General features: G+C 40.5%; 5 protein-coding genes, 1 long non-coding RNA gene and 1 pseudogene across 8 annotated transcripts; 3 read left to right on the forward strand and 4 right to left on the reverse strand.

Moving 5' to 3' along the window:
• Positions 1 to 412: 412 nt before the first annotated feature.
• DGKQ (diacylglycerol kinase theta) lies at positions 413 to 89,649 on the reverse strand. Of its 2 annotated transcripts, XM_054652814.2 has the most exons (23): positions 88,836 to 89,624; positions 66,094 to 66,173; positions 56,670 to 56,769; positions 51,762 to 51,847; positions 50,923 to 51,048; positions 49,304 to 49,457; positions 44,756 to 44,824; positions 37,056 to 37,156; positions 35,323 to 35,546; positions 34,403 to 34,493; positions 32,190 to 32,244; positions 30,978 to 31,039; positions 30,566 to 30,716; positions 29,718 to 29,756; positions 27,933 to 28,048; positions 20,103 to 20,254; positions 18,596 to 18,744; positions 17,817 to 17,998; positions 16,282 to 16,382; positions 11,949 to 12,095; positions 10,673 to 10,784; positions 9,133 to 9,285; positions 413 to 8,017 (listed from the first exon to the last, which is right to left on the reverse strand). In XM_054652814.2, the coding sequence occupies exons 1-23, from the start codon at positions 89,047 to 89,049 to the stop codon at positions 7,847 to 7,849; spliced, it is 2,835 nt and encodes a 944-aa protein (XP_054508789.2). In that variant the 5' UTR covers positions 89,050 to 89,624; the 3' UTR covers positions 413 to 7,846. The 2 variants fall into 2 exon arrangements, 1 of the variants encoding a protein (XP_054508789.2); XR_013180180.1 differs by lacking the exon at positions 10,673 to 10,784 and having other exon boundaries at positions 7,880 to 8,017; positions 88,836 to 89,649.
• A 10,568-nt stretch (positions 89,650 to 100,217) lies between these two features.
• Positions 100,218 to 101,527, reverse strand: LOC129133189 (Golgi to ER traffic protein 4 homolog pseudogene; annotated as a pseudogene).
• Positions 101,528 to 108,607: 7,080 nt separating this feature from the next.
• On the forward strand, positions 108,608 to 145,334 carry ACO1 (aconitase 1). Its single transcript, XM_054651860.2, has 21 exons — positions 108,608 to 108,798; positions 120,258 to 120,381; positions 122,100 to 122,268; positions 124,403 to 124,540; positions 125,899 to 125,968; positions 126,055 to 126,238; positions 129,220 to 129,359; positions 130,391 to 130,562; positions 131,004 to 131,104; positions 132,100 to 132,216; positions 133,487 to 133,646; positions 136,800 to 136,935; positions 137,750 to 137,834; positions 138,107 to 138,263; positions 138,810 to 138,934; positions 139,782 to 139,886; positions 140,559 to 140,701; positions 142,079 to 142,226; positions 142,643 to 142,765; positions 143,716 to 143,901; positions 144,634 to 145,334. Exons 2-21 carry the CDS (start codon positions 120,285 to 120,287, stop codon positions 144,745 to 144,747), a joined length of 2,670 nt encoding a protein of 889 aa, XP_054507835.1. The 5' UTR covers positions 108,608 to 108,798; positions 120,258 to 120,284; the 3' UTR covers positions 144,748 to 145,334.
• Positions 145,335 to 145,458: 124 nt separating this feature from the next.
• Positions 145,459 to 167,544, reverse strand: RIGI (RNA sensor RIG-I). The gene is given in 19 exon segments (XM_077171280.1): positions 145,459 to 148,610; positions 148,613 to 148,649; positions 150,345 to 150,491; positions 152,329 to 152,480; positions 153,978 to 154,146; positions 154,829 to 154,921; positions 155,959 to 156,107; positions 157,392 to 157,527; positions 158,127 to 158,146; positions 158,149 to 158,283; positions 160,341 to 160,438; positions 160,849 to 161,014; positions 161,724 to 161,980; positions 162,841 to 162,996; positions 163,877 to 163,988; positions 164,813 to 164,925; positions 164,927 to 164,933; positions 166,714 to 166,864; positions 167,366 to 167,544. Coding segments are annotated over 19 exon segments (2,427 nt in total). The 5' UTR covers positions 167,447 to 167,544; the 3' UTR covers positions 145,459 to 148,362.
• Positions 167,545 to 270,317: 102,773 nt separating this feature from the next.
• On the forward strand, positions 270,318 to 272,578 carry LOC129133188 (cyclin-dependent kinase 4 inhibitor B). The gene is made up of 2 exons (XM_077171766.1): positions 270,318 to 270,779; positions 272,267 to 272,578. The coding sequence occupies exons 1-2, from the start codon at positions 270,552 to 270,554 to the stop codon at positions 272,576 to 272,578; spliced, it is 540 nt and encodes a 179-aa protein (XP_077027881.1). The 5' UTR covers positions 270,318 to 270,551.
• A 1,155-nt stretch (positions 272,579 to 273,733) lies between these two features.
• On the reverse strand, positions 273,734 to 276,206 carry LOC143692170 (uncharacterized). Its single transcript, XR_013180025.1, has 3 exons — positions 276,081 to 276,206; positions 274,893 to 274,998; positions 273,734 to 273,846 (listed from the first exon to the last, which is right to left on the reverse strand). It is a non-coding gene; the product is annotated as an uncharacterized LOC143692170 (long non-coding RNA).
• On the forward strand, positions 275,160 to 286,023 carry LOC143692169 (cyclin-dependent kinase 4 inhibitor B-like). Of its 2 annotated transcripts, none has more exons than XM_077171768.1 (2): positions 275,160 to 275,300; positions 284,700 to 286,023. In XM_077171768.1, exons 1-2 carry the CDS (start codon positions 275,208 to 275,210, stop codon positions 284,994 to 284,996), a joined length of 390 nt encoding a protein of 129 aa, XP_077027883.1. In that variant the 5' UTR covers positions 275,160 to 275,207; the 3' UTR covers positions 284,997 to 286,023. The 2 variants fall into 2 exon arrangements, with proteins under 2 accessions (XP_077027883.1, XP_077027882.1); XM_077171767.1 differs by lacking the exon at positions 275,160 to 275,300 and adding an exon at positions 282,177 to 282,423.
• The last annotated feature ends 2,335 nt before the right edge of the window (positions 286,024 to 288,358 follow it).

Consider the following 288,358-nt stretch of genomic DNA (forward strand, 5'->3'; position numbering starts at 1 on the left):
GCTTGTTACCCACGGCCTGAAAACCAGGTCATGTGTTTCTAGAGAAGGGCAAACAGAACAAGGAATTGTACGAAAATACCTTGGAAAATCTGGATCACCATTAAAGTAAACTGTGTGCATTAAAGTAAACTGGTGCTATCACATAGACTTTACCAATTACAGTGCTAACCACAGAAATAAAGGTTCTAGAGGTGCTTGAATGTTGCAGGGATCAAACTTAGATGTTGTCTCACAAATGAAAACACTTGAAATCACACTGTTAGAACGCAGCCATCCTTTCACAGGGCATGACCCAATCTCAAACAGCAAGGCTACAAAATTCCTATAAGCAGTGCCCAGCTGAGATAAAGTATGCTTGTTTCTGCAGAAGTGTATTCCGCTATTTTTAAAGCATAACTACTCCACAAGCATCCAGGGTAGAAGAGAGGTTGTATTTGTTCACAGCGAATTCTAGTTACAGATCTCTGGAGTTTGTAAATAATACTTAGAATACAATATTTCATATTGGTGCAAAATGTACAGTCAAACACAAAACATGTATTGCAAAATATACACAGAATTGTTCTAAGAACAGAACCCAAGGATGAACAGATGTTTAAATAAAAGAGAAAAGTCCATATTTTATAAATTTTTAAAAAAAATCTATTAGTACACTAGGTATGTTTTTTGTAGACAAGTTACCACAATATAGTGATGTGTCTCATTTGCAAGGCAGACATTGAGAAACAAGTTACATCATTAAAAGCTAGTTTTTGAGACCAATCCACAAGTAAATGTGTGATAACACATTACTGGTTTGAGGCACAGTGTGGAAACTGTTTTCAACCACTTTAATGCTTATACTTAGGCTGTTTTTTTTTTTCTGAGAATTAGGCGGGTGCACAAAGAATAAGCACTAGACAATAACTTGTCAGCTTAGATTAGTTTATTGGGTCAGGATTATTTATTACTGATGTATTAGAACATTCACAAGAAATGCTATGAGACACCTTAAGAGTATCTTGGTAATAAAACAGCATTCATACAACTGTGTAAATTAGATGATTTAAATAACCAGAAGTGAAAAACAGTTATTTAAGCAATAGTTAAGTTATAGTTTGAGAAGAATTAAGTCATTTTAAACTAGGAAAGACGCTGAAATCTATAGTGAATTACAAACTCTAATGCTTTGCATTCAAAACAGAGATGTTGTCTTCCAATATTCAGAACTTGTAGCTTTAAGATACTGATTGCTGCTAGCTACACCATTGCTAACTAAACTATCACAAGGATAACTTGCTTTGGGCATGTTTGGAATGCTAGAGTTATACAGCTATTGCTATGTTACAGATCCCCAAATTTTGCTTTAAAATAGCAGTGAAGGCTTTATAAGCACCCAAAAATTACACAATAAATACTCAATAATACTTCAAGCACCTCTTGCTACCCAGTTTGGCAAGATAAGCAGCACTAAGAAATGGATGCCATGGTGAGACAAGGTATTAGCAGTTTGACTCGGGCACTCTTGATTTGTGCCTGCCTGCCTGCCTTCAGAAAGCAAAAGAGCTTGTGTGGCACACTCTGTGATGGTGAGAGAGACTGTAAGTGCCAGGCAGTCACCAGACTTACAACCTTTCTGCAGTCAAGCACAAGGGCAGGCTCTCTGCTCTTCAACCTGCAGTGATCTGTATGGGGAGAAGCTCTGCCTTGTATGGCTGATGTTTATATGGGGAGTTGCTGCCAGAGGTGTAATAGGGCATATGCACAATATAAATGAAGCCATATCTTCTGAAATCAGGTTGTCCCCAAAATAACACACTTGACCAGTGCAGAGTGATATGGTAAATGGGTATGCTGCCAGGAGAGCTCAGAGGGATAACAACACCAGTAACACTGCCCTATTAAAAAATACTTTGTTTTGGGATAGATCTTTAATATCTACAAACATTTATTTCAAGACTTCAACTTTTTCAGCACTGATCTGCTATAAAACCTTTTCATAAATTATCTTCACAAAAAATAAAGTCACTCTTTCAGAAAACATGTTCAATATAACACACTTGTATCAGTACAAATTCTGTCCTGTGAGTCTATGGCAGAGAAGCCATAACCCACACCGAAATCTCTCCAAAGCAACATAACCAGGACTCTAAAACCAGAAGGCAACTATTCCATTAATTACCACGGTAAGCAGAAACAGTGCTTCCCAAACACACAGAGTGCACCCTTTCAGTGGACATGTATGGGTTTACAATCAATAGTCTCTGTCCTGTAAACATTGAAACTGCCACTCTAACTGCAGGTTAAGGTTAATAATTTGCATTCATTTCACTGCACTCCACACATACAATGCCTACACTGCTAAAAAAGAAACCACAACAAAACAAAAATATTAAATAGCAAAAGGAATGAAGGCTTTGGGATGGATGTCTCCTGAAACTAAGTGTCAAATCAGTAAGTGTTGACATTATAAATAAAACTTGAGCATTATTTTACGCATTATAGAAGCAGTCTAGTAAAACCGAAAACTTAGAATAGCAGCAAATTTGCTCAAAAACATACACAAACGTTCAGTCAGTCAGCTATAAATACATTCTGCAATGTGAGAAGCCATCTCTATCCCCAAGCAGGCTTTCAAGGAGAACACAGTGTTAGACATAGATGGGGATCAGGAACACTGCAGCTGGAGAAACTCCTAAACAATTGTATTCTACAAACTTGTTCTCATTGTTATCTGAAAGTGCATCTTTTTGTCTGTAGAATCATCCCCATATTTACAAAAAAAGTACAAACATTGCAATTTTGCCACACTCTAAGCCTATCTAACCTGTATTTTCTGTTAAGTGCAAAAAGTATAATGAAGTTATACATATTCTGATGCATATAAAATTGAAGCCTGAAAATGAGGCAACGTTGTCACCGGTGAATCCAAGGCAATTCAGTAGTTGCCAAATCTTTGCTGCACAGCTGTTAAATGGCTAAAGTAGAAGCTGAAGTAGAAATTAAAGAATAGTCTAAGCCAAACTGACAGAGCAGCCTTCAGAGCAGGAACTCCATTCCCCGACTCTCCACACACATTCACCAGCACATGCTCATACCTTCATTACCAGTTTTGGTACAGAACTAGGTCCAAAGGGCAGGAGGGCAGCCTGGCAGAAACAGGAAGATGTACAGTCACTTTGAAGGTGGTAAGGAAGACTTATGGGGTGCAGACTGAAAAAGTATCTACTGCCAGTGCAAAAGTCTGATGAGCCCCCAGTACTGGTGCTGGAATATGGACTGGAGACTGTGCAAGACAGAGCATACCTACAGTCAGTACATTATTAAATACATATGCAACAAATCTGTTGTGTCTTCAACGTAAGCCCTTTTTAAGTGTCACAACAGCTCCTCTTACCTTCTCCTCCCACAAAAAGAGGTTTCATTTGATAATGACATTTATATGACAACAGACTGTTACAAAATCACATGCATGCATAAATGCTGAGCAATTTGAAACAGCTGACATTCAGATCAAGTACAATATTTGCTCTAAAGACATTAAATCAATACAATATTTGTAAGAGGGTAACCATGAGGATTAACAACAATTGTCTATAACAGTTCATTTAGTTTTGTTCCTTAGGTAAGTCTTGCAGTGACAGCTTCTTCCTAGTTCTTAAAATGCTACAATAGCCATTGCCACTGGTTTTAGACACACAGATACTTGACTAAATCTAGAAAGAGCAAGCAGAGCTCAAACTGCATAAATGCAGAAACTGTACTCTAAACATGGTTGTGCTTTCACTATATTGCCATCATGTCGTGTTGGAAAGTACAAGTCCTGCCTGATGTCCAAAACTGGTGAAAGGAAGCTCCACAAGTGAGTGCTATCAGAATGTAACAGGGCAAAAGCTGTATAATTAGGCACTGTGGAAGGAAATACAATAAGGCGTAGTCTTAAAGGGTGTGTGCACATGTATGTACACACAGGTATGTACACACATGTATGTACACATACATAAACAAAAGGTTTTTGGCAAAATAACTCTTTCATCTAAAACTCAATGCAGTGAAAACACCAGCAATTTAAACTGTACAAATCAAGGGTAAAAGCCATGGGGGGAAAAAAGCAGCAAATTTTCTGAAGTAGCACCCGTATCTCAGGGATGAGCTTTTGAATTTTAGTTCTACTAATTCAAGGCAGAGGTAATGTGTTTATCCATCAAAATAGATTTTAACCAACTGACCACCTGCACTACTCTGCAACATTGTGGTATCTGAAAGGAACCAGGGTTTTTAGGACCTTTCTCTTCCCAGTGCTGGCAATGCCTAAGTAGGACACTAGTAAAAGGTCAGGAGAGTGTACCTCAGCAGGAGAGATGCTAATTGTGCTGTTAGTGCCTGCCATGGTTTATAGGCAAGGTAAAAAGGCAGTGGAGAGAGGATGAAGGAGTGTGCTCCGGATAGCAAAGAGCCTGCATCTCTTCACTGTCCACAGTTACAGCTCCTAGTCCAGTGTCCCTGATGTTATTTAACACCTGTCTTGACAGAACTGAGCCTCTTCCCCTACACTTATGTTGCTGCACTATTTGAAGTACTTGGCCATGTGACCACTAGGCTCTCTCACAATACTACTAAAACAGTCAGTGTGGAGAATCATCTATCTGCCCACTGTCACATAAATTATACTGCATTGTTATCTTCAGTGGAAAGGCTATGTCTAAATGTTTCATATTAACTGTGAAGAGTTTACCCCCTCCCTTCATGCAGGCCTTGCATACCATGGAAGAAAATACTAGGCCTTCTCAGACACCATATGCAATGAAAATGTGAGAAAAAAATACACACACACATACACATATTCTTGATATAATGGCCTTTACAGAACCTGAAACTAGAACATCTTAATAGAGGGGTTAATGAGCGAGTTTCTCCTTTTAAAAGCTTTACAGGAAGTTTCCTGTCTCAACTGAATCTGTTTTGCCATCAAAACACATTAAGCATCATTTTTGATGCACAGAGGCTATACCAAGTGTTTTTCTTAAGCTATGTTTTCATTCCAGTGTGGCACTTATCTACTCAAATACATGGCAGTTGGTTTCTGGGAAAAAAAGAAAAGGGAACAAAACTCAAAGCCTTCTTGTCCTCTACCAGGACGCCCTCTGGAAGCTAGGAAGAGATTACACTCATACTTCAGAGTCACCTTGCTACCATGATGCCATCCCAAAACAGGCTTTTACAGAGTTCCAGGGATGGGAAATCGTCACAAGGAATATGCCACAGCAAGGGGCCCTCTGATTAAAATATTGTGACTTGTGAGTTTCATGTTATTTCAGATAACAGATACAGAGCAAAAGGAGAGACAGACAGGTCCTTAACAAGCCAAGAACTTGAACACTGTCAGATACATGATGCAGGATTATATATGCCTGGAAAAATAGTAAGACAGCCTTATTTATTTGGGCTGCAGAAGACAGTCAGTACCAGAAATCTTAAAATTTATGCACGTTTTCTGTAACAAAAAGCCCAGCTTCCATTACTGAGTCAGCAGCTGGAAAGCAGACCATGCATTCTTTCTGCTGTCCCAAGGATACCAAGCAGTTTCTCTCTCTTTCTGGACAATTATGAAGCAGCAGCCTGTTCCAGATTTCCTCTCTAATTTGTGAGCTTCATTCAGACAGTGCACATCCTGAAATACAATACTTGGTCCTCCCTACTTGTAATGCTGGTACCAGGATGCCAGAAGAGGTCCAGCTGACCCCTCATGCCCAGGTTCTAAAGAAGACAACCCTGTGTTTAATGATCAAGAAGACAAGGCTTTTAGCTCTGTACTATCCAAACTATTCCCTTCACAGCAGGAGTCCAGTTTTCATGTTGAATGAAAGCAAAGTTTTAGTCCACACTGTGGGACCTGAAGAACATCCCCAAATAAAAATTAAGAATTTAAACAATTAAGAAAAGGTTTCACTGAAAACAGAAGTTGTTCCTCCAATTCCATCTCTACCAGAAAACTGAGAAGGAATCCCTAGATTGAAAGGAGAAGCTGCAGGCATCTGCCTTTTTTCCAAAGCTGTTTTGTCTCTCTTTCTAGCTTTAGCTGCATCATTCTGTTGCTATAGATGACATTCACACCCTTGTTGTAGCACGACCAGAAAGCAGAAAGCACATGTAATGGTCAGCTGTTGCTGAAGCTGTCACGGTGCTAGGAGTACAGACTCATCAACGAGACCCAGCAAGAACTGCATCAGCATATAACTGGCTCCATCTCAAAACAGCTTTTGTGTATTTCAAAGTTAGACTTAAGTCCCCCAAAGCAGCTAGAGATGTTTTCCTAGACAGACTGGCAAGAGGTATACTCTAAAGGCTAACACTCAAGTGATGAATTCATGCCACCCACAGCTGAAATAGTTATTACTGTGCAACAGAGGACAGGTAAGCCCACCATATGGCTAAGTAGGCTCTAGCCAACACGGCTTAAGCAGCTCCAAGCAGCAGATGCACAGAAGTGGCAAAATCTTGCAGGCCCCACCCCCTGCCCACAAGTGGCTCAGAGCCCTTTGTGTATGATGTTGACCAACAGTGAAAGGTTCAGTTCCTGGGGAACCACAGTGAGATGAGACAGCAGAGATGTGAGTGAGGAACAACATGACTATAGCCATGGATAGCAGATCTGGATGGTGTATGGCAGGTGTGTGGCTGCTCCAGCACAAAGCTGTAAAAGTACTGGATTGCCACAGCTTCAGCAGATGGGTAAACACAGAGAGGTGATCTTCACCTCACAGGAACTGATGAAGAAACAGCCTCTGAAGAGCACACACTTATCCAAGTGAGAAAAGACAGTCAGTGTGTCCCTGGGCCCACACCTAGTAACACCCTCAAAGACTTGAGAAGCTTAGCGAGGTAAGTGAATTTTCATGATGACTCTCGCATTCCCAGTTATTTGAAGCCTAGATGCTAAGGCTCCTCAGTAAAGCTATGTTGCACACCAGTTCAGCTCTAATATATGACTGTGCTGATTTACTTAATTGAACACTAAGTGATACTTCTTTTAACCTAATTAATGATGATTCTTGAGCTTGCTGTTATGTAACAGTCCAAATTAATGAAAATGAAACAACACAAGTAAAGTCAAGACAGAAGAGTCTGGTGTCAAAGTTAATGGTTTCAGTGATAAAAAAGAATTGGTATAAAATACTATTGCCTTGGTATTCTTGTTCCTTTTTATTTTGAGAGTTGTAGCTGATGAAATTCAAATGCCTTTTAAAACTGGCTTTGGCTGAATAACAAGAAACTAAGCTACAATTGAAAAATTGCTCTACAGGCTGTTTCCCCTTCATTCATGCTGTCCAAATACTGTTGAAGTAAATGCTCTGAAATATTTTGACTCAACTGTTCTAGTACTTTCTCTCTTCCCAGTGCACTGGGATCCTTTTACAGAAATAATCTCTCATGTGTTTTGTGTTTTTCTCTTTACACTTGTACTGTTTCATACCTTTTTACTGTGCTATTTGGACTGATCTAAGGAGCTCTCAGCAGCTCATGCTTTTGCCTTTTTTTGGTTAAGATGCTATTGTGAGCATTAATTTAAAGGAACACATTTTCAGTTATAGAACAATTAAAAAAATTATCTATGGAATGATTTTCTTTAAGAATGAACTGGGAGGAGGGAAGGATTTTTTTGTGAAGGCAAATGCAGAAATCTCAGCATCTTGGAATCTGTTTGGCTGGGAAACAGCTTACAGAAAAGCAACCCCAAGTAAACATTTCAGATGAGACAAGTGGTACATAATAGTTATTTGTGACAATGAGGTACTATCTTTGAAAGACAAAGAAGAACCCAGTACTATCAAAATGTAATGAAAGGCACGCTCATAGGCAACACTCTTCACGACTTGTCTGCACTCGGTTTTCCTGGGCCAGGGTGGTATCTACCATAGGAATGAACACAGGTCTCCCCTTTGCGTCCTCCTTCAGAGACTGATGTGCTATCCACCTTCATCTCTTTCAGGCTTCCAGTTTTTTTCTGCTTCTGCTTGGATTTTTTCAACATATGGACCTAAAATTGAAAAATTTAAAGGAAGGTATTAAAATAGCTGTAGTCATCAATTAGCTGATCTAAGGCAACGAACTAACAACCAAGTAAAAAGCTGAAAAACTTTTTTTTATGACTACACAACTATCTGGTGCACCTATCCTTGTAAAGCTATAGGATTTACTGCTTTTTTTACATAAACATATGCACATTATATATATGAACGTGTGTGCATATATATTCCTGTACACACATACGTATATATACCCATATATAGAGATAACTAGTCAGTAACCTGGTAGAAGAAGAAAAAATGATTCTCACTAAAGTACAAGTTAGGTTTGCTCTCTCTCTCACTTTCCATTACCCTTCCACTTCATCTCATGAAAAGAACAAAGTTTTAACATATTCTGAAACTTTGAAGTATGACCCTCTCTTTCACTTCTCAGCAAGGCAATGGTTCTGGTACCCCTCCCAGTATAGCTACATATCCTTTGAGCTTGCCTACAGCAGCATATGTCTGTGAGTTGAAAAGGCATCCCTAAGGTAGCAAGCAAATGTGCAGACTGGTGTGTACCACAGTCACCTACTGCAAAATGTTTATTTCACAATTTCAAAGTCAATAGAGAAGTTAAATTCTTAGGGAGCTGATGCTGTCTTTTATGTACACATTGAGATAATCAAGAAAAAAACAGACACTGATTACCCAAGTCTTTTTCACAGGCCTTGCTCCTCTCTTATTAATTTTTCTCCTTTGCTACTGCTGTCTAACAGACCTTCCCTTCTCCAGCAGACTGATTCCTACCTCGCACACTGCACTACTACCATGGCCTTTATACCTGCCCTGCTTCAAGAAAAGCAACACTACCTGCAGATCTCAATACAGAGGAAAAATTGGATCACTAGGACAAAGCTCAGGGACTATTTTTTTAAACATGAGCCTCATCTGAGCCACTGGAGAGAGCCTTCAAACTGTGCTCTTTAGAAATTTTTTTTCTTAGAAATTGTCGTGTCAGTTACCACGTAGTGCTAAGCAGCTCCTTTAGGGTTCAGCATGAGAACACAGACAAGCAAGATAATACTGTAAGATCCAGTGCAGGAACAAAGTCAAATTGCTAAGAGAAACCCACACCCAGTACCTTTGGTCCTGCAGCAGAAATTATAATCTGGCCAGGGGCCTGAATCCAGGGCTCTCCATCAACTTGAACTGGAATTGGCTTTAGGAGCGTTACACGGAAATACGAGCCTTGAGCTATGCGGATTCCTGATCGAAAACCACCTTGGACTTGACCCTGTTAGGGAGTAAAAGCCAGGATATCAATCACCCCAAGTAACAAGAAGTACAAATACTAGCTGCAATTAAACTGGGTGGATATTATTTTATTCTCACCTGACATTTTAAGTTTCAGCTAAAAAACTGCTTAGGCAAAACTAATTATTAATTATTTCAGCAAGTCCAGGAAGGAGAACTCCCCTGCAGGCTGCAGGAGGCAAAACAACTCCCAAAGCAAAGCTGTTTGTATACAAAGGTTGGCCAAGGAGCATACACTCACAAAGGTCTTGTTTGCTTTGGATACCCCCTCCATAACACAGTGAATACTTCTAAAAACACCTAATTATACACACAGACTTTGGCACATGTGAAATTCCAAAGTCTAAAAGCAGTTTATTAATCAGAGAGAGTTCTTCCAAACTCAACTCCAAATGTGGGAGTAAAAACCTTAATATCACAAATCCAAAGCACAGGTTTGTTAACATTTATACTCCAAAGCTGCTTCTACTTTCACAAAAGATTTAAGGATCCCTACCAAAACAACTCTTTAGTGTATTTTAGAAGATCTAAATTACAAAATAAAGCTGACCAACACTAAAGATTGAGCTCCACAAAATTTAAGCACCCACGTTTCCATTTTTGGCAGTTTTATGGATTAGTTATCTCTAGTTACCTGACCACATATACTTCTTCAGCAGCAGATTTCTTTAAACAGTGGTAAGATATGAAGACAAAAATAACCTACCATCCCACAGGAGTGCATTACTAATAGCAAACCATTGTAAAAATATGTAATACATGAAAGAATTAAAAAAGAATTCCATAAGTTGAGTCATAAAATTCTTTTCAGGAACAGCATACCACCTGCTTGATGTAGCATTCAAATCAAGAGCATAAGTATCATATTCTCAGTGATATGTGTTGGAAAGCCTGTCGCAGATAATTATAAAGCAACCTGTCTTGATGGAATCTCCACTGTGATTGTAATGAGGTACAACAAGACTTTTCGCAAATACACTAGGTGAAGGGTGCATGTTTTTGTAATATTAGAATAAAATCTTGTTTTCATCCCATGGACCATTGCATTTGGACACCATGATACCTGTTACGAGAAAGCCAGTGCATTCCATAATACAGACATATATTTGTATTTTATATATACACATACATTGCATAATATATATATATGCACATATGTATGTTTCTCTACTTGGTTCAAAGTCTAGTTAAGTCACGAAGCATAAAAATCCCCATGGATTTTTAACAAGTTCTCAATTCCTATTACTTCTTCTTACCCAACCTTAACAAAGAGGCATAATTGCACTTGGAATGCGCTGCTTGTCACAGAAATAAGCCTGTCCCATAAAATGCATGTTTCTCCTGAGCTGACTGGGATGCCAACTCACCATGTGCACGACGCCAGTCACACCAACCACCTCCAGCAGGCCGTCATCGATGCGAGGCTTCTCAAAGCGGTTGTCACTCTCAGAGCCCCAGAGGTCGGCCCCAGAGCCCCAGCTGTGTGGAGAGCACACCTGTGACCACCTGTGCTGTGCCCCCAGGCATGCTCCCTCGTGCCCTGCTAAAGGTGGCTGGTTTCATAGCCTTCAAAAGCTACACGCTCTGCTCCCCCACCAGCTGGAGGGAGCAGTTTTCCTGCATTGTAAAAGCAGGAGCTCTTTTTCTAAAATCTGGAAGAATTTTTATCAGATCTTTTAGTAGTAAAAGGAGCGAAGTAAATAGTTTCAGTTGGAAAGCAAAGGTGTAAATAGGAAGAAGGTAACTCTGTAGAGTTTTAGATTGCTGGGAAATACAGGTTACAGCTAAACTAACCCTTAATTTTCAAGACTAAAGAACTTAACATAGCTCTTAATGGTCTTGACAACATTCACAGAAGTTACTGAAGAGAAACTAAAGCTAAAACAATTATCAAGATTTCATTCTTGTACCTGGCCAAAAGCACCTGTAGTTAGGCAGATATTCCTGCACTTCAGTCCCTTGAAATGCTTCTGACAATTTAAACCATCTGCTTTTTGTGCAGTACTGACCCTCCCCACTCAAATCACTTGCTTATTGTTTTGGCACATGAACTACTTATCACTTAATTGGGATCTTTTCTTCTCCACAGCTCTCATGTGCAATGTGTATTTGTGTACATGTAAAAAGGAGTATTTGAATAAAACATTTTCAGACTGAAACCCAAAGAGATACAGGTTGTTTAAGACAAGACAGTACTTGAAAAAATAATAGCAGGATTAATTACCTGCTGATTTTGTGCAAATAAAAAACCTACCTCAATCAACATCACATCTAAGGAAGCCAGATCTCCTGTGGAATTACACAACAGTTACTCTAGCTCCCTGCAGGTGTCAAGGAAGCACTCACAGACCTGTAAAGGTATCTGAACTGTGGTCTTCCATGGCTACCCAGGTAGCATCACACACTTCATGTATATACTGACCAGTTGCCTGTAGGACCTGGGCAGTGTCTTACAGTGAAATCCTGGCCTTCACTGCAGGAACTGTTTAGGTACCCAGTCCCCAGCATGTCAGAAAGTGTGTGCAGGTTGATTGTCATTGATCCTGTTACCTAGCCATTTGGCATTTGATGCTCAAATACTGAGCAGCAATTCTACACACACAGTCCAGCATGCCCACAACGGATCCTTCCTCTTCTTTTTACCTGGGTATATTAATAAAGATGAGTCCTTCTATACTTGGTAACTCCACCTCGTGCTGGTCCACTTGCAGCTTTATATCCTTGTGCAGGTTTCTAGTGTGGCTTATCTTCTGCAACCCAACCTTCACATAAACTCCCTTGTTGTGAAACCTAGGAGCAGACAAGGATCTTGTAACTAAAAGGTAAGGCAAAGCATAGCACTCTTCCCTGTATGTATACCACTATTGTCCTCTAGCAGGTATATTTAAAGACTTTTTCAATTTAAATCCATTTCAAATTCTTCTAGCTTTACTGCATAAAAACAAAGCACAAACCATGAACTGCTACTCTGCATACCTTTACTTAAGGGATGATTCTGCTGTTGAGGCATGTGCAGATTGTGAAATTTTGTTACAGAAAAATGGTCCCTTCTTGAAGCATTGCCTGAATACAATGCCTCTTTGAAATGTAAACTCCTGGGCTGGAAGATTACATTTTTGACTAAGACTTAGAGGTCATCATGACCAATTTTAAATTGTTTTCTCAAGCAATGCTACAATACTTATGGCAAAAAAAAAATTGAAAATCTTTGCTTTATACATTCCTAATTAATTTGAAATATATTTAGCTTCAGAATCTTAAAACAGGTTTAGTAATCTCAACTTGTGACAGAACTTTAACATCTCTAATTTTAGTATAAAAAAGATGAGGAAGATTTTTATAGCATCCCTAGAAATGGCAAAATATTTTAAGAATAACATAAACAAAAGATGGTCAAACATACAGACTACTTTCTTCTATAATGGAAACCTTTGGATACATGGCCTTTAGGGCAACCTTTAAATAAAAAGCATAAATTTTAATTATTTTACTCTACTAGTACATGGTTGTTGTTGGAATTCATCTCTGCAAAATCTCTCTAGCATTACGTCTAAATACCGTAGACATTAAAGTGGGGAAGACAGCCAATGCAGGTTACAGCCAAATCTTCAGACACTTTTCAGTTATCTTAAATTATTACATTGGGAATGATTAGTCCTATGTCCTAACAGTTTAAAATAGCACCAAATTAAAGGTACTTCAGGTAATACCATTTAACATACACTTCTGCTCCATGCAAGATGTGTCTATGCTAAGACAGCTTTTGTCTAATTTGGATACAACTGAAAAATACTGGAATATCAGTAGGAAACACAACACTTGCAATATCCCCGAGAAGTACTAATTTCTCTTGCATGAAGAAGGAAGCCTTCAGAAACTGAAAGAATACTTCACAGTGCCCTAACTGCAGAACAGTTACATATCTCTGTAAAATAAGAGATATTGTATTACATTGCATTAAATTGCGCAAAATATTCTCCCAAACCTTGCATTTAGGAAACTGCTTGCCCTGGCAATCTCCTGCCATTTTGGATGGTACAAATAAGATGTGATCTCTTCTGCAGTATGCAATCCTAAAGAGTGCTCCAGGATCCCCCTGGGAGTGACTTGGATGAAGACCAGATGCCTCCTCAGCAAGTTCACTGACAACACAAAGCTGGGAGAACTGGTTGATACCCCAGAGAGACCTGCAGCCATTCAGAGAGACCTTGACAGGCTGGAGAGATGGGCAGAGAGAAACAATCTGAAATTCAACAAAGAACAAAGGGAGAGTCCTGCATCTAGGAGAAATAATCCCGTGAACCAGCACAGGCTGGGGGCAATCTGCTGGAAGGCAGCTCTGAGGAGAAGGACCTGGGTGTCCTGGTCCATGTGTCCTGTCCATGTCCTGAACCACAAGCTGTCCACGTCCATGTGTCCTGGGGGCCAAGAGGCCAACTGGATCCTGGGTGCAGTAGGAAGAGCATAACCTGCAGGTCGAAGGAGGTGATCCTACCCCCCTGCTCAGCCCTGGTGAGGTACATCTTCAGTCTGTGTCCAGTTTTGGGCTCCTCAGTACAAGAGAGACATGGAGCTCCTGGATTGTGTCCAGTGAAGGGCAACAAAGATTATTAAGGGACTGAAGCATCTCTTTAACCAGGAAAGGCTGAGGGAGTTGGGCCTGTTCAGCCTCAAGAAGAGAGGGAACCTTACCAATGTCTGTAAGTGTCTGAAGGGACAGTATCAAGAAAACAGAGCCAGGCAACAAGCAAAGGCAAGAGGCAATGAGCAGAAACTGATGCACAGAAGTTCAACCTGAACATGAGGAACAATTTCTTTACTTTTCTTTACAATGTCTTACTGAGCACTGGAACAGATTGTCCAGAGAGGGTGTGGAGTCTCCCTCACTGGAGATATTCAAGAAGCATCTGGAATACAATTCTGTGCCAAGTGCTCTGGGATGACCCTGCTTGAGCAGGGAGGTTGGAGAAGATGACCACTGTAATCTCTTCCAACCTGACCCACTCTGTGATTCCGTGAATGAAGGCAGATGCCCTGTCATTAAATTTTACACTGTGAAAAAAAGTTATATAGTTTGGCAGTCACCAATGCAAAGACCATCACTGCCACAATAGACACTATTTTTATCTGCCTCGCAATGCAAGATGAGTGTTGAATTCCTGCAGGGGTGTTATCACTGCACTTTGAGCTGCTAGCAAAAGATAAGCAGTCCAGAGCATAAAAAGAGACTGTTCTGAATGAGGCCAGAGAGCACACAGCTTTTGGGACATTTATCAGTTTAAGGTCTTGCTTCAGAAGAGCACTCAAGCCTGTATTTCAAGGACTATCTGCAATTTCTGTTGCCACAACCCAAACCTTCCTGTTCTGCACTCAAGAGTAGCGAGCTTACCTGCCAGCAGCTGTGGCATCTTGCATTAAGTAGATACCACTTTTAGTTAATTTACTAGAAATAATTAAAAAAAAAAAAAGAATCTAATATTACTGGCAAGAGCGTGCACTTGCTTATGATGGGGAAGCATAAATTCAACTATTGTAGCAGTCATTTTCACAGGCAGTCAAAGGTAAATATCATGTGTCAGCGCTGTTGGCATGCACAAGCTTTTGGCGTCCGCAAAAATGTACCTCAATTCCTTATTTCATGTTTCCTTTACAGAAGTATATAGCCCTTTAGATTTGGGAAAATAATTAATTCTCTTCTTTCCCACAAGTCCTTCAAGTCACTCTGCAAGAATGATACCAAGACATTGTCCACTGCACTATGGATGCTGCACACTGGGAAATGACTGAGATGAAGACAAGGATGAAAAGCGCACAGGGCAATAGCAATCAAAGTACATCCCTTAAAAGCAGTGGCAATAAGAAGAGGATTTCAATATTTTGAAATGCTGCAGCTTTGCAAATATGGAGTACTATATTTTGAAGAAAGAATGAACATAACTTGTACATTATATTAACTGCACAAGTCCATCTAGGAAAGTTTCTCCTACTAGAATGGACACTGCCGCACACAAACTTATTACCTGACTTTACTACCTAAGATGCTTTCAGTCAAGTATTGAAAATGCAAACCAGTGGCTAATAGCAACTTATGTACTTACATCAACAACTGTATTAGTCAGTTTTTAAGAAAAGCACCATGAGCAATGCCTGTAATGACGGCAGAACACTACAAGACAGGTTGGATTACACATCATTGCACTCATAACTGGTCAGAGAATATTTTTAATAGTTACAGTTTGAACACTGCATAGTTGTAACTGGCTGTTGTAATTCTGAGAACCAAGAGACAATTTAGAAGGCATTTAATCACAAACACAGAGGAAGGCAAACAAAACCAGTTTCTATAAGTAATTACTGATTAATTACACAGACATGATTTCTTTTGCTTATCAATTTCAGCAATTATGGGAAGAAGAAAAAGTCCCATTACTGGTTGATGTGCACGCCAGAGAGGAGGAAGATCTCGTCAACACATTTTTAATATCATTCTCACTTGAGATATAGAGAGTTTTTTATGCTTCCATGCAGGTGCTGCAACAGCACTAGGCAAAACAAAAAAACATACAGTAGAAGTTCTGAACACTTCTGAACAGTGTTTATTGCTCATGTAGCAGCACTGCCTTCACTCTTGCAAAAGGCTTTGAGCAAGTGACATTTCCACTATCTCAAAATTTCACTAAACTCAACAATGCAGTTATTGACAACTAAAAATACTGAATAACAATGACATGGCTTCCAAAAACTGCTTTGTTGCTCTCTCAGTAGAGGGAAAAAAACCCAAACCATACCCAAACCAACAAAACAAAGTAACTTTGTGTCTATGACTTCCTGGCTAGCTTAATTCCTCCTTGTCCCAGCTCTGCCACAAGCAATATTAGTGGATACCTGTAGCATTTAAGATTATCATTTGCAGTATAAGTTCGAAGTAATGCAATACCACAAAATTGACCTTCATACCTAGTTTCCACAGGATTACCTGCTATTAAATTTCCCTGGTTCTTCTTCTCTAGCGTGATGAAAGTCCAAGCTCAACTCTGCATCAATGCCAAGACCACAGTAATTGTTCATCTGTACAATCTGACCAAAAGAAAAAAAAAGGTATCATTTCCTGCTTACATTTATAAATGAAAAGTGAAGACATTCCAAAGTTTTTCAACAAAAGCAAGCTTTGCAGATGATTCTTCCAAGTCACTTGCATCTTGACAGATTCTGGAAAACATTTTCCAGAAACACTGCACTAAAAATAAAGCTGCATGGACAACTGTTGACATGCTTAGTCATTATTTCCAAAGTATCAGAAACTTCAAAATTTAATATTTTAATTAAAAGTAACAGGCATAATAAGGCAGAAATAAAAACAAATGCAGAAATAAAACCAACTCAACCTCTCAAAGCAATTCTATGCAATAACTCCACAAGCTGCTGAACACTAATGCCACTATTATTTTTGGCATCAGCCATGGATTTATATTATATCATTGGGAAGACAATCTTACTTTAGAAGGTGACCAGCTTATACCAGATGAATGAACAACTTGACTTCACCTACTCAGCTGCGTTTTAACTAGCTCCCTATATGCCGACCTCAAGTTTCTACAGATTTCGACCACTTTTTCCATTAAATCTTTCTCTGCATGCCAGTTCATTCCATAACTCTTTTATCATAGGCCTTACTCTCCCATCCTTCACTTTTAAAAAGCAGATGGGAAAAAAAGCCCCTGTCTCCACTAAGTGAAAAATAGCTGGAACCTGAGCATCTTAAATCCTCCAATGGACTTGTAACGCCTAGGATTTTCCAGTGTCCAGACTAAAATCTTGGACAATTGCTACCATTGTTATGATTTCCTGCCTTTTTTTTTTTTTTTTGCAAGCCCCTTGTCCAATTTCTTCCTTTCATCTGAAAAGAGACAGAACTAGGATTCACATAGAGCTCCAAAATCACCATTTACAGTCAACATTTTTATTTTCCTAAACAGAAACAAGTTAATATGAACCAAGTGACAGTGACTTTCACTCAAAACAAAAAAAAGCAAATAACAGATGGCACATATACAGAAACACAATAGCAGTAAGATGATGGAAGGATTTACTTCCTGTATATGGTAGCAACTCCTAGTAATTTCTAAAACTGTGAAAGAAAAGATGAGAGTGCCTCTTGGGGAAGGGAATGTTTTTTGGTTGACACTCCAGTTTTACAAATGTTTTGGCATTTCTTCCAAAGCCTTTTCTTATTTGAGAATTTTTTTTTCCAGCTGAAGCATATAGGAACACCATCGCCATGTGAATATTTTAATTAATCCTCTATCAGATGCCTTTTGCTAAACAGCCACAAAAGATGCTCTGCAGTCAACCAGCCCTGCCAGAACTGAAACACTAGGAAACACCCCAATAAGGCCCAATCACAAAGACAAGTTAGCAGTAAAAATTAAACGATGTTAATTCCCATCCTCTTTGTGATTTTCACTAGAGCAACAGTTCCTAAGAATCACACCCAAACAGTGCCCAGCTTACCTTGGGAGGCTCAGGTTCCGCAATGCCATTTTCTGCTCCTTCAGCTGGCTCTTCTGCATCCAAAAGGATAGTCCAGCGATCCATAAGAACATCATCTGCCTCATCCACAGAAATCAAAATGGAGTATGGGTCCTCCCCACTGTAGCCAGCTCCCCAGCGCAAGACTCTCCCCAAGTCATTACCTGGGCAACAGTGAAGAACACCAAAAGGTGACTGTTTCACAATCAGTGCATCAGCCCAGTTTTACAAATCACACTGCACCAAGGTGCTCCAATCAAGTCACAGAACTCATTCATTTGGAAGAAAGAGTTAACTAGCACAAAAAAAAAAAAAAAAAATCTAAGCTGTGTTGTGTCTGCACATGTGCTTACCACTGCATACAGACACACTGGAGCATTTTCACAAAAAGTGGTAGAAAAAAAACCTGTTGTGGAGTTGAGACGCTAGGAAGCAAGTAAGTTTGCTGTCTACAGCAATGGCTGATGCACCTGTGTTTGTCAGGAGGAGGATATTTGCCCTCCCAACTCCTGCCCACTCACCCACACACATATCAACACTCCTGCCGCTTGTTTCTCCTGATGCTGTTTTTCTGACTGTCAGAATAAAAGCATGACTGTCATTTCCTTGAAATGCTGATACTGTGGTTTACTTTCCAGCACCAGCCTGAACTCAATCTTGTGGCATCTCAGCTGCAAAACCAAGTCCTGTGTCGGACTGATAGAGATAAAACCTTCCAGAGGGCTTCTGTGCTCAGCTTCTGTTCTTGCTGTGATTCTCACCTGTTCCTAAAGGTAAGATGGCAACTGAGGGCTCTGAGCACACCAGCTTGTGCCTGATCTCCTCGAGGGCACCAAGGACCCAGCCAACGGTGCCGTCCCCTCCGCACACCAGCACTCGGAAGGAGGGCACTTTGGAGAACGTGTGAAACCTCCATTGTGAAGAGAAGCACAGGGGAAAAGAAAAGTTACATTGGAATATAGGAAATGCAAAGTCCCAATATGCTATTTAAAATAACACAGTATTATTTGATTTCTGCCCATGCCCCTTTACCATCAGATTCTGGATCAAATTCAGCAAAATTAATAGAAAAATATGAAGTTGTAGATAAAGATGATTTTAAAAGGAGTGAAAAACCATATTCCTCTAAAATTCTTCACAGACAGAACTAAATGGTTAATCACTTCCTTTTTCAAGGGCACAGAGACCTAACTAGTCGTAATTTCGATGTGAACATCTGTAACTCTGTAAATCCTAGAGGAGATGTTGATTATGGGTGGTGTTTTTGTACTTAGTCATAGGTATCACAGTACATTTTCTTCTTAATAGTACTGTTTTCCTGGTGATGCTTACCTTTTGTGGCTTTTCATCCTACATAGCAACATATCATGGAAAATAATTGTTATTTCCCATTGCACAAGAAGCAATGAACAAGTGGGAGCATTTTGCCATAAAGCTACAGAAAGATTCCAAAGCCAAAACAAAAGGAACTGGTTACTGAAGCTGCAGCTTAAAGTGCATTAAAAAGAAAACAGAATTATACAGCTCTGACAGAAAAATTAGTTTGTGTATCTTGTTTATCTTGTCTCCTACATAAGCTGCATTTTTCCCACAAAGCTTTTGTTTTGAAGATCTTGTCATGACAAGTTCTTTGTTAAGTAGTAGTGAAGGAATGAGGAATAGGCTACAGCTTTCAGTTTTATGAAGCTGTAACAAAGTGGGGTTCATTAAATCAAGTCATCAGTTCCTGTCTTCCTACAAGCACATTATGTTCTGTTCCTTGTAGAAATGTTGCAGCTGTGATCAGGCAAACCCTGTTAATTCTGCAACTGCGGCCAAGTTTCAAGAGTCAAAATAGAAAATTTTATTATACATTCCTGGTAGTTCCCATGAAACATCAGAAGAAATAAAAGCAAAAATCCACCCTCATCAGGAAATGTTACATTTCTCTTTCCATCTCCATTCATTTATAAAATCTATTTATTTTCAATAATTATTAAATATGTGCTACTGTAAAGTGCATGTGACTTTCCCAGGGCCAGATTGTGCTAGATTTGACAGAAGCATATACATCAGGAACTACTCTATTCTCTTTTCTTTAGATAATCCTAAAGTTTAAATATGTTCTCACAGTAAGAGCAGTCAGAAGGAAATGATCCACTGCCCTGATCTTCAGGCACAGAACAGAAGAAATTTAGATCTTCAAAATAAGTGTCTACCCTTTTGAAAAATAACAGAACAATGTAAATTAAAAAAAAAAAAAACCAAAAAAAACCCAGGATGACTTACCCAGGCAGTGGGCCCCCATTGGTTAGTTCAAAGACTTGATGTGGGTTCAACAACTTTCTAAAACTGTACAGCAGATCCCGGCCTTTTAGACCACCACTTTTTGGATTCACAAATACAAGAAGTGGGCAACAATTCTGTGGTATCTTGGAAGCCTGAAAGAAGACAAGAAAAAGGGTAAGTCAATGCCATGAAAAGGCAGGAAAATTATACTGCGTCTCAGAAATACTACCTGATGCTTCCTTGATGCTGACTAAAAAATCCAGATTCTATAAATAAAAAGATTCAAGGTCCAGCCAATGGACAGGTTAGCTGCTGATCTTACTTCCCTAGGAATTTAAGGCTCCTTAACCGATTCCAAGTACACATTTGAGCCCAAGGCATTTTAAGTAGCCCTTCCTACGCATTTTCAGTAAACAGCCTGGCTAAAGAACAGTGTGAGGGATAAGAGTTCTGTACAATTAAAACAGTTTCCCTGAAAAGCAACATCTTCTCCCCAAACCAACTGAAAAATCTTTCTTTAGTTTTGTGGTTGACTTAGAATGCATGTCAATTTACAAGGACAAAGCATTTAAAAATTAAGATGTTTGGGGCAGACGGTGGTGTACTTCTGCCTATGAAATTAGAAGCTGAAAGCTTCTTTTAAAAATATGTAAGCTAAGCTTTTCCATCATGAGGATTTACTCAGGGGTGCCAGTATCTTATGACTTACTGAAACTGCTGCTGAAGGGACCATCAAAGCCTCCAGAAACTGCAAAGGAAGCCACTGGACATGGCAGAAGTGTGATTTCCTGGGGCACTCCATGGACTGCATAGGAGCAGCCTCACTGGAGGTCAAAATTTCCAGCCAACAGATGCACCTTGGGACTAGTGCTCACTCAGCCTGTCCACCCATAAATAGTTCTGTAAAATTATTTCTAACTAGTTCTAGAAAGATTAGAAATCACCAGCACACCTTTCATCCATCCTGACACAAAGCTGGGGTGCAGGTACATGACAGAAAAGTCCACTGGACATTTCAACAACTGCACCTCTAGACATAAATGTTTGCCATGGTCCCTAAGTTGTGGAAATTGTTATTTACAAATTGGACAGCATTCAGGGAACAGCAATTTGTCATGCAGCTGACCGGATGGATTCAGGGAACAGAACAACAGTGCTAAATATAAGTCAATTTAGACAAGAATGATTCAGGGGTCGGTGAGGCAGCAGCATGACTGCAGCGTGCAAGCATGTGGAGAGATACCAACAGCTACAGACGGGAGGAGGCGGCACCCAGAAAGCCTTTCAGCTGCTGCCTGTGAGCAACCACCAGAGACCATAATCTGAGGCGAACAACTGAGAAATCGGGTCAAATTTATGAGTTATATTTGTGGGGATGAAAAATGGAGTCCGACATTGAGACACCCCACACCTGTGATCTGATTTAGGTACTTTACAAACAAATGATTGTTTGGGTCTTCACAGTACTTGGGAGATTTCTTCTAATTTTCTGTTCTTAGAAGAGCTGGGTGCTAATCCTCTGCAAGTCACACCCTGCCAGATGTGTCAAGATGCTGACAAACATATAAAAATCCTTCTCCTCTAACACTGCATGAGAAATGTGCTCTGCCATCCAGTGTGACTCATGTCTTGATAAAGAGAAAACACATTGAGAAGAGGAACACTAAGCAGGTATAAAAGCACTTTATACTAAGGTATAAAAGCTGGTGAAGCAGGCACACACTGACTCCTTCTTTACTCATCCTTCAGATTCTACAAGACATTCAGTTTGAAAATTTATCTTGAAAAACAAATGAGCCAAACAAGGGCTGTTTTGGGGGACAAACAGCCAAAAGAATCTCATGCTTTATTTTACTGGAAAGGTTCCACTGCAGACAAAAGAAGTAGGTTGATAATAAAGAGGCTGAAAGCTGTACACACAGCTCTCTCCAAAGGAACCACCTTCATGCTAGACTGACAACTGAAGTCAAAACACCTTTGGCCTCTACATTCAGGCCTTATTGGAAAGGGGGAAACAATTACTCAAAGCATGCCCAACACATAACAAGGGTAATATATTCATTTCTGTTAAGCACGTGGAAAGGATATTTGTAGGCAGCAAAGGAAGTCTATGGAACATAATGTGCCACTGTCACAAAAGGTATTAAGTCAACAGCTCAAAGATCCATGCATCCCAAAGAGACAAGTGGATTTCATCTCCTTGAGCCATTCAAGAATTAATGGAAGAGTAAGCAGAGATCTGGTGTTTTCAGAAGCAAACGCCATCTTGTTACTCTGTCAGTTCCTGCACCATCATCTGCCATATCCCACTTAGAATAGCCTTTTGATAATCACAGAATCATCAAGCTTGGAAGACAACTCTAGGATCATGAAGTCCAACCACCCACCCAGCACTGCCATTGTAACACCTAAACCACTCAACCACATCATCATCAGATCCAAATGCCTCTTAAACACCTGCAGGAATGGTGACTTTCCTGGGCAACCTATTCCAATGCCTTACCACACTGATAGTGGTATTTTTTTCCCCCTAATATCTAATCTGAATCTCCCGTGTCTCAGATTGAGGCCATTTCCTCTTGTCCTCTCACTGCAGGCCTGGCAGGAGAGACTGACCCCCACCTCACTGCACCCTCCCTTCAGGGAGTTTTAGAGAGCAATGGGGTCAGCCCTGAGCCTCCTCTTCAGGACACTAAACAACCCCAGCTCCTTCAGCTAGTTCTCATAAGACATGTTTTCTGGTCCTTTCATGAGCCTTGTTCCCTTCTCTGGACACACCCCAGCACATCAATGTCCTTTTTGAAGTGAGAGGCCCAGAACTGGACACAGCACACAAGGTGTGGCCTCACCAGTGCTGGGTACAGGGGGACAATCACTGCCCTGGTCCTGCTGGCAACACTATTGCTGATACAGGCCAGGATGCCAAGAAGGCCACCTGGGCACACTCCTGACTCATGTTCAGCCAGATGTTGACCAGCATCCCCAGCATCCCCTTTTGTGCTGGGATGCTTTCCAGCCACTCTGCCCAGCCTGTAGTGCTGCATGGCGTTAAATCCCATGAGTAACAGAAGGCAGAGCAGCTCTGAAAGGAAACAGCATCTCCCATGGGGTAACAGAGCACATTGTTCCCTTCCAGCACTCCTTGTCCAGCTTTTACTCTGCCCTACCCTCTCTCCTGTCCACTTCCCATTTCTTCCTCTTCAGAGCTTTTTAAGTACATAAATTTATCTCCAGCCATTTCAACTTTCTGAACAAAACTAGCAACCTGAAATCTCAGGCTTGGTATAATGCCTGGAAACTTGTGGGGTTTAAAAAAAGAGGGCTAACAGTGTAAATAAAAAGAAAAAACCACGAAGTTCTGCAGCTCGAAGTGACAAAAACTTTTTCAAAGAAGAGCAAAGAAACCAGCCCAGCTCTGGAGTCTAACAAATACCTTACTTGAATGTAAGAACATTTGATTTTCTTCTCTTCTTCAGGAAATCAGTTTCTAAAATTACTGGTTTGGGACATTTAGAAGTGACATGCTGAACACATGTTTTATATTACTTGCTTTTAGAGGCACGTTCTAATGCACTGGGTTTTAAACCAAGTAACTGAAATAATTCAAAGGCAACATAAGGGAATCACAACTATTTCTGAAACATGGTACACTCTAAGGCGTTCAAAAGCACAGCTGTGTTTTGTAAAATTGTCTAAGATCTTACCCAAGTAACATAAATTCTTGTAAATATGTATTTACTGTAAATTGCCAACTATATTTCTTATCAAGTGTCAATACTATACCTAAAACCCCCCAAACCAGTTAAATATACACCCTGAATGCTACTAAGATTCACAAGCAGCTACAGAGAATGCCTGGAGCTAATAAAAAATCTGTACGTAGTGTAAAGTGAATAGTCCTACTACAAACCCACCTTTGTTAAGGTAACTTCCAATGTGAATTCCTAACTAAACCCATTTAGATGCAGTTACCAGAATAAAAAGAAGATTTCAAGAAAGTGCTTGTCCTTACAGTGAACTTGCTTCCCATCACAACTCTTCATTAAGCTTAAAGGAGTAAGAAACACTGCTAAATCCCCAGATAATGACCAGCTTTTAAGAAAACAATTATTTTTGGTAAGAATTAAAAAGTCTTAACAGTTTGTACAGTAGTGCAGGGTGCTGTTCCTTCTCAAGAGCACACTCTGTTACAATTACAGACAGCCACAAGGGTAGCACTCTAATGCTGCTAAATTTTTAAAAGTTCTTTAATAAAGCCCCAGTGGGGACAGAGGAGTGAGTTTGTTACTGGGCAGAAGAGAGTATGTGACTCACAGCCCGAGGACTCCCTTCCCCCTTTAGCCCTGGCTTCAGTACTGTGCTTGAGGAGTGAAATCTGCAGAAGGGTTTTGTGTTGGCTGGCATTCAGGAAGGAATTTATTGCTCCTTTCTTACAGACAGCTGAAGGAGGCTGCATGACTTAGACACTCTGACAATCACTGTGAATTGCTTAATTTGTCAGGAGTAGCACAACATGGCTTTAAACTGAGCAAGATGTTTATTATCCATGCTAATCCCCTTTCCATTGACTGTACTGTGTAATCACATCTCACAACAAAGCAGAACAAGGCATTCTGTGCCACCAGCCCTACCAGTGTGACAACCACAGCACATCTTCCTGGGCGGTGGGCTGACTCCAGGAACTGCAGATATCTCTGACAAGTAGAACTCAACATTTGCAAATGCCTGCCAGCAGCATCTTCCATGTGCAAGGACTCACAATGCCTCAAGCACAAATTTTCTCCACCCTGGCCAGAAAGGACCCACTATCTGATGAGAAATTATGTGCAAGGTGTCACAACACTACTGGAGCAGCAGCTGGGTCAACCCATAAGCTTTTCTTTATTTTTTGGCATATTGCAGAAATGGAAGAATCACGGAATCATAAAAGTTGGAAAAAGACATCATTAATTCCAACCTTTGACTGAATACCACTTGTTGACTAGACCACAGCACTAAGTGCCATGTCCAGTCACTTCTTGAACACCTCCAGGGATTGGTGACCCCACTGCTTCCCAGGGCACTCCATTCCAATCCTTGAAAACCCTTCCAGCAAAGGGTGAAAAAGTTAACAACCCTTTCAGAAGGGTGAAAAGCAGCCACTCATGTTTTGGCTAAAATGCTCACTTAACTACGATGCTTTTAAGATGTAAATATTTGTGTGAGGATTTAGTAGAATGAATGAAATGGAAAGTTTCATCTATTTGAGAACCTTCTACTCATCTTCCTGCTACTCTTAACAAATATAGATGCAGTATATCAGAGGGCACTCCACTAGTAAAAGGCATTCCTGATAAAGCCAAAAAAAACTGTGGTGATTTTGGCTTTAAACAACTGTCTGCTGACTTCCTTGCTTGCCTGTGCTGCAAAAGAAGTTCTGTTAAATTAGTTTTGAATTGAAAGATTTAGTCCTGCAATGTCTTTCACCTTGAATTGATACCAAAGAGTGAAACCAAACTGTCCCCAAAGTGAAACCAAACTGTCCCCAAAGTTCCTTACACACAGCAGCTAAACAGGTTTATAATATACTGCACTTTTTTTTTCACACTCCAGTGGAGAGAGTATTTTCATTTATTTGAATACTGTGAAATGAAAAAGTGTTTGATTAAATTCCTAAAGGCCTGAAACAGCAGAACAGATCAACACATCTGACAACACTAACTGTTTGACCTTCTAATAAGCAGCTTAAGCAAACTGATTCCTCGCTCAGACTTCTCAGTAATGGAAATCAGAGGGTGAATTGCCTTGGGTAGACCTGAGCACGCTAGACTTGAACCATGCCTCCTCCTTATGTCAAACACTGAGTAAGCAAATCTCACCTCAGAAAAATAAGACTAGCAATCTGCTAACCACCAATACTTCTGTGCTTTTACCAATTTTTAAGAAGGGATATTTTGGTTTGTTGTTTTTTTGTTGGTTGGGTTTTTCTTTAATTTAACTGGCAATTCGGAAAAATTATTAGCCCTTCATTCCCAACTTCTTTGTATTTCACTCACAAAAGAAATGTCAAACATAGTGTAAATTTAGTATTGTGTCAGTTCCTGTGTATTTCCTGGTACTGTGTTTAAATCAGCACACATATAAACAAAGACTATTATCATCATAGGCTAAAAAGATAGTCTGGGTTGGAAAGTACTGCGGGAGATCATCTAGTTCAACAGCTACCCAAAGTAAAGATGGTGATCAGCCATTAGTCTGCTCTGGGTAACTAGTAAATGGCATAAGCCTGGGTGGACAATCATACAAAAAACTACACTTGAAATATCATTTAAATTAACTCTTGGCTCCTTGCAGTGAGATGACCAAATATAAACAACACATGCTGAAATGGAAACACAATGTTTGTGCTGGTGTACAGCCCCTCTCTCCTGCTTATGTATTAGAAATTAACCACTAGCAGTCCCCTGAACTGGAGTTTCTAAAAAATATCTTGCATCAGATAAGAGATAGCAATGTCCACATTCTCCTCATCAAGAAGTTCTCTTCAAACATATCCAGTGTCAGAAAACCAGACATATGTAATCAACAGAGTGGAGTATGTTCAACTTCACACTGCAGACAACAATTATAGGCTCATAATGGATTTGCCTAAAATACACCTAAAACAGCTATCCAAAAATACATCCTGCTTTCTGTTTCTCACAATAGGCACTCTGAAACCTAGCCTGGACAAGGGGGCCTTGGTTTCTAAGAACTTCACAAAGTGTAATTCCTATACACACATAAGAACAAGGCTCTCAGTTTATTAGGAGGGGGTGAAACTTTTGATTTTGCCAGTTGCATGTGAGCACTACCACTAGTATCTACCCATATAAAAACCATAATTTTGCCTTCAGAAAGTCTTGACCAGTGTAGGACTCATTTCTAAACAGTGACAACAGGTACGCGAATAAACAACAATGGCCATTGAATTTGATATCCTCCTATATAAAGCTATTTCATAATTCCCACTAAAAATGTAATTTTTTTGGCCTTCTGTGATGTTCCAAGAAGTCAAACCAGGACTCACACTTTGCTTGCCATAATGCAGTTCCAAAAAGATAGTAATTGCAAGATACTTTCTGCTGAGGTGTTGTGTAACTACGGCAACACTCTTTTTTGGACAGAACCTACATAATCCTGGTTAAAAATATAATTTCACTCAGTTAATAATTTTCCTCTTCTCACATTGACTCACTTTATTAACATGAAACCTATTATTAAACAAACTGATTCACATGAAAGTGATTAGTAACAACAAGAATAAATCAGAATCAGGCCTGAATTTGTGAAAGGACTCTTGCACTAAGTCTTTCAGAAGACTATGTTCTTCTGAGATCCTCAACGGGTAAACAAGGTCAAACTGCCTCTGCTACAGAATGGGGGAAATGAAGATAATATCACTGTGAAAATAAGCAGAAGTGTTTTACCTCACAGTTAATGAGGAAACACATTTAGCTCCCATACCAAAGTCTGTAAGCATTTTAAGACATACCAGCTGAAACTGAAACCCCATTTAACATTTTGATCACTGAAAGAAACAAAGAGAAAGAAAATTTGTTTTCCTCTTCTTTATAGTTGTACAGTTAGGCAGTTGTAGATTGACAGTTGAACAGTAACAGGACAAATTACTTAACTCACTGAATTTATCATATACATGAAGTACAGGCTCTGAAGTTGGTTGTTTTTTTTCACACTACTTATAGGCCTATTTGAATAAAATATATTTTCATTTAGTTCTAGCAGAAAGAGTTTTAAGGCAGTAGTTTTTTTCTTTTAAAGACATTTTTTAAATTCAAACCCGTCTCTTACCATAACTGCAGGAATCACCACAGCATTCAGAGGCTTGTCATTGACAACAGTATCTTTAACTAGCATATATATTCTTTCAGCTTCAGAAAAACATGAAATTTGGAGTACAACAGCACCTGTAAAGAGGCATCAGAAATACTTTTAAAGAAATACTTTTAATATTTTCTATTATTATTATTAGAAAATAAGACTCATATTAGAGCAAAAGTTTACTCAGTTTACTGAGGCCATTATTCAGCAAAACTTATTCTGTAGTCATTTGTTATCAGCTGAATTGTGTTGTTATGTTTTCAAACCTTCCTTCCTACCCTCAGATTTTTGTAAAAGCAAAGCAACTTGAAGACAAGAACTGCAGCACAGAACTAATGCATATTTAAAGATTTCCTTTGAGCTTCAGGGGTAGGGCCTATTTGAATACTCTTCATCATTACTAACATTCTGTTCTCATCGTGTACAAGTGACAGAGGTATCAGGTTTCATTTGGTATCCAATTATTAAAAATCCAGTAGTTCTGTTCATTAACAATATCTCAGTAAGAATTACTGCAAGCAAATATTTGGGCTGATAATCAAGTTTAGATCTTTATGTTTGCTTAGGTTCTGAATGGAGAAGCTGGGTAAGGGAAGACAAAAGAGAAAAGACAAAATTAATATTGACAAGTTAGTGTAAAGTAAGATATTTGGTGAGGGGGAAAACAGGGCAGGATAAGACAAAAATGCAAAATGGACAGTACATGAGATGTAGGCTGGCAACATAACCTGGCTGTGACAAAATGGGACAGTTAGGAAGTTATGAGAACAACAAAAATACATTCATAAGAAGAAAGTGGCAATAAAAATCACATACAAGCAGACACATCTAAAAAGCACATGCATGTAAATTTGGTATAATGATGCTGTGACACGGGACGAGTATCACAAAACCAAGTATTGGCCACTGACAAATATGGAAAGGAGAAAGTACATCTTAAAGCTTTACAGCTTTTCCCATGCAAAGATCAAAATCAATCAGTATCAATTAGTCATGTGGAGACAGCAAATAATCCAAAGGAAGCACACATCAGTCTTCAAAAGCATGCTACAGAAAGACCCATTTAGCAGACATGTGGAAGATAAGCCTCCCAAAGGATGTGAAACATCTCAACTATAGACACCTAAGCATGGAGAAAAAAAAATTCCACACTTTAAATTTTTACCAAATGCCGATCTCCACCTGACCACTGCACTAAAGCTGCCCAGAGCCACCGCTGCTCCAGCTGTCAGAAGCCTCATGGCTTCTCCGATCTTGCTGAAATAAAATTCATATGCCAAAAGCAAAGAAACAGCTCAAAGGATGAATGCATTTATTTTCTTCAACTTTCCGCCATTGAACTCTAGCTCTTAACACTGCTAGGAAACAGCGACTATGAAGCAGTCCCAGTGAGTCCAAAAGCAGCACCAAATTTTAGTATTCTCAAAGTCAAAGAGACTAAAAATCCTTCACTTGAACTCTTTTTAACAGTTCTGTTGTGTTAGATTATTCAGTTGAAGTGCAACTTCAAAACTAATTTTTATGATGAAATATTACTGCCTTCTGGTACACAAGGCATGCAGCCAACCTTTTAACTTTTTTTTAATAAGGTAACACTAATCCACTGCTCTTCATAAATACAATGTGTTGCATTTTACCTGAAGGGCTTTTTGCTTATGCAGTAAGATTAACATACTCTGAGCTTCCAGCCTCTAGTATTAGACTGCAGTTTTGAACATAGACATTGTTTGCAAGACCAAAAATTTTAATGCTTACCTTGTGCTTGATAAACATGACTCACAGATACTACATTTGCTGCAAAGGGTAAAAATATAAACACATAAAACCTTGGGTACATTTAGAGTAAATATTTAAAGTATTTTTAAAAGTTACATAAATATAATATAAATAAATATTAAAAGTTATACAAATACAGGGAGAATCTCCAGCTAACACTTTTCCTCTCATGTTTACTTTGCAAGTAAGAACAGCTAAACTGATTTTCATAAAAGGTGACTAAGAATTCTTTCTGGCATTTCAAGTTTAATTCCTCTTGAAGTGACATAAAAGCAAATTGGGAAAAATGCTTTGTTTCCTGCAACAAAAAAGTATGACACATTCCTGACACTGTTTATAGAAAGTATTGGTTTAAGGAGTATTATTATGAAAATTCAATTGCACTTCTTTGAAAAAGAAAAATAAATTCTTTTCCCTGAGTGTTTGTCCATATGTATGTGCACACACTGCTCATACTTCTTTCTCCATGATGGGGCACAGAGCTAATGACTAACATGGAGAACAGCCCAGACAAAAACTGTCAGAGGTTAAAAATGGCAAGAGATATTTTGTACACAGTTTAAGGTATGTGTAATTCCTCTAAAAAGTGATGCCTTTTTATACAAACATAACAAAAAGAAAAAAGAAAAGGCATAGTCACTTATAACTAGAGTAACGTAATTATTATTCTGTAAATATTAAGCTATCACCTCTCCTACAAATGTGCGCATGTTAAAATTATTAAAAAAGCCCATGTGAGAGTAAAAGGCAGAATGATTTTTTTTTTCATCAGGCCAGAAGAGGTTAGAATTATATTGATGTTATTAAAGTTTGTTCTGTTTACTTACTTTTGATAGCTAATTCTTCCTTGAGAATATTCGTGTATTCTTCAGGGGAAAGCTGAGGTGGAAGGCCACTAACAAATAAATTTACTTGTACAATGGATTTACTGTTTTCCACAATGTAAAATCTTGTTTGATTCATCTGACGTATTGAAGTCTACCAAAATAAAGGAAAATAAATGATACGACATTTGACAAAAAGATACTGTGAGGCAAAATCCAAAATAGTTCTGCACTTAGCAATCATGTCCTCTATGCCTAGAGAATATCAGAAACAGAAACAAACTTCAGTTCAAGCACTTAGCTTCTCTACCCTTGAGCCTGCTTAGGGGGTAACCAATGACTCACTTTTTCTGTAAGAAAGGGGACTCCATACTTGCTAAAACAAAAAAAAATCATGTTTCTTTTTCAGATTTACCTTTCTTATGTCCTTGAGTCTGTTAAGAATTGGTTCCTGGTTGTCCAAGACCATGCGCTGAACTGGAGAGGGCAAGAACATTCATCATGTTAGAAAGCATGTAAATTATTATCAAGCTCAATTACACAAAAACAAAAAGAAGAAAAATTAGGGGAAAAGTACAGCTCTGCATACAACTAATTTTCTCATAAAGGACCACGCAGACATGAGCTGCATCTTATCCAGCAATAAAAACACATAGGTGCTTGGAACAATTTGACTTTTTCCAGAATTCTTAAATACCACCCTCCTTTAAAAAAGGGCAGAAATAGCCTGAACCCCTCAAAAGACAAGCAGTACTTTGGTAATAATCTAACAGTTTGACATAAGACTTTCAAACTATTTCCTAACAAGTACAACAAAACCCAACTTCTGTGTTTTATCAAAACATTGAAACAATTGTTTTAATCAACAATTAAAACAATTCTAACAACTTCCAGTGAATGTAAGGTTGCAAATGTTCCTTTAAAACAGAGCACCAGAAACCAACCAAGGTTATGACATTCACAAAGCTATAATAGCCTTATGAAACAACTTCCCAATAATGCTTGCAAATAAAGCAAAGCATCAAGACAGTATCTAAACTACCAAGATATTTATTCAGCTGTGGCCAGAGCATTAGACTACTTCAAGGTCTTTATTTCTCCATGCAACCTTACAAATACTGAAGCACAAAGGTATGTTAACTTGGAGAACACCAGCCTAGCTCGTGCGGGATCACAAAACACTTGAGCAATGCTAGAACTGCAGATTTCTATTCTTCCTAACACACAAACATATTTCTTGGACTGTCTTAGGGCTCAAACTTACTCTTCTTCAGGGGCTGTGTCAGGAGGAAAGAAGCAATTTGAACTTTAGAATTAATCTTTATTAAATAACTGCAATTAAGAAAATTATGTCAATTAAACATAGTTCCTCAAAACAGAGCAAAAGTATCAATACCCACCAGAAACTACAAATGAGTTTTTATGTAATAATGAAGGGGAACCTTATTCCCACAGGGCACACAGGACTGAAAAGAATCAGCATCACTTCTGATTAAGTATTTCAACATCACCATGAAGTTTATTCTCATTTGTGTTTTTTATTGTAGAACATGAACTGTGACTGTTAGAATGGGGGGAAAAACTCACAGATATCAGATGTGTCTTTGGCCAGTGCTCGTTCACTTACCTTGCTTACTGCCCATAAGCACTTCCACCAATTTGAAATTCTGGAGGCACTCCGTCTGCCAAAAGATAGAGCACGTAAATGCAGCTTCTGACTGACATAATTTTGCCAGATGTTACATTATTGTGTGTTATATCCTGTCCTGTGTATAACACAGCACAGAAAATTAAGCATTTTAAAAAAAATTAAATCTTTTAAAATCAACCATGATGTTCTTCCTCCAACCAACTCGTTCCAAGACAGGAATAATCTTTATTTTACACATTCATAGCATCATGCTCCCACGCTCCTAAAAACATTGGCATTCTCCCAGCCACATTGTGAAGGGACCCCTGTACAGCACAGTTAATCCCATTCCAGCTTCAGCAATGAGCAGCTAGCTCATCTGGAGTATTTCCTGAGTGTCCTTCCAGAGGAAGCATGCAGGACTGGGAATGAGCCTGCTCTTGGAGAAGACTGCCCAGGAGCTAGCTTGGCAAAAGCAGGCTTGACCATTCCCCACCTCCTGGGACACTCCAGCTCTGATGGAACAAAAGTTCTTCTCCAAGCTATTGCCACGGACCACTCAAGTCCCTTTTGCAGCTGGACCAGAAGAGCTGGCACAGCCAAGAGCTTTACCATTGACAACAATAACTGAAACCCTGCAAACATACAACATTCAGGATTGAAGGACATTCAGAGAAAGGGTTTCAAATTTTGGCCTTGAGACTCAAGAGACAAATGATCTTGCTTTATGTGTCATGAATTAACATGACACATAAAGCAAGATGGGGCTGTTAAAAGCCTCAACTCCATACATGTGCTTTGCCTGATACTTGATGAAAGCAACTTGGAGCACAAGCAAATTCTGGATATTAAAAAGAGATTTCCTGTATGTTCATGTTTATACAGAGAAACAAGGAGAGCATTTAAAAATTACCACTACTGGAGATATTGCAACTGAGCCAAAGAATTAAGTCTCTTACAGCATATATCTAGCTGCCCAACTACAGAAGTGTGAAGATCTTTCCCTAGTGGAATTTCCAACTAAACTGTTTGACAGTTGCTTTTTTCAGATGAGACAAAACTTTGGACATGATTGCTCCTATTTTGTTAAAAGGTCCAGAGCACTTGAGGAAATGGACTGACAACAAATCCTGGAAGTATCCTGTAGCCAAAACAAGCTGCATGCTTTACACAGCTGGATACACCCAGACAGAGGTATGATCATCACTAACTGCAGACAGCTAGTCACAAGCATGCTCTTATGTGCCCTGTGAATAACCACAAAGGGCAGCAGTCACTCTGTGACTGTGCTGTGCCCTGGAGCAGTGGGACTGTGCTGATCTGCTGGTGTGCTCACAAGCCCCAGGTGTTGACTAAAATGTGCACACGACAGCTTTGTGTCTCCACACTGGGGAGGTTGGGCCTGTCAATGCCTTGGCATTCTAGCGAAGTCTACTAACATGTTTCCTGAAAGTCATGCTGTTTTGGCATCAACCCTAAGAAGGACAGGCAGATTGAAAAGAGATTATCTTTCAAGGAAAGCATCTACAAAATAATCTACAAGATTATTTTGTATAATCTACAAGATTATACAAAATGTATCTAGAATTTTCCAGTGATGTGGGAAGCAATCCAGACACTAAAGAACGTGGGTGCCATTTCAACCTTAAGTCCTTCCTTGCATCCCTTGGGGGCTACAGAGATGCTGCTTGCCAAGTTAGGAAGAAAATTTCTGCAGTGCTCTTTAATGTTTTTATAAATTGTCTGGATGAAGAAATCAAATGCACTGTGAGTTTCCTGATAATACTAAGCTAGGAGGAACTGTGGACACCCTCAAACATAAGGGAGCCTTATGGGGAGATGAAGATGTGCTAGAGAACTGGGCAATCACCAACCATACGAAATTTTTAACAAGAGCTACTGCCAGATTCTCAAGCTGGGACGGGGTAATTCCTGGTTAAAAATACAAACTGGGGGATGAGAGTTGGGGAGTGGAATAAGATCTCAGAGACTGGGTCAGTGGCAAGTTGAATATGAGTCAGCAGTGCCTACCTACCCAGAAGATTGTGTTAAGCTTTTAGCAGCACGCCGGTCAAAAAAGACCATCTACCAAATGCTAACAACATTTGTAATAACTGCAAATTAAGGGGCTGTAATTTTTCTGAAGAGAAAAATACATACTTTCAGGGTCACTCAGGTGGTATATGGATGTGATTAAGATCTTCACTTACCTGCCTTCCAAGTAATGGGAGTACTTCTTTGATCACAGACTGCACACTGCTATCCTTATTTACTCGTAGAGAAACATATGCCATTCCCACCCTAAGGAGAGAATACTTATTTTAGGATCTATCACGTGTGTACCTTTTTAAACTAAGTGTAGCTATTTCTCAAACATATTTGCATTAGTTGAAGAAAGTTGTTCACTGAGACTCATGGCAGATGTGGTATCAGCGCCACAGACAAGAAAACATTTTCATCTCAAGGACCTGCTAATTACAATTGTAGCACTAAAGATTAGCTTCCTCGTAATCACAAAGATAAGCTGCAAGTTTTTCATACAACTTGTCAACGCAGTTACAACAGCAAATAAACACATGGTTAAATTTTATCCCCCAAGTCTTCAGAAATTAGTAGGTCCAGACCATTTTATTTCAACTACTAAATATGCTTAAATTTCATACTATCTCAGTGGTAAATTGTATAGCTGTTGGGTTTTTTTATTGTTTTTTCTTAATATAATTTTTTTCTTCCTCATCTCACATGGGAAGTTGCACTGTAGTTCTTCCTACATCACATTTCTTCAAAAAAATCCACTAATTTTTCAAGTGATGTGTATGTTATCATTTGTTTGCAGATCTAGTTAATGTAAAGTTGCATCTTTCTAACCAAACACGTGATAAGAGAACTGCACAAGTTGCACTCTATGTTCCACACATGTAAAGAAACCCAAGGGTTTCCAGGCATGGAAATGAACGTTATGCACATAACCCATTCAGAAAAATGAACAGAAGAATCCTGAAATAGGGAAAGAAACTGCACTCTCTGTTAGAGTTCTGCAGCTTCAATAATTACAGCAAACAGGGTTAGACTACAGAGGACAAATGTAGCCAAGCAGAATAACCTTGTGATCAAGAAGGAAAATACTCACTTTAGCCAGGCAGGATAAATTCTGATCACTTCTTCATCCTTTGGTTTGGCTCTGATGATCCAGGCTTCAGGAACAGACTCTCGGAATACTGAGCCCAAGTTGCTGTCCTCTGCAGCATCATTCCTGTTGATAACATCATCAGAGAGCAGCACCTGCTGTGTAAAGGTCTGAAGCTCATACTCCTGCTGGTCATCATTTATGTAGTATGCCCTCAAAGCAGCCTCCTAAAACACAGCAAGATAAATAATTATTCACTTGAAAAGACACCATTAATACCTATACAGCCATAGATATGATAAATACCTGATTTATGAAATGAAAATTGAATGCATGTTCTAACCTCAGAGGAGTGTATACATAGCAATGGCAAAAAAATCAAAACAAGAGTGAAGTTTTGAAAACAAATTTCAGTGAACATGAAAAAAGAAAGCTTGAGATATCCATGTATTTGAACACAATCATTTTTGGCAAGTAATAGTCATTTTAAGACCAAATGTAAAAATCCAGGTCAAATAAATCTACATTCATGCATGTAAAATTTAGTCCACAAGGAAAATGGTAAATTACACTTGACTGAACACAACTCTGCCTACTCAGTCTTCTTGCACTAAGGACGCCAAAAATTAGTGGCTAAGGACGCCAAAAATTAGTGAGCTTCTGAGCCACAAAACTGCCCTGAACCCATACATCACCTGTGAAGAAACAAGGGAAGGGCTGTCTTTGCAAGATGCACACAGAAATTTTACACCCATAATGGGCCCATGCAGGCAGCACCTCTGCTAGCACAGATGCTGCAGTCAATACAGCTCAGTTGTAAGAACTTGTATTCTTCTTCTCTGGTATTGAAAGTGCCAGCCTGGTAAAATGTGCTTGAAAGGCAAGTAGCACTCCTAAATAAAAGTGCTTTCAGTCCTGTACATAGTTTTTCTTAAAGATCTTTGACATGCAGAACACTACAAACCTTTTGCAAAACTCCGGTTGATTTTGAGCAAAGTATCAAGATAAAAAAATCCTAATGATCTTTAGATCTTTATATTGTCAAAATTCTGATGTAACACATTCTTCAGACCTCTTTGCCAAGTCTGTACAACTCTGAGACCTCACCATGCACAATTTTATTGTGAACCACCCTGGTCCACCTCTGGGATTTATCTCTCACAGCATGGGGTGTCTGCCTAGCCCAGTGAATAAAGATCAGTACAGCACACTTGATTTATTACAAAGTAATTTTTCCATCCCAGATGGAACACTGGAAAAACTAGAGAGGGGCCAGTATGTGATCAATAATTGATTATTTTCACAACCAAGGGATGGAAATAACTATAATAAGCTTTAGTGTTCAAAGCTGATTAACTCAAGTGCAATATTGGTGACTGTCCAGGATAAATACCAAACCTCTACTACAGAAAAGGAGCAAGATCTAAAGAGCTGGTTATCCTGTGTTGCTTGTATCAGTAAAATCAGGCTTCAGAGTAACACCAGGAAGCAGAATGACTGTTTAACATGTGATACTGTGGTTGCCATTATGCTACAGATATGTAAGCCACCATTTCCTCAGATGCTCTAAAATAGGAGCACTACCTGAAGAAGTCAAATTACGTTGCAGTGTTGTAGCCCATTCACAGATTTTTGTTGTTATTGTTCAGTTACATTTCTAAAACTTAGCTTTTTACTATTGTAATATGAAATGACATGTATCACACAGGAAAACTGACCCTCACTGGGTATCTTACCACAACTTCTTCATTTTTTGCAATCCTTGGAACTGAAATTAGTCGAAATTGATTGCGTTTCACTGCATCATTCCCATCAAATATCTTTAGTGTTTGTTTACCTGAATGAAAACAATTGTATTTCATTAACACACACCTTGAATCAAAAAAAAAAAACACCCCGTGCTTTTAACCCACTGAAATGTTTCTTCATGGGAACATTCTTTGTCATAGGACAAGCTTTGAGGCTGAATATTTTAATTTTTGTTTTGTTACGGTTCATTTAAAACAGGGAGGATTTAATTCATTTAAATTCAGAAAGGAAAGAGGGATGAGTAATCAGAATTTTATCCTGGCTTTTGATATAACTGTTACAACCAGACTCTGTATGTTATCACTTCTTCATCCTCAGCATTCAAGAATGCATTTTTATTGAGAAACTGAACAACTTGAAGACCAAGACAAAGTGCCACTGCCTTCAGAATACCTCCCAGAGCACTGCCAGTTTGAGCAAGTGCTTCCAAAGAAAGTCCTTAAAATAGCTGGTTAAGTGTACAGGCAACAGGAGGAAAAATACAGGGACAACAGAAAAACTGGAAGAAAGAAGGTCCAGCAAATGAAGACCTTCAGCCTTTTGCTGTGTTTCACTTCACTAAAGCCTTATTAAGTCATGCTCCCTTCACTAAAGCCTTATGAAATTCATGCTCAAACTGTTGAGCACAGATTGTTGCACAAACATCTGTAAAAGGGTGAAGAGTGAAGGATTTCAGGTTCACCTTTCACAAAGATGGGTTATGATTCAGGTACAGGCTGCTGTATGACAAAGTCTCTCTCTTAAGCAACATTTTTAAAAGTAATAGCAAAGTGCAACAATATTCTCATAGAACAGGCAGGTTTTGAGAGGTTTTAGGAACAAGTTAATATTACCAGTGCATTAAATGTGTCCTTAATGCCTCTGGAAAGGAAACCAAGTTAATCAATCCAAACAAAAAAGGAGATCCCATTGAGACAGACCTTGTGTCCTCTCCTGATCACATCTTTATGAAGACCCTGATGAGCTGCTGACTTTTGCAGGTTCTTGCAGGTACTCCCCAGAGCTGATGCTTTACAGCAGACATAACTATTTAACACTGACAGAATATGCCCTTTTCATTGCAGTATTGGACTGAGTGATTAACAGAAGTCACCCATTGTACAGCACAGTGTTACAGTCTGATCTCACAATAAATCTGTACACCTACACTCATCATCAAGTAGTACAGCCACCAGAAGCTATCACTTGCAATTCTTGGAGTGTTAGAAATATTAAGTGAAAGCCACATATACCAGCTGTAATGCTCACACAACTGGTTAATCATGCAGCCTGTTAATGCACATTGTAAAGGAGATATGTTACATACTGGAGCCTACTTCCACGCTTCCCTAACAGCTTGGAAGCACTTTGTAGCACAGAATAAAATACAAAGAGCCTTTTGCTCTCAAATAATATTGGCTTTTAGGTTCAATGAAGCACACTAGACAATTGCTATTTACCATAGAAGGATTAAAAAGGAGAACTGGAACTGGAGGAAGAAAACCACCAAACCACCTCTAACTGATGACTGATTAAAAAGCAAGCAAGACTCCAGGGAGAAATGTTCACCACTGGATATCTCAATGCTGTAGTGGCAGTTTATGAGCAAAGGCTGCAGTGTGTAACTACTTAGCAAGGGCACTTCAGTGCTAGCTTTCTTGAACTGCCTGAAACTAATCCACCTACTTTTGCTTCAGTGTATGCTCTCAAACTTCAATCAAAAGCAGACACCACAGAACTAAAGGATTATCTAAAGGATTATCTAAAGGATTATCACTTATGTGTGAAAGCAGTCTTTTAAAAATGAGAGTCCACCACTCAAAAAAAAAAAAAAAAAATCACGATACCTTAATTCTTATGACCTTTATTTCTCCTTATTCTGAAATGTGACAGCTATGCTTGGATTTCTTTTACAGTGTAGACTTGTCCACCCCTTAAGAATATTTCTTCATTATCAGTTCCACTGGTAGTGGCAGAATGTGTGTGCAAGGATGTTCTCATTACATAGCATGAAGAACTCATTGCACAGCAAAGCAGTCCCCAGTACAGCCTCCCATCCTACTGCCAAGTCATCCTAGTCTCTCAAAAATTGGCTAAATTGACAAAATTGGCTATGTTGACTGGTCTACTGGCAGGTGTCCCTACCCATGTCAGGGGGATTGAGGCTAGATGATCTTTGAGGTCCCTTTTAACTCAAAGCATTCCATGATTCTATTATGATATTCAAAACCTTAGTGAATGTGACAAGCTGCTCTGAGTGACCTTGCTTGAGCAGGAGGCTGTCTTAGATTATCTCCACACTGCCTCCAACCTCAGCCATGCTTGTAACTCTTTGGAGAAGGCACGTATAACAGATGATGTACAAAGAAAAAACAGAAATGGAATAAATAAAATCACAGAATTATAAAATAGTTCAGGTTGTAAGTGGCCTTCAAGGATCATGGAGTACAAGAATCCTGACAGGGACATACATCTTTTAGTAGATCAGGTTGCTCAGAGCAACACCCAACCTGGTATGATACATTGTGACTTTTCAATTCTTTTTGTTGATATGAAAAGTAGTATCACTGTGGATTTTCAGTTTTCCAGTTATCATAGTGGTTGTATCTGTTGTCAATTTCTTTTTAGCCACAATATAAGGAAGATATAAATATCATCAACTCTTACTTCTGAAGTACCCTTGAAACCCAACAACCATTGCATTGAGGCCATAACACACATCAGAAAGTGACCTACTCCTTTAAATTCTGCTGGATCTATGCCAGAATGAGTGGAATTCTTTTAGACACAGATTTCTGTCAGAGTGATCTCCATGGTAACTACAGCATAGACAAATGTTAACCAAAAGACACACAGTGTCCTGGGTGACCTTCTTTAGAGCTAACACAATTTGAGAAAACAAGTGAACACAGGTTTCTGACAGCACAGCTGATGTTCTGAGTATGAACTTTCATAATACTATCAAAATCTCTGCTGTTTTCTCTAGCAATCCAGAAAGTAGACAACCATCTGAGAATAAAAACATTCATCCAAGTTCTAGTACTTGTTTTCATTTGCTGTGCCTTTGTAGTCTGCTCTTATGAGATACTAGTTGGCCTGAGAGAATCCCTAGCAATTGTAACTGGAGAATATTTTATGAGCTCTCCATGTCTTAAGAACAGTCAAACAATAGTTGGATTGACTCTCAAAATAAACTGGTTTACAAGAACAAGTTTAGATCTACGGACCAGTAGTAACGTTCTAAGCTCTAAGCCTATTTCTTAGATAAATAAGCATAATGCTGCTAATCTGGTATCCATCACACAAAAAACCTCCTCAGCTTTATCACTGAAAAATCACATTTAATTTTGTCACTGTCCTCCTCCGAGGGGACACTTTTACTGCGAAAAATGGCTTGCTTGCCCATGAGCTTCTGGAAGCACATTACTAAAAGAAAAAACAGCTACATACTGCAATTAGTCATCCAGAAATACATTTCTCCACTGAGTCAAGAGCACATCCAACACATGTAAATTAAGGGGTGTTTTATGCCAGTCTGATTTGTCTAACTAGCCTTGGCAAGAAGCTCAACTACAACCACTTCTGAAATTAGGTAAAGCTCTTCTGTCCACCTGTTCCAATTTTTAAATATTAGAAAATGATCCAGCTACCAAAGTGAAGTCTACATACCCCTGCTTAGTGTGTATATATATATATGTATATTTATATATATGTATATATGTATATGTGTGTATATATATATGTGTGTGTGTATATATATATACACACACACACAAAAAACACCTTGCTAATATGAAACAGATGCACTTATCAAATTGTGGTATTTAAAGGAGTTACTGCCTGTTTTGTAATACTGGCACCTCACTGCTAAATGTTTTTATCTTTTCCTGCTGGATCAGAGTACACAATATCAGGACTTTCTCCTGAAAAACACTTTTTTTTTTTTACCATGGGATCCTGAGCTGAAAAAAACCTGTTATTAACGCTTAGCCTTTCCAAGGAGAAAGTAACTACAAAAAGTTAACTCCAGGCATAATTTACCAAAGTGTGGAATTTGATTCAGAGGCTAAGATACCAAGTTTTCCTGGGAAAAGGATAAAACAGCATTGGATAAGTACAAAGTTCATGTTCCCTTTGACTTCCAAATCCCCACAGAAAGGACATGGCTTCTGAAAAGACTTACATGTGGCTTGTGACAAGACAGGAAAATTATGCAGTCCTGAATTATTTTGTCACTTAAGAAAGCTTAAGGTCTATACTGAGTGTATTTGTGAAAATTACTCTTGAAAGACCAAATTCTAGGAACGTTGCTTACCAAGAACCACTCTTTCTGAAACAACCTGTGTTATTTACATGCTTTATGCTCTTCTACTTCATAGAGTGGGGACTATCCAAGTTTGGTTTATCTCAGTATTAGGATTCATAACCCTACATGATGGCATTTATGTATGTAAGAATTATGTATTTTTTCTTTTACTGTCCTTGAAGAGAGCCTTTCAGAATCCCAGATTCCCTCCTCCCACCCTTCCTTTTCTTTCCTTCCTTCTTTCCCTAGCTCTTTCTCTTCCAAGAGAGCCATTGGCAGGTGTGTGCCCTCTCTGAACTTGTTTTCTTGAGCAGCTAAAACTCCCCTAGCTTCAAGACAACTTTGAAGCACAAATCTGTGTTAACACCTGTCCTCCCGTTCTGGTAGCCACATCTTAACCCTGCTTCTCTTAGTTTTTAGAGCCTTTCCAAGCATCTGCTGAGGAATATGTGACATGTTTAGTTATCTGCAAGCAGTTACAGAAGAACACAGTGTCCCTTTTTATGAAAGCTTAAAGTTTTCTTAAGTATCTTTAGGGGAAAAATCCCTCCCTACATGCTGTCCTTGCTTCTTCTGGAAAACAGTTTGTTCCTGCTTGCAGAATTACATGGAGATCTCCTCTGCACTGTCTGCTGATTTGGGACAAGACATAAGCAAACTCTAAGCCAACAACGTGGGTCTGTCTAATACAAAACCATTTCATCTCTTATTCAGCAGATGAACAGTAACCTGAGCAAGGCAAAACAGAGGCTGTGGAAGGACATGCTACGAAACATCTGTTTGCTGACAGCACTGCAGCTCCCATTTCTCTGGTAGACAAGTTCTTCTAACACCTCCTCCAGAATGGGTTTTCACTGATGGCTGAATTTTGTCCTGCAGAAGAGGGACGCATGCTGAATCAGTTCACTTGCAGCCAGTGAGTGCTGAGAAACTCCCACAGGGCAGAGAGAGTCCTCTGCCAAACCCACTTGTATGTCTGTTAAATCTATCAACTCAGAAACTGTGTGATTTTTTATGTTAATTTTATGCTTTTGGTTTCAGTACCTTGGTAGGCTAAATATATGTGTTGATTTAACACATTTAAACCACCAACATTAAGACTTTGATCTTCTAACTTTATATTTCACTCAACAAGTCCATTACAATAGCAAAGTAACAAAAATGAATGTAGACTACTAATTCAAATCTTCTTACAATATTAAACTACAGACTTGGTATCCTTTTCTGCTGGCTTCTCTCCTGTGGAAAATGTGTGCCTTTCCACATCAATATTATTCAATTTGTTCTGATTTGTTTTCATTGTTTTTAGAAATACGTACCCCTAAAACATAAAGAGCTGGAATTAAGAAAAGCTAAGTATTCTGGAATGTAATTGAGTTCAGACACTCTTGAGGGAAAGCATAGCAACATCCCAAAGACATGGCAGATGTACTGAGTCAACACACAGAAGCACTGAGCAGCTCCTTCTTGACCCACGTTGAACAAATGGTGTTATCCCGAGACAGGTGAGTGGTACAGCCCTCTACAACTGTGTCACTGTCATAAGTTCAGCAGCTTATGACTCCCCACAGACAGAGAGGCACAACACCACAACAGCTGGCAGGTGACCCTCAATAACTTTACCAGGTAGGTTATCAGAAAAGGCATGTCCTGAGCTGACCCGAGGTCATCAATCCCATCATCTGGGGGTGGAACACACCAGAGGAGTCCACAGGGGAAGTTCTGTAGGACATCTCACTGAGCAAGGAGGTCACTCAGCTTGCAAGGATATATGAGATACATGTGAAAAGCTTTCTGGGATGGTACAAGGGTTGTTAGGGGAACTTGAGGAGAAGAATCAAAGCGAGAGATCAAAGCCATTTGGGGAAGAAGTAGTGTGGGAAAATAGAAAAATAAGGAGACAAAGGAAGTTGGTCACATTTAAAGAAGTTGCTGGTTGGTACTGCATGGCCATGCCCTGGTTTGTATCACCACAGTCTGTCCTGTCTTACCAGCAAATGCTACTTCTGACTCCTTTTGTGAGTGTGGTTTTAGCTGAGCTTTCTAAATCACAGTGAAGTTACTGCACTCCACACTCCAAAGTTTTGTGAAAATGCATTACAAAAAAGCAATATTTTATGACACTTTTCTCTTTAAAACACAACTAACGATACTTTACATGACCATTGAAAATATACCATCTACTGCTGCCTTCTCCAGTCCAGAGATGGCCTGAACAATTGACATATTAAAGTTTGTATCCTGCCCTGAATTTCCATAGCCTTTTTCTTCTTTTGGGAAGGCTAAACTAAAGCTGAACTGGTGTCTACTAATGCTTCCAATGAATCCAGCTGAAATATCTGGATACATAATCTGCTCTTTTTGACAGTCATAAGGGAAACACGCTTAATTGTTGAAATGTAGAAGCCCTCACATTCAACCACTTAAGTCACTTAAAACACTGGAAAAATCAAAATTGTTTAGACAAACTGCAGTTAGAGTATTTTCCCATAAAAAGGAAGTATGGAAGCAGATCACAACATTAAGTCACTCAAGAACTAAGTGAAACAAGAGGATGCTTGAGCTCTCTTCTATAACTCATTTAACTACTTATTGAGCTGATTTTTAAAATTCCAAATAGCACTTGCACAATCAGCCTCTTAATTTTGCAAGAACTTCAAGATTAAAAAAAAAAATTAGTATTTGTTGATTTGAAATGTCCTTTTTTACAACAATCCATGCAGTTCCATTAGGTAGCATGTACCATGTTATTCTACTTACTAATATGGATATAGGGGTGGGAAGCTCTTAAATTGCAGTTTTATCTCATCTTCCAAAAAGCAAGAATTTGGTTGTTACCAATCCCAGAAAACTCCACATGCTTAAATACTTAACTGCATAATAAACAGCCAGTCCAACTCAGTCCTGTTTACTGCAACATGCCCAAGCCAAAAAAAATTCACCTGATGTCCTCAGCAACATTTGGATCCAGAGAACATCGAAGCAAAAGGCTCTGAAAAGACATTGCTGTCTGCCCTCCAAATTTGTAGTTTATCTATGAATTATTAACACCATGTTTTCTTTCTGAAATTACCAAGTTGAAAGAAATGATCTCATTGTCAAGGTAATGAACAGATTGCCACTTATGTCAACCTACCAATGGAAATACCAAGGAGACATTTCTAAGGCCCTGGATAAGTATGTTGGACCAAAACTTTGGACCTGAAATTAAAACCTAACATTAGAAAAATAACCATTTAATATTTTGTCATAAGGCGATACAAGTTAAGATTATATGAATAAAGATTATTATATGAATAAACAAATGGGTCACTATTCATCCCTTACTAAAATTTTGCTTACTTGAATCGGTTGAAATTTGAATGTCTTTTGTTGATCCTTGTGTTGACCCATCAACATCATCATCTTCATCTGTAAAAGAGAGACATTTTAAGATAGGATTTTTGTTAATTTGCATGGAAGGGAGAAGGTGTTGGCCATTTGAGAACAATTTCCATCAAACAAGCTAACACAAAAAGAACCAGTCAGAAAAGCACACTTTCTCTTTCTACCTATTTTATGATAATAATTAATAGCATTAAAACTGCATTTCAAAAACAAAATTGCATTATCATGTAGCTACAGTGAAGGCATACATGAGATCCTTATAGTATTGGTTTTAATATTGCGACTACTGCAATTCATTCCTTTCTGAAGTCATGATGTTTGACTGTCACCAAAGTATGGATGTTTCCATTAAGTTTTAAATTACCAAACCAATCCAGCCTTCCAGTCAGAAATACTGGTGTTATAGAAGTAATTTCCACAACTGAAAAACAAAGTTACTGACACCCAAAGAGAAAGAAACTGCTGCTCCCCAAAGAGGACTTTGACAGTAGGGTCATCACTCTCACTAAAGCTAAGAGCTAACATGTCAGAAAATAATGCACCCCTGTAAAGCCATACATAAGATATTCTAAAAAGATTGAAATAAATGCTGTGAACATTTTGCATTTGCTTCTGTGCAGAACACCCTCACTGTGTTCTTATTCCTGACAGACAGAGCCATATAAGACCAGTGCAAATCCAAACATGATCAATTTTCCTTCTCTGAGGGTAGCAGTAGAGTGCAATGCTGATCAAATAACAGTATTCACACTCACACCCACTGAAAATCCCAGTCAGTCCTGACTGGGATGCAGGCAAAACTCCTGAAAGATATAAACCAGGGAACACCTTTATAAAAACTATGCCTTGCAGCTGAGGGAGAAAGCAAGCAAACAAAGCACAAAGCAAGAAATAAAGTATAAAATAAAACAAGTAAAGGCAGATCTTCAGAGCAAAAGAGGTATACTGCAGAAGTCAAAACCCTAAAGCAGGAGAACTTCCAAGAAGCAGAATCATAGCATGTCAAGAAGGTCCTAGGCAATAGTCCTAAACTTGACACCAGGTAAACTCACTGAATATTTGGGTAATGCTTCAAGTGTCTACAAGAAGACCAACAACAATGCTTTTGAGTTGCGGCTTTTAAAATATAAAAAGTGTGTTGAGATATTTGCGCTGTTATAGCTGACAGACAAACAGATCAAGTTACAAACTGGAGAGAAATTTAGATAGTATGGCCTTGAAACACCTCAAAATAAGAGAAAGCTGAATGTCTTCTTGAATTTCATTCCAGATAATTTAAAAAAAAAAAAAAAGAAGCAGTAAATATAACAATAGGAGATTACTGCTCCTGATGGCTCCCAACCCTTTTCTTTCCCAGTTTAGATGAGAAGAAGCTGACTTCTTCTATTAAACTTTCTCCTTCAGTCTGAATAGTAGGGAAATCTACACCAACAGCATCTTGAAACTATTCCAGTGAAGTTCAATGACTTTGAAATTTGTTACAATAGGCATCATTTGGAGGAAGAGGCTCCACACTGCTCTACCATTGCATCTCCTGGTAGCTCAAGAGTTTAAAAGAAGTCTCTTCCAACACAGAGATGTTTGGTGAATGCTGGTGATGAAGCTTAGCATTTATGCTGTGGCAAAAGCTGCTTCAGACAAATGGTTCCCAGTAGGTCAGCGATGATGGCCGCGCTCATTCACAGCATGGGACAAATCATATGGCACTTGCCAGCCACCAGCATGGGACGAGCTATGCCTATGCCTGCAGCAGGCAACTCATCCAGGCAACTGCCAACACTTCTCTGTACCTCAGACTGGTCTTTTCACAATCTTATGAGTGATGTCTTTTGTCAGCTGTGGCAACAGAGGAGCACCCTCTGTGCATGCCCCGTCAGGAGAACTTCTTAATGAGCCTGCCATCGCACAGAAGTGCTAATTATCTTTTGACAAAGGAATTCCTTGCTCCCCTGAAACATCCCTAACATGCACACAATCTTAGGCAAGATTCTCCACCCAGAGTCTATGCTTTTCTCCTGAAAAAGCAGTAGCAACTCCTGGGGCAGCTGTCCCGAGCTGCTTCATTGTCATCAAATACATCCCAAGAGAGTATCAGGGAGCTGCTGGATTCATGACACATCTTGGTAACTTTCAGCACATACCAGGAGCTAGTGGGGTTTCATAAGAAGACAAAGGTCTGTTCTGTGAACATGGGTAACAAGAATGACTAAAAGGCTAGAGCCCTGAGCTTCCTTGACACAGGGTGATGTGAGACCTAGTCCAAGACAATTCTTGGCTCTGCCTTTGAGGAAGAATTTGGGCAAAGAAAAAGAGAATATAGCAATGGTATCCAGTGCTATTTGCAGTGACCTGCAGACACCTGATCTTCAGCAGATGACTGAGAATGGCAAACATCCAGCAACAGGTCTTGAAGCAAGCCTCAGGATGTGGATGGTATAAAAGAAGTCATGTGGAGACACCAGACATATTCAGCATGTAGGTGCTAAACCAAGATGCAAAAAAGCACTGTCAATTACGGAAACCCAGAACAAAACACTTTATGCACAGCAGAGAGCAAGGAAGGTGGTGCACCACAAGTATCACTCACCACGCCTTGTGCTGAGCCACAGCTGTGGCTCAGTGACCATTTAAAAAAGGAAGATGTCAATTGCTGAGGCAGCTGTCAAGGTCACAGGCATGCAACAGATCTGCAGCAGGAGGAAAGGGGAGCAACCCCATGGCTCACGCTCTCCTCCCCTGGGTGCAGCCTCCATCCTGAGAGGCTGCTGCCCATTGGATGATGGGGAGCTAAGCTCAAGGGGCAGAAATTCTTACAGGCCATAGGAAAGAGAGCCTGTGTTACAAATGAGATTTTTCAAGGTGTTGCTATACCATACCTCTGTGACACACAGGCTAAGGACTATAAAAATGCATTCTGGCTTTCCAAACAAGGTGGATTTTATTCAACTTCATTTTTTCCCTTTCATGTGACAACAAAGCATTGGAAATGGTCCCAATTAAGTTAGTGAATATTCCTCCATCCCTATGTATCTGCTTCTGACCACAAGCTAATGGCTGCATTCTCTCAATTCAAAGGATCAGACAAACTTTTTCATTAAAGCAACACAAAAATGCCATTCTTACTTTAAAAAAACCTCAACTAATATGAAATAACACACTTAGCATGTAGCATAGTCCTGAAATAGAAAATCTTTTCTTCCATCTCTTAAAATATTGAAGGAAGAGACTAGAAGGTGTAGCTAAAATTGTGTAGCTTGGATTCTTTCACTTAAGGTGCTCCATGTTCAATTTGATTAAGAGGTGATTTAAAAATAAAAAAAATGTGCAAGCCTGACATCTTAAAAGAACACACCACTGTTGAAGAGAGAAACTTAGCATCAGAAAAGTCAAACCGAAGATTCTATTTTAAAGGTTTGTGATTAACTTCTCTTAGTTATAATAATCAACTTTATCATCCCATAAACCTTTGGGTCACTTGTGAAATACCTAACAATGGAACTGAACCAAAGTTCACAGTGAATCCTGCAGCACAATTAAGCTCATCCAGATTGTGTTTTGGTTACTTCTTACATTGGAAACATTAGGAACTCCATGATTTTCAAATGGGTGCTATACTACATCTTTTACCACTAGCAAGCAAATTCATTAAAAAGAAAAAACACTAATTGAAAAAAACCCAATCCACAAGAGCAACCTAACTCCTCCTCTCTGCCTTTGATAGGTCACTGGAGTGGTCTGGGCTGCGCAGAGCTCAGGTCACACAGTTCACGCGGTAGCAGGGCTTCTGCCACAGCTTCTGCACACAGGACACAGGGCTCCTGCTCATCATCAGCTCTCCTCACCAAAACCAGACCTGAGCCAGGAGCAGAAAGCTCAAGAGCAATCTGCCATGTTGAAAAAAGAGCAGTTGCAAATATCTAACTTTCATGAGCTGTATTTTGCCTGCCTTTTAATTCCTTTCCTATTCCATTGAAGCACCAAAACAAAGGTTTCACAGGTGTGTAATAATCAAAATACAAATGAAAAAATACTTCCATGTACCTCAGGCTTAAAAAATTCTTGCTCCTAAAGAGCTGTTAGACAAACATTCACTCTAGATGGCAGCAGAACATTACCCTGCCTAGACATATGGTATTGTTTTAGCACGGAAACCTTAAAAAGGACAGATGCTTAATCCAAGAGACAAATAAAAGTATCTGTACACATGATATAAGAAATAACTATTTCCAGCAATGATAACACTAACACCACAATTTTTTTGATTTTAAGTTTTCGCTTTCTTTGTTTCAAGGATAGCACACAAATTGTCCTGCACCAGTAAACAGAAGTTTCTGCATTTTTCACAGCATCCATTAAAAAATCTCTAATCTCTCCCAGAAATAGCAAGAAGTTACTGTATTGCCACAAAAGCCAATAAAAAGTAGCAATAATATATTTAATTGACTGATGACTCTAGGTTAAAAAAACTCATCAATTAGTTGCATTCAACTTTGAAATTTTTACCTGATTCTGTTTGCAAATTTTCTGATATCCGAAAACAATGCAATTTGCTGAAGTTGCGAGAAAACAACTGAACACAACTTGGAGGAAGAATCATATTCCTTAATCTTCCAAAGGTACATTCTGGTGGGACAATTACACAGCAAGCAGCATGAGCCTATAAACAACAGCATTAGTTAAGAACTTGTGATACACACTGGAAGTAAATTTATTCATAACAAACTATGACTGAAATTGTATCATTCAGGTTAGGGATTATATAGACCTTTTGTAAATCACCTTCATTACATGAATGGCCCATCTGCCACTAGATTTTTATTTGTTTAATTTAGATTTTGTGTTACCAGTAATAGGGAGTCTTAATATGTCAAGAAACTTTCAAGGATCATGAACCTGTTCTGTTAAAAGCGAAAGATCTTTATACAGCTAAACGGAGAACTTTAAAGTTTTGGTCTCAAACTCTGATACTCCACTCTATGTGGAAATTTTCTGAGGGAAATGGAAAAGGTGCACAGGTTATATTGAGCAGCTTGAAAAGAGCAGTATCCTCTTATATAGCTGTACCCACTTGCAGACTCTGAGGTAAGACTGTTTTCAGTTTTATTCCAAAAGGTGACTGGATAGTTTCTGCCTTTACACTGTTGCAAATCTTCTGCCTTTATTGAATACACGTACCTTTGTATGTATGGCCACACAGCATGTTACATTTCCTAGAGAAACTGTAGAACATTTGAGAACTGTATTTGACTCTTCTCAAATACAGTCCCTCCCACCTCAGAAATTATGTCTCAGATTAAAATACAAACCCCACAATATTAAAAAAAAAATAAAATCATTGAAATCATACCTGAAATACAGAATAATCTCTAGAGTTTTATTTTAAATCATTACTACATGGAGTACCTCATCTAGCCTTAAGCAGCAAATTAACGATTTCTTACATATACTTTCAGTTCCCACCTCATCTACTGCTACTTTCACTTCCACCACATTTTAAATGAGGTGGCATTAAGTGGATGGACTAATTGTTATCTGCAGTACACACTGTCTATCAGTGTGTGAAAAGCTGTGGTTTCCAGAATTATTACTGAAAGGTGCCATCAGCTTGCACGGGAAATAAACATGTGTCATGTGAATGGAAAAACACAGAAACTGGTATTGACAGCTTAAAAAACCCCAACCACACAGGCTAAGACCTATTCTATGCTGAAATAACAGCAAATATATGAGAATGGTAAGTCTTTATCCTTGCAGAATTCAAATAAATTTATTTTTGAAATAAATTCTGATTTAACACAGAAAGTGCCTGCAGGCTTCTAACCACAGATCTATAATGATTAGGCCCTGTTAAATTCCACTGGATTTACACAAAGCTTCCCTGTGACTTTGAGAGTTGTTAATTAAAATTACTATGAGGAGGATTTAAAAAATCAGATTTCCCATCTCACACATAAAAAAATATTCAAATAAATAACTGTATAGATTAAGTGTATTTATAAAGTGTATAAAAAACATATTTATACAGTGTGCAAATAAATTATGTTTATATCAAGTGTTCGAATAAGCATGTGCCCATATATATATATGTGGTTACCACAAATACATGCAGCAGCACAACATACCAGGATGCCACACCATTCACATCTCATGCCAGAGAGCACCTCAGAAGACCCACAGGTTTTTTTGCAAAATTCGCAACGAGCACTTGAAGAAAGGTTTCCCTCCCTCCAGTGGTGGTGGTAAGTATCCTGAGGGAACACATCACAACTTAGCATTATATGAATCAGATACACATTCATTTTCAATACAACTTTAAAATCAGTAATTCAAATAGCTCTGAGGAAATAGCAACAGATACTAGGGCATAAGTTTTTCTCAAGATAAATACGAATCTTTAACAATCTAACATTTCACTAAAAAAAGAAGTTTCATCAAATTATCAAAAAAATTATCACTGTGTTTTTCCTTCACAGGAAAAAAACTCTTTTAAAAAAAAACATCCTACAATGTCAGTATTCTGTATCTACTGTGCTGTGGGAAGATAAGAAAATAGGCAGTTTTGCCTCAGTCAGACTGCAGGAAGCATGAGGATAAGAGAACATTTGCCAGGGATGCAATGCAGCCAACAGCTCAACATACAGAAAAAAAAAGAAAAGAGTTCCACACCAGCTTTTGCAAAGAAACTTTTATATAAGATATGTGATTTTTTTTTTTTTTTAATTTGGAGGTTGTACACATCCCACAGATTTTTCAGCAGGAGTTCAAAAGCATTGTGAATATACCAGCATTTAAGTTCACCTCACTCTTTGAAGTATATTCTGAAGTCACACAGGTCCTTTGCCTGTCAATAAGCAACTAAAGTGCTTTGATAACTGGCATGTGAGACTAAAGACCAAGACTGCTCCTTCTCTAGTCCACAAAACACATGACCACCTTTCCCTGCAGAGGCTTTGGCACTTACATGGTCCAGGTGCCCATCCTGGTGACACTGTCGGCAGTCACTGCAAGCAAACAGGATACAGTCTGTGTGCACATGTAGCTCACAAACTAAAAGCACAAAAAAAAAAAACTTTTTTAGGCTGGAAACCCCAGGGTTTTTCTGCATCTCCTTCTGCCCTCCCTTCCATGCTCCTCTACTACCCTTTTCACACCATACTTTTTCTCCTTCACGCTCTTTACATTCAGCAACGGTAGACAATAAATAAGTTCACCAGCATTGTTTTGTGTGTTCCTCCACTTCCTCTGTGTTAAAAAGGTGTAACAAATATAAAGGAAAGGCTGAGCTAATTTTGCTCATAAACAGCACTTGTCATATTTCCTCCAATTAGAGCAAGTTGAATGTGTACAACTGCTCGGCTTTGTCTCATAGTTCCAGAGGAACTGCTGCCTACTCCAACATACCTGTGCCTGAAGGCTGCTTTGAGTCAATCACCGTATATAAGGTAAATCACTATTTCATTGTCAAAAAAATATGAAATAATTTTTTCAGAGCACCCTCCTAAGCAAGGTTAACATTGCCTTCCAAAATATGGTACATACTTGTAGGTGGAAGAAGTTTGAGTGAACCCTGCAAATGTTTAGGCAAGTCTTGGTTTTAAAATGCCTTCATTATTTAAAAGCTGACTTGAAATACCAGATGTGAAAAAAAAGAATCTGCAGTTATGCTACAAAGTTATGAGTTACAAAAAAAAAAAAATATTCCCAAAACAATAACTAATAGATCTCCATACCTAGCTTCATCATTTCAAGAGTTAGGAGGGTTCTCTGTGGGCCTCAGAGACAGAGATGGATAAAAAAGATCCTCCTGTAGCTGCTTTGTAAATACTCTGGGAAGGCATCTAACTTTTCATCAAGTAAATGAAAGCAAGAGACAAGCATCAAATTTTTCAAATACCTTTCAGTTACAGTCAAACAAGTTATTTCTCCAAGCATATCACAAAAATATGAGAACTGTAACCCGAAGATTGGAAGGTAACAACTGCACATATTAGCACATTATCTGAAAGTGTCTTGAAAGCAATGCTATTAATTTACTTGAAAACAATGCTATTATTTAGAAAATAATACCCAATTCGTGCTCTCTGGGCTCTTCCAGAGCAGAATTAACATTGTGTTTTCTAGCCCCAGAGAAGACATAATCTCCCATCACACCGAAGCGGACTCATGACTAAGTCAACCACACACACAGCTCCCCATGCTCAGTGTCTTTCTTCACTGCACTCAAGAACTTCTCTCTGAGCTGTGGCACAGTCCCTCCTCCACTCACATTTCTCCCTGTTCATAGATGTAACAGGAATATTTTCCATTTTTGCCAGTTCAACTAACCAGGCAAACTAGATGCTTGGAGTCATACTCTTACTAATGTTCAAAGTGTCCATAGACAACGTTGCAGCTTCAAGGAATTTACAAAAGCATTGGGGGTTTTATTGTTAATTCTGCCAATACAGACATGCACTGCCCTTTGCTATACTTTGTAAGAACACAGAGGGGGTTTTACCTTTTGTTTAATTCACTTCTGCTGCTTCTAGCACCAACCCTAGCCCCAAATTGGTAAGAAAAATGTTCACATAAATGGTGGGAATGTCCTAGGGAGTTAATCCCTTAAGCTGACTATCCTGGTGTAGGAAAGAAGATGTTTTTGAATGTAAAGATTAAATTAGAGGTCCTACAAAAAGAAATTTAATCTTTATCAGCCATTCCATAATCTGCATTACTCTTTAACACATAACAGAATGACAATCTTCTGTTCAAGCTAGCTATGAAAGTTCTTTATGATTGCCAAAAAACCCAACCTGATTAATTTCAGATACATAAACTTGAGAGAAGAGCCTTTAAAATGTTAACTGCATCCTTCTCCAGTCAATCTGCTGCTCCTGCCCAATGATTATTAAGGAACTTTAGTAAAGAATTTGGCACAAAAAAAATGTTTGGATTACTCCAATATCTATTTGTTACTTTCCGTCCCTTCTTCCTGGAAATAAAAGGAACAACATCATGAGTCTGGGTTCAACTGGCACCAGTGAAATCTGGTAGCAAAAATAGCTATCCAAAGCAATCAGTAACTGTCACTAGAATTTGGAGTGAATCTATTGTCATTTTTACCAATGACACATATATATTTATTTCACTATGCATTAATAAACATGCATGCTCATTTCTGAGAACAGGTCCCCTACTGTGCACCCACAAGATTTATGTGGGTGAAACATTTACTTCCTTTCAAGAAAGTTTATTCAATTTTAATATATAAACAGTGCAAATCAAGTGATTAAAATCACTTGAAAGAAGTTTTTATTTTACAATTACATTTAATGACGTCAATCATTTTTTTAGAGAAGGTAACTCCATCTTAGCCTTTGTTTTTATCTTAATTATGGTAAAGAGTCCAAGAAAAGTTCTTAATTTTAGTATCAGACATGAAAGTTTATTCAATTTTAATATATAAACAGTGCAAATCAAGTGATTAAAATCACTTGAAAGAAGTTTTTATTTTACAATTACATTTAATGACGTCAATCATTTTTTTAGAGAAGGTAACTCCATCTTAGCCTTTGTTTTTATCTTAATTATGGTAAAGAGTCCAAGAAAAGTTCTTAATTTTAGTATCAGACATGAACATCATAAACAAGACTAGATTTGCAGTATTAGGCTAAGTCATTAGAGATAAAAAAAAAAAAGGAAGAAAGTTCTATATCTCCATCTGAATTTAAAAGTTTGTTACCTTAAAACATTAGACTTCTAAACCAAATTCCACAAGCATTTTTGAAGAGTTAAGGAAGAATCTTGTGCATTTTATAAACTTCAGCTGCCATTTTTAAGATACATTTAAAAAAATTAGCAGAGAAACAAACTGTAGACTTACTGGTATTCAGAAAAAGCACACCGAACAAATCACACCACACAAAATAGTAAAACTGTAAAATCCATGTGAGGAAAATAATTCAGAACCTTAAACGAACCATTAAAAAAATTCTGTGCATGTGTAATATCTAACTACAACATGTGATTTCATGTGCTTCATATTTACTAACACTTAAATGGAAACATCTGAAAAAATATTCCTTTGCACTTGTAGGCTGGGTTTGGCTGGGGTAGAACTAATTTTCTTCACAGTGGCTAGAATGAGGCTGTGTTTTGGGTTTGTGTTGCACACAGGGTTTATAATATAGAGATGTTTTAGTTACTCTTGAGCAGGGCTTACACAGAGCCAAGGCCTTTCCTGCTTTTCGAACTGCTACGCTGGGGAGGAAGTTAGGGAAAGCTGAGAGGAGACACAGCCAGGACAGGTGACTCAAACCGGCCAAAGGGATATTCCAGACCATCTGACATCCTGCTCAGTATTTAAAGCTGGGAACAAGAAGGAGGAATGAGGAATATTTGGGGTGATGGCATTTGTCCTCCCAAGTCCCTGTGAGGTGTGAGGGGGCCCTGCTGTCCTGGAGATGCAAAACACCTGCCCGCCCATTGGAAGCTGGGAATGACTTCTTCATTTTTCTCTGCTTGTGTGTGGGGGGGGTTTTACTTTCCATATAATACTTTCCAATATAATCTGGCTTCCAATTGTCTCCCTGATCCTGGTGGAAGGGCAGGCAGCAAGTGGTGTATGTGGTGCTTAGCAGCTGTCTGGGGGAAACCACAACAAATTGATACAATGAGAATGCAGTAGAATTAATAGAGTAAGAATATGAAAGCAAAATTTAGAAAGCTTTAACTAAATTGGATCACTAAACTAAAGCTATTTGTAATAGTTAAGAGGGTATAACTAGTGAAAACTATTTTCTTCTCAAATTTCTATGTTTATCTAATGGCACACAGGTTCTGAGTCTTACTAAGATCACTAGAAAATTCCCTGTGCTATCTGTAGCTCACAGAACATCCTACCAAACCATCCTGGTCACATGGGGACTATCCTAAGTGACATATTCCCACTAGTCAGAAGAACAGTTTGGCTCCATTATGCAACTCAACAGACAAAAGCAGAAACAGAAATACTGTTCACACCAAGTCTAAATACCGTGATCAAAGAGGATTGCTTCCCCTACACATACACATAGAAAAATCATATTTAATAAGACATTATCTTAAGCAAAAAAGCGATTTTGGAAGCAACTCAATTCCCTGAAGAATTGATTTTTCATTCATTAGACTTTTTTAAACAGTTCAGAGGTAATATTCCTATAAAACAGTAAATTCTATTTAACCTCACAACTCAACTGAACAACTAATAGACATTTAAGACAATGGAGAATTGGAGAGCTGTCCTACATCAAAATCAGTCATGTACTCATGCCAACATTCAAAATAAAAATCTGGTATTTGAGTGATTTCTTTAATTATTGTTTTTTCAGAGAATCCATGTCAGAACATTCAGAGCAGTACTATTTTGACAAATAATATTTTCAAATATCTTTCCATTGAAGGTACCTCATCCTCATTACAAGTAACAGATATCTGAGACTAGTAACACAGGAAATTCTACATTCTTTTCTAGAAATACGAATACCTGATGATTCTCTGTATCAAAAGTTTCCACTGGAAACAGAAATAAATTACTGCAACAGGACAAGTCTTTCAGCAAAATAGCTCCTCATTCGTTGCCCATCTCAGGCAGGGATTCATTGCACACCACCACAGACTTGATCAAAGTAAATTGGCAGAAAGCTGAAAAGAGTGTACAGGTTTGACATAATTTGCATTTTATGGAAGGTGGTTGATTTATTATTCCTTAGTTTGGAGTACACCTTCCCACAACCAATGAATGGATAATAAACAAACCAAATATTGCTCAATCACTCAAGGTATGCAGTGTAGGGAGACTGTAGGTTACTGGGTGGCACACAGATGGCAGTACAAATAAGGTTTGAGTTACCTTCACATCGAAAGGCAGGTGACTCCAGGGACTTCCTGCACACAGCACAGAACTTTCTTTTGTAAAGTCCTGGAGGCCCAAAACAGTGTGCAACTGGAACCTGCCAGCAAAGAATGCATAAGACATCATCAATATCAACTTTCAAAGTGTCAGTTAAAATTCATAGAAGCTGCTTTATCTTGCAACAACAGAGCAGTATCTACAACGTGAACTTAACTCAGCAGAAGAATAAATAGATGAAACATCCTTTAAAGAATAATCATACTTGGAAATATACGTTAAATGCTTAAATGTAACTTTTTTTAATTCTTGGGAATTAATATGTATTGTATATATTTTTAAGCTGATTAGCTTCTTGACGATTCACAACAACACGAATCCAAAGGCTTCCTTTGGGACATACCTGTAATCACAGCTGTTCTTCTAAGCATTCTTAATTGAATCAAGGACAATTAAAGAGTAATTACCGCACAGGTGAACAAAATACCCTAAAGACATGCACAAGACAACTTTTAACATCTCAGAGCTGCCGCAGTTCAGTGCTCTCCACACACCTTTCACTTCCTCCCCAAATACAGCCCGGCCACTGGCTGACCAAAGGGATTGGTTGGTCTCCCCTTGCCTTATCCAAAGCTTCAAGGCCTGAATGGTATCCAGCTCCTGAAGTACATCCAGACTGAGTTTCCTCTTGACGGTAGGTTGAAAATGATAGACTGCAATTTTCTCTTGCAAAAGCTATCTATACCAACAGTTTTGGCAAATGTGTTTCTTATTATTCATTTACCTTAAATTGGGTTTTTTCTTGCTTGATTTTATTAATTATTAATTTTTGATTAATAATGAACATGGGAAGTGATAGTACCAAAGAATCAACAGATGAAGCAAAGTAAAGAATAAGAAACATACTTAAGTTTCATACCTTTTCTAGAGACTACTCTTCCTACAAGATGCACAACTCTGCTAAAGTGACAGTCACATTAAAAGGAAAGAACATAACTGCATGTTTAAAGTCCTGGGATCCAAATGAGTTCCACAAAAGTTTGCTGTGATTTAGGCATTTAGTATTATGCATTTCACATGCCCTTCTTGCTACAATGAAGTTTTACACATCAAGTTTATCTTGTGGTTGTATTTCTGGCAAAAGCTGACAAATTATTATTTAGGTCTCAAATGAAATTAATCATTCCCAGTAAAACTTTGGAAATAAAGACTTCAGATACATGGAGTCACAGATAACAGCCTTTCCTCTCAGATATACTGGTAAAACATCCTTCAATTATTCATCAGGATTTGAATTTTCTCCTTGTATATTGAGGTTTTCCTGAGAACTATTAGCAGCAAATCTGACACGTACTGTGAACACAGAATTTGATGACCCAAGGAGTTGCTTCCAGTTATAAGCATCAAATTCCCACAAGAATTTTCTGTCTCAGAAAGTATGGGAACAGTTACATCAAACAATCCTATTATTCAAGCATGAACAATAAAAGAAATGAGGTAAAGTTTTGCCAGATGCAACACAAGGAGAAAAGAACAATTCTGGAAATTTAATCAAGAAAAATCAGTAACCCCCAAACTACAAAGCATGTGGTTCCTCAGCGCTCCTCAGAATTAAGCTTTGGGAGGTAAAAGAGGACAAAGAGAGGTATGAAATATGTTTGTCTTACTAAACATTAACAGAATAGTGCACAGCAGCGGACCAGTGAATCAAAGTAACCAGCTCATTGCCCTAGGAGACCGTGAGGAATCCTTGCTCCCTGACTGACCAGGAAACTGCCCATTCAGATCCCAAGCTCCCCACTAAGCTGGGCTGACAGCCAGCCTACAAAAAAGACTCCATATCAGTATCTCCAATACAATATATTAACAGCATTTCCTCTGAAAGCTTCAAGTTTTAACTTGATGTACAAGTTGGGGATTAAAAAATACAGCCAAACCATTATTTTCAGGTCCATACCCTACTCCTTTCAGCCCAAATTGAAATTTCATTCTCTGCAGCCCTCCATCTCTGACATAAAGTTCATAGCTGGCTTACATAATTTTTTTTAAAAATCAGAATACTCGAGCCATATAATGTATGTTTACAAAAAGAATACATATTCTTGGTGGGGGTAAATTATCCTAGAAAGCCCAAGAAGCCTTAATCAAACTATCCCAGAAGAAGTTTAAGGCTCATAATCCCTGCCTACCCTGCTTCTTCTTCAAGAGAAGGAAGAAACAAACCTCTCTGCACACTGTCATGCAAGTTACCTGGGCTCAGTTATTGTGGAGGTAAAGTGCCAGAGCTGCAGCTCACTCTAGCTACTCCAAAAAAAAAAGTTTGCTGGAAGCAGGCCACTTGCACAAAAGTAATCCTGCACAACGAATTCACGTGCAGAAAGTTGGTAAGAAATGACTATGTGAGCACAACCTGATGCAGACACTGTGAGGAGTACTGAAAAGCCCTGGTGGGATTTCTTCAGGCAACCTTTCCTGCACATCCCAACCTGTCTTCTGGTTTCAAGTGTCATCTTTAAGTGCCCTACCCCTGCCACAGCCTCAAGCATCATGCAGCCACCCAAGGAGAAGAATTCCCCCTGAAATCAGACACAGTGGAGACCTCCCTTAGCTCCAAGGTGTGAACAACCTGCTCTGGACACCCAGCATGAGCATCCAACCCTCTCAACAACCCAGGTTTGAAACACAGGAGACTCTTTTTCTGGCCATGAGTCTGGCTATTTTATCTTAAGTCTAGCTTAGAAATGCAGGCTGTTCATTATTGTCACAGAGAGGTTCTGCTAAAATAAAGAACATGTGAAAAACAGTGTTTCTTTTGGGAAAAATTGTGACAAAGGACTTTGACAGAAGGCAAACTTATTCAGAGTCTGACTGTACTTATCTAGAACACTCAAGGGAAGGAGACCAAGTCAAAATTCTTCAGCTGTTCAGACCATGGCAACAATTGTCTGAAGTCTCAAGTCACTGTCAAACAGAACGGAGCAACTTGCTGATTGAAATGTTAAGGGCAGGTGGAGAAGGGGAAAAGAAGGGGGAAAAAAGTTTCTTTAATTTCTTACAAATCAAGCCAAAGAAACTTTGTTTATTTTGAGTGGTCTTTCTAACATGCTTTGGAAGATGACAGGTATAAAAGCAATGTAGAGCCTGATGGAAAATGGGATGGGAGTAAGATGGAAACAAAGAAAAGGTAAAAGAGCAAGTACAACATAACAAATGCATCAATTACATAATGTTTCTCCAAACATGTTTTGGTTGCTGAACAAGTTCCAAGCACCTAATATATATATAAATATATATATATAAAAATAAAATATTTGAAACTCAGATTAGAAAAGCCAGTGAGACACCATGAAAGAATACAGAACATTACATCCACCTCCGTAAGTACAGCAAAGTACAGAAGCATAAGGTGGCCTACAGAGAAAATGTTAATAATTCATGAGAGTTTAAAACTGCTTTTCCAATCCATCTACTTAAATTACCTTATGGAAACCACAAAAATCAATTTCCACAGAAAAATACAGAAAATTTCTTCTAGTAATACCATTAAATGACATCTAAGTGCCCTTACAATATTGATCAGAAGCATATCAACAGAAAGTACAATGGTAACACTCCAGTATGATCTACAGAATGACTCTGCATTCAAGAGGCAAGAAACTTCTAGTTCCTGTTGTAGTTCCTGCCATCTGTTAAGGAATGCAAAGCATTAAAGAATGTAATAAATATCTGTAAATGTTCCTATCAGCCTGTAATAGAATTTGATCCTATAGAAACCTAAGATTCTAACTCCTTCAGTGCAATCTGTGCATGTGCACAGCAGTTCTGCATTAACCAAAAAAAAAAAAAAAAAAAAACAAAAAAAAAACCAAAAAAAAACCAAACAAAAAAACAGCAACAAACTGCTTTTAAAATCCACACTTTGGAAGATAGAAAGGATAGAACAAAGAAAGGATTGAATTGCTTTCTTTTGATAGTGCCTTTTAAAACTACTCCTCATCCTGAAATGTCACAGGATATCAAGCATGTGACCAACAGTATATCATGAATTCAAGTACCCTTCCACTAAGGTGGAGTCACTTTGTACAGAGTGGCCCAGCTACCCTCCAGACCCTCTGATTTGTGTATAGTCAGGCCAGGCTGTCTTACTGGTCTGCAGCCTCCAGGATGCCTCAGCAGCAGGGGAGAAAATACAGCTCCAGGAAGGCCTGTTTTACACCCAGCAGCAGCTTCTTTTCTACCAGTTCAGGCAGAAGAAAGCTTCATCTTAAATCATGAGGCAAAGACTTCCAGGTGCAAAGGGCAATGAGAGAAATACAGATATATCAAATTCCAGGGTGGCAGCTGCTGTCTTGGGCAGTCTTAAAAAGAACTACCTACTAAAAACTTTTCATAGGCCTATGTCTAGATATTTTTTTGCCCATGCATCTCCCCCATCACATCAGGGTGACTTTCACTTGGCATGACTTTATAAAAAATACCAGAGAGATTAAGAAACCAGGGTGGCAGGACCTAAGGTAGTGTGGGGCTGAACAGCTTCCAAGAAGGAAAGGGTAAACAGAAAGAAGGATTCTAAAACTCTCAACAACAGCCTCCAAGTGTTGAGTAAAAGGAATTTAACTTACAATCACTAGCTTGCAGCTCAAAAACACTGTTGCATTTTAAGGAAAAGCACAAGCAGCTTGGAAGCAACCATTTTCATCAGACACTCACAAAGGCAGTCACACAAGAGTCATTCTCAAAGACTGCTCCCAACATAAGGCCAAAAAAAATTTCCTGATAAAAATTAAAATGGTCTTTCTGAAACAAAAACATGTACGGATGTTTAAGTGTAGAAGCACTTCCCTATCTAAAGTTTCTAAGGTTCACTCCAACACTGTAAACCTTTGCTCTAGGGAGGTAGATATGGTGAACACGCCTCACTCCACCCCATGACTGTTCTGTCCAGGCCTAGACCATACCCTCTCTGAGAGAAGCCAACAACTTTGTGATTCAACTTTTGCCCTTATTGACATATTTTCAATTACTTCCTTATTACTCAGTAATCAAAAAATAGCACTTTGATTTGTTTGAAACCTCTTATTTAGTAGCAAAATATTTCTGCAACTTGAATACACTGTGTGCTCTGGAATGTCCTCTATTGCTTTGGCATTTTAGGGACAATGCCTATCAACTACTCTTCACTTATGCCTAAACTGATGGTCTTGCTCTGAGTACTTAATTATTGACTGGGGTTTAAAGGCAATGTAGGTATGCATTCCATATGGCAGCTCTGAAATGAAGTAAGAATACAGAGTTAAATGGTGGCTCAACACATAACAGGACAAGAGAGACAAAATCAAATACTTAATTATCAAAATTTTAATTGGGGCTAACGCAAGGGAATGATGCATACATCTGTATGCTATCTCACTATATCCAGGATTATTTTTCTTCATCTTGCAGATCTCTATGACAGGATATTTGGCCTTAGACACTCCAAGGTCTCAAGGACCCTTTGCAATGGATAATGCATCCCATGCTAGTTCAAACCAGAATGATACGATACTTCTACTCGAAAGTAATACTCATGTAAAAGCTTTCCACTGCAATTAAGAGTTGCTTGGCCTAGTCTTTTTGGCCTAGTAGTGTAAAGAAAAAATAACATGCAAAAGTCACTCACTCCTTGCTTTTACTTTTACAAAATCAATCAATGTCCATGTCCTCTTATCAAGACAAAGATTAAGAATTAAAACAAACACAGTGCCATCCCATAATGCTTCTGAAACTGAAGAGTCACTGATACAGCTGCAGAGCTCATCTGGGAGTTCCAATCAAGTTTCAAGAGAGCATAATAAACTCTCCTGAGGTTACAAACAAGGAGGAGCTAGCCCTTCTGTCCCTTAAGCTCTGAGGTTCCACTTCAGGGAGAAAGGGGAGAAAACCTTGGTGCAGTGACAAGATTACCAGCAAGCAGTTTTAACCCTCATTTGGATTCTAAATTATGCCATGTAACTGTCTCCAAGCAGCTGCCTTGCTGAAACAACACAAGCATGGGTCAAGTGCTGGAGAGAGACTTTCTTGATGGAAAGGGGCTACCCAGCAAGGGCCCAGGTAAAACCACAGTCACAGAACGGCTTGGGTTGGAAGGGAACCTTTAAAGCTCACTAGTCCAAATTTCCATGCAGTAGCAGGGACATCTTTGACTAGATCAGGTTGCTCAGAGCCCTGTCCAACCTGGTCCTGAAGGCATCCAGGAATGGGGCACCTACCACCTCTCGGAGCAACATGTGACAGTATTTCACCACCATTATTGTAAAAATGTTTTCTGTAAGTCTAGTCAGAAAGTCAGAATGCATCCCCTTTTAGTTTAAAACTATTACCCCTCACCCCATTGCTATGGGCCCCTCAGAAAGATCTTCTACTTTCAGACATTGTTACTGACCCAAATAACCACGCTGCACACAGCTGAACCCAGCATCCAGAGGGAGAAACTCAGGTCAGCAGACAATTACAAGAGTAGAGACCCCTGCAAGCACCACAGCCTTCCCATTCCTTACCCCAGCCCATTAATGCAGAAACTTTCCTTACAAAGGAAAGTTTTATTTTTAGCACACAAAGATTCAGAATCTGATAACCTAGACTAGCATTTTTCCATTCTAGACAACCTGGCTTTAAGAATAACAGCACACAACAAAGTCTCGTGAGCAGACTTCAAAACCTTCTTAAAATGGAAATGTTTAGAACCCATTAGAGCAATGCAACAACACACCAACAAGGGAAAATAAGCATAGCAAATGCTGAACATCACTAAACCATTCTTCATGTGGTCTCATTTCAATTTAGTTTTCCAAGAACACTAAGAAGCACTAAGTGTAACACTAAGTATTACACTTCTAAGAAGCTGTAATACAGCTTCAATTCCAACCTAATAAGGGAAGACAAAACTTCACATTTCACCCCCAAAACCATTTTGTTTTTACTGTTATTTTGCTTTGTGTTGGTGTTTGGGCATGGATTTTTTTTTTGTCCTCCCTTTCTCCCCTTTGTTTTTTAACATGTGTACTGTAAAGTAGGTAAATACTTATGGGAATGTAGGAAAAAGAGAGTTGAATTTTGAACAGTTGCTGAGACCTTACCATTGGAACAAATCATATGCCCTGCAAACTTTTCAGAAGACTGATCCACAAAGGCTTGTTTAGAAACATCATGATCTGTATCCACTCTGGAATACTAAATGCAGATGACAATGATTTACAATTGAGAAAAAAAATTCATAGGTCAGCCTTAAGAATGATCTGAGACTGGATGCAGTTGTGGCATGCTTGTGACTCTGTGGGCCTTTACTTGACCCTGGGTAGGAAACCCTCCTGTCAGGAATAAAAGTTTCCACCAAACATCTACTGAAAAATTATTCTCTGATGGGTGACTTAGTATCAAATGACACACATTCTGATGACTTTTAACAATTGCCATTTTCTCTAGATGAAATCCAGGCAAGTAAAAAAAAAAAGTCTCATTTCTATAATACAGTGAATATTGACATAGCTGAAAGGACTACCAGAAAAAAATCCCACCAGTGTTCCCTCCTACGTCAGACCTTTTAATAAATAAATAATCTGAAAGGAGAGATTAAGAAAATAAACTTCGCACAAATTGTATAAATGGCTGTCATTTGTTTTTCGCTCCGTTATATTTTTTACGCAAATGCCAAGTCTGGTATTTGCTTTGACAGAGCCTGCATGCAAAACAACGTCTCCCATATGGCAGCCTTCACTTGTACAGCTGATCAGGATTAATGCAACTTGGATGACCACGTCAAGGGGGACATGACTGTCCAGAACGAACAGTACAATCCAGAGTTTTCAAAATAAAATCATTACAGCTCAAGACATAAAACACAGAAGACTCTTAGAGCTAAACACAACAATGCTGAACTGCAAACAGTTTTAAAGACTGTTTGCACCAAATAACTATCCTCGCTGTGCAGTACAATTTGTGTTTATTGTTTACAGATCAATCACAAGATAAACATTTTGGGGCAGATAGATTACAAGGACTGACAAGAGAGAAAAAAATTACACTGACGTCTACAACTGATGCAAATGGGAACATTAAGTTTAAATTGAGGACTTTTACCATATGAAAGCAAAGGAACAAATACTATTTTGAACAATAAATTAAATTTAGAGCAAATCCACAAAAGAAACAGTCATAAATGTTTACAATGCCCACACTCTGAATTAAATTACTATTTTCCAGTTGGATTTTTGCCATCCTCCCAAAGACCCTTGTATATACCTATACCATCTGATTCACTATTCTTTTTGCTACAATGACTGATTGTCAACATACTGAAACAGCAGACAATGCTAATTCTTAGTAAAAGCACTTCTCACTACCTACATGTCCCTTTACCATGGGTTCTAAGACAGCAGTATTTCTTACTGTTTCACTGGCAAATTTCTATGTATCAGACACCTTTCTGACACCTCTCAAGATGAAAGGTATGTAAGGAAAGAGGAAAAGTAAACGAAGAGAAAAAGCAAAGCTTTGCGTTGGCACAGCCTAGCAGCTTTATCACCTAGACAAAGCATATTCAAGAAAAACAAATGGATAATTTCTCTTCATCCAATCCCTGTAACTCAAATTGCATATTGTTTTCAAACTTCCACATCTCATCCCCTACACAGGCTTCCACAACAAAAAGGAGCTGGTAAAATGTTTTATGACACAAAGAAAGGAATCAGCTACCTTCACAGGTCTACATAATGGATTCCCAAAAACGTGCTTTGGGTCAGCAAGGTCTGTAATGAACATGACTGATTTTACAGCCATGTCTCATTCAACTTCTGGCTGTGGTATTACTAGAGAAGTAGTAAAACACTACAAATACAAAGGTAAGGTAATACCTTAAGGTATTTGTAGTGTTTTACTACTTCTCTAGTAAATTTCTCATGTCCCTCTCCCCTTCCATTCCTCTTCTGTCATCCTTTCCCAAGTGGATAACACACTTCGTTTTCTCTTCAGTTTAGCTTCTTAGTACCTTAGTCGCATCCTATTATATTCTGTAAGATTGATTCATGTTCCACACCCTTTGAATCAATCTCTTACACATAAGGTCTTGTGGGAGAAGGTCACAAGCCATCTGAAAGCAAGTACTTTATTGCGAAACTTCCAGGTAATGACACACAGTAAGAACATCTAGTAACATTTAAAGAATGCAAATAACTGATCTTCAAAGGCAGAGTATCTACAGTTGCTCATAGCAGACTTCTCAAAGGAAGTGTAGCTTTGCCTGTGAGCAGCTATAAAAGCTTCAGTGATGACTAATACAATTTTTGCATTATGATATGAAAACAACCCACTGCTAATACAGCACCATGTTCATTACTGATAAATGTGTGGTATTACCCCAAGAAGGAGACAAGCCAGTTTCTTTACTCACCCTTACAAGGCTGGGAGCAATACATGAGCATGGTATCTTGACATTCTTGAGGCACTTTTCGTGAGACATGAAGTTGCAAACTGTGGAAATAAAATAAGAACCATGAGCAACTCTTCAGAAGCAAGGGGCTTTAAGAAACACAATCAAACAAAACCAAAAATGGAGTCAAATACAATTAGGAATACATCTTTTTAAACACATTTGCTATCCCCTAGGTTTGAGAACATACACAACTGTCACACCCTGAGCAGTACATGCACTCCAAGTTGTTTTGCTACTAAGATGCTGGCAATGAAAAGGAAGGACAGCTTATCCCAGAACAGTACAAGCCTGACACAAGTCATGTCCTCCCACACTCTCTCTCTCCATGAGCATCAAAATGTGTTCTTAAATTTAAAAAAAAGTTTTAAACAGTTCAAAACAGCTCTTTGATGTAGCCAAAGCAAAAGGACATGTTTGCAAGTAAATTATTCTACAAGCTAGTGCATGTGACATAAATGTGAGAAAACAAAGTATTGTTACAAAATGATAATAGTAGATGAAGGTTGCCAATTATAGGGGCTTTGAAAGTCAAGAGTAACTAACTATTTCTTTTATTACAGGTTTATAATTTCATCCAAGCTCCACAAAGCATGCTTTCAAGCATGACAATGTTTTAAAAGATCATTTCTCATGGAGGGGATATTTTTCACAGCTTCTTCCCATGAATTTGCATTACATTAAGCTATGTGAAGAAAATAAGGAATTCTTCATTTCATTCTCACCACCTCTGATTAATTAGAAACTAATAAGCCATGCAGCTATGGATTTAGAGTCCTCTTTCTTTCAGAATTAATCTCCACCAGTTCAAGCGTGAAGCCTTGTGCAGGCGCTCGGCTCCCAACCTCTTCAGTGGAAGCTCAGACCCCTCCCAGTGCCAGGGGAGAAGACCACTTGCCAGCAGCAACTGTTGCTTTCCCAAGTATCTGACAACACCCCAGGTGCTTCAAATTTCCCATTTGCAGTCCACTGTTGCCACTGGCTGTATGCGCTAGTGCCACCAAAAGCAGTCCATTTCCTTTCCTCCGCTTTCTCCAGCTCATTGACTTTTAATTGCACACTTCTCCTTCCAGGCCAACTGAAGCATTAAAATCCAGGTCCACTTCTCTAAACAGCTTATTGCTAGCCCACATTAAGTAAATTTTCCTTCTAGTAGCACAAAAAGGATGACACCTTTCCTTTTGGCACCCATCTTAATATGAGCAGTAAGCACTTTTTTTTTCATTAATCTACAAGCCAGAAAAAGAAGCACTGCAAGTCACTACTGTGTTCAAACGTGTTATTCATCATTCATGGTTGAACCAAGAATGGTTACTGCACTGATGAAATAAAGTGGGAAGGAACAGAACCAAATCTTCTGCTGGGTGCTATGAAGTGTTACGTGCATCTCTAAGGTTTATGGCTGTTTCCAACAAAATAAGGCAGATCAGGGAAAGAAACAGTCAAAGAAAGGATGATGAAGCGGATTCTTGCAGCTGCAAATGCAGTTGCTTAACAGATTTGGAAGTGATCTCTATGGTGGGGAGGAGCACACAGCCTACCAGTGCAGAGGAAACCAAAGTCATCATCCAGGCAGAGGAGAGACATATCTCCTGCTCCAGAAAACAAGTATGAGTCTATACAGAGAACTGGTGCATCCTCATTGCTGATATGTGTTTTCTCAACATGGACATAGAGGTCATATAACGATAACATAATTAAACTTGCTCCTTCCTTAGGTGTCAGCAGTATTTCTACTGATGCTCTTAGGAAGGTCACCTGCTTGTGGTGAGAGCAGGTCTGTAGAAGCTACAGGAGAAAAGGGTCAAAGGCCACCTGCCCATGCCCACCTATAGTCTGAAATTTGTCACTCATACTCTGAAGACATCTGCCACAGCCACTTGTTTAGGTAATCTTGTCACTGTCTCAGAGTGGTGCCCAAAGTTTATCTGACCTGGTTAGGTGAGGGGAAATTACCTCTGAAGGCAGAAGTGTTGTGACAAAGGCTCTCATGGCTCTGACCCATGAAAAGCAGAGTATGAAGCTTCAAATATAAACAAGCGAGTGTCAAGAATTTAATAAAAAGGTGAAAGCTAGTCAAAGAGGAATCAGCAGTGACTAATGAAATTCAGAGTAATGACACAGTTTTACCTCATTTTTCTAGTTCAGAAGCAGGTTGGCTAGAAAGGAAAGCAGAGAGCATGGTGGTGCAGATTGATCACAGGAATTTTCTGATCTGCAAGATGCAGCAGGCAACTGAAGTCTGCCCGACTACCCTCTCTAAGTGGCTATTAGATTTAAGTGCACACAAACTCAATGCACAAGTCAACTGAGCCCTACCCAAATACCCTAGGGAATTCAGACAACCAGCTCATGGAAAAGATGTTCCTCCCATGGACTTTGAGAGGTGTTCTCTACTTACTTAGACAACCCAAGTCAGTACACATACCACACCCCAAGCCAATCAGTACCACAATTTTATCTTTGCACCGACAAATCCAGCAAAACATGGTCCTGTATAAAGACAGTAACATATGGCTCAGATAAGGAAATATCTCATGACATGGAAAAGCATACTAAGTCAGCAACTTCAGAGAATCAGTAAAACCAAACAGTGAAGGAATGTTTCAGACAAGGAGCAAAATAGGAAGGTGCATAAAGGTTTTAATTGTTTGAATGCATACAGAAGAAGACAACACAGAAAAGAATTAGCTTCCTAAAATGTCAGCCAGAAAATTGAAGCATTTGCAAATAATCAAATTAAGAAATATCAGGAGACAAACAGCAGGAGATAAACAGTGCCCAAACATAGAAGGTAACATTCTCAGTGAAAGATTTTCACATGTTTTTCAGGAGCTACTCACACAACTCCTCCTCCGCTTGTCACATTCCTCAGGGGGTGAAATTACTCCTACAAGTCATCAATTTGTTTATATTTTGCACATTCCACACAGAAAGAAGAAAACCCAAAATGGCAGCAAACAGAAGCATTAACAATATTAGGGGGTGGGGAGGGGAGGTGGCAGAATCCTACATTCGTATCAATAGTCCCAGAGAGGCTTAATTAGGTCTTAAGTTCTGACAGCTAGGAGAGGTTTTGTGGGTTTTAAGGGGTGACCTTTCATTAGGAAAAACAAGCCAGAAGACACTCTGTGTGAAGTTTCAGTAGATGAAATGCAGAATTCTGAGGAAACAGCATTTAAAGGAAGAGGACAGGTGAATCTTTGAAAGGATGAAGATTTCTTGATCCATACAAACTAGGTGATGAGCTAACTACAAGCAGACACATTTATGGGATGTCTAAGTCAAAAGAAAGCCATTCAATTGCAGCTTTCAGACACAGTACAAAACATTTACTTAAAGGTTTAGGGGGCTTTATAGAGGTCTCTCCAAGCATCTGGTCAAGCATACTGCACCAACCATATTTGATAAGTTTACCTTGAGGCCTTCTGCTATTCAATTAAAAATTACTTCCTTCTTGTGAAAAATTAGGTTTTGCCAATGCTCAGCAAGAAGCCATCTGGACATTGGGCATCACAATGCTGCTGCCTGTCCACATGGAGCACAAGATCTGGCTTTACAGCAGGCTCTGCCCATAAGCAATCATTTCCTGGGTCACGTTTCCTACCACATTCTGTTTGACTTGGTGTTTTAATAAAGGCCATGTGTACATATGGCAACTCATGGAAGGTACAGCCAGCACCTTTCCAAAGCACACTTGAAAAGAAACAGAAAACATCTCTCTCCAGCAAGGCAGGACATAAAAGCTGGGAATCACAGTAACTCATGAACTGTGTAACACTTCTTAGAAAAAGGATGGCTATTTATACCCTCCAATATGTCACACTTTTTCCACATAAGCATTTTTCTCTCTGTTCTCAAGACAGACTTCAAACCAGAATCCAAAACTAGGAAGAAGGAAACAGTGAATTATGCCCTGTAGGGACTCTATCTATATATTGGTGTCCTGTGCAAATGGTGAGAATTCTGGGTGAGAATTGCTCATGAAATATCAAATATAACACATAAACTTCTCCCCCTTTTGAAGAGACTACTCAGTCCTGAAGAAAAGTCTAGGTGGTGTTGAAAATTACTTTTGTTTTCTCTTTGGGAAAATACTCACCATAATTCAGCTCTGGTGGTTCTTAAACAGAAATTTATTTGTATATTTGTATTTTAACATGTTAGGTCTTATTTTTTTCTTTTATCTTTAACACTGAAGTCTAACTTTGCATTTGCTAAACATTTTAATAAGTAGAATTATCAAATTGCTCTCCAGGGAGGATAAATTTTTTCTTTTTATTTTTACAATAAATTTTTCGTTTCTGGAAAATTTAAGTGCAATGCATTAAAGAACATACACAGCTTATTAATGTGGATATAAATACAACTAAATTAAGTGCAGTAATTCTCTGAGGCATCTTGTTAAATGTAAGACTTGGAAGAAGTCCCTGTCTTGGACAGTTTACTAGAACAAATGGCCTGATATATGTAGGAGTATTACATAAATGGAAAATCTCTACAGTCCTCTACAAAAAGCCCTATAAATGTACATAGATTACATGAAAGAATTACAAGGGGACTAAAATAAAGTAGAGAAAGGAAAATGTCACGTTCAGGATCTAACGCTGCATCAGACACCTACAGACTCAGCAGCAGCTCAGCCATTGCACAGAGAGAACCAGCAAGCTGACTTTATGCTGTGGCACAGAGGTGGCTTTTCTGCCACTCCTCCCCAGTCTTCTCCTAACAACGTCTAGCATTCAAGTTGCCTTTCTTTGACAATTACACAAGGGGCACACATTTCCCTGAATGCACCATTACAACTCTAAGACCCTTTCCTGCCTATCTGTAAAAGCTGACTAAAGACTCAGCAGCTTGTGAGAGAACTTTTCCTCCCCTTCAGAACCATCACTTTACATTCAACCACCCCAAGCAATAAAATGAGACTGAAATATACTTCTGTAATCCTCAGCAGCTGGTGTCAGCGTGAGCTCTCATCTCACCACTGGCCTTTGTAGAGGAGGTTGTGGACTGTTAATGGAAGAGCTGGGAAGCACAATCCCCCGCAATGCCACAAATCCATGTGCAGCCTTGACTGAGTTCCTTGCTTTCCTCTATTGCTTTTATCTGACACCCAGACCCACGCACACAGTCAGTGTGTTTTTATTTTAGCATTTCACACACTGTGAATGCCAACTTTCAGTTCCAGTGGGAACCTTCCGTACACAATATCTTTGTTTATATGTGTCTTCTACTAAGATGCTCAGAAAAGCAAGGCTAAGAAAAGGCTGTGGTTATGGTTACCAGCTGGCTCTGGCACTAGATTTGGGTGGCCAGGGGAATGTTGTTTATATCTTCCTAAGCACATGAAAATTTTACAGGATGAAATAAAATGAAGTTTCTACCAGGTGAAATATTGAACAATTTGGGTTTTTTCAACAACAGGTGTCTAGAAGTGTTATAGATTATCTAAATACCTCATCTTAAAAAGGTTATTTTTAACAAAAAAAGTTGAAAAAACATAGACAAAGTCCTCATTACGTATCTAAAGTGTAACTTAACTCCTACAGTGAAGTGTGTCTCTGTACTCACAAGTAAACTTCCACATCCCAAGAATGTCTGTAGTCCCTTTCCATATGACAATCTTCAGCCCTTTATTGTATTTCACATATCTAATGAAACTCATCTTCAGTCACATCCTTCTTTTTTCATCTGAACAAGTCCCAGCAGCTGTAAGAAGCAACGTTTTCTACCAAAGAATGATAATTCTCTGAAAAGAAAGATCTATGCCCCTTAACACTTCCCACCACATATTTCCAGACTTAGCTGTCATGAAACTGCAGCAAGCCACAACTGACCGACCCAAGCTCTGATTGCCACAAAAGGGTACACAAGAAGTCCAGAAGGTGTACATGAGAAGCCTAGCTCCCCACAGGTGGCAAAAGGACACGTACCTTGTGGTGGCTTTGGCCAGAGCCTGCATTGATAGCAGGTGGTTCCAAGAGCCAACAGTGTCATGACTGCAAACTCCAGGGTGACAAGCACCAAGGGTAGGATTTAGTTTTTGTTTCCCAGAAAATGGATTCAGTGGACCTCTTGGAAAGGTGACAGCATAGGCATCTTTTACCTTACCACTCGCCTGGTGCAACAGAGCAGCAACCTCTGCAACAAATGACGTTTGGGAGCAGTTTCCTCAGAGCAGAAGGATGTGCAGGGCAGTTTCAAGCCTTGTGCCTTCACAGCAAGCATGGCTATGTTTCAAATGCAACAGGTACTACAGAGAGAATAATGGCTCTTACCATTTACTCCAGAGGGGTAATTCATTCCAGCAGAGACTATTGAATTTATTTTCAATACTTCCAGTAATTTTCATTTTCAGTAGCTCCAGTAAAGAGAGCATTACTGCTAAGAGTGCACTACAGCTACATATGACTATACAGTCTGTAGAGCTAGGGTCAGATTCTCATGTGCTGTAAATCAGCACGACTACTTTCAGTTTGCTAAAGCATAACAATTTACCAAACTCAAAGATTTCTAACTTCAAGTCAATATACCAGATTATAAATTTGACCATGTAGCATTCATCTTGTTTTTATCAAAATGAAATAATGAATTAAGGGTAAAACATTACCCGGCTTTCTGTAAAGTTTAGTGCTTTGTACAGACAGCCATCAGTACTTCTAGCAATATAAATATTACTCATAAACAGACGCAATTATTACGAATCTTTGTTCCATAAGTCACCAACTTATATAAGGCATTCAACCATCCAGAATAAGAGAAAGTATTTGAATTTGCGTACACTAGAGCCTTTAAAGTAGTTATTCTCACCCCTCCCCTCACTGAAAAAAAAAACCCACAAACAAAATAAGATAGTGCTCACCAACTGAAAAAACAGCTTTTTTAAGGGCACTGTCAATCACTGCTAGAATATGAGAAAACAAGATGTTCTTTTACTGTCCCTCTTATTCAGGAAAGAGATGTAAATACTTGTTCAGTCCAGCCAATATCCCCAGGGTTGCCCTGAAACACAGCAGAGCTCTCTGCTTTCTGGTGGGTCTGCAAACCAAACCGCTTTACTCCAGGACCTGGAAGGGCTTTCAAAATTCCCAATTTGTTTGCCATGATTCACAGAGATGCCACAACTTCCACTTTGGTTCTGCCAGGATGCATAGTCATGAAATTGCAGCACTGGCTTATGCAAAGAAGCTGTTGATGACTGCTTGGGGAAGGAAGATGGGTACAGAAGTGCTGAACATGGAAGAATCAGCTTGCCCCAATTAGTTAATAAAAGTGCCCCACGCACACCAAGGCAAAGATGGCCACTGCAGGAGGCACAGCTACTGCAGCATGCTTAAAAGACGGAAGGAGGAAGGACAACTGCCTGCAGATGGACAGAGGAAAACAAACAAGAAATCTAGCGAAGCCAGGGAGTAACCGAAGCTTCAAAGCTGTTATGCAAGACAACAATAACAGTCTCTACTTTCCAAACAATGAATCAGTGGGACTTAAAGGGCATATCAGCACCAAGACAATTCAGCCTCAGTCAATCTAACTCTTTCAAAACAAAGTTTTATTTTGGTCAAAACTAAGTAGGTTATTTCCTCTGCTCTACCTGCTCTTCCATAGCATGTGCCTGACTTAACAGAAGCCAAAATACAGGTTTAATCCACCTCTCTCCTTCAGGGGTTTTATCACTCCCTTCTGAAGTTGTCCTTGGTGTGCAAGCAGGCTTATTTTGTTCATCAGGACTGCCTTTGCGTTCACTGAAGAGATCCATTGACAGTTAAAAGACAATAGCTTTCAGAAAATGCCCACGGGCTAATTAGTCACAGATTGGAGAAAAATATTTTTATTTTTTTCTATCACAGTGTTCTTAAATTATATCAAAAACACCAGACTGCTTATCCAGACAGGATCATTCAAGCTGGTGGAGCAGTCAGTATTTTCAGGAGTAACTTAAAAGCAACACTTTCATTTTACTGGAAGTTTGTGGGACTCAATTTTTACATTTGTTACACAGCTTTGAGCTACTTTTCCATTGTAGCAGCTTGCCAACATAGACGCATTTAGCTTTTCATTTACAACTGTGACCACAGGCCAGTCTGAATACTGTGACTATTCACTGAAAGGAATGCTGGATGCAGCACATGGACTTCACCAGCTTATTTCCCAATTCAGCAGAAACATGCAAAGACCTGTATGCAATAATGGTGTGCTCTCTCAGACAAAAACACAGCCTAGTTTAGGCTTAGAGTTCTGTTGTGCAATGCTTGCTAAATGTCACCAGGAAAGCTGTCATTGAAGCTTTGGTCTTCCCAAAACATTTCAAACTATGGTGAGAGAGGAATGGAAAAATCTCTGAAATCTTTAAGAAGTTGAATATTAAAAAGACTCTCCTTTCCGTTTCTTTCTCACTGTGGTGAGAAACTTCAGGCTTTGCTTACAGTGTGCTTGACACTACACTGTAAATCCTCTTCTTCAGAAAATCCAAAAGAAATGAAAACCTTGTTAAGGTTTTTCAGAGACCTGCTGAGTATCCTTATAGTTCACTTGTATTTGACAGCTCTTTTCTCTCTCTGGGATTCTCTGGTCTTGTCAACTAACCAGTCATATTTGCTTCTGCTTTAAATGGAGATACCAGTATATACCCTGTTTGATAAAAATGCAGTTTGCCTCCACACTATGTGAACTGCCTTGCACTTTATATTCCCAGAATTATCTGCATGAGACCACCTTCTCTTTATAGGAACAGATACTGCAAAGAAATGCTTTTGTAGCATCTGACCTCTATAATTTCAAGGCAACACATCTGAATTCCTATTCATTTGTATTTCAAATATGCTGGTAGAAAATAACAAAGTAACAAGACAAGTGAAAATAAGACAAGCTACTTATTAAGAAAACAGTCAGATAAGTTTGGTGATATACTTGAAATGTCAATCATTTGGTTATAGTAGGTTTGCTTGTATTGTACTAGCCTCACAAAACACCTACAGAAGGCTACATAGGCCCTTCTCACTCTCTCATCCCTGAAGCCTACAACACTGCATCTTGCTTCTCCAACCTCCTGGTACCGTAAAACGAGTACTGACAAATGAACTAAAGGAACCCCACTTGCCAAAACAGAACTCTCTCCATCTTCCCATCTCCTGACTTTAGCCAGAGCAGGTTTCTTAGATACTGCTAAGCACGAAAATCCAGAACACCAACAGCTGGAGACAAAGGCACCTACACTGTGTGCTCAGTCCCACCAAGGCTTCGCATTTCAAGGAGAAAACTGCACAGAGAAGTTGTACCACAGTAGCAAAAGCAGCTATCTCCGTTTGGCCAAGAGGCTTTTCTAACTCCACAACCATCAGAAAATCTAGACACCCTACCAGCTATGTCTATACACAGAAGAGGGTCTATCCACTCCAGTTAGGATGCTGCAGTCCACTCTCTTTCCAGTCTGTACAGTATGGCCAAGTGAATATGGGCTGAGGTGTGAACAGAAAGAAAGCAGCACTGCTGAGAAGCACTTGGGAATGTCAGTGGACAAAAAACTGAGAAAGGAGGTGATTCTTAACTTTTGGTCTGCTCTCATGAGGCCCTGCCTGGAACACTGCATCCATCCCTGAGATCTTGAGCACAGGAAAGAATGGATACATTTGAACGGGTCTGAAAGAAGGGTCACAAAAAATATCACATGGCTGGAGCACCTCTCCTATGAGAGGCTGAGATGCTTGGGATTGTTCAGCCTGGAAAGTGAAGGCTCCAATGAGACCCTTAGTGCCACTTTTTAATACTTAAATGGGACATATAAGAAAGATAGCAGGGCCCATTGCAATAGGACAAAAGGTAATACTTTTAAACTAGAAGAGGGTAGATTTGAACTGGGGGTAAGGAAGAAATTTGGTATGATACAGGTGGTGAAACACTGGCACAGCTTGTCCAGAGAGCTGGTAGATGCCTCATCTCTGGAAACATTCAAGGTCAGGTTGAAGAGGGCTTTGAGCAACCTGATCTAGTTGAGAAAATCCCTGCTTATTGTGTGGGATGTGTGGGAGTGGGGTGTTGGGCTAGACAATCCTTAAGAGCACTTCCAGCCCAAACTATTCTGTGATACTGTTCTGTGAAATTTTATGAGAAAGATGAGTTCTGCATAGACTTTTTTCCCTCTTAAAAGACAGCTGGATCAGACTCACCACCAGTGAAGTTAGGATGAACACAGAGTTTCAGAGGCATGCAGTTTTAGTTACTGAACAGGTCCCCAATATTAAGAGTATTTTCTTCTTCAGAGAGATGGAAGATGGCTAGTCTCAAACTTGCATTCACATCCAGAAAGCACTAACACCTTCTCTTTTCTTTAAGATTAGGCCAAAGGTAGGACAGTGCCATAGGACAAGGTGCTGGTCCACTGATGGAAACAAAAAATCTCCAAGAGGGCTACATCAGGGGAGAGAGTTCAGCAACTCATCTCCTGACAATTCTAAGACAAAGAGGTCCTTCAGGGGCCTCCCACTATCAATGTGAAGCTGCCCAGGGAGCCTGGAGGGACACAGTTTTTGCCACCAACGATGTAACAGCAATAGGCCATAGGCTGTGACTCTTCTCCCAGCAGGCTCCCAACCACACTAGCTATCAGTAGTCTTTAGGGATGCTGATGACAGGAGCCCAAAAAGAAATTTTCTCTGAACCACAGAAATCTGTCCGAGAGCAAACAATTAAGTACCTGAGCAGCTCTTCCGTACAGGCAGAAGGATGAAGGTTGCCCACACAAGCCAGATACAAGATCATGTAATACAGTTGTGGCTTTTTTCCAGGTTTTCCAGACTGCAGCCTTTACACAGCTAGAAAGGGTCAAGCTGGTTTGAAGGCTGACAGAAAAACCTCTGATTGCACTCCCTGCACACACAGTGAAAGGCCATACACCCTAATAACCTTCAAAGAAGAAGGTCCTCCAATGACACCCAACTCATGGTTTCAGCAAGATGCAATGGTGATAAGAAAATCAAGTACCAGATATCACTAAAAGACTCTTGAAGACCATTTAGCAATCAGAAATTTCTCCTGGCTCTGTCTTAAGCTGGTGCCTCTTATGTCTTTTGCTGCAGACTGCCTGTGCAACCAACTGAACCCCAGGGGCTGGAGCAGAGATGGGCCAGCTTGGCAGCATGTGTAGATGAAATTGGACAGGAGGGGCAGAGAAACATGATATGGTTAAAACCAGAAGAACAAGGAAGATCCAGCTGGACCACAGAACCACCTACTGCAGGGCATGCACACCAGTGTCATAAATGCTTACCCCCCTGCAGCTGTTGTCTGCAACAGCTTCGCCAAGTCACTGTTTTCAGGGTGATACCTTACAAAGAGAAACTTTGTCAATTGTTTACCAGTGCTGTCCAGCTGACTTACAGCTACTGGTCAAAACAAAGAGCTACAGCTTACAGCATTCAGAACAGCACAACAAAAATTACAGCGAAGACTGATCCAGCTCTCAATTTAAAGGAAAATGCACTAAAACCACTTGACATTTACTGCAAGCATCCTTGCAACAAAAACTTCATCGCAGAATCATGGAATTGTTAGTGCCGAAGGGGACCTTGAAGAACACGTAGTTTCAACTCATATTGCCATTCCCCACACCAGGTTGATCACCAGACCATTCAATCTGGCCTTGTACATCTTCAGGAATGAGGTATTCTCTGGGCCACCTGTTCCAGCCTCTGGGCAAAGAAATTCTTCCTAACATCGAATCTAAAGATACTCTATTTCAGTTTAAAATCATTATCTCCTTTCCTGTCACTATCTGCCCATATAAAAAGTCCCTCTTCCTCCTTTTTTATAACTTCCTCTTAAGGTACTGAAAGCTTTCTCTTCTCCAGGCTGAACAACCCCAGCTCTCAGTCTGTCTTTATTGCAGAGGTACTCCATCCTTCCAATCATCTTCATCACCTTCCTCTGGACACACTTTAAGAGGTCCATGTCTTTCTTGTGCTGAGGATCCTAAGCTGTATGCGGTGTTCCAGGTGGAGTCTCACAGGGGCAGAGTAAAGGAACAGAATCACCTACCTTGACCTACTGGCCACATTGCTTTGGATGAAGCCCAGGATGTGCTTGATTCTGGTATTGCCAGCTTGAGTCCAGCTTTTCATCCATCACAACTTCAAGTCCTTCACCACAGGGCTGCTGTGAAATGACTTCTTCTCCCAGTCTGTACTTATGCCTGGGATTGCCACCAGCCAGTTGAAGCACCTTGCCCTTAGACTTGCTAACTTCACGAGGTGATCATGGCTAGGCAGCCTGCACGAACACTGCAAGGTTCCAGCCCTCACACATGTGGCCTCCTATATCACTGTCACTTGTTACCCAGAACAGCACAAATAAATCCACACACTGCCATGTCAGTGTCATCCTCCTCAACAACAACACAGATGTGTCCTGTGCAAAAACAGTCCTGTTAATGCTTCTGCTCCATTAGACATACCTACACTGAAATGCCTCCGCACACATAAAAGGGAAATAACAGTAGCACATCTCCAACTTTGAAAAAGAAGAATTTGAGTTACACTGAAATAAACAGGGTGGATCTTAGCTGAACTTAATGCACAGTAGGACTTCATAAGCTGTGACGGAATTTTGGCAGAAAAATGTGATATTGACACAGCTGCCTGGACACTCACAGCGCCCAAAGACTTGGAGACATTCTCCACACTAGAGGCTACAGACAGCTGTAATACACACCAGTTCTGCACCTATGGGGCATATCACCAGGGTAAACCCCACGTGTATCCCATGCGCACAGGAACTCAGTGAGTTAGCTCTACACTCTTAGCAGTGGGGGAAAGCGAGAATTCCCTCCAAAACGCACATAAGATGTTATGTGTGGACCAAGGAGAGCCAGGCAGCATTTCACATAAACACAATCTTTTCCACTCAGTGATATAACCAGCAGACAGAAGGTTTGCAATCCCTCTTCTGCTGCTTAAAAACTGAACACAGAACATAAAAATATAATAAAAAATCCTGAAGATACTAGAAGAAAAATCACTGCTAAGCTTAGTTGCAGTAGCACCCACAAGCCTCCACAGCACAGTTACAATTTTTCAAGGAACGTTTGATACATTTAAAATGTAGGTCCCATTATTAATCGACATAAACCCAAAATAAATTTTCTTCCACATTTAATTTTGGTAATCTCTGGATTATCTAAGGCATCTCAGTACTTCCCAGCAACACAAGACAAGTTAAAAAACCAAGATACCCCAGAGCGGCCATGGCAACCTTTACTTGTCATTCCTACAGGGCTTCATTTCCAAGTTGCATCACACTCAGAAGTGTATAAAACAATATTTGAGTGAAAAATACTCAGACCTGGAAAAAATGGAGAGGAAAAATGCAGAAAGCAAAGAAACAGAATCCTGTGCCAACTTGGTAAGTACATTCAGTATTTTCTCCAGTGTGGTTACTAAAAAGCTATTGACACGGTCAGGAAACTAAAGGCAAATGATTCACACAGTGGTGAATCAGGAAAACAAAACACCAGGAACTATTTCCATAAGGCAAATTGAAAATGCTGATCTCGTGATTTTTTTTAAAATCCTGATTCTTCATTTTATTCACCTAAAGTATTTTCGTAAGATTCTTTTTAAGAAAGTGTGAGCATTTTAGTTCCAGCACTTAGGCTTGAGTCACTGATGAGATTGAGGACTATATTTCTCCTGAATTAAAGCAATAGTCTTTCATGTATCTAAGATCATACAAAATTCATAGAAGATGAGTGTTTACATCTATATGGACAACAGAAACCTGCAGTACAACTTATATATACCACAGATGAATATACCAGAACTTCCAAAAATAAAATAACTCTGTCCATAAACACTGAACCTCAAAATCTCTCTCTGAAAAGACATAAATCTTTCCCAAAGAGGGACCAAATTATATCAAGGCTCATATATTAATTTCATTTTAGTGTCGTTTGGTGTGGTCTTCTCAATTGATCAGACAGAGAAAGTTCTTGTAGCACTTGATCTTAATTTACTATGTAGCATAATCAGCTATTAATTTATGCACATGAATTTTCAATATACACTGAAAGGTTCTTAAAGTTTCCCAGGACAGCATATTTAACAAAAAAGTTACACTGAGCTGAGCAAAAGCAAATGTAAGAAAGCAAAACCAAAAAAATGTAATATATCTCCATTATCTTATGGATTTAGTTTTAAATAATCTATTTGGTTCACCTGAAGAAAAGGTGTTTGAATGAAAAATACAATAATGTCAAGTAATCTTTATGCATTTGCCAAACAGGAGCTATTCTGGAAAGAAATATAATAGGAACAGAATAACAGAGGTCAAAACAAAAATGGACACAATGATATTTGGGTATTTTGAAAATATTTTTAAGATGCTAGTATTTTTACCTTCTACTTTAGCCTATTTTTTAAAAAAGGATTTGGCAACCAAAAGTCCCAGCTGCTGTTAGTTAACTTCTTCACAAGAGAAAATATAAGCCTGTAAGTCTGTACTTGATTTCTGCACAGAAATTGAAACAGGAATCTATTAAGTTCTCCTTGTTTAAGGTTACATCTCTTCTTTCACACCTCCTCATCTTGGATCACGTGTTCGGTTTCTCACTCAGCATCTTCAGTTAACAGAATTAAGTCTGCCCAGCATCCAGACAGAGAGTTGGAGCATCAAACATAACCGCAATTGAAAACCATTTTCTAGGACAAAGAGATTGTGACTCCTTTTTGGAAGGGCTGCTATTGCTACCACGGACAACTGCCAGCAGTGAGGGCAGACACCCTGCTCACCTGCACAACTGCTCCAGCACTGCACTATGCACTGGGACATCCAACAGCATCCACCCAAAACCTGGGCAGCAACCTGAAAAAGTGTCTTGAGAGTTTTAAATCATGTGAATATTTGTGAATATCCAAAGATTTTTAAATCAGCTTTTCCAGTACACTGTATCAATACTGTTTTGACAAGAGGTTGAATGTGAAAAAGCAGTTTCTCCTAGGTTGGTGCTCAGCCCACATATTTGTTTTAATTCTAAGGGATTCTTTTTATAGCAGATATATGCCAGGATTGCTAGTCCTAATCAGTTTGTATTTGTATGTATTTGTATTTGTATGTGTGATGACTTACTCTGCCATCCTAACTAGATTCTGAAGAAAATCTGTCATCTCACAAAAAGCCTTTTTTACTCTGAAATAAAGCATTCACAGTCTCAAATGCAATCAGTTCCTTCACTTCATGTTCAGAGCCTTCCCTCACACCATCTTCATGCTTAGGGGAATCTTACCCACTTCCTTGTATTTATGATGATTCCAGGCAAAGATCCTAACCACATGATGGTTTCAGCACTGAGGAAGTATTTTTGCTTGAACCACTTAAGAAACTGGTTAGTGAGTTATTTCTTACGTTCTGGTTAACAAGGTGTACCAGTTATTATTTTCACATTCTGCAGAGAAAGTATTGCATAAAAAGGAAAGACTAATTTCCTGAATTATAGCATGACAAACCAAGACACTAATAAGTGACACAAGCTGCCAAGCAGAAAGAAAAGCAATGAGGAACTGAGATTTTTTTTCTATGCATTCTTGCACTTAAACTGGATGTCGCATTTCCTAGCCACCATAACCTAATGCTACCCGCCAGAACAACACAATGGTCCTATTTTAACCCCTAAAATTCAAATTATTCAATAATTCAATAATCTCTTACCAGAAAATCAGTTTAGCTAAATATTCAGAATGTCTCTAGCAGTGTTGTGTATGTAAAAACTTCAAGCATGGATTAAACTGTGGTCAAATACAACATTGTTTATTCTTTTAGTTGTTGTTTTAGGTCTTAAATAATGATATTTTTACAATAGTAAGGGCCATACAATTATATCATACAGCTGGTATTTAAAAAGAAGCCAAGGAGGTGATACCGGCACATCACATTAATAATCCTAAACATATTTCCAAGTAATGGTAATATTCACTGGTAATAATTCACTGGTAATAATCCATTGATATTCAATCTTAAACGGGAAAGAAAGCAACAAAGTCACATAAATATATGTGAATATATATGCATGAATATACACACAGCCCCACCCCCATCCTTCCAGAGCCAAGCAAATAAAAATGCTTAAATAAGAACAGGAAGTGAAATGAGTGGTTGACTGTACTCTACTGAATAACAAACTTCCACAAGTGAGACAACAGTAGGCAACAATAAGGAAGAATACTGTGGTAGCACACTTAGGAAAAAAAAAAGAAGTGTGCTTCCAACATGTTCCTTATCACACTGTGATATACACATGTTAGGTTTCACTCTCTGCTTGGGAGTGTTTCCTAACAGGCTTCTCACAAATTGAAAGTTATATTAATTAAAAGGCTGGAGAGGGGGAAAATGCAAAAAGAACAGGAGCTGATCAGCATGTATTCTTTAATCCTTTAGAAATGTGTATATACTATACACACAATCTGCTCTTTCCCCACTGGAGCTGAGTCAAATTAAACATATTCAAGTAACTTAGTCACCTGTTTTCTTTAAGTGTTGCAAAAGCAGTTTCACCGCAGGTACTTTCAAGAGCCAGCTCAGGATGGATCTAATTGACCAACAAGTAGCCCAGAAGGAAGTCAGTTTGAGCTAATGAAAGGCAGAGTTAGAAACACCTCTGGAAGAAACAAGTGACATAACCAAAAAGTAAAGGTCATCCAGGGACAGCATGGTTCAATGAGAATTCAGACCTGCCACCTGAGAAGGGTGCCCCAAAATCAGGAAGAGAACCATCTTTCTACAGATACTAAGAAACAAAGCCATATTATGGACAAGTTATAAACAGCATGGAATCAAAAAAGGAGAAACAGACCAGCAAAGGCACCATGCCCAGAGGGAATCCACCAAAAAAAAAAAAAAAAAAAAAAAAAAAGAAAAAAAGAAAAAAAAGGAAGAAAAGGAAGAAAAAAAAGGAAAAACTTATTATTCTTAGACTTATAATTCCGAGTATGGGTGGTGCTGGTGGGTGGAATCAACAGAAACATTTGTTACAAACTGACCACAGGTGAATGAAAACTAAGCACCTTGCATGCCATTCCCCATGGCAGTAAACGCAGGAGGCCCCACCTTGAGGTACAATTAAAAATAGGTAATTAATGCCCATTGCACATAAGCAGCGTCCCTGCTGTAAGGCAATTTTTAGACCCTTAGCACAGGACTGCAAGAACTATGGTCTGTGGGAAACTTACCAGAGAAAGACTGAAAAATTTTGTGCAAGATTAAAAGGAGTCCAAGGTACTACCCTTGAAGATGGCTGAGAAACACCTGAACATAGTATGTCTAAGTATATTTGATAAATTATCACCTAGAAAGAGAATCTGCAGAGCACCAGCCACAGCCACTTCAGACCGTGATGGGTTGATGAGCACCTTCCTTACTGCTTTTGTCACTGCCTAACGAGTCAGACTGAGGCAGTAACACAGATGATATATGAAAGTGCTGTGCAAGGCTTGGTATTGGATTACAGGCTTTAGCACTTTCTGCAGTAGTTATTTACTACCCAATTGACTTTCTGGACTGAAATCTGAGCTAATGCTATCAACACAAACTATAGCTTCCAGCTACAAAAGCTGTGTGCATTCTCACAAAGCACCCTGTCCTTTTCTCTGCATCACTGATGGTGACAGTGATATTTTCCTCTGAGGCACTGTCAGAAGGAGGCAGGGAAAAGAAAAGCATGAATTCTCCTCAGTATAAAATGGATTATCCTTCAAATACAGACCAGTAAATTGCATTTCTCAATGTGTCAGTCAATGCTCCAAATATTTTTCTCAACACGTATATCAGCTGAACTGAGCCTAGTTTCTGTGTAAGGTTTTATTTTGTGGAATTACTTGGATATGTGTGTGGTTTTGTTTTTTTTTTTCCTTTTTTGACTGTCTTTGTTTGTTCCATCTAAGTTTCAAATGTAGCAAAGTCACACACTCAAATATCTCAGCACCAAACATATTGTTGAACAGAAGGGCCCCACCACTGGCAAGAAAACCACTGAAGAATAAAGGCAGCAAAGTCTTGAAAACACAAACTGATTGGAGGATAGAAGCGAAATTGTATTGTGGTAACGCACTAAAAGCAAGCAAAGCTCATCACAAGAAGGAAGAATATGTTTTTCCTTTTGAACTGCAAGCATTAAAACTCTTGGGGGAATCTCATGTATCACTCACTTCCTTCAAAACAGATCTGAATGAAAACTGTAGGGTGAAGGGTGTTTCACATGCCTATCTCAACAACAGAGCTAGAAAGGATAAGAGTCCAAGGAGACAGGCCCTTGTCCCCTTATTCCCTGCTACTACTTCCATATCGCAACAAACTCCCAGCTTTAACACACCTTCTCTGACTCTATTTTCTTAGAACAGCCTTTAAACTTAATAGACTGCATACAAAATTTGTCCAAAATATGCATCTGAAGACTGCTGCAAATGCTGTCTGAACATCTCCAAACTCTCCTAAATCAACAAGGAACAACACGGCTTGTCCTTATCTGGGACATGCCCATATAAATTACAGCAGCTTTCTGGCTGTCTTGCCAAATCTGAGATTTATGTCTTAAATATAACTCAGATCCATCGTTTACATTTTATTCTGGAAAAGCTGTGGTGTTGTCAGCCAACATCTAAATCAGATTAAGAGAAACAAAGCTTTATACATCTTGGAATAAGTTTGGATGGTCTGCTTAGAAGCCTAAAAAAAAAAATTTAACCCACCCCTCCCCACCCCCCAAATCCCTTCAGCTCCTCACCCAAAAACAAAGCCAGAAAATAAAGATGTTGTTTCCCCAAAATATTATTTGACTTAGAGCCTTCATATCTAGACAGGTGCCCTATCTGCTCAAATACATATAAAGACGTCCACGACTGCAGCTTCCCATAAATATTCTAATGAAATACATAGGTATAAAAAACCTAAAATGGCTAAACAACTATAAATTTTCAATCAAACTTGCTTATTACTTAAATCCCCTACATTTTATCCTTGGCCAAAGTAAACCAAACTGACTTTACATTATAAAGTTTTATAGAACTGGAAATTATTGTCGCCCCCAAAAATGTACAGATCCACAATTCGTCCAGCTCGTTTTTTTCCTTGAAGTGTTTTATGTAAAATAAAAGCACTGTGAAAAGAAATGTATTTCTTGGTGGCTGAAACTAATCCCAAACTCCAGTACAAAATATCTGCTAGCTACCTTTTAGTGTATGAAATTGGTCCTACTGTGAACTACCAATAAGAGCTCTCTTTACAATTCTTATACACGCCTGATCTATCTAGTATTTTTCATTTTTAAGATGCGTACACACATGCACAAAACCTCAGTCATTTACACTGCCTCTTCTTTGGCAAGTCTGAGGAAATTTAAACCCACTCAAACCTGAAATGACCATGATTAGGAAAGCAAGATATATTAGGAAAGCAATATAAGAGAGAAGTTTTTCCATGCTACAACTCAAGCTTCATATATTCTGTCACACATACACTTACTTATCAAAGAAGTCACAGCTACAAATAGCAAAGTGGTAAGAAAAACAGTTCTTTACAAAAGATTTACAGAAAACAGATTTGTCAGGGTGGGGAGGACATGTGAAAAAACCACAGACACAAGCCTGGCTGACCGATATTACATAAATATGTGCACAGAAGCTTAATACATGACATCTTCAGACCCAACTGGACACCTATTCCATACAGGAAGAGTATTGCATTCCCTATAAAATTCACTTGTAAAAATATCTTGCCAATCTAAGTAAGAGAGCTGCAATTCTCCCCTGGAGTACTTTCAATCCCATACAAAGTGCTGGTGACAGTGCTCTGGCCCCCATACTACAGTGGGAAACAGTATCTTACTTTAAACAATCAGAATAGATGCAGGACACTTTATGCCTTTTATGGAGAGCATCAGAGCATCTCTTCCATAAACTTTTTGGAATTCACAGAAAAAAACTAAGGACCATCTTGGCTTCCACTATGAGAATGTTTTGAGAATTCATTCTGTTTTCTTGTACTTTTGCTACACAGCTATGTAAGCCACATGGGGATGTGCCAGTCTACTGAGTAGTTGATAAGTTAACAGAAAAACCCTACAAACTTTATCATTCACACATAGAAGATGGCATTCTCCAAGAGTCTAAAGTTCAATCACAATTAAAACAAAAATCCAGGTGATTTAGGCCATACAGCTACTCAAACTAATGACAGATAAGAGGTGGGCTTTTTTGGTATGCTTTTTTTTTTTTTTTTTCCTTTCAATAACTGGAGGAGTCACATTATAAGCGTGTTTAGTTCCCTTCAAAGATTGGAAGCTTTCTGTTTTGGTAATAACCAGCTTCAGGGAACGTCAACACAAACAGCATCAGGAGACTGAACATCTGAACCTACAGATCTGGAAGAGCAACCACCGCAAATCTACTTAGAAAAAGGCCCTTTGATGTCTTCATAAGCCTTTAGGTGGTTCATCAAACCAAGTCCAAAGACAGCTGCAATTACACCTGCAAACCCAGACTCTCTGCAGAGAAAAAAAAGAGGAGATAGCAATCATCTACCATGTTTTTCAAGTCTACAGAAAACATTTCCTTCTCTAATAGCTGGGTGGGTTACTTTTTTTGTTTTAACAGCCTGGCACTCCTTCTATCACTTTCTAAAGTGCAGTGATCAAACTCCATCAGTTAAAGTAAATGTGACAAGGAGATAACAGTAAAATGGAATTTAAGAAATCATATTAGCATTATTAAATAACTTGGAACTTGACAACAGCAGACACATGAGCAAATGATCCATCAGGTGGTTTTGACATTTGTTATTTAGCAGCAAGTTGTTCGAAAGACAAACATGACTCTAAGCATAGCTGGTTGAAAACAGATGAAAGGACAAAAAACAAACAAAAAAACCAAGCAAACAAAAAAACCCCAATTCTTATTCTTCACCCAGTGGAGACTGCTGTGCCAGGTGCCATTACAGGGTTTTCCTGCACACTCTGAGCAGAGAACGTTAGAGCTAATGGAAACTGAGAGTATTTCCCCTCTCTTGTATTACCCCTCACAGAGGTGACTTACTTTGGGTGCAGTTTTCAGATGTAGTTTTAAAAGAGATATTTTAACCATGCAGCTTGGAAGTGCCCCATCAGCACATGGTCATTAGAAAGTGGTGCTAAAGATGCTTATCCAGAATTCAGCTGGAAAAGCCAAAGGGGAAGAAAAGTTCCAGAACACCAACTGCAGTGGAAAACTAGGAAAAAATCCTAAATTAAACTTGCAGGAATACACTACCTTTAAGTATGTTTTATGTGAGTGCATAAAAAAAAAAAGTGAGACATTCTCGTCCTTTCACATTTTGCAAGCATTAGCTGTTAGCATTACCAAAACTATTCAGATCTTTAACTGACAAACTGGCACCTGAATGCCCAGTTTTATGACTCAAAAAATTTGTCATTTTTTAAGTCAGTGATAGAAGAGAACACAGAAGACTGGCTTTGTGCATTTTCACAATAAAAGAAATTATCATGTGAGCTCGGAGCTTTGTTGTTTATTAGGATAAGCAATGACCTTATGCTACACAGACAGAATAATATTTCTCTCAGAAAACTTTTAAGCAAATTAAAAAACCATCCTTGCAAGACTTGCTTTGCACCACACAGGAACATGACTTCCACCCAACTTAATCCAGCACTCTCTTTACCCCTGGCAATGACAAAAGGCAGGAGCTATTTCAAGAACTGCAGGGTACTTGTTCTACACCTACAGCCTTGTTTGACACCCACCCAAACAATGAGGCTCTTGTACAACCTGACTCTTTGGACCTGGCCTGGGAGCTGCAACCCAAGCCAGCTGGACTGCAAATGCTCATGAAGACATCATGTTTTGTGCTGTTTTGTTTGGGTTTTTTGTTGTTGGTACTGGTGTGTTTGTTTTCCTTTAAAGAGGGACACAGAGATCCACTCTTTTTGCTATGACACCACTGGATTTTGCTGCATCAGAACAAGTCATAATTTTTATCTGTTCCAAGAACCTCGGCTGCCGTGTAGTCCAGCAGGGAAACCTAGCAATTCCTTCTCCCCTTCCTGGCGTCAGCCAAGGTTTAAAAGGTTCAAACTCCACACAGGTCTCAGATTCCCCATGGGATCAGGCATTTCAGCAGGTAAGAGTGCCCCCGAGATGGACTCACCGTGAGCTTGCTGGGTGCATGGCGGCTCACAGTGTGTCTGCCCCAGGATGGGCTGGGACACTGCTGGATCACCGCACACACCGGTGTCACCACACACGAGTGAGCAGTGACACATCTCCTGTTTTACGATATTTTTGTTAGGAATTATTATTATTATTATTAGTTACTCCTATAATTTAAAATAGGAACAGAAATTTCAGCACGACTCTAGTTTTCAGACTTGATTTTTGCAATTTACGACTGTTATTATTAGGCTATTACTAGAATGTTGATTACTACCTTTAGACACTTCTTTTTGTGATGGAATGCACTGTTTTTATTAATGAATTTCAGTATTGCGTTTTAGTACTATGGTTTTGCACTGGATTTTAAAATTAGATTTTAGTACTATAGTTTGTTGATACTAATTATGAATAGAGTTTTTATCAGCAGTGGGTTTAGGCAATTTTTCCTCCCCCCCACCTCGTCCCGGTCGCGTCCCCGGCAGGTCCCGCACGCCCGCCGCCGCCCCGGCAGCCCCTTACCCTCGCACTGGTATCCGGCCAGCCCCCAGATGAAGTCGGTGCAGTAGTGGCAGAAGGTGGGCTTGGTCAGGGTCACCCTGCGGAACGCGTGGCCCGGCGGGCTGCTGCCCCCCGCCGCGGCGCGGCCCCGGCCGCCCAGCACCGGGCTGGAGGCCGGGCTGCCGCCGCCGCTACCACCGCCGCTGCCGCGCAGCGAGCGCGCCCCGTCCGCCATTCCTGCCGGGCACACACTCCGCGCGCTCCGCGCCGGCCGCCGCTCGCCCGCCCGCGCTTCCGCCCCGGGGCGGTGGCGGGGGCGGGCGGGGGCGGCGCCGCGGCAGCGCCGGCGGGCGGTGCGCGCTGCCCCCTGCCGCCCGCGCCCTCAGCGCCGCGCCCGGCCCGTCCTCCGACTGCTCCCGGGGCGGCCCGGCCTGTCTTCCAACACCTCTCTGGGCAGCCCGGCCCGGCCTGTCCTCCAACAGCTCCCGGGGCAGCCCGGCCTGTCCTCCAACACCTCTCTGGGCAGCCCGGCCCGGCCCGTCCTCCCTCCGACTGCTCCCGGGGCAGCCCGGCCCGGCCTCTGGCCGCGCGTTCTGTGGAGAAACTCCGCCTAGCGTCCGTCCTAAATCTCCCTTGGCGCAGCTAGAGAATAGGTTCTCTCTGCTGTCTCTAGCTGCCTCGGAGAAGAGGCCGATCCCCACCTAGCCACACGCTCCTCTCAGGGAGTTGTAGAGATTGATTTGATAATGTCACCCCTGAGCCTCCTTTTCTCCGGCTGAGCAGCCACAGCTCCCTCGGCCGCTCCTTGGAAGACTTGTTCTCCAGCCCCTTTGCCATCTTCATTGCCCTTCATTGCCATCTTCATTGCCCTTCATTGGACTCAGAGGTAAGACATCCAGTGTTTTGCCACGACATTAATCTGGAAGGTTTTGCTATCTTTTCGTCATACCATTTTAGAGAACACAAAGCTCCACCTCAGGAAGATTTGTGATGATGCATTGGCAGAAGAAAATGATTTGCCACAGGTTTTGCCTTCTACACTCAACATCTCTGACTTCATGAGAAAAGATAAAGGGTTCTGCCAAGTCTCCCTCCTCCATAACACAGGGCTTTTTTTGTCCTTTGTTCAGTTAACCTTCTTGTTGCTAGTTTGGAAAATGTTTACAGACCTGCACATTTCTATGATGCTGGTCTCTGGAATGCCTCTGTTTCTGTGACTTATTATGTTGGGTAACTTATTATGGATGGAGTAGGGTGGGACAAGAAAGGAGGCTATCACTTTGGATTTTGTGTATCTCAACTTGTCTTGATCTCAGCTTTGTGTTGGGAATCTCCACTCAGCTGTTCAAAACAGCATCCAGGTACCTCCATTAAGCAATGAGAGACAACAAAGGGTAATTAAAATTTTTGTTCCTGGTTCTGATTTATCTGTATTTTGGTGAAGTGTAATAAGCTGGTGTAATAAACCTCTTCTGTAATAAATCCTTGTCCTGTAGACCAACAGTAAAGTTCTAAAATTTGTTAGCATCTTCTAGTTTCTACTGCTCTTACTGTGTGTCTCCTTCCTGTGTTGTGAATATGAAAGTAGTTATGATCAGAAGGATGTGACCTTCTCAAGGAGAAACAGTATAAATAATTAAGAGACCAAAGAAAGTGTAATACGACTTTTTATGGTGGGAGAAAGAGTGAGTAGTTGCATAGATAAGCTTTCAAATACTTCTAATTGCTTCTACAAACCTGATTTAGAAAACATCTAAGATACCACAGAGGCTGTACAAAGTCTTAGATACACAGGAGGAAAGGGAAGAGGGAAGCAGTGTGAAACCCCTGTGTTTGAAGATGTGTGTCTGCTGAATGCAATGAATCAGCCAAAGCACATAATGATAGGTCCTATCTTCCACAAACTCAGCCTTGCTTCAGTCTTCTTAGAAATCATAATACAAGGCCTTTTGGAACACATTTCTGGGCTGATGGGGAAAAAGACAGAGGAATGGCCAATATTGGATTTGACAATGGTCAATGATGCCCAACCTACTTGATTGCTTTCCATGGCAAATGTGTAAATCTATGTAGGAGGTGACACTAGTGCATCCTTGACTTCAGCAAGGTTTATGACTTGTCTCCCACAATATTCTTGTATCCATAGTGGAATGTTATGGTTCTGCATGGGTGGACAAGGAGATAGGTAAAAAACAGGTTGGATGGTTGAACTCAGAAGGTAGGAATTGATGGGTCATACTTGAACTCTGCCTGGAGGCCCATAATGGGAGGAGTGTTACAGTGGTCTCTCCTGCGCCCTGGGCATTCAGCATGTTTATCAAGACCATGAGAAGGTGACAGAGAGCAGTATTGTCAAGGGATGTCAAGCTCACACATGACACCAAGCTGAGGGAGCAGACATTACACGGCCATCTACAGGGACCTGAACAGACATAAGAAATTAATCCCATCATAAAATCAAAGGGTTGGTTTGGGGTGAAAGGAACCTTAAAGATCATCTAACTCTTCTGCTGTGTGCAGGAACACCTTTCATTAGGCCAATTTGCTCAAAGACCCATTCAGCCTGACCATGAACACTGCCAGGGCTGGGGCATCCCCAGCATCTCTGGGTGACTTTTTCGAGTGCCTCATTACCCTCACAGAATATAATTGTTTTTGTAATATCCGAACTAAACTTACTCTCTTTCAGTTTGAAGTAATTTCCTCCTTCTGCCAATACACACCCTTATTTATTCTTAAAGTCTCTAGAGCTCTCTTGTAAGCTCCTCTCTGGTACTGGAAGTCTACATTTAGGTGCCTTCTCTTCTCCAGGCTGGAAAATCCCAATTCTCTCTGCCTTTCCTTGTGGGAGAGATGCTCCATCCCTCTCATCATCTTGGTGCCCCTCCTCTGGACTCACTCCAACATGTCCATGTCCTCCCTGTGCTGGGGCCCCACAGCTGGATGCAGGGTTCCAGGTGGGCTCTCAGCAGAGCAGAGCAGAGGGGCAGAATCCCCTCCCTCCCCTGCTGCCCACGCTGCTTTGGATGCAGCCCAGGACATGTTTGGCTCTCTGGGCTGGGAGTGCCCATGGCTGGGTCATGTCCAGCCTCTCACCCACCAGCACCCCAAGTCCTTCTCATAGGGCTGCTCTCCATCTGCTCATCCCCAGCCTGTCCCCTGATACTGGGGTAGTCCTGACCCAGGTGCAGCACCTTGAACTTGGCCTTGTTGGTCCTCATGACATTTCCATGGGCCCACTTCTTGAGCTTGTACAGGTGCTTCTGCTTGGTATCCTGTCTTTCAGGAATGTCAGCCTCAGCATTTGGCCTGGCGTCACCTGCAAATTTGATGAGGGTGCACTTAATCTATGAAATAACAATGGTCCCAATACAGACCCTGAGGGATACCACTGGTTACTGATTACTGATGTCCATTGGAACTCTGAGCTGTTGAGGTATGAGAGGGAACTCATACCCTCTGGATACCACCGATTTCCTATCCATGTAACAGTTCACCCATCAAATCCATCTCTCTCCATTTTAGAGGGAAGGATGTTGTGGGGAACCATGTCAAAGTCCTGATAAATGACATCTGCTGCCCTTCCCTTGTCCACAAGTGGAGTCACTCCATCACAGAAGGCCTGCAGGCTGGTCAGGCAGGACTTGCCCTTGGTAAAGCCATGCTGGCTGTCTCAAATCACTTCCCTGTCCTCCATGTGCCTTAGCACAGCTTCCAGCAGGATCTGTTCCATGATCTTCCCAGGCACAGAGGTGATGCTCACAGGTCAGCTGTTCCAGGGGTCCTCCTTTCTACCCTTTTTAAAGATGGGTACAATGTTTTCCCTTATCCAGTCACCTGGGATTTCACCTGACAGCCACAACTTTTCAAATGTCATGGAGAGGGGTTTGGCTACTACAGCTGGTTGCCTCAGGACTCTAGGATGCATCTCCTTGGCTTCCGTAGACTTTTAAGTTCTTCAGGTGGTCATGAACCTGATTTTTACTTAGAGTGGGAGAGACTTTGCTCCCACAGTCCCCATCTTGCTGTTTGTCCACTCAGGAGATGTGGGAAAGGGGTTACCACTGAAAACTGCGGCGAAAGAAATTGTTGAGTACCTCAGCTTTCCTCTCAATCATTGTTACCATCATTGTCTGTCAGGGGACACACCTTCTCTGACCTCCAAATGAGCAGACAGCAGGGTAGCACTGCAGAAAAGGTCCTGGGTGTCTTGGTTGTCAATGAGTCAGCTGCGCACACTGGCAGCAACCAGGATCAACAGTATCCTGTGCTGTCCAGGAACACAGCTAGTCTGAGAAAGGGACTATTACTATCTCCCAAGCACTACAATATTAGACTATTGCATTCAGTTTTGACCTCCATAAAGGAAGAGCATGACAAACTGCTGGAGCAAGTTCAGTGGAGAACCATGAGGGTGGCTACGGGTTGGTGCACTTATCCTGTGCAGAGAAGGCTGAGGGAGCAGGACTCTGCCTGAAGAACAGACAGTTACCAGGAGATCTCCTAGCACCCTAGTACTACTGACACAGAGGTTTTATGAGGAAGGATCAAGGTTCTTTACAGGCGTGCGCACTGTAAGGACAAGAGACAAATGGCACAACTTCAAACTAGGTGTTCAGGCTGGATTTGAGGAGAAACCTCTTTACCCTAAAGGCAGTCAAGCAGAGGGGCAGGTTAAGTTGCATTGACCTGTCTTGCCTTTTTTTTTTCAACCTAGCCTGCCCTCTTTAAATGTGTTTCTTTTGTATTGATCTAATAGTTCTTCCCCTCTTAAGAGTCAGAGGCCCAAGATTTGGAAAGCTGAAACTCATGTGAACATGTCTTTCCTACAATCTGGGGAACTACCTTATAATCGTATCAGAATTTGACTGTTTCAAAAGTCTGAGGAAATAATCAATTAATCTTTTAATAAAAAGGTGAAAATGCATTCAATTAACAAATAATTACGTACACTACTGAATCACTTATCCAGGCAGGTAGTTACAAGGTTTCTTTGATAGAAGACTGGAGAATGATAGTTTTTGTAGTTTAGATATAAAGTAAGTGTGCAATTGTGGCTATTTTTTAACAACTGACTCTCCAGATAAATAATTATAAGTTGTAACACAGGGGAAAGAACTAAACTTTTTGTGCTTTAATTTCTCATCTTATCTCTGAGCAATCTGTATAACCTGTCAAAACAACCTAAACCATCCAAGGGCTGTCATCAGCTAAGTCTGCCAAAACATCTGCTGCCAGCAGCCATGGAGTATGGCAGCAGTGGAAGGCTAGCCACCCATTTCACGTGTGTAGCATACCTGCTGCCCCAGACAGTAGAAAAAAAGTGAGGTAAAGAATTATTACTGGAGCTGTCACATTCACAAATGTGATAACTTATTAGAAGTGGTTTTTTCCTCATGCAGGAGTTGTTGCTTGACAGGCTGGTAGCTGAAAGATGAAACAAACAGGATAAAACTACCATTTCTTAAGTATACCTTTATATTTTTTTAAATAAAGAAGTGCCTCAAGACAAAAACAAATCAAATTCTTTGAACATCCATTGTCTTTGTTTTGACAAGAGTAGTAAAACAAGATTAGGAAAAAAAATGTAAGGCCTCTGAAAGAAAATTTACTTCTTTTTACATCCTGATAAACATTTTGTGGCACTTTGGATTCTATAACTTCATTAAACTCAAGTTATGCAACTCCTGGGCAGGAAGTACAGAAAAATTGTCATTTTTACAAGTTTCTTGGCTTGGTAGAGGTGTTTCTGGTAAATGGAGCAAACTTTGAACCTTGGATCTTCTGAGCCTTTTGTAACCTTCTTGTACTCTTTATGTCTAGGGAGAAAACATACTGTGACAGATAGAAAGCCTTTGCTACAACTGAGAAGTGAAAGTTCTGGTACATCATCCCAAATTTATGTACAGGATTAAATAAGTTTGATGTAGTGTCAATATCACATCATGTTTTTATCCTTTAAGGAACACAGTTCATTATACCAGAGCTCTCTTGTCACTCAGAATGATGAAATTCAGTCACTCAATTCTTTCATGAAGCAATTTATTTGTAAGCAAGCTTCAAAAAACCTGAAAATAAGTAACCATGTCAGGTCCAGGTGAGATCCAGAGGATTTTATAAGACTGTATAAATATGAAAGTCGTGGATGAAAAGCAGATGGAGCTGTGCTGTTTTTTAGTGGTCTGTCCTGGCCTTCCCATTTCCTTGTTTCTCAGAGAGCTATGAACAATTTCATCCATCCACTGACATGATAGGAGTGGGAGTCATTAGCTTCCCAAATGCTGGAGAAGCTTGCTATGTTTCTGTTTCTATAAAATGTGTTCTTTGTGTGTTGGTGAATTGTGGAAGGGTGAAATCCAGTGGTACCTATCCCATAGAGCCATAAGCAAAAGTGTTTCTGAAATCTTCTGCATTGTTGACTTCTGTTTTCTGAATTCCCTTCATTACTGCAAGTAATTGGAAGAGAGGAATGACACAAACCATATGTGGAGGTTGAAAAGGAAAGTTTAAAATAAATTGTGGCTTCAAAGAACCAAAGCTTTGAATGTGCCCTCCTGTTGGCAACCAGCAGGGAAGAAGAGCCACAAGGGGGTTGGTTTTATTGGTTTAAACCAGCACATCAATATTTGGAAACTGAGGGATAATGCTTCTTTTTGCACATGAAAGGAAGTGGCTCATGAAGTATCATCTTCCTAGGCAAGAGAGGTTTCAGATTTGCAGTTTTTTCACCTCTTCAAGTTGGTGATATCTGAATTAAAGGTAAATCCTGATGTTCATTTAAATAGGATACCTTTCTTTTTTTTCCCAAAATCTCACAGCTGAAGAGACAATAAAAGTATTAGATCAGGTTTATGCACTCTTTGTCTTGAAATGGAAAATAAAAGAGAAATTCAATTTCTTATACCTACACTACAAAAAAAAAAAAAAAAAAAAAAAAAGAGAGAGAAAAAAGGGTTAGTACCTAGCACATAATTAGTTTGGTTTTGGGTTTTGTTTTTTTTTTTTTTCTTCATAATAGCTCTACAGTTACTTCCTTTCTGAAAGAAAGTCTTTAAAAAAACTGTTCTAATCACACTAGAAATAAATCAAGTGCTGACTTGTTAGTTAAAAGCACCAACAACCCCTGAATAAGAGAAGCAAAAGCCCTGCTATGGAAAGCCAGCAAAGTTCTTGATCAGTTCCAAGTTATAAGATATGGTATGTCTTTCAACTTTTTATTTGATTGCCAGATTAACTATACCTTTTCAAATAAGGGTTATAATAAGGGACACATTAGACTGCATAATCTAAACAAAATTACGTATTAATGTTTATATATCAAATATATGCATACTTTTCACATAGGTACAGAGATTTAGAAGAAAATCCTTCAGTACAAATTCATCCATCTGTTGTGGGGGAAAAAACCCCTATGGAAATCCCATCAAGAAAACCATCTTTATTTCACCAAAATCATTATAGTCAGCAGTAATAAGTATTTAATGAAAACATAGATGCATTTATCAGAAGCAGACATAACTGTAGAACTCATACTTTATTTTAGCATTTAGACTCCTTACTATCTCAGGAGTTTCCCTAGTTCTGCTAACAAAACTAAGACTTAGTAAATAATAAACCATATGAGAGCTGAAAGTAAAGAAAACTGTGTAACAACATAGCAAAGTCAAAAGGTTGAAATTTAAGGCCCAGACAGCTAGCAAATATGACAATATGACAGGCAAGTTATTTGTGCTTCAAATACACTGATTTTAATATTTAATAGCTTATTTCCAGCTCTTAAGTTTTAGAATAACTTCCTGACAGAGTACATAAAGGATTTGCTCAGAGTTAATGAATCACTTCTCTGGGAGATATACACCAACCAATCAACCAAAAAACAGCTAAGGTTTGACTTATTTTTTTATTGTAAAGGATTACCAGTTTAACTTCTTTAGTCATGTTTTGTCTCTGGACCTAGGGAACATGAAAGCAATTCTTATGAATAGAGAACCTTAATGCATTCTGACATGCAAAATATGCAGAACCCCCACATATGGAATAACAGATTGCTCTTAAGGTTAATAAGAGTTGTGCACTCTGAAAAGAAAACGTCCAAGTCTTGTCGTTAAAACCACATTGCAATTTCTGATTCTACACTCTAATAATGTATCAGAAACCCAGTATATAAAACACCTTTTTTAATGTATGTGTATATGATATATTTATAATATAAATATATCATAATATATTTATAATATATATTATAAATATATAAAAATATCTATTTATATAAATTATATAAATATATTAAGAATATATAATATTATATATAATATATATTATAAATTATATATATAATATATATAATATATTTTATATATAATATATAATATATAAATACATATATACAATAAATATATTTTATATATTATATATATTATATATAATATATAATATATATTATATATAATATTTTATATATAATATATATAATATATATTATAAATATAAATATAAATATAAATAAATAAATATATATATATATATATATATATATATATATATATATATATATATATACACAATAAATATATTTATAATGTAAATATTTATAAATATATTTATTTCTATGCCTGACAGTACCTGTTGGTGTACGGGAGAGATCTACTCCCAGCAAAAATTGTAAAAGAAATACCATTTATGCTAGACTCCAGAGTGATATGTTCATGCATGAGATCCTCCTTTGGCTGTGTCACTGGTGCCCACATGGATGACAGGAGGTTGTGATCTGCAGGCTTGACAAAAGCACCCCAGATCAAAGGCCCTGACAAGCAGCAAACCTTCTGAGACAGAGAGGTCAGCAAAAGTAAAGTCTCCAGCCACCATGACTTGCTCTGTCCTTGTGAGGGGCTCATATGTCTCCCAACCAAGCTTGTTTCTGTTTATTTGTTCTCAGATTATTGCACATGAGTGCCTTCAGTTCATACTTGCATGACCAGAAAGAGTCATTCTCCTGTTGCCAGGAGTTATAAGCTCCCAACATTTCCACCTTGGGAGTCTCAACTTTCCCACCTTGCTAGTCCAAATCTACTACAGAGTCCAGCCTTGCCTTTTAGCTGTCCCACCTCTTAAGCAGCTATTGAAGATAAATTCTTAAAATAAGACATCACTGTGGAGTTAAAGGGGTTTGTTGATGATAAAATAATTATAAAATTATAATTTAACAATTATTGAGTGATAATTAAATAGTAATGTAATTAAACAACTACAGCCCACTGCTGTACAGGAGACCACAATGGCCTCAAGGGTGGGGCTACAGATGTCTATAATGTAAGGTGGTTGATTTGTAGTTAACCTGCCTTGGTGCAGGAGTACAGCCACAGCAGTTTTAGTTTTGGCTAGTCCTGCTCAGGATGATTCTGTTAGGCCCTGATAAGTTGTGGTGTAGACTCCTTGGTTCCTGAGAAGTCAATGGCCTGGCACAGTTCTCTGGGTGTGCACAGCAGAGCTGACTGGCAGTGATGCCTGAATCAAAGTGCTGTTCACTCAGCCAGAGTCCTGCACCTATCATTGCTGCAGAGGGCTCCAGCACTCACCTCTGCACAGGCACCTCCTTGGAGGGATCCTGTTGCCTTCCTGCTCATCCTCCCTGGTGCTATGTGGTCTGCAGCCTTCTCCCATAGCTTCTGCACCAGGCAGCTCTGTACCTCAGCCCTGCACCTCAGCCAGACCTCAACCTCCTCAGTATCACCCTGGGAAGAGGCACCTGGCACTGCATATAACCTTACACCTGCAGGGCCCCCCATGTTCTCTTGGAGCAGCATCTGGGCTGGTGCTAAGGGGCATGCTATCGTGCTGGCTCCAGCACAGTCTTCAGCAGTTCTTCTGTGCACCTTTGGTGTCCTCTGTAATGGGAGTGCTGTGCTAAAGCCAGCTGCCCCTCACCAGTGGATCACTGCTCTCCTCTGGTACAGCTGAACAGAAGTAAACACTCCCTGATCAGGAAAGCACTGACTTGGAAATGCTATGTTCCACAATAAGGAAAACAGAAAGAGAGGCAGCAGTGTATTTCTATCTGTAAAAAATAAACTGGTCTGTTATGTGCCAAGTCCCCATTTGCTATCCCTGGTTACCACTACACTTCCTTCTTCTGTTCTCTAACAGTTTGTAACTAAAATGGGTTCCGTTGAGTGCAGTCCATGGTTGATTAATGGAAAGATAATTAATGAGTAAGCTGCTGCAAGCACTGGTTTTGTAGGTGTTTATTTCATTGAATAATGTGGAATAGGAGAGGACTCTGTAGCTCAGAACAGGGGCAACCTTATGGTTAGACCCAAGTTTGGTATTAAAGCAGTTCCCCACATTCTCCCAGCAGGACTGTTGTCTTGCTTCTTCACCTTGTTAGACAGATGAAACTTCACAATGTGTAACTTAGTTCAAGATCTCAGAAAGAATGTGAGTTTTCCAACCTATGCTGCAAGTAAAACAATTAAAAACTTGCTTGTGTTCTCTGTGACATAACTGAACAAGACCAACTGGCAGTCATTGATAGAAATTTTCAAGGTGTGCAGGGCAGCCAATAGCTTGGGCAACAGTGTGACATTCCAGAGGATCAGCTAGGGAAGGAAAAGGGGCAATGACCCTTATTATTGCAGAACTGATGTCTTTAAATTCCCCATGGGCCAAAAGAAATGAGCATCCAACTTAAAAATGGGCCCACCACTGCATCTGCGTATTCCAATATGGGAACAGGCAGCAGCACCTCCAGCACCAAAGCTGTGATGGGCCTGGAAAGAAGCTGAAAGCTCATCCCAAATCCAAGGAGTCACCTGTAGAAGAAGGAATTATAAGTGACCTCACCCCCAATAAGTCACAGTTGTACTAATTAAATAGCCTTGCCCTTAATGGGTCGCAGCTGTGACTAATAAAGGTAAGTGTGATAAAAGGTGTAGGTTGGCTGATCAGGGAGATCCTTCCTCTTTGAGGAAGAGGACCTTAAGGAGGAAGAAGAGCCTTGAGGAAGAGGAGCATGCAGTCTGAAGGGTGTGTATGTTACTCATGGCACTGGAAGCAAGTTCTTGTATCAATGTCTCTTGGATGTGCATCTCAAATTATGCTGCTCGGCTTGTCTCAGAGTACTTTTGGCACCAGCATTGCAAATCAATTATTCAATTGCTTTCCCTGCCTTTCAAGATCTTCCTTGGAAGAGGGCAGAAGGCAAGGAGGCTTTCTCAGAACAGAGATGGTATTGGGTAGGCCGTGAAGAACAAGCCCCATGTTTATGCTTTATTGAAAGACCGTGCAAAAGGAAATAACACATCAGAAACTGTTCAATCAGTCCGAGCAACTGCTCTGATTGGTTTGTTTGGTTACTCTTTGTTGGCTTCCTTATTTTTTTTCTTTTTCTTTTCCCCCATAAATAATATAGACTGACAGTATAAGCATTCCAGCAATCATTTCTAAAAGACCAGAAGAGCCCTTCTTTTAGAAGCCAAGAAACAGGATTCAAATTCCAAAAGTCCAAAATTCTTTGGAGTCATCGAATCATCAGATTTACACAGCAGCCAATGACAACAACATTCAGTCAAGCTCAACAGGACTGCTGTCTTCCTGACCATCTTCTGTGTCATTACCTTCCCCAGTTCCCATCAGACTGTTTAAAAGACTTCCTAGCAACCCCCCCCAGGATGAGGTCTGCTCGGGTGGAACTCTGAAGAAAAGCTGTCCTATTCTATCTAGATACTCATTATACAGGGGGTCTTTTTTCAGCGAAGTTTTGTGATACTGTTCACACAATACTGTTCGTACTGTTAGTTTTCCTCCATGAGCTGCCAACAACAGAAACCAGATGACGTTTAGCAGTGATTGCACAAAGGGTGGGCCCTTCTCTATGGAAGGATGTTTCTGTGTGTATGTTGTAAAAACAACTGGTGTGCTGGTCTTATTTTTCAAGCAGAGAAATTGTAGTATTGCCTGAACTCCACTGTGGTATCTGTGGGACAAGGAGTATTCCACCAGCATGTTTGCACAGCCCTGACCATCTGTTGAGTGCAAGTGATACTGAGATTCACTACAGTTTTGCTCTCTCCACACGATAATAGCTAGTAACTGGTGTAGTTTTGGGTGTCCAAGTATTCCTGATTCCCCACTGGACTATTTTAGTGCTCTGGATATGAAAGCCACTCTTTCACAAGAATTTGGATCCATTAAACTAAACAATTTAGCTAAGTTTTCTAAAAGGTCTTCTGCTACTTTTGCATCTGACTTCTCCAAAGACTCCAAAACCAGCATCAGTGATCAGCAGCACTGTTTTGCTGGTTATGACTGAAGAATAGTAAGCCCCTGAATACATTAGTTGTCTTCCTTCTGCATGTTTTCCTTGTGACATATACTTGAAGAAGAGCGCCCGGTATATCTGGCGATGGCCTGACGTGATCAATGTGATAGCAACAAGACATGATAAGAAGGAAGGCAGAGATAAGGCAGCCTGAGAGTTGCCCAGGATAAGACAGCCAGGAGCTATGGAGGAACATGGCTTTTGAGTCATAGGAAGGAACATGGCCTGGAGTTGCAGGGAGACAGTGGCCAAAAAAGAGCTGTGAGAAATGAGAAATAGCATAACTGGGAGAAGAGCTGCAGAAATCTGGGTTTTGATTGTAAAAAGAGGAAGGGCTGCAGTCCAGCAGGGTCCTGGGGCAGCGCCATGTTCCCCTGGCTCCTGCTGGGTGCACGGATGCCCGGCCCACTGGCAAGCACCCTGCTGGACCTGGCTCTTTCACTGCTCCAACCCAAGGGCACGGCAGGGTGGTATGGCGAAAGCAGCCAGCAGCAACACGGGAGCGGCAACAGAGCTCCCAGAGACAGAATCATCAATATGGTGACCCACCGAGAGCTGTGAGACACCAAGTTGACTACGGAGAGATAAACCAGCTCAAGAACCAGAAACAGAGCAGTTTTATATGCTAGTAAAACATAGGTATTTTATTTAAATATTTGTATAATTGTTAATCCTAAGCAGAATATGTAAATATGTCTATTTAAACATGTTTTTTTAATTAAAAGAAAAGGGGGAAATATAGGTGACCTTGCCCCTGATAAGTTCCAGTAGTTCTAAATACCAAAGAAGAACAACCTTGCCCTTAATGGGTTGCAGCTGTGACTAATAAAGATAAGTGTGATAAAAGGGGTGGGTTGGCCAGTCAGGGAGAGCCTTGAGGAAGAAGACCTTGAGCAGGTAGAGGAGCCCTGAGGAATAATGAACAATCCAGAGAGACAAAGAAGAACAAAACAAGAAAGAGAGTTGCTGCTGAAAAAGATCTGCTGTGAGGTCAGTCTGGGTCTGATGGAGTTAAGAGACTGGCTTGCAGTCATAGTTGAGCTAGGTGAAAGTCTGTGGTCAGAGGCAGCAAGGAAATACTTGGAGTCATTTTCCAGCAGGAAATAGCCAGCAGTCAGAGTCTGCCAGAGAAACCAACAGTAGAAGCTTGCTGTAGTCACAGTCAGGATGGCTAAGCTCTAAAGAGAAGAATAAACTGGGACCCTTTTCACTTTGTTAAATGAGAGTCTGTGTCTTGGCTCATTTCTACCAGTAACAAGAGGTCTGCTGCAACAGATTGCCACCACAGACCACTGACACAATGGAAATCTAAGCACTGGAGTGTTGAAGTGCATTAGGAATAAAAAAGGTGAATGAGATTTCACTGGTGGAAATGAAGCACTGAGGGCCTGGTAACACTTCATAGGAGATCCCATTGGATAGCTTTCTCTTGGAACAATTGCAGCTTTTCATTAAGGTCTCTGGTAAATGAGGCAGTTTGTTCACTGGAGAGATTACCAATAGAGGTACTATTTGCACATAGAGTAGTAGAGGATTTCCCACTCTCATGGCATCTAGATGTTGTGCTTAGAAACAGGGTAAAAAAGCCCATCAACCTCTGTGTTCTTTGCTATGTTATCCCCTTCTTCTGTGTTTGTGTGCAAAGAATTGAACTACTTGCAAATGGGTGAAAAGGACAACTTTTGTGAGATGTAATTTGGCTTTGTGCTCTCACTTGCTCTAGTGGTCAGGGTAAATCTGTCACGATGCATTTGCTCTCTGCCCTCAGAGGCAGGAAAATATGTCAGAGAAGCATCCATCCTGACTGTGCTATGTCATAGGAGATTTGATCTCCTCTCTTCAAGAAGCCTTGGAAGCAACTAAGTAGAGTACTCTTAAATTGTGATTGCTGGTTTTATTCAGCATGTTAATTTGCTGGGGGAAAACTGAGGAATCAAAAAGCAAAATACTAGTACAAACATCTTGAGAGAATAGGCAGTATCCAATTTTTCACTGAAAAGTAGTTAAGAACAGTCTCTCATGTTTAGGCATAACAATAAGTAAAATGTTACAGAAAAAAAGTCCACCATTAGGGTGCAGCAAAGGAATTCCTACTGCTCTTCTGTGCATCTTTAATGCTCTTTGAGCAAAATGTGTATGTATAGGCAGCATAAAATATGGACCTCTTTTCAAAAAGCATGTTTTCCATTGCTTTCTATAATGTGCCCCTTGTTTTTAATAAAGTTTTAGATATCAGAGCAACTACAAGCAATTACTAATCAGTACAGGGAATGAAAGGGTAGTGCTGCAGTGAATGTCCAAGGTTGTTACATTTACCAGTCACCAAATGCATGTAGCAAGCATGTAGTAGGAAACAGGTGCCTCTTAGGTAAGGGTTAGGGAGTGTGCGTGCAAGTTCTTTAGACAGGTACAGTGGCAAAGTGAAAACTGCTGTCTTAGACTAGTCACATGATAGATGGTAAATTGCCTGGGCTCCAGAGATTGTTTCTTCTACCAACTTTCTGGATTAGTTTACTCCCACTTCATCCTGATCTATCAGATGAGTAACATGTTCTGCCAGAGTCCTGAGCTCAGTAAGGGAGTGTTAGTGCTACTGCAACACAAACTATGAACAGCATAAGTCCAGGCTTACTGTGTGCAAGGGTGTTGTACATTACCTATACACCAAAGGTTTAAATAACATTTTGAATATCAGTTGTTTTCAAATGAGCATTCACAGGAATCTAGTCTGGGTTAGTCCTCTACACTATTCCAAATATGTAAGGAAAGACACTGGTGGTCAGCAAAGACTTCTGCATTTACTGCAAGTTATATCATTACTCTTGAAAGGGACAAGAACAATCCTTCCACTTCAATGGTGCAAACAGTTTTTCTTTCTCATGCTCTGTACAGCAACTATAAGCTGATCACAGATTATCTACTTTGGAAGAAATTCTCCAAAAGCATTACATAGTCTGGTGCTGAAGGTGCAGTGTTGGCAGTGAAGAGTTTTACTTATCTCAGACAATTTTTTCTTCAAGTCCCTTTCCTTCAGTTCCTGTGGCACAGTCAAACAAATGCTTTTCTTCTGCAAGAAAACAGTAGGATTCCTTGACAATACATGTTTGTGAGTTTCTACCTGGGACTAAGAGGAGGATCTGAACTCCCAAGTCAATGCCCTCTCACAGGAGTGACAACAAGCCTCCGCTGAACCCCATTAAACCAGCAGATGGCAGAACTTTAATCTTTGTTTTGCCGCTGAAATCGAAGTTCAATAAATGTAACTGCAATTTTCTGAAGACTCATTTAAAGAAAGACAGTTAAGTAAACCAGTGCTAAGATCAGAAGCAAATTATAACATATTTATTAAAATATGCCAACCACAGAATTTCCTTTGGAGAATACACAATCATCTAATTAAAGAGGAAGATGCAGTAGGCCCTCACTTAGTTCGATAACCAGAATCTACTATGGTATTTCTGAGACGTCATCTGGGAGCTCTCAAAATCTCTATTTTCAGACTTTTACTTCTACAATTTGAACAGCTTAAAACAGTCATGACTAACAATGAAATCTCACCACTAACTCCTTCATGAGCCACCAAATATATTTTCCTGTAATCAGGACAAGCTGTAAGCCATAACCTGCAAGCTACTATCTCCCTATCTCTTCAGTTCATTCACAGATGGCTTCCCAGAGTCAGGAACACTTTTACTGAGTGTTGAACTCATTTGACTATATAAATTCATATGTTTTGTAAAACATAGTATGTTAAATGATATACCCTTAGGTGCTGCTTATAGGAACACAACACTCCAGAGCAAAGCTCAACAAGCTTTTTCATTATACTACAGAGAGCCAGGAAAAGCAGGACACATGCAGACACTTCTTTTTGCTGACAGCTCCAAAGCTGGGTCCTCTAGGCTGCCAGCTCAAGTTTATTGCCTCCCTGTCTGACCTATCCTGGCCCAGCTTGAGACTGATTGCAGCAATCCTGTGATTGCAGCAATCCTCTGATTGCAGCAATCCTGTGATTGCTGTGGTCAGCTGAGCCTGCATGGAAGATTGCTACAACACTGAAGTCTACTGCTGTATGTTAAGGCTTTATTGACTGTAACAAGCCTAAAACAATCTCTTGGCAATTCAAAGCATTTTAAACTTCTTGACAGGATTGGAAAGAGTGAAATATGTTGAGACACAACAGTGAAGTCAGCAATTGAACAGATATGATGTGCTCCCTGGACTTCCAGGATGTTGGTGAATAACCTCAAAGAACACTCCAAAAGGAATTTGATATTAGACAAAGCTTCTTGGAAATGGATTTCAGTAAGACAGAAAGGACAAAGGACACAGGTGCTCATCTGTTGTGAAATAATTTCATGAAAAACCCTAAAAGCACTCTAGAATGCACATGACTGCAACATGAAAGGCATTGTTATTCCTATTTGCATCAATTTTCACTGCAAGAACAGAAAATAATTTTCTTTAATCCTGATTTAGCACAATGCATGATTGTCCAAGAAAACTGTTGGACATCCTTGCAATCTGATCCTAAACCCAAGAACCGATTTCAGTAAACATCTTCCTACAAACAATAGATCTAATATAGTTCTCACCTCCTGGCAGCCTTGGGAGAAAGGCAAACCCTCACTTTTTTAGTCATGTGCTAAATAAGACACATTATTGTAAACTGAGCCCCAGTGAGAAGAATAGTAAAATGCTGGAAACACCAGCAATAACATTCAGACAGCATTGCCATAAAGCCTTGAATGAACAGCTTGTCTTCCAATCCCATGATAGCCTCTGTGTCTTTGCAAAGAATCAGCAGCGGCTGAAGCAGTTCTGTCTCTCTTTCTGGGACACAGAATCTTCCCTTCCCTACTGTCAACCTCAGGGGCCTTCCCTCCCTGCAGAACAGAAAGTACAAACCTTGCAGACACTCGCTGGGAAAAGTCAGAGCTGATGCATGGATTTCCCATTTCTGTTGCTGACCTGCTATTTTCACTAGTGTTTGCTTTTAGTCCAAGAGATTTTAGGTCAATCAGATCTTGCAGCAATTGCTTTGGTATCTAGGTATGGAGGATTTTATTCATGATTCAAAACTTAGTGATATACATGGGCCTTGGAAGTTTCTTCTGTTAGAAACAGCAACAACAACAACCAAATTAAAATTTTAAAATTTTCTTTTTAAAAGAGGTGACCCAGAGAAGCATTATAGGACTAAATCCCACAAAGAGGAACATATTTGAAATGCCTTTATTACTATTAATTATATACAAAAATAAAAACGTCTATCAAATAATGAAACATCTAAAGCTCTAATAGGTTTTAGAAATTCTCTGACTTTTCAGACCATCAGAGTAATCTACTATTTTGTGGTGTCATGTAGAAACATGGGCTTCCACCTTCAAGAGCCCAAAGCAAAACTACAAACATAACTGTGTTCTGCCAAACTCAGTCTTAGGAACCTCTCTGGCCAAAGGTTTGAAAACAATATTATGAATTAATGTCCAGTTCCATGTTAACCATCTGGTAAAGCAAATCATATGTTCTAAAACTCAATAGAATTCTAAAAGAAGAACTTAGTGCAAGTGAATTCTTCCAGGTGGTATTTATGCTGAACAGAAAGCAGGTCAACCTGGAAGCAATTTTGAGCAATAACTCAAAAGTACTATATGTTGCAGATTACAGGCTATTTAGAGGTATCAGGTCAGAGAATAGGAGGTTTAACTACAGATAGTCCCAGGAAGTCTCAACTGTTCCAGTGAAATCAATACCAGGTATGTCAAAGCCAGGATTTCCATATTAAGTGTAAAAAAAAAAATCCTACTCAATGTATCTTCTTTGCTAGATCTTGGTGTTCTTCCCATTGATTTCTTCTGGTCTGACAGTTCCAGCTGGATAGTGTATGTAGGCAGGAGGATCTGTCAGTACAGGTCAGTGTGGAGGAATCCAGCCCACAAATATCCAGGTGAGACATAATGGGCATTTTCTACGTTTCATTCTTCTTTACAAGTTGAGCTAAGCACTTGCATTTTCACTTACCTGAGACTTGCTCCTCTGCAGCAAAGCCAGCAGGTAATTCAGTTTGCTCTTAGCCTAAGCTTTCTTCAGGTAAAACCAAAACATTATGGACCTTTTTTTACTCCAACTGTCAGTGGTTAGCATGTCTCCTAGCCAGTGACCTCCAAGACCTCACCAAGACTTACAGAATATTTACATTCCTTACATGCAACTCTTCTCTACTATGTATACAATTATTTTCCTGGAATTAGATAGATACTTTTTAGTTTTCTTAATTGTTAAGCAAAGTTTCCTGTCTGACTATCCAGGAATCACTCTGGCAGGCACACTCCATGTGACCACGTGAGCTGGAACGGAGGTCACTTCACAATGGTGGCTCCAGTGAGCTGAGAGGTGCCCTGTTTGACTCCCTACACACCACACTCGCACCCAGTCAGACCAGATTTCCTTACTGGCTGGACGCCAGGCTTCCCATGACAGAGTCTCAGACTCCTGGATTCTTACAATGGTTTAATCATGGTGCAGTGACAAAATAACAGCTCATGCTGGTATCTCTGAGGAGGGACCCTGAGCAAAGCAAACCCTGGGCTTTTATACCTTCACAATCTAAGCGTGTGAAACCCTGGGGTCTTCCAGCTGAACCATTGGCTCCTGCTCAGTGTCACTCAGTGTCTGCTCACCTAGCTGGGCCACAGGGTTTTTGTTGGGTCAATGCCAGTTCCTAGCCTCTTGTTTCTGGCTCCTGCTATCCAGAGCTCAACATGCTGTCCCACTGCAGCTATACCCTAACTAGTTGCACTGAATGTATTCTTCAACATTATTCAGGCCCAAACCATATACTGTTCTACTGGGAACATGCTGGACACTGATAAAGTCTCCATGGCACTCAGCTATGGGGGTGATGTAAATTATGTCCTCTAGGATGTTCTCTACTCTGATATTGTTCTTTAATATTGACGTCATGATATTGATCTTGACCAGCTTGCAAGTAACAGCCTGTTTCTGCCAACAGCCAGGACAATCAGCTCTCTTCCTGCCAAGAGAAACAACAGGACGTCCCACTCCTATTGCAGTACCTCGAGGATGAGGATGCAGTCCTGTGTGTCAGGTGTCCTGAGCGACACCTGTTTCCAGGCTTCACTGACAGCACCTCTGGACTCCGGAGTCTGGGCAAGCGCTCGGGCTGTGAGCACATGGTGCACTTACGGTCGGCACAAGGCACATTACTGCCCGCACCCTGCTGCCCATGTCACAGTGCCCGTCTTTCTGATAACTCTCACCGCAGCAGATCTGGCCTTGACCTCGGTACCACCCTCCTGCCCACCCTTCCACACTCACAGCGCTCCCTCTCCTCCTCCTCCATCCAGGGAAAGTGGTTGACCGAGGAAAGCAGCGGCTCTCTTCGGGGCCAGGGCTGCGGGAGGGAGGGGTGAGCCCACCCTCCCCGCGCCCCCTCCGCCGGGGTGGTCATCCGCTCGCTCGTCCTCCCGCTCGTCCTTCCTCCCTCCCTCCCGCTCGGGCGGCTGGCGGCCATCCCGCTGCCGCTCCGGCCTTGGGGCGCGGGGCGGAGCCCGCCGCCACCGCCCCTTCCCTGTGCCTGCGCCCGGCGGCCCCTGACGGCGAGCAGCGGTGGCAGCGGCGGCGGTTTGTGCTCCTCGCTCCCCGGTGAGTGTGGGCCCCGCCGCCTCGCTTCTCTCCCCCCCGGCGCCGGCGGCTCGGGTGCCTGGGAGCCGCTTCTCCGGCCGCGGCGTGCCCGTTCTCGGCGGCCGCGGGGAAAGGTTGTGGGGCGCCCCTCGGGGTAGAGCCGGGACGGGAGCGGGCCCGGGCGGAGGGCGGGCACCGGCGGCTAGCAGGGCCCGTTGGCAGGACGGGGGATCCTGCCGGCTCCCGGCCCCGGCTCCCGCGGTGGGGGCTGGAAAGAGTCGTTGGATGCTGCGGACGGAAGGCGGCTCTGGCGGAGCAGCCTCTGCGAGCCACCATCTCGTAGCGGCGGCGGGCTGTGCCGCCCCCGCCGCGGCTCCGGGCCCCGGCTGGCGAAATCTCCAGCGCCCGGCTTGGGGCCGGCTCACAGGGAGTACAGGGGGCGGCTTTTGCAGAGCGGCGAAAGAGGAATAGATTCAGCTCGAGAAGAGCGGGCGTGGAGGAGAAGTTGTGCTGCCCTGTCCTCATGTAGGTGAAGCTTTAACATTGATTTTCCTCCTGGAACTGCTCGAGCCTTGTCTATTGGTATTTCAGTAGTATCTAAATAGTGGAGGATAGTGTGAAGTATACCTATTAAGCACGCAGCAACTCCTCTGTGTTGGAAAAGACCTCAGTAGATCTGCAACATAGGTAGGACAAGGAAAGGATGAAGGAAAATAATTGGAAGGTGATGGCTGTAAGTGTTGGGTTTTAATATTTTTGGGTGACAAAATAATCTGTTTCATGTTCATGGCACAGACAGCAGGTGCAGGTGTTCTGTAAGAGTCCTGGAGGTCATAGCACAGATGCAGGTATTTGCCTTCTAATTTAACTTGACTTAGGTCTGTGGCAGTGGAGATGCCCGGTTTCAATAACTGGATCAGGTATATTTGGATCAGACCCTGTTCATGTTCAGTATGTTTCCACGTCTCATAATATCACCACAGTTCCCATTTATTTTTTAACTGGAGGTTGTACTTTGATATTTAGTTTCCACCTCTAAAGCTAGTAAAGGTGGGGGGAGGGCGATAAAGGGCAGGACGGAGAGAGCTGAACTTTAGTATTTTTTAATATCAGCAGGAAACTTGGTCTAAAACAGAGGATTCTCTCTCCAAACAATTGGAATTGAATTAATATCTCTGAGCACTCAGTGCTGTTGCTATTGTTCAGACTGGCTTTATCAATCCGCAAAACCGAAGTAAAGGAAGACCACCCTAGTGAAATATTAACACTGGAATGTTTATTTTAGTAATGCTTTGCTTAAAAGCAATTGTGCTTCATCAGAATGTCCTAATAAACTTCTGGGGATTGTTACTTCGTGCTTCAAAGAAAGTAAGACGAGTGTAATGGGCAAAGAGTAGGAAGTGCAGCTGAGTCTTGTGCCTTCCAGGATCTGTGGTGTGTGTGAAGATTTATTAGGAAAATTATCAATACTTTACTCTTCTCAGACTTTATAAGATAGAGGAGATTCCCAGAGAAGCTTTCCATGTAAAAAGAAGTCTGATCACTTAGCAATGCTTTACAGAGAACATCATGCAGACTGTTGCTGAATTGAAAAGACCACAGGGCTTTCAAACTGCAGGTTTTTGTCATATCATATTTGTAATTTAGCACCTTTCTTTCTCTCTGGTTGTCTTTGGCCACTCCAACTTTGATACTAATTGTTTTTATAGTAACAGTGGAAGAGCCAAAACAATAAATGCAGAAAAATAAAGAAGAAATAACATTTGCATAGTAAGAAATGGAACAAATCTCTTTTGCCAGTGTTTTCCAGCATAGACTCTCACTGTAGCATTGTGAGAGTAAGAGCTGGAAATTTGCTCCCTCCTTGGAGTAACAATCTACTTAAGCTAAATGGTAAGATGTTAATTGAAGAGTGGTCCCTTTGTGTCGTGAAAAATAGAGAAGGTAGAGAGGAGTCTTAATTGTATGAAAATGAGATAATTTTTTTTCGGGGTTTTTGCATTCGCTGCTGCCTTAGGGATTGATTAATTCAGAAGATTTCCTCTAGGTTTTTGGCACTTCCTTGAAAGAATTGGGACATCCCACAGCTGTAGGGTCAGGACTTCAGATGCTTGTGAAAGCGAGTGTTAATTTTGGTTGCTGGGGTTTTTTTTTTTTGCCTACCCTTTCTGTGTGAAAACTGTTATAAAAAAGGTGACTTGAAATATTTAGTGGAACTTAATTTGCCTCCCCAGAAAGCTTGGCCAGAAAACTCTGCTAACAGCTAGTTTGAGTTCATGAAATTGTATCAGACACACTTGTTCTCCTTACAGACTGAAGCTGTGGGTATTTGAAAGCTGGATTCATCTGCACAAATAGTTGAATAGCTGCTGAGATTACCAGTAGAAGTTTTTGGTGTGAAAAAGTTATCTTTATTTTCAGACAACAAATTCAGGATTTGTCTGGAAATCTTGTGTGTGAAAGTTAGGACCCCACAGTGTCAGATTATTTCACAACAGAAGTAATCCTCTCATCAGTTCTTCATCCTGAAAGGATCCTTCCACCTACACATCTTCAGTAGCTCTGAAACAGTTCAGATTTCAAGTTGCAGAAGAAGAGTTTTCAAGGTCTTGAGAGAGCAGTTTATAGAGCTCATATAATGGTAATGCCATGAGTACAGGGCTGATTCACAATACTCTCATTTTGTTTGTCTTTCCCATGTACCTCTCCTGCATTTCTTCACCCTTCATAGAAGTCTTTTGAAACTTACAGACCAATGCCTTTTGACATTGAACCAAAATTCTATACCAAATCTTTGTACACTTGCTCTGTATTCCACATTTCTTGCAGCACTTCCATGCTGATTTTGTGTTTTTTGTAACTAACACTGAAAGCTAGTTCTTTGTTAAAACTGGTCCAAGCTGCATATTTGTTAATGAACAGTCTAAGAGTACTAGCATAGGGTAAAAAAGCAGCAAGTTTGTATAGAAGTAGAAAGTAGGTTAAAGTTCAGAGCTGCTCTCCCAGGAGGTAGGAAAGAAATTTCAACACCTTATTTTTCAGTGTTTGGTAGTCTCCAAATAAGCTTCCTTTTATTCTTGGGTGTAAGGCTGCTCATTTTCCTGTAGCAAAAAATAAAAATTAGTCTCTACTTTTATCTGGGCCACTCAGTGGTGAGTGTGCTGAGAAAGCATTCCCTTAACACTTACACCTGCTTAATTATGATCTGGATTTTGTTAAGACTAGATTGCATTTCAGAGGCTGTCTGAGAGCTCATGAGAGACACTACATATGTGTGCTCACCTGGGTTACCAAAGGCTGGTGAGATCTATACAAGAGAAGTGTTTTGACTGTCCCTCTAATCTATGTTGAGGTGAGAGAAGAGGTAGCATTTGGCTTTCTGGAGGGATGATGTGAAGGAGTTTAATATCTACATTTTGGAACTGGGCACCTAAACTTCCAGCTCACTTGGAGTCAGAGTTACTTTAAGACCTCAGTGTTTGATTTCACAAACTCGATCTCTGACCTAAACTTTCAGTTCCAATGTGTGTGATACAGCATTGCTAGCAAAGTGCAATGGTCAGAATACTCATGACAGCCTATGAAATACACAGATTATGGGAATATGCAATTAGCAACCTGTTTGGTGTGTTGGAAGTTTAGCACTTTATGGATCTGAATAAGTAAGTATTTTAGCATTGCTGTCAAAAGTTTCAGGCAGCAGGAGAAAGCAGGAACATCTGCAATCCAAAGCTCTGTTTGTTTTAGTACAGTGTTTCTCTTGAGCATTAAAGTTGAAAGGGGTTCTCTGAAACTTTGCCTAGAGGTTGTTTAAGAAACCCTCCTTTTCCAGTACTGCATTTTTTCCAGTGTGGAATACTGATGTAGTTTATACTGGCAGAATAGTTGCTCAGTCATCAAATTGTTAGTGGACTTCTCTTTAAGGATCTATGTGTAATGATGGACCTTTCTGTGTAACAAAGAAACACAAAGATTCTTTCTGGAGTCTCTTTAAACACTGAAATCTCCTCAGTGTCTGTTAGCAGCAATGGAACAGCATTTATTTGTTACATAGTGGCCTTATCTGCACAGGTAGAGTGTTAAATAATAAGAGCTTCTCTAAATCAAAAGAAGAAACGTGTATTTATTGCAAGAGTAATTGCACTCATCTGTTCTTTGTACATCCAAGAGTAATTATAGCATTTTATATTTTTATAAAACAAGACTCTGCTTGTTCTACTTCTAGTGTTGAAGTCTATCCAAATGCTAGGGGCATGTGTGGGCTTGAGGGTTTTTTTGCTTATGGTTTGTGTGGTTGGGTTTTTGCCATTTTTTTGATGGGTAGGTGGGGTTTTTTGTTACTGTGTTGTCATGTGTGTGGTCATCTCTATCTGTCTGTTGATTTACCCAGTGTAACAAAAACATTTTTCTTAGGCAATTTGAATATTTAAACTATTAAAAAAAAAATCCTGCCACGTGGATGTATTTATTAGAACTTTTTTTCCTAAACTGACTTGAATTATGGATGGATTTACTTAGTGAAGTTTTCTTCTTTAAACACCAGACTGATACTGAAGAGAGGTTGCCTTTCCATATAAAAAATGCAGGCTTTTGTCAACATGCTTAACATGGGTATTCTCCTTCCTTGGTTATTGGATAATTGCACCATGCACAGAACATGGTGCAATTCCAATATGATGGAAATTCCTATATGCTGGACCTCCTCAGAGATCTTTCTTCACGGCTATGCCATCTATAACTTAGGTGAACTGGAATTAGTCATCAACTTTTTTAATGTGGGCTGCTTGTTGAGTAGAATGTGAAACCATGAGAAGAGCTATGAGAAGTTTTAAAGGCCCAGGGGAAATGAGGAATAGCCCTTAATTAAATAAGTGCTGTTCAGTTATATGTAACTGCTAGTAATGTCATGAAGTGCATGCTCAATGTTGTGATGCAGAATTTAAAACTCAGTATCCTGCTGCTCTGCTGCAGCTCCACTTAGATTTTTTAAGTTGTTTGCTTTTGCTATTTGGAGGTGCTCGTTGCAAACTTGGCAGCTAAGTACAGATACATACAGTGGCACTCGTTTGAATGGACAAAACCAAGGGAAATAACTTGTGGGCACGGGAGTGATAATTGCATCAAAAGGTGGTAAGATCAGATCCAGCATGGATGAAAAATGTTGCATTTTTCAAGCAAGGCCATGGATATTACCTATATCCTGCCTTATCACCAGGAAAGGACTTTTACCATGGTGGTCCTGCCAGCTCACCTCTTTTTTTCCCCAGTTTTCAGTTGGAAGTTTCATCACAGAAACATCATATTTTGTCATGTTTCTTCAAGTACCAGCAAGTCTGAGCTTTCCCCTTTTTCTTGATGACTGATAAAATTGCATCTTTGCTTTGCCTGAGTGTAATCTTTTTAGCATTTCTAGAGTCTGGTAAAATGTTGAAATTAAATCGCTTCTTTGCTGAGTGTGTGCTTCCCAGTGATGGCCAGGAATTTACCCACATTTCAGGAAAAAGAGCATTTAATACTTGAAATCTGTTTTAGTTAAGATACCTGGTGTTTAGTTTTATGTAGTGATGTCTAAAATTAACCTCTTATCATTGGTAACATAGGCACCCTTTCATAATTGGAAAGACAGCAACTAAGAAACCAAAGATGGAATAGAAAAAAACAATTGTTGAAACATGTTTCTCCAAGTGAGATTAAATATATGTCTGTGCTAAAATGCTGAATAACCATGGCTGTTCTGTTGCTACTTTATGCCCTGAAGCTTAGACAGAAGTTTTCTCATCCAGAGCCTTTTTTCCCTTCTGCAGATCAAACAATCTGTGTCTTTGGTTTATTGTCAGGTACTTCTGTAATAAAAGTGGTTATTACTAATCATGAGTCTTCCGTAAACATTTGTGTTGTGTACTACAGAAAGAGCATGGTTTACTGTCAGCATGTATGTAGGAAACCACTCTGTGTGCTACAGTTTTCTCCTTTTCTGCATGGTGAGAGATGAGTGGGATGCTCTGATATCACTAAAACCCCCAAAATAATACATATTGTTGATAGTATGGATCTGTTTACAGTCAATGAGTATACATGATGCTGTGTTTTTTATAAAGAATCTCTTTTTTTTCACATGTGAGATTGCTGCTTTTAATCTGACTAGCTGTTCTCAGTTTCACCTTCAACTCTAAAGAGAGTAGAAAAAGATGTCTAGAACAGTTTTCAGATTTTCTCAGATATAGCAAGAGACTAAATACATTTTTTCCTTCTCTGTGATCTTCATGAGATAATTTATGCAAGTGTAAAGATATATTATTATATTTTTTCAATTCCATTAATATCAGTAAAATTTATCTGTTGTCTTTGTTCCAAATTACAAAACTGCTTTTAAAAGGGATCTGAAGTAGAGTCAAGGAGTCACTGTCAATCAAGAATGTGGTTTAAACTGAACCAAGTCCTTTTCCAATCAATGTTGTTGAGATGTGACCAGTATTGTGTTTATGTTAGATACTCAGAAAGGTGCAACAGCTGAAGATTTGAAAGCACACATAAAACATACCTTGAAATATCCTGTGATTTTTTTTTTAAATAAAAGATTTTAAGTTTCTTACTTAAAACCTTTTTATGGAAATCCCCATGAGACTTTAATGTACTTTGAATGTATCTGATGTAGTTGATTAACGAATAAGAGAAGACAAGGGAAGAGGATGGACAGACACCTTTTTCCTTCTGTCCCCTTGGACTTGTGCACATTTCTTATGTCATGATCATCAAGGGGTGGGTCCTTCAGGACACCACAGAGATAACCACAGGCAGTACAGCCAGCAGGCATCTTTGCAATGATCTTTTGGTGCTAGTGAACATCTGAGGTCTCTGTGGTAAAAGCTGAGTTTGCTGGCACACTCAATACAGATGAAGTGAGGAGTGTTATACTAAGATTTTGTTTGTTCAAAAAGACTTCTTAGAGTATCACAGTGTAAAACTTGTGTTTCCAGAGAAATTTGAACTGTGTCATATATAGGGATGCAAACAGCAAAAAACAGCTGTTGTGGCCAAGGGTTCATTCTCTGCCCTAAAAGGCAAGATGTTGCATTTGCAAAACACTACTTCCTTTTTTTATATTTGGAAAGTTATGGCCTTATCCAGATAAATTTGTCCCTCCTGGTATTCATGGTTACAGTCTTTCTGTACTTCTGCTTCTCTGAGGGAGAGGGAAAAAACAGAAATCAGACTTTCTGTGGTGAGCTAATCTGCAGTCTGGGTGAATTGAGGTGCCTTCTAACAAGAGATTGAGTGTGGTGGCACAGTAATAAGCTGCTGCATTGATGTAACAAGGTGAGTGGGAAACAATATTGGTAGGGAGTTCAGATTCATAGATGATCAGCATTAGTGTGGACCAGATTGTGGGTGTTCTCAGATTTTTAATAGTAGGCACTAAGGAAGGGCTAAAATCGAAATGTTGTTTGTCTGGTACACTTCATACAAGTCATGCAACCCTTTAAGGAGGTTCCAGTATCTTGAGATTACCTCCATTGGTCAGAGCATGGTGCTAATAATGCCAGGGTTGTGGAATAGAACATCATATGGGCCATTTACTTGGACTTTGTGATCCTTGTGTGCCTGCCAACTCATAATATTCTATGAGTCTGTGTCAGTAATGAGATGCTCCTTTTTTAATGCTATTCTGCATTTTCACTTTTGAATAATCCTTTTTTTTATTTTTTTAATGTAATCTCCACACGAACAGTTTTAAGGTTGTTGGGCAGAAGATCAAGTGCTTGTTTTGGTATTTCTGAGCAGGTATCAATGTGGTCACACGTTGGCCATGGTCAGTGTGTGTGACCCTGTGTGCTGCACCAGTTCCAGGCAGACAGATGTCTGCTCACCCATGTTTGCATATTTATATTTCAGTGCCTGCAAAACATGAATAAATATTCATTGCTGTAATCACAAATTAACCTGTATCAAGTTAATAAAAAAATTAACCTGTATCTATTGCTAATCTGTATCAAATTATTAAAAAGTTAACCTGTATCTATTGCTAATCTGTTTCAAGTTAATTAAAAAGTTAATCTGTATCTATTGCAAGGATGACTTCAAAAGTTTTGGTATATTCAGCGTGCAGAGGATCTCCCCCAGATTTCTTTTTGACAAATCACTAGTTTAGAGTTCTGTGCTGTGGCAAATTGGTTTATAATTTACTGTGTGGAAATAGTAGTTGGTATGACTGAGCTTCCCTGTCTTGTGAAATTTACTACAGTAATACTGCTAGTTGGTATTTTTTCTAGAGATTTTACCTCTTTTCAGGTATTCTTGAATGGCTTCCAGGTTTGTAACAGTGTTGTTCATGTCAGTGTGACGAGGCAGATGAAAAGAATTTGTGATTAGGGCTTGGTTAGCCAACAGTTTGGCTTATTTGTGTAAATCACTGATGAGAGGATATTTGTAGTGAAGTATCTCATACTGTGAGCTGCTCAGGGAAGAGGGTGATGTCTGATAAGTAATGTTAACATGTAGATAATGTGTCATAGCATCTTGAATTTCTGCTGTGATTTGCCAAGACATGGACTTGGATGGAAAATGTTCAAACTGCAGTTTATACTTGGATAAGAATATGTGAACCGAGTACAGTGGACTCATGGTCATATCATATTAATGATCTGCTTTATCTGTCAGTGGATATCCGAATATTTTCTATCTATGGCTACTCTTAAACTTTCCCATGAGAAATTGATATGAATAAAATAAAGTTCTCAAAGTGGAATGCAAAAAAGTAAATCTTAACAGGAGGGTAGCTGGCAAGAAGAGGAAGGAAGAAATTAATTTTGATCATGCTCAGTTGTAGAAGCACAGAGTTTGCTTAGAGGAATAGCTAGTAGCTCATGCTGATTAAAGATCATGACACCTAAAACTTTAGGGGCTTGTGTACAGGGTGAGTATTTGCAAAGCTGGGAAAAGGAGTTTCAGAAATAACTTGTCAATGGAAATGTGAGAGATGATACATTTGAGGTTGTGTGTGTGTTTGCAGTCTGTTCATTTGCCGACCTTCCAGCTTCCCTGGGCATTCAACTTTTTATCTAGAAACATCCATTATTTTCTTTGAAAGAATTCTGTAAATATTTCTTTCTCTACATTATCTTGCTGCTTTACACCCTGGACTTTCTTTTGTTACCATTTCCGCTATTTCTCTTAGGTTGTCTTCTAAGAAAAAACCTGAATTTTGAATTTTGAAAATACTGGAATACTTTAAAAACCCCCCATAAATGTGTTCCACATATTAGTATTTCCTGAACATTGCATGAAACTAGCAGGTGAGATAAATAAATTAATTCTTTGGCCATGCTGTGTCTGTTTTTAACAAGTACTGGACTTTGTGCATCCTTTTGTACCAGTCTCCAAGGCCTGTCATGTGTATCTCCTGCCTTGTTGTGAATTTTCTCATTTGAAAACCTGGGGCAAGAGAAGATAATGGTACTTGAATGAAGACAGGAATTGTACTCTGGGAAAACAAGGGATCTGAAAATCAGACCTTTGGTTATCTCTCTACTAAAAAAAATTTAATCATGACTGGGAATGTTGCCAGGCACTGCAAGAGAATTGTTCTCACTGTTAAATTGTTAGCTTGATCCTTGGCATGTGTTGGTTTAAGCCAACGCTTCCAGAAGAGGCTTGGGCAGAGTTCAGGTCTTCGGTGTTCCTAGGAAGTGTTCCATTAAGTAGTTTGTGTATGGTTAACCTTTTCTGGACATTAAGAGATATTTCTGTAGTGAATTTAGGCCCCTTGCTGCTAGTTGGCCTTGCAAGGGGATTATCTTAGAGCCTTTTAATTTCTGTATGTGAACCTAAAAGTCCTAGGTCCCAGAGGAATGTGTTATCCAGTAAACCATTAAGCCACAAAAACCAGTAAATCAGTAAGCAACAACAAAAAAAGAAAATATCTCAAACTAAAATGACATTTACAATAGAGCCTATGTAAATTTTCTTTTTGTGGTGACCCTAACAAATCTTTCTGAAATTAGGAGAGTTCTTTTTGTCTCTGATAGCATTTATAATCTTAGTCTGTAATACTTTCTGTCTCAAATAATAGTGTTTTCTGGTTTTCTTAAATTGTTTTTAATTTTGAATGTAAATGTCTGTCAGTTAAGCTTTAGATCAATGCCACTTCTGATGGTTTTGGCTGGGATACAGTTAATTTTGTCCCTAATAGTTAGTATGGGGCTGTGCTGGGAATACATTTGATAACACAGGGATGTTTTAGTTCCTGCTGAGCAGGGCTTACACAGAGCCAAGGCCTTTGCAGCTCCTCACCCACCCCTCCAGCGAGGAGGCTGAGGGTGTGCAGGGAGCTGGGAGGGGACACAGCTGGGACAGCTGACCCCAACTGACCCAAAGGATATCACACAGCATGTGGCATCATGCTCAGCATATAGAGCTGTGAGGAGAAGGAAGAGGGAGATGTTCAGGGTTATGGTATTCATTTTTCCAAATCACCATGAGACATGATGGGGCCCTGCTGCCCTAGAGATGGCTGAACTGCTGTGGAAGAAGTGGATGTATTCCTTGTTGTGCTTTGCTTGCAGGTCTAGATTTTGCTTTATCTATCAAACCACCTCTGTCTCAACCCATGAAATTTTTCATTTTGCTGCTTTGATTCTCTTCCTTTTCCTGCCAGAAAGGAGTGAAGGAGTGGCTGTGGGTGCTTAGTTGGTGCCAGGGGTTAAACCACAACACACTTTAGAAATGAGACTGTGTTGTCATGGCGGTTTGTAAGTCACAGAGGCACAAATGGCTGTCTAGAAGCAGCATAAAGAAGAGAATAATGAAGACATTAAATTTCCTTTGTGAAATTGTGTCCAGAGGAGGGCAACAAAGATGGTGAAGGTGTCAGAGCACAGGTTCTCTGAGGAGTGGCTGAGGGAGATGAGGTTGTTTAGCCTGGAGAAAAGGAGGATCAGGGGAGACCTTACCACTCTTCAGTTCTCTGAAAGGAGGGTGTAGCCAGGTGGGGACAGTCTGTTCTCCCAGGCAGCCAGTGACAGGATGAAACATATTCTCAAGCTGTACCAGGGGAGGTTTATATTTGATATTAGGAAAAATTTATTCCTGTCATTGGAGTAGGCTGCCCAAGGAAGTGATGGATTCATCATCAGAAGGTGTGTGTGTGTGGCACTTGTGGACATGGTTTAGTGGTGGATATGGTGGTGCTCAGTTAACAGTTGGACTCGATGGTCTTAGAGGTTGTTTCCAGTTTTTAAGATTCTATGATTCTAAACCATGTGGTATATCTGTATTTTTCACAATACTGCTATCTTCTTCAGACCTTTTATCTCTGAGGACGTGTTACGAGTAGATTTGGGGTGGAAAGGGATGACTGACAGTACCTTTTTCTCTGGTACAGGCCTTTGTGTGTGGGATAGACACATTGTAGGCTGTGGGACATGTACTTGGTATGAAGGACAAATGTAATGAAAATGCCCTTGATTTTTCTTTTGTTTTAGGGACACTAACTAGGGCCTTCAACAACCATGAGCAACCCTTTCGTACGGATTGTGGAGCCACTGGACCCAAAACAGCCTCTGAAGAAATTCTTTAATCTGAGCAAATTGGAAGATGTGAGATATGGTACGTTGACAACATAAGAGAAGCGTTTTGTTAATACTGATAAATAGAACCTGAACAGACTTGGCCACCTTGGATGATACTTGGTCTCTGGCAAGAACTATGAATTCAAAAGGAGAATGTTGGAAACAAAATTTTAGCAAAATGTAATTATTGAAATTCAGAATGACAGAAATATTGGCAAGATCGCAGTAGTATTTCCTCAGCATACTGTGCACACGGCAGTCTTGTTTTTGCTGAGTGGTTGAGGAGAGCTAGGCAAAACTAAGAGTACAAGGCTAAAGGCTGGGAAGGATCTAACACTGATATGTATGACTGAACTAATCAGAAAGATTTTTCAGTTTTGAAAACAGTGGGTAGAGAATCCTTTCTGAGGAGGCTTTTTCCTTAGTTCCTCTGACATTTCCCAAATCTTTCAGTGGTACTGCTAAAAATCTTAGTGTCTGTGCCATTGACTGTGACTTAGAAACTTGAGTATCTATACTTTAGAGTTATCTATGGTGGGTGCTTGGTGTTTCAAAAGGAGACAGGTGATTAAGGAGAATTCAGGGAACAAGAGGAGGAGCATTTTCTCTGAATGTCAGTAACACATATCCATTACAGGCTCCATATGTGACCAGTCAGCTAATGTCAGTCTTAGTGGGCGAAAAGCAGAGAAGAGTCTTAAAGAATAGACAAATACACATTCAGTGTTACCAGTTAATCCATTCCAGGATTCCAAGAGTGATAAACTCCAGATTCTTTAAAGGACAAAGGATGCAATTCTCACTATTCGTCATAAAAAGCGAATAGCTTAGCAGGGAAGGGCAGGAGAAGATTCTAAAAAACCTCCAAACAACAACAGTAACAATAACACCCAAAACTCCCAAATAAACAAAATCCCCCAGAACAAAACTCCCAGCAACAACCAACTCAAATTGTTCTGAATTACTGTGTCCTGAATAATAGACGTGTGTTTGGTTTTTTTTTACAATAGCACTAATGAGGTCTCACTGAGATTAAGTGACTTTTATGTCTTGAGGCCAGCCCTCTGTAGAAAGTTGGAACAAACTTCTCAAAAGATTTTAAAATGTGAATATTTTGAGAGGCAATCAAACAAGTATTATTAAAGTGGACTGGAGGAGGAAGGACTGAGATGTGTTTGGGTTTTTTCTTCACACCCATTCCTTGTAGTAGAGCTGTCAGGACTGCTCCAATAGTATTTTGTGCTATCATCTTTAAATATTTCTGATTTGAAGTAAAAGAAGATTGATGCACAGTCTGACTTTCATTCAGTTTCATCTTCCATCTCCTGAGATAAAGGGACTGCATAAACCACTAAAGCTGTGCTTTCCAACATGGCAGGTAGAAAACTATGCTTTTCCCAGTACATTTATATGTCTGTATTCAGTGACAAGAGTGAGAGCAAACTGCAGAAAAACAAGGTGAGCACAGCATGTTTTCAGGGTTGCTGTGCTATGGAGGATGGAAAAGTCCCTCAGCAAAGATGTCTACTGTGTCACAGGAACTGAGATAATAAACCTACTGAGAGCATCAAGTGGAACAGGTCAGTTAGTACTGACCTCCTGGCCAAGCTGGAAGTGGGAAGAGGGGTTTGGATCATTGGAATAAAGCCTTGTGAGAAAATGAGGACCTGTCTGCCCCTGGCATAGAACTTTGCACTTGCTGACAAATGCCCTAAGCTAAAAACTGAGTTTGTTTCTTGCCTCTTACCCATGCAGCTCACCTGCCATTTTCCATTCGAATCCTCCTGGAAGCAGCGATCCGTAACTGTGATGAGTTCCTAGTGAAGAAAGAAGATGTTGAGAATATTCTCAACTGGAAAGTGATGCAACACAAGAATGTTGAAGTACCATTTAAGCCTGCAAGAGTTATTCTGCAAGACTTCACGTGAGTCTGATGGTCTCCAAAGCAAGGAAGAGGGTCTTTTGAGAGTGCAACAATGCTCAGCTTGGGGTGGAGGGGTGAGCTGAGGGAAAGAATAGCAGTGAGATATTTGGAAAACCCTTTTTCAGCTTTCCTGGATGTCATGCTACAGACAGCACTTGGAGAGGCAAACACTCAGAATAAGAGCATTGAAAAAAACTTTTCTGAGATCAAGAAGTAAATATCTTCACAAAACTTCAAAACAGGGAAAGAAAATTATATTGATAAATTGCATGCAATTGAGGAAGTTTAGTGTTTAGAAGTTATTCTTTGAAGGGGTGGTATTGTCTATTCTCTCTCTCTCTCTCTCTCTCTCACACACACACACACACATTTTTTGTTTGTTTTTTGTTCATTTGGTTTTGTTCCCCAGGGGTTCTTGCTTTCAGTTTTCTATCTATTTCAGTTCTCATTTATAACCCACATAATTTCTTCCTCTTCTAAATCTGTGTTATTATAAATATATTTTTAAGGATTATCTGCTGCTGAAAAAATGAGCATATTATTTTTCCCAGAAATGCAAATTGAGATTCCTACCTAATGGACTCTAAAAAATGAGCCTTGTTATTGCAGTGGGTCCTCAGATGTCAGTAATAATCATATAATAGTCCCTGTTCAATGTGCAAAGTCAATTTTCAGGTGGAACAATAGCATTTAATTGTTCTAATACAGCATTTGACTTCCAAGTCTACTCACTGTTCTTTGTATCTTTGTCCTCTGTCTTTATAAAATATTTTAGTACATCCATGGTAAGCCCAGTGCAGCTACATTGCCAGCTGATTTTCTTCCTCAACGGTAGAGTGTCTTAGCTGTCATAATCTCTGTTACGTATTTTCACAGAGGTTTTCAAAATGCTAGAGACCCAGTACAGCTCAACTTAAAGACATTAGAAAAAATTGGCAAAACTTCAAATGAAGGAAGTGCTTATTTCCTAGCTATTTTTCATCCACTAGCTGTTGTTAATGTTTTGAAAAACTGGAGCAGAGAGGAAGCTGAACTTTCAAGCAAACGTTGTTCCTTCTCTTACTACTCTTCTTTCTTGCCCCTTACTCCTGTTGAGTTTTAAAAATGTGCCTATAAGTCTGCAGAGCAACTGCATTCCTGGAAAATGAGCTCTTGGACAGGCCTCTGAGGACCTTTTTGAAAAAGGCAGCTTTGGCAACTTTCCAAAAGCCATGCAACAATTACATTCAGGTTGTCCTGGTTTAGAATTATCTAACTTCCTAGTTAGGATTATTCTGTATTTATCTTTAGTTGTTCTAAGACTGTAGAAGGATATTGTGTCTGTTCCATATTAATTGTAATTATAATAACATTCATAAGTTGACAAAATAATTCTTCTTCTGTTTTCCTCCTACCCCTCCCCTCAAATTCCCATAGGTAAAATAACACAGAATTTCCTATTTTTCTTACAAAAAGCTTATCCTGGAATGTCAAACTGCTGAACAATATCAGTTAATTGTGTCCAGTTTAGATAATGTGGATCCTCTTTCCTGTTTATTTTTTGGTAATTATTCAGGATTTTCAAGGTAAAATTCAGTAGGAACCAAAAAGCCTTTTACTGCTGTTGTTGCATGGTTTCTGATATTAAAAAAAATTGTAATAACTTCCTTATGGTCAGAGTTAAAAACATAAACCCTTACTGCTTTGGGAAGCTCTTACAGAAATGTAGTTTTTTCAGTGGGTTGCTCATTGATGCCAGATCCTTATGAGCACATCAGAGAACTCTTTTTGTTTTAGCACCCAGCAAAATCAGATAGGTAAGTAAGAGGGTTTTCCAAGTTGGTTGAGGATATTATGGTAGAATATACCTCAGCAGAAAACTGAAGAAGTGTGGGCAGAGAAGCATCAGAAGCTGTGTTAAAAGAAATATTGAAAAGTGTATGATCTCTTAGACAAGTCAAGTATTGAAATTCCAGAAGTTCTGGTTGCTACTCGTTATTTGCTTGCATTGAAAAATGGAGTACAGTTTGCTTTGTATGTGACAGTAGCTGTCTGTTCTGTATCTCAGGACTGGGGTTTTTTGTTTTTGTTTTTGTTTTGTTTTTTTTTCTCTTTTCCAAATTGTTTCACCATGCCTATTTTGTTTCTGTTGTAGTGGGGTGCCTGCTGTGGTTGACTTTGCTGCAATGCGTGATGCTGTGAAGAAACTTGGTGGGGACCCTGAAAAAATAAATCCTATCTGTCCTGCTGATCTTGTGATAGATCACTCCATCCAGGTGGATTTTAACAGGCAGTAAGAATAAAAAAATCACTCTTTACTTCTTAATGGTAATAAGTCAACTGAATCCAGTTACTGGTCATCAAGGTAGTTCTACTGGTTAGCATTTGTACTACAATATACATATGTTAGTATACAATGCTAACATACTGGTAGCATTTGTACTACAACATTCCAGATACTAGGAAATTTTAAAGTTAGACTGTTGTATCAGCTGTGGTGAGTTGCGGGGAGAATTTTCTCTATCTGTGGTGTATCTCTATCAGCAGCAAAAGCCTGTACTAAACTGTTGATAGAAACAGACTCATTCCAGGCCTGTGTTTATTGTATTTCTCTTTAATAATGCTGCATTATTATTAATCACTCAGAAATGGAATTTTTTCCCTAGTACACTTTTTTGACCCCATAGGGGTTTTTAAGAAAGGAAATGTTCTCATTCATCCTTTCTTCCTCACTTTTCTAAGGATAGAGGTGATCTACACTAGACTCAGTTCTGAGGAACTGCTTTCTGCTTCAGTGCCTCCAAGTAGAAGGGCATGAGGCACTGCTTACTATGGCCCCTATGAGTTCTAGAAAGGCTAGAAAGTTCTAGAAAGTCCTCAGCATGATGAGGACAAAGATACCAAGACGCATTAGGATTCACTAGACCTACAGTGAAATAAAAGACCTCTGTATACAGGTCGTTCTGCCCTCCAAGGTACATAAATATGGGCGTACTGAACTAATTTTCCAAACAGATCCTGCAATCACATGTTTTATGGTGGTTTCCTTCCATCTTGAAGTTTTTTGGCATGCAGTTACAAATAATTATTTTTTGACACAGCCTTATTTTATTTCTGTTAACCTCATAAAATAGAGAAAATAGAGATTTTTCTCTCATATAGAGAACATTGGTCAGATTTATGCTTCAGTTCTTTCAAACTCTGCAGATCCAAGTTAGGCAGCTCATTGAAGTGAAGAATTTGTTGACACTGTTTTGAAACACAGAGTCTTCAGACAGCACTCTATCATAGTGACCACAAATGTGGAAGTTGCAGGACAGTTGTGTTCCAGTTTCCTTTACTGCCTTGCTGATTCCTTCTGATTTTGTTGTTGGAAAAGTCACATTTCATTAACATTCAGTGTTGCTTTTCTCAGGCTACAGTATTTAAGCCTGCCAAATGCAGATTAGTATTCACATTTGAAGCAGAGTTCAGGTATTATCTCTTAAGATTTCCTAAATCCTTTTCATTGGTTGCCTGTAGTGATATTAAAATGGTGCAATGGATCAGCGTTCACATTAGCTAATAAATCTTCTTTTCTTTCAATCTTTGACTAGATATAAAATTCACATGGTAATTTTGGTTCTGACAGCTGATAATTTTCATTTGCAGGCCAGACAGCTTGCAAAAAAATCAGGAGCTGGAATTTGAAAGGAACAAAGAAAGATTTGAATTCTTAAAGGTACCGACAAAAATAATCTTATTTGCATGGAGAAAAGTTCCAGTGCTTATGTTGAAAATATTTTACTTTAATTCCTTTTGTTTCAGTGGGGCTCTCAAGCTTTTAAAAACTTGAGGATTATTCCACCGGGCTCTGGGATCATCCACCAAGTGAACCTGGAGTACTTGGCAAGAGTGGTGATGGATCAGGATGGCTACTACTATCCAGACAGCGTGGTTGGCACTGACTCACACACCACCATGATAGATGGCTTGGGGGTGCTTGGCTGGGGTATGTACAGCAGTGTATTGTGAGCAGTCTCTTGGCTCAGGGAGCTGTGGTTTGGGCTCTCGTGAGTTGATCCTGGTTGGCAGATCACCCCCACCCAATCACTTCCTCCCTCCTCCTGCTAGCACAATGGGGAAGAGGACTATTAGTCCAAATGCAAGATAAAAGTAATGGCTAGGGACAAACACAGTTTAAGTGAAGAGGTGTGAGTGCAGGGAAAGGAAATGAAAGAAGTGATGTAAAGGCAGTCAGTCACCAAAGCCCAGCCAGTCCCTCGGCAGTGGCTACTTTGGAAAGCCCACCTCCCCGATTGGTGATGAGCCTGATGTTTTATGGCATGGAATGTCTCATTGTTCAGCTCTCTTCAGCTGTCCTGGCTGTACCTCTCACAGTGTTTTTCCCACCCCAGGTTACTTGCTGAGGGGCAGGGTGAGAAACAAAAAGCATTGATGCTGTGTAAGGACTGCTTAGCAATAGCTAAAATTCTGGTGTGCTATCAACACTGGTTTGGTCACAAATCTAAAACATGGCAGTGTATGGGCTGCTGTGAAGAAAAGTGATTTCTGTGCCAGCTAGACACACTTACATAGCCTAACCCCAAATGCAAGTAGCCTGATAAGGTCTCTTACAGTTATATAAGACTTTGTAACTAAGCTCCCCTTCCTGATAACTGCCTCAGGTGATTTCTGTTACACGTGTTGGCTTTGTTTGGGTTTTTTTATATATTCTTTTCCATTCTGCATTTAAATGACAAGGAAGTAGATAAAGAAAATATTAAATAAAAAAAGAGAATTGAAGTATCACTGACCATCTGATTTTTCTTGTGTCACTTTGCTACTTTAAAAGTGTTGGATTATCCAAAAAGTACTGCAAATACAAAACTGTTAGGTGGAAGGTGCTGAAAATTAAATCTGAATGACTAAATTATGTTTGGAGAGGACATTATGCAAAACAGAACTGTGATGTTCTAATACCAGTTCTCTGCACAATATTTGTTACAGGAATAGATATAAATAATTTATTTTTCCTTGTAGTGGTGAATGGAAGTGCTTGAATTATTGAATAAATAGGTAACTATGGAGTGGAAGTATTTGTAGTGATCCCATACAGTAGCGAAGACTTCAGCTGAGCCTTTATTTTCCTGTGATATGGTGATAGGAGCACTATTGAAACAGCTGTTCTACAAATATGGAACACACTGTGGTTTTAAAGAGTATTTGTTAGCTGTTCATTAATGTGCTTGTAAAGTTCTGAGCACCACATATGGTAGGACTTTCTGATTTTAATAACCCACCTATTGTACTGCAGCAGTATTGGTTGAGTGAAACTTTCTGAATCAAGGGTGAAAGAGTTTCTGGCTTAGAATACAAAGGTAAACAACTTAAATGCATCTAAAGCATAACACCTTTGGGATTAGACACATCTCTTATTCTATATTTGGTTACAGCATATGCATGGAGCCATCGTTTAGATGAAGTTGTAGCACTAAAAGCTGCTTGGAAAAGTGTGGCTCTTAGCTGTCACCCTGGTTTTTTAAGATTTTCTAAGCCTTCTGATGCTGACATTCTTGTAGTGAACTTTCTCACACACTTTCTGTAAATAACTCATTGTTTTGCATTCCTTTATCGAAGAAGAGAAAGTTGATGGACTGTTGGTTTGACCAGTGTCATTGGAGAGGTGGCACTGTCACCCTCCAGTCCGCTGTCACTTTTGGAAAACTATAAATGTTGGAGTCAGAAAATAAACTTCCCTTTTTTCTTCACCTTGAGAACAACGGTTTGAGCTTGTGTTCTTTCGTGTCCTATAGTGACACTTAGCTTCAATTTTTCTCCAGAATATGAAAAGTATGGCTGGACAGAGTCTATAGCATATGGGCTCAAATTCTTGCATATTCTTGGATCCAACATTTTTTTCAGAGGCTGGTGATGTTGAACTTGGTTCGTGACTGTCAGTGGTGGTCAGTCAGTTATTCCAAATATTATTTATTTACTTAAATGTTTAAAAATTATTCAACACCCAGTGAAAGGAGCCACATGATTAGTTCTGTCACAGCATTATCTTTTAAATTAACAGAGGTATAGAATTTTGAATGAAAGAAGTTAGAAATTATTTTTCAGAACTATTCTTAGGTTAAGTGGGAAAAAAGATTGGAGTAGTGATTTGGCATTCATAAGCAGCTATTACAGGCAGTTTTTCTTAACTTAGTATTAATTATACTAAACAAAAAGCAGAAGGACATTTCAGAGAAGAAGATAAATATACGAGGGACTTTCTACAGGCAGACAGTTACAAAACTGCTTGATGGCTTGGCTGCTTAATGCTAAGTTGCTAGATAATAAACATGATGGCTTTGTTAGATTGCATATGACTGACATCTTGATTTGCTACCTTAATAAATTAGCAATATTAAATAGTAGCTGGAATTCTGATAGTGAAGGTGTGCTTATGGAACGGTTTCCAACTACACATTCCTAAACCCTGCTGAAACATAGTGGACATAAGGGAAGATATTTCTGTCTTAACAAGTACCTTTTATGTTAGCATTCTTTAGTAACATTTCTTTCTTTCAAAATAATTTCTGATTTTTTGTTTGGTGACCAGCAATCATGGTCTGTGTATATTTCACTCACAGCACATATTCAGTGCCATGTCAGTGGTTTGTTGCATTACATGTTTAAGATATTAAATAAAAATTTTACATCTGTTCTTGTAAAAGCTAAGCATCCGTAGATTCACCTAGTATCCCATCTAATGGCTTAGGAACAAGGATGAAAATATGAAACTAAATGAAATTTAAAAGCCCGACCTTGCAGGAACAGCAGCAAGATGAGGAATGCCTCTTAGCAGAAGACTCAGACTGTGTGGTTTCTCTCCCCTTTCACCCCTTAAATAGAGCACTCATCAGGCAATTGACTTCACAAGTTTATCTCTGATGTGTTAGTATCTTTCTGAATAGTCACATTGTGTCCTCCTGTTGTGTGCAGGTGTGGGTGGCATTGAAGCAGAAGCAGTGATGTTGGGACAGCCGATCAGCATGGTGCTTCCTGAGGTGGTTGGCTATAAGCTGGTAGGAAACCCTCAGCCACTGGTAACATCCACTGACATTGTGCTCACCATTACCAAGGTAAATTACCAAGATTTGATATTTTGATGTTACTGCTGAGAGATAAATACATTCTGTAGGACAGAGATGTGAAAATTCAAAATGAATTCAAAATGAATGAAGGTTTTTAAAAATTAAAAATGGCTACCTGGAAGCGCACAGAGGGTTCTTACAGAATGTGTAAGAACCCTATGTGTGCTTCCAGGTAGCCATTTTGAATTTTTAAAAACCTTTATCACTGTCTGTGGAATTGGATTCAGCTCAATTTTTTAGGCAAATCTGTTTCCCAGAAGCCACGTAAAATGTATGTTGGGATATTTTGGAATTCAGTAGTGTTTTGGAGCAACAGTGCTTTTTCCTCTGCCTCAAAAGAACCCTGATGACTTGTTTTTTGAGTTCACTACTTAAAATTAGGCAATATAAAATCTGGAAACCAGACAGTAAGCATTGCAGTCTTATTTCTTTCATGTGCAGGTGTTTGACTCTTGTCATATATTTATAACATGCTTACTCACTCTGCGCATTGTCACTGAATTAACAGTATTACTGGGTCAGCATTAGTGTTGTTGGAAGTCAGAAATCTGGTACAGAAATTCATCATGGAATACTGTATACAGAGAGACCTTCAAAAGGGGAAAGGCAACATTTATTTCATCATTTTATTCAAATGTTGTGTGTGTTCACATGTACGTGTGCAGTTGGTTCTCCCTATTTTTCTATCTTCCTGGGTTTGCTGTGTGAAAACTCCCCAGGCAGTTCTCTTCCTCTTAGAACATCATGTTGAGAAAAATACAATTGTAAGGCAGTCTAGTTTAAATGAAAGGAAGAGCAAGTTTTAGAAGAAATATGGTCCTATGTTGTACGTTATTATTGAAACTTTACATCTCTATGTCCTCATCTTCATGATTTAGTTTAGCAAAAACTTCTTGGTTTCAAATGGCTGTAGAAATCTTCACAAGAGATTTCTCTGAGTAAAAAGCTGGATTTCATAACAGACATGCTCATGTCATTTGAAACATAGCAATGACACAGGCACTGTATTTTTATAACAGCATCTTCGTCAAGTTGGAGTAGTGGGTAAATTTGTGGAGTTTTTTGGTCCTGGTGTTGCCCAGCTGTCGATTGCTGACCGAGCCACCATTGCCAATATGTGTCCAGAGTATGGAGCAACAGCTGCCTATTTTCCAGTGGATGATATTAGCATTGGGTACCTGGTACAAACTGGTGAGTATAAGAAGAGACCATAAGTTAAGGGGTAGTTTAAAGGATGCCAGGTGTATATGACATTAGCAGTGGAATTGCATCAGGTGAAGCCTACTGAGCTTCAGTTCATTTTTTTCTTGGTATTTACTTATTGAGACTAGTTTTTGCAATTAGGATGCATGTTTAGGAAGAGCTGAGTGTTGGACTTATGGCAGCCTGGCAAAAATCTGAACCTAGATTGTCCAGATGACAAAAATAGGAAACTAAGATTTTGTTCTGCAAAAGCCACTAAGTCTGCGCAATCAGTTTGTTTTTAGTGGATCTCTAGTATTTGTCTTGAAAGAGTCTTGTAGTGCTATTGACAGCATGCCTGTAATGCACTTTTTTTGCTCTATTCTGTCAGATGATGGTTCCTCTGTTCAATTTGCATTTTGGTTTTGCTGTATCTGGCTTTCATTTTAGGCCGTGACAAAGAGAAGGTTATGTGCACAAAAAGGTATCTTGAGGCTGTGGGAATGCTAAGAGATTTCACAAACTCTTCTCAGGATCCGGACTTCACACAGGTTAGAAACTACTGTTTTCTGGCTCCTTGCTTTATGCCCTGTCCTATTTTATTGCGACAATTGTCTGTTTTTCACAGAAACTAAGAAATAGTCAAGGGATTCCTTGTCCTTTGCTTTGGTCTTCGCAGCTGTCTTATTTTAAGGCCCAATGGAATGAGACAGCTGGCTCTTCAGGTGTGAAAACTTGGATGTAGGTATAGATTGGCTCTCAGATGACCTCCAGCTGGTGCAGATTCTTTCAGTTTTATTCGATGGAGCTTTGAGAAGGCCTTCCAGACTGAAGGATACTCTGAATTGTAGCTATGGAGATAATGTGGATGTTGTGTGTGTAAGCCTTGTTCGCAGTTTTTTTCTGTTCAGTCAGTTATTTTATGGTGTGAATCAGGACCCTTAGAAACCCTCTGTGGTAAACACAAAGCACACAGTTAATTTTCTGTGCAAGAAAATTAGGATCGTAGTCTGTATCCAGGAAAGTCAAGAATATTTCTGGTTTTCTCTACTGTAAAATTTTATCTTGTAACTTGTGTTTGGGTCTGCATGATTATTCAAAAATCTTAGTAGATTTGGAAGGATGTAGCACATTATGAAAACAAAGTTGGAAAATGGGTGAGGAGTAGATGAATAGTCTGCTTTGTTTTATATCAGTTCCCGTATCTCTTCACATCATTTTTTAACCTGCTTCTAGCATGTGAAAACACAAATTAAAAAATAATTTATAATGCTTAGATGCTTTAGTTACATTGGGTTTTTCAGTAACTTTAGTACTTTTGATAGCCATACCTGTGAGCTGGCAGCATCTAAAATTAGAAGTATTCCTTTTCTTCTGCTCTTCCCATTCTTAAGTGTATTCAATAATTTCTGCAAATAACGATATGCAGACTTAGCATATCAGACTCAGCATTGATTCAACAGCAGAGGTAGGCATAACTGTGGCTTACCTGGCTTCAACTTATCAGGAAGTGCTCAGTCACTTTCTGTTTATCTTACTTGAACAGGTGGTTGAGTTGGATCTCCATACTGTTGTGCCTTGCTGCAGTGGACCAAAAAGACCTCAGGACAAAGTTGCTGTGTCAGATATGAAAAAGGACTTTGAGACTTGTCTGGGAGCCAAGGTAGGCAGTAGGAACATTTGGGCAAACAAACTAATTCATGCTTCTAAAAGCTGTCTGGTCTTCAGGAACTACGTTCTGGGGTTGTGTGTTGTTTGTTTGCCTACTGAAAAATAAATGAGGATATTTGACTGCAGTTTTGGAGGTGAGAGAAGCAACAGGTAGTTTAAAATTGTGATGTTGCTTCTCTTGCATGAAGATGTTCATGCCCTCTTGGAGTAGTATTTCTTTCTGATCTTAGGCCTAACATGATTTTGACATAGACTAGAGATTTCTGAACTCTGCCACAATGGGGGGTTGTTAATAGAGGGGACAAAATACCTACTGCACTGAGTTCTGAGATAACTACCCAGCTCTTCAGCTCTCCAAGCATTCCAAGCAGGTTATGCCCTGAATCCACCATGTAATTTTGCACTAAATATTGAATCTCTTCAGCAGAGCAGAACTGCATGTGTCTCTGTGACTCTTGGATGTTGGTGGTAAAGACGGAAGACAATGACTACATTCTGCATCATCCAGTCAAAAGTGGTCATTGAAAGAGAAGCTGGATTTATATTTGAATGAATATTCCTGGATACTTAAGTTTTCTAAATCAGTTTGAATCTTTACCTGTTACAGTAACCACCCTTGTTAAAGGGCACTACAGAACTCCAGTGATGTAAAAGAAACCTAAACTACAGCAGTTCCCCATAATTCTTGGTTTGTTATATTTTCCAAACTCCATTAGGTGATCTTATACTTTCAGATCTTTAAATGTAATTTTTCGTGTCATGAATAGTGCCTACTTGCTCTTTGCGCTTTATTTTTTTTCCAACTATCAGACCTTTGCCTCTCAAATCAGCTCCTGGTACACATTCAAGCTGTTTGATAATCCTGGCTTAAAAAATTTACATGTTATGCTAAAATCTCAGGACTAGATTGTGTGCTAAGACGATGTGTGATCAGGAATCTGTAAGATCTGTAACAGGAGTAAGAAGCATCTGAGAAATCTGAAGAAGGATATATTCATGCAGGAAGGAAATACAAATATATTTTGCTGCAAAGACTGCCTGTTTTACCAGTAAACAGAGAAGAGGAGAAACTCCAGCAAAAAAAATTTCTGTCCATCATTTTGGTTGACTAGAGATGCAAGCCTTCACGATCAGACCTAAAACCACAAGCATGGATGTGACTAACAGATGCTTTTCATTGCTGAAAAAACAGCCCATACTCGTGTTCAGTCAAAATGTTTATGTTAACCACTCATTTTGATTCTTACTTTCTCCTCCTACAGCAAGGATTCAAGGGATTCCAGATTGCACCAGACCGACACAACAGCATAGTGAAATTTAATTTTGAGGGCCATGACTTCGAGCTTGCTCATGGTTCAGTAGTGATTGCTGCCATTACAAGCTGTACAAACACCAGTAATCCCTCAGTTATGTTGGGTGCAGGTAAGCTGATTTTCCTAATGTGCAGTAGTTTCTCTATGGCTCCGAACGTGTGTCCTAAAGACAGCAACAACACTGATGTAATTCAAGGTGTGCAGTGCTGGTTTTGTCATTTGGAGTGTTAAAACTGAGCTTAGTTTCTAAAGGTAGTGAAGGACTTGTAGAAGTGGTACTTAGAAATATAAGTTGACAAAAATGTATTCTTCCTGCACTGTCTTTTCTACAAGGTAAGCTGGAACTTAATTAAGCAACACTTTTGACACTTTTCCAAATGCACAGAAGCTGATATATAGAGATAAGAAGAGGCTGTTGCCAGAAGAGGGACAGTGAAGAATGATCTTCAGGGGTGCTCTGAAGGTGCTCTGATCTGTCAGCAGAGTGAAAAACACACATTTAGCTAGAGGTTGTCCTCTAAAGCTGTTACGAGAGTCTGGAGACATGGTAGGTGTGAGGAGAGGAAGCAAATTGTATTCTCAGGGATTGCCAGCTTTCACAGCCTTTTCCTTTACATCCTAATTGCATCCAAGAGGAAGCCAGAGGTGAGCTTGGTATGCACCACTACAGAACAGTTAGTCTGACTTGGTTGTATAAAATTTCAGGTCATGAGATTGTTCATTTTTAACATAACTAGTCTGGACAGAAAATTTGTCATTCCTAATGTGTGCTTCTGGCAACAAAATAGGAATGAAGAATGTCAGCTCAAAGGGTTCAGTCTATACTGGACAAGTTTGGCCCAGTTTCCCAGGTGCTTGGCTACATGTTTACATATTTCTTTCTCTCCTCTGTAAACATATACATAGATGGTATCTGTCACTGTATGATAATCGCTGCATAGAGGCTTACAAGTCTGTCAGACCGTTCATGGGATGCAGACTTTATTCCTACAAAGGTCAGAAGGGATGTGCACTGGGCAGTACAAAGGCCCTTCACCAGAGGGGATTACTTCCTGGTTAAAGAAATATAATTTCTGTTAGTTCCTGTGTGGTGCTGGGAACCTTTTGGGCTGTCAACAGTCACTTTGTGTTTGGCTTTTTGAGGTGATATTTATCACTTGTTTTTAGATTAGCATCTATCTTTGCATACTTTACATACCAGCAGTTCACCCCCTCCCAGGCCAAAGGTCCTTTAAGCTCTAGCAACAGGTTCAAAGTCCATCATCAGCTAAGATGTGGGGCAAAGGAGAAGCAAAGGAGAGACCTACTCATTTTCTTACCACTTTGAGAGGAATTGAATTGAGTTCAGAATTGAACAAGATGTCCCAATCCACTTGACTTTAACAGGACAGCCTGGGCAGCATACCACTTTCCTCAGGTCCATTCTGCATTATCACCGAAATATATCTGTATTTCTTTCTTCCAAGGATCAAGAAGTAGGTTTTCTCCAGGCAGACTCTGTTTCCCTTGTCTATTCCCTTGGTTCTAGGTGGATGTATCCTTCAGTTGTGCCTGTTGAGGATAGTTTCCTCTAGTGTTTGACTCCCAGGCTAATGACATGCATTTTTAACCTTCTCTGAAGCAGTAGGGATGCTGAATGCACTTTGAGTGCATTCACTACTATGCAATGCATTCACTACTATGCAATGCACAGCACCCTCAAGAATGTAGTGCTAAGGATTTTGGTGTATGTGCTCAGATTTAGTGGCTACTCTCACCTTTGCTGCCTTTCTGTACAGAAACATTTATGTTTTGACCTTGACAAGGAAGGAAAAATTAATTCTGTCAGTCTCTGATAACTGTTAGTAAACAGCAGTGTTGAGAATACCCACAAGAGACACCTAGAAGAAATACAATAGTTTGGCTTTCAGGATGAGGTTTCAAATGCAAGTAAATAAACATACAGTGTTCCCAATTAAGTAACCAAGCTAAAAAAATCCCGGATACGAGCAGTTGTTTCAAACTCCTGCTATATATCCTGTGCACTTATGCAGGGGCTGTGTGTCTGTGGGGATAGTGGGTATGTGCTGTAGGAACTTTGATAGCCTAGTCTGACCTTAAAGAGGTGTTGGATTAATTTTGCTCAGAGGAACTGAAGTTCTGGCATTTCCTTGCCAACTTTGAGAGTTTGACTATGCTATCTTTTTGGAGCTGGTATAAGCAGCAAGATGGAGGCCAACACTTTCAAACAGGTTGTCAAACTGTCAGTTCCTAGGATGACTATTTGTTCATGGTCTCATTTGCAGAAGTATTCAAGAGCTGTAGTTTCTGCAGATTCTTCTAGTAGCTAAGGAATCTCAGCAACTTTAGGAATAGGACCGCTTCTTTAAATTTACACGTGTAAGCCATCTCACACAACACTTAAAAGTGTCATGGTCCAGGTCATGTCTAACAGAGGTGCCAGACAGCTGGCAAAGACAAACCAGTTTGATGAGATCTTCCTGTTGGAGATCACGTTGGATCAAAGCACAGCTTATGTCTATTTTCTTATCTAAATGAATGTCATGTGTGAGGGGGAAAATGCAGCATGGGAATGTGAAGTTTTGCATAGTTTGCCTATCTGGTGCTTCTTTTATGTTCATCCTGGAAAAGAACTGGAGAGGACTTGTTCTCTGAACATGCATCTTGGTATGGACAATTTATTTCAAAGGAAAGAATGCAGGATAAATGTGTGTCTAGTAAGACCTTCCACTGAAATATCTCTATGCATATTATAAATCCAGGAGTGGTAAAACAGCACTTGTGTAACAATCTGTGGATTGTGAGATGGCTTGTTTGAGGCAAGGGCCAGCATTGGTGCTCTCATAGCCTTCTGCTCCTGAGGGCAGCCAGTCCTATGCTGCCAGTTGTTTCTTCTCTGGATTAGTGCACCATAGTAAGTGGGAACTTAACAGGTCTTCATTGCATTTTTTGTGAGACATTTGTCTTACAAATAGTGCTCTGAATTTTGAATGTCTTCTTGCTGCCCCAGTGAGTGCATCTTATTGAATGCAACTTCCATCAATTTTCTAGTGGAACATAAATTGCAGGCTGGATGTACTGTTCAACAGAGCACTTGTCCTCTAGCTGGTTGTCACGGAATTAGTGCTGTTGGCTTGCTGTACTGTTTCATTGCTGGTGCCTTTTCTGTTCCCAGTTCTGTAATGGTATCTCTCCTAACATGCTTATCCATCAAACTGTCTCACTTCCAGGAAAATCTGCAGCTATCCTCTGTATTTTTCAGGATTGCTTGCCAAGAAAGCTGTTGAAGCTGGTTTGACAGTGAAGCCGTACATTAAAACTAGCCTGTCCCCAGGAAGTGGGGTTGTCACTTACTATCTGAGGGAGAGTGGAGTTATGCGTTACCTTTCTCAGCTAGGGTAAGAGTGCTTTTCTTACTGTTGTGCTATGGCTGCTTAACTAAAAGCATTATCAACAAGTGTTACTCTTGAGCTAAGAATGACACAAGAACAGACAAGAGACTCAATTGTAAGAAGAGAAAAGAAGCTTTGTTACAAAGAGTTCTCCAGTTTATATAAACTGATATGATACATTTTACTTGATTAATTAGTTAATAAAAAACATCTTCCTCACACACTGTCTTTGAGAAGAACAAGAAAACAAAGTGGAAAAACACCATGTGCAGATTGTTTATACTAATAAGTTATCACATTTCTACAACTCCCTAAAATTCTCACAAACCACTGTGAGAAACTATTGACATTTCTCTCTCCCTGACCAAGCTAACATCCACAAGCAAGTGATGCAATTGAATTACAATTTCTCTGTACAACTTAAAAGATATTCCAGGTACCTTATGGTGTGATCCTGCATGAGTAAACACATTGCTATTGTGCTGGCTGGCTTTGAACCAATCATGAAGGCCTGCTGTAACTTCTTGAAGACTTATGTTCTTAAGCAGGAGAATGGGTTATTTTCAAGACTAATTGTTTTGTAACAGTGTAAATGACACTATATTGTTGTTTCTCTTGCTAGGTAACACATTTCCCATTCTGTGTTCATGGACAGTCACTGCAGTGGTAAAAATAGAGCATTTAAAAATGCTGTTATCAGTAGCATTTCATTTGTTAAAACAGTGTTTCTCCTGAAAGTAACCATTGCCATCTGCTGAGTGGTTAAATGTCTTGCTCCACGGTAGCTTTTTGTTCACCATTATTTTTATACTTTGTATAGGTTTGATGTGGTGGGTTATGGCTGTATGACATGTATTGGCAATAGTGGACCCCTACCAGAGTCTGTTGTTGAGGCTATTACACAGGTATGCAGTTTTTCTTGTGCAGCTCATTTATGTTAGCTGCTCTCTGCTGTGTGCTGTTCTGAGATGTATTATACTGTGTGTTGACTCTTTTCAGCTCTGTACAAAGTAAATTCAGTCTATATTCTTTTCTGCGGGAAGTGTTTTGGGATTGTTCAGGAGACAGTTCTGTGACTGGCCATTGTTGTTGTAGTGCAGTGTGGCTCTGCAGACTTGCTGTGTGTGTGGATTCTGCAAGAGCCTGACCTATCTTTGTCTCAAACTCCGTGTTATAGGGAGACCTTGTGGCAGTGGGTGTGTTGTCTGGCAATAGGAATTTTGAAGGGCGTGTCCATCCCAACACCCGTGCTAACTACCTGGCCTCCCCACCGCTGGTGATAGCCTATGCAATTGCAGGGACCATCCGGATCGACTTTGAGAAAGAGCCTTTAGGTAAGACAGTGTTGGCATGCTTCTTTTCACAGCTTATGAACTAAACTCTTGGGAGTTAAGCACTTCAGAAACATTTGTCCTAGGGAAGAGCTTTGAAGTACTAAGTACCTGCTTATGGGAGACAAATTATACAATGTTAAGAATCAGAGCAATAAGGAGTCAGAGATGATGGAGAAAGAATAATGATATGGCTTGGCTTCCCCCTGATTCCACTGGATCATATTTTTGGTTATATCAGGTGACAGTCTTTCAAGAGCCAACCTGAGGTAGTAGATTGTCAAAGACCTTCAAGAACCTTCAAAAAGCCTTTCCAGCATAAATGATTCTATAAATTATTCTGGAAGGCGATTGGAAATCACAAAAGAAGAGTTATGTACGGGTATTATCAAGTTTGTGATTCAGTTTTCTGTCAGATCCTTGCAAGTGAAATAAAGTGTGTCCTGTGAGTGTTACAAGAAACACATAGCCAGAGAACACAGGGGTAAACTTCTCTTTCTTCTTAATGAAAAATATATGCAACAAAATTGACAATATCATTTTATACAGGAATAAATGCTTCGGGGAAGAAGATTTTCCTGAAAGATATCTGGCCAACAAGAAATGAGATTCAGGCTGTTGAGCGTCAATTTGTTATTCCTGGGATGTTCAAGGAGGTCTATGAAAAAATAGAGGTGAATTAATTCTCTTAATTATGTGATATAATTAAGTGATTAGTTACATACATCATATACATAGCAGTATGTGATTGATGTACTCTGCTATTCTGAAATATTAAATAAGATGATTATGATAATGAAATTTCCATTTTTCAATTTTTCAATTTTCATTTTCACTTTCTCCTGTCTAGATTTTGCTCTTGTTCTGACAGATATTCAGATGAGGGTTTTTAAAAAAAAAATCTTCTGGATAATTAATTCATTCTTTCAGATAGTCATGTTTTGAAAATTGCTCCTTACAGTATTTTTAAGGTAACATGTCAATGATATGTTTTCAACAGCCACCCCCAGCTGATACTGGAAGGTGGAATGTTCCAGCTTCACAGATGTTTGATTTTTTTCAGCTGACATAAAATTCATTCGCGTTAACTAATAGGATTGATATCAGAAAAAAGACTTGTACTTGATAATATCTTCCTACAAATCTTTCTCAAGTTTTGAAACAAAATATTCTTATCATTTTTATGTTAGGGAAGCTTCTTAATATTACTTAAAAAAACAATAGACAATTATAAAGTGTTACCTCTGTACATAATACAGGTTATTCTCAAAAAACAGGATGAATGTCTCTTCTTTTGTAATGAAATTAGGATTTTCCTAAATCTTTTAAAAGATAGAATCATTAAAAACAACCCCAAAAATAATGTAGATAGTTATTTTAGCATTTGCATTTTCCAAAGTGCTCTAAGAAATACATAAAGCTTTTGCTAAAGTCTAATTTGTAATTTTACCTGGATTCTGAAGTAATTATGTTGCTTCTGAAAACTTAGAAGTCAATGAAAGGATTTTTTATGTTTTTCAGACAGTAAACAAAGCTTGGAATGCCTTAGATGCTCCTTCAGATAAACTGTATACTTGGAACCCCAAGTCTACTTATATCAAGTCTCCTCCTTTCTTTGATGGTCTGGTATGTACGTGCTTTCCCTTTGAATCAAGCCAAAGTGTGCAGTGATCTTGACTCATATTGAAGGAGAAGGAAAGCCACTTCAAGAGGCCTGAGAGGATTCATAAAAGCCTATTGAGGCCTTGGTTCTTAAATGTTAGAATTGTGCTATTGTGTTCATTTTAATACAGAGGCATGAGTGAATCTCAAAATTGTAAGGATTCCCTTTCACCTCAGGGCTCTTGAAAAGTCTCCTTTTCCTTCTAAGTTGAAATGCTTCTAAATGATCACAAAGCAAGTGAAGAAAAACAACAGGAAATCAAATGCACTGTTTTGCCAGCTTGCATGTTGCACCAAATAGTTCAGTTTGAATTGGTAAATCAGTGCCATTTAAAAGTAAATGGAGACTTTAATGCATGCACATGTCTAGGAATTCTCAATTTTCATTCACGTATCATGGGAAGCCTTGGCTGGTTTTTTGTCTGCTATATTTTCTTCATGCATGAGCTTGCTGGCAGACAGCCAGGGCATCGTATTTGTTCAAGAGCATAAAGATTTTTAATAGTGTTGGATTTTTTCTTTCTCCTAATCTGTATAAAAAGGGAGACTTCATTTTGCAATTTCCCCTTTTTTGAGGAAGGTAAAGGAATTATTTTTCATACATTAATTGTTTTCTTTGTATTTATGATGGCTTAGACTTTGGCTCTTCAGACCCCGAAAACAGTAGAAGGTGCTTATGTCCTGTTGAGTTTTGGGGATTCTGTGACAACTGACCACATATCTCCAGCTGGGAACATAGCAAGAAATAGTCCTGCAGCCCGTTATTTGACCAGCAGAGGGTAAGCACTGCTTATTGTTCTTGTCATACATTGGGAAGAGAAAACAAACCACTACTGTTATGCCATGTAACAGGCACACATACCTTCTGTCTGTTCATGTACACTTGTATACCTTGACAACATATAAAGAAAGAAAGAAAAGCATTTCTCTTTCTGCTACTTCAGCAGCTCTCACTAAGTTTAAGAAGTAGAATAGAGTGTGTACATCTGTTTTCCCTGTAGAGTTAAAGACCTTTCTATGGAAATAGGGGAAGAAAACTAGCCTGTACATTTATTCATAAATAAGGGAATCAAGATTTGTCTCCCTGTCAAAGCAAAATTACTGTTTTCGTTAATGCCAAAATGAGTTTTATATTAATTTCTTCTAGTGTGTGCAACTATTTCACATATCTAGGCTCTTAGGCACTACAGACCGTCCAGAAGTTTAGGTTTCAGTGCAGCTGCAATAGCTGGCAAATCTATTGTGATTGGAGTCTTGTAAAATGTTCCTCTTTTTTGATGGCCAGTCTGTCAGTTTAGTACGTGAGGTTCAACTTAAGGCAAGACTGGGACTTACCAAGTTGACTTATTCAGACTTCAAAGGTAATATAATGCTTTTATTCTCTGATTTTAGCACTTCTTACAACTTCAGTGGTGTTTTGAGCAACAGCACTGACATAAAAAGTCCTAACTCACTAGACCTAATAATTTTGGAAAGAGAACAAATTAAAACAGTGATATACTGAAAACCAACTGCTCTGGACTCTCTGAGCCCCTGTTGTCAGTTACGAGGAAATCTGAATAGTCCTGCATGCATTACAAAACAGATGCTGTATGTCATAGCTGCGGTTTGGATGTAGCCCAGTGCACACAGTCTAATTTTCTGTCACATTCTAGTGCATTTTTTGTTTGCTGGTTAGGCTGCAGTGATGAGTGCCCTCATTGTCATATTTCTGTTTGCAAGTGAAATTTTTCTTCTGTAGTTCTGACGTGCAGCAGAGATTCTTGCTGCCTTTTCGATATTTAGCACAGTGCTCTGCCCTTGTTCTAGATGCTATAGTAGTATAAACAATGAGGATCTTTGGGCACCAGCTATTAAAAAAAACTAGTGTTTCATCTGCTGACTTAATGTGAATTATATCTTTGCATCACTGTTGGACACTATTTCTAGGGCAAGAGTTGAGAACATTATGAAAGCTGCTTTTTCTGACCAAACTGTAGCTATGTGTAAATTACTTTTCCTTCAAAACGTCTCAAAGGAGAAGTGGGTGCTACAGCTAGGGTGGGAACTACATACATACCTGCCTCAGAAACACCAATTTATTACTTTCTTTTTTTAAAGCAGAGTGCTTTTAGTCCAAAACTAACACAGTTTCCCTTCTTCTTTTCCCTTGATAGCTTGACTCCTCGAGAGTTCAATTCTTATGGCTCCCGCAGAGGGAATGATGCTGTCATGGCCAGAGGGACATTTGCAAACATTCGCTTGGTAAACAAGTTTATTGATAAACAAGGACCTCAGACAATCCACTTCCCTTCTGGGGAAACTGTAAGTACACATGCTGCTCTAAACTGTGCCGTACTGACAACAGAGTGGATTAGTGCTGGCTTTCCTTCTTACTGGCTTAGGTAATTTACTTCAGTACCTTTTAAGTAAAGCTAATTGAGGGGGCAGGAGCTGACTCAGGGAAGCAGTCACATGTACCTATGCAATATGGTCCTTTCAGGCGTATCAGTGGACAATGTAACCACTGTAAAAGCACCAATGGAAGGTGCAGGTTTGCATTGGGAGGGAGATCAGACTAGAAGCCACAAAGTGCTGTATGGTCAATATCCTTAAACTGCTGCTTGGTGAAGTTGTGGGCTTCAATATTTTTATGTGGGGACACTTTCTTTTCCTCCTTTCCCTGGAACTGTGATTCCACTCACAAAAAGTTTACAAAGCATTTGGCATTTTTATTCCAGCTGGATGTGTTTGATGCTGCAGAAAGATACAAGCAGGCTGGTCATCCTCTGATTGTGCTGGCTGGGAAGGAATATGGTGCAGGAAGCTCCAGAGACTGGGCTGCTAAAGGACCATTCCTCTTGGTGAGTGGCTACAGTAAACTAGGAGGACAGTGTTAACAGTGCATTTATTTGTTAGTACAACTAGCTTATGACCAAATCCTGGGTAACTCATTCTCACTTTTGGTAGCAAGAGATATTTTGAAATCTCAGCTGCCTCCAAGAGACACAGTAGAGTTGGCAAAAGCTATTTAATATTAATAGTTCTTGTTCCGACTGGAAGGCTTGATTAACCTTCATCTAGAAGTCCACAAGGCCACACTAGAAAGGCCAATTTCTTTACTTCCACTTTCAGTAGCCCCATAAGCCATAGGTCTGCTTTCAGAAGCATCCGTAAGCTCACTTAGCAAGGAAACGAGAAGTGTAAGAGAAGACTATCAGTGAAAATTAAATTTAGCACGGCTTCACCATGGGAGCCAAATCCAGATCCATACACAGTGAAATACCTGTTTCTTTCTTTGTCTGTCCAGTCTTACACTGTTTACATAGAGAACTCTGATTCAAGCTTTCTTGCATTATTAGAAAAATGCACAAGAGAGTTGGTATTTAAGTTCATCTAGGTTTTGGGAGTTTTTTTTCTGGCAATGAGTTTTTGTGTTAACTGTATTAACATGTAAAAGTTTCAAAATTAATTAAACTGCACACTGGTGCTTATAGGAGGGCAACACTGAATTAGGAAGAGTAATGGAAATGACTAGTGGTGCAATGCATAAGACATGTTAAAGTAGATGCAGGATTCCTGAGAAAATGTGTTACTTTTTTGAGTCAGGCTTCTTTTAGAGAGGTGTACAATACATGAAAGTTAATGTACAATCAAGTCATCCTGGACAGTTTGCTGTCAGACAGACCTGCTGACTCTACCAGTAGCTGGTAAATGAAATCGAGGGGACCACAAACAAACCCATTTTCTTCTTGTGAGTACAGAAAGACTGTTCTGAACTATGAAATAACTCAACCTGTTGTGTATTTCCCAGGGTGTCAAGGCTGTGCTTGCTGAAAGCTATGAGAGAATTCATAGAAGCAACCTAGTAGGAATGGGAGTGATTCCTCTGCAGTATTTACCTGGAGAGGATGCAGGAACTTTAGGACTCACTGGACGGGAGCGTTACACTATTATCATTCCTGAAAACCTAAAGCCACAGATGAATGTCCAGATTAAGGTATGAGACACCTAAAAGCTGAATTCTCTGAATCACTGTAATTTTACTCAAAATTAACTGTCTCTTCAAAACATATGCTTTGTCATATGGCAGTGAGATTAGCTTAAAATAGGGAGAAGAATTGAGATGGTGAAGGAGATTAAAATAGTTATTCTAATAGGGGTTAAACTGGAGGGGAGTAGAATTAGATTAGATACAAGGAATAATTTGAGATGAGGCACTGGAACTACTGCCCAGAGAAGCTGTGGATTCCTTCTCTCTGGAAGGATTCAAGGTCAGGTTGGATAAGGCTTTGAGCAACCTTCTCTAGTGGAATGTTACCCACCCATGGCAGTGGGGGCTCGAACTAGGTGGTCCCTAATGTCCCTTCCAGCCCAAACCATTCTGTGATTTACTATGAGAGGATATAAAAGCAGGATGCTCAAACTGTTTTAATTAGCACAAAGCCATCCTGTATTTTGGACTAGTCACTCAGAGTCTACTATAAATTTCTCAGTTATAAATGAAGCAGCAAATGCAAAGAGATTCCATACTGTGTTTGTTATGGTTTGTTTTAAACCATTTTCCTCTCAAGCAGCTTCCTGTAGTCTAGTGTGGATAGAAGCATTGGTGCCTGTTTCTATCACAATTTTTTAAGATAGCAAAACTATGCTAGTAGTCTTTATTTTACTATGATGTCAAGTAACATGTGCAAGGTTCTGCTGCTTGAATGACTTTTTTTGACCCTAACAGCTGGACACTGGGAAAACCTTTAATGCCATCATGAGATTTGACACTGATGTGGAGCTCACTTACTTCCACAATGGCGGAATTCTGAACTACATGATCCGGAAAATGGCATCCTAATCAAAAACAATTAAGCAGAAAGGTCCAGGTACAAACCTGCTTCTCCTGAGCACAATGAAACTATAGTAATCATGCTAAAGTGTGAACCATAAAACGAACAATTTTTCTGTGGATTGTATTAGAAGGCTTGTTTACAGTGCTGAATTTTTCTGTGTATCAGGAAACTGGACACACCCATATAAAGTAAACAGCATTTATTAACTGTTTTGTATGACAGTTGGCTTGACTTACCTTAGAATACAATGCGAAAGTCATTAAAATACTGCTGGCATCTGTAGAACCATTGAAGATCACATGCTGATTTCATGTATTTGATCCACTTTGCTTGACTCTGAAGTTAAGTTCTATGCTCATATCAGTGATCTAGAAATTAACTGACAGTATAGAAAATTTTTATTCCTTCCTGATTACCTGACACTGACTTGCTTTCTTATTCAGTTAAATAGAATCTGAATCTAATATTAACATTATTTAGCTGTTTCTTCATTTTAAAAAATGTGAACTCTGTTTAAAATCTAAGCCTTTGTGGAAAGGTGGACTTATTGGGGATATTTCTAATAGATAAAATTAAATTTATTTTTAAAAAGTTTGGTCGTTCTGTCATTTTATCCTTAGTGTTGTGATGCAGAGCAAAACTTCAGCTTACAATCTTCTTATTGTCCCTGTAGGAACAGGATCATAGGAGTCTTGACTTTCCATTTATTTTAATTCTAGTTTCTTTGACAAGTTTGCATGAGCTAGAATGAATACAAATACTGTCAGATACTGGGAGTCTTCTGTAAGCTAAGAGAATACTGGCATGGTACAATTCCATCTGTTTTGTGCCATCAAGGAGACAATCTCTACACTTTCAAGATCCTCATCAGCAATTTCTATGTCAGTTAGCAACCAGTAATTACACTCATGCACTCAATGTAGTCAGTGACTGCCCAATCAACAGTGCCATGTGAATATATTTACAGGGATAAACCACTCTTACTCAGAGATAAACAATTCTCACTCTTAACTGTATTTACAGCAACCGCCACAACAATTAATATAGTGGAGAAATTACTTCAAAGTAATTTCCTAATATGTTTTTAGTGTAGTCGGGTTTGGCTGTTTCTGGATAAAAACCAACTGTTAAAACAGTTATGAAATAAGAGACTTCAGGAGGGCACAAAGACTGCGCTGTACCTGAAACAGGCTATTGCTTGATAGTGGCTCCTCTAGTAAATCCATCAGAGGCCCACCACAATCCTGCAGGGTCTGAAGTGTCTCTCATGAGGAGAAGCTGAAAGCCATGTCTGTTTAGTCCAGTGATGGGGTAGTTCAGGGATATCTCTGCTGTTTGTGTACAAATATCTGAATGGAGGGCACAAAAGAATCTGCAGCCAGGCTCTTTTCAGTGTTGCTTTATGACAGAGCAAGAAGCAGTGGGCTCAAACAGTGTGAAACACAGGATGTTCCCTGTGAACAACAGGAAACACTTCTTCACTCTGAGGGACCAAGCACCAGTGGGAGGAGATTGCCAAGAGAGGTCTTGGTGTCTCCATCCTTGGAGATGTTCAGATGCTGTCTGGACATTTGGACATTGTCCTGGGCAATTCCTTGGGTTGCAAAATGACCTTTAGAGGTCCCTCCCAACCATAGCTGTTCTATGATTCTGCAAATATAGTTAATATGGTAGTAATCTTAGTAAGAATTATGCAATTTCAGCTTCAGGGTTTTTTTTCAAAAAAAACAGATATTCTCAAAGGCCAAATAGAGTGCTGGTGTTCTTCCCCACCCTCCCACCTTCACTGAAGCAGTGTATTGAAAGAAAGGCTTCTTGTATCAAGCTAAATTCTTATTAATATGTTATCCCATCAACATTTAGTACTTACTTAGGCTGAATTGCGAAGTTTTAGTCTGAAATCCTTGTGTTTTAACTATAGGAAAATATCAAAACCTTTCAAGTTCAACTGCCCAGTAGTTACTACTATAAACTGGAATTTTGGACTGATTTTTTTTTAATGCCAAAAGTCCCAAAGCAGATGGTCCTTTCACAGAGCAACTTGGTACTTAAGAACTGTGATTTTTCCATGTTTCAATCTGACAGTGCTAAATCAGCCTTCTTCAAAAGTATTTTGTTCCTAGTATTTTTGGAGGGGAGGCATTATCTAAACCATAAATCATCTTAATTCATTGTTCTGTGTTTCCTTTTAGGTAAAAACTAAGTACAGAGGAAGTTACTGTAGGATTGAGATTCAGCCTTCCTGTACAGTGCATACAGCTTTCACAGTAAAAGCCATGGATTGAGGTGGAACATGAAGCAGTGCTTACAAAGTTCTTTCGCTTTTAATGCCACACAATATTTTACAAGAACACCACAAGCCTCACTAAGTAGGATTTAGGCAGTTTAAATTAATTTTTGAACTCATAAATTTAGGTTCATATTTTTTAACTCTTAAATTAGGTTTGGGGTGGGGGGATTGTGTTTTGGTTTTGGGTTTTTTTAAATCAGTTCTGGTGTTTTGTAACATAATTCTTGCACATACCTTACCACATTGTCAAATACACTAAGTGAACATAAAATACATTTGGTTTTTGTTCCAGAAATACTGAATACTGAGCTCACTGAAGATGTGTGGAATCAGCAGGTGCTTTTAAGTGTTCAAGTACAACATTTCATAACTCCGTAGGAATTTCTGTTTTTCCTAGGGAAGTCTGGGATCTGGGTAAAGAGGACAGATTTGAATACACTAATGCCTATACTTTGTAAGAATGCTAGATCAGTTCTGATAGGAAGCTTACAGTATTTCCAGTGTCTTGAGAGATTTTAGGTGACAGTCCATGAAACAGGGCGTCCAGGTAAGTGCTAATCCCCGTCAAAACTGAACCTCCTCCCATGATCCAGGGCGCTTTGTCCCTATTAGGACTTGTTCAGTTCAGCAGCACAGGAGGGTGCCCATTCTGCAACTTGGACAACAGCAACTTGATCAAGGTGCAGTGATATAAAAAAGTGCTACCATTTTAATCACAAGGATGAATCGCCAAGAGGGCTCTGCCCTACTGCATTTCTTACTGTTGCGGAAGCATTTCCTATTAAAGATAGATTTAAGAGATGTAGTATCTTCCTTACAGAAAAGTTACTGGACATTTTTCTTTCAATTTTATATATCAACATCTAAAACGTTAAAAGTAACTTTTTTAAAAGTTTCAAAAGTAGCTAGAGTACTGCCTGAAGTGCTAGTAAACCATGTTGTTCACAAGGATGTGCAATCCAACTACACATTAGCAGTACCAAAGAAGAGGCTGATTCGCATCTCAATTCTTGAAGGCCTGTTACCTAAAGTTGGGTGTTAGTCACTCAACTTGATCTTATATTTTTTCAGACCAGGTTGCTCTTAGCCATAATTATTTTTATCTATACACCTGGGCACATATTTGTCCTTCTAGTGAAACTACTGGTGAAATATTTGATTATATAGCAAATACTGGTTTTAGTGGCTTTACCAGCCTTTTATGATCTAGCCAGATGTGGGTGAGGGACCTAGCATAAAGAACAAAAGTTTTTATAGAAAATTGATCATTGATCATTGCTGCTATTTCAGCATAGTGCCCTAGAACAATATATCCATTAAAATGTTGAGTTCAGCTGGATGTTTCTTCATCAAACTCCTTCAAAGACAAATTAATACTTTTCCATTTCTGAAAATCCATTTGTGTCCCTGTTTCAACATCCTCTAGTACAAAGCTTCTGATTTTGATGACTGGTAGATTATCAAATATCTTGTACTTCACTATGATCCCCCAGTCATGCTGACACTCAGTATTTCGGCAATGCATGTTGCTTTTTTTCTCAAAACCATCAAACTGAAAAGGTTTCCTGTGGGGCTTTGCTCCTTGAACGCATCACCTAAGACAGTGTGATGAGATACCTGAAACACATGCCAGAAACACTTAATATTAGAAACAACATTCCTCGTTTTTTGTTGTCATTCCCCTTCCCTCCTCAAATACATATTCTCCCTGTTAAGGCACTTGCTGTCATCCAGGAGGCTCACTTTCCAGCCTCTTTGGCTCATTGCTCTTTTTTTCCCCCATTCATGGAATACCAGGTACTAGAAAGACCCAGACCTGGGCTTATCAAAACAAAAAAAAAATTACTGTGTATCCCCAGTTACCAGCTTACACATGTTTGAACTTAGTAAGCTTTTTAAAAACTGTGTTTGCAGCATTTGAGCCACGTCCCTGAAACTAAGAGAGTAATTCAGACAATGGACAAGTTTGAGAGACTCCTGTTTTCCATGAGGGGTCATGCAATTACTTCAGAGTGGTAGAAAAAATAACCCTAAAATGATGAAGGAGTTACAGTTATTGTTTATAATATAGATAATAAAATATTAAAGAAATTAACAGCCTTATTTGAAAGCATATTTACAATCTGAGCTTAGGTCTGAAAATGATAGATCTTCTGAAATTGCAGTTTGTAGGGACTATTTAAAAAACTGAGGTGTTATTTGCAGAGTACTAAGCAAAACCACTTACTGAAGAGTTTTCTGAACTCTTGGCTCTATTTGCACAGGTATAGGTGATAAGCCAGGAGCACAAAATACAGTAAAAGTCAAAGGTGCTTTAGATAGTCCTTGTTTTTTGTCAAAGAAATGTAACCAAGTTTTCACAAAGCTGAGCTATTCCAAACTCCTTGCAGAGTTGGGAATAGCTCAGCTATAGTGAGCACCCTCTACATTCCAAAAGCAGCTGATAAAAACAAACAAAAATTTGGCAAGGGCCTGAAGGCAGCCATGGTAATGCTCAGCTGTGACCTGAGGCCCCTCGTGACATTGCATGTGTACTTTTCAGAGAAGCACAAATAGAAGCAGCTTCAAAAGAACAAAAAAGCAGAACTATAAGGGCTCAAAGTCCTCAGAAGAGCCTCTCTTCCATGATCACCACTTTCCGCGTGTAAAGATTATCGCCTTCTTTCGTCTACAAAGAAATGATTCATGTTTAGAAAGAGTACAATCATAATGTCCCTAGGATATACATAGAAGCAATGTGAACTGCACCTACAGAATGGAAAACAAAATAATACTGAAGAACTGTAGGGCTTTTCCTGTGAAACCATGATTTACCTTGCTTTTCAAAACTCAGACTTGACCCATAAGACAAGGAGTTTGTAAGCTGATCCCAGTACTTTGTGTAGATAATTTTCAGTCAACAGAAATTGTGGGAGAAATATCTCAACAGCAGAGAGACTTCCATCTGATGCTAATCAGGAAAGTAAATATCCAGCAGTAATTCTAGAAGGTTATGTAGTTGAAGATCAGGGGGTTTTCCACAAAATTCGTCAGAAGGGCTTCCGAAGGGCTTCAGGAAAACTAAACTGATTCCTACCACATCCCATACTTACACACCTTGGATAATGTCATATTACATCATATCATATCATATCATACTACTAGAAGTCATCTCAACTGTTCCTGTGGTTTACTGATTTACTCAGAATTTCTATTCTCCTCCAGTTTGCACAAAATAGCCCACTTCCACACTGATAAACAATGCAGTTAGTTCAATAATGCTGACTTCCCTGGTGATCATGGATATAGGTTCCTTTATAGAAGAAAACATACCTTTATAATTCTGATGTCATCTGTACTGCAGACATATGCTTTGCAATTTCCACACAAAAGATTTTTTTTCCCTTCTACTATTTCTTGTTTTGTTTTGTTCTTCCTGGAATCTTGTAGCATCTTTTCCTTCATTTGCAGGCCATGTATCTGCAATAAATAAATAAAAATCAAGATCGTTATGAAATGAAGTCCCACTGTCAGCCTAAATGTGACTTTGGGCATGTAACATCTAGGAACTTATTACTTAAAGCGCACAAAATGAAACACACTTCTGTTCTGTTCTGTCAACTCATACCAAGACAGAACAGGGTACATTTGTCAATTTAGAATGCAGGGCTAGAATGAGACTATGTGATGAACAGCATTTATGCTGTTTGCTCCTTCCTCCCCTCTAACCCCCAACAGCCCCTCTGGTCTTAAGGCTGGTATGTCAAGGTGAATCCTTAAGTCATGTGAGACTCTACAGCACAATAACACTGCTGCTCTGGGAATCTCGCAGTTTGGAAAGAAATCTACAAAGACCGCAGAAACTGCAGGCAGAGAAAGAAGGAACAATGCACAGCCTGTAGCTGAGAACCAAATGCAGGAATGGAATCCTCCAAGAAGAAGTAGGAGCAACTGCACCAAGCCTTGGGGGTAGGAGAAGAAATGTCGTAAAGACCAGGGGCCTTGGGCACCCTTTGTTGCACAGCTCAATCTCTGAAACCTTGTCTAGAAACACAGGATGATCTGTGAGTCCAAGGGGGTATGGGAGAGCTCTGTTAGTTAGCTCTCCCATACCCCCTTGGACTCACAAATCATAGTGAGTTAGTAGTACCTGCCACTGCCTTATTCCAGGCTTCCCTGAGCCCTGGGGAACATCACTGACACCAGCCACCAGCTGTATTTAACTCCAATCACTCCCACTCTCTGGGCCCAGCCATTTTTTAACCAGCAAAGACTGCACCCATCCAAGCCATGAACTGCCAGTTTCTCCAGGAGAATGCTGTGGGAAATGGTGTCAAGATCCTTACTGAAGTTCAGAGAGACACCAAACACAGCCTTCCCCACATCCACTAAGCAGGCCACACTGTCCCAGAAGAAAATCAAGCTGCTCAGGTAGGACCTGCCTTTCATGAGCCCTTCCCAGGTGGGCCTGATCCCTGGTTGTCCTGTACGTGATGGGTAATACACTTAAGGTGATCTGCTCCCTAATGTTCCCTGGCACCGAGGTCAGGCTGATGGGGCTGTAGTTCCCTGCATCTTCCTGGTCCTTCTTGTAGATGAGTGGTCACACTGACCAACCACCAATCACCTGGGATCTCCCTGATTATCCAGGACTGAAAAGTGCTAGAAAGTGGATTGACGAGCTCTTCCACCAGCTCTCTCACTACCCTTGGGTGGATCCCGGCTGCCCCCATAAAACTGTGTGTGTCGCAGTGGTGTAGCAAGTCACTAACCACTTCCTTTTGGATTATGGGGCTTTCATCCTGCTCCCTATCTCTGTCGTCCAGCTCAGGGGGCTAGATATCCTGAGAGCAACCAGTCTTACAGAGGCAAACAAGGCATTAAGAGCCTCAGTCTTTTCATCTTTGTCCCTATGTGATATATCCAATAAAGAATGGGGATTCCTCCTTAGCCCTTGGTGATGCTCCATATGAATATCCAGTTGGGATTTGGCCCTCCTGATTTTCAGCTGGAAAACATCACAATATCTTTGTATACTGTGCCCAAGGCCTCATACTCATGAGTCCTCTTTCCATAAGCAACAGGTCATAAATTCTACCTCTCACTCTTAAGTTTTTTGCAGTTACTGTACAGTTGATATTCACAAAATGGCAGTACACAGTATCCCTTCTCTGCTGACCTAGACTTTGTGAGAAATCAAGTGCAATGAACATTTCCCTTGGGTTATCACTTGGCCCCACATAGAGCCCTAGTAGGTGAAGGTTGATACAGATTATGCCTTTAAAATTTGAGTATGAAAATTGCACAAATCACAAACCTTTCTTGCAAATGTTGTTTCATCCCAGTTTTGTAGCTTTTCAATAGCTGCATTCATAATTTCTTCCTTGTAACTGTTTAGTTTTTAATTCTCAACTACTTCTGTTTTACTTGTCACAAGGATGCACTTGCTGTCTCTTGCCCTTCCACGACCTACATATCAACACATTTACGCTCTTTAGTTACTCATAACAACATGTGCAGAAGTGACTGCTCTGCCACGAGACTATTAAGCACCGTCTGTAGGGCTGCTTTTGTTTGCAGTGTTCAGATTCAGACAATTCTGAAGAGCATTCTTCAAAAACGAACCAGAACAAGATGCCCCCTTCCAGGTATCCTCATGGATATACCCTAGCCAGTACTATATTGTCTGCTTCTGTGGCCTCCCTGTGCTGAGTTCAGGCATGCTTTAAAATACAATTTTTGTGTAGCATCTTGCTGTCTTCTTGTTATGTAAAAAAATGTAAAGGAGAAAACTTCATCTCAGTCTTTCTCAGTTAGTTTTCAGCCCTGCTAATTGGTGTCTAAAAAGACCCAAAATCCCCATATATCACAAAAACCTAAGGAATTGGAAATATTGTGCTGACAAGAACACAGAAAACAACAGCAAGCACCTTCTCTTCTACCTGACTATGCCTACTGCCTGCCTGTTTATTAAAGCTGTGACAAAGACAAAATTCAGGGATCTCATACCAGTTTAGCAGTATTTCGGTTATAAAAAGAGTTCACATTTGCCTTTGAGCTTTTACTCCACAAAAATCATTACTGTGGTTTGAAACTGACATAACCTCTCTTCTTTGCATCTTTGATGGCTTCTTAATAAAAAACACTATCCTTTCATCCCTAAAAGTCAATTTTGGGCCAATTATTTCATTACAAAACACAGATAAGAAGGTCGCAATACACAAAGTAGCGTACAGAGTAAGTACAATGGAAATCACATTAAATTATGATGTTGACTGCTTGGGAAATAGGAAAAAAGATTGCAGATGCACCCTTAAAAGAGCAGGCAGTTTTACGCCACTTAGGAATGTGAGGCAGAAATCAGGATTTAGTGTGGCTCTTCATTCCCCTCTACTGGCCATACTGTAAAATCACCAAATTTAGGGCCGAAGTCACAACAGACTTCTCTGGACAAGCAGGGAAGACAGACACAGGGTGTCTTTCTTTTGGTCCGGAATATTAGAAATCTGCACGGGTGAACGCCTCATGTACCTGGGAGTAGTTGAGTTGGTAATAAACCACCAGGCTGGGGAAGGCCTTCAGAAGCCAAGGCAATACAAGAAATTCCATTGCAGCAGTCCTTTGTAAATTGTCACAGAATGATTTGTAATATTTCTGACAACAGTTCTTCTAGCCATAGTTCTGCTTATATGCAATTGTCAACTTGAGGTATCAGTCCTCAACAGTTCAATAACCTTGTGCAGCATGGCTATTTACCTGTTGTCAGTCAGACAGCATCAAGGACTTGGATCTGTGAACAAATTTATCATGTCCCATCATTCACTTGACTTTGCTCTAAAGCACAGAGAAAGAACAGCAAGGCAAGCATGTATTGCTACAGTATTTCCAAGATGCCATTTAGTAGCATTTCATGTCCATTTCTAGGCCAAAACGGGTTTCTACAGTAATAGCTCTGAAATTCCATACCTCTGACTTGGATCATTTTGGTGACATTTCTGAAGTATTCATAGAGCACCACAAGGTTGCACTCAGTAATATCAATGCCTTCATCAGCAACAGATGTAGCAATTAACAGTCTGATGTCTTTGTTATTTCTGAATGCATCCAGTACACCCTTCTGCATTACCAAGAAACTGTGTCAGCAAAAAAACACTGAAGAGCTCCTTGAGCAAGATACCGTATTTGCTTTTACTTAAGTGATTAGAAATTAGTACATCCTTTTGATCTGGAAAACTACTTCAAGTTCAATATGCAGCTGGATGTATATCATACCCACTGACCAGGGAATCCTATTGATATGTCACAGGAATTATCAACCTGGGAAACACCATTTTAGACACAACACCCAGATGATCTTTATTGGAGACACCCATGCAGCTTAGTTAGTTAAAACCCGACCTAACTCTGAACTTACGCCATAGGCAATTCATTTTAGCTGTAGCTTCTATTATACCTTAAAATGTCTTTCTGCCATCCAACACAACATAAGAGAGGGATCTATAAAAGCAACAGAGATAATATGAGAATTAATCACAAGAAGATATGATAGTGAAGTTTCTAAACTGCTTTTCAACCAGCAGAAGAATCATGCAGAAAAGTATTGTTCACAGTGTTACTGCTGCTTTAACCAAAGGTTCTGGACAGAAAATGCAAACATCTCCTTAGGATCTATTCAAGGTCTTCCCAATATGGAAGAATGCAAATGCAAACCTGCATGACCTTCCTCTGTTGTAAGGGCACAGAAGATGTACACAGGAAAAGCAGAACATAGCAGCATAGCCACCAGTGATTTAGCATATCTTAGTGCAAATCTGAATACCTGTTTTCTGATCTCTTCTTCCCTTACCCATCAACACATCAGGCTTTATGTGGCTAAGAAGAAGGTTTCCTTCTATCCACTTCTTCAAAGCCTGGAGAGCAAATCAGTGAGTTAGATTCCCTGTGCAGATGAAATGCTAGTTTGTGATAGGTAGAAACTTAAAGGCTGGCTAGAGAGCAAGCAGCCTTTCACTGCTAAAAATTTGACATTTTTCTCTTATAAAATAACAGGTCACTGAATTCTACACCTCTAGCATCAAAGGAAAGTAGTTGCTATTTACAAACTGGGCTTCTACTACACAGTGACAGTAGCACATTCAAACTGCTCTTACAGAAGAATAAAATTCAGCCAAGCTACTGTAAGCCTTTAAGTCTAAAATGGAAAGCTGCCAGCAGATGCTTGGTGTTGTTAGTTTGGACTTTAGCCTGCTTTTAATTTTTTTCTGGTCTGCAATTCATCCAGTATGTCTGAATGAAAAGGATAGAAAGGGGGCCTGGGTCATTCAGCTGATAAATCTGTTTATAGTAGACAGAGCTGGTATTTCCAGTAAATGTTTTAATCTACTCATGCTAATGATTAGCAGCACATCAATGTCAAGCACGAACCTTTTCTGGGAGCAAGGTATTGTAAGGGGGAAAAAACTATCATGCAGCCTAGATTCTTGTCTTGATCAAAAACAGGTGCTAGGGCACAAACCTTCTTTAGGTCTATAGGAACCCTTAGAGAAATGTATAAATACCTCCTGATGTGCAGCCAGTAATGGAGTAGAGCTGCTGATTCATAAAACCACTACCTTGAAGCCAAAACTCTTAAAACATTAAAACATCTTACATATTATTGTAACTCACTTTAGGCTTAAAATAAAATCTGATGGCTTAATGGTCAACTACAACATGTAGTTAGACATCATGAAAGACACCATAGCTGTACTGTAGTTTTCAGAAAAAGAAAAAAACCTCACACATCCTGCCTCAGAGCATCAGGGCTTAGGTAGACACAGTAAAATAAATTAGAAGGATCAAATACATGCACATTTTTCTATTTCAGATCAAAATGGGAAGGGTAATATGATGACTCATTTTATTTTCCCACTTCCCATTTTAGGAGTTTTAAAAACAAATGTCATACAGCTACTAAGGCTCTTGTCTTGGCAAAGAGAATAGTGCAAGTCTCTGGGTTATAGTGGTATGCTTCATCCAGGATGCAAGCAAGCTCTTCCAACTTTGGATTCTCATTTGACTCATCTTTTGAAAGGGCAGTCAGCTCTTGTTCTTTCTCTGAAAGAAAAAAAACCAAATGGTTTCTTGAAAAATTTACCTTTTTTAATGCAGAAAGCAGAATTCCCCCACAAACCTACTTTCAGACAGCACACATTATCTTTAGCTTCTTTTTTTATTTTCTATTCCGTTTTTTCAGATGCAAGCAGGGAAATCTGTTAAATGCAACAAAATCCCCAGAAAAAAACAAATTATGAATATCTCACATTTTGTAGCAAACTGACATGAGAATTTCTGTGATATACTGTGTGTCAAAAGACAGCAACAAAACAAACTCAGCTCTTGCACTATTTCTTCTAAGAAAACAACTGAAACTCAAGGGGAGACAGACCAGTGATTTAAAATTGCAGTCAACACTGCAATACACCAGACCACAGGCTGGAATATAGCCCACTGCTAACTAAATCAGGCCAGGAAACAGTGACAACCTCTGACTTTCAATAAGAAAAGTACAAGGGCCACCTGCTTCTCCCCAGAAGACTGCGACTGGCCAGGAGGCTAGGCGGTGCACCGAGCAGTGTATGTTGGCTTATCTAATGCTACCAACACCCATGATTGTAGACCATCCTCCTACTTGTGGGGCACAGCCTTACAGGCACTGTTGCCTTATCTCCAAGACAGGCATGTAAGAGCTTACTACAGCATCCAGCTGTGACCATGGTCACCGGGTTTTCAGGTGAAGGAAGAGACGAGAACTTTGACTCCATGTTCAGAAAGCTTGATTTATTATTTTATGATATATATATTACATTATGACTATACTAAAAAGAAAAAGGACAGGTTTTCTCAGATGCTAACTAAGCTAAGAATAGAAAATAAAAGAATGATAACAGAGGCAGCTCTCTCAGACTCTGTCCAAGATAGCTTGGTCCTTGATTGGCCATTAATTAGAAACATCCAAGATGGGCCACAGGTGGACCTGTTGCATTCCACAAGAGCAGATATCCATTGTTTACATTCTGTCTCTGAGGCCTCTTAGCTTCTCAGAAGGAAAAATCCCAAAGAAAGGATTTTTAGTGAAAAGATGTCTGTGACATCCAGCTACAATTATTACTATTTTATCTGCTTCTGCACTAGAAGCTTACAGTCCCAGAAATTCAGTCCTCCCCCACCTACCCTAACACTGCACTTGCACCCATGCAGTCACCACATCTTCTGGAAAGTGCAGTTTCTGGAAAAACAACTGCACCTACTCTGAAGAATACATCTGGACCATCCCGGTCCATCTGGACTACCATAAGCTCTCATCTCCCCTACAAATGTCACAAGTACTGTGGGAAACACCTTGAAATTTCTTTGTCAGCTGCTTCTCTACCTCTGTAAATGGTCCATTTTTTACATCTGTGAAAAATTCATTTAGGTAGGCTAAAGCATCTTTGATGTGGGCATCTTCACTGATAATGAGAGCATAGTTGAATTTCTTCTTGGAAAGAGACACAAGCATTTAGGCCTCATTTTCCACTGGGTGGGATGAACACAAATTTTATTTAGCTAGATTAAGAGTTGCAAACAAGCATTGCAAAGTCTCCTCTGCACTAATCTGTCCCTGGTGAGTATCACAGAAACAGCTCTTACCTGCCTTATGCTTTAGCCTGTGTTAGCTTGCTGCAGTCTTCAACATCCTCACTTAGTGGAGAGGCAAGTACAGATCTCTTCACTATTGTGACCAGTGACAGGACTCATGGAAGCTGAGTCAGGGGAGGTTTAGGTTGGATATCAGGATTTTATCCAGAGACTGGTTGGGCACTGGAATAGGCTCCCCAGAGAAGTGGTCACAACCCCCGTCTGACAGAGTTCAAGAAGTGCTTGGACAATGCTCTTGGGGTCATGGTGAGCATATCCTCTGCAGAGACAGGAGCTGAACTCAATGATCCTTGGGGGTCCCTTCCAACTCTGTGTATGTTCTACAAATCTAAATAGGACAATTGGCTCAATGTCTGCTTCTAGGTGAACATACCTTTAACAGAAGGAACAGAATGACTCTACGTCTGTATGGAAGGAAAGAGGATACACACTTACCTGCAAGTGTTCAGTACAATGAAGAGCTCTCCACAAATACTGCTCTCCTTCTCCTTATCTCCCAGTTACAATAGTCTGCATTTCTTCTGAGTGGAAACTATCCACTGTTCATATCTCTGTGTTCCAAAGTAATTCTTGTTGATTTGGGGGATGGTATCTATTAAAGGAGAGAAAAAAAAATATTCCTCTTGATTAACAAATAAAAAGAATTAGCTAGAGGATAATACATTTCCCACTAATATTGGCTCTAAAAAGCCTATGCAAAAGAAGAGTTTTATGATACAATTACAGAACAACTGAGGCTGGAAGGCACCTGTGAAGGTCTTTAGTTCAACCCTCTGCTCAAAGCAGATCACCTAGAGCAGGTGACTCAATTCAAATGGGCTTTGAGTACTTCCAAGGACAGAGAGTCTACAACTTCTTTGGGCAAACTGTTACAGTGTTTGACCACCTTATAGCAAAAAGTTCTTCCTGTTGTTTAAATATTTCTGTTTGGGCCCATTGATTGTGCCCATTGCTGCTTGTGCCCCACCTCTGGGAACCACCTGTGAAGAGTCTGACTCTGTCTTCTTCACTCCCTGTGTTTCAATGTATACCCAGACGTTACCCTAAAATTAACCCAGTACAATTCAACTGAGGAATGTGTGTACACACACACACATCTGCAGGGACTTAGTAATGAAATCAGAGTTCATTATCCTGTAAGAAGCCCATGGTATTCAAAAAAACTGCATGGTCCTTGAATTACCACCTTCTGAACAGTTTATATTCATTGATGAAATAGTCCAGAAGCAAATTGTCCAGGGGCTGTCCTTGAGGCAGAACTAGGCAGTACCTCTTTGCTGCATACACACTCTACCTGAGTGCTTCATGGGCTACAGTAACCATTACCGTTCCACAGAAGGGAAGCCGCTGCCATTCATAAAAGAGGAACTGTGATGCAAAGTAAGCTTCAGAAGTGTTTGCTTAATGTAACCTGCAATTTGAAAATGTCTGTTCTTTGATCAGGCTTCTTGGGTTTCGGTTGTTTTGTTGGGGATTTTTTTTAATGTGTGAGTGCTCTAATTCTCCTTCCTGCCCCAGAATATAATTCACTCTCAATTATCTGGGAAGTGGAGGGCAGGGGGTAAATCTAGAACTGAAGTAAACAGGTATAAAGCACTGCAGTCAGTGTGCAAAAAACAGTCTAAACACAGACAACATCCTTTAATCCAGAGCTGGAGAGACCAAGGCTGATCCTGAGCACATCCATTCATGGGTCACTGCTCTATACCTCCTTCTGCTCTCCATTTTTTTTTATTAAGGCCACTCACTGGACATCACTTAGGAACTCTGCAAAAGCAGAAAAGAGCAATTTGTTTCTGAAGGCTTATAGAATTAATCTCATGATCATGAGACCCATTTTCTTTTCACAATCATGCATCTCCTCTCTGCAAACCTCCCCACCAGAGTAGCTCCTGAAGCTGGAACCCTACTGACAATTGTTTCCTTTCTTGGGCAGCCATATCCTCTTTCCAGTGATGTTTATGTTGCACAGATCCTACTCTGAAACATTACCTCAAAGGCTTTTCAAAGGAAAACAATGGAGACCTGGTAAAAAGAAATAGGAGTACCCAGAAGCATAAAGAGGACAGAATGGCCACCAGAAAAGGTGGCCAGAGCAACCCTAGAAATAACTCCAAGTGCAACTTTGAGACCAGAGAAAATACAGGAAGTGTCAGAGCAGCAAGTGTGAAAATTAACTTTTGCTGTAAGGGAAAAATTACAACATTCAGAGTAATACCACTGCGACATTTCTTATTTTCCTAACAGAGACAGATTGGGTGTAAAAGATTTGGAGAAATGTTTAAATAAGAACACACAGGTATTACTCATCAATGAAATCCAGCCCACTGCATTTTGAATGCAAGCCCTTTTGTTTCAGATTCTTTAAACTCAGAAGGATCTGACAGTGTCAAAAACACACTGTTTTTAATTGCATGTGGCAGACTGAAATTTAAGTAAAAATGTTTATGATTGTCAAACTAATCAGGTATAACAGGAAAATATTGATTCTTTTATCTGTAATCTCTTATTTAGGAAATATTGGTTAAATGTAACTTAAAATTAAGGAGAAAGGAAGTGAAAAAATAGTGTCTGTTCTAGCACCTATAAGGATTGACACTGATTTAATCAAATACTGAACTGCAATACAGGCATATTACAGCAAGTTACCCACTGAGTAAATCTTCCTCATCAACACTTCTGTCTCAGACATCAGACCAGAGATAATGTCTGCAAAGTGATTCTGAGCTCGCATTATAATCTGATATCTAGAGAAGAGAAATATAAGTCAGTGTACTGAGTAAGTAAAACATTCCCTTGAGAAGCACAGAACAAATTCTTATCTAGACGAATGCTACACATGGTGCTCCATGCAATCACAATCAAGTTTACTGTTAATGAGCACTGCAGGTGCACAGAATAAGCAGTCCTCAGTCCTCACTGGCAGACCTGAATAAAAACTAGAGATGGTGCCTCAACAGCAAAGAGAAAATATGCCCAAGTGGGCACTGCCTTACTGCAGGACAAGAGATTGCAAGCCTAAACTTCTTCCAAGCTAGCAGGAAATGAAGCTCCAGCTTAGTTTTAAGCTTTTATCTTAATCTAAATAAAGGGCAATTTAGTAGCTGCCATAATCATGGTGCTTTGCAACTCACAGGAAAATAAAAAGGAAGCCTGCTTACGTGTTTCTGGCTTTTTCCCAAACCTCTGCAGATCTTTGTTCTCTCTGACAGTGGATATGGCCTGCATGTCAAGGTAGGAGTAGAGGGTACAGATGTGCTTTACAGTTTCATTAGTGCTCTTGGCATTACCAACTCCAACAGAAGCAGTTAAACCTACAATCCAAGCACACACATGAATAGCAGTGGTTGCTCCTTCATCACAAATGGAATAAAACCAGGAGACATTGTTACCAGTCACCAAATTGCCACCATCTTCAAAAACATGGAAACAAAACAGGCAAGAGAAGTATACAAGAAGCAGGCACAAAAACTTAAGAATCACACCCTGTATGTTCTCATGCATACTCCAAGGCATTCAAACTTAGAGGATTTAAACTTAAAATAAACTATCCAGCCACTTAAATCCATAATGAGGTGTATCTGTCAGTACTTGTCATACAGAGGAAGAGCAAACCCACACCCAGACCCATCCTTTGATTCATTCAGAGATGTCTTCTCAGCTGGATGAAAACCTCATGCCAGCAGAGGCAGCGCCCCCATTTTATTAGGAAGAAAACAGCAACAGAGAGGTAACAAGGAGATTACTAAATTACATCCTTTCCTCCCAGTTCAGCTCTTCCATTTGCTCTCAAGTACTCCAGTCTTTGTTATGCTTGATCAGTCTTCCTTGACAGCTGCAGGGAAGATGTAACATGGGAAAAAAGCCTGGAAGTGTCCAAGAATGAAAAAATGCTCCAGATGCTACCATTTCCATTTGCAGCTGTTGCTAAATGGGAGTTTGAACTGGATCAGCACAAAAGGCAAGACTTTGCTGACTGCATTGCAAAACACTTTCCTCTAATGTTTCTCACTGATGTGCTGGGCCTTACCAGAGGCAGCTGGTTTGCAGAGGAGTCAAATTTTTGATCCAGGTATGTGGTCATCAACACATTGTAAGGGTGGTTGCCTGTAGTATTGTGGCACTCATCAAATATCATCAGAGTGAAGATGGAGAGGGAGATAAGAATCCCTTTCTCCATGCTATTCACAAGAATCTGGGGCATTAGCACAATGATGTCACTGTCCTGTATAACATTTTCTACAGAGATATTTGCAACTGTTTCACCACAAATTCCTTGAACAGAGTATCTAGAAAGAAGATGCAAGAAACAGGGTGAGAAAAAGAGCATCTTGCAGGTCATGGAAATCTAGAAAATTGGGCTTTTCAGCAAGCTTGAAAGGCAGTTACTAAGTTTCAAATGTCAAAGAGTTGGAGCTGGCAGTTTGACCACAGAAGCTGAGAACAACAAAAAGAGCTGAGGGTAAATAACTGGATTTTCAACTACCACTAACAAAAATATATTGTATTTGAGGAGTGATTAACTTGTACATTTAAGCTGCATTTGTCAGTTCACATATAACATCCCTTTTGAGTACACGTCTGGAATCATGGGACTGCTTCTGCCCAGCAGTCTCCTTTTCCCATAGCTACAAGGATACATATGTGAATGTTGAGTAACCAGTTCCCTCAAAATCCAAAGATATAGGTTGTTAATGCCCCTCTAAGCAATTCACAGTCCCATCTGAGAGATGGACTAACACTGTCTGACTAGCAGTTAAAAAAACAAAGTTTGGGTCCTTCCATTTAGAAAAGAGAGACTCCGAGAATGGCAAGAGGAATCCCACTGCTACTGCCAGGAGCTGCCTCAGCTTTGAAAGCAGGTGTCAAAGGAGTCTCAAGAGAAAACACACCTCACTCTTTCAGTACAGAAATAGTTTCACCATTTCCATAGATGTGCAACAATGAGTGCTTAAACTCTCCAGAACCAGATTTCAGACTCTCCAAACAAAGTCTGCCATGGCAATGCCATTCTTGCAGATACTCATCATCCCAATGTTGCTGTCAAACACTCTTGTTCACCAGTAAACACATTACATCTTGCCCTAGCCACAGCTGACCTATAAGGCAGTTTATTTTCTGTGGAGGAAGCCACCAGGGAGAATGACACCCACTTCTTTCATCATGCTGCCTGAATACATTTTTCTGTTGCTCATACACTGGCACTTTGGTTGCAAGGAAGACAACTTCTGCCTTTCGTCCTGAGGGAATGTTTTGCAAGTGATGCTCACTAATCATAAGTGCCACAAAAGTTTTTCCAGATCCTTCAAAGAACAAACATGAATGGTAAAGGACTAGTATGAAAAGGTGCATTTGTAAGCAGCAGCTTGTCTCATCTGAATGCCTTGTAACAAAGGGGAGCTGACAAAGGGGCCAGTACTCTTCCAGACTTGAACACATTTGGAACAGATTTGAACACAAGCATGTTGCTTACTCAGGTGGGGAATCACCCCTTTCTCTCTCACAGTCTCAGTCTGTAAAGGCCAATAAGCAGTCACTGGGGATTAAAATCCATTTGCAGCTGTATTTGAATTCTTTGAAATCTCTGAGTCTGTTTTTCACTCTTAGCATATGCTCTCACATCAAATCAGACTATATATATAGACACCAGGCCTCTTCAGCTTCCATACTTCCCCAGGCAGCCTTGCTCCTCTTCCACTCATTTTCCTTTGGCCCTCAGGCTTGCTGTGCCAGGGCTCTTCTCTGTCCCTGCCTCTGTTATCCCACTTTCCTCCAGAGCTCAGGGGAAAATTAACCTCTCTGGATGTTGTAGGCATTGCAGTAGAGAAGAGAGGGGAGCCTCAAGCTAACTCATCCTATTTTTCCTTCAACTTGCAAATTTCTTAAATATAATGGTTATTGACTGGCTTAAACTGAAAAATCCACTCTGAGGAGTGAGAAAGCAGAAGTCAGAACATGGAAATGAATGCTGAATGTGCTGAATACAAGCACTGACGTGCCAACAGACATGTCTTGCCAGCATCTGTGCTGCCCATGGTCATTAATTGTAGGGCAGATCTGGATCTACTGCAAGGAAGACAGCTTTGAAATAAATGGCTGAAGAAGTCTGATTCAACCTTTACCATTCCCTATGCTTCGCAGCCATATGCACCAAGAGAATTTTTCTAATAGTTGTCTCATTATCTGTGGGGGCACAAATCAATGTGTTTTTCCCACCAAAAGCAGGCTGTACAAGCTCAATCTGGTAGCTCCAAGCCTTCTTTGGTTCATAAACAGATGAAGACTCATAGATGCTTTCTAGGATAAAACAATGTTTTTGTGAAGAGTGCTGCAATAAAAATGTGAAAAATATGTTGTGCCCCATATAGTTGCAATCTAAAATGATAAAGGTAGAAGCGTCCTTGCAGTCTACACAGAACATTCTCTGACAGACAAGACTTTTAACAGGACAGATGCACCAAACAAGAATTTTGTGCGAGTTTAATGGCACACTTTTGTTACTCGTCAACTGTGATTCATAAAATGAAATAATTTAAGGTCTTGGCTGCCAACACTCACTTCAGCAGGTCTTTTTTCAACTCAGAATGCAAACACAAGGGATTATTTTTTCCCCAAATACATGCACAGGATTTATTTTAGCCTTCTGCTCTACAGACTTTTGAAATTATTACTTTCTTAAACTGTGGTCTTGTCAGAGTGTTTGGACTTATGGAACAGGAACTAGAAATAACTGGTGGAGCAAAATTTGCCATGACAGTCACTGCACAGATCCTTTGCAGTCACATTCAGTTCTCTAAACTGGTTAATATCAAGTCATGTGTGAATTAATGATATCAGGGAAGAGGTTCATAAACAACAGGCTGGTGTTTGGGGACCTTTTTTGATAATGTGGTAACAGAACAACTTTTCACTAGACATGTAATAAATGAGGGGCAAGCCCTAATAGTTGCTAAGCCCAGCATGAGATCCTTTAAACATTAAAACAGAAGACAGCTAAATCAAGTCAGAGATTTGCACAAATTCCTCAGTACCTTCCATTGTGGTACACTACCTCTGTGTCCTTCAGGAATCTAAGGAAATGGAAAATACCAACCACAAACTTTTAACTTCTTAAGACTTACCCGAAACTGAAGAGAGATTTTTGCTCAGATTATCACATTCTGCTTCTTCAGAAAATGTCATCATGGTTTCAAAGTAATTCTCAGAGACATCTGTCATTTCACCATCAATGTCTGCCATTATCTGTATAAATGGGAAAAAAGGCATGTTATTGATCCCTATGATTTTAAAATGTATTTGCTGTGACAACAAGGTGAAGGAGTTGGTTGCTGGAAGAAAAAGACTACATAAAGTGATGCTGCACACAGGCTCCTTTTCAAGGAAGATGGACACCATTGAGAATCTTGGGTTTAGAATAACCATGTGCTCAATGCATATTTAACAACTTCCAAAAGACAAAGGAGGCAAGAGATTGGGAGGAAAGTTTATCCTCTGTGTTTAGTGACAAGAAATCACTGTGTAACATGGACATTACCACAAGCATGAAAAACTCTTAGAAATTCAAAGAAGCTTTGTAAATTCAAGATTTTGCTCTCCCTTACTCCCAACCTTGCAAAAGGACCAAGAAATTGTAAGAATATATTCTTTATATTACACAATGATCCAAAGAGAAATTTTCTTTGGTGTTATAATTAATACTTTCTCAAAGAACCATCCCAGGGCCCTGCATGAAGAGTTTCTTTGCAAACAGAACATATGATCACAAAACACTGCTTTTGGAGTCGGAGAAAGAACAGATCTGCACATCAGTCCAGCTCCAGAAAGCACACAATATCTGCAATTAATTTCTGGTAATGACTCTTCTTAACTGCCAGCAGTAAAACGTCTCCAATATGGACAATGTTTGTCCAGTAGGCTGACTTTGGCTTCACTGAGTTGGATCTTAGAGGAAGCTGCCCCAAAAGACAGTAATAACTTTAACTTTAAAAATACAATTGTGAATATATAATATGTATTGCCAACAGCTACACAAAATAATTTCTATGTACATATAGGTATTACTGTTATGTATTATTTAACCTATATTTTAATAAATTTATTAATTATGTATACAACTTTATGCATATATAGTAATTAGTTATCCAGAAAAGAAATTACAACCTCTGACTGCAGTGATAAAAAAATTTCAAAATAAGAAATATAGTTGAAGAAGCCACTTAAATATAGCTTATCCATTCTGCTAAATGAAAAAACAATTCAAACAAGCACCTAGGGAGATGGCAAATGTAGATATGAAGATATACACTTTATCCACTTTATCCACTTTATCTAAAATCACTTTTTTAGGAGCAAAATAATGTATTCTTCTCTAAATTCTTCTATGCTGCAGGTTACTTATACAAGTATTTTTCAAGGGGGGAAAGGTAAATTCAATGACAAAATTTGATAATGACAAAATAATTTCAATGACAAAAGCAAAGTCTAAGACAGACAATTTTGCACTTTTACAAAATATGAACATAATAACTTGGGAAGGGCTGCTTATCGATTTCTCATAGAAAAAGGTATATGATCTGCTCTGGGGATCATAGAAGTGACTCTCTAGACTATCACATTACTAGTCATATTTTATCAGAAAATATTGCATCTATCACAACTCAAGCAGCCAAAAAGATGGCAAAAGTTGAATTAATAAGAGAAGAAAGAAGATAACTATTTGGCTATTTTTATGCTTTCAGAGCCTGTTCTGCCTGATTCTCTTTACCAAAAAAAAGGTACCATGCCTAACCATTTGGCAGGAAAAATAGTCAAAAACTAATTTCTGCCTGTTTGTAGGACAATATTTGTATTTCATTTTATATAAAAGACATTTAAAAGAAATTTTAAAAGGTTTTTCTTTTTTGATCACAAAGTAGTCTGATGGTATCCTTCTAAATAAGTCTGATTCTCCTGAAAAAGAAAATAAATTACTGTCTGGTACAAGAATGGGAAAAGAGCCTCATAAAATCAATTCACATTTTACCTTCTCTTATATTCCACGGTTCACTTGCATTGTAATATCCTGCATTATCCAATGCCAGCTGAAGATTTTTGGGCCAGTTTTCCTTATCCGAGCAACAGAGGCATTCAATCAGTTTTGTTATCCCAGCTGCCTTGCTTCTGTATTCACCGATCTGCACACACCACAAACAGAAACTGCTGTAGGTTCTGAGCAGTCAAACCCACTGCTCTGTGCTGAGTGGGTGAATTTGTTATGTTTGATGCTCAGTTGAAAACTGCTCTTCCTTCTCAATGAATCAAAGCTTTACAATAAACTTCAGCCATTTACCCACTACAGCTTCAAGTCTGGCAGTGTAGTTACACACTAACCTTAGCTGGGCTATAACAATAGATAGGCTATTTGTTTGAATATTTGTAAATGGTGTGAAACATCACAGAGCTATTCTGTCAATTTCTGTCTGGCAAAGTCTCTCTAATAAACCTTCTCTGCCATAAATTTCTGAGGCTTTCCATTCCAGAATAGGAAAAGAAAAACTTATGGAATTATGGCAGACCTGTGGCCAGCCATCGTCCTCACCCAGCCACCTGTCACACAGGCACTGATTCATCCCACAAGCAAGGCAGCCAGCACCTCTCTGAAGCAAAACTAGGCAAAGACCAGGATTTTACCATACCTGCAGGATCTCATCACACTCCCTCTCTATCAGGCATGTGTTTATGTATGGCATGATTGCTACAGGATCAATTTCTAGCATTGTTGCTTCTATCCCCTTCAACAGCTGCCTGTGTAGCTCCAGTTTTTCCAGTTTGCTGAAGTCCCAGTTTTCAATTGCTTCTGCCAGTCCAGTGTAACCTTTCAGAAAAAAGAGACAAATCATTACTGTGAATTCAATCTCCTGCTAGAATAGGTAGGAACAGCTGAAAAAAACATTTTCTCAGCCACACTGGAGAAATTAAAATTATTTTTTCCTGTAAATGATAAAAATCTAGGTGAGCCACATACAATTTTTATCTAATAAGTGATTATTTTCCTTTGTAGCACTTGCATGTTTAGTATGAAAAACCCTGTGCTAAAAGAGCCATAGCACCTACAAAAGCAAGAAAGAGCCACACTATGTCACAGGTCATATTGCCATATCACCAAGCAACTATATCCCCTTGCATCTTTCAGTCATACAATCCTTGGAATTCTTGCATTCCATTATACCCTTCCACAGGATTCCCAGAGCAAAGGACACTACATAGAATCACAGGATGTCTGGTAGTCTTTTATTTACCTGCATTTTATCTTTTACTCTTGTCCTTGGCTCCACCGTCCTTCAAAAATCCCTACTGTAGTGGAGGCAAGCCAGTCCCTGACTGAAAGCAGTACAGACACCTGCAATCCAGACAGTCATCAACCAGCTGACAATACTGTCCTGGAACAGACAGCAGCAGGGAAGCATATTGTAAGGACCTGTGTGATTTGCTGTGTAGGCTTCTGAAGTGGAGCACATCAGGGTCCCAGAGGAACTTGTGGTCAAACAGAAGGAATTTGCCTAACTTCTTATTTCCTTTTAGAAGAGCAGGAGAGTGGCATGGATACTTACTACCATAATGTTTTAGTCTAAGTATTACTTATCCCTGCATCTGCCAAAAAGAAGAATAATACTAAATTCTAGTCCCCAGCCCAATTAACAACTACTTGGGATAGCACTTTGAATCAGAGGGCTAACTGTTTCAATTTTTTGCTGAAGATACACCAAACTGAACACTACCACCAGGCTCAGTTCTGCAATTCAGAAATCAGGATTATCACATGGATAATCAGGATTATCATCAGGATTATTATTATGGTATAACGTTGCTCTGGACCTAGTACTTGCTTTAAGGGATGAGTGGGCTACATCCAAGTGATAAGAAACTTTGTAATATCTGTTCACTGAGATAATTATTCATAATTAATAGTGAGGAAATGAAAACAAAAGAAGCTTATGGAATGAGATGGTGGGGTCCAACATATCTAACAAATCACCAACAAGGATCTATGACACAACGTACATATATAGAGGAAAGCTGGCAGATGCTGCTAATTTTATACCTTCTCTTCTGTTCCATTTAATAAAGGAAACTGGATTAGGAACTTACACATCAAGTAATTATACCTACCGTGGAACAATCACCTTTATGAACTACTAGTGGTTCATTACTTCTTGAAACAAAAGGCTTTTAATGCCACTGAGTAATTTTTAAAAAAAATTTAAAGTCACTTAAGACTGTCGTTAAGTGAAGTTATCCCACGCTATCAGTCAATCCCCACACACCTCCTGACCCATTTGCCTTTCTGCTTCAGAGGACTTAGCCTCGTTTCATTGTATTTGGTAAGAACAATGGCTGTCTTGTTTCTTCTATAAAGGCTCTGAGACGGGCGAGTCTCCTGCCAATGACGCTTTCTCCATCCTCAGAATTGTTCCAGATGCTTCACTTCCTAACAGGCTTATTTCCAGGCTCTGTCAGCTTGCCTTTTCCTACAGCATCTGACCTGGTCCGGCAGGACGGGCGGCTGAGCCACGGCCCGGGGAGCGCCCCTGCCGGTGCCGGGCGCGCCGGGCGGCTCCGCGCAGCTCCCGCAGGGCGCGGGCGGCCGTGCCAGCCCGGGCAGCGGCGGACTGAGCCCGCCCGGGGGCACTCACCTGCTGCAGCCAGGGCATCCAGACAGCCCCGGAGCCAGCCCTCCGCCTCCAGCAGCAGCAGCACGGCATCCAGGAGCAGCGCGGCGGCCGCCGTCACGCTCTTCCCCTCCTCCTGTCAGACTCTCTCCTTCACCTGTAGCGAGAAGCCGGCAGAGGACGGGCAGTGAGGGGACCGCGAAGGGGCGGGGTGGGCGGGCGCAGGGGCAGCGCCGCTGCCGGCTCTCACCGTCGGACAGCCGTTCCGTCATGTTGCTGAGGGTGTACACGGGGTTCAGGCTCCTCTCGAGGTAGCGCCTGTAGCACCGCAGGCTCCGCTTCTCCTCCCGTCATGGCCGGGCCGATCCCGGTCCCGCGACCCCGGCTGCGTGCGCGGAGCCCGCCGCAACCGTGTTACGGAGAGAGCTGGGTGAATAGGCAGTGAACCGCCCCCAAGCAGGGAGCGACCGGGAAAAGAAACTTCAGCCCAGCAGAAGAATGGAAACTGAAAGCAGTCTGGAAGGGGAGCACTGGTTTCCTCTTGCGTCTGTCTTTAGCAAAAGAAAAAGGGGACTGCCACCCCCACCCCAACTAATCGTATGCTCATGCATACGGTTGGAAAAGCTGTAATCAGCCCGTTTTTGCGGCTGCCAGGGTGAGAAAAAGCACAGAGAAAAATAAGAGTAAATGCATCGGCCTACCTTCCCTTTTGTCCCAAGAAACAGCTGAACGAGCTTTTATGAGCTGCATCTAGGTTTTTGGTGTTTTTTCCTCGTTTGTTTCTTTGTTTGGGGTTTTGTTTTGTTTTGTTTTGTTTTGTTGTTGTTGTTTTTTAAAGATAGAAACACTTCTAAAAGCGTTTAGAAAATGGATGAGGCAGGTGAACATCAAAGGAGAAGGCTTACTAAGGGGACAATCCTGTTGCAGGGCAGAAAGTACCCACAGTCGGAAGTGCTGCTAAACATGACAGCTCCACATGCAAGCCTCCCTCTCACCATGTGCTGAGTGGATGTGCCAGACTCAGACAACTGACAGCTACTGGCCCAGCACAAGATTCCTGCTTCCTAAAGCCTGCCAACACAAGACCACTGAATTGAGTCATGGTCTTCCACAGGACAGATGGGGTAGGAAGAGCAGAAGGAGGGGCATTGAGGAAGGCGCTGACATTTCATTTTCTGTAGAAAGATTTTTAGCAGAACAGGGCCAGGATATGCTCCTATGTGAGTTGGACAACCCTGGCCTGCAGATTACAGAGTTACTTTGAAGACCATGTACTCTCCTTGGAACAAGATAGACCATGTACTGTCCTCGAATGGATACAACAAGGAAGAAGGAGCATTGTGCCCAGATGAAGCCAGATGCCAAGCACATTGTGGGAATTGCTAATTTGGCACACTTTAGCTAAAGATGCTTATAGCGTGACAACCAGTCAGTAATTAACATGTATATATAACTATAGTTACTCAACCAATGAGCATCAAGCATTAGTGGCATGAGACAATGTATAGAGAGGGATAAATATGCCAAAATTGCTGAATAAAGTAGAACGAGATGTAGCCACATTGGTGTGACTGTCGTGACTCGGCCAACTCTCCAATGGGGACCCTCTTCGCTTTTCTACTCTTTTCTAGTCCACTTTTACTCTCAAGTATCTAATATCCTTCTTTCTCTTATGTCTTCTCTCTGTTGGAGGAGTGATTGGGCATTGGAATAGGCTACCCTGGGAAGTGGTGGATCACCATCTCTAGTGACCCATCCCTGAAAGTGTTTAAGAGAAGGCTGGGTGTGGGGGTGTGGCACTTAGTGCCATGGTGTGGTTGACAAGGTGGTCAGAGGTTGGACTCAATTATCTCAAAGGTCCTTCCCAACCTAATTTGTTCTGTGATCCTGTGGTTTCACAGTAAATAAGGAAAGTACTGTTCTTCTCAAAAGGCTGTAAAGGTCATTAGGGATCTTTGCAAAAGTCTTTGAAAAGCAGGCACTTCAGAGACCTTATTTCCATCGTTATGCGAGAAAGCTGCTTGTGGATTGATGCCTCTGTTTAAGGATTTGATTGCCTCCAGTTGCAGGAGTGGAACTGCTGAGGGCAAGGGAACCTGGCAGCAGGTAAGTCCCTGTGGAAACCAGAGTGCTTGTTTCCCAGGATTGCTCTTTGCGTGCATCCTACCTCACTTGCCAGGGATCCTCCATTCCTCACAATGTCCTTGATTGCCACATGCACAGACTCCTGCTTCAGCTTTCCATGCCTAATGCTGAAAAAAGTAAAATACACGAGAACAAGGGTTGCTTTGGCATTGAGACCCAATGTAGCTCTTTGATGTCCTAAGAGTGTAATATTATATGTACAGTGACTGGTTAATATACAGTAACTATGAACACCAATACCAAATTAATTAGATTTGCTAAATCCCTTGAGTTTTGGAAGTTGAGTGTGGAAGACTTGATTGTATTCTGGCCTGAGAAATGAGTTGATAAGTTATGCTGTATCTCCCTCTGTTGATCAAGACTTGAATCGCACTTGACTAAAAGTCAAGAGAATGGCAGCTTTCTGAGCGTCGTTTTATTTCTAAAGAGGGAATCTAAGGTGATCTTTAAAACTGCCCAATTCTGTAAGTTCCTCAACAATCATCCACCATGCAGAGAATAAAAAATTAGAAAGTAATTAAACACACTTATAAAATTGTAAATAGTGTTATGTGAGATCAGATGATGGGATCTCTTGTAGCAGGAGAAATGCATAAATTTTTTTATAGAAAAGAGCAGACAAGGATGGATGCAATTTCCAATCCTTTCATTACTGCATAATGCATTGTTATGCCTCAAAAAAACATAAGGTGCTGGACTGGTTGCTTCATTGCAGTATCTACTGCCTCTCTTGCAAAATCCTCTGGCTCTAAACCAAGAATCTGAAAAAACTTTTGAACAAACACTGCTGTTCTCATTCCTTGGTGGCTCCTCCATCTTATCCCATTAAACCTTCCCTTGGGTTAACCTGTAAGAGCAGCAAGTGTCTTTTCAAAGTGACGTTTAGCATGGCATTTTATGTTTCTTGAGAAAAAACACAATCTCTGTTTAAAATGCTTTTCTTCACCTTAAAATGTTCTTTCTCTTTTCTGAAGACTTTCATATCCCATTCACAAAGGCATGGGAAGACACCCTGCAGAGATCTTAGAAGATACTAAAATTATGCTAGAGTTTACTTTTACAGTTTACAAGCCAAAAGACAAGGAATAGAAGAAAAAATTATTGAAATTACTTCTGCCTGTTCTGTGTCAGGAACTCAGCACAGCACATAAGTAGCTTTGTAACAGAGATACTGTCTTTGTGACACTGTTATCTTCGGCTTAAGGAAAATCTTCAAGATGCTGCCTACTTCAAATATTCAAGATATTACTACGTTTGAAGTAGGCTTGGATCCCCTGTAATGCTTTCAGCCTTTCCTTGTGAAATGAACATCAGTTTTTATTCTAGTGTGTTTTGTCTCAAGTACTTTAGGTCGAGTGTTACTTTACAGCAAGACCGAAACTGCACCTGAACTCAAGAGCTGAACATACAAAGAAACAGGGAAGAGCAGAGGGGGTTGACAATGGTTGTTAATGGTTGTTTGTGTCTCATGAACAGCAGGGCTGTTCGGTGCTGCTCACTGATAAACTTTGCCCATCTGGGAGTTACATTTATTTTTCACAAGACTTCTAAAGTGTACTTGTCAACCAACATCTATGATATTTCAGTACTGGTTTTCCACAGGAATTTGGTACTGCACAGTCCTCTTCTCCAAAATATTGCAAGAGTTGTTGGCCCAAGGAAATTTTTTAAATCCTGGAAACTAGTGCAATAAAATGATAAGAGGCATTTATGACTGACAAGAGCTGAAGATGCACAAATCTTCATCATCTCAATTATTTTAGTGTCTAATTTTTGTTAGAAGGCTCATGCTGGAAAGTAAATCCCTGAAATTATCTTGTGCATTCCCCATAGTATTCAGCACACTCGTGTCCCATAGATAGCAAAATGTTCCACTGAGTAATGTGCATTGAAGTCTTTACAAGCTTACCTGGCCAGAAGGACTCCCTCCCATATGAGGTAATGAATAGGAAATAGTAATAATTATCAGCCAAGTCAAACATCATGAAACTTACCTGTGGCCTTAGTGAAAACGTAAAAATAAGTGAATAATGCCTGATGTGCAAAGGAGCAATGAAACAAACTTTGTAGGACACACTGGGTGGGGTTTGTTGCTAACCTCATCATTATCTGAAGTAGATTTTAGATAGAGAATGCTCCGTTCACTAATTTCTCAAAGCTATGGGTATGCACACATTGGGACATTCATCCTAGTAAGTGTCTTTGAAGAGAAGGTCTGCTGAAGAAAAATAAATACCACTTCTGTGAGGTTCCACCTAGAATAAGCATGTTGACAGAGAACCATCCCAACGTTCCCGTATTATGAAATTATCTTTTTTAATGAGAATTTGAATTAGTGTAAAAACTGTGAAACATTTTCAGTCTAAGCACATGAGCCCATTAAGAAAGATTTATATCTCCTTTTGCAGTGCAGACTGACAGGCAGGTGTGAAGAGGAACAGCCTGAACCCTGTGTCTTGATGGGTGCTCAATTTGTTAAGTAAATCCTGATACATGGGGTGTCATATTTTCATCTCTCAGTCTGGTGTCCCTTTGGCAGTCTTGCTGACCACATGGGTACCTTGAGGCTAAGTTTCTTGCACATCAAGCATTTCCATGACATTGAAGCCCACCTGCACCCATGCAAATACTTGGTTCCTCCACAGCACAGGTAAAGCAGGTGCTCAGCAGGTGAAGCTGATAAACACAGACTTCAGGTGCACTGCAGTGCCACAGCCACTGGCGTCATGTACAGTATGGCTTTGTTTGCACCAAACTTTGTTCATGTGATAATCCAGTTGGATTCAGGGGTAAAAGCTGCTGCTGTCGAAGTCACTAGGAGCTCTACCATCCTTCTCAAGCACAGCAGCACTCACGCAATGAGACTGTTCATGTCAGTAAGTTTGTGTGCATCAACATAACTGTGCCTGATTGACCCTCCTTTGGTTTCATCTTTGGGTGAATGAATGAATGAATGAACGAACGAATGAATGAATGAATGAGTGAACAAATGAGTGAATGAATGAATGCAAAATGCTTAAATTGAGCATGCTTAAATTGAGCATGCATACTAGATGTTTACTCAAGCACCAAAGGCTCCAGAAAAATGTCACAATTTGAACGCCCGTGATTCATTCTCTTTCCTTAGATCCTATTGCTAGTCACCAGAGAGAGATCAACACATCTGCCTTGGCTGTCCCTGCTTGAGGAAGATGTAGACTGAGATAGTGTCACCCCTCAGCCTTCTCCTCTCCAGATAAACAGCCTTCTCCTCTCCAGTGACCTCAGCCTCTCCTCCTAAGTCTTTTAATTCCTTAGCCACTGGCCTAAGCACAGGATGACTCACATGACTCAAGTCCTTTAACCCCTGTTTATCCTCTCAGGCTGTTTCCACTAATGAAGGTCACTGACCTCAGTGGATGTATCCCTGACCTGTAAGGAAGTAGCAAGTAGAGGAGCAATCCCAAAATCCCTTAGCAGTGACTGGTTCTGTGGTGTTCCACCCTGAGAGCCTACACTGGTGCCGTCCAATAAAATCTCTCACATAAGCATGAAGAGCAGTTCTCATTGAATTAACAACACCCAGCAACTTCTCACATTTCCTGAATTCCCCCATGATCTACTGCCCAGTCACTAAAAGGTGGCTCACGGAAGTGCCACAGCCTGAAGGCTAACTACTCAGTGAAAGGAGTGTCACTGTTAAAACCAGGCGTTTTGATTTTGTTGACATCAATCTGTAATTGCTGACCCGCTTCTGCTTGCTAGTGTATTTCAGAAATAGCTAATCATGTTCTGGACAATGGATAGAAATCTGTGATATGCCATGGATTGTGAGCTCAGAAACTAGGAAACCAATGGTACATAGTGGCCTCAGTGGCTTGTACGTAGCTAGTTTTAACATATCTACTAGGCAAGGTCCTCCCCACAGAAAAAAACTCAAGAAGTTGACTGAGTGTGGAAGATTTGAAAGACTTGTAAGGAAAGAGGAGGCAACAGCTCCCATGTTCCCCGCTCCCATGGCGCAGGCAGTGCTGGCCCATGTCTGTCCAGGGGTGTGGGCCAGGAGTTCACCTGCAGTGTTTGGCAAAGGCACTTGCTGGGGACACGATTGCCCACAGGGGCCAGACCTCCCTCTCTGGGATGTGAATCAAGCAACACAGTGCACTTTTTGTTCAAGGTATGATGTCATTGATACGGACACTGCTGAGTGCATATCCCATGGCAATGAAGTGGGCGTCTTTTTCAAATGTAATACTTCTAATCACAAAAAACAAAAGCAAAAAACCCAAACGAAAACCACACCAAAAAACCTCTCAGAACTCATAATTGCACAGAGCTCTTGATGAGTCTCACAATGACATAACTCTATATGGGAGTTATGCTTGCATAACTATATGCCATACTCTTGCATTCTGTAATACTATAATTACAAGAATTATTAATGTGCTGAGTGGACATCATTGATGTTTTAATGAAAAATGAAATTAAGGAGTCAGTTTGTTTTCCTTCTAAGAAAGCAATTCTAGAAAAAAGCATTGAAATACAATACGTCTGACCCTTTTGGCTAAGTTTGTGGCTCTAAATGCTCTTCTGAAAAAGATCACAAAGCCTAAAACAATAAGCTAATAATTTTAAGCTTTATCACTACACCAGGTAATAAAGTACAGTGAAGATAAATGGCTCCTGCCAGAGTTAATGGTGAATTAAGTAGCAGTTTATGCATGTTGGTACCACACCAAGCCATTAAAGCATGCCTGCTTTAAAAAAGTGCTCAATAGTTCAGAGTGGAATTTCATCACAAAGCTCACTTTCCGTACAACTCCAGGAAAACAGGAGTTTTGAAGTATGTTTTTCAAAATAAGCCAAGTGATCAAGTTTCCAAAATAAGCCAAGGACCAAAAAGCTAGATTTGCAAATTAATATAGACCTAGATAGGTCATATGGTCAGGTCTCAAGACAGACTTCTGACACATTGGTCTTAAAATCTCAATCCTAGATTTTTAAATTTCTAAGGTTCTCTTAACTGTCAATTCCCTTGACAGTTTACTGTTAGTGTATTGAGCATTCTTGTTTTTGTTGCTGTGGTTAATCATAGAAGTTATTCTATAAGAAAAAATTATTTCCCAGAATGACAGAATGGCTGTGGTTGGAAGCACCTCTGAAAATTACCTAGTTCAGTTCTCTGCTCAAAATGGGGTCTACCAGGTTGTCCAGCCTGTTTCCACTGAGTTTTTTTAAATATTTCCTAGAATGAATACTCTTGTGCTGAATTACCTTCACAGTGCAAAAAATAGTAATTGTGTTTAAGTAGAATTTCCTTTATTTTGCTTTATGTGCATTGTCTCTTGTCTTTTCACTGGGCACTGATGGGCAGTGTCTGGTTCTTTATCTACATCTCTATCTAAACAGCCATACCTGTAAATATTTTATTTATTTCCCGTTAAGTCACACAGAGCAGCAAAAGGGAAGTTGGGCCCCTTTTTCTATGAAACATTGCCTTATCCCAGGTGTTTTTTTTCCATTTGAGCATTCAATATATCAATTGCAGAGTGCTTGGTATTTCTATTTTATTATCTTCCTTGTTTGTCTAACTTTTGGAAATCCAGATGGCAGGGCATTTCAGGCCTTTAAACAGGCCACTGCTTTTTGCATGGCTGTACTTAGACAGACACACAGACACACACGTCCTGATAAGTCTTTGGTGAATTTTCAGAGAATGCATCTGTCCTTTGTTGTTAAGACACACATGTAAAATACAAATCTGTGGCAATGGGGACTAAAGAGAGAGAAAATTCCTGTGAATCCTGCTTACATGTGCTTCACTCAACGAAATAAGGAGATAATCTCTGACTTTCTGCAGAAATGTACAATTAGGAGCATTTCACTCATTATTTTGATTTGTCCATGGCTTACAATTGTGTCTTTGTGGACCTGTACAGAAGCACCAATAACATGCCAAGAGCTTGAAAGATAAGAAGTAAAGTTAGTTTCAACTACCAAATCTTTGAATTGCATTTTTGAAGATCGTCAGGGACATATGTAGGGAAATTTTCAGCACAACAGCGAAGATCAATTTCACAGACATGCCAGTCCTTTCTTGCATCTCCCAAAGTATTCCCTTTCAAAGAAGAAACAGTTCAGACACTGTGAGCTATTTTAGCCCAGGTCTGACACTGATCAGTGTTCTTAACTAAAAATAGTACTGAATTAGGGTTACCTCTACTTTTTTAGTAACATAGACTGTAGTCCCAACCTCAGACTTTACCTATTCAGTTGGAAAAAAGGGCAACAAGGAAACAGACAGCTGGATATAAATGAAGCCTGCTCTCCATTCATACCTTCTCCTTCCCTAACGCAGCTCCCAGTCTTTACCAATACATTGGTGACCAGCATAGTCACTTCCTCTAAAACATCAGCACCTTCTATTCCTAAGTATACTGTGAACAAATCACATTGCTTTTGTAACCTTAATCTGACTCCACCTTCTAAAACGAAAATTAATTACCCAGATTCACTCTTTCTATCTTCCCAAAAACCTAACCCTAACACTCACCCTAAAACTCACCATGTCCTTAACCAGAGAGATAAAAATGGGTGGTATTTGCTAATATCAGCACGGAATGCTGCCAGGGGAGGTAGCTGCACAGCTTGTTAGCATCCTCTCCTTGCAGCAGTTACTTCATGTCCCCTTGAGGTCCAGAACAATCATCTCATTCAAGTACCCCTCATGAAGGAAGTTTGACCCCAGAGCACCAAGTGCAAGGCTGTATGAACAGCAGGAGGGTTGAAATGTGATGGCACCAGCCCTGGTCTCAGCAGGGCTCACTGTTTGACCACAAGCAGGAGAAGAATTAACCACTCTCTGAAGCTCCTGGCACAGGCATGCAAAGAGCTCGTATGGCCCAAGTGTGTGGGAAGTGGGGAGGGAGCCCTCAGCATGCTTGACAGTGCCAACCATGCACTGAAACCGAACCAAAACACACCCAATTCAACCACTGGCTGCTGTTTATCCTGGGCACTGGAAGCACAATTCTGGCTTTGCCTCCAAGGCTGTCCCCCCGCCACACCACTGCACTCTCAGGGGAGGACACTACAATTTACAACACAGCTACAGAGAAGCTTGAGATGTGTCATCTGCTCTGTGCTGCTCATAGCAAGACCCTGTCCAGGACCTATCTGTGCTTTAGTCTCTGTCACTCTCTTCCCATCAGCTCCTTCAGGGATTTGCAAGTAGCAGAGAGTTCCCAGATGAATAAACCAGACTAGCTGCAAGACCCAGCTTAGCCTTGGAGAAAGAGCTTGCAGGGTGCTGCAGGAGGCATTCAGTATGTCTATTCCTCATTTGATCACACTGCAATCTTCGTGTCTTCCTGCAATTTCCACGCTTCTTGTAAAAATCCTAAAAAAACCCCAAAACTAAATCACTATAAAACAAAGGTGAAAAGCCCTTCATATCTAAGTTTTCACACTGGATTTTTCTCTCACAAATGAAGTTCTGTATGATTATCTGAGAGGACAAAGAGTCAAATCTTTAGTGTTTTAGATTCAGTACAGCATGTAGAAAACATTTTATTAGAGAGACATTTGTGGATGTGCAGGTGTGAGTCTGGCAGAGACACATGCACACAAACACTACACTGGAATTCAAGGTAACTTGGATTAGGAGAGCTGCCCCTTAAACAGAGAACATTCACTTGATTGGGACCAGAACCACTAACATCTGTCCTGTCTTCTGGAATTATCATCAACATCCTCAAATTAACTGTCCTTCGGTTCTGTGTGGGTGTTTGGGGAAAACTGGAAAGAAGAAGCATGCATGTGCTAAAAATAGTTACTACCAGAGACTAACAGAGAAAATAGCTTCACATATCATTAACTAAGCCCATAAATAGTGTGTGAGGGTTAAAACACAGAGACACATGCACACGTAATACATGACATCATATCGTATCATATCACTCCACTGTTTTCACTGTTTCTGAGATTTCCAAGCTGAGGCTAGGCTGTGTGGGCTTTTTGGGAAGTGCAGGGACACCATCTAGCGTTGTCATTTGGAAAAAGCACTTTGTGTCCCAGCCCCTTAAACTTTTACCCCGCCACAGTAGGACAGGACAAAAGGAGACTGGAAAAGTTGCCAAAATTGTAGGTACGTCCTTCATCGGGATAAAGCGTAAAGCAATCAAGCTGTATGACAGCAAATGAAGCATATCAGAGCCCATCTTTCCAATAAATTAGGTACAATGCTGTAACAATTTTAGTGTTCACCTTTCAGTAAATCAGGCAGCTGGGCAGCTTTGCTTTCTTAAGTTTTGCATTACTGTCCTATCTGGCCATGCTGAAGGGTTTGTCTTAAGGATAAGAGTTTTCTCACCACTTCTGTTATCCAAAAGAAGTGAAGTTTTCGTAATTTATGACATTGGCAGGTTCAAATGACATCTGAATGCATATTTCACAGCTAAATCTGACATGAGCAGTGTATTTCCTATGTTCATTTTTGGACAGAGCAGCAACCATTAGAGCAAGAGAGAGGTTTTTTTTCCCAGCTTCAGTCCCCTTTGCAGCACGTAAGTCTGGCAATATCACTGCTGTCCACTGCAGCGGCCTGAGAGGGCGCCACCAGGGAGGCAGCTCTGCAGCCCCGTTCCTTTATCAACACAGAGTGCTGGGAGTCTAGGTGGGAATCTTCTCTTCTGTTAGGAAGAGAAGTGAAACAAAGCAGAGAGCCTTCTGCTCCTGTGGCACTTCTGGGTGGAGGCAGCTTATTCCAGCATTTCTCCACAGCCTGGGAACATGCTGTGCAGTTAGATTTCTTAGGCATCTCTGTCCCAAGCAGTCCAAGCCCTGAGATTCCCCTGATATATACAATTAGCTCCTGTGTAATTCCACTAATTCTTTAGCACAGAGCTGTAATTTTTGGGGTTTTTTCACGTAGAATTCAGCAGAATCAAACTTAAGAGGAAAATGGTCATCAAGCCCATGATCAACTCCATTAAAATCTCGCTTACTAAGGTTTACTTGGCCCATTATTCTCAAAATATACAAAACCATAGTTATTTAATATTTGCTATTTTTATTTCTAACCATGAGCATTGCTTTTCTGAAATTTCATTCATCATAATTTAGCAAACTGCAGTAAATTTCAGCCCTAATGATGACAGACTTTCATCTACTGTGAAAGTTGTTACCTTTCTTTCATTTTCAAATTCCTCATGTTTTAAAAAGCTAGGTGTGATTAGAGGCACACATGTGTTAGTTAAGGACAAACAAGGGGGGTTTTGCACACATGCAGGTGGACCGCAACCATCCCTGTACTGCTCAAAAACTGAACAATATGATCAGTAGTGTAGGCACACAGGTTTCTCGTCTTTTAACTTGATACCAAAATTCTATGAGATCCATCAAGAAAAACTCCTAGTTTGAAATTAGCAGGGAGTAAAAACACTATATTGCTAGACAGAGATGTGGTCAGTCCTACTTACATCAGGGTTTGGTGGGAAATTACCTTCTTTTGTCATGATTTCACATTTGTTCTAAACACATAAGCAAATAAGTTTTACAGCTAAAAGGAATTCCTATCTCCAGTGGACTGTAACGACACCATTACATATATGAATTTAAATATTTAAATATTTGTTTACCCTTACTATAACTAATACCTGTCTCAAATACAAGGTTCAAAAGGTAAATGGAAATTCAGAGCTGTCAAGGACTGGCTAATGGTATGCAGGGTATGTTCTGGCAAGGTTTGTGTCTGAGTCTTTTTTTACCTAGCACATGTGGTGTCTCTAGGCAGTGACTGAAAGTCACCATTTTCAGCATAGTCACTGTTGGAAAACAAGGTATCAATCAGCCACCCATGAAAATGCCTTCTCTGAGTACCACATTCTTTTCTACTACATTTAAGGGAAGTGTATGTTGTGTTAAAGGTGGCACTTATTTAACCAGCTTGGTTCACTGTAGGAGGCAGGGCCACCACACTGCACGTGTCAGTGGGAGAGCTGAGCAGACCTGTGCAGAGATCAAACCCAGAGCAAACCTGGGCTGTTCTCCTGCTGGATTTAGCAAGCAACACAGGCAGAAATCCACTCTATAGCCCAATGCCCTATTTGTTTGAACAATCTCTGTTATGGAACACTTTGTAATTAAACAGGCCGATCACACAGACAGATCTCAAAGACTGCACACAGGCCTGTCTCTAATTCATTTTGCTATAAGATGTCTTCCCAGCTTTGTTGTCTCTCTCCTACTTTGCTAATAAAAAACTCCCAGTATAATTATAAAACTACAGATTTACTTTCTTTTGCTCCCCAGTATTCCCTGTAGTATGAAAAAGACCCCCAAAACTTTAAGGTATAAAATAGTTTGTAAAATATGCTTGTCTTGCTCTCACTTCTAGTGTTTCAAGAATTCTATGTATGGCCACTTACTTCCTTAGGCATTTAAGTGAGATGAAGAATCTGGAGACATGAGGTAACATGTAAAACACTTTGATCCTTGTTTTTCTGCAGCACACTGGGAAATCCCCATGAATAATAAGGAAGGAAATCTAGGGGTTTCCCTGAAGATCAGCAGACCGTCTGAGCATCTTCTGAAGAACTGTGCAGCAGGAATACTGCTTATTGATCTGGGAATAGTACAGTTAAGACTGGTGTCATGGATAGGCTTAAGCTATGCTTTTGTAAATTAATAGCAACTGACACATAGCTCTTCAAGTAAGATGGTTTCTCTCTTCTTGCTGTGCACCACATCCAAGCAACAAAGCACCACAGATAATACTGACGTGTTTTTCAGTTTTGCATGCGACAAGCAAGTGGCTGGAACAGAGCTAGACAAAACAGTTAAATAATTTATTACTTCACTGGAAAAAGAAGTAGCACAGGGTGAAAAGCTATTCACAAATCACGCACTAATTCATCAAATCTTGTCTAAGTATAGAGCACAGGAAGATTTTTAAAACTTCACCACAGTTTGCTTTTTTCCATGCTTGGGTTTTTTGTTTCGTTTTTTGTTTGGTGGGTTTTTTGGGGGGTTTTTTCAGGTTTGTATATTTTTTTTTGTTGGTTGGTTTTTTGGTTTTGTTGGTTTAGTTTGGTTTTGGTTTGGTTTTGTTTGTTTGGGGTTTTTTTGTTTGTTTTTTTTTTAATTTGAAAATGGGACTTAATTTAAGAAGAAGGGACAAAAAAAAGCACCATAGTATGCATAATAGAAATATGCAAAATATTTGGTTTTAGAAAGAACTCAAATAAATCTGAGTTAGTTCTTGGCTTCCTTTGCAGAAAGTAGTTCTGTTTCAGTCAGACTTTATTTAATTTCTATTCCTTGTTCAGTCAGCAGTTCTTCCTGTTCAGTCACCATGACAAAAGAGAATTAATCACCCAGTCCTAGCCTGGAATAACCTTTCTGATTATGATTGAAATTTTTTTGTCACACCCAAACGCAGGGATCTGTGTCCTGAAGAGGTGATAACCGATTTTGCTGTGTGTCCCTGACTTCAAGTGCCATAAGTGTGCTACAGGCTCTGAACGTAGTTCAGGTTTCCACTGAAGTGTCACACAGCCTCCACCATAGACCTGTGCTTCTGCATTTCAAACAAACATCCTCTTTTCCCTTGCTGAGCAGGTTAAATGTTGCTGCATTAGGGAGGGAATTTTGTTGCCTCATGTTGCTGCCAGGCAGACAGTATCTTGTTAGGTCAGTAAAAGGTCATCATGTCAATATGTTATAGAAAAGCTGGCATTGAAAGCAAGAACAGATGAGAAAGTAGAGTGTGGTATCAAACAAAAGACTGTTTGTTATATGGCTATTTGAGGATTTGTGCAAGTAAATACTACCAAGAGCAAAACCAATGCATTCGGTAAAAAAGAGTCCAATGTGTTTTACCCAGCTTGAGATCAATGGCAGAGAACACAACATTTCAGTCATGAACACAGGAATATTATAATAGCTTATTTTTCTACTGCTTCCACCACTTAAATGAAAATGCTGCCACAAAACAGGTCTAGTGAATACAGTTCTAGGAAAATAAAGAGTACCTGTCTGGCCCATAACAACATGCACATGTGCAACAGCACATGTTCCAGTGTGGTTTGAGTACAGCTTCTGAATGAGGATCCCCTAGTAAAGCAGATAGGCCCAGTTTATGGGCTTAGGTGGAGTGTAAAATGCATGGAAAATATCCCACTTCTCATTGAGGTTGGTCCTGGGCAGCTCAGAGACACAAACTCTGGTTGCTAATGACTTTCAGGTTAAAGTGTACAAGAAACTTGTAGCCTGGATTCTAGAGACAGGACATAGTATGTAAGCGACCTCTAGTTCCCACTTTAGCTACCAAAATAATTCCTCTCAACCTATCACCCACTCCCAACCTCAAAGTCTTCCTTCTTTTCCTGGGGGAATTGCTCACTGGAAATAAGGAGACTGTAAGGCCAAATCAATAGCAAAATTTGAGGCCAAAGAGATTCAAGAATATGGAAGGTTTAATGTTTACTGAACTTTTAAGTCAGGCTTTCTTGTTAACACTGCACAACTTAGAGCTACAGGGCACAACAGAAAGGAAAAAAAAATTAGAATTTTTAGATTAACACGAGAGAAAACAGTCAGTGGTTACTAATCTAGCATGCTGCAGGTAGCTTTCTCATATTTCACAATCTCATTTTTTGTACTAGCCTCCTAAAATGTCTTTAATGCACTATTTCTTTTATGTTATTTTCCCTTGAGTGTCTGAAGTTATCTTGAGGGAAATCATCTGCATTTTACAAGTCTCTAGGTATTGTGGTCACTAACACCCAAATTAGTGACAAGATTTTAAACCTACCAAAATGTACTCTGTCATCTCTTGCACCAATTAACACAGCATTAATAGAAATACTGTGGTACTGTGAGTCTTAGAATTTCATATATACATTATGGGAACATATGCCCAATATTTTTGAACCAAGTGACTGATCTCACCAGAATCCTTTTTATACACTTCAAATCTTTCATGCTTCTTTTTCACAAGGACTGTCTTCCACAAAAATCCACTGCCAAGTAACCCACAATAAGGCACTTCCATAGTTACCAGGCTGTATAATAAGATCTCTGTGGTCCACTTGCTCTCTCACAAAACCTTTCAAATCCTGCTTTACACGGAATTTTCTCCATGATTTCAAGGCATGTACATCCATATGTGCTGAAATAGCTTGCCTTGGTGCTGTTGTTGGGCTTCCTCAAAGCGGAAGACCTCAGGGCTGGGGGTGTTGTTATCTTACGCTACACACTGGGAATTTAACTAACCACAACAGACTCTGATTCATCTTTCTATTGCTGAACTTCACATTCCTCTCACAGACACCTGAAAAGAACATTCTTAATCATAAAGCAAACTGACTTCCACTCAGACACCCAGGGTGAAATTGGAAACTTAACTCTTTACTCACTTTCACGTGAACTGTGTTGACTTGGTTTTGCTCCTCATACTTTGATTGCACTTTGCTGAGCATCCTTGCTTCCTTTCTCCAGTTTTACAGAGTGCACTTGGGGCTGTCTCTGCTCATCTTTCTGGGCATTGCATGTCTTATGCATTCTTAACTGCAAGCTCTATCTTTGCCCTGTCCAATGCACAAATGAACAAGCTGGAGACGACCTTTTACTGAAGAAAACCGGTGCTTTGGGAAAGCTGATGGGAAGCCTGGAGAAACAGTTCACTTGGAGGAAAGGAGGGATATATTCTGCTATGGAAACTGGTCAGACACCTAGGAAGAAGTATAGGAAAAGACAGGAAAATATTTCATGAATTCTTGAATTGGGCATGTCTAGTGAAAAGAAAGAAGATTTGAAGGTTGTGAGGAGGACAAGTGATCCAAATCCAAGTCAGACATATTCATGGCACTGGCAGTAGAAAGATTTTCTCTAACAAAAATGGAAGGGCCTGGGGTGAGGAGCCTTGAGAGAGGATCTTATAGGACCATGACCAAAGACAGATTAAAGAGCACTCTATGAATGAAGCTGAATGGCTGTTAGAAGGATTTCAGCAAAGGCTGAAAAAATTTTTCATTGAAGTTTTACTTTGGTTATTGACAGGAGCATCAGACACTCCTTGTAGCAGGCAGCCACATATAAAAGCACATGCGCCCTGTAGGAAATCCACCCTGGTTGGGCTTGTTTCAAAATTAGTAGGATTTTCATGTTCCTACCTGCAGTTAATTTTTAAAAACATAAGAAATTTTGATTTCGGCAAAACTTATCATCTGCAAGGCATGTTGAGAAAAGCACCTTTATTGGTAGGAATATAATCTCATATGAAGGAAATCCTCCAAAAGAAATGGGACATAGTATGTTGTACATAAAAGTGAGTACACTATAACTACCATAAAACATAGTGTATTGTCCTTCTAAACTCCTTCTAAACACAAGGTATCTCCAGGAGCTCTGCATCAGCTCGCAATTTGTACAGGCTTTCACCTGCCACCAATAAAAACCCTAAATGGTGGGTTGCACCACTTTGTTAACAACAGAAAGCCTGTGTAATCATGCCATTCATACAAATACTTTTTCTGTTTGTTAGGTTGCTTGTAAGGAAGGAGAGAGCTTGGTGTCAGATCTCATTTGCCTCCTTTCAGCAATACACATGATGTCTGTAACTTGTGTTCTAAAGTTTTCTGCTTTGAGAAAACCTACAGAATGAATATTATTTCTGAGTGGAATAAGGAGCCGTAAAAATGTCAGTCTAGTGGAGGTGTGGAAAAAAGGACCCCACCAATACATGTCAGATGTTTGGAGTGGTCTAGAGGTTGAGTAGTTCTCATTAATTTTTGAGACTGTCAACACCATGTGTTTGATAAAACACCATGACTTACTGCAATATTTATTGAACTTGAATCAAACATATCTGCACACTCATATCAGCACAAAAACAGGTTTTCTAATTCTTCTGAGACATTCTGCTAATTAATTTCCTACAATGAAACAAATCCCATGTAGTGGTGAAGGCTTCTCTCCTGACTTCACTCAATACTGGAAAGAGAATGTAGGAAAATACTTTATGCAATAGGAAGGAACTCTGTGATTTGTGATTTAGAATTAATTGTATAGCAATAAAATATGACAAGATCAGACACTGTTGTTTATAAACATATCCTTTATTTTCTAGAGCTGCTATTTAACTTATAATTTGAAATTACTCTAAAACCTACAATAACTTGCAAACCAGTTCATGCCAAATTCCTCCCCAGTGCATGTGATGCAGATGATTAATGTTGGCACAAGATTTCCAAATGGTCGATAAGATTGCAAAAGCGAGTCTTCCATGTGTTTGGAAGAACAATAAACAATTAAACCACTGCAAATGTTGATGTACATTGTGAGTACATCAGTCTCTGTGTGGAAAATCAGTAGTTACATTTTCTAATGTTTCTGAAGAAGACTAATAGAGCACATGACTGATTTTCTGTGTATGTCTTGGGAGTTTGTGGAGAGTCCCTATCAAATTTAAGAATGAATCAATATACTGTAAATAACTGTTCTGTCCTCTGTAATGGAATCCCTTACACAGGGTCCTGGGTTAAACAGAGTTCATTTGCATTCTCCTGAGTAATGCTTCATGCAAATTTTTGCCTTTTTCCAGATCACCCATCTTTTAAGTTTCGCTTCTAAATTGCTGTGTTTGGAATTAAACACTGGCCAAATGAAAATTAAAGGGTAGTCTGTTGTTTTTACCTCATCTAAGAAGAATTCCACTTACTGTACCTAACTTTGTAATTATCAGTATTTTACTGGCTGCAGCTCTCTTCTTCATGTAATTCTATTTAACCAAAGACTTTGGATGTCACCCAGATGTTCACATAAATTATATTTTACTTTACTTAAGACTGACCTCATTGATGTCCTGTAGACATAAAAAAATTTGGCAGTCATTTATAACCCTGAATCTTTAATCATATTTCCTAGAAGTGATGTGCATATTTATTGCTATCAATAAAGTGGCTGTCAAGATAAAGGTTATGTGGAGAATAAGCTTCTTCTGAGACACAGAACACAAAGAAAAGCAGTTACTACTTCAGGCTACAACACACTTTACTACACTGGGTAGACTATTGATCTTATTCACACAGTAAGAGGCTCCTACTTAATTAATATGGCACAGTGGCCATTTAAATGCAGTGGGCTTGGTTGCTTTTGTCTAAATACCTGTACAGCTGCAGCCCATACCACTGCAACACAGCTGTGGTCATCAGATCCTACACAGAGTTTTTGCTGAGGCTAGTGAGCCTGTGTACTGGGGTAGGGGCTGAGAGGTGGCATGCACACATTCTCCAGTAAAACAGCAACTCGACTGCTATTCATAAATGATCCTTTTAAATACAGAAAAAGAATACTAAGGGCATCAGTTCAAGTTCAGCCTACAGACTCTGTAAATCATTCTTCAAATATTATACATGCCTTCCATGTGTTCCAGATGCTTCCTAGAATTTGGATTTTCTCTAAATTATTATTATTAGAAGGCCTCCTCTGGGATTAAAGATCTTTGGAAAGGTTATGAGACCTTTATTTTTCTAAGTAAACTCACAAACCACAGTTCTACATGTTATTCAGCTTCACAAACTTGCTAAACTAGTCACTAATGATTAGTTTTATGGGGTTACTTTTTATTCTTCCAGGAAGAGAAGAGTTTTCTCAAGGGTACTCCTGTTGCTTCAATGAGCCCATCAGGCAAATACATCCCAGATGTGCCAGTGAGAGCATTCTCTTAAAGCTCTTTTGTGAAATAGTTTTGTAAAAGGTTGGAGATCCCACATGGTGACAACTTCACTCTGGGCATAACAGGAGATTGGAAAAGACCCAAATTTTTAATTCTTCGTCCCATTTGAACATTTTGTTAGTGTTTTCTGTCACAGCAATACAACACAATGACAGGGCACTGATTTTAGGAGGATATAAACACAAACAAAATTGCTGAGAACCATCTTGAGAAAGCATAACAAGAAATCCACGTCACTTTGGGGAAATCTGTTTGGTTTAGTCTGTTGTGTGTCACTGAGGCACTAACAGAGGTCATAATAATGGACACCTTTCCCATCAGATATTGTAAGATAAGATACACCTTGACAGCTACTGAAGAGTGTCATGCAGTGGCACACATCTGCACATCAGTTCAGGAATTAGAACATCATTCAGGAGTGTAGTTTTCTAAATCTTAACTTTTTCAGCCCATAAGCAGAGCCCCCTTCTGTCAATCAGTAGCACTTCTGGAAAGTGACACTTTTCTCTGAAGCCACACTAGGGAGGACTGTGTACACTCAGAAGACATCCACACATGACAGCAAGCCAGTAGGAGAAATTAGGGAAAAAAAAGTCATTAGTAGACATTTCCTATGAAATAACTAACTTCCTTATCATTTTATTTTCAAACTGCTGCTTTTTCATTTTTTTTTTCAGAGAACCCTTCTCCTCTCAGGATACACAAACCACAGGATTCCGATGACTCACACTGAAAGAGCTTTCAAACACACTGAGGACGGAAGGGCACGCTGTTTCTGCCTTAAAGCTTCCTGCCAAAGCCCCAGACTAAGCATACATGAATATATTTGGGCAAAGTTTTAGCAACAATTGTAAGTTCACCTCACTGTAACTGTTCCGGTGAGACAATCATGCCCATTTTATGAACTGTCTGATTGCATCCTGTTTGACGCTTCCTTTCTGACAATCACAGCTAAAGCAAAAACACTTGTGATTTTTGCTGTTGTTTGCAGAGAAAGGTGCAATATTGATTTTTCTGATGCAGGGATATAATACCTCTCTTCACTGATGATCAGCAGAAAAGGTGTTTGGACTGAAATCTTGACAGTTCTTTGGACAGGACCTGTAATGCATTATATCTTTATTTTACTTTTATCTCAATAAGCTCCTTATTGACCAAGCTCTTGGTCTAACATCAGCACGATACTGAAAATTAAAGTGAAGTTCTCTCTTCTTGGAAATGTAAAGATAAATCCTTCAGCTGAGGCAGCCCCTCTCCTCCAAAGGAGAAATACTGAGCTTAATCTGCTCTAGAATATAGGAGTCCATATGGGAAAACTTCAGAAGAAAGGGGTCTGAAAGGGGAAACCAAATATACACAGGTTGAAAATGCATTCTGATGCTGCTACCGTCAGTAAAGCTATTTGGCCTTTCCACAGAGCTTCTCTGAAGACATGCCAAGGCATTCACCTGCTGTTTAACACCTAGCTAACACTGCAGGGGAATAATGAAGCCTGTTCAGCCACGTGTTTCTCAGAGCAAAGACTGAATACCTCTAAATATCCTGCTTAGCTGAACATAGGTAATTTCTCAGACCATGGCTTGGACTTCGATGGAAAAGAAAGTAGAGCAAGTCAGTGTGAATGGTTTGCAAATCAATAAAATTCAGATTGTGACGAGGGTCAGGGGCCAGTGAAAGACCTGCATTCTCAAATTCATAAACTACTTGATGAGCGTGAATACCTGCTTTGAAGGAGAAGGTGACTGAGCCGTGCAAACCTTTGAGATGCTGAGCTGATCTCAGAAGTGCAAAGCAAGACCAATGGACTTAGAGAGCACCTCAAGTTTTGTTATGTGAATTTCATCCTCAGCAGCTGAAAGTGCAGAGCTTTCAGTAATTTGAAGTTAATGTATGTATGCTATAGTTCCCAGATCCCAGGTACCACCTCCTTACTGACTGCAGCTCCATTACTGAGGACAGAGGTAAATGCTAGAGCAACCTGACTGAACTCCTCATAGGAATAAAACTACATAACAGGAATAGAGCATTTGGGATCCCAAGCAAGGGGATTGGTGAGTTGTACAGTAGGATGATATGTATTTTGGGAACCTCCATGGGAATAGAATACAAGCATTGTGAAGGGAAAATGAGGACAAGAAGCAGGAGATCTTACACTTTAGGAGGATGGTAATCATCTTTTTCCACCCAATTCACAGCCCCGTTATTCTTGATGTGTGGAAAGCAGATAACAACAGTTTCCCTAGGGCGATGAGTGCATCCCACATTTTATGCTTTACCGCTCCCACAGGGAACTACTGTGCTCATTCTCCTCCTTCTATCAGTTGCATTTGCAGCTAATGACACTGCAACTGATACAGATTGCTATTATTAGTCTCCCAAGATACCAATGTACAATTCAGGACACATGGAATACCATTAATGAAAAATTTAAAGGAGTTTTCCTATTGCAATTCTCACCTTTGCATCTTTCCATCACATTCAAGTTATGATGGATACTCTTTCTCCTCTATCTGTTTAGGCTTATTTAAACACAATTACTATAGAAAATCTATAGAAGGTCTTAAAGAAAACAATTTTATAAATGCATGGTATTGTTACTAGCACACTGTGGGTTTTTATCCTGTTTGTGTTAAGCTCCCATCCAAACTATTCCCTTTATGAAAGTTTTCCTAAGAAACCAAAATCATAATCTGGTTTTCATGAAGATAATGAAAAGCAGTGGTTGCAGAGACAGCTGTTACTTTTCTCTTTTCTATGTACTGTTCAGTAGTTAAAAATCTGCATTATTCTAGATGTTTGAAGGTAGCATAAACCTAATGTCAAAGCAAAAGTGAGTATTTGCATGAAGTGGGGACATTAGATCCTGGAAATAAAGGAAAAGCATGCTAGGTGTACACTGGTAAGCATTTCAATTTTTTAGAGGTCTGGATTTAAATAAGACTTTTGAAGGACAGTCCCATATGACATTTTTTAAGGTTAATATGGTTTGGATTATAGTGTTCTAGGTTGGTTGCTAAGCATTTTTAGAAAGCACGCTTCAAGCAATGGAGGCAAAAATGTCAAACAGGATGTCTGTATCAAGTAAGTTTTCCTTGGGTCTACCTCAGGCAAGTATTCAATGTTCTTGTTAACCACTTGGCTGATGGAAGAGCGAATGTGTTTATTGCACCATCGGTGTTGTATGAGCTGCAAAGTTAGATGTGCTAGAAAGCAAGGTTAAAGCAGTTTTTGAACATCAAAGAAGAGGTCTGGAAACACTGGGTGCGGTTTTCAGTGGTGAAAAATACAAAATTCTAGACAAAAAATGGCCATCAAATAAAGCTAATGCAGGGTAAGAAGTGCTGGGCAATTGTAGCTCTGCAGAAGGGCATCTGCAGAGAGGGGTTTTGAAACCAAAGAGGTCCCCCTGGCACACGGGATCAGGTGGCCAACTTGAGGCCCAGGGAGAAATTGCTTGTACTCTGCTGATATATCTTCAAACAATTTTTGTGCTCAATTTTAGGCATCCTGTCTTAAGAAGGATGAAATATACTTACATTTCATACATAAATTACATACATTACAACTGGAGACTTGTAAGAGAAGAAAGAGAATGAGGGTGATCATAAGACTACAAAATAAAGCTGTTAAAGAAAACCTGAGACATATAGAGTCATCTGCTTGAGAGAAGATGAAGGGGAGGCTAGGAAAACAGTGGGAGTGACAAGTTTAAGGGACCTGCACTAAGGGACGTGAAGATCGAACGGGTGTGGATGTCTCGGGTCACCCAGGGAGTCTGAAAAGTCTCTCTAACAAAACATCATTGTAAACATGGCCAACAAATAATCCTCACTAATAACTGTCTTAGAGAAGAAAATTACCACAATTTCAGTCTGAACATTCTAGGCCTTCCAAAATGTCACATGGGCACCACACAGTAGAGAAGCAGTATCAAAGTTTTTAGTACTTCCAGCAGTATTGAGGGGATTAAATAAACATAGAAAAGGTACAAGGGTATCTTAATTTGGTCAGTCTTTAAGGCTTTTTGACTAGACCCTCATCCAAAATTATGGTCTTGAAAAAACACCAAAAATCAGTTTTAGTGAGAAGAGCTTAGTTTTAATGGAAATAAAATTAGAACAGTTCACTTTCTTAATCGGGAAAACTCTCAGCAACCAATTAAGACAGTCTGCAAATAGGAAGGTTGGTTGAATTTCTTCCCTAGCCCACTGCCTCTCTGCAGGCAGATCCTCATGTCCATGGCTGGTTGTAGCCAACCCACTGACTTTTTGAGCAGTAGTAGATTTTTCCCAGGATTCTTTAGGAAATTTGCCCTTCTCCTCCAATCCTCTGGTGCTTGGATATCTGATCTCTGCCTAGGCAAGAGCAGCCTATACTCCCTTTCTTTTCGGAGGGTTGAATCCAACCTCTTCACTTTTTAATGAAATGTAATATATCATTGTAAACACTCAAGCAACACCAACACCATCCATCACACCTTCTTGATGGAAAGAATGCCAAATTAAGATGATGGTAAACAAGGACCAATAATTTCTAGAGTGGAAGGCCAAAAGAGATCACTCCTGATGTCTGGATAACCTCTTAAATAACATAAACCAGTAAATTTTGCTGAAGTATTTTTTATCTGACAAAAGTGTTTTTCTTGTCTTTTAAGTACCTAAACTCCAAATTAAAACTTGCAACTGAAAAACCTGCCCCATTTTTTGAAACATTGTTTCAATGGTTAGTGACTTTCTGCCAAAATCTGTGATTTATTTCAAATTTTCACTTGTCATTCTCTGGTTCCAGTGATATTTTAATCTGCCAGGCTTAAGAGACATAGTCAAAGGCTTGCTCACTCTATTCGTGCTGACCCTCTGGGACCAGATCATCTCCTAACTTCCTCTTTGGTAAGCCAACAATTTTGAGTTTCCTAGTGTGGGACATGTTTTTGAAGTCATTACTCATCCCTGTGGCTTTAACATGAACCCTGTGTATTTTACCAAAATCTTTAATAACACTGCAGAAATATTGCATTGGTGGCACATATTAAATAAGAGGGGGAAAAAAAGCTTCATTTCAACCTAATACTTCCCAATACATTTCTTAGGCTATTTTAGTGCTGGCATTACAGGGGGGACTTGCTTACATACCACCCAGAAATATCTTCTCACTGGTTCCTATTTAATCTCCCTGAGCTACATAACCCTACTGCCTTTACCTAAATATTTAGATTTGATTGCAAAATCCACGATGTAATCTCTTCACAGACTGGCAACTCTCCAATATTTGTCTTATGAAGAATTTAGATTCTAGCCATCTTATTTTTTTTTCCTTAAGTAACTGGCCAAGTGTCAAATGTATTAGATTTAAGCTTAATGGAATGAAAATGGGAAAAGCATTCCAATACTTGCTTCAAAATGTATAAAATTATCATAACTTCCAATTTAGATGCTTGTATTTCTGAATTTTCATCTTTTGTTTACGGCAAGTTTTTGTGTGTGCCAATCTCTGCTTGTATGCAGCTGTCTACAAAGAGATAGCCCAGAAATATTTTGATTGATCCTTTTGACAGAAATAATAATAGGGTTTTTGTTTTTGTTTTTGTTTTTGTTAAAATCACACTTCAAAACAGGGCCCATATTTGTAGAATTTTGTAAGTGTTGTGTTTTGGTAATGTCAAAAATTGCTAGTGACATTTTAATAAAGGCAACTGATTTTTCAGTTCAGACAATTTTCAGTGTTTCTTTAGGATAATTTTAGAAACCTTAAAACAACTTAAAGCAGAAGAAAAATATTTTAAAATCAAAAAGGTTAAAGGTTTATTAAAAGGCCAGTCAACCAAAGGACCTTTCAAAATGTTTATTCCTGTGGGGTATTTAAGAGATTTTTAAATTTAATTCTTCTTTGTTTCCTTGGACACAAAACATACTATGCCCAGCCAACCCTTACATTTGAACCTCTGGCAGTTTTCAAAGCCCTGTGGGCAGGTCAGAAGGACAACAAACCCCCAGATACTGCAAAACAGGAAGGAACTGTAAAACATGGCAGCAAAACAGTGACTCATGCGGATGGCAAGCCTTTGGGATGGTGTGATTCACACCCTTATCGTGCCTGCCTGCAGAACAACACCGCGCACCAGGGCGGGGGGCTCGGCCGGCTGAGCACTTCCAGCTGCAAACAGGACACGTCCACTGGCAGCAACTGCCAGGAACTCTCGGGGAAGAAAAGCTCCATAGGATATGCAGTGCTTAGCCCTGTGAAACCTGCACCTCCACTCCCACCCTGCCTCCCTGGGGAGCCTTTTGGGCACCTTGCGGAGACACCAGCCACAGATCAGTTCTGCTCTCTCAGCATCAGTGCTGTGAAGACCCTGCTGGATCCTTCTCCTCTTTCTTGCTCAGATGCTGCCTGTATAGCCCTTAACTAGCTCACATCAACCAAAGCAAACTTGACAGATATTGGTTTAATCCCCTAGGACCATCAACCTTTCCCTTTCACATCTGCAGAGAGCATTTTGCATGGGTGAGTGAGAAAGCCAAGAGGCACGATCTGGATGGGAAAATCCAAACTGCTCCCATCATTGTTTGTACTTTCTGTCATCTCCAGAATAACTGAAGGGACTTTTTTTTGATTTTCACCTTTCTTATTTCAAGCTCCATTTTCCACCCCACAGAGACACCCCAATCATCTCTAAGTCTTCCCACATAGTCTCCCTTTCAGCAAAACAGGAGATCTGGGCTCCTTCCTGTTTCTCCTTGAGTTTTTCAGGACAGACATCAGGACTCCACAACAAAGACAATCACTGCCAAGCAGCAGTGAGGTGGGGGTTGGGGGGGGTGGTAAGACAATTCCTGGAGCAGAGCATGTCTCCATATGCTTTGCAGAGCTCAGTGCCAGGTGTGGAGTACATGCTGTTACCAGCAGGGGCAGGGAAATCAGTGGTCTTTTACAGAATGTGTTATCAAGTTCAGTGCTGATGAGGAAGTGTGTGGGTGTTGAGGGATAGCAAAATTTCCTCTTTTCACAGTTGGCCAATCCCACCAGCCTCATGAGACACAGCTGCCCCATCGATTTCATATTTACCTCAGAGGACTTACTTGGTACGATACTGCTCAGTGCCAACATTTCTTCTTGAAAGTTCTTCTCATCGGACCCCAAATGCTTTATCTGAAAGTTTTAAGTCCACAACGCATCTAGGCAGCAAAATCTGAGTTGTTGTTGTTGTTGTTGTGGATGGCAATATGATTTCTTGTGTTTTCCACTGCCTTCAGACTCTGTTTCCTTCTTTTTCTTCTTTCAGTCTTCCTGTGTCCACAGAAATCTGTGAGAATGTGTCACATTAGTATTGTTACCTGGAAGTAATTTCAAAAAATAACCCAACTAAAAAATAACCTTAGTGAACTATTACACTAGATACAAACAACAGGTCTAGAGACCCTACCCTGTGTATCATTGCAAACTATTTGTCTTCTGATGCATGCTTTTTCAGCTCAAAGGAAGAAGTAATCCTGAAGTAAATAAATGAAGCTCACTGTCAGAGAATAAACATTTCTACACATGCAAAGAATTACTAAAAATTAACAATATTTGCTAAGTCACAAAGTGCTGTCTTTCATGTAATTATCTTACAAGCATCTTCAGAGACTGTCTTCTTTTTTCCTCTAAATGCTTTGCATTAATTCAAATATTTGGATGTTGGCAATGAATGAAACTTCCCCAAACTTAAAGGTTTTTGGTTTTTTTGAAAGAGAAAATTACTGATTCAGATGAATTTTGGAACAATAGATTAGCTCAGGACAACACTTGCACAACTGGCTTTCCAAATCTTCTTCTGGTAGAACAAGAAAAGAATGCAATAAAAGGTATTAAAATTAGATTAAGCAAATATCCATAATAACAATATGTTTCCATCACTTTAAATTTGGCTGATCACCTGACTGCATGCATTTGTCTGAAGAACTTCCTAATTAATTACAAGTGTTCTCAAAATAAGTGTTGTCATGCAGCTTCCTTTTCCATTAATATATGGGCTCATGGGCAATATTAAGTGATCACTTCCAAGGAAATAGTACACGCATTTTGGAACACAGGTAGTTTCAGAAGCATTACAGATTAATTTGAGGTCTACTCTTGTGTCTCACTGTAAGACTCAGAGAATGATCTTAATAATTCAGACACAGAGGAAACCAAGGACAATGCCAAAACATATTCTGTTAATTCACATAGTTTATACTTAGAGATGGGTTTAGATTCTTGTGTTTTTGGTTTTATTTCATTTTACAAATATGCCTTGGAGCAATAGACATAGAAATATGCTGGATGTTTTGACAGCAAAACAAAACCAAAAGTTGGCAAAATTTATTAAAAAGCATTACCCCTGAGATGAAAACAAACATCTGTCTTTCTTGGCAATTCATGCTGAGACTTATTGACTTATTCTCATTACAGAAGTCTATTCAATTGTTAACTATTTATAATTACCGTGTGCCCTTTAGAAAATGCAGGTATAAGAACTTCTTGGGGATTAATAGGTGCTTTCATTGGCACAAAACCAGTTCAACTGCATCAGGATCTCTGCTAATCTGTATCACATTCAATTCTGGACTACAAGGTATTTTATGCTATCTCACTTGCTCTTGTGATCAGACAAGGTGAGTATCTTCAAGGAATATTTTTAAACCTGACCATTACCAGGAGGCAGCATGACAGCCTCTGACTCAAACTGTGCTTTTTCCTTACAGAATCAAGATTTACTAGTAGTTGAGGATGAATGGGCTCATAAGAAAGGACTTTATTTTTTGTAAAAAACAAACATAAAGAATCCCACAGTCTATGTGCCAGGCTTTCCACATCCCCCAGCCTTCTGATTAGACATAATTTCTCCCTCAGTATTTGCACATTGTATTTAAAGCTGCCTCACCTTCTTCTAACCAAGTTCATCTCCATCCCTGCTTTGAAAATATAGTGTCTCATCCCAGCATGGAGAAGGGCAGAAGATGGAAATGTGGTGGGAGTTGTTCATCCAGGTATAATTTCCAATGTCTGTGTGCCTCTTGCTGATACAGGGATGGGTTTGCTGCCTTGTGGCCAAAAGTCACTGACACTCTCCCTTAGCATCCAATTCACAGTGCATCCAAGATTTTTTAAATTGAGCTTTGTTGAATTTGTAAGGGTATCCTGCTTGAAAACAACTCCCAGAAATCAGTCTTGTGTATAAGAGCCTGGTGTAAGTGACAGTCATTATAATTAGCAGCCCCAATAACCACTTCCCTCACTAACCATCCACTGAAAAGCATATTTATCAAACATCTGCCTGTTTCTAGCTGCTGAAATATATGCAGTGTTCTTCCTCCCACTGTGGATTCTCAGAAGGGTTGTTCATTGGTACTACCACACAAAGGGTGTGTCATCTCAAGCATTTGTGTTTGTGGGAAAAAAAAGCATATGTTGAGCTGAGTTCAGCTCTCTGCTGCCAACTGGCTTTGTGGATGAAACTCAGAGTTAAATATAGACCCAGACAGATGCAAAGACAGTCAAGAACAAGTCAAGATATGACAGCAGTACATAAAATTTCTGTGACTGGGATGCTTGTGTGAACAGACAAGTAGAGCAGGAAGGAAAGTCAAGAAAGCACTAGCTAGCTAGCTAGCTCTCATACTCAATAGAAAGCATAACATGCCCTATTCAAATTTAATTCATTCAGACAAATGCGTTGTTGCACTCAATGTATCTCATGTGTGTAGTTTTTATTGCTTTAGGAAACAATATTGTTCATGCTTTCTTCCTCTTCCTATGTTTTGGATTTACAACCTATTTTGGATTTAAAGAGGGTCATGGGATTTTTCTTCCTGTTACTCACTATAATTAAATAGTGTTTATGTACTTCTGAGTTGAAAGCTTTCCAAATTATTTTTTCTTTTCCTTATCAATCATTAGTTCCTTTGCTTTTTTTCTTTCATGACTCAGTCCTTTCTTTTCAGACATCTTGTTGCTCCTTCCTAACTTGCATGATAGGCTAAACTTTCACACCAAAACCTTTGGCACTTTCTCTTTATAGCTTGTTTTGTTTTATCCTCCCTGTGTCAATGCCTTCTCCTTGGCCCATAAGGTCAGTTCTGTCAGCCTATAGATTCTACCCATAAGCACCTCTGACCTCTGACTTAGTCTCTGTTCCAGACAGAAATTTTGCTTTGTTTTTCACTTTCTGAAATGTCTTCTCAACTGTTGTTAGTATCATTACCCCCTTCCATATTATGTATCATAGCTCTGGTTTATCCTGCTTTGAATGCATAAGCAATTGCTTCCTTTTTTCTCTTTTCATTTAGTCCATTGACATCCATCCCCTCTCTGTTTTTGGGGCCTGGAGTCTTAATTTGAGTACTGTGAATAAAGAATAAATACTTTTAGAATAGCTCAGATTACTTAACTCTCAAACTCAAGCCTGCATGCATTTTGCTTGGGTGTTATTACACCCTATTAATTTTGACAAAGGCTCATGTGATAAAACTTGTAGATGACCTCAGCAGTAAAACATTTTTGGTTAAGTCATTCAGTCATTAAATATTTAGGTTTCCAGATTTGTAGTATCTTTTTCATTCTCGTGTGTTAAAAACACAATGTAAGACTGGGGATCATGAGCCATGGATTCTTCTTACTTATGTTGAATGATCAACAGGAAAACATTGTTTAGTTACTAGGAAAGGGAACATTTTAACTGAAGAAGACAAATTATTTGTCTGTTTGTGCCCATTCACAGAACTCTAAGTTCAACACATGGGAGAGGGGCTTCCTTGAGATTTCAGAAAACAGGGCCGCAGTGAAAACTATGTCAGAACAGAATCTTCAGTCTTTCCTAAAAGATCATGCACCCATAGACAGAATCAAGAAAATCCTGATCTGGCAATAAAAAGCCTTCTGAAGTCAGAGCTAGATGAAAACTCTTTGCATATCATAAAGAAAAATGTATATCAGAATTGTCTAAAAGCAAATGTTTTATAAGCGAAATCACAGGATACACTAAAAATCCCCAATTATTCTCATTTCCCTTTTTATTGCCTGTTTGTAGGATCATTCCTTTACAATTTTTGAGGGCTTAGCAGATCTTTTGAATGTATTGAATTTCCTCTTTCTTCCTGACTCTTTTTTTCCACTGAAACCTCTGGATACTTGTCTCTCAATAATGATACAAACGGATGTAGCCACCCACAGCCTTGCGGTGAGTCCTTCAGAGTCATTCTTTTCTTTCATAAAAGCCTACATGCTATGACCCCTTTCCAATCCCATTTTCTAGTTGACTGCAATGCCTGATTAGAGGGGCAGTGCTAATATCAGCCGAGGAGAAATCATGAACACGCAAGCAGGAGAAAAACTGCAGTTGATACTAAAAATGAGAAGTTGCAATGTTAATAGCTGAAGTGCTAACAGGAGAAAAAAAGTTTTGCCTACAGATTTTATGAAAGCAAATATTTGTCTTGCTTAGCATTGCACATCTCAGCTTCACATTGCTCAGAAGTCTGTTTATGCTCTGTCACCTACCAGTGGAAGATTTCATGAGTTCATCTAGTGAATGAAAATCCAGTCTATTATTTAATGATTAAAAATGTACTCAATCCCACCAACACACATGGGAGCAGCAAGCTAAGCTTTTAGTACCTTTGAAAGAGAGGCCACTCCACTTGAAACTAATTAATGAAGCTTGATAAATGAAGCATGGTCACTAATTACATGCTGATGAATTTTGTACTTACTTCATTAATTGAAGAATAGTCTTTGATTAAGGCTGAGTATGGGCAGGCTGTGGTAACACATGCTGATGTGATACCAGTGTGCTGCATAAATGTTGCTGCCAGCACTGGGGTGAGACCTCAAAAAGTAGAAGTGAGAGTGCCATGTACTGTTTGGTGCCTCAGCAAGCCACCAGTCGCTCTTCACCTCAACATGATCTTGACCTAGGCTTGTGCCACCACAGCAGCAGAGTGCACATTCTCCCCAACAGAGGTTTCTCTTGGAAATTCCCAAATCCCTGCAAAAGAGATCTCAGTTGCAGAGATTAAAGCTGAAAGCCTTGGGCATATAGACAAAACGAACATTGAGTCAAGAAGTTCCTTACTGTACAATGTTCACCTCAAATACTTAAAGATGCAAAGTTCCCCAGACCAGATGGTGGATCCTCCTTTTGAACAAACAGGCTCTGCTTCAGCCCCTTTAGCCTCTGCCAGGTGAAACACAGAAGGAGGATGCAAATGTCCTGCACTTCCCAGTTCACCAAGGTCTGAACAAACTGGGTGCTTTGTGAAACATTCATACCTTTCGTGATTCAGAATTTGTACAAAGACAGCTATTGCAGAAATTCCCCTATTTCTTGCAAGGAATAACTGTGATCACACCACAGGCATTGCAAATCTAGAGGATGAAATGTGTACTCAGGTAATGTGGAAAATCATTGCCCTCTTACCCAAAGGCAGTATGACACTTAGCTGGTGCAGGAAAGGGTCACTGCTGCGGGTGAGGGCTTGGTGTCTTGGCATCTTGGCAGAAGGAGCAGCAGTAGGCATCTCTGCAGCATCCTCAAAAGACTGTCTGTTCTAGAGAAACAGACTTTGCTGGAGGGAGGATAGTGCTTTCAATGTTGAGAAAGCTGAGGAACAGCTAACAGCTAGATTGATGGGAAGTCATAAAAGCCAGTGGGAGTGTATTTGAACAGGCACTTGCTTACAAAGGTACAGGTGAAAGACACCTGGCAGGAATTCAGGTTGTGCATGGTTGAGGCATAACCCCTGAGTGCAGAGTGATTATATTATTTGTGTTACAAAACCATGTAGCAGTCATGGTTGGCATTAACTTACCATGGCTCTGGGTGTTACCACATGCTGATTGTATACTACGAAAGGAGATGATAGTACTGTTACTATATTCTTGTTGGATGAGAAGTAGCTGATCAAACACTCGCAAAAACCAAAGTGAACGCAAGAAGTGTTTATTCAAATAGACTGCATAGTTTTACATGTGTGCCATTGCTAACACTGGTAAGTTTCTATTTGAAACACTCAGAGGAGGAATTTCCTTTTTCTGTGTGAGAGTACCAAAGCCAAAATAAAGGTCTGCAGATGCATTATGAATTCAGATACAGATGGCTTGCATCAATATTTTATGTATAATCTATTCCAGCAGAATGTCTGTAGATGCCTAGGATATTTCAATGTATTGTAAATAGTGTAATTTTAATGTTAATTATTCTTTGCACGTAAATAATTAGTAAAGTCTTAATTTGACACAGTCAGTTTTCTGTGTATCTTATTACATGCTATGTAGTGTACTAGTTCTGAAATTAGAGAAGACTGAGGTGGAATAGATACATAGCATTCTATTTATAAATTCTTTTTGACATGCCATGTGGCAAATTTAATGCCATGATTTGGTTAAGTTTTCTGAAATATCCTACTTCTTCATCTCCTTCCTCAGTGTTAATGTGTCCCTAGAATTCTGTGTGAATGGCTGTGTCCTTAACTTCTGTTATTTTACTTTGATTTTATAGAAAGAAAGGGAATAGCCACCTTAAAGACTGTGGTTGTACAAGTCCACAGAACATCCATGTTTACAGGTCACCAATTTTGTTCTGTTTTTCAGACCTGAAACACCTGATGAGGTAAAGACTCAATATACTTCAAAAAGCTAAGGTGGGGTGTCCTGTTATGCAAGAATGAGTACCACTTTTGTTTTGAACCTTCCTAATTTGCTCCTCATACCTTTAAAAATTATCTTTTCACTTTGGCACTCTGAAATCCAATAATCTGTTTCTACTAAAAAACCTTGAAACTCCAGTTTATACACACATGCTGCAACTTAGCTTCTTGATAATTTAAATCACTTGAACAATTAATTCCTCCAAGTATTACAGATGAACTCCAACTTTCAGAAAAGGAGCTCTTATTTAAGATGGTTTCTTGATTTATTTTTTTTTCCAAGTTAAAAGATACATCTGTAAATAATGGGGTGCTCATTTTGCAATGTGTTATCTTCTGTTTCCCCGCTGGCAGGCAGGGGTTTAACCACAGTTACTCATCCTGTGACTCTCCCCATTCTGGCTGGGAAACAATTAGTGCAAACATGCTCCAACATGCCTTCCAACAGACCAATTATCAACCTGAGCCAGTGTGGGAATATCACACCTCCTCCAGGAGAGCCTCCCTTTCCCATGCACTCTGCACACAATCCAAGTCCTACCCTAGCACAGAGAAAGTCTTAGCTTGGAGAGGCCACTGCATTCCATAGCCCCATTGTGCTTCAGGAGGCAACAGCTGGGATTTCTGGGATTTCAGCCAGTCAGAGAGTGCTGCCACTGCTCTTGGAGAAACCTTAATGACACCAAAGGTGCACCTTGCTCCCATGGGCAGTATAAGTGGCTTAAAATTCCCTGGTCATTTGGAAAGAGCTGGCCTTTCCAAGAATGAATTGTCATGGTTCTCCTGACGAGCTTTTAATTTATGTAAAACAGGGCAAATATCCAGAAGAAAATGATTGAGGTCATGGAATAAACTCAGGATCTGCAAGATGTTTTCCATCCCTTTTCCAGTTGCTTACTCCTGCTCCGTGTTTGTATCTTTTTGTGCACTTACCAGGTAAATACCCCTTTTTTAAACTGGAAATCTCAAGAGAGAAATAGTTCCTGCCTCCAAGTGAAGTTTTCCACATGGAATACAAGTCCCAAACCTAGTTAGGACAAAAGGTCCTAAAAGTAGGAAAAGCATTTAAAACCAAAATTTTTGAAAATCTATATGTCATAATGAATTTTGGTTTAATGTTGACCATAGACTTACTCTCAATAATAATCAATTTATTATTATTGTATATCTTGTCAAATGATTCAGATTATCTTTGAATTAAAATACTTTTGTAAATCAAAAGTGCAATTTTTTTAATTGTCAACTAAAAAGAAAATTAAATAGTATTGACAGGAAAAATTTTCATATAAGTAATTTTTTTCATATGGAAAGCTTTGATTACAATATGACTTTTTTCAAAGGATTATTCTCCTCAAAAAACATCAATTTACCAATCAAATTAGATTTGAGGAAAGGCACAGTGTAGAGTTTCACATTTCACATTTCACACTTCTCATAGTTTGAGATGTCTTCTGACACAAATCTTTACTCTTGATGAAGAACAGGAACTTTTTCTTTTTAGTGACTCAAAATAACATCCTCTGCTGTGGTCAAATAGGAGAACAGTATCAACCATTTTGTTCTCAATATTGGTGTCTCTTACTTGAGAGTATTATAAAATTCCCTTAATGAAGGAGGGGTGAGGAGAGAGATAGAAATGCTAGCTGTGGAAGTTCTCAGGATGAAAGTCTGAAAAATTTCTGTGGGCTTTTGATGGGAAAATACATCAGAGCAGCACACTGTCAGTGGAATATATATATAGACCTGTATTCCAGGACGTGTTCTGTCTTTAGCATTGTTTTATATAAAACCAGGGATATACCCTTTAAAACTCTTATCTGCTTATTTCTTAGTTGTAGTTATACATTCCTCTGTCACTGAGGACATATCACACAATTCACAATTAATCAGATGGAGAAAGATTAGGTAAAAATTTCTATTTTTCACAATAGCCTTGAAATGTAATTAACTTTATGACAGATTAAATAATAAAAGGTACTCACCTTTGTCCTTTAACTCATTAAATTAGAGACTACTTGTAAACCTACAACCAATGTTTCCTGCAGAAACTTATTTTACCTCTACACAGCAGCATGGATGCCAAGCACCATGACTTGGCGCTGTGCTTCCAGCAGCACTGGGGCCTGGCGCAAATGCACACTCTGGACAGGCAGTGGGGAGCAGTCTGGAGCGGGCTTTTTCAACCCCACTGCTGAGGACAAGCCAGAGCACTTGGGGATAAATCTGCTAGAGCAGGGTACACAAGGGAGTTTCAGTGAGAGAAGGGAAATTCCCAGTGTCACGTCATCTGGCACCCGTGGCTGGCCCTGTCCCAGGGCATTGCTGCCCTGTGGGTTGTTTGCTCACACCACAAGCAGGCTGCTGGGAGCAGGCAGCTCACAGTGTGCAGGCAGGGTGGGGACAGCTGCTGCTACACAGCACACAGGGGCTCAGAGGGTTTATGGAGTCAGCTGGCCGCCTAATATAGGATGATGACATGTTAGGGTTTTTTACAGAAGCCAGAGGACTTTTCTACTTTTGTCATGTGCCATGAAGTGGTACAGGGCAAGGACACTGGGAACTTTTCTGTTTATTTTGAAGGTGGGTATTAAGTTTACAGCTGAGAGACAAACAGCTTAGCTTCTGAGTCCCCTTAGTTCTTGGGCTTCTGAATTTGAATAAGTAGGAGAGAAGAGAGGAAATCTAGGAATCATTCTTCCCTTCGGCTCTTTGATTTATAAAACTTCAATTCCTGGTCTTCAAAGAGAGAATTGGTCAGGTCAAGCAGAGGCACACTGCCATCCACCCACACAGACTTCTTTTGGTATTTTCATTTGCGGTGTTTTTGGGTTTTTTTGCATGCAGAGCAACTGTGCTTATAACCAGAGGAAAGAAAAGAGCAAAACAAACAGGCTGAGTAAAAGTTTACAAGAAAGTGTCAAATGACTTGTAAAGATTCAAATCCCAAAAATTCACTCCCTTATCATTGAGATTCAACAATTCATGTGAGTTACAATAGCTCTTCTTTTACTATGAAAATGAAGTAGTACAATCAACACTCCATAATACACATTAAGAGTCCTCTGCTTGATAACTATAGAAGTACTGAGACTCCTGATAAACAAGTATCTGTTTTCAATGAGTCTCGAGTTCAGACTCACTAGGAAGTAAAATTTCCTCTAACACAGGATGAAATACGGAAATCATCAGTTACCTTAGCAACCCTTTAAAAAAAAGCACAGGCACCTATCCAAAGGGCAACTAATCTAATTATAAATTATTGTAAAGGTCACATGAACGACAGTAGCAAGAGGAAGCCATGATTCACTATTTTAGTCTATGGGAAACAGTATTGCCATTGTGCTCCTGGGCAGCCTGTTCTACTGCTGTGCTCTACAGACCATCTGCCAAGGGCTCCTACCTAACTCACAGGACTGACCAAAATACATCTAGTGAAAAATATGGCCTAGGCTCACTGGCAGTCCAACTCTTTACCTCTCCTGGCTGGCAAATTTCTCACACCAGGGAGACTGAAGTTCAAAGCAGGCACTTTCTTGTTCAATCCTGTGTATTGCTTGTGGCATGAAATTTTCAAGAGCACTCAAGCATTGTTCAGCACTGCTTGCCTGCAAAATCACCATCTGCCTTTTAAACATCCACACAGGAGATGGGCAGTGATATGTGTTAATACCATAGCTATTTAACAGCAGTTAACTTACAGGGTGGTCCTAGCTAGCACTTTGTGACAGGTTGGATATGTCAAACCAAGGAAGGTGTCCTGCCCACCAGCACTTTTCTGAAAACACCACACACTCCCCCTGAGCAATTTTCCCCTCAATACACCCCAAAGGCAGTGTGTGCACTTTGGAAGTTGTGTCTCCTGGAGCAGAAGAGGTCTCACCACAAACTTCAGCTTTCATCTTTGCTACACATTTTACCAGGAAGATGAAGGCTTCACAAATGCCAGTGTCTGAGTGGCAGAGAGCAGATGTGGTGAAACACAGGGGTTAATGGCAAAAGGTGAGAATGCCAGGTTTCATGGATAAATTCTCTGGCACAAAAAGTGATCTGTACACTTTGACAGGAACACAGTTTAAAAAAGGTGAATCAGAGCTTCAGTTTCATTGTTTTTAAGCATGATCCTTGCTTAAGAGGAAGAAACACAGGAACTTACAGGTTGCATCTTTCTTAAACTGCTTCCTGCACTCATAAATTAACGCCAAAAAAATCCTTCCCTTGCCAGGTTGTTTAAACCAGCAAAAAGCCACTGTGAAATGGGCTGCACATCTTCACTCAGTTTTTCAGCCTGACATTCCTAAAAACTCATGAACGCAAACCATGACCCTAATAGAGGGTTTGTGGACTTGAATGATGGCTTAGGTTTTATTTATAATGCCATGACCTGTTTTTCTGAGATGGCATGGATTCTGTCAACCACCCTTAATTTCCAAGGTGCTGAGAGAGCCTGACATTTCCCAAATCAAAAAGCTGTGCCCATCCCACCCCCCCACCCCTTGGGACCTCCACAGGGACCTCCATGCTGCTAAGCAGGAGAAACATCCCAGCCACATCCCAGTGGGATTCAGAATGTACTCACCAGCCTCCACACACCCTGCTGTTCTCTACAAGGAAATCCCAGAGGCTATGAGAGACAATGCCTTTCCCATGTTTAAATGTGTCCAGCTGTGTGCTGGCTATGGGTTTCCTATTTTGAGTGTCATTTGAAACCTGTCCTTGAATTGTTTTTGGCATATATACCACAGGTTGCCAGACTTGCTTCAGGAGATTATGTTTGGACTCAGGCTGGGAAAAAATTTTATGGGAAATCCCTGGAATTCCACCAGATCTTCTGTATTGCATAAGTACAGCCATGAGTGGTGTTTAGTAAGAAGCCGTGGGAAGGTAGATTGGGATGGAGAAGCTGAAAGGATGCCTTTCCATTTCCATCCCCTGGAAGTGAAATATTTTCACCTGAGCAAAATAAAGACTTGTGTGATAAGGTAAAGTTTTGTGCTTTACAAAGCACAATGTAGTAGAATTTTGCATTAGTTTCCACAAGTGCTCATGTGCAAAACAAGTACAAGACATCATCCCTTAAAATGCAGAAAATTCAGAGGAATGAAACTAAATAAGGCATAAAGGTAGTATGTTCCTCTGTCTCCAGGAAAAGGCAGAAGGGTGTGTTGGTAAGAGCCTAAAAATGAAACCTGGCTTGTGAAGGACCCAGTAAGTTTCAGTGGCTTGGGGACTATTTCTTTCATTCACCTCCCATTGCTGCAAGGCAATTTTGATACCTCCTCCCAACTTTGGATTTCTGTAGCATCCCAAAGAGCTGGGAAGATACTTCTCCAAAAGCAGCCTCCCAAACGACACTGAAAAAGAGAGCGACAAACTCCCTGTGCAGCACAGGCAAGGATCCCCTTGCCATTACTCCTAATCTCATTAAGTCATTAAAGGAAACTCTAGACTTCTCTGGCACCATGTGAATAAAAAGTTGCAAATTGTTTCTGTGAGCAGAGTATCAGCGTTGCTTCACCAAGATATTTATTATACAACATAAAAAATGGGAAACGGAGGTACGGGGGAGTTGCAAGGTCACACAGGAAATGTGCAACCCAGCTGGAAATAAAAACACGGGTCTCCTGGCTTCTGTGACCAACAAACCTTTTTCCTTTCTGCAACAACAAAGGCAAAAGTTTTTTGTTTCTCTGACAGCACAAGAGCACTTTATATGCAGAACTTAAATGCTTTATCATTGTTATCATCATCGCTATTCTGTTCTTTTAAGAAAGTTGTTCAGAAAGTGCTCAAAAATGGAAAATTTTAGTTCTAGATAATTTTCTCTCTGCCTTAATCAGATAAGTTGTTGCAGGTATTTTTCAGTATTTCTCAGTTGTACTTCAAACAGCCAGATCTCTACTCCTTTCAATTTATTTTAATCCTGTGCTGTGATCTCTCAATGTTAGCAGTAATTTAACTGATGGCCAGCAGGAGGAGAAACAGACCAATGTGTGATCCTCCACAGACGAAATACAGACAGAATGGTAATACAGATAAAATGTTTTATGTGGAAAGATGGTGTTATTGGGAGCTTGAGGTGGAACCACTCCTGCTGGCAGTTTTGTGTCAGGGTGCTGTTTGAGCTTCAGTGGCCTGCTGATGTGTCCAGTGCTCCTTCAAAGCACGGCGTGACCTGGTCTGCTCTCTGTGGCCATCAGACCTGTTAGGCTGCACACGCATCCTCCACCTGGCCCCTCTGGGTTTGCAAAGTGCACGTCAGGGGGCAAACTTGTATAGAAGAGCCATCACACCTCGTTGCACAAGTTTCATCTTGTTCTTCTTTAAACCCACTTGTAGGCGTTGCCATGCCTCAGGTAGCATGCCATAATTCCTGATCCCCCTCTGCCCAAGTAGGTTGAGAAAAAAGGACCTGGGGGAGGAAAGCTGCAAGAAACTGTGCATAAATGTTTCATATGCTAAGTTCACATGTGAATACCTGACAGGAGTCCCTTAGGAGCTGAAAGACGTGAGACCTTGGCTGAGGTTGGCACCCTTGGTTTTGCGTAGGCCGCTGTGACGCAACAGTCAACGCCAGTGGTTGAACAATGTAGCAGATACAGCAAATTCCTTTTAAAGGGTGCGGTCTGTTGGGACGCAGGTTGCTTGTCTGTCTTGTCAGGCCTGAAGCATCTAGGGCCAGGGAAAACCCTGCAGAGGCACAGAGAGCCCTCACCTCTTCCAGCATCTGCCAAGCATGGTTGGGGTGGGAAAACGTGACAGATTATGAGGTATGGGTGAGACACCCCATACAGAGGGAGATGGCAGTGGGTCAACAGTACCAAAGCTCTCATTCAAGATCCTTCCAAAATCTCAAATGTGCACGATGCAGTTCATTCTTAAGCAGAACGGGACCTTTTTCATCTGTGACACCAATGTCCTGTCAGGATTGTCTTAAAAATAGGTGTTTCTTATAGGGTTAACAGTTTTCTTCAGTGTAGGGTTGGAGGGGTTTTTTTCAGTTGTTTCACAATAGGTTAGCTTTCTGTGGCAAGAAAAAAAATTAATAAGACAAGGAGATGTATCAAGGAGATGTAAAACCAGTCTGGAGAGTCCAGCACAGGCCATGGAAATACACCTTGAAACTGATATATAAAATTAAAGTAAGAACATGCACTGGGATGAAAAGTCAGGTATTCACATGTGAACCTAGCATATGAAGCATTTATTTTGATATAGTAAAGAAGATGGGATGCTAAGATGGGTAATAAAGAAGATGGAATGCTAAGATGTGGAAGTAAATCTGAACATTGGTGTTCCCAATGCCTTGTTTGACATTCTCTCCAAACAAGACTATTTGCTGCAGAAGTGTATTTCTACTAAAATAATACTGACAGTGATGTGTCTTTCAGACTATGCAGTAATACACAGCATTATGCCAATAAATGACTTTTAAATACAAGAATAATAGAGCAGCGTCATGTGAAAGGAAATGAGAAAAAGCATACGCCCTGATCCACATCCTAAGGCTTTTCAGAAAGACAGACTTAGACCTGCATGTTTGCCAGCATGCTTCTCACATCTCAGGCTCTGGTTCAGTGCACAGCACTGCTGCTCAGCCACTGCTGAGCATCTCAGTGACTATATGACAAAGTGCCAGTCCTTAAACTACAGTCCCTTTGATATAAGCACCCTAGAAGTCTCAACTCTTGCTGTATCACATGTAATCATAGCAGAAAATATGGCCTGCAGCCATTAGGACTCAAAAACAAGGACAAAATTATGAGCTAGTGTAACTTTTTATATACACCACTGGTCACAGAGGTTACACAGGCAGATGTAATTTCAGGTTTATCTTCAGGAGACAGTCAACCATCCTTTCCTTTTGCCACGAGAAGAGAAAAAGCACAGCTGATCCCTGCTTCGTTGTCAGTGATACCTGGGTTGACAGAGCCACAGAAGACTTCTCCTCTCTATGGACTGTTGGAATAACAACTTTTGACTTTTCCTTTGAGCTACTCTCAGCATCATAGCCACTTAAAATTTTTCTTTCCCCTTGCAAGGAAAGCTGGGATAATGCCAGTCCTTCTTAGCTGTGGGCATTTTCTCAAAGCCTATTCCCTTATCCAGTCCTCTCTGCTGCCCCTTGACTCTAATCAAAGCAGAATGAAGCTTCCTCAGCCTCAGTTATATTACTTTGCTACCTTAGATGTCTAAAAGAGAGTGGTGCAGTTTTCTTATGAAGATGAATTTCAGACAATCTCTAAACATTGATAAGGAAATTGTTCACTGTTCCTTCTTCTGTAGCTGGAGTATATTCAGTGTGTGGTTTGAAACCCTTATCAAAGAAATGTTGATGGAACTTAGCACAAATTATTATTTTCTTCTTACAAAGTCGGTTTGGCATTTTCCATTTGTCTAGGCAGGTGAATCTGCTTTTCTTAACGTGTATAATTTATGTTAAAAGCAAAAGTCCAACATCATTACAAGCAGATAAAATATGTGCCTTCATCTGTCTATCTGGCTGCATTCTAAAAGGGCACTGTGATTCTCTGATATCTGTGAGGCACAGACCCTAGGGCAACACTGCTGTTAGCTGAAGAGAAAACCACCCTTCTAGCAAAAGGCATTATGCCAACAGCAAAGCTAATTTTTGTACCTGTAAATTTAATCAAATTCATTTGGCTTGATATATTTAAAACAGTTCTGCCAAAACATTTGTATTCTTATCAACAAATGTGTTCTTATCAGTTAGAACTTACACAAAATAATTTGTTTTCCTCTAAATTTGTTTTGCAAAGAAGTTGAGTTGTTTTAGTTGAAGTAATTCACCATTAAAAAGTAATCATAGGATAATTTAGATTGGAAGATTTTATAGTCAATCTGCTCCAACTCCCACTTTGAAACAGCTCCTGTTATATCAGGTTGTGCCAGGACTTTGTTAATTTAAGGTCTGAATATCTCCAAGGACTACCCTGAACTTTGTTCCAAAGTTGTTAACATCACCATGTTGCAGAAGACTTCCCTCATACCTAATGGGGTTTTCCCACATTCCAGTGCATGCCTGTTGCCTCTAAACCTGTTGCTGTGCATCCCTGAGCAGAATTTATACCTTCCCACCAGGCAGTAACCACAGCCTGATCTCCTCTCTCCCTCCTCTTCACAAGGCTGAATGAGCTCACTGAACTCCACTTCCTACATATGCCCTGTGTTCCAGCCACTGGACTCCCTCCTGTATGTCAGCATTTGTTCTCTGCTGTGAGCCCAGGACAGCACACCAGGAGTGCTCTTACCACTGCTGAGAACCTGTGGAGGATCCCTTCCCTTTGCTGCTGCAATGTTTTCCTGCATGGGTGCACTTCTGCCTCCTGGACAACTTGCATCCTGCCAGGATCCCTGGGAATTTTCTGCAGAGCTGTTGCCAGCTGGCTGGCACCAGCCTGTCCTAATGCAGGGCTTTGTCCATTCCAGAGGACCACATTTACACTGGTGTTTGTTCAACAAACCTGTTCTGCTTGAACAGCAGCCCAATCTTTCAACACAGTTTGGCACAAACCCACATTTGAGGTCATCTGCAAACACACCAAGAGTGCTGCCGTCCAACCCATCATCCAGATCATTGATGAGGGCAATGAACTTTACTGGTCCCACTGCTAGTCTTTGAAAAATACTGCTTCTAACTGGGCCTCATGCTGCCATCACCACCTTTTGAACCTGGCAGTCCAACCAGTTTTCCGTGCATTTTATGCTGTGCATACCCTGTATCTCACTGGTTTGGCTACAAGGAGTCTATGGAAGACCATGCCAAAGGCCTTACTTAAATTTAGAACTTCCTTCCCTTACATCACTGTAGAAAGCAGGCAAGCTGGTTGAGCACCATTTGTCCCTGGTACATCTGTCTGACTGGACTATTCCCAATCACCTTCTTGTCCTTTCCATGCCTGGAAGTGGCTTGCAGGAGGAATTTTTCTACCACCTTTGAAGGAACTGAGTGTGGCTGACCAGCATGTGGATCCCTGCATCCTGTCTTGCCTGTCTTGAAAATCCACACAAACACTCGTCTTTCTTGTCTTCATCAGAAATCTAAGTAATCTAAGAGGGCATTGATGAAGGTGGTAGAGATGGAGGTGGTGGAGAACACACTTGTAATGACACTGGCCAGCTCCTTCCATCCTTGGGTGAATCCCAGCTGGTCACATGGACCTGTGTGATTTCAACTGCTTCATGCCTCTCTCACATGGGTTGGGCTAATGCACTCAGGGGCTTCCTGGCCTGACAACAAAATTTTCAGGTGAAAAGTGAGCCTAATCCTCATGGGGGGATTACCCAGGATGGATGATTCATTCTGAAATAGTTGTTGTTTGGCTGAGTAACTGATTAACAAGCTCCTCTAATGGGAGCTTAATTACTGAGTAGGTTAAGCACCCATGTACAAGTGAGACCTTCTTTTTAATTTTGGAGATTGTTTAAACTTGAGATTTACAGGAATTTAATTAATGTAAGGCCTAGTGAAGTCAATAGGTTTGTAGCAATATGATCTGTGTATGCACTATTGGGTTTATCACTTCTTTTAGCAAATTCCTGTGAAAGAAATTAGCTTTGTGAGCTTGGCTTGTGAAATCCTTTTTTGTTTTCTTTAATAAGTCTGTAAGAGGGCATCTTACTTAGCCTAGAAATTATAATTGCATTCTCCATAATGGGATGTAGTCCTTTTCTGTTGGGATGTCTTTGATTTTAGAGCCTTGAAATTTTAAAAAATAGCAGTGGGAAAATGTTAATGTATTGGCACATGTTGTTCCCAAATACTTGTGCTGGGAGCAAATGAGTCCTACAAGCACACATGCCTACATGCAAAGTACAATAGATGGATTAAAATGCATATAAGTCACACCTAAATAATTGTCTGTCCTTTACATCAGCTAAAGACCATCTCAGGTTGAACACTAAAAATTCATGTGGTTTTCTACCTTCTATAGTGTTGTCAAGATGAGCTTTTAAATGCTTTGTTTTATTTTTAGCTTATGATGTGCTGTGGAGAGGATTGGTGTCTTGCTATCCCAGGCAAAAAACAGAAAAAATAATTTTTCTCATTGCAAATGCTTCACAGATTCCTGAAATTTCTCCCCTTCTTATCACAGTGTTTTATTTTGCAATTGTAAAGTATTAAAAGAATGCTTATAAAGCCATTATTTGTCAATCAGGCAGCCAATGAAGCTTATTAAACTTCTTTAAAACATACCTTAAATTCTAAACGTAGAATACTAACAAACAAACATTGCTGCTGACTTACAATCAGTTTTGTTAACTGATCAAATACTGCCAGTAATTTTAAGCTAAAGGGCAATAATTTCAACGGATTAACATTAAAAAAAATTTATAATACAGTTCTCATTCGGAAAAGAGGACAGTTTTTGGTCATAAAGCTAGCTTGCTGTAAGATGCAGCTGAGTTCTATTGAGATACAGGTACATTTCTGTTGTCATGTCATTGAACACCAATGTAGTTTGGTTTGTTTATCTTCAGACTAGCCATCAAAACAAGGATATAATATGATATCCACCCTGGTCTCCCATCTCGTAGATGTAGGAAATAAGAGGTGCTGAAGCTTACAAGACTATCTGAAGCAAAGTGCAAAACTGAATCATATTGTTGTAATTCCTGGAACACTGCTTTAAACAATCTTTTTCAGTATAAAGCAGAAGGGATACACTGCAGGAAGGAGGTTAATTTTAAAATGAATGTGAACACTGAATGTCTATGACAAAGCAAGACTCAATCTATGTTTTAAAACACCTTCCTGTGCATAAACCTATCTGAATGTAACCATTTTCTCACAGATTGAAGACAAATCACTGGTAAACTCAGTGCTGAGCCAATATCCAAAAACTAATGAACCATTGACTCACTTTGCCCTATCTCCCTCCTTGGCCTTTATCAAACAGATTTATTATCCTACCCAAAGCTCATTTAAGTCAAGATTAAATCTGAATTATTGTCCTGTACACTTAAGTATAAAGCCTGTGGTAGGACTTGGATCATCCCTGTGGGCCCCTTCCAAACCAAATTATTCAGTGATCTCTAGACAACACAGTTGTTTTCACTCAGGCATCCTGCAGATCAAACCTACAAACAGCTTCTCTATCTCCTCTGAGAGCAGGCAAAATCCAGTTTTGCTGAGCAAGCGTGGGTGTTTAACAGCCACCTTCACTATGTCACTCTTGGAATCAGTCATGAGCTCCCTTTGATAAGGGTGGGCTAGAATGGCACAATAGGAAAAATTTCCTAAATTTTCAGGACATAAATTTACATTGCCTTCTCATACTCAGCTGTTAACTGTCTTCAAGGTGTACACTTTTTGCAAAACAAACTTTTAGACAGCTTGATTCATAGCTGCAGTCCTGGAGTTGAACATGTTTCTGCATATAAGTGAAAGAATCTACCTTGATTCACCCATCTCCTCATTCAGTTTTACAGGAATTAATATTAAAAATATTTTGCTTTAAAATATTTTGCTTCCCATGAGCCAAGTTTAGTCTGTAAAGTAATTGCCAAACAGTAAGTATTGGGGTCCATAGTAGATCCTTTACTAAACAGTAAGTTTAGACATGAAGAAGAACTTCAGGCTCTGAGTAAAATGTTAAGGAATTTAATCTGCCTATATCATTTTTACACATGCTGCACTTAATGTGGAATTATTTAAATGTACCATGTCTTCAACACTAACAAAGTGTAATGAAATATTTACATGGTTTTAATAATGGAACTTAGCAAGAATGTGTAAGAATTCAGAAGACCTCTGACATTAATGATTTTTTAAAGGAGGCATACAGAAAATTGTGGGTTACATCATAAAATAGGATGAAAACAAAATTTTGTTTCAAATTTTCAAAGCTGGTCTTAAAGCAGAAGACACTTTCATGAACCAGAACTGGGGGAATAGGGAGAGGATGGAAGGGAGGAAGAGATGAGCTGAGATCCTTCAAAACAAACTTGCTAAATACTGTATTATGAAGAGAAAGATATATGTGTTATTTTGTGCTACATTTCTTTCTTTTGGGATGTCAGTCCTACAGAAAACTTAAATCTGAATCAGATTCTAAGGCAGTGGGATGCACACACCATTGCTGCCATGACACTGATTAAGAATATCAATGCTACTTGCAACACTTCTTTTGCTAGACTTGGAGTTATTGCTATGGTGGGAAAAATATTTTTTCTTTCAAAACTTTAAGTGGTGACTCTACAGCCTTTATAATACTGCATTCAGGAAATAAAAGAGAAGAAACTTATTTAAAATTAAGTATGTAAAGTGTACTGCCAAAATGGCTAATTTATCTTGACAAAATTCTCTCATAGCTTTGCTACAGTGCTCAGGTTTTCGTGAGATTCTAATTCTCTACTCTGAGTCACCTCACAGTTTTCTTGGGCTATGGGATAATTATGTTATTATATATTAATCTGAATGCTTAAAAAATATGTCACATTCTCAAGAATTTTCATAACAGGCTTGGCTATTGAAATTTCTGATACTCACGTGTTCCTAATCTGCTTCCACACATGAGGCATATTTTAACTAGAATTTCAGGTGTTATGAGAATAACTTTTACACATTTAAGGCCAGTACATGCTGACTTCCTGAAGGTAGTCATCACACAGTCTAAACGGTAGGACAAACAAGCTTTTGCCTCTGCAACAGCCCCTGAATTGTCAATATGGAACATGCAGCAAAGCATTGCCTTCTCTTTCATACGTCACTAGGCTACTGTCTTGGAGGCAGAGAATAGCAGCACCCTCCCTCCTCGTGTCCACACACACACACACATTTTGACCTCATCTAGTTCAGTTTTCAGTTGTCTACCTCTTTTGTTATTTTGTTATTTAAGATGCTAATCCTTAGCATCTTAATGTATTTCCACAGATCCTCTTTGACTGTGGGAAAGGCTTGTTCTTCTATCTGTCCACACAAAGAAAATCTGGTTTAATCTTTTATTCCATCTGATACCTGGAGAAAGGTGAAAAAACCATAGCCACTTAAGTGACATTATCTCTGTCAAGCACCCTGACTTCACTATTGAGTGTTAAAGCACAAGGTATTTTATACAGCAGAAGTGCACACACCAATCTTCAGAGGACCAGCAAGAGAAATTTGGGTTTCATTACTGACAAATATATAAGTAGTGTCCTGTCTGAGATTAGGGAGAGAGTGTAACTGAGGAACAAGTGCAGTCCCAAGCTGCACATTGCTGTGCCATGCTCTTACCAGCTGCAGCCAGCTTCAGGTGTTAGGTTAAGCAGCTCTCATGCTGGTAAGAGCTACACTCTCACTGCTCCTTGTTGAGTCAGCTGTCAAATAACTCAGCTTTGGAGAAGGTGATCATCAAACACAGAGTCTCAGAGGCTCTGTGCTTATTAGGAAGGAAAAGAGCCTCACACAGTGAAGTAACATATGGACATAGTTCTGTCCTGAGGGGCTTCCGGAGAGTCACAGCCTTGGCTCTTCCTGCTGCCAGCCGTGTATGAGACACCAATGGAACCTTTGGCTCTGATCAAGGGAGGCTGTGGGATAGACATTTCTTTGCTGCAAGTGGATGAGGAAGTGGCTCTGAACAGCTGAGCTGCGTTGCGCTTCCTGACATTGGTGATATACTCTCTGCTCTTTCATATATTACATACAGCAGAAAATTAAATATATACTGCCATTTATTACTGTAATCTACCATACTGTTCATGGCAGTAAATTGCCAGTAGGCTAAGTAGAACTTACATGTTTATACCAGGGCTCTCATTTGATCAGCCAGGTATCTGGTTTCTGGCCTAACGGCCAACTTTTTGATTGTCTATTAAAAATAATTTACTAACCTATTGTCTTCCTCCCACCTTGTAAGCAAATGTCACACTCTTATACTAACCTCAGCTGTTAATAAGTCACAAATCAAAACAACTCTAAGGTGGTTAACTTTAGAAGCTTAACTGCAGCCTTCAGGCACTGCCTTTCTTTAGCTGATGATCACTGTTCCTTGAAATCAGCTGCTTCGTGTCATTTCCCATTGAAACTCTGCCTTCAGACATTGATGAATCAACTTCTGTTCTAAAGTCCTTCTATCCTCCAAGGCACTGGTGAGACTCTTGAGAATTCTCTGTTAACAGCCACCATGACCTACATGAGGAAAAGCTCATCTTTGCTAATTCAACAAAGCACAACCATAACCCTCTGCCTCCAAAATGAATCAGCCAATGACATTTGCTCAGATTATAGGATTACAGCTTTTCCCTCATCTCTGTGGAAATTAGGTGTGACGACCTTTCAAACTGCATACTGTTGTAGTCTAGTACTTATAAACTATTTTTCTTAAATAAGTTTAGACTTCAAGTCTTTATATTTTAAAATTTACTGTTCTAGTGTTGTACAAATTAGTCTGTCTTACAGCTTTACTGCAGACAGTGAGGAAGCCATCTGCCTGGTTAAGGCATAACAAGGCAGGTTCCCCAACATTGTTTCTGGTAGAACATGCCCAGAAATATTTCAGGAAATTCTGAAAGGAGGTATGCAGTCTTTTTAGGGTGAGAGACTGAAATTTCTCATTAGGTCATGGGATATACCCAAGAACATGTGGTGCCTGAATAAATTTAGAGCAAGTAAAAGACTTGAAAAAAAGGAAAATATGACAGGTTGCAATGTCATCTCCTATTCATCTCTTTTTTTTCCTTCATTTTTGAAATATACAGACTTGCAATGCCATTACATATGCTGTAAATAAAATTATGAGCCATAATGTGCTAAATGTGTGATTTAGAGACAAACTACTTCAGTTTCCTGATATTCTTCTCTTTTTAAATGTTGCAAGGTTGGAAGAACACAGCATCTTTTTCTTTTCCGCTTCCTGAGAAGTTACCCTCCAGACTGTATGCATGTGTGAAATACTGATAGGCAATTTTTTTCCTGATTTTACTGTCTTATTAAATCCATCAACATAAGTTTAAGAAAAATTCAAAAAGCCAGAATCAGTTAACAATTACTTCAGCTTTCTTTTTGCATTATGTAAATAAAGGAAAAGACATGTAGGCATTTTCTCCCTTTCAAATAAACTCTGTGTCTTTGGAGAAATTTAATTGGAGACTGTAACACTGTGCAGGGAGAAGTCATGTGTTAAGGTGAATGCAACCTGTTCAAGTGGTCTGCTTTCCATAAAGTATATCTGAACAAGTTGCCCACATAGGCTTCTCCATTTCAAGTTATTTTGTGCTGTCATTCACCACTGTGAATCAAATGGAAAATAACCCTAGGAATGCTATTAACAGTGTGTGTGCAAGCAGGGCAGTGCTGAAGAAAGGTTGGTGCTGAAACTATGTCAATTTTGCCAGCAGTGAATGACTCAAAAAAAATCTGTGGTGGGCACACTATAATAATCTTTTTAGACCTTATACTAATGACCAGAACACTAGTATGGTCCCAAGGCTAAATATAACAGATTTTATCACAAGGCTGTTTCATTGCATGATAAAAATTTTGCCTTTCAAAGATGAACAAACCTCCACTTAGTTCTGCAATATGTGTGCTGCTTCAAAGGTTTTGACTGTTATTGACTACAGAAGCTGAAGGGGGTAAATTAGATCAATGTTTGCCAAGAGTTTGCAAGCCAAGGTAACATTCATGCTGCCTCACATTTTTGCTTGGAAATACGTTTGTTTTCAACTTTCCACCTACATATATGTATGCAGTTACTTCACTTCCATAGACACGCGGCTTGCTGTCTTTTTTGTGGCCAGCTGCTGACTTCCACTTTTAATCAAATTTCTAAACATATGGCTGATAACATCCTGGGAGAGGAGGCCCAATTACAACAACCACTAGAGGTCATTGATACTGTAGGGGTAGGATTTGTGATTGGACAGTCAGAAATAACACATAAAATTCTTTTAATTATACTTTAAATGAACTATGGACTGGTTTAAGGCAAACAAAATGTTAGGTAGAATGTGTATATAGCAGTATTTTTTACTTGTTCTCATAGGAGTAATGGTAAATGCAACTGTGTGCTGGTTTAGGCTGGGGTAGAGTTAACTTTCTTCAGAATGTCAGGTGTGGGGCTGTGTTTTGTATCTGAGCTGAACACAGGGTTGATAATATATAGACATTTTTGTTATTACTGAGCAGGGCCTACATAGAGCCAAAGACTTTTCTGCTTTTTGTACTGCCAAGCTGGTGAGGAAGTTGGGTGTGCATGGGAAGCTGGGAGGACACAGCCAGGGCAGGTGACCCAGACTGGCCAAAGGGACATTCCAGACCGTTTTACATCCTCCTCAGTATTTAAAGCTGGGCACAAGAAGGAGGAATGGGGAACATTTGGGGTGATGGCATTTTTCCTCCCAAGTCCCTGTGAGGCATGAAGCGACCCTGCTGTCCTGGAGATGTGAAACACCTGCCCACCCATGGGAAGCAGGGAATGACTTTGTTTTTCTTTGCTTGTGTGCAGCTTTTGCATTCCCTATGCAACTGAATTGATCTCAACCCATGAGTTTTCCAGCTTTTATCCCTACAGCTTTCTCCCTGATTCTGCTGGTAGGGCAGGTGGTGGGTGGTTGTGTCTGGTGCTTGGTTGCTGGTTGGGGTGAAACCATGACAACTTGTAAATCTTTGTATTTTTGTCCCACTTTCGACTTTTAAATCCTTTCACCACTTGTTACCTAATTAATAGTAGATTGGGAGTTTTCAGGCAACTGGAGAAAGCCAGGTCACAGGAACTGCCTGCTGAAAGTCATATGCCACTTTTTCCTTCAGGCAAGGGACAGGAACAATGCATCCCAATTAGCAGGAAATCAGACAAAGGAGGCAAGAAACCACCGTGGATGAATAAAAAACTGCTGTCATTCCTCAACTGTAAACAGGAAATACAAAGGCAAAAGACGCAGGGTCAGGCCCCTTGGAATGAGCACAGAGAGGTTGTCAGAGGAAGCAGAAATAAGATGAGGAAAGCCAAGGTCTTATATCTGGCCAAGGATGTCAAGGAGAACAAGAAGGGCTTCTTCAAATACATCAGTAACAAAAGGAAAGCTAGGGATAGTGTGAGCTTGTTACTGTATGGAAGAGGGACCCTGGCAACAGAGGATGCAGAGAAGGCAGAGTCACTGAACACCTTCTCTGCACTGGTCTTCACTATGACCAGGCATCAGGACTCTCTAACTCAGCACACAGGGTAAAGGAATGTTGAGAGGAAGACTTTCCCTTGGTCAAAGAGGATTGAGTAAGAGAACACATAGGCAAACTTGACATCCACAGGCCCATGGGCCCTAATGGAATTCACCTCAAATCCTTAGAGAGCTGGTGCCTTATTCTATAGGTAATCTCTATCCACATGGATGACAAGAAGATGATGAGGAGTAACCAGCATGGATTCAATAAAGGTAAATCATGCTTTACCAATCTGATTTTCTTCTACAATGAGAAGATTACCTGGATGGATGATGGGACACTGTCTCTCAGAGCATCCTCATAGGCAAACTGAATGAGTGGAGCATGAGAACTGGCTGAATGAGAGTCAGTGAAACAGGTTCAAGTTGGAGATCTGTCACTGATATTCCATACTGGGCTCAGCCTTGTTTGCCCTATCCATCAATGATTTGGGTGGAGGGCAGATGCCTCCTCAGCAAGTTCACTGATGACCCAAAGCTGGGAGGAGTGGCTGATAGCCCAGAGGACTCTGCAGCTCTTCAGAAGGAGCTTGACAGGCTGGAGAGTTGGGCAGAGAAAAGCTGTCTGAAATTCAGCAAAGGCACATACAGGATCCTGCACCTGGGGGAGGAACAACCCCAGGCACCAGCACAGGCTGGGGTGACCTGCTGGGAAGCAGCTCTGCAGAGAAGGAGCTGGGGGTCCTGGTGGACAACAAGCTGTGCATGAGACAGCAGCGTGTCATGGGATGCATTGAGAAGAGCATCACCAGCAGGTCAAGGGAAATGATCCTGCCCCTGTGCTCAGCCCTGGCAAGGCTGCATTTGGAGTTCTGTGTCCTGTTTTGGGGTCCCCAGTTCAAGACAAGGACACACTGGAGCAGGTCCACTGGAGGGCCACAAAGATGATTTAGGGACTGGAGCATCTTTCTTACGAGGAAAGGCTGGGCAAGTTGGGGCTGTTCAGACTCGAGAAGAGACAACTTCAGGGGGGCCTTATCAATATCTGTAAGCATCTGAAGGGACAGTGTCAAAAGAATGAAGCCAGGCAGCAAGAAAGGACAAGACACAATGGGCAGAAACTGATGCCCAGAAGTTCAGCATGAACATGAAGAAGAATTTCTTTACTGTGCAGATAACTGGGCACTGGAACAGATTGTACAGAGAGGATGTGGAGTTTCCCTTGTTGGAGATTTTCAAGAACCATCTGGATGCAATCCAGTGCCAAATGCTCTGGAATGACCCTGCTTGAGCAGAGGTTGCTCTAGATGACCCACTGTGGACCCTTCCAATTTTACTCTTTCTGTGATTCTGTGATTCTGCAAAGATAAGCCACTCCTTCAGGTCTAAATTGGGTTCCTGCTTCTCCACAAAAAGCCCTGGAGTATTTGGGGGAGGGGAAATGAAATTGTAAAATTCTGACACAGGCTAAAAAATCTTTCCTCAAGAGGCCTAATCAGAGTTTGCCTGCCTTGTAACTTAACTTTTGCCAGTATTGACGTTATCTAGGCTTCCCTTACCTGACAGACTTGGAAGAAATTACATATCTAAACAGACAACATAGCATTATGACTGAAGGAAACAAAGAAAAATCTCATTTGCAGCACCTTGTATTAAACACACTCTCATCAGAATAAGTTCATGTGATGAATTTGTACCACTTGGTGTTTTCAGTTCAGAGGAGTCCTAACATGTAGCTTTTCATGCAGCTTTACCCTCAGACATGATGACAGGAGTCTGACACCCCTCTGAGTCACTCTGGTGCTCTTTTGCACCATGAAGACACATCTTTAATATGTGTTCTCTGTTGATTCATGCCCAGAGGATGGGCATGGGAGACACCTGCACAGCTCTGGAAGATACCAAACTTCCAGCTTCATGTACAAAGCCCAGCTGAGCATTCACTGAAGGTATTCCCTTGAGAGATCTCCACTGGTAAAGAAGTGCTACTGTTGCTTCCTACTACCAGTAGCCAGTTTGTATATCTCTTGGATCAGAATGAATTCTCTTTTTAGAAGAACCCAGTCAGTGCTACCACTTACATAGAGCTGACAAAGTCTGTTTTCACTGGGAGAAAGATTCTAAGAGCAAGCCCATCAAGAACACAGTGTCACAGTGAGCAGGAGAAGACCCCACCCCTCCATGAAATTATTAATGTTCTGGTCAGAAATCATGTCCTTCTGCCTGTCATCCACGTTTAATTAATTCCTCTTGTGGGATGGGAATCCTCTCAAAGTAATACTTCTTGAAAACTGCCTCATATAATGGACCAGAATTCTAGACACCTAAATTCTAGACACTTCCCACAAATTTCAAGTTCATAGAATTTAGTAGATGATTTGGGTTTTGCTAAAGACCACCACCAACTTGGAAGACTGTAACTGATTGTTGAATTTGGTGGAACAGGTACGTAAAACAACTGAAAGTCTCTTTCTGATTGCATGCAATAGGAATTTTCCATCAGGTACCGAGCTATCGTATAAGGAAAGGAAGTATTATAGACAGCTAGAACAGCTGTCTGGCTGGTTAATCCCTTTTTTGACATGCCCCTTTCAGGAGGAGCAGGAAGTAAATACGCACTGTGTTCAGATTCATCATTTATTAGAGATTAAAGATAAAATAATATTGTCTTCCATTAATATCAAACACGCCTAAAAATGATGCTTTTGAGCACCCCAGGGCCAAAAGAGCAGGGGACACGTTTACCATATAAGGGTCATTCATTTAGGAATAAGCTTCATAATTTAAGGAAAAGAACAAAATGGTGCCTCACTCAGTGCATCCTATTCTTTTCAGCAGAATGTTTTCCCTCCCAGCAATTCTGCCCTGAAAGGTGGTGAGCTGACTCATACTGTCTGGCCAGATAGGGACACAATGCTATCAAGCAGTGGGTGGAGAGCACAGAATTAAAAAACATGTGTTTTAATGGATGTTTCTGACTATTGGTATTCTACCTGATTCAAGGAAAAATATCTTAACAAACTTAACTAATAGCTTATCTGGACCAAATGCAATTCTCAAGCATTGACTTCCAATGCCAAGGGATAGAATTGTAAATCTGGACTCAATTCAAATAAATAAAATATCTTCTTCCTAGTGGCTAAGCAAACAACCCTTCATATTTATACACCCACAAACACAGACAGCTGGAAGGGGTTGCTGTGGGCAAGTGAAAGACCTGACCTGTGGTATACAACATCCACAGCTGAATTTTGTAACCAAGACCCTTCCTATTCAGTAATGGAAAAACTCCAGATTTGAGCTCCATTAGAGGTTTTGCACTTTGTGCTGAAAGCAGCTCTTTACTTCAGCTAGCTTATCACGGAAAAGCTAGCTGAAAATTGTACCCAGCACAGTTAGAATGGAATTTACCAGAAGTCACATGTACATACCCAAGGCTATAAGCAAACACAAAATAAATGTTTGTCCTTTACATAGTATTTGTCCAAGTTGTCTTACTCCTTCAGCATTTTGCAGAATTCTTATCTATTTTGTCTTCAGCAGCTTCATTGCTAAGAACATCATCCAAGATGAATAGTAATAAATATCTCTGTTTACAAAAATAATGACAAAATATTTTTAGAAAACTAAAACCATGGGTTTTTTGACATTTGTCTGAAATTCAAGGAAAAAAAAAGCTAGAGATAAACAACAGAACAAGCTTTCAAGGAAGAAAGATGCGTGGACACCATTGCACATCAATCACATGTACCTTAGGTGTCCTCTAACCATTAGTTCATCTCTGTTCTAAGTGGAGTTATGACATCTAAGATATGATATGGCAGCTAATGCAAAAGAAATATCTGCTAGGTGTAACTCCATCAACAAATATGAGGGCTCCATCTGCATGGTAACTACTCAAGGACAAATGCAGACGTTAATGTGATAGCAGCTTTTTGTTTCATTTATAGCTACTACTCTATCATTTGTAAACATCGGCACAAGGACAAGGAAGGTGGGAGTACTTTTTATTTATGTATGCCACCCATCTGGTAAATACAGTTGCTTTAAGGTGCCTTAGATTCTATACAGAATGTGAAACTTTTTAAAAGTAATGGGAATTATCTGACATGGCCACACATGTAACTACAACACCAAATGCACTCTAGCCTTTTAGTGTTATTTCCCTTTTCTGTAATTGTGACTCCTACAGGTTAACAGGATTAAAGTTGTTTAGGCACCAGTGGAAAATATTCTCTAGTTCACATACAGCATTCACCAAGTCTTTGGGATATTTAAAGCATTTTAGATATTCAATACTTCAGCAGGAGTTGAAGTATTGGATCCCAAGATTTGTGAAGTCCCAAGATTTGCAAAAGAAACGAACGACCATCTTTCAGAATACAAGCCTCAACTTTTAAGAAAATGGTATGGGGGGGAGTATGGTGGGGGACAGAGGAAGAAAGAAAGCTTGAAATATTCTTACTTAGCTTCAAAATGACCCAGTTAGTAGTACAAGAGCTATAAGTTGTTTTCTGCTCATGCATTTCCTCCCCTAAGCCTTTGAGATCTATCACTTAAATAATCAGAACAGCCCTTATGAAGCAGTGATGTGCAAAAGTGCCTTGTGAAAGACAATTTACAATCAAGCAAGCTCTTGCTGGGGAATGAAGGAAAGATTTCAAGGGAAGATCAGCTTGGTTTGTTAAGTGTTTGGGCAAGTTCTCTGCATCTGTTTTTTATCAGAGGCTTGCCACTGAGCTGTAAGAAAAAAATATGAATCATGCATCAACTCCCTTTTTGCTCTGTGACATGGGGAGTCTAGTTACAGAAAGAAGGAGAACCAGTTTTTTGGAAAGCTGAATGGCCTCACCTGTGTGAGTGAGGTAAAGCTAAAGTACAAGGCAATATGAGGCTGCACACTAAATATGTGCACAAATAAACCTGGTAAATCACTGTGGCTGTCTTCTAGGTGAATGAAAATTAAAAGATAGTGGGGAAAGATGCTTTAACATGAGTGAGTGACAGGTAGCAGTGATCAGGCTTAGGAACGGGCATTTGCTGTAAGGCCCCCATGACTTCCCTCATTTTAGAGAAAATGTGAAAAAAAGTACATTGAGAAAAAACTGTTGAAGACAGTGAAAAAGTCAAAGGCTAGACAATACCCGGGTATGGTTATTTCTGAATTTCTGTAGTAGTGCTTCTTCCACTACTTTGCACTCTGCTACTGTTTTTTATGACATAATAAGCCTATATAATCTGAAATTTTCCATAATTGCCTTCTGGTCTCCCTTACTCAAGAAGTCTGTCCAACAGTTCACATCATTTCTCCCTCTTGCTTGTTTGTCCCAAACTTCAGTCAAACAAACAAACAAACCAAACCAAACCAAACCAAAACAATACAAAACAAAAAAAACCCACTTGAAAACCTTCAAGAATGCAAGTACATTCATTCTATTGAGCTCAGAATCTCCCTGTGGTATAGACTGTCTTTTTGGACCTGAATTGTGCAACACCTTGCATTGTCACATTCTAATACATGGCTAATGGTCCTAAATATGATAATTAAAGTGTAACTAGTGGATGATAACTTAAATGGAAAATTTTCACTGCATTTAATAACACATAATGATAACAGTGTACAAAGTACAATAATAATAATGTCACACCAATTTCTTTTATATATATGCATAATTAAGAAAACTTGCAGAAATGGAATGGTAGTAACATTTGGACTTTGAAAAGCACGTTAAAAAACCCGTTCAATTTTGTGTACTGAACAAATGGGCAGTGAATTATTTATTTTTAAAATGTAGCTATTTTAAATTCCAAATTATTTTCATAAAATCATAGAATAGTCAGGGTTGGAAGGGACACCTCTGGAATTATGTCACTGCTTGAAGCAGGTCCAGTTAGATCAGGCTGCTTAGAGATTTGTCAAGTCAAATTTTAGTTTCTCCAGGGTCAGTGACTTCACACACTCTCTTGGGTCTGTTTCAATTCCTGATCTCTCACATGGCTTTTCCTAATATATAATGGGATTTCCCATGTTCCAGGTCGTGTTCAGTGTATGTCATCCTGTTGGTGTTCACCACTGGGGAGTGTTTGGGTCCATTTTCTCTGTTCCCTCACACTAGGCATTTGTAGACAGGAACAGGTTCTCTCCATCCCCTCCTCTTCCCAGGCTGAACTAGCCCAGTGACCCTCACCTGCCCTTGAATGCTCTGTGCTCCATACATGACCCTCACAGTGACCCTTCTCTGGACTTATCCAGGAAGAAATTCGTCACTGTGAGGGTGACAAAGCACTGGACCAGATTGCCCAGATAAGCTGTGGGTGCTCCATGTCTGGAAGTGTTCAAGACCTGGCTGGCTGGAGCTCTGAGGTACCTGGTCTAGAGGGAAGTGTCCCTGCTCAAGTCAGGGGCTTGGACTTTAAGTCCCTTCCAACCCAAACCATTCTATGATTCAGGTGTGTCTGCACAGCAGTCCTTTCACATTGACTGCCTCACCCAGTCTGGTATTATTGCCATATTTCCAAGACTGCCATTTATCTCATCATCTGCATTGTCAAGAGACACATTGACCAATGCTGTGACACGTCCTCCTTGCCTGTACCCCAGATATTTGTTTAGTTGCTGCAGGCCTGGAATGAATAGAGTCTGTCTGCTGCTGACACAGAGCACAAGGTTTCAGCCACACCTATCCCAAGGCTCTCTAAAGTACTCTATGCTCCTTCATGTCCTCACTTCTCCCTTTAATCTGTGACTTGGGCTTTTGGCCTCTGCAGATGTCTAAAAAAGCCTCATGGATATCCTGTTCTTCCTTCCTAATGCTACACCTGCTCGTCTGCTCTGACACTCTTGAAATTACTTCTTCAAACATGGAATGCATGACTGAGATTCAGAAGAGACACATCTTCCTCATTGTCTTTACCACATGAACCTGAGTCAGTGGACTCAAGAAAATATTAGTACCATTTGGCAGTTTGACCTTTTCCAGGTATGAGCATTTTAATACCTCCACATGGTCTCAGAAGCCCATGTGTGACACACAAACCTGTGAGTGCCTCTCTAGAGACAACTCTCTCCAAATCCAGAGCAAGCGCCCTGTGTCACAGTAGGCATTTCAAATACAGATTAATGTTGATATCACAAATATTTCTAAAGCACTTCTGCCTGATGTTCATACGGAGAAAACAGTATTTTTCTTTCTCAAGATGCTTGAGATATTTTTATTTTTGCTCCCAAGAGATCCTTCAATACTATTAAGCTTCTCACCTTAGACAAAAAAGCAATAAATGATGTGTGAAATAATCCATCATAGGCGTAAACCAAATTACTTTTTTAATGCCCTTCTGAAATGCAAACATCTCCTTGCTGCAACTTACTGTTTGGCTATTCATAATCAGAATGTGTTTGCCTGACTCTGAGGAACTCAAATAAAAGGGCTGTTCCTACACGCCCTGGCAGACTTACTGGCAGAATTACCTGCTGTGGCCCTGCGGATGAGCCCCAGCCATTCTGACAGTTGAGTGTAAGAGCTACTCCTAAAAATCATACCTGCATGCAGAAATGATCCCTGCCCAGTCTGTAGCTTAGGGGCAGGGTAAAAGGTTCAAACAACCAACAAGAGATTATCCAATGCAATAAAACCAAAGCTCATAGTTCAATCTCCTTCTGATGGTCATTGTCTCCTCAGCCTGCTGTCAGCTGACACAGAGAAAGGAACTGTAACTCAGTTTATGGAACCAAGAAATGTTTTATCAGCTAATAACCCAGAAAGTCATTTTAATTCCAGTGCTTATCTTTATGACAAGTATACTGACTGACTGCAATAAATTTTAAATATTTAGATGAAGGAAGGTCCTAAGAGTGACTGCTATAGAGACCATGCTCTTCAGAACCTGAAAACCTGAAGGTCTGCTATATCTCCCCAAAATTCAAACAAGATATTTTTGAAGAATAATCCTTGTCCCTTCAGTTTCATTTAGAATGAAGCAGAAAAGGAAAATTTGTTCATCCGCTGTCACTGAGTACCAGTTTTCAGAACCATTGCTCACTGAGAGTTTGCAGGTCCAGGCACAGTCTCTGCCCATCCATCTCTGACCTGGAGACAAAGCAAACTTCCCCATGCCTCTAGAGGAGGCTGTAAACAGTGGCTGATCATCTGTATTATCTCCTGCCAAAGTACACAGAAAAACAGAGACCTATAGTCTTGAAAGCAGATTTGCCAAAAGACTTAACATTTGTTCTTCTGCCCCATAAAAAGTAACCAAGGCAAATATCTAATCTGAACATTTCCCACTCATCTCTAGCCATCAGATGATCTTCTTTGCACAGTCATTTTCACTCTGGATCTCTGTGCCAGTAAAGATCTAAAGTTCCTTGAATAAAGAACAGTTGACTGAGATGGCAGCTACAATCAGGTCTGTGATGAATGAGACAAGGATGCTGCAGGCCTGGGCTGGAAGGAGAGCCTGGGGAAGGGTGACCTGAAACAATAATGGATTTATGCAGAGAGCAATGTACTAGGCTTTGTAGAACCTGTTCACGTGCTGACTATTGATTGGACACTGAGTGAAGGTGTTCAAAGGCCAGTTCAGGATACAGTTACTTTCACAGTTGTTGGGTCAGGGATTATCACCTTCTCTATCCAGAAGGGTTGTATGGCATTCTTTTTTTTTTTTTTTCCCTTTTGCAATAATATTAAGAGCCAGGGTGATACATTGTGGGGTTTCTGTGGGCTATGTTACAAAGGTCAAGAGTTAAAGTTAATGGGCTTGAGGAGGTGATTTGAAAATGCCATGTGAACAACCTGTTAGATTTCTTTTTCACTCCCCACCCATAGTCACCTGCTTTTACAAACAGGCTGCCAGTGGTAGCAGGCTACTTCATGTTTCAAAAGAGTATGTCATCAAAAACAACAAGAAAATCCTTCCTTGATTATTTAAGTGCAAATTTCATTATTTAGTTTATTCACTGCCAGAACGATATAATGACTCATCTCCTATGTCAAGAGCCAACAACCTACTACAGCGCTGAACTTCTCCAAGCACTGACACAGGGAGAATTTGGGTCAAATTCAGCTAATCTCCTCCAGAAACATGGTTAAGAACATGCTTTTAAGATTTTTACTCTTATCCTTGACACAAAAGGGATATTGTCATTTCCCCAAACTTGCAGGGCCAATGAAAAATAGAACTTCTCTGAAGGGGAGGGTAGGAGAAGAGGTAAAAATATTTTCTAATAACTTCAAGTGTAGTAAGTCAGCTTCAGGTTGCCCTGGGTAGACTTCTTAGTGAGATAATCTTCTGCTCAAAAAAATGGCCTGTACAGACATTTCTGAGCAACCATTTCTATGTTCATTTTCCCAATACTATGTCCCATGTAAAATGTTTTTCCAATGACAATGAAACTGACATTTCAATATTAAGCCAAAACCACCCCCAATTTTCATTAAATTTAGCAATTTCCAACCCCTGATTTCAGGGTGTGAGATGATGGAAGAGATAGAGTTAGAAGGTTACCTTACCTATCCTAACAAATCTCTTCAGAGCTAAATAAATAGCTATATTTTATGTGCTCAATCAATCACTTTATAAATATGAAGTGAATGAATATCAAGTACTGTATGTATATGAAACAGAAGACATAATTTTCTTTTTATAAAAGTTTGAAAAATACTAAGAAAACAAGTTGAAAACAACAGGAAAATGGCATTAAAAATAAATCAGTATTTATAAGAGAACCCCCAAAATAACTGAAGCAAATTTCTGCCTTACTGTAAAGTATTCCTTTGTTCTCACAAGAAGCTGAGCTGTTACTGTGCCCCTAATTTTCATGAGTCTGAACTATACTGCAGATTTGCAGACATTGTCTTCTGCCACCTTCCTCTAGATATCCTCCCTCATGGGAAAAGGCAAGGGGCAGGCAGGAGCTGTCAGATTTTTTTCAGGCACTTGCTGATGAGTTAGATGTAGGTCTCTTCTCACGTTTCATTTCAATATTGGTGAAAAACTAAGTGAAAATTCTGTGGAGGAAAAGGAGTTTGCTCTTATTCCATGCTTGTAAAAAACCAGGCTTCTGAACATGGGAGATTTTGGCTCAGTAGCTTCAGACATGCGACTCAAGGCTGGATAATTAAAACCTAACCTCAAGTCAGATGCTGAGTTACCTAACACTCCAGCGTCTGGTCCTTAGAGTGAAATCCAAAAGGTCAGCAACAGTCAAATGTCCCTGCATGTTGAAGCAGAGGGAAGAATACTCAAGGAAGGAGTACAATAAAACCAGCCTCTGTGCAAACACAGCAGAGAAAGGTGTGACTCAATCTCACTCCTTTCTCATAAGCAGCCTTCGGGTTCCCAGCAGCAACTAGGCGTCCGTGAAGGCACAGAGCCCGGGGTCTTCCTCTGCAGTTGAGCACTGCTCTTCAAAAATAACTGACCCAAGCAGAAGTGGTCCCTGCAGCAAGCCTTCAGGCAAGGTGCTCTAGGACTGATTCAGCTTTCCTCATGCCACACAAACCAGTTTTGACAAAGGCTTTACCTGAAGCATTCAGCCCTCCCTTTCAACAGGACACTGACATAGCTGCCTGCAGAAATTAACTGAAATATCCCAAAGCTATGCATTAAACAGCACCAATTGGTAGGAGACTTTTGTCTCCAATGTCCTGCCTTGACCACTGAAACCCATTGGTTTTGTGGTAGAAATTAGGTAAAACTGGTGTTCCAGCAGTTCAGTCTAATGTTGCAGCAGTATTGCCCTGAGCTTCCTGTACTTGGAGGAAGTTCTTCCCATCCTCAACAGAGACTCGGTATTTAACAAGGGGCATAATGTTTTTCCAAAATCAGAGGTGAACATTTATATTTAGGAACAGCAGGACTTTCCCACACACCATTTCCAGGCCACAGAAGTAAGCATGTGATTTATGTGCAGGCGGAATGGTTAGACTGGATGGCAACTTATGATACTACACTCAGAAAATTACAGAATATGAACCTTTTTCTATGGTGGTTTTTTTTGGTTTGGTTTTGTTTTTTGTTTTTTGGTTTTTTTTGGTTTTTGTTTGGTTTTTTTTTTGGGGGGGGGATGTTCTTTTTTTCTTTAAGTAGGTTTCTAGTTTTTGTTTCCACCAACTCCTGGAAATAGCAGCTTACCCTTCTTTGCCATGCTCAAATTTTTTAAAGCCATAAAATTCTCAAATAGGTTTTTGTTTAGTCTTTGTTTTTCCAAACACTTGCCTACTTAATAAACCCACATATTGTATTTATTACTATCTACTTTTTTGTGCTACCCACACTTAATAGGATGGAGTAGGATTTTGCCAGTAATAGCAAACTTTACATGTTTTTCCCAGCATTTCTGTGGAATGTGCATAGGAGTCTGTCTGATAGATGCCCAACGAATGTTGGTGGTCTATAACCACAATTTCTCTAACAATATGAAAATAAATCTACTCTGGAATATCTTTGATGTGGTATCAGATAAAGTATTTATTCACTTGGACGAAATAATAGGCATTCTTCAAGCCATTAACACAAACTCTCTGAAGAGTAAACAAAGATATCTGCTACTCTGTGGAGTGGGACCGCATGGGTATCCCAAAATCTAATAATACCTTCTAAGTCTAGTCTGCAGTGGTACCTCTATTTTTGTCTCTGTGATGAAATGAATATGTTGTATGCGGGAGAAGTATTCATATGCTCATGCACTTGGCATTGTGTGCATCCCCAAATTTCTGATGCTGCAGGCAACACTGGCTGGAAGTGCTCCTGCCTTTGCAGGTGAGTTTTCAGGTGTTTCACACTGCAGTGGTAGGAAGGAGTGTCTGTGCCTGTGTTCCATACATTCTGCCCACTCAAGAAGTGACTTTCCCAGCTATTGCCTGACAGCACAGAATTCACCAGGAAGCCGCCAACAGCAGTAAGTGTAGAGTTTCCTTTCACTAAATTCATATCTCTTTTTGAAAATATCCTGTTTTGGGTTTGTTTGTAGGGTTTTTTTGCCTATGCCACCTTCCTTGTAAAAGAAGCTTTTAATACCATTGCTAAATCTGAAAAGCAAACATGCATTTTTCACACATTATATGCTCATAACTGCTTCTCTCTTATTGAGGTTCAACAGCCTTGTAGAGAAAAGTCCCCAAAAAATAAAGTCTTTAATGTGGTCTTCAAAACAGCTCTTTCTCCATCTTTCACATTCTGGTGTTTGTTTTTTTTTTAGTGTAGAACAGCTTTATAAAATTCAGTGGGTATGAACACCACCCAGCTTTCATTACAACTCATCTTAAGCTCCTTTAGGGACAGAAACGTCTCAAGCAGCCTCTAGGTGGTACTGTGAAGAAAGCAAGGTACAGAGGCCAATTTCCAGAGATTTCCACATCCCTAAACCCTTTCTGATACCCGCTTAGCTGCCTGGGACACACCTGTGCATGGCTTTGCCCTGGAGCAGTAACCGTCCTAGAGAGCTTCAGGGATGCACCTCTGCCAAGAGCCTGTTCAGACTTACCTGGAAAATGACTGGGCAGAATCGCTCAGACCTTGTGAAAGTTCAAGGCTGTGTGAAAGTCTGAGAGAGCTGAGTGAGCTGGGAAGTTGTATGCAGAATGGAAAAGGAGATGTTTGTTTAAAGCAGCCATCAAGGAGATAACAGCACAGGCCAGCAATGGTTTTTTGGGATAATGCTATGCTCTAACCTCTTTTCCTTCCTGTTCAGCTGAAGTGGTCCTCCCAGCATGCTATTAGGATGCAAGTGAAATAAAAGTAGCCTGTTTCCTGAAATTCTGTGGACAGCCTTCAGGTGGGCAGGGTTGGTTTTTTAGGTGTTTTTTTGTTTGTTTGTTTTGTGGGTTTTGTTTCATTTTGTTTTTTTCAGGAAAAGCGGAGGGGAATAGTGGAATGGTGGGAGAAGGATTTTTCTGAGAAATCCCTTTCCCACCTCAGGAAAAAACAGCTGCCTCACCATCTAAAGTCCAGGCGCTCCATGCTTACGGCGTGCAAGCCTTGCCAGGCCCTGAAAGAGTCTCAGTTTCTCATGCTTGAACACCAGTCCCTGACAGCAATCCACCAGAGAAACAGCACCATTACCTGTAAAGCTATAAGCCTATTCAAATCCAGAACAGAGACCAGTAAAATTATTTGGGAAGTTTTCACCTTCAGGTGTCTGAAAATCAGGAAATAAGGCTACAATAGCTGTTTTGGGTTCCTCTGCATTGAGAGACAGTCACTTTCAGGAAGTAACTCTTCCTATTTGTCTTGAACACTCATTTGAGGGTGATTCTAATTTTTTATTAAGACTAGAATAATGTACTTCTCAGTAACTGTCAATTCCCATGTGTTAAGTCCCACTCGATTTAAAACAGCTTTGTAAGGATTTGCTAAGCACTAGACACATAACTCTCATAAAGCTATAATCACACAAAAATGGTGGTGTCAATTGTTGCTACTAATAAAAATATATGTGAAATATATTTTTATTTCAGAATATGAATATTTAGGCTGTAGACCCTAGATCTCACAAGAGGTTTGTCAGACCTGTTAGCAAGGATTGGAGTTCTATGTTGCTTCTGCAACTATTACACCAGTTGCAGACTGACTGTGGAAGTCTCTGTCCAGTCCTGACGTCTGTGCTTCAGAGCACATTCTGGCAAAAAAGAATGACAATCGCTAATCACAAAGATTTTCCTTTCAGTAAGAGATAAACAAGAAATCTAACCAACTACCACAACAAAAGCCTAAAGAGTGATTTGATCACAGCCTGTCAGTACCTACATTTAGGGCACATTTCTGATACTATCTGCTTCTTTCAATCAAACAAGTAAAGAGACATGCCATTTAATGGCTGGAAGTTAAAATAAACAGAATCAAGCCTACAAAAATGATGTATAGTTTTTTAAAACGAGGGTGACTGGGTACTAAGATGAGGATTGGTTGTCTGCCAGTGAAAGTTTTCTGATAAATAAAACTGATCTTTCCACAGACATACTGAAGCACAACTGTGGGGTTCATACAGAAATTACTAAGCAAGATTGATAGTCCATGCTGTTTGGAGATGGTGGTAAGTACCCACTTTTCTCCCCAGATGAACAATAGTCTCTTTGTCTTCATCTTAATCTCTCTCTGCAGGGGTTCTTGCATTTCTGAAGATGGAAAGTTAGAGAAAGGAACATGGAGGAGGTATTACAGAATATGTGAGACACTGATAAGTAACAATGAATGAGTAATTCTCTAATTGGTTTGCAGCAGAAAACAACAGGGTTCTTGAAGCAAACCACAACAAAGAGATGCTTTACCTGTTTGATGTGAGCCTGTTTGATATTTGCCATCATTATGATAGGACAGTATCTAATTTTTTCCCTACTAGTAAAATGTGCAGTAAATAAGAGAACAGATGCTCAGAAGCAACAACAAAAATCAGGTTGGCATCTCAAGAGCTATGGCAGACAGCACTAAAAGATATGCAAGAAACCTTTATAGACTTCAAACCACAGGGAAGATACAAAAATTTACTTTTTACCCATTTTCTCTGAACTTCTGGTTTTCCTGTCAGCAAATGAGTTGTGAACTAGATCCAGACTGTCCAAAAGAAGAGCATGCCAGGTGCATTATTCCCACCACTACACTTCATATTGAAAGAGGGCTGTGGTGCTTCAGGTGTGAACACAAACACATGCACTATCAGTCAAAAACAAATATTCCTGCCCCAATCCAGTGAGAGCACAGCTGGTAAAGGCTCATCAAGCAACACACATTTATTTCGATTAGAAAATCTGCAAGTGGCAGTAATGGAGGTTACAGTCAGTGGCAGTAACCAAGGCTACAGCCAAGAAAAACAGGTGGAAGTTTATTAGTGGTGTCTTTGCAGGGTTTTCAAAATTCCCTGATAAAGGGAGAGGCTTAGTAATAATGAGTCTGCTGGCAGGAACAGAGCATATTTCGTCCGTACAAGTGATTGGAGGATCAGGCTCGCATGATCTCTTGTGTGCTGACTCACCAGAGGGCAGCAGCTTTCCAGATGTGACATTAGGTCATAAAAATGCAAGACGTTCCTCTTGCTGTCCCAGTCAGACTACCCCTCTTTGTACTGTACTCTGATGTCTACAAACCCATTTTTGCATGCTTCAGTGGAAAGCTAAACATCACATCGTTTTGGGGTAATGGCAGGTTGGGTCATGTACCTGATGCCGGGTTAATTCAGTTTTGCAAAAAGAAGTTTGCAAACTTCTGCTGCCTCATACAGACAGACTTTAAGGTTACTCCATCGCAAATTGAAAAATTTTTTTTGAGAGATTTTCTACTTTAGGTGTTAGATATATTGCCAGCAGGACACTAGTTCTTCTCCATAGTTTGCTATTCTAAACTAAAGAATGGAGAAGATTACATTTATCTCCTATTAAGACAGGCAAAAATTTTATCTTCCAGGAGCATCTCCTGGCAAGGAGAATGTCTGACCTCTGTGTATCTCCAGTGACGATTGTGTCTGCAGCTACTCCTCATTACTAGCTTCACTCTGCTTGCAATACCTTAATTTCTCCAGTCAAAATCCTGTTCTGTCCCAGTGAGGAGGTTGGAAGAGTTTCTGGGAGGCACTGTGTTACATGTGCCATATGGCAGCACAAAGTACAAGAAGCAGAAAAGCCTTGCAGCATTTACATTTCTGCTGTTGCTGTCTGACTTCTGGGTGGCCTGCTGTAATTCCAACAGGAAGTTCCAATGGCTCAGAACTTCCAGCACAGGCTTAGTACTGTAATTATTAATAAGCTGGAGATAAGTTAACTGCCAGCATTGAAGAGTACATTTCCATCTCAGCTCAGTGGGAATGGCACCACACCAGGGTCTACAACTTTCCACCAGCAATGCAGAGAAAATGTTTCTAACATCTGTCTCAAGGGGAGTTCACTGAGGGACTGCACAGGACATACATCCCCAGGGTGTCCATCAAAATGTTTCAGAAATGTGAGATGCAATATAGTTAGAGAAAAATAAAACACAGTGGTAGTTGTTTTAAATACCTCTGTCTAGTCTAGTACTGTTGGGAAAGTGAGAGGAATTGAACAAACATTATGGGAATGCAAACTGTTATCAAAAAATCCCTGACAAGAGACTTCGAGAATTTGTCAAGTACCAGGGAAGCATGCCCTACATACACAGGAGCAAAATAGTTTCATATGGATATGTTCAAAGCATAAAATGCTGTCCACGTACCCTTTGCGCTTGAGACTTAACTTCTCAAAGATCCCAAAGTGTTTGGTATGGAAGCACTGACTCAGAACAGAAATTGTGATTGCTGTATAACAGAGGGGACTTCCACCATTCACTAACAGATTAGAGTTCAATTACTTGGCTCTTAAACACATATTTTGGGTGCTACTGGAGCTGGAGCAGCAATCTCAGATAAGATCATAAGTAGACACTGTACACATGCACACTGTCAAGACAGGCCATGCCCTAAGTCATTCATTTTCTACATAGGCAGGAGGAAGGATAGGAAAGGAGGAGCAGATAGAGGTGAAAATGCTTAGCAAGTTTTTACTGCAGCAGATACAAAGCAGGTTACAGCATCCCCATGTCCATCTTGTATCTCTGCCATTATTTTCGTAGTTTGTGCTTACCAACTTTTCCCTCCCCACAGATTCAATGCCCAGAACTGTGGAGATTTATTCCAGAGCAACATGAAAGTGATGGTACAGAGAGAGAAACACTGGTGGGCAAGGGATGGAGCTCCTCCAGCATGTCTGGTACCACACCAGAGGTGAAAGGGTTCCTCCTTACCCATGAGCCCTCTCCATCTGGTTCTCAGATGGAAATTAAGCGTTCAAGAGCAAGGGCTAGAGTCCTACTTATGTTATAGAAATACTGGTATCCAGTGAACCATGCATGGGCCTTGTACAGTTCATCGGGGCAGATACATGTTTCTTTAGTTGCTATATCAAATCACTTCTCAGGCTTTTTTTCTCTTCAACTGAGATCTCATTTGGTTCAAGTTTTTCTAAAATATCTGAAATTAGTAGAATAATTTCCTCTCTCTGTTTTTCTAAGTTTATGTGCAAGCAGAGGTTTTTTTAAATTTTGGGAGGTGGGGATAATAAGGATAGCAAAGATTATTTCTTTGGATTTATGAGAAGAGTATAAATCTAACATATGTCAGATTGCATGGAAACACATTTTTGCCTAAAGTGTTGATTTTTTTCCCAGGATCATTGACGAGGTATTAATAGTCATGTAGTCAAACAATCATTTAACAACCCTAAACTGTGTAGATTTTCTGGAAGCTGTAACAAGGTTCATCCTCCCAGCAGTCCCTGTCAAGCATTACAATACTGCTCACTCTCAGAAAGGCTGGCATGGATGATTTAACAAAATTTAGATATAACAAGGCTGAGAGAGAGCAAACAGGAAGGAGGTACCTGAGTTACTCATACAAGCTGTAGCCCTGCAAATTAATTCTAATGCAGGAGAAAGATGTTTCTGCAGGGCTTACAGCAACCAAGGGGCACCCTGCAGCACGAGCAGGACCAGAGCCAGAGGAAGGGGCAGGTTAAAGGTAGAACATGGAAACAAAGAACAGCTGTTGCAAGCTGCTACCACCCGTTTGGAGCTCTTTATTTTCCCCAGCTCTTATTTTGGAATGAGATTCCTCTCTGTGGTGGGGTAACAGCACTTGAGTCTTTCACTTTGTAGAGCATCAAACAGCCCCACTCCACAAGCTCACCCCAATGATGATTTCTTTGCTTCCTGCTGTGGCTGCTGGGTGGCTTTGAGGAAGGCGTATCCTCGCTGAACATGTCTAGCCTTCTGAGAAATAGGATGAATTTTGGAGCTCCCATGACCCTACAACCGCAGTTCCTTTAAGAGATTATAGTCTTATCAGCAATTACTAAAATTGAGCACTTGCAAGCCTGCAGATGTGCTTTTGTTACCAGGCTTAAAACTGCAGTCCCTGGAGCCACCAGGTGTTCAGGCCCAGTGGTGACCCCCCAGGTTTCCTCAGAGACCATCCTCCACCTCCCAGGACACCTCCAGGACTCCCAATCTTGCTCACCCCCCACCTCCCACTGCAGCAGCATCCCACATCTCTGCAAGCTGAGAACAGCTTGTGCTCCCCACTGGCTTTGTTGCCACTTGCACCCTTCTCGTGTCAGGCATGTCATAGCACTGGCCCCTCCACTTTCCAGTTTCCTGACATAGGACTGAGAAGAATGTAAGCAGCCATGAAAACCATCAGAAGGAACTTTGCCAATTCTTTGCTATCATTTGCATGGCAGCTCTTTATTAAAACTTGGAAAGAAATATTTTTTTGCATCTTATAAAAAAAACCTTATTATAAAAAAAATTATTATTAATAATAATAAATAAAAAATTATATAACAAGAAAATCCAAGCTTCAATCAGCCCTTTGCAGAAGTAACTTTCATTATGTAGAGTTAGGTTTGTATGACTAATTCTGTATTTTAGCGACCTGATATCTTCCTAGGGGAAAAAATTGTAATTCAGACCATGTAGCATAAGAGTAGTTAGCAGCTGCTGGTGATGAACAAAATATAGGTGCAAATGTTTACTTTTAAGCAAGAACCTTGTGTCTTCCTGGAGCCCAACTGAAACTCAGATATTGCTTGACTTTTTCTCTCCTGCAACATTTGAGCTCGTAATGCTTTTGAAATCTAGAGCAAATAAAATACCACAAGTTAAAAAGTACATGAGTCAAATGTACCATGACTCCAAAAGAATGGCTCAAATTTAGAACTGTAATAAAATATTTTAATGAGGAATTAAGTGTAAATGGTGTTTACCACAGCTCATTTTCCTAATAATATATTGCCATCTCTATGAAGATGTCTGAAGATAACAACACCCCTATCCATTCCTGCACCTTCTTTTATTGGTGGGTGATTGGGTTTTTCCCCACTGGAGAAGCCCAGAGCCTTTCACATCTTTTCATTATTCACCCAGTGCAACACACAAGGTAAATAATGTCGTAAGCACAGCCAGTTCTGCTCATTTAATCACAAGAGTAAACCAAGGCACATCGAGCCAGAGCCTCACTGCCAGTGCTAATGGCTTACATGGCACCCTGACAATTTATACCAGGTAATGACTCATTCAAGGTGTTAGACTGGTTGCCAGGACTATGAAATAAGCCAGGGCAGAGGCGAGAGTAGAGGGGGACATTGGAGCTCTGGTCACCTCTGCTGACAGCACAGCACCTGCAGATTGGACCGCTGACTGTCCTGGAAAAAAATTATGTAGGAAGGAAGTTTGTTGTCAGGAGTCACAAGGATTTTTCTTATGTGAAAATGTAAAAAAAAAAATAACCCACTGGTCCACATAAACACATGTGTTTGAGACATATTTAATAAAAATATATCAAAAATTCAAATACAAAAATGCAATATTTCTTTTCAAAGTTATAATCACTCATACCCTCTAAATTGAGTTTTCTGCGAGCAACCAAGAAACTATGACACTTGAGTTCAAGGATTTCAACTTTCAAAATTTTTAATACCTAAATGTAAATGACTCATCAAGACCTCATTAAAAAAAATCTTATTACAGTTACCTCATTGGAGTAAGAATTTCACCCAAAATAATATAAGAATCCCTGCAAGTTACAGCTGAGGACAAGCATCCTGAAAATGCACTTTTATCTGCTTTTTTAGCTTGTGGATGAGAAGCAGCTACTTTTTAAGATGAACATATCCTACAAGGTGCTATTTTTGATCTCTATAGCTTTGTCAGGGTCGCACTAAGACAGTCTGGCAAACGCCCTTGTTAAAAAAATAAGTCCTGCTTATATTAAAATTTGGTCTAAGCATGCATTTAGAAACAACAGTATTGATGACACAAATAATACTCATTAAAAAGAATCTTTGGTTATTTTATTTCACATAGATTGATGCTACCATATCTTCTCTACTGTTCTATGTTTGGGAGTGTATTTTTTTCTATTTCAACATTATTCTTCCCTCTCTATCCTCAGAAATATATTTTAAGATAGTGTGGCATGAATTCCACAATGCCAAATTATTTTCCTGGCCCAAAATTTTATTTTCATTTCCATATCAAATCTAGTGCAAGTAAACTTGAGGAATTTTTTCAAAGCTTTAGCAAGGCACAGCAACTTTATTTAAAATTTTCTTGAATGTTCGTAATTGTAGTGAGTAACTGCCAAAATGAAAAAGGATGTGACAAATAGTAGTTTTCAGGATTTTATCTTTTAGTTACAGAGTTCTGAATCAATCTAGTAAGAACTGATGTAGTTCTATGAAAACTAGTGTCTTAAGAGAACAGTATATGTACCTGTGAAAGCAATGAAAAGATGCTGTAATTTTCTTTAGTATTGCTTACTCCAGAAATGTAAGAAATGTTTAACTACCTTTTTTCTTGAACAAACAAGTATTTTCAATTACATTGATTCAGACCCCACAAGCTTTGAGACTCTATGGTCCACCAAAATTTGCTTTGTTTGTTTTAACAGATAAACAAATGCAAGCTCCACCCAGGTCATGGAGCCAACTGAGAGTGGGTGTAAGTCAGTGGAGTTGCATTCCTTCTGCAAAAGAGATTTCTGACTAGTTTAGACTTCATATTTATTCCAGAGCACTCATACCATTTCTGCTGCAGTGGGACATAAATCATGCAATATGTAAGACTGTAGAGCTTCTGCATGTTTTGTTTTCCTCCCCCTCACTTAAAAATTGTAGGGAGAAGACTATTGGAAAGGTAAATTTTTTTCTAATAAAAAGCTGGGTCCCTAATACAGGCAGGTTCTGTGGTTTATGAGAGAGCAAAAGCTCTCACTTCTGCAAATGCTTTGCTGGGGAGGTTTGCCTTAAATACACACAGGTAGGGGGAACTTAACTGGCTCTAACTCAGCCACCTAAACTAATATTACAAAAAAATAGCATTAACCATTTAGAAATAGAATAGCTATGGGTTTATGGTTATTTCTTTTTTTAAAATCAAGGACTCTGGTAAGTGTAAAAATAATTTCTTTCCTGGCATTAACAGAACCTAGATCTCTTCTGGGTTTTACAGACCCCTTCTTTGGGAGACTCAGTGCCTACTGACCTGTTCTTCATAAAGACTTTTCAACTTAAATCATTAAAACAGGACATTTTTAATGTTTGCACTCTAATGAAAGCAGATGTGGCAAGAATGGAAGAAGAGCCTGAATCCCCAAGAGCAAACTTTGGCCCCAAAAGTCTTCAGCTAAAACTATTTTACTTCATCTGTGCCCTTCTGTCTGGATTCTTCCTTGGCTAGACAGAGGTCTCCACAGCCACCAAAATTTTCATGGCATGTTATGCTGTTGGTACATGGTGTGAATGGCCTCTCTTTCCCAAAATCAGAAGTAGGTAGGACTGGGGCAAATGAAAGAAGGTGCTATGCCAAGGACCGCCAAGACAAGCTGTTTTGTCCCTGCATGTGAAGACCGTGTTTTGGGGACCCTGCACTTGAACCGTTGCTGGTATGGCTTGATTTTCGGTCAGGAGGGAAGAAACCAGCCACAGAAGTGATTTTCTGGGAGGAGCTGCTAAAAGCTTTTTCTGTGCCTGGCAAAACCAGTCGCTGGCTGGTTCTGAGAACAAGCACACTGCTAAGTCAATTAGAAAAGCTTGTAATGCCTCTGTGATAACATATTTCAGAAGGGGAAAAATTGTGGAAAACTCTCTTTTTTCCTTGCCTCTGAGGAGTGGGGAGGGGACTGTCGAGCCACTTCTCAGCAGGGCCAGGGCCCCTTTCCAGTAGGGCAGCAGGGCCTATTCCCAGTGGGGCCAGGGCCCCTTTCCAGTGGGGCCAGGGCCTCTTTCCAGCAGGGCAGCCAGGCCCCTTCCTGGCAGGGCCAAGGCCCTTTCTGCTGCAGCTGCCAAGGTCATGCTGTGGGGAGGCCATCTTGGCACCACAAGCAACCACATGGGCCTTGCTGGCTGGCCACCATGTCGCTGGCTCCATTTAGCACCTCTCTTCCTGCAAGGTGCCAAAAAGGAGAGGTTGTTGCCACCCTTCTGCCCTTTTGTTTGCAATGTGGCAGGCCAGAAGCAGCCGTGTGGCCTCTGCCATCCTGGCATGGCCAGCGATGGACTTTGCCTGCCTGGCCACTTCTAGCCTGCCACACTGCAAACAGAAGGGCAGAAGCAGCAGCAGCAGCAGCTTCTCCTTTTGGGCACCCTGCACAAAGAGAGGCACTAAGTGGAGCCGGTACCGTGGTGGCTGGCTAGATCGCTTCTGGGTTTTATAGACCTCTTCTTTGGGAGACTTGGTGCCTACTGAGCTGTTCTTCATAAAGATGTCTCAAAATTAAATCATTAAAACATGATTAAAACATCCCCCCACTGCATGATACCAGTGGGGACTGCATGATCAGCAGTAAGAGGCATGGCAAGCAATTCCCTGAAGCAGAGCCTGGACAAAATCAATCTTTCAGCACAGCAGAAATCTTTAACAACTTTTCAATTGATAGAACTTGAAAAAACACCCATAAAACACCATTCTCTCCCAAGTCAGAGAAAAGGGAAAAAATGAAGATGTGAGGACAACACAGCAACACTATGGTCAGTGAAAAGGAGGGAAGGGGAGGAGGAGGTGCTCCAGATGTCAGAGCTGAGATTGTTCTGCAAGCCATGGTAAGGACTGTAATACAACAAACTCTTTCCCTGTAATTCATGAAGTGCATGGGGGGGGATACACCATTCACCCGCAGCCTGTGAGAAAAAGGTGCTTGTGCTGGAGCATGTGGATGCTGAAAAGCTGTGATCTGGTGACAGGCTTCAACAGAGAGAGAACCCTTGCTTCCAGAGATAGAAGAAAAGGAGCCTTGTTTCCAAACTATAACAGCTCATCCTTAAAAGATTATACCCCATCAACTAGGTGATGAAGGAGCTGGTAGATGAGCTTTTGAAGCCACTCTCCGTCATTTACCAACAGTCCTGGCTCACTGGAAAAGTTCCAGATGACTGGAAGCTGGCCATTGTGATGTTCAAACACAAAAGGTGTGGGAAGGAGGATCCTGTTAATTACAGGCCAGTTAGCCTGACCTCAGTACCTAGAAAGGTAATGAGACAATTTATACTGAGTGTCATCACACAGCACTTACAGGATGGCCAGGGTATCAGACCCAGCCAGCATGGGTTTAGGAGAGACAGGTCCCACCTGACCAACCTAATCTCCTTTTATAACCAGGTGACTCATCAGGTGGATGTGGGAAAGGCTGTGAATGTTGTCTATTTGGACTTCAGCAAGGCCTTTGACACTGTCTCCCACAGCCCACTTCTGGAAAAGCTGGCAGCCCATGGCTTGGACAGGAGGACTCCTTGCTGGGTTCAAAACTGGCTGGATGGCTGGGCCCAGAGTGGTGTTGAATGGTGCTGCATCCAGCTGGTGACTGCTCACCAGTGGTGTCCCTCAGGGGGCTATGCTGGGGCCAGTTCTGTTCAATACTTTTACTGACAACATGGATGAGGGTATTGAGTCTTTCATTAGTAAATTTGCAGATGACATTAAGCTGGGAGTGTGTGTGGATCCACTGGAAGGTGGGAGGGTTCTGCAAAGGGACCTGGAATGGTTGGATGGATGGGCAGAGTCCAGTAAGATGGAGTTTAATAAGTCCAAGTGCCGAGTCCTGCATTTTGGCCACAATAACCCCCTGCAGCATTATAGGCTGGGGATGGTGTGGCTGGACAGTGCCCAGACAGAAAGAGACCCGGGGGTGCTGGTCCACAGCTGGCTGAACATGAGCCAGCAGTGTGCCCTGGGGGCCGAGAAGGCCCATGGCATCCTGGCCTGTATCAGGAACAGTGTGGCCAGCAGGAGCAGGGGGGTCATCCTTCCCCTGTACTCGGCACTGGTGAGGCGACACCTTGAGTGCTATGTCCAGTTCTGGGCCCTCAGTTTGGGAAGGATGTTGAGACACTTGAGCGTGTCCAGAGAAGGCAACGAGGCTGGTGAGGGGTGTGGAACACAAGCCCTGTGAGGAATGGCTGAGGGAGCTGGTGTTGTTTAGCCTGGAGAAAAGAAGACTCAGAGGTGACCTTATCACTCTCTACAACTCCCTGAAAGGTGGCTGTAGTCAGGTGGGGGTTGGTCTCTTTCTCCAGGCAGCAACTGACAGAATGAGAGGACGCAGTCTCAAGCTGTGCCAAGGGAAGTTTAGGTTGGATATTAGAAAAAGTATTTTATGGAAAGAGTGATAAATTACTGGAATGGTGATAAAGTACTGGAATGGTCTGCCCAGAGAGGAGGTGGATTCACCATCCCTGGATGTGTTTAAAAGAAGATTGGATGTGGCACTCGGTGCCATGTTTCATTGAGGTATTTGGGCATAGGTTGGACTTGATGATCTTGAAGGTCTCTTCCAACCTAGTGATTCTGTGATTCTTTAAAAGAGCCTGAGAGCTGAAGTGCAGAAGGGTTGAAACTGCCTTCTCTATAGAAGGCTGGCTGTGAGGCAACCCTCACCTGATCAACCTCATCAACATATTTGAGCTCCATGCAGTAACAGCCCAAGACTTCTTTCAGGTGATCCACCACCATCTTCCCCTCAATCCTGTTTTTTCCCACACTCATACTCTTCATCACAGAATGTTCCAGTAGCAGCTTATACCCCTCACTCCTCTTTCCCCCTCCCCCTTCCTCCCAGGTGTATTTTTTCAATTGGTTTCCATTCCTGAGTACACTTCTCTTTGTTCCTCTACATAGAAGCAACAAAGCCAAAAGAAATTTTCTTCGAGAAGCTCTTTTTTTCAGAAGTCTTTTGACTGCTCACTGACTATCAAAATAAAACTGAAAGTCGGGGTTCCTGGGTGCAGTAATGCTCCTATTTTGTTTTTGATTTTGTTGCAGCAAGTAAGCTGTGAAATTTTGCAACTTACACAGCCCTAGATTATAACTGACAAAATGGGCAAGTCTACTCTTGGCTTGGCAGAATATATTATGTTAGAGTCCACATACAAACGATACACAGATTACATGTTGTACATGTATACATTTTTCCAAAGCCAACCTGGAGCACATCATAATAAAAATTATTTTATCAATGCTGCCAGGTTTGGAATACTTTCATATTTTAGCACCTTGCTCTCAAGTCTTACAGTAAAGGCACTACAAGTTGTCTTGGAATACAGAAAAGCAAAACCCATGTTTGCTTTTAAAAATACCAAATAATTGGGAATTTCCTTGCAAAGATTAACACCTGAAGCCAAGAACAGACACCATCATGGAGTGAAGTAGGAAGAATTTTTGTGGGGAAAAAAAGAAGAAAATATTCCCAATCACAGGGAGAAAGTACAGAAATATCAAAAATCAAAGCATTTTAAATGAAATGAGTACTTGAAACATAGATATGAGAAAGGGATAAAATTACATTGCTACCCCATGGAAATATCTTTCTCTTATTGCCTCTAAGATCATCTCAAAACAATATTTTTTTTTTTTTTTGTCTGGAAAAGGAAATGAGAAAAAATTAAAATCCCATTATTCTTTTGCAAGTCTTGATTTTAAGGCTCCCTGCACTGACAGGGCTAAACACATTCAGTTTCAATGGTATGACATTATGAAAAAGCTTAAGACTTTTTAAAAACTCAAATCCAAAATCTTCCAAACAGAACACTAGCTTTTTCACAGGAAGACCAGATTAAACCAAGAAACCAATACAAACCCAAGCAGATAGTTTAATGGGCCCTCTCCACAGAAGCTGGCAAGGCTGTAATCTGGGAGTACTACTCTGAGACTTTGCATCTAAGTACTATTCCCAGCAGTGTCCCAACACTCCTTTATGCTACTGGAAACATATTTACTTCCATATGTCTTTGGACTGCAAGTGCAAAAGGTATAAAATAGCTTTTTGCTATTCCTCATATAATTCATACATGTATGCAGGTCCATTTTTGCTCCAGATGGAAGCATTTTTCCCGTACTCACTTGCAAAAACTGTAGAGATTCACTGAAATCTACACTGCTGGCTTTAGTATTGAACACAAATTCTTCAGTATTAAATTTTAAATAAAGAAATTTACAATGTAATACACCTTGAAATCACCAGCTCAGTACAAATAATTATAATGCGAAGAAAGCACCTCTCCATCAGTAAAGGGCAATTCCTTGAATCTTGAAGCAGTTAATTTAAAATACTGCAAGTTACACCTCTTGCCTTACCAGGATTCCTACAACTCCCCTAGGCTGCCACTGTGCTCCCCCACGGCAGACTGTCTCTTTCAGAAAATCTAGGTTTGACTCATAAAAATCAAGACTTCCCTAAAGCCTGAAACTGCTTTTTCCCTGTTGTGGCAGATGAGACCAATCTCTGTGTGTGTCTGTGTGTGTGTGTGTGTGTGTGTGTCTGTGCATCTGTGTGTCTGTGCAATTCACCTTCCTTTGGACTTAGAAATTTAGAATAGAAACTTCAGGTGGTTTGCATTTCCAACCACCTTATATATATATAAGAAAAAAGGCCAGTCCTCATACCAGGAAGAGACAGGTAATCAGAAGAGACAGAGGAATCTTCAGAAGGAGAAGAAATTTTTCCAACAAATGCAACATGAGTGGAATCCTTCTAACAGAAGAGGAAGCTCTGCCTTTAATCCATACTCTTACTGGTTCATAGAAACCTCTCCAAGAATCAATTTTACATGGTTGATGTTTTTGTCTCTCAGATTAACACACTATTTTCCTTCCTATTCCTTGACATTTAATCTCACAGCAAGCTTTGGGAGATGCTGTCGCTGGTCACCAACTGGGGAAGAGCCAGGAGCTCTCTTAATCCTGGATGCATCTATCTGTGGCCACAGAAAGGCAAACATATTCCAGTTTTTCATGCTGCCAACTAGGAATAATATCTGCAACCTGTAAGTGATATAAGGCTTATCTGAGCCACTGAGCTCCATATCTTGTGTTGAAGTTTGCAGGCACTTCACATGGTGCTCTTCACAGTGCAGTGTCACAGCTGTCTTTCCATTTCAGACCTCTGTATTCCTGCTCTGAAAGAGCATTACTAGTCTGTCAGTATCCCATTCTGTCATTATGTTGAAAACTGTTTTGCTTAGGTTGGATCATACCAAGGGTTTTCTGAGAAAACCCAACAGTTTTTGCATTTAAATGATCTCCTTTTTAGTGTTCAGGCTTCTTCTATTCTGTTTCCTTTGTTTATGTTCAAATATTCTTCTAGTACTTTGTTTTTCAAATGGAGCCAGTACGAAGAATTTAAGAGAGGCAGATGGAAATACCTTCACAAAATTACCAAGAAATGTAGTAATACTGTGAATGAGTTCCAGGAATTACTGAAAGTAATACTTGGTATAATTGCTTAGTAATACAGTGCTTGAGGTTTCCTGTCACTAGTTCAGCTTGCCGAATCTTAAAAAAATTAATTTCAGTTTCATATGCTTGCAAAAGACTGTTTCTACCTGATCATTTTGCAAAAAAGAACTGACCTTGTATTCAAGAAGATTGGAGGGCTTTCCTTAATTCATTTGGTGACCAAACTTCTTGTAAGAACCAACCCAACCATGAGAGCAAAAACAAGGATAACACAGAGTTAAAATGCAATAGGCATCATTCTTCCATGATATCAGACAAATAATTCTATTGCTATTGCCAATAACTCAAGCAGAGCATTTCATGTTCATTTCAACTTGTAGCTGCTAGTTCATGTTGGATAGACAGCTCCCCAGCCCCACAAGATGTGTTTCTTCACATCCCCCCTAACTCTGAGGCCTTTGGCTGAAACCACAGTATGGCTTTCAGGCAAAGAGGGAATGTGCTGACTTCCTCAGCAGGAGCACACAAGCACTCTTGTTCCTGATAGAAGCACAGCAGAGTGTCTGAAGACACCCTGCCTACATGCCTGAGGACCACAGACTCATGCAGTTCACCAGGGATTTGGGAAGACTCCAGCCTAACCCCTGCCCTGAGCAGACTCAGGCGTGGGGTCAGACCAGGTATCTCAGGGCCTTTTATACTACTGGGCTGACAAGACTCCAAAGATGGCGATGGCACTGCTTCTCTTGGCCCCTCCTGCATTGTTGGGCTGCCTTCATGGGGAAAAGCCTTTCCCTTCTCATCAGACTGAGCATCTCCTATTGCAGTCTCTGGCCATTGCCTTTCACTCTCCTGCTCTTTGTTCTCGGAGGAGCAACTTCCTCACTGATATTGTCAGAAAGGCACAGTAACAGGGGCTGCTTCATGGCACACACAAAGAGTATGCCCCCAACACTGGCAATGCCCACAGTGGTGTCAGGCTGTTGACAGGGACCAGTCAGGGACAGTAACAAATCCAGTTCTGGGGCTCTTGACGGGAATCCGCTTGCAAATCACAGGGGACAGAGCTGAGTGCATATGGTGTAGCTCAAGCCAGAATAGCACCTTGGACTTTTTGGTTGGACCAGAGACCTCCAAAGTTCTTTCCAAATGCCACAGTTTATTACAGATCATTTCAGACCACATGGTAGAGAAGTACTGAAAAGTAAATCATTCATACACTGGATGATTGTAACCTGGTGGGCAGAGAATGAACTCTGAAGCTTATTTTATAAGAGAAGATGCACCGTGAACTGAATCAAAAGAGCAGACTGTGTGTGATTAGTTCCCTTGTGAAGTTTCTAATGCAGTCTACTTGCAGACCAAAATTCTGTGACACAGGATCTCTTAGTAGGTTCCTCAAACATTTCCAGAAACAGCTTCCAGTATGTTCAGTGTAACAGGAAAATAGTTGTTACTGTTATTCACAGTGCCCATCTCTGCTTCTGTCTCCTCCAACAAGCCTAATATTCATGACTATTCCAAGATTGGGAGAAATAGTAATTTTTGCCAAAGGAAGGCAATCTTGTGAAGAAAGCAAATGCCATTGGTATCCTTATCCAGGGAACTATCTGCAAATCCTCAGTTTAGTCCAAACTGAGAGTTTGTGAAGTCCCAGATTAAAAGTTTTTTTAGAGAACAAAAGCCAGGTGTAATGACCCAAAGGAGAAAACAAGGCAGCAGCCTTTACACATTTACAACAAAACGGTGAGCAGAGTATGTATTGCCCTGTATCAATTTTTTTCTTTCCCAGGGGTAAACACCTAACACCAACAAACCTTCCTGCTTCACGTGCTGCCACTTGGCTTGTCTGGTTACAGAAATGGCCCAATGTCTCAAACCCAGACAGATCTGGTACTTCTGGGAAATTACATGCACTAGTCTTAGCATGTTTCCTTGGAGGGAGACAAGTTAGGTGATGTATTCTTCCATGAAGACCTCTGTTTTAAAGGACTAATTTGTTTTTTATGCTGTTAAAATTCATATCTTTATACCAGCCCAGCACTCTGATGTAATTTTCCACCCATCTACATGGGTAAAGTCAACACTGACACAAAGTGCTGTGGCCACCAGCCCTGAGTCAGCACCCTACAGCCTTTCAAGGAGGTTTTACAATTCAAGTCTGCTGGGAGAAAGGCAAGCATGCTAATACTCTCTCAACAAAGGCAGAAGAAACAAGATAAAACAGTGAGAAGTAGTGCAAAGGAGGGACCAGAACCAGAAATGCTCCAGTTCTACTACTCTAGGGTAAAACTGTGTGTACTGGGGAAATCCAAAAACACAGATAGCAGCTCATAGCTTAGACAATATGGCTTCTGGAGACAGGAGGTTGGGACAGCTTTTATTTTACAGTCCCAAGGAAGACGCAGCAGGTGGGAGCTTTGAGAGTTCTTTGAAATTGGGAGAGATGTGGATGTTACTGGCATGCTTGTATAAATGGAGTATGTGTAAAACAGAAGGAATAGCCTTCCTACCCTCATTGTGTATGCTCCCACCACAGATTCCAGCTCGTAGTTCTCATGTCCTCCCTTCCCACCCATATCTCTCCTCTTCTGCCCAAACATCGAAACAATGTCTGTGTTTGCATAGCTCCTCAAATAAGGTGTTGTAAACCCACAACTTATCCCAGGACTGACCTTCTGCCAGGGAGGTTGGGCACACCAACCCTTTTATGACAAACACATCACCAGGAATAACAGCCTGATGGATGATAAAGTGGTTCAGCTGAGAAGCAATGACTATTTTTTAGAGTTGTCTACCAAGAGCAGTGTGGATATTGTACTGTCCTGGGCTTAGAAAGAGCATCTACATAAAGAATTTCTTGAGGAAGGGGTAATGGCACTGCAGGTTTGTCCCACATTGATAGTGCCGCACATGGGGCACATGTCAGAAAGAGAGAGGAATAACTGCATTGTAAAAGAGAATGTCTGGTCATCTGGTTGTGGTCTTTACAGTGAGTGATAGCTTCACTGAGATTTGGATGAATAAAACAGGCCATGAGTTCTCCCATTCAATGTTTTAAAGAGCAAATCCTTTTAAATCTATCCACTTCTGCAACTTCCTGTTTCCCACTTTGCTGTGCAAATATACACAGCGGGATATATATGAAATATATATACCTCTTTTATGCGTTTTAAAAGTATCTTTTATCAGGAAAAAGTTTTAATTTTGCAAAGATCACTAGAAGCTTCTTAACTCTTAAAATTGAAACAAATTTGTAAACTGATTCAGTTGTAGACATACCCAGAAAGCAAACAAATGAGAAATGTTTCATCTGGTTTTCTCCCAGAACAAAGACAAATGGAAAAACTACCTCATGGTTTATTCTCAGAAGAGTCTTCTCACCAGGTAACACAAGCCAACACTGAATGTTTACAGTACCCATGAGGCTTCTGTTGCCATTAAACTCTGCAGCTTTATTCAAGTCATTTAGGGAAGAATATTTTAGGAAAAAAATGAACAATTGCATTTCCTCCTTTTTGATACTCTATAGTCAGCAAAGCTTTTGGACCCAAATTTCTAAAACAGGGCAAACAAAAATTAGTTTAGCTAAAATGAACCCAGACTTCAGGAACTCCGCATAAAACTCAGAAGCAGTATATGCATGGAGAAAGAGAAAGTTAACTCTTTCATGGTAGACATATTTAATCACACATATTCAGGAACATTACAAGAGTTCCCTCACACAGTCTTACTACACATTTGCATGGCACTGGAGAAGTGATGAAGTTGTATCTTTATAAGGAGGCATGCAAAGGTGGGTGTTTGCATCAGGAAAAAAACCCCACAGATTAAATAAAAATGTTGGTCAGTATTTAATACTGAAATGTTAGTTTCACAGCAGCAAGGAGAGCAGGAAAAAAGAGATGGAAACCAATGTTTTCCAGTTTTTTAACCTTTTCCCGGAGAAGCAAAATATGGCACAGTGTCAGAGTGAGAATAAGAGCACAGGTTGGGACAGCATCAAGATTCTCCATATCTTGAACAAAGCAGAGAACATTCAAAAGGAGATATTTAAGGAGGACAAATATCTATTTCAAGATTCAGTTAAAATCAGGTGAAGTAAGAAGAGTTGAACAGTGTTTTTTCACACTTCTGGTCGGTATTTGGACAGAGAAGGAAGAGAGGTGGAATCTAGAAGTATCACCTAAACCAGCTTCTTTGTCTAACTTCAGGAGAAATCTGTGGCTGTGAACTGTGAAGAGATGCACTTTTCCATTTGTTCGGCAGCTTTTAGAGTCTTCTACCTCCTGAAACTTCCTCCTCTGCACATATTTCCTAGAGGTGCCTCACCAGGTCACTGGCTTTGATGAATTGCCTATCTGGCACCTGACCATGTGAAGTCTTCATCAGGGGTTTAGGTGGCTCTGAGACCCAGTAATGACAGAGCATTACTTAACAACACTGGCCCAGCAATGACTGGTGATGACTAGGTTTTCTTCTGTGAAACAATTGATCTTTCTTTTGTAAACACAGGAGGAAGATCTTAAAGGATGACATCTTCCCAGTCTCAGCTGCCCTTACTCTGATGGTATTTCAAGCTTTGAGGTAAACTTGCTGAGACATTTTTCTTCCAATTAACTCACCATTAGACTACCCTTTAGAACTTTATGGATATATCTTGCTCCCTTCAAGACCTCTGTTGCAAGGTTCCTTGCTCATTCCTCTGGATCTAGACAGGTATCAGGGCACCCCTTACTGTCTGGGCCCATATTTCCTTGAGCACATTCCATTGCTTTTGAAGTGAGGAATATTCTTCTTTCCTTTCCAGAGGTGTTCACCCAACACAGTTCTTATAAATGAGGTTAGCATAGCAGCTGAAAGTGAAAAATAATAAATTGACACTATTCAATAGCCCATCAGGTTCACAACAGGAAAAATTTACAGGAAATTTTCCCTACACAGTTCTAAAAGCAGTAATGCTGGGTTTGGCAAGTCAGATATATTTTACATGGTTGCTTATATATCTGTCTCTTTAATTTTAGTATCAGTCTTGTATCAGCTTCTATTTTTTTCAGGTACACATCTTAGTAATTTTGCCCCTGAGGCAAATTATGACTGCATTAATACATGTGCAACCAAAAACTCAAGTTAGATAACATTGCAAATAAAACCCTGACAGAGGAAAGATCTTCTGCCTCAAATACATGTAAAAAGCAACTGCCACCATTTTGCTCCTAAAGTGTAAAAGAAAATGTTTGGACTTGGGTCTATTCCGAGGTAATTTGTAGCACTGTTTCAAGTTCTGCATCCTGTTACTCCAACTCAAGACTTCATCAAACTTTTAAATGGGTGTTAGTAAGGGAATTAGACATGAGACCAGACATAAGAACTAGACAGAGCTTACAGCTCTAGGACCCCCTAAGTCCCAAGTCCTAAGGAAGGTCATCACCCTAATGGAGCGAGTCCAGGGGATACCACCAAATTGATCAGAGGAATGGAGCACCTCTTCTACTAGGAAAGGTTGAAGAAACTGGGATTGCTCAACCTGGAGAGGAGAAGGTTCCTGGGACACCTTAAAACACCTTCCAGTAACTAAAGGGGGCTACAGGAAAATCTGAAGATGAACTATTTTACAAGGGCATGTAGTGACAGGACAAAGAGGAATGGCTTTAAACTAAAAGATAGTATGTTTACATTAGCTATTGGGAAGAAATTCTTTACTGTGAGGGTGGTGAGGTACTGACACAGGTATCTACAGGGAAATTGTAGATCCCTCCTCCCTGAAAGTGTTCAAGGTCAGTTTGGATGCAGTTTTGAGCAACCTGATCTCGTGGAAGGTGTCCGTTCCTCTGACTGGAGAACAACAAAGTCTAAAAGTCTCTTCCAACCCAAACCATTCTATGGTTCTGTGACTCCATGAAACCCTGATCTGTCTCAGATTTATATGGCTATGCCTCAACCTATGCCGCGAAATTTTTCGATCTCAGCCCTGTCTTCTAGCCAATATGAATGGGAGAAGCTCAGCATGTGACATGCTAGTTGTTTCAGGTATGATGACAGATGGCAATGAAGCTGGGATACCAGGTAAGAAGGAGAAGGAATTCATGGTGCTGTAAAATTCTGTAGAGATAAAAAAGGGTAACAGGTACATCTATATGGCAGCTGAAGAGGAAAAGCAAGATTTGCTCTTCACACTCGTACATAATAATCCATGGTAACTTCTGCTGAAATATATTCAGTTGCTGAACCTCTCCAGTAGCATCACCTGACAGGTACCTCCCTCCCTTTCTTTCATGTTTGCCTCATGACATACATGAAGCACTGACAACACATTCTTTCCACATTTACATGTTAATCAACACTGCAGCCTGGCTCATCTGCACAGCCTCTTCTCTGACAGAAGAGCCGAATAAAAACTCTCCCTATGCTGAACCCATGAGTAGCAAGAGCTTGTAATACCCAAACTTTCAAGTCCTTTTATGACTATCATTTTCAAAAATTTGCAGGGGAAATGATTAAGAACACACACCCTTAATCCTGTCTTTGTTGTGGCTGTAACAATGAAATTAATCCCTCTGAATTCTGTTTAGCATGCCACCACTGCCAAGGCAAACCAGTGCACCTACGAGGGCTGCGTAAAACTGCCCAGGTGCAACAGTTTGCAGGAAGTGTGGTGATTGATGGCTGAGAGCCCATCATATGAACATCTGATCTCATGCCAAAATCTTCTGAGAGAGACATCTGGAGTTCTGTAACCTGAGAGACTATTTCCTATTTTTTAGTAAGAATTTTGTAATTCTTTCATAAAGAATTGCATGAAGAATTATAACCCGGCTATGGTACGAAACAAATCACAGTACAAATAAATTAGTGAAGCTCAGGAATAAATCTGGTCAGAAACTGCTAAATTGTTGGTTACTTCTTCAATGGTGTTTGGAGACTTCCCAATAGATGAGAAAATTAGGGACGGTTGTGATTTCCTCATGGAAATGTATGGAAAAAATTATTGAGGTAAGACTCCATCTCTTCCCTGAATCATGTCTTTTAACATGGAGAAAGAAATAGCAAAGATACTTACAAATTTCTTGCGAATCCATTCAACAACTCGTCTGAAAGGAGGATAAGTATATGCTAACAAAATTCAAATTCAGGAGGTTTTTTAATGCTACAGAATAAAGAATAGACTCAAGTTGAAACTCAGTGCCAACTCCTATCTATATTTTTTGTCTTCTTACCTGACATGTAAAGTTAAACAGAGTGTTTAGTTATTTCATAGGAATTGTCTTTCACAATATCTCTATTGCTTGAAGATAGTAAGCATGGAGTATATGTCTACAAACTTACTCAGGAAAAAACATAGCAAAATGAAAGGATGAATGATGAATGTATAGTATCAGGGTTTCTCTATCTTCTGATAAGCTAAAAAAAGTCTCTGATTGGGTTTTAGTCTCTCTGTTTCTGCTGTACTAGAAAACCTTATTATCAGTTCTTGTAATTATAAGAATTTGTACTTCAGAATTTCTATGGATCCTAATTTCAGTTTATACTTTTTTGATCTTATGTTCCTTTCTATTCCTTCCAAGTCCTAACTTGCATTAAATTTTCTTTTCTGGAAGAAAATTCTTTAGTCTGTAGGGATATATGAGAAGCTATTTCAACTCAAGCTGGCCCCTGCTGATTCTCATCTTGTTCATACCCCTCCTACAGGGCATCAGTGTCTTCTTCTTGTTGAATGCCTTGTTGTTTCAGCTTACAAATCATAGTCACATAAAGATCCTTAAATATGTTAAAAAATCCATTCTTTTCCCCACAAATCAGAGAGAGAGTTAGAAGTTAAATAGCCTGAAACATTTTAATCTCTCCCAGGGGCACTGCTCTGCTTTATGAAAATAAGAACCTGTCTCATTTCCTGATGGAGCCTTTCCTTTCAGTACCAGAGGCACTATCATTGAACCTAGGGACTGGGAGATAGGAACAGCTAAGGACCTCCAAGGTCTTTTACCTTAACCTCTAAGTCTAAAAAATTTGTAAGCAAGCATCACAAAAACATAAATTTGGCACTGAAGTAACCATGACACCTTACTGTGCTCATTTTCAAATGACAGCCAGCTGGAAAAGCTGGGAAATAAAAGCCAGCTGTCTTTCTGGGAAGGACAGAAACAGGAACACAGTGGGCTGTGTCAAAATGACGTACATCTTCCTCCAGCATGTGTGTTACTGCTTAAGGAAGTCTGACAGCATTTCCAAATTCACAGTTTTCACCACAGTTTTCACCAGGTTGAAGAAGGCCAAAGAGTAGTCTGCAAGATTTGAATTTCATCCAGCAACAGGTGGACTTTGTTTCATTATAATCTAATTGTTATCTCTTCATGACAAAATTAAGTAGCATGAGCCACAAGTAATAATGATCTAAGCCCCTACAGTATGTGTTGGTTTTGAAAGTGTCTTTTTTCTATTTAAGATGCCTTTCCTGACACACAGAAATATGTCTAGGACACTTTAAAAACAGAAAAAGCAGAGAATTGGGATTGTAGGGTCTATCTTCCCAAACTTTATGCTTTAGAGGTGATATATAAAATCTGGAAGTGGGAAACATTGGGCTGGGTCCCTAGCTAGTCTGCATTAGCCTAGGCCTGTGTTAGCTTCCACCACAGTTTACACCATCTGATGGTCTGCATGGCATTCTGTGGGGACACTGCCACTTTCACTTTACCCACGAGCACAGCCTTGACACATTTTACTCACCACAGTAACTGATTCTGCTTGGCACAAACATACACCAAAACTAGCTATCCAGAACAAGATTGTCACAGTATTTACTCAGCTATCATTGCAATCCCAGGTGCCAATAGAAACAAGGAAACATACGAGTTCCCATCTCTCTGATTGGGGAACATCAGCTAGTAAGCAACACAAAGGTACACAAAAAGTACCACTCATTTCCACTGAAGCCACCCAAATGAAAAAGAAGGTAGGTTTGGTTAAGTCATGTTGTAATCTGCCCACTGAGTGATGCACCTTTTAACAATCCTGGCTGGACTAGAGGTGTATCTAAAATGGGTGAAAAAATGGGGTTTAAGTTGGACTGGGAGATTTTTAAAGAACATGGTAAGGTTGTTTCTCTGGAAAGAAGGGCCAAAACTTGCTATTCCAAATCATACTTAGGGCTTTTTTGATTTATAATCTAGTTTCTAATTTTTGAAGTTTCTCTCCTTCCAGCTGAACCACTATGAGTCCCACAAAAAGAAAACAGCAAAAAGAAGATAAGAAATCATCAGAGAGATAAAAGCACACAGTTTCAGAACAAGATTGTGTGAGAAGAAAGTTTTAAAAAAGGAAAAGGGCTTTAATTCATGGCTCTGAAACAATTTTTTTAAAATTAACTGACGACTTTCAAAGAAAGCATGCAAAAAGCAACTTCTTTCTTGTTTGCTACTCACTGGGACAAATTTTGAGTTCTTTGTTTTCAGATGTTCTCAGAGTATGAATGAGCAAAAGTGAGACAGACTCTTACACTGGGGAATCAGGAGCAAAATTGGTATGTGCAGCTTTTCCAAAAGCATCTGGTAAGGGTATTTGATCATTCTTCAGAGTGCTTGCAAGGCTGACTTTCCAGGAGCCCTGAGCATGTACAAATCAGCAAAGAATGAGGAAACACAGTAGGATATAATTGCTGACAGAAAGAGAGAAGACAACACCCTGTGCTCTGTGATCACTTAACCAAAGGGAACTCTGAAATCTTGAGGAGGAACCTGCCATGCAGTTTTCTGATGCAGTATCTCTCCTCAACATCTTGCACTTATAAGACATTTTTTATGAGAATATTAGCACATGCGGTGGTAACTCCAGGCACTCAGAAAAAAATAATCAAATTCAGCTCTCCCATTCCAAATCGCATTGTGGTTATGGCCCTATGTTAAAAAGGTGTTTGTTATGGATTCCAGCTCCCCTGCTGTCAAATCCTTCACTCTTCCTGCACCTCAACCCCATCAAGGGCTAAATCCAAGAATTACTGCTGAATAAAGCAGTTTTGTGCCCACACAATGAGTATTTTGTTCTCATTGTGTGGGCACAATTTAAGACATATTTTACAACAAATCTTTTCATTATCAGAGGTATTTTAAAAATGTTTCACCTTTAGTCACACTTTGCAGATACACTATGTATAATATTAAGTTTGGTATTAGATGCACAACCCTTTATTTTTCCTTAAATGCTTAATCATTTTTAAACCACCCCATGTTGCTAAACATTACTAGTCATGGATAAGTAAATATTTTTGTCCACAGCAGATTTTCATATTTAATCCTATTTACTTAGTATGCAATCGATTCTTTTTCAGAATAGAAAGTAAAGAAATTATATCTGTATGTGTAAATCTGCTTTAAAGCATTGGTTTCTTTATGGCATTTCCCTGTGAATTTTGGGGTTTTTTTTAAGATCAACCATTGTGTATTCTAAATGGGAGCTGTGGCATGCCCTTTTTACTTAATTAATATTCAACTAAGAATCTACCTTTGAGATGCACACAGACCTAGAGATAATTATGCCACTGATCTTGCAAAAAACATTTCCTGCAATTTTTTTTTTTCTTACAGTCCTACAAGCCCCCACACATCTTGCTTGCAGAAGCAAGTCTGGCTTGTTGAAACCAAACATGGTACAAACAGAAAGTATTACTTAGACTTCAAAATTAATGTAATTTTAATTTACTTCTCTGCTGAGCTTTGTCTCTTTTGTTACTGCAAATCAAAATAAAACCAAACTCCAACCTAAGTTCCTAGTGAGTGCCTCCTCTAAATTCCATATTGGCCCAGAAGGTGTGCTTGGAAATAATGAAGTGAACTGACCAATGTCAAAACTATCTTTTCTCCAGAAAGATATAGGATCAAAGTAATTGAGTTGAAAACTCTGCCTGCTGATGTAGGACCCAGGATGGATTAATAGAAGGACCCCATTTCCCTGTGTGGAAAGCCTTCTGTCTGTTAAAAAGAGAAAGGGATACCCCAATCCCCCACCTCCCCTCCCTTGCCTCCCAATCTAATTTCTGATAATAAACCTGACCCAGAGATGACTCCATCTGCAATGCCATCTGACAAAGAGGTGCTAGGAAGAAATACAGAGTTGTAGGCACCTCCTCTTCTTCTGATGACTCCTTTACTCATGACTTGACCACTTATCTTCTAAGAACTAAATTTATCCTACATTCTCTTCTAAGAAGTGAATCTGTCACCTTGTCATGCTGGGGAGGCTGCATTTTTCTTCTCTGCAGCAGGAAGCTGAACTTCACATCTGCCCTACACACAACAGAAAACAGACTCTATGCTGCGTACAGGGAGAAACCACTTGTGTGTCCATGCTCTCAGACTTGCTTTACATGGCTTTTGCCTCATATGGGCATGAGAAGCAATGAATACAGCAGAAGAATAATGAAATACTTAGCAATGAAATGCACTTTCACACTGACTTCAGTAGGCAAGCCAGACTGCTCCAAGGTAGTGCAAGTAAGTCTGTGGTCTGTGTGTGCCACCTGATGCTGTGCAGAGATGTTCTAGAATGCCAGGATGCTCTCACAAGGTACCTGCTTTTGCAATAGCAGCTGCCCAATATTACTGCTTGCTGCTGTGCAGTGTCCCAGATGCAGGTACTTTTGCTGCTGCACAGGGTGATACTGAGCAGCTGCAGATCTGGCCTGCCCCCGTGGACTGTGACCTCATTAAATAGGGCAGAGTAAATTGGTGGGGTTGGGGGGAGGCTGTTTGTTCCCCTTATGCAGATGGAGAAGCTTCATCACATTTGCACCAGTTAGAAAGTATCATGCTCTAGAAGATAAGTCACGAGTTGTCACCTGAGCTTGTCCTTCTGTTTTTGCACCTTCCTCAGCTTCTGACAGTGAGCAAGGGAAGTACCTACAGGACAAAGTACTTCACATTCCTTGCTGTTAATTGGTTTACAATTTGCAGTAAACACTTGGAAAATTCATGGTATCAGTCACTGAGATGTTATAAAGTGTCCTTTCGAACAGAACCCTTGTTGTGAGGTTGATGTCATTCAAATGAAGTCACAGAGAAAACCAAGTCAAATATACACTGATCCTTGTTAGTCATCCCCTAGTATTAGTTAATTATCAGAGAAGTCATGATAGGTTTCAAAATGTGAATAGACTATACTGCATATTAACTATTATTCACGATTTTTTTTTTTTGCAAGCAATATGGCAATGAGCTTTAGGGAAAATTTTCAGTTCTTTAAAGTCATTGAGTCACAATAGTTTCAATTTAAAAATCTTCTAATGTGACAACAAATTCAGGAGAAAGTTATCTAATAGCAAGCTGGTTGTCTGTTTTTTGTCTGTTGTCTGTTGGTTGTCTGTTGATTGCTGTTTTGCAGCAACAATCACAAATTAATTTCACCATGCCTCAGTTTTTACATGTCTCCAAGGAGCCAGTGCTTAGCAGACTTTGAATTAACAAGATCTAACTTCCTCTCTCCTCCTTCAACTTTAATATAAGGCCCCGGGATGGGACAGTTCCTTGAACAAGGTAAATTCATTAAAACATGTTATTGGAAAACATCCAACTGACCTTGTCAGACAATGACTGCCACGCTGAAACCTCGCTCTGCAGTTGTGGCAGTGCCTGAAGATTCACACCTGCAGTATTTGAGGGTTTCTTACCCGCAGGAAATGTTATGCACATCACACAGATTCATCTTGCTGTCATAGTTGAAAAAGTTGTTTGTTTTTTTTTTTTGCTGCCTTACAAGATCTGGGGTACAAGGAATGAGGTTATGAGGTTCTGTCGCCTGCTCTCAAGGTGCTCACACCCTCACAAACAACCATTTCTGAACTTTCTGTCTACTGATGAAAGCTGATACACGCCAGAAGCCTCCGATTGTGCAACATTCAAAAAACAAAGACATGGCAAGAAGGCAGGATGAAATCTAGTTTTGCCAGGTCAGAACTGTTTCTTGCTGCATCCTAGGAACTGAACAGCATTCATAAATGCCAGGGCTACTAAAATATGCAAACAGGCATTCCCTCTTTTACTGGAATAGAAAAGAATACCTCATTCTTAGTGTTTTTTCATAGGGATATGCAAAATCTTTGCACACACAGAGGTATAGCACGCCATTTACTGACGTTTCCCAAGAGGATTCAGTCGCCGATGAGTGATGGGGGGGTTTTTTGCAGGTTCCCACGTTCATTTCAGTTTGCTCCAAAACCACAGCGCTGCGCGTCCCGTCTCTGTCTCCCCTCCGGCGGCAGCGCTTCCTCTAGATGGCACACGTACCTCTCCTAAAACTGCACTCGCCTCCGACATGGCATCTGCCAGCTTTTCCAGCTTGCGACTTTTAAAACAAATAGAAAGCCGCAGATCCGCCGCCCCGGCAGGGAGTGAGGCTGCAGACTCCGCAGAGAGAGGCAGGCCAGCAGGTGTGGTATGAGGCACCGTGCTGGATATCCCCTGGTAAAAGCAATGATTGCAAAGAGTAAAGGCCTTCCTCAAAAAGCATATGCTTGAAAAATTGCAGTTGGCTTTGAAATCTGGGGGTAGGGCATGGAAACGGTTGGACTGTTAAAGTAAAGTCAGTCTTACATGGATATTAAAATATAACGACGTGAAGATTATGGGAAAGCCTAGTTCTGCCCTAGAGCTGTCTCAGAGCAACCTTCCATCTCCCACAGACATGGAGAGGTCTGCTTACCATCAGCCCCAAAAGCAGAGCCACGCCTCCTGGAACTGGAGTGTGCCAAGCCAGTACATGCTTTTACATGTGCTGGTCCTGCCTGGACTATTTTTGCAACCCAGACGGCCCATGGTTGCATCTGACACAGGTATAAACACCACGCATCTATTAAAAACAGTATCCCATTGCTTGCAGGCATTACCCATGGATAAACATCACATTGACCACATGCCCCGTTTCTCCACCACTGGGAGTTCCTCTCTTGCAGTAATCTTATTAATCACTTCCCCACTGTACTCTTTCCTCTGTGTTTGGAAGTCCTGGTGCTTACTACTGATGTTTGAATATATGCTGTTAAAAATATGGGGATTCTGGGGGGAGAAGGGACAAACAAATAAGCAAACAGCCATATTATATTTATTTTACTCATACAGCTTTATTCATACAACACTCACAGTATTAGTGCTCTGCTTTGCTGTCACCTCAAAGCAACACCAGAGATATAGTAGCACATAAAACTAGGCTGGCCACAGGCCATAACCATCATGGGCCATATAGGTATGCATACAATCAGAAAATGCAAAGGGATGAACTTAAGATTATAAGGTACAATTCACAAAGTCTTCCAAAATTCTCCATTTTCTCAGTGCTGACTGTTAAGCAACTCTTCTGTCTTTTAAAATTTGCTTTTTCAAAATCGGCATAAAACTTTGCTAGTCAGAAGCCCTCACATTCAACTGGGTGGATGGAAAATCTATATTCAGCACACGTGGAGGAAATCACATGCTTGATACACACTGTAAAGACCTGAAAATGACACCAACCAAAACTAACCCATTCTTGGGAGGCCAGCACTGCACCTGCTGCAGCAGGTGGTACACTCCTGCACCCAAGGTTTCTGCCTCTCAGCTTGGTACAGTCACTGCTTTGGAGCAGAAGGGCTGATGCAAACCTGATGAATGAAGACACAGCAAGCAGGTCCTAGGCTGGGATTTAATGGCTTTCCTCTGCAAAGGAGGCTGTCCTGCCAGCTGCAGAAACCCTGTCATTACTCTGAGGAATCAGACAGGAAGCTGCACTTCAGATAATGAAGTTTTGCTGTGTGAGTAATAGAAGAAGGGATCCTGAGCTGTAGAATGTTAGACTTGAAGGAAGCAAGCAGCTAGCACAATCAAGCAGATGTACTGCATTAGTACATTACGGGTCACTGCAAGATTACACAGCGCATGGAAGATCATTAAACATGAGAGAAATCAGTAACTGAAAGGGAAGTAAAACAAAAACAAACCCTCAGCTTTCCCTTATTGTAAATAAAACCTTCTTTCCTTTTCAGAAGAAACTTTCAATCAAATTTCGTACTTAAATAAAACAGGGAGTTAATAAATACAGGTTTATAGAGGACTACACAGTGGTTAAGGATATCTGAGACTTTAGGAATGGTAACTTATGTGCAAGTATCCTATGACAGGAGGGCACAGTGCCATTCCAGAGGCAAGAGAAAGCAAAACACCTGTGTTTCCTAAGCAGAAGCCTTTTGTGAATATGTAACTTGAAAACAAACACATGTCCAAATGTGCTTGACAGCAGCCATCATAGTCTGTCCCCAGTCCCCACTAAAACAGCATGTGGTAATTCATTGTACCACACACAGTAGCTTGCACTGCAGCATCCACAGAGCATCAAAAGCAGCAGATTAGGTACATACTCCCGCTATGTTCAGCAGCTGCTGCATGGCTAACTACTCAGCCTCTGCAGGAAAGCAATGAAAGAATCAGAAGATATTCTGCCCCTGAAATGGGATGTGAATGGTTGTTTGGCATCAAAATCACCCTGAGCTTTTTTTTCTTTTCTTTTCTTTTTTTGTTTGTTTTTTTTTTTTCTCACAAAAAACCGCCAACACAGACTAGTAAATATATTGTCTTTTCCTCACTCTGAGCACCCTCTGTGGCTCACAAACAGATGGTTGTGCTTTTGCTGGATTAATTTCACCAAAGTCTGTGGTGCTACAGTGACTATGTGTAACCAAGATAAACAGAAATATGAAGAGAAATAATGAAATACAGCATCACAAGAAACAAGGCTAGTCAGGTGACTCATCTTTTAAGAAAGCACCTTAAGGCTGCAAGTAGTGAGGAGTCTGCTATCACTCTTCACATAAAATCTCCAGAATCACAGTGCCTCCTTGACCATGAGAAAACTGTACTAACTGTACTTGTTCATAAACAAAAATGTCTCAACCTACATTTTCACAGGATTGTTCTTTGACAGGTAGTCTTACCAAAGTTTTTCTAGAAAATGCTGCTTACATAAGAAATTTAAAATGTAATGTGACACAAGGCTTTCACAGGCTTTAGCACTACAATTTTAAAAAAAATTAAATAGCCAAAAAGGAGTTTTAATGACAGAAATCTTACAGCTTAACCAATCTAATAAGAAAAAGATAAAACACTGACAACAGAGATCTCTTCAGGCAGAAACAGTTTCGTTTGAAACCATATCATACTCTCTTTTTTGTTTAAAACCATGTAGTCTATGTATGTCTTACAAAATATGCCATTCTATTTGATGAGATCATATGTGCACAAGAATTCCAGTACTGCCATAAATTTGAGGTTACTTTAAAACATTTGTGTCAAAATACTAAGACTTTACTGAGCTTTCCTTAAAATACTTGATACTTAAAAGACACTTATTATCCCATCTACTCACTGACTGTTTAATGAATTCCAAGGCAAATCTCTTTCATTATTCTATTTAGAGAAAGCATCTGTGTTCTCATGTTAAAAATAAACCTACTTTATCTTCAGTCTAAGGTCATGGCCTTTTAGAAACCAGCAGAATATCAAGGTAACTCTTTCCTGATCACATGGTGTCTCCTTGTAGTTTATTATGGATAAACAATAAACTAAAAATAATAAAAGTGTTTTATAGATGAATTTTGTGTTTTGAAATTCTTGTATAGAAAACACCATCAGTAAATACTAAAATGACTGTACACATGTAACACCAGATTTGATTGCCTTATTAGTCCTGTTTTTCTGTGGAAGATATTAACTTTCACCACCAGCTGTGCCTACAGACACAAACATAAACAGGCATCCCCTGAAATTGTTTAAAGAGAAGAAAACCTTACCAATAAAACAGAGTGTTTAACAGTTGAAACTGTAGAACCCTAGAAAGGTTCTAGAAAGCAATCACAGAAAGGATACACTTCAGGTCACAACACATGAATCAGAAACACCAGTGAACACATTAAAGTGGAATACAGACAAAGACTAAATCGTGTTTTAGAAATGTAGGGAAGATATCTTTCCACTGCCTGATTCATCCATCATCAACATTTCTGCAGTAAATACACACTCTACAAAGCACATGTTAAATGGATCAATACTGCACACATAAGATGCACTCACCATTTTACTGAAGATTATTTTATTTGTGTAAACACTTTGCAAACAAATTATCTGGATAATGAGTCCTCGTGGGTGGTGCTGTACATAAAAACTGCAGAATAATAAAGAAATCCAAACCTCAAACACCATTCCATCATCAGTCCTACTAAATACTGAATGTCTTCAATCAGAACAACCATATCCCTAGGTTTGGCCTTGGTCCAGGTTCAGACCCAAAACTCATCCCTTGACACTGGAGCTATCTGATGTTACTTTTGGCAGCATATCCTGAAGCTATAATACATATTAAAAAAAAAAAACTGATAAGAAAGTAAGGAAAAACTGTCCATATTCAAAAGTGGAATGCAAGCTAAATAGAATCTAAAATTCCAGCCTATGCTTCCTTTTCCAAGGCAAAAGAGATTTGCCTTGTAATTTATCAAAGAGTCAGTTAGTAGGTGGAAAAGTAAGTGTATTTTAAGTATCAAATAGTTTAAGGTAAGTTCAGTGAGATTAGAGTGTCTTGACACAAATGTTTTAAAGTAACTTCAACAGTACCATCCCTTTTGCAGCACAGAAACTCATACTTTTGCCTGCCTAAGAGTGAGGTTTGATTAAAGCCTCAGGCATCATCTGCATACCCATGTTTCCATTTTCTAGCTATTGCAAAAGGGCTTTGAATGGCAAATAACAAAAGACCAAGCTAGTGGGAAGACTTGGTTTTGATGTCTGAGAGATAAAGTTGACTTATCAGAGTAAACACCTCCTTTATTTTGGAAGACTGTATGAAGCCTGATGAATAGGGGAAATTATGACATGACAAGAAGCAAGAAAATTCAATAATTGGAATAAAACTGCTTATGGATTTGAAAATACTCTAGTTTTCAGCTAAACACCTACTTCCAGCACTTAATTAATGTTCTGAAGAAAGAATGCCATGGTTAGAATAAAGCCAATGCTTCACCATTCTGGTGAATTTTTACATGCTTTGGTGTGACCAGTCTGTGTGGGAAGAGATAGGAGCTGTGCTGTGGGCTGTGGGATGCCTCTGCAGAAGCACCTGGCAGCACAAAGGAGCACACAGTGGCACAGAGAGGCACCTGGCAGCACAGAGAGGTCTGTCTGCACCTGACCTTGGGGGGAAGTGCCACTGGGCAGATCCCCATGGGAGAGTCGCCTATCCAAAGGTGACAGATGGGTGAAGAGGGCATGATCACCCCATAGAAGGACATTTAGAAAGCTGACGTGGCAACATGGGATAGATCACGTAGTGAGAATTACCATGTAAGGAAGTACTGTGCCTTGAAATAATGTATAAAAACAGGTCCTGTCTACCAATGAGTGATTCAGATGCCCTGCCAGTCTGAGTTCATGTCTCAGTTGCTGACAAGTCTGGGCAGTGACATTATCCTGTTTCCTGTTTTTTTGATAGTCAGTTTATAGGTCTGTGTGATTAGGTAAGAGAAAGATCCTAGATTCATGAAACAGGTTTGAAAACATGACCACAGGAGATGATAAAATTAAGACAAAAGCTAAAGATCACCAAAATTGCTGGGAGTTATAATGTGATTATCTAAAGCATGTCATTTAGTGACTCATACCTTGGGTTTTCAATACCTGTACTGAACAAAGACTCCTCCTCTCCTCAGTAGTCTGCCAAACAGGTTGGGAAGATCAAGTTTGGTATTCCTAACAACTAATGTTCTAGCTGACCTACAAAGCAAATTGGGCTAGAGGGAAAGAAAACTCCTAATGCTTCTCTTTTTCTTCAAACTTCATGGGCTTTACAAAAGTGGGACGAAACTAATTTAATACAAATTCTTTGCCGGTCAGCTTCTAAAAGATATCCTAATCTTCTCCCTGTGTTCCTTACTTAAGTGTAGAACAAGCACAGCTGCCAAAAACTTCAGAAATATTCACTAAACACTCAGCCAGCAAAGCTCACTTTGCAACCAGCTGATATATGGTCTGGATAAAGATTGAAAAAAGTAAGTAATCCTTGATGTCTCTTGGCTCAGGTAAATAAAATTTCTGTATAGTGTAATAATGTACTAAATTGCTCTGCCTCTGACCCCCCCAGCCCCATTTGGAATAATTCAACATGAGCTGAATACAAGTTGACTATAACTGGGAAATCTTTCTCCTTTGTTCCCTGTGGTGATATAAGTACATAGCAATAAAGATGCAACAATCATTAAGGATAGTTTACTACCAGATTAAATTGAATCTACAGAATCTCAGTGTGCTTGTATGCAGCCCAACTGTAGTGAGAAATCAATAGCTTTTTGCTGATTTTGGCCACCATACTTTTGATCAAAATGGAAAAAGCTTGTGCAATGGGACTGATTCTCCAATGCAAGCTGATTGGTGTGTTGCAGCTTTGGCAGAAGTCTTAACAATGGTTATATCAGTACATACACTTGGGGAGCTGATTAAATGCTTAATTCATGCTAACTGTGAATTTTATGTAACTTTGAAACATAATTGTTGATTATGGAAGCTGCCTGATACCTGCCTGAAGCTTGGCTTAGCCCTCAGCACACTGCCTGACTCACACTCTTCTTCAGACAGTGGATGACTGTTCCCTGGAATTGCAGAATCACAAAGCTCATGGGCAGTGTGTATGGAAAGTTTTAGTTTTACTTTTTATATTGAAAACATATAAAATTCAGTAGTTTTTCTCCCACTGTCCTTCAGGTCTATGACCACAATCCTTACATGTATATGTGAGCCAAAGAGACAGAGGGATTTGCTCAGCATTGTACAGTTAAAATGACGGGGACATGAGAATTATTACTTAGATTCTAGGAACTTTTGCTGTAATTGCCACAGATGCAAAGCTGGGGGTGTGCAAGACTTGGGGAACTTAATAATGTGTCCTAGATTCTGCATTCATGTCTTTCTCTGCAGCCAGCTGAATCTCTGAATGTGAAGGCATATAAAATGAAAGCAAGTGATAGTTTACAGACAAGGTAGCTGGCTAGAATCTGGTTTTGGTGTTTTGGTAGCTTACAGTTCTTCAACATAAGAAAGTGATTCAGGTTTTTTGGTTTGGTTTGGTTTGGTTTGGTTTGGTTTGGTTTGGTTTGGTTTGGTTTGGTTGGGGTTTTTGGCTGCATTTGTTTGTTTGGGTTGATGTTTTTGTTGGGTGTTTTTAGGGTGTTTTCTGTTTGCTTTTTTTGGGAGTGGGAGTGGTTTGTTGCTGTTGGTTTTCTAACAGATTACTTTTTCTACCACTGATTAGGCTATCTTGGGAGAATATTTTATCAAAGAGCCACAAGAAAGCAAATTACATATCCAACATGATAAGCAAACGTGGGAGCAAGCTTCAAGGTAAATTTGAAAAAAAACTTTCATCTGTGAAACTTACAATTTCAGTAATAGTGCACACAGAGGGCTCATTGCAAATACAGTTGGGCAAATAGCCATAAAATTTCCAAAAGGCTTTCTATGCAGTGTTTTGTAGCGCTGATGTCCACTTCCTTTGAAATAAGATAGAACAACATAAAGAACAACTGGGTAAGAAAGAGAAAATAAACTTCCAAAATACTGTCAATACTATAACAAAGAGACAAACTAAATTAGAGTTAGTGATTTTATGCTTCCACTTGAAAGAAGTGCAAAACAGGATGTTTTTCTGTTCTGGCTTATTTGCATATTTCTTTTGATCCAGAAAAGGAAGGTTAGTGTTGTCTATTTTCCCACTTCCCAGAGAAAGAGACCCAGCTAAGGGAAAAACAGAGCCTTCTATTCCAAATGTAACTAGTTAAAAGGTGTCAGTTAGAAGAAAACATATGTGGGACAAACTGCCAATATTTTTTTTCCTCAGCAGGAAAAATTAGGCTGGTATTTTTGAGCAATACTAAGTTCATAACACATTATGTGTACTAATGAGCATCTTCTTGAATCTCTCAATGTGTCTCTTTCCTGTTTTTGATTGTAGGAAATTGTACTGTTGCAGTGCTTGCAAGGTCTTTCTACTTGCCAAGAGATTTGTATTTATTTGGCATTTTGTCACTCTCCATATACATAACTAATAATCCTACAGCACAGAAAGGTGTGATGCCTCCCTAAAGGATTGTTTTGAGGTCATGATTGTACAATTTACCTTTCCAATATTAACTTTGAAAGAGGAAGACATCACTTCCAACTGTGTAACAGCTTCTTTAAAGCTACCATCAATTGGACAGTGAAATTGTCCCTCAGACCGTAAACGCATATTCAGAACAAAAGGAAAACTGTCTGAGATTCCAGCTCCAAGGCAAGCAGTTTCCAGCTAAAATATCTAAATTTTTGCTAATGGACAGGGTTTCCTTTCTTGGTCAGGAAAATGAATATTTATAAATTTACAAAGGGAGAAGGGAACATTTATGAATTTGCTGGAGGGAAGTCTTCCCTAATGGCACAGTGTGGGTTTTTCTGATCTGCAGGAAAAATTATGAAGGAGTCCTTAATTTGTCATTCATATATATTTGACAGTGCTACCTAATGAGGTTGGTAGGAAATGCCACCCTTTTCTGAAAGCAGTGCAAAGGAATATTTTGGTTATCTTATTTACCACATAGTTAAACAAACCAGTGGAAAAACAAGTTAAACAAATAAGTAGAAAGCTTATCTTTCTTTAGATATAATTTTCATGCTTTTACTTTGTTAAAATAAAGTGCCCCACCTAAATCTTTCACACAATTCCAGTACACATGAACCAAATTTTTTTACCTTATGGATATATCACTGGCATCAAAGCTTGTAGGAATCCTTTTCCTTTATTGTTTGTCCTGTAGCTGAGAATCAGGATCAATACACTACCTCTGTAAAACTGATTCTATAATATTGCTCTTTACTGCTGCTGCTGCAAAGATCATCTTACAGTGTTTTCAAGGCTTAACTACACTGCTCCCAGCTTGGGTGTTTCCATCATACGGTGATCTACATACTAGGGTGTATAGATTAAACTATTCCACTTGTTTCCTTTTATATAATTTGGAGTTCTGAAATATCATTATTTTCACATTTGTATGGTATCCAGTACTTGAATGGAAAACCCATTAGTAAAGAGCAAAAAAAAAAACCAAGCCAAACCAACCAACCAACCAAAAAGCCAAACTCAAACACAAGGAAATCACCAGACCATGTTTAAATACTCAGTTATTTAACCTTAGAAGCAACAATTTATATCAAGAAGCTCTTTATTGCAAGTGAAACTTACCCCATTTCTGAGCAAAGTGTAATGATGAAGAAGAACTTGGCACGAGGCCGCTACAGTTTTAGGAACATGCCGGACGCGGCCCGACATCGCACTTGACTCGTGCGCACATGCGGGGCGTCTAGAAAGGCCGCTCTTAGGGACAGAGAGGAGGCGGGGGTGCCGCGGAGCGAGGAAGGGCAGCAGCGGTGGGCAGCGGGCCGGCGGCGGCGGGAGCTGTCCCTGGTGCTGCCGGCACCCCCCGCCCGAGCGCTCCGCCCCAGCCCGCCCGTGCCGCCGGGAGGCGGGCGCTGAAACCCTGCCCTGGCGGCGCAGAGCGTGCTTGCTCCCAGAGGCCTTTGTTTGGCTTGTAACTTCTTTAAGGAAACAAAAAAAAAAAAAAAAAAAAAAAAAAAAAAGAAGAAGAAGAAGAAGAAAAGGGGTTAGGGGTTTAGGCGGTAGGGTGAAGACGTCGCAGCCGCGATTCGTGTCTCAGTGAAGGCTGTGGGCACCGCTGAACTCGCTGTCTTTCCAAGCGTCCCTGCCAACTAAAAAAGCAGAGACAGGAGCTCGCAGCTCACCCAGGGGAAGGGAAGGAGGGGAGGCCACCTCCGCCTTCTGCGCCTCGGGTGCCGATGGGTGTCCCGAGAGGGCGAGGGGGCAGCGCCGGGGACCGGGGCCCTGCGGACATTAGGCCGCGGTCCCGGGGCCATTCTCCTTATGTCCCGCTCTCGTTAAAGTTTTTTGCTACTTTTGCTCCTCCCCTTCCCCTATCCCTGCTTCCCTCGTGGCGGTCAGGCACTGGTGCAGACGCTGCTGCCCTCAGGAGAATAAAATAATAGACGAACATAAAAGAGGAGAGAGAGCCCGTTCCGCGGCCCGCCTGGGAGCCCGGCCCTCTCTGTCGCCGAAGAGCTGCGCAGTCGCTCCGCCTCGTCAGGGAGAGGCCAGCGAAGACACCGAGATGGGCCGGGTGCCACCAGCTGGGTGAACAAAAGGGGAGCCGGGAGCCTCCGCGCATCCTGGCAGGTGGAGGCGGCCTCGGTGACAGCACCGCGCGGTAACCTCCGGACCGGGACCGCCGCCAGGGGCGGGGCCAGGCGCTCCCATGGGCAAGGCCCTCGATTCCCATGGGATCGCCGCCAGTCCCGGGCACCGCGGAGCGGCCGAGTGGCGGCTGCGGCGCCGTGCGGGGCGCGGCGGGCCGGGACGTGGCGCGGCAGCGGATGAGCTGGCCAGCGCCGCCGCCCGCGGGGACCCGCAGCGCCTCGGGGAGCTGCTGGACGGAGCGGCCGACCCCAACGCCGCCAACTCCTACGGCAGGACCCCCATCCAGGTAGGGAGGCGGACTGTTTGCAGCTGGGCGAGGGCAGCGGCCCTCCGTGCCCTGCCCGAGGGGGCGGTGGCAGCCCCGGGCAGCAGCGGGCCCTCCGGTGCCCCGGAAGCGGCCGCCCCCCGTCACTGTGCTCGGCCAATGTTGAGGTGGTGCGGCACAGGGGTTTTTCTCGCTTCTCTGGGAACGAGAAAGTCTTCTTTGCGGTGACGGCCGCAACAGGGAGGTTTTAGTCTTAGCAACCCTTTACTTTATTTGAACCAACTGAGATAGGATGACTCAAATCCGAGAACTTTAATGCTTATCAAGCAATAAACGTGCAATAAAATGTAACAAGTCACGTTTGTAGAAATAATGTCTCTTTCGTTATACCTCGTCTTCTGCTTTATATGACTGTATGTCTTGTCTCCTCTCCTGTGAAAAAAAAAAAAAAAAAAAAAAAAAAAGATATTCGGTGGCTCTCACGAACAGAAATACCCGGTCGCGATAACCTTGCCCAGGTGACGCTGCAGGTAGACAACGAGCAATCCCTGTGGGGCTCAGTCTGCCCACATTTTACACTCCCCTGAACGTGTGGGTCGACGTAGCGCCCGGAGGTGTAGTAGAGGTTACCTTTATAAAGGGTGAGTTCGTTTTCGAGGTAGTTCTAGACAGCTTTTTCTTAAAATTTCAAAATAAAACGAAACTGGAATTATCTGAGAAGCTATATTTAAGTTTTGCTGCCAGTGCTTGCAAAACACTCTCCGACTCAAAATGTCGGTGAAGCATTTCACTCGAAACAGGTATTTGTTGCCGTCCTGCAGTGCTTTTTCTTTTTTTGTTTTGGGAAATTTTTTCCCCCAGTCTTCGCGGCAGGGACTTATCCCTTGTGCTGAACGCACTGCTGGGTGCGCTAGGGAAGGGCTGCCGGGCACGTTCGTACTGCCTTGGACACGCGGGTGAGGCTAAAGGTTCATTCCGTCCTGACGGTGAGGGAAGACGCGGTGGGTTCCCTGCATTACGCGCTCCCCTTGCCAAGGACACTCTAGGGAAGTGTCACGATGCCAGCGGAACGACGGCGGCCCCCGCGAGCCGCTGCACTGGCACGATTCCGCGGGGACCGGTGCAAAGCGACTCGGGACTTGACCTGGGTTTCTCTGGGAGCGCTGCGGGAAAAGGGCGAGCCCCTTCCCCCGGTTCGTCTGCTCCGAGCATACCGACGCTTCTATCGCGGAGCAACCCCAGTGTGCATCCACACGCCCCGACCCCGGCAGGAGTCCCGCACCTCTCTGCCCCACCTGTTCTCTCCTGTCCCCTAGCATGGGTAAAGGAGAGTTTTCCAATGCGGCACAATTCCCCCGACTGGTGCGTGTTCGTGGCACGTCCAGAGCCGATCTCTACGCCTCGCCGGCGGATTTTCTTCTCCTTTCCATTGTGGATCTCCATTCCTTCCGGGCCGAGCGAGAAAGCCTAAGCTCTATGGCGGGCGCTGACGCTGTCTCTCCCCGCAGGTGATGATGCTGGGCAGCCCGCGGGTGGCCGAGCTGCTGCTGCGGCACGGAGCCGACCCCAACCGCCCCGGCTGCCTCCCGGTGCACGACGCGGCCCGCGCCGGCTTTCTGGGGACTCTGGCGGCGCTGCACCGGGCCGGGGCGCGCCTCGACCTCCCCGACGGCCGCGGCGTGGCAGCGGGGCGGTACCTGCGCGACCCCTCGCCCTGTGCCCCAACCTCTTGGGGAGGGCCATCCCCTCCCCAAACTTATTGCCCGTGCCCAACTCGGGGGACACCAAGTGGAACAGCACTCATGCGATGTTGTGAATAACCCCGGATCGCGTTTCCCTGCTGGATGCACGAAGGGCAATATTCTTTGCTCATGACTGTATATTATCCTGCACTGGAAATACTATGGCCGTCCCCAGGCCCCTTTTTTCACACAAGAGTCCAAACACTGAAGAGAAATATGAAATATGAAGTGAGAAAATACTAAATGTGAAAATATTAAACAGCAGATATTGAATATTAAATATGAAGGAAAATCCCCGCAAAGAGATACGGTACTATAAACCTTTCCTCTGTTCTGATGGGGCTGCATCTGGACTTTCTGCTCCCCCGTGGCTCCCTGCTCACACTTGCTAGCCCTCCATCTGAAGAAGATGGGGGAGGTCTCAGGGTCTCCCTGACCTGACAGCTTCCTGTTTGATTTTGGTTAAAGCGATCTGAAGGGGTGCTGAAGCCAATCTGCTTTTCTCTGGCAAATGCTTCCTGGTGTGATTGCAGCTTTGGTAAATACCTTATTAAAAGCACGTAGGATGCTGTGCATGTCTGTACACGTACTCACAGCTTTCCTTACACGTACTTATAGCTTTCCTTGAGTAGGCTGCAACTATAGGAGCTGGAAAGAGAAAATAAAGAGAAATTTGTTTCTCTGCAAGCCTGATACGACATGTATCCTCAGTTGAAGTATCCTCGTTGTTTTAACAATTTGCAAGTGACCTCTTCTGAGTTATAGTACTTCTAAAAAATCACGTGATTGTGAAACCAAGGCAGCCATAAACGAAAAATTAAAAATCATACATCTGAGCTCAACTCCAGTGCTTCCCAAGATGCCCGAAGCTGACACATTTGGTGAAGAAACAAGGAAACCTTTGAAACAGCTCTGCTGCTGGCAGGGGAACGAGGAGGGGGGCTATCTGTTATTTCTATGACAGCCGATACATGTTTCACTGGCTGCTTCGGCGCGGGGGAATTAGATACGAGCACCCCAGGAAAAAGATACGGCGGCAGCCCAGGCTCTGCCGAGGTGAAAGGAGGAGGTGGGGAGAGCCGATCTCACGGCAGCGAGTCCCCAGGCCCCCAGGGAGGTGTGCTTGCGGGAGCGCACAGACAGCAGCGAGCCGGGCGGTGAGGCAGGGGCGCTGCTCCCAGCCGCTGCGAGACAAGAGATAGACCCTGCCTCCCTCCAAGGAACACAAGTGGGGTTGTGCTCACACGTCCTCCGCCTTAGGGGCTGAGAAAGAGAAGCCAGGCAAAGCAGTGACAGAGTTCAGGTGTCGTACCCCAACGCTAATCCTGGGCACTTTGCAGAGCTACCTGTAGAAAAGGTGAAAAAGATTTATCTTGGTTTTGCATTCCTACTGATTATCCAACCCCTAGGCATCTCATATAGAAACATGAAAAATAATGTATATACCTTTTTTGTAACATGTTGTTTATTATAATGTAATTTCATACAATGCTTGCTTTATAATTACTTCGTATCTGTTGTCATGCTATAAAATATTTAGTTATGTCATTCACGTATATATATAATGCATCTATGTAATATCCAAATGAAATATACATGATACACATATAGAACACACATATATAAAACGTTATGATTATATATCTATATATTTGATTATTGATTATTTTTATATGTAATATGCTTAGTTGTTTAATTATGCTTCTTGGTTTAATTATAACAAAATTTTACATATATAAAACATGTACGAAACATTTATGTTACCTTTAGTCTATATTCACACTTTTTCATTATTAGAATGCCTAAAACATATATTTTATAAATATCTATAAATAAAAAACATGTAACCTTATAATAACAACATATAATATGTTATTATAACACCTTATTAATTTGCGCTGCACTCTGCCCTAGATCATGGCATAGCTGAACCAAGGACAACACTGGGGATGTAGCAGTTATGTGCCTGCATCCCATGCCTGTGGGAACCAGAATGGAGCTGCGACCAGATGTGGAGATGGGGGAAAGCTAGAGCCTGACCACATTCCTTACAGAACAGTAAGGTTCTGTTAAACTGTACTTCCCTTCAATTGGACCTGTATATCTGTTTTAAATCGTCATTTTCTCCAAGAACCAGATTTTATTTCAATTTTTTAGCATTTCCATTAAGGCTTATGAAACTACAACGACTAAAATAGTAATATTATATAACTACTGTTACTGTCTGTAAAGTTGGCAGGGAAAAAGCACAATTTGCTAGGCTGACCGCACCAAATAAGCAGAGTATGCCCTCAAAACTCAGCAAGGTTAAATACTTAATTGTTATAAATCTGCCTCACAGAGTAGGTCCGGAGCCCCTTCCCAAGACAAACGCATGGTGGGGAATACTCACTCCATGGAAGGATGGGGATCACCGGCGAGGTCCCACTTGGCTGCAGGAGCTTCCACGGACACCTTTTTTTCTGGCAGCAGCAGCGGCTCCAGGGCTTGCAGTCCTCCTTGAAAAGAAGAATAGTAACAATTAGCAACAAACAGCAGCAGCAGTACACTTTATCAAGAAAGCTCTAAAAGCATTATTTTTAAGATGACAGAGTACTGGCAATTTTTATTTTTAATATTGTCGCTGTAACCGAGTACATGTGTGAGCACACCCACACCCTTCTGCAGCAGGGTTTGCACCCTGTGCACGACGAGCCCCGGATCGGCCATGCATTCAGCGTTGGTGGGTATTCGGTTTCTATTGCCAAAGCTGTCGGTCCGTCCTCTCACCACTGCTCCGACACCTGCATCCCACAGCCAGGTAGGCATTCATTTCTCTGAATTTTGCCTTGTCGGTCAGGAAGCAGAAGTCATCGCACGGGAGAAGGGGAGGAAAAAATAACTGGGGGAGGGGAAAAAAAAAAGCTTCTCTAGAAAGGTGCTTTCATTTCGAAATGGCCGATTCCGATTTTGCTCATCCAGTTTCCCAGGCTTGAAATCGCACTTGAAAAGAAACGATTACAGGCGTTTCCTTATCAGCATTGTTGTTAGGGTTACTCCGAGCCGAGGCAGGAGAAACCTTCTGTTGACATTTCGACTTTTTGCCCACCCGAGAGAAGGAGGCGTTTGTTGTGAGAGGGTGTTGCACACGCTTATGTTCACCATCCCTCCCCTCCCAGGCGCTGCCACTCTGCGTCCCCACCTGGCGCCTTTCCCGCGGCTCCCCGCAGTCCCGGAGCTGCCCCGATCCCTCTCCCCGCCGCCTCCAGCCGTGACCATCCGAGCTGGGAGGGGGAAGATGCGCCAGCAGAAATGACGCTCTCCCTGCCCATCGCTCTTGTCACTCCTCGCACGGAGGTACCCCGCACCCGGGAGGGGGGCAGCGCAGGCAGAAGGATTCTTGGGATGGGGAGTGGGACGGGGAGGTAGCAGTAAGCCCTCCACCGCCCAGGGCGATAGAGCCGGCTCAGCACCCGCTGTCGCGGGTCTCGGCAGCTCACCGGTGCTTCCTGGAGCCGGGTGGGCAGGGGAGCGCCAGCAGGTGGACTGGGGCTTCTCAGCGACCCTCCGCTGCTCCCCCCACCCCTCTCCAAAACCTCACCCTTCAAAAGGAAAGCGAAGAGGTCCGACACCGCGGAGCACGGTCGCGGAGAAGGCCCGGGGCTGGGCGGGAACCGTTCATTACACGTTTCGGTGTCCGGCGCGGGGAAATAGAGATCCTCTTTTCTTTCCTCTCCCCCCTCCCGGCGCCCCCCCTCCCCCGCCTCGCTACGCAACGCTCCCGCGTCGCGTTCAAATGGCCATGTGACAAGGAAATAGCTGCTCGCCCGGGCCAACAGTGGCCCGCGCTTTCCAAGAGGCAGCGATCCGCTAGCCGGCTCTCACGAGTGCCAGCGCGGCGCGCCGAGCCGCCGCAGGCCCGCTTTCCCGTCGGGGTTTTCCCGGGGGCAGTGCGGTCCGGGAGCAACTGAACAGCAAGAAAAAAACCCAAACGGAGCGGGAGGCGGTGTGTTTGGAGGGACAGAGCGGGGGGAGGGCAAGGAGATGTCGTCAAGGCTTTATTTGAAAGCCTCGGAGCGCCCTGCGATTGGCCGGTCCCCACGCCCGTCTGGTGGCGGTGCTCTTCCCCGGCGATCTTCTCCCTCCCCCCCCCCTCCCCCCCCAATCTTCCTTTGCCCGCTTTTCGAGGCGGGAGCCATCATCGTGGGAGGAGTTTAGAGCGGGGTGTAGGGGAGGGGGGAGAGCGGAGGGGGTGTGAAGCGAAATGGGGAGTCGAAATTAGTTGAACGGAAAAGAAAAAAAAAATGAACGAATAAAAAAGAGATAAATAAAATCTTCTCCAATGAATGGAGGCTGAGAGGGCCGATTCACCGGTGGGGCCCCGCTGGGGAGGTATTTGTAGCGTGACGCGCCCGCGGCTTCCCCGCACCCATGTCCCCGCGGCGGATAAGGTGCACCATCCACTTTCGGCGCGCCCGCAGCCGACCCCGGGCCCGGGCGCTGGGCTGGCGCATCCTCCGCCGCCTTCTCGGGGCGCTGGGGCGGCGCTGGCCGCGGCGCCTTGCCCTGCAGCTGGTCCTGCGGCGGAGGCGCCGCGGGAGCCCCCGGCCCAGGTAGGACAGCGGGAGCGGGGCCGCTCGGGGGCGGCGCGGGCCGCCCGACGGGGCAGCGGGAGCGGGAGGCGGCGGCCCAGCGCCCGTGGCAGCGCCGCGGGGACTCCTGACCCCTCCGCGCCACATGCTCAGATGGCACCGGGAAACGTGTTAGGTTTCTGCAGGCAGGGTGTCTCCGTGCTGGTGGGTTTTTTTGTTTGTTTTTTTGGTTTGGTTTGGTTTGGTTTTTTTTTACGCCGTAGAAAATGTCCAGTTCTTGAAAAGTTACTGTAACTTATTTCTGCCTTGCCTCCCACTTTTTGAGGCGTTTTCTGTATAGTTTATTGCGAAAATATAAATCCACCACCCCTTCCCATCCTTTTCAGACAGTTTCTTGCAAACAAGGAACATAGCTATTGCTCTGAAGAGAGAAAATGGCCACTGTTTTCCGACCGTGTATTATTTCCACTCTTGAAAACGACAATGAAATACAGTGGCCTACTTTTCCTTCCCTTGCTGTTACAAAAATATGGGAAATAAGGGTCAGAGCAGCCGAGCAGTGTCAGAAGGAGTAATTAAAATACACTCGTATGAAGGACCTTGAAAGACATCCGAGGCTCGGGCAGTTTTAGACTTTTTCCTTATTGCAGAGTGCACAATCAGATTGTTGTGGCATTGATTATCACACATAAAAAACAACAATAATAATTAGACATGCACTGAAGCTAAAGTGAATATTAATTTTGCTGAGAATGTGAGGATTGTTCTGCAAAATCCTCATAGAAAGTTATTAGAGCATTCCACAACCTCCTTTAATACACAGCGCAGCCTGGAAAGAACAGAGGTGGAAGAGAAGTAGAAATATTTGCCTCAAAATTACTTCAAAAATAGACACCATTTATTTTATACACGTATAAATAGATGTATTAAATTTTTAACCTTTCAAGCTCTAAGACTCAGGGTGTGGAGATAAAGTAATTCAGAGTTTTCTAGCTACACTCTCTCTTTAGATTGCTTCCAGGGCTATTTTAATAAAAAGTGTGGGGCATACACACAGATACACGCACATGACTTATGCGTATATATATATATATATATATATATAATATTATATATATAAATCAGAAAATATAGACAGTTTTCCTTGTTGCCTTCAAATTGCCTCATTTTTTGCATTTTTAGTAGGCCTCATTTCTTCATTCTATACTAAATGGGGGAAAAAGAAACTATAAGCTCTGTCTGACCTGAAAAACATTAATCTCAAATGCAAACATAAGTATGAGGGTGCTAATCACCACGAAGGTGAAGTACGAGGGTGCTAATCACCAACTCTCTGTAGCAAGGAAAAAAGCCCTCATGGATCCAAAAGTATGGCTATTATTTTCTCACTCTATTTCCACACTTGCCATAAATAATTCTTTTTTTTTAATTCCCTTCCCCTGAGCTTTTAATCAGTCAGAATAAGCTTTTATAAAATGCCAGTTAGCTCTAGACTGCAAATCGCATTTTAAAGGTCTTGGGATGGAGTGAGACACATGTGTGTGTTAAATTTAATTTAAAAAAATAAAACCACAAAATGAAACCAAAAAACTCGACGGAAAATGGAGTATCTAGGGATAGTTGTGTAACTATAAGGGTAACACATAATGGAGTTGCGGCTGCCCCATCTCTTGAAGTGTCTGAGACGAGGCTGGATGAGGCAGGGTGGGGGGCAGGATTGGAAGTATTATCTCTGAAGTCCTTTCCAATCCTAAATAATCTTTGATTGTAAGATATATTCTGTGACGTTTTTATTCATTATTACCACAGTTTCTCTGAGATATGTTTGAGCTTTTGTGTGCGGTTTGCTTTTGGCTTTGTTTGTTCAGGATAATTTTTCAATCATTTTTAAGTTCAATAGAAACTCCCATGACACAACTTCTGAACGACTAAAATTAAGGTGATAGATTTTCCTGGTTTTAACCAATATGTGTAATCAGAATAAATATCTTTATAAATATCTGACATTTTAAACTGAAGAAAAGAATGATAATGTTAAATGATTTCTGTAAACAGGTATTGCTTCATTTTTTGTGTAACTCGGAACTACTCAGAACTGTTTCCCCCACTCCCTTTAGATATAAAACAGGTTTCTTCCATGCAACCTCTCCATTGCACCTCCTACCCCTGCTTCTCTTGTGTGCTTTTTACCTGTTTACAAGCTAGGAAATCCCAATATTATGTTCTTTATAATTTGTCTCTTTATAGTATTTATTTAACCCCTGAACCTATTATCCAAATACTTGTTAGATAAAAGGTAAATATTTCCATTTTTAGTTGTTGTGGTTATTGAAAGTGTAATACTTGCTAAGCCTTAAATGGGGCATAAGATGGCTGCTTTTTTAACTGAAAGTTACCTCTTCCGTCCTTTATGCTCTTATCAAAACATCTCAGAACAATTTGCAGGATTGCTGCACTGTAGTATTAAAATGGATCTCTTTTCAGTGTCAAAAATCTGTATGGTTCAATAATAATTCTAAAATTAAATAAGAGCAGAAATGTAGGATAGGGACACTGCTTAACATGATTCTTTATCTTTTTTTTACTCCTTCTCTTAAATCTTTGCTTTTTTATTCTTAACATGATTTTCTTTTTTTTTTTTTTACTTTTATACTGCAAAAAAGATATTTTTAATGAAAATATCTTTGAAGTAAGGTTTGCTGGGGGAAAAGGTGGATTCTCTTCCCTCCCCCCGAGATACAAGTGCAATACAAGGTTCTTTCTCAAAACACAGTAGCATAGGCTGTATTATTATTACCCTAACTTCAGATATGACTCTGTATTGTTATGTTTTGATTAATTTGAGGTCTTTTGTTGGTACTAGAATTGTATAATATAAGATTTGCTTTTAGAGGGGGAAGAAATCCCATTATTTCAATCATGTAATTTGAAATGTTGTGAGTTAAAAACGTTCTAGTAGTTTGATAAGTGATTTGGGGGGTCGATAATGTTGGGACATACTAATGGGACAGTATTTGTTGTTTTACACTATTAGCTTTTAACATAATATAGTGGAGATGGAGATGGAGATACAGACAGGCCCTCTGACTTGAAGTGACATCTTTATTTGCAAACACATTGACATGTCAGTGTGCATTTTTTTTTTCTTCACAGAATTAACTGGGTTGGAAAAGACCTTTAATTAAGGTCATTGACTCCCACATATTTTTATGCTTATATACTCAGAAAAAGATATGTATTCCTGTACTTATACATACAGATGCATAAAATCCATGATCAATACTATTTCACAGAAAACAAGGCTAGGCAGTGATACCCGCAACCTTGCCGTGCATCACTACCGATTTGAAATTTTAAGACACCTGACAGACATAACCAATGAGGTTTTCTCCTTGGATTTATCTCTGTGTGGCTATCATTAATGTCAGAGCGCACAAGAAGAACTGGAAGATACTTTGCCTTTTGGGTGGGAGATCATCTTACTTTCTTAGACTTTACAGACTTCTAAAAATCCACTCTTTAAACACTATTTATTATTTTTTAATTTTTTAAAATTTATTTATTTGTTTGTTTGTTTTAAACTGCCTATCTGTCCCGAGGGCTGCTTTGCACCATGCATTGTAGAAAAAGCACGATGTGGTGGGAGTTCACCACCGGTCCCTGGCAAGCGAGGATGTCGCCTCAGATTTTGGACCCTGATCCTGCAATGCCACTTGCCCCAGAAACTTCGCAAGGGAGGCTCCAAGAGCCACTAAACTAAGACATTTTAGTGAACCTCTGACTTGTCTACTCAGGGATAAATCTGTGTTTATTTCTCCTCATCCGAGGATGTCTCTGCTTTTGGCTAATAGTAAATGTAGACATAATCACCGTTTCTCTTTTAGCGATGCAGAGCTCTTCGGGGGTTGTATCTGCACAACGCATACTTCTACGGCGTGGCACCGGCCGCAAATAAAAAAAAAAAGGAGATTAGGGAACTGACACTGGGCGGGGGGCGGGGGGTGGAGGGGGTGAAGGGAAAAAAAGGAAAGGACAAACAAAAAAAAAAAGGGAAAACAAAACCCTGAAAAACACCCTTATTCCCCCTGCCTCCTTTGTAAGAGGCAGGAACTTCGAGGTAGCAGAATAAGAACTTCACGGCGCAGGTCGTGGGTGCCGACCACCCGCTCCCACTCGGCGGCCCGGGGGGGTCTCTTGGGCCGGGGGGGTGTGTGCAGGCGTGCGTCTGGGCCTGCAGCGGGAGTCGCCTGGCGGAAAGCCAAGGGGAGGAGCAGATGCTTGGATTTTGAGGATCTTTCATAGCTGCAAGGCGAGATTCTTCTGCCTAGCCTCTGGCTGCGCGGCTGGAGCTGCACCTTACCCTGCTGGGCTCTCGCCGCGGTTTTGCTATTCCCGGGAGGCTCTGGCAGGGCCCGGCTGAAGCGATCCTCTTCTTCTATGCGCTGCCATTAGGTTGGGCGCAGACTCGCTGCGGGCACGGCTCCCTTCCTCACCCGGTCTGCCAGCTCTCGGCAGGCACAGGACGGAGGGATGGACCCCCGACCCACCGCTCGGATGGGCTCGGGCAGGGCAGGACCCCTTTCAGAGACAGAAACTAGAGCCATCACTCGCACAGAGAGTCCCTCTCTGTTCCGGGAAAGTTCAGGTCGTCCGTCCCTTGGTCATGTCGCCGACCCACCTGCCCCACCCGAGGCAGCTGCCGTAGAAGCTGTTTGCCCGTGGGTCTGCGCCCCGCGCCCCCGCCTTCGTAGCCCGGCCCGATGTGGGGAGGGGTTGGGGGCGCAAGGCCGCCGCCCCCACCCCCTCTCCCGGTGGGAGAAAAGCCCCGCGAGAACCGCCCGTGCTTGAGGCGGGGATGAGACCGGGCTGCCCTCCGAGGTGCCGTGCTTGGGGACCAGGCTGCCGCCACCCCGCGGTCCTTGGCCGCCCTGCCGGTGCCCCTCGCCCCGGGCGGGTGCGCGCATTTCCCTCAGCCGCTGGAAGCCGGGGCAGAGAGAGCGCGGACACCGCAGCGCCGCTCCGCTGGAGGAGTGCCCGGAGCGGGGAGGGGACGGGCGGGGCGGGAGGGGGAGCGGGTGCGAGGCGGGGGGTGCTGCCCCCGGGAAAGGAGGAGCTGGGTGACAGTGACGAGCTGGGTCGCAGCGACGGGAGAGATCGCAGCCGGGGGAGAGGGAAAGCCAGCGGCAGCCGTGCGGCTCAGGTCGGCGGGGGGCGATGGAGGGGTCCCCCCGGAGCGACGGCGACCGCCTGTGCAGCGCCGCCGCCCGCGGGGACCACGAAGAGGTGAGGAGGCTGCTGCAAGTAGGCGTGGATCCCAACGGGACCAACCGCTTTGGGAGAACCCCGCTCCAGGTACGGCGTACGCTGGGTGGGGAGGGGGGGCAGGGGGGAAGCTGTGCTTTGCCACGTTGGCGGGAAAGGGTGGGCATTTCGTGTTTAGAATGATTTTTTATCGCTATGATCGGAACCGTACTCCAGCCGCAGCTGTCTGAATTCAAACGTGACCTTTATTTTTTACTAAATCCAGCCGCCCTATAAGCACAAGATGGAGACTAGTGGGGAACCGCTGGCAGCAAACGAATTTTTCTAGGAGGTAGTCTAAAGGAGAAGTTTGACTGCAAAATCCGCTTCCAGATAACCTATCCAGATAGGTTTGGGGAATGATCTGCACCTCGAGCAAATTTCTTGATTTTTTAAATATAGCCCGAACAGGTTTTTTTTTCCCCAAGGAAATCGAAGTGGGGTCCCTTTCTAGTACATTCATGAGCAAAGAACCTAGAAACTGTGCTGATAAAAATTGTTACTTGAAACTAGGTATATATTAGTAGTCACCTCTTTTTTTTTCTTTTAGTAGTAGCAATTTTAACATTCGCTATCAATCAATAGTGGCAGTATTTATTGATAGATGTTAGAAGTACCAGCATGTAGAGTTGCTTTCCAGGCAGTTTGAGAGTTAAAAATGTGTTACATTTATTGACATACTTAGGTAGATACTTTTAAAATGTTCATTGAACGATTAATATTCTGTGATTTAAATGAGAGTTGTGTATCTCAGGAAGATTTTTCGAGTTATTATTTAAAGAGATATATTTGATGATTAATCTAATGTTCAGCTAAGCTGAACAGCTATTTTGGTCCTTGCACTTTACATTAATTAAATATTCAGAAATATTTTTCTGAAGTGTATTACCGAGAAAAGCTCTCAGAAAGTTATTCATGTTACTTCCATTTTACGTTCAAATTGCAGATGAAAAGAATCTCCAAACTCTTATAAATTATCTCTTTCCTTTCCCCATTTCAGACTAAGTTCTCTTTCTCTTGTCAGGAACTTGCAAAATGGCTGACACTCGACTGTGTGGACCCTCTTTTTCTTTCTGGAAAAGATTAATATCGGGAATTTAGATATTGTGACATTCATAAGTATTTCACACTTGTACTATAAATAAACCAAATTATTTGAAGTGGACAAACCAAAGTCCAGAGATAGCAATTGATAGAAAACCCTATTGTCTTAAGATATTTTTCATAGTATTAAGTCACAATTTATGGTGGTTAAAATTCCACTGAAAATCACCAGGACAGTAAGGGAAGTAAAACCGCATGTACAAATTTCTTTTGGTTTTTGGTTGATTGGGGTTTTTTTGTGGGTTTTGTTCAGTTGTGTATGGTCAAATATTGCCAGAAGTTTTTTTTTCTGCTACTGGCAGAAAAGCAGACTGTCATTAGGAATTTGCCATTTAGACATTATCATTCGGAATCTTCCATCAGTTAACTTTTGTGCATTGCTTGTGAGTGCTCAGCAGTTGCTCTCACACCTCTGAGAAGACAGAGATGAGAGAGGAAAAAAAAAAGAAAGAAAAAACATCTTCGTCCGAAACTCAGGAAGGGAAAATTTTAAATATCCACACCGAATGCCGAAAGGAGCCGCAGCCAGCTGCATTTTCCCATTGCTGTGCTGACCGTTGATTAATCGATAATGCATTCTAAGTGACGACCGCCTTAATGCAAGATCCCTCAGGTCCTTTACTGCCACAAAATACATGCCGTGTATAATAGCATACAAATATTTACAAACTCTTCATGTGTATAAATATATTTAATATATTTTTATATATGTGTATGTCTAAATATATTTATAATATAGGTACATGCACTATTTATTATATAATTACATAAACGGTGTCTGTATTGTGTGCATATATCTATACACACACAGAGCTGGTCTGTATCTGTGTATAAACGTGTGTGTGTACATATATGTGCTTATACACACACCACAAGTACCATTTATACCATGATGTATATAAATTATATAAATTATATAAATTATATAAATGTGAAGCAGAACACACACATGTGTTATACCTAGTCTGGAAACCACTAGCTAATATTTTTAATTTATCATCTAATCATAGACTATCTCGAGTTGGAAGGGATCCGCACTGATAGTCGCAAACGGCTGTCACAATGTATGCGAATACAAGGAGCCGACACAGCAGAATTACTTCCCAAAAGAGAAGCCGGTCCGGCCGCCGCCAGCCCCGGCTGCCCCCCGGGCTCTCGGCGGCGGCGGCGCCCGTCGGTGCTCGGGGCTCTGTGGCGGGCGCTGACGCTGTCTCTCCCCGCAGGTGATGATGCTGGGCAGCCCGCGGGTGGCCGAGCTGCTGCTGCGGCACGGAGCCGACCCCAACCGCCCCGACCCGCGCACCGGCTGCCTCCCGGTGCACGACGCGGCCCGCGCCGGCTTTCTGGAGACGCTGGCGGCGCTGCACCGGGCCGGGGCGCGCCTCGACATCCCCGACGGCCGCGGCCGCCTGCCCCTCGACGTGGCAGCGGGGGGCCCGCACGGAGCGGTGGGGCGGTACCTGCGCGACCCTCTGCCCCTGCCGGGAGCCGGGGGGGCCGCCGAGAAGGCTGCGCGCTGACCGTTCCCGGCCGTCCCGCCGGGTCCTTGTCCCCTCGCCCCCTGCAGCCCACCTCCCCCGCGAGCATCCCCGCCGCCGGTCATCAGCGAGCCATCGCGGATGGCGGCGCTCCCGATGTCCGTCTGCTGCTGGCAAGAGTGCTCCTTTGTCCCGTTACCTCCAGGGCTCCTCCCGTGCCCTTCCGGCTCCCGCTTCTGCGAGAAGACACGCGCCGAGATTTTCTCTATTTCCTGAGAAAAAGAGGAAAAAGATCCAGAACACAATCAAGACTAGCGCTCCTGCTTCTCCCTCTCATACTCTTCGGCAGTCAGAGCACAAGCACCAGACGGTCCTTTTGTGCTCTAGTGGGGAGGGAAAAAAAGTAAATGTTCACCTTTTCCTCTTTTTTTTTTCTTTTTTTTACAATAAAGCTGCTTAGATAAGTGAGAACGCTATATTTCCCTTACTGGCTTGCTCACTGCCCTGCAAATCTTTGTATTTTAGTAATTTCTTGAGATCCTTTTATGTTGTTGCACTTGAAAAGACTGAACACTTTAACCATATAATTTATAAATTTAATTAATCCCCAGAGCTTCTCCCCTCACCAACCCACTCAACATACAGTTTTAACACCAAGGCGTAACAGTAATTGAATGGTAAAATTTTTAACGCTGATGAGCATTACAGTTTGGGAACTACAAACATTTTGTGTAGTTGTATTTATGGAAAATCGTGTGAGAAAACAATTGGCAATCAATTAGTTACTGTGTAGCTTTTTGCATTTGGAGATCCCATTTGCTCAGAAGATATAGACAATGAGCTTCTTATTTTAAAGACAGCTTTCTGGCTCTCTAAACCAGATATTTGGAAATAACAACAAATGACCGATTTGGGTTATAAATCTGGATTTTTGCACTCCTTTTGGTTTCTGTTTTCTGTTTTTCCTGTGCAATTTCTATCATCTACCCGATGTTCATACCACTTATGTGTGATTAAATACCTGCTATTATTCAGTAATAAAACATGAAAAAGATTGGCTTAAAAATAATTCATTTCTCGTGTTCGAGTATTTAATGGCTCTGCATGCACCACTACTTAGTGGTGCTATTTATTTCAGCTTTGTTCGTTGCTTTCAATTTTTGTGTGTGTGTCTGCATGAATAAATATAGATATACACAACACAATCACGCAGGTCAGATACCAGGACTTTTTGTAGATATGCATTATTTAAGCACATACACACAGAGTCAAAAATTGCCAAATCGTTTATTTCATTCTTGATAACAACACTTAAAATACAAAAAAAAAAAAAGCTCATCTGTAGTTTGTACCTTCTTTGCATAATTTATGATCTATTTTTAGAAGTGGGAGCATAGCAGGGATGGGGAATCATTTTCCTCGAGGAAAAAAAAAAAAAAAAGTGGTTCTTAGCCCTTTGGGGACAAATGGAAAATGGAGAGCGAGCCCCATCACAGAGCATGTTTGGCGTCTGGGAACAAACTCTTCTGAGGCAGGGCGGGTGGGACAAGTCGGACCCAATGGTGCTGGTGCCTCTCTTTCCAACTCAGAATAGCCTGTAATTCTCAGAAGGAGCTTTTCGTTTTCTCTCCCGACCCTCCAGGCGGGCGGGAGTCCAGTTCAGCCTCTCGAGCTGGAGCCTGAGGACAGTGTTTGGCAGAGCTCGGCTGCCGCGGCGGCAGCGCATCCATTCACACATCATCCATCCCGGCCGATGGGCTCGCTGTCCCGCTCCCTGCCGCCGGCCCTCCCGCCTGCAGGCTGCCCATCCCGTGGGAAGGAGGGCCAGAGCTCCGGGAAGTCCCCTCCGAAACACGGCAGGGGGAGTGGCATTCACACCGGGATGCCCACGGTGTTTTCGCCAGCCTCTCCCCACTCGGGAAAAAAAGCTCAAAACTTCCTGAAGAAGATGGAAAGTTCAAGGCATGAAGTTATGTATGGCGATTTCAGAAGTGGCGAAAATGTGGTTCATTCTTTGGACAAGGAGCCAGCACTGCTGCGGGCTACAAAAAAATATGCCTCAATTGCATGCAAATGCCAGCATCTGAATAATTTGACAAGATATTTTTAAATTGTACTGTCGTCTGTGAAACCTTAATAAAATACCTTCAGGTGTAATGGCACTTAGAAATACAGAGTTTACTATTACACACTACAAAAAATTACTCTTTTAGAACATGACTCCCAAGCTTTAAAGCAGGAAACATCCCCCCCCAAATTCACCCAGGTTTTTGTGTCTAAGAGTTCACAGGCTTTAAATCCCATGTTCAAAGTCTTAAAAGCTTCAGGGAAAACAGGAAAAATAAAAACTGTTTTAGAAAAGGAAGTCATCATCCCACCTAGCTTGGAACAACGGTGTGGAAATAACATTAACTTCATTGCCTACTTACACAGAAAATAAGCCTCATGTACTTTAAATCTCAGGAAGAAAATAGAAATGCTCAGAGCCCTCACAGAAGAAAGTGAGGATTTGAAGATGGAAAAGACAAGCAAAAGTACCAAGTGCAGGAGAAGGAACCTCTAAAGACATTTGTGTCTGATGGGGCAATCACTCCCAGGGAAGAGATGATACACCTAGTTGTTCTGTTTTTATCATTATTAAATCAGATTTCAACCAATCCTTAACCAACACTCACTGAAGTAATTAAACATTTCTTCGTGGCTTTTTTTTTTGTTTGTTTGGTTTTGTTTCTGTTTTTGTTTTCTCAAACTCACAGGAAAAAGAGGCAGAAGTAGTTTAAAAGTTTAAAAAAAAAAGAAGACAAAAAAGTCTTTTTCTTTGTGGAAATGTCCCCAGAGGACCGATATCTCCACATTCCTGTCTCTTACTAGGTATATTGTAAGCATCTTTATGCTTTTGGTAGAAAACCAAAAACACTTGCAAACAAAATGTGAAACTGGACTTTCTGGAAAAAGTCCAAGAAGGTGTAGTGAAAGGAGAGACGGTCCTTAGGAGTTGAAAACTAAGAATCTTGTAACTAAAGGTGTCAGGCTGCCTTCCAGAAAGGTACACAGATGACTGCCACTGGATCTGGCATTACTCTTGTTATTGAGTGTTAGCTCAGGATTGAGAGTGGGCTCTGAGAAGCCCTGTTTACATCTACAGCTTCAGGGAAATAAGGACCAAAGGGACAAAACATCTAGGGTTTAGCTAGACCATCAGCAGAGGTCATGATATTAGAAATACCCTCCTTCCTACAACTGAACTAGGTAGCTTTTGCTGCCATTGATGTAACAAAAAAAACAAACCAAACAAACAAACAAAAATCCCAAAACAACAACAAAAAGAGCAAAAACAAACCAACCAATCACCACAAACAACAAACGAAAAACCTCTCCAGCAGGAAGAAACCTGCAACCTTGCC

Source organism: Agelaius phoeniceus, chromosome Z, assembly GCF_051311805.1.
Source record: "Agelaius phoeniceus isolate bAgePho1 chromosome Z, bAgePho1.hap1, whole genome shotgun sequence".
Lineage (NCBI taxonomy): Eukaryota > Metazoa > Chordata > Aves > Passeriformes > Icteridae > Agelaius > Agelaius phoeniceus.

Excerpts from the sequence above, each read along its gene's own strand:
- DGKQ (XM_054652814.2), bottom strand. The coding sequence starts at position 89,049 with ATGGCGGACGGGGCGCGCTCGCTGCGCGGCAGCGGCGGTGGTAGCGGC. Across the intron at positions 51,049-51,761 it reads AGGATGGGCACCTGGACCAT|GATACTTACCACCACCACTG; the intron begins GTAAGTGCCAAA and ends GTGTTCCCTCAG. Across the intron at positions 35,547-37,055 it reads CAAAAAATGAAGAAGTTGTG|GAGGCTGCTTTGAGGGCATA; the intron begins GTAAGATACCCA and ends GCTGTGTTTTAG.
- ACO1 (XM_054651860.2), top strand. The coding sequence starts at position 120,285 with ATGAGCAACCCTTTCGTACGGATTGTGGAGCCACTGGACCCAAAACAG. Across the intron at positions 124,541-125,898 it reads CAGGTGGATTTTAACAGGCA|GCCAGACAGCTTGCAAAAAA; the intron begins GTAAGAATAAAA and ends TTTCATTTGCAG. Across the intron at positions 131,105-132,099 it reads AGGATCCGGACTTCACACAG|GTGGTTGAGTTGGATCTCCA; the intron begins GTTAGAAACTAC and ends TTACTTGAACAG.
- LOC129133188 (XM_077171766.1), top strand. The coding sequence starts at position 270,552 with ATGGGCAAGGCCCTCGATTCCCATGGGATCGCCGCCAGTCCCGGGCAC. Across the intron at positions 270,780-272,266 it reads ACGGCAGGACCCCCATCCAG|GTGATGATGCTGGGCAGCCC; the intron begins GTAGGGAGGCGG and ends CTCTCCCCGCAG.
- LOC143692169 (XM_077171767.1), top strand. The coding sequence starts at position 282,286 with ATGGAGGGGTCCCCCCGGAGCGACGGCGACCGCCTGTGCAGCGCCGCC. Across the intron at positions 282,424-284,699 it reads TTGGGAGAACCCCGCTCCAG|GTGATGATGCTGGGCAGCCC; the intron begins GTACGGCGTACG and ends CTCTCCCCGCAG.